The sequence below is a fragment of the Bufo bufo genome, chromosome 8 (assembly GCF_905171765.1).
Source record: "Bufo bufo chromosome 8, aBufBuf1.1, whole genome shotgun sequence".
NCBI classification, from domain to species: Eukaryota; Metazoa; Chordata; class Amphibia; order Anura; family Bufonidae; genus Bufo; species Bufo bufo.
Window position 1 is genome coordinate 116,169,275 of NC_053396.1, and position 288,358 is coordinate 116,457,632.

Below are 288,358 nucleotides of genomic sequence, written 5' to 3' on the forward strand. Positions count from 1 at the left end.
GCAACCTTGGCCACCAAAAACGACGAGACAATAGCTCCAAGGTTGCTTTACTACCCGGGTGCCCAGCAAGTGCCGAATTATGATGTTCCTTTAATAACTCGACACGCAGGTTTAACGGTACAAACAATTTCTCTGAGGGGCAAGAGACCGGGGCGTCCCCCTGGGCCTCTAACATCTTCCCCTCCAGAACAGAGTGTACCGCAGAGACAACCACTCCTCTTTGTAGAATGGGTACCGGATCACTCACATTACCCCCTCCAGGGAAACAACGAGATAATGCATCTGCCTTGGTATTTTTTGCCCCAGGACGATAGGTAATAACAAAGTTAAACCTGGTAAAAAATAGCGACCACCTAGCTTGTCTAGGGGTGAGATGCTTAGCTGATTCGAGGTACAGAAGGTTTTTGTGGTCCGTAATCACAGTGACGGGGTGGATTGCCCCCTCTAAAAAGTGACGCCATTCTTCAAACGCTAGTTTAATAGCTAATAGTTCCCTATTGCCAATATCATAGTTCTTCTCTGCTGCAGATAGTTTTTTTAGAAAAGAAAGCACAAGGAAGCCATTTGCCAGGAGACGGACCCTGAGACAGCACAGCCCCCACTCCCACCTCTGACGCATCTACTTCAACAATAAAAGGCTGGGAGACATCAGGTTGGATTAGTACAGGTGCCGAGGTAAACCTCTCTTTTAGAGAGGAAAAAGCAATTTTAGCGGCGTCAGACCATTTAGAAAAATCAGTCCCCTTCCTAGTCATGTCAGTAAGGGGTTTTACAATCACCGAATAATTTTTAATGAACTTTCTATAGAAATTTGCGAAGCCCAAGAACCGTTGCAGTGCTTTGAGGTTCTCAGGAAGATCCCAATCTAAAATTGCCTCGACCTTCCTAGGATCCATACGGAAACCTGAAGCAGATAATAAATAACCTAGGAACTGTATTTCCTGAACGGCGAAGACACACTTTTCAATTTTAGCATATAATTTATTCGTCCGTAGGACCTGTAGTACCTGTCTGACATGCACCTCATGTGTTTTCAGATCAGACGAATAAATTAAAATATAATCTAGGTATATCACCACAAACCTGCCGATAAGATGACTAAAAATGTCATTAACGAAATGTTGGAAGACAGCAGGAGCATTGGTCTGACCGAAAGGCATGACTAGATTTTCATAATGCCCCTCAGGGGTGTTAAAAGCTGTCTTCCACTCATCCTCTTCCTTGATACGAATTAGATTGTAGGCCCCCCTAAGATCAAGTTTGGAGAACCACCTAGCACCCGCAATCTGATTTAACAGGTCAGGAATGAGACGAAGAGGGTATGGGTCTCGGATGGTTATCCGGTTTAATTAGCGAAAATCTAGGCAAGGACGCAGGCCCCCATCTTTCTTTTTAACAAAGAAAAACCCTGCAGCCACGGGTGAAGAAGAGGGTCTGATGTGTCCCTTAGCCAAGCTCTCGGAGATATAATCTTTCATGGCTTGTCTCTCCGGACCCGAAAGATTATATAACCTGGTCTTGGGTAATTTTGCACCGGGAATCATGTTAACCGGGCAATCATAAGGACGGTGAGGTGGTAACTTCTGGCAACCCTTTTCAGAAAAAACGTCCTCAAAGTCCAAAACAAATGTAGGTAGGGTAGCTATGGAGGCGACTAAGCCATTGCTATTTAAGCAATTTTCTCTGCAATGCTCACTCCACTCCAATATCTCCCTGGCCTGCCAATCCACCACTGGATTGTGCGCTACCAACCAGGGAAGACCCAACACCACAGGAGTGGGAAGCCCCTCCAGAACATAACATGAAAGCCACTCGTTATGGTGGTCCCCTACCCGAAGGTGTAAGTTATGGACAATGTGAGTGAGGTTTCTCTGAGACAGAGGAGCAGAATCAATAGCGAATATGGGAATAGGTCTCTGTAGCGTACAGAGAGACAAACCCATAGTGTGGGCAAAATGGGCATCTATCAAATTTACTCCTGCTCCACTGTCTAGAAAAAAAGAAATTTTCTCCGTCTTAACACCAAAAACAACAACCGCTGGCAACACAAATTGCGATGTTCGTATGGAGGAAACGTATACCCCCCCGGCTGACATCCTCCACACAGCCTGGGGTTAGTAGTTTTCCGACGGTCTTTTGTTTTTGAGAAAGGAAGGACAGACATTAATAAAATGACCCTTCTCCCCACAGAAAAAACAAACCCCACGCCTACGGCGAGCCTCAGGAGGACGGACCTGACGAGTAGTTCCTCCTAGCTACATAGGCTCGTCTAAGTCCGTACAGACTAACTGCTGCTTGGGAGGGGTTACCAATTGCTCCGGATTTTTCAATCTGTCCCTAAGACGTCTATCTATTCTGATAGAAAGGGACATAACCGCATCAAGGGAAAAGGGAGTCTCATACAGCGCAAGCGCATCCTTAATCCTTTCGGATAACCCAGAGCAGAACTGACTCCTGAGAGCCGGGTCGTTCCACTGGGTATCCGTAGCCCACCTATGGAACTCTGAGCAATACTCCTCTACTGGCCGCTCTCCCTGTAGGAGTCTCCGTCATTTTGATTCAGCCAGTGCGACTCGGTCAGGGTCATCATATATGAGACCCAAGGCCCCAAAAAATTCATCCACTGACCGGAGAGCCTGGGAATCAGTGGGTAAAGAGAACGCCCAGGATTGCGGGTCCCCCTGAAGCAGGGAAATAACAACCCCCACCCGCTGTTCTTCATTACCAGAGGAGTAAGGGCGCAGTTTAAAATATAATTTACAGGCCTCACGGAACGTCACAAATTTGTCCCTTCCCCCAGAAAATCTGTCAGGAAGAGCAACCTTGGGTTCCACAACAACCTGGTTACCTGTAGCAACCGCTGGGCTTGCGGTCTGTAGCAATTGCTGCTGTTGCTGGAGGACCGACGCCTTCAATCCTGCCACCTCCAAAGACAGGCCTTGAAGTTGCTTTGACAAAGCAGCAATTGGATCCATACTGGATTCTAAGTAGGTAGAAAGAAAAAGTATTTTATTTTTTTTATTTTTTTATACCTACACAAAATAAGGGCCAGATATAATGTAATGACCGGCGTCACGCAAAGGGAGGGAAATGGGAAGGCCCTGTCCAACGGAGAGGGAAAGGTGGTGACCCCTGACTCACCTTGAGGCTGGCACCTGACTGCCCTGACGTCCCTAGACGGGTTCCTCACCCGTACGCCGATCACGTGCCTAAACCCTGGCTTTCCCTAAGATGAGCCCTATGTAGTGAACAGGGCGGTGGGATCACTAGTCCGCACCACTGACACCATCTTTTTTATTATTTTTTGTTATTATTCCTACACCAAATTTATCATACAGTGTCAGCCACTGTTATCAATTTGGTGAATCTTTAGAATCGTCTAAGTTTATACTTTCTACATTTGACATGAAATCTGCCTCATTGTGTAAATAACTATGATAAAGTACAAAGGAGGGAGTAGTGGTCTGAAAGGGAATCTGCCACATTAGATAGTTGTCAGTCAAATGTTCTTTCTGCCAACAGTCACCTCTCCCGACCTCTCCATTATATATATGCAAGCTCTGCTCACAGTATCTGTGTTGGCTTGCTTCATATGGGTTGTTGATCCAAGGAGGGATTCTGTTTGCTATATTAAAGTAACAAAGGATTAGCAACTGACTCTCATGAGTTTGTTTTGACTTCTACTGGTTTAGTACTGCAGGACTAAAGGTAGAATTAGATGGACATGCATCTTATTTTCAATCTTACTATGTTACATTGGAGAAAATCCAAGATGGCACTAAACCTGTAATCCTGGAGGAGATTATTAATTGCTAAAGAAATTGTAGTTTAAATTTAGAATTCAGACTGACCTTTGTCGAAAAGGGAACTGGAGGAGAGATCTTTAGACAGTTTAAAGTACAGATTGGGCCATTTATATGGATACACCTTAATAAAATGGGAATGGTTGGTGATATTAACTTCCTGTTTGTGGCACATTAGTATATGTGAGGGGGGAAACTTTTCAAGATGGGTGGTGACCATGGCGGCCATTTTGAAGTTGGCCATTTTGAATCCAACTTTTGTTTTTTCAATAGGAAGAGGGTCATGTGACACATCAACTGGCCCACGACGACCAATCCACTTTCCAGGAAACTGTTCATCTAGGAATGCTCGGACCTGACACCCATAATGTGGTGGTGCACCATCTTGCTGAAAAAACTCAGGGAACGTGCCAGCTAGATGAACAGTTTCCTGGAAAGTCTTAGACTTTTATCTTTGGGGTCATCTGAAGGCAATTGTCTATGCTGTGAAGATACGAGATGTGCAGCACCTGAAACTACGGATACTGGAAGCCTGTGCTAGCATTTCTCCTGCGGTGTTGCTATCAGTGTGTGAAGAGTGGGAGAAGAGGGTTGCATTGACAATCCAACACAATGGGCAGCACATTGAACACATTTTATAAGTGGTCAGAAACTTGTAAATAACTCATGAAAGAATAAAGTTACGTTAAAACCAAGCACACCATTGTTTTTCTTGTGAAATTCCCAATAAGTTTGATGTGTCACATGACCCTCTTCCTTTTGAGAAAACAAAAGTTGGATTCAAAATGGCTGACTTCAAAATGGCCGCCATGGTCACCACCCATCTTGAATAGTTTCCCCCCTCACATATACTAATGTGCCACAAACAGGAAGTTAATATCACCAACCATTCCCATTTTATTAAGGTGTATCCATATAAATGGCCCACCCTGTAGATATGATACACAATAAGCTTGGGGAAGAAAGGTGAGAGACAGAGCAATAGCTGGAGGAAACCTAGTGGTCAGAGGGGTTTCTTGACAGTTGATGTTGATACTGAGGTGGAGAACATGCCAGCTGAACCTGATAAGTTAAAAAGATGTGTTAAGTTGGCATGAAGGATGCTAAAAGGAAGATGAGACCCAGTGAGTAAGTGGCCAGGTAGGATTTGGAAGTTGGAGAAGACAGCCTTTCTGAAGTGATGGGGAGACCTGATGAGGGACACTGGGAGGATGTTGAGGGCAATTGTTTGGAGCTGCATAAAATGTATCAATCTCATTCTTGTGCAAGTATGAGGCAAGATGTACAAGGTGAATCTACTGAGTAGTTTTTTCAACTGTGGAAGTTAAAGATTATAAGGGAGGAAAACAATACTGGTCATTACAGACAAAGTCATTGACAGACTGGGTTTTCTCCATCACTATTTAGCCACAGTTGACTACCTCCATCACGGGTGGACTGGCCATAGTCCATACAGGGAAATTTCCTGGAGGACTGATGCCCAGGGGGCTGCTCAAACGATCCTCATGGCCACTGGACCGGCACAGCTGATCTTCTTAGCATTTTAATGCTAGGGGCATCAGTTATTTATGCATCTGGCCAGCAGCCGCAGGTGCTTTTAGAACTGTGGTATTTGGTTGTGCTGTTATTGTGTTTTTTGAAACACAATAACAGCTTTTTTGAAACAGGGAAGGTGGTGTTTTGGTGTCTCCATGTTCTGGGCGGTGTTTTTTTTGTTTTTTGGACGATTGTCTCGGGTGGGGGCTCGTTTTTTGCGGGATGAGGTGGCGGTTGGGTTGGTGCTATTTTGGTGGGCGGATGCCTTTTTGGTCGCTTGCTGTTGTGCTTTTTGTGATGTGGGGTGGCAGAGAGGTGGTTTATTTGGCACAGTTTTTGTTTTTTGCGGTGTTCATCTGGGGGGTTGGGTCGTGTGATGTGTTTGTGGAGACGGTCGATGCGGACGCGGCAATACCCAATGTGTATACTTTTTTCCCCCCTATTTTTTACCAATTTTTTTAAACTTTTTTTCTGGAGGAAAGAAGGTTTGTACACAAACATAGAAAAGGATTCTTTACGTTAAGAGCAGTGAGACTATGGAACTCTCTGCCTGAGGAGGTGGTGATAGTGAGTACAATAAAGGAATTCAAGAGGGGCCTGGATGTATTTCTGGAGCGTAATAATATTACAGGCTATAGCTACTGGAGAGGGGTCGTTGATCCAGGGAGTTAGTCTGATTGCCTGATTGGAGTCGGGAAGGAATTTTTTATTCCCCTAAAGTGGGGAAAATTGGCTTCCACCTCACAGAGTTTTTTTCTGCCTTCCTCTTGATCAACTTGCAGGATAACAGGCCGAACTGGATGGACAAATGTCTTTTTTCGGCCTTATGTACTACGTTACTATGTTACTATGTTACTATGGTTTAAAGTGGTTTAGTTGCCCATAGCAACTAATCAGATTCTATCTTTTATTTTACAAAGGTCTTTTGGAAAATAAAAGGTGGAATCTGAATGGTTGCAATGGACAACTAAGGTTACTTTCACACTTGCATTTACATTTTCCGGTATTGAGATCCGGCACAGTATCTCGATATCGGAGAAAAACGCTTCCATTTTGTCCCCATTCATTGTCAATGGGGACAAAACGGAACAGAACAGAATGCTCCAAAATGCATTCCGTTCCGTTTGGTTCCGTTCTCATACCGGAGAGCAAACCGCAGCGTGCTGCGGTTTTCTTTCCGTCATGGAGACGGATCCGTTTTCTCAGACACACTAGAAAATGGATCCAGCACCTATTGACTTTCAGTGGTGTGTTCATGACGGATTCGTCATTGCTATGTTAACCTCTTCAGGACACATGACGTACCGGTACGTCATGATGTCCTAGTACTTAAGGACACATGACGTACCGGTACGAGTGGTGATCGGAACCCGGTGCCTGCTCAAATCATTGAGCAGGCACCTAGGCTAAATGCGCCGGGGGGTCCTGTGACCCCCCCATGTCGGCGATCGCAGAAAACCGCAGGTCAATTCAGACCTGCGGTTTTCTGCGTTTCAGGGCTATTCGGGTCTCTGAAGACTCGATAACCCAGAACAGGATGGTGATGGTGGTGTGATTTTACCCCACCAATCCCCATCCTGCGATCCTGAGAGGTGATGGTGACTTCACCTCTCAGGATCGCCTCTGATTGGTTGGTGGGCGGGACGGCGGCAGATTCAAAAGTTGCAAGCGCTCCTCTCCTCCTCCTTTTGTGTTCCGGAGGCGGAGGAGAGGGAGCTGCCTGCACGTCGTCCTTCTGTGCCAGCATCACCCCATCTGTGCCCCCCAGGACCCGATCTGTGCCCCAGCACCCCCCATCTATACAGCAGGTACATAGGGAAAGTATAGGGAAAGTTTGGGTTAGGCAGGGAAAATAAAGGGAAAGTTAGTTTGACAAACTTTGATTGCATCACCCTAAGTTAGGGTGTCTGGGGTCCACAGCACAGCTGTGTGACTCTAGACCCCCCAGGGGTGCTGCCGCTTGCCCCCCCCCAACTTTTTTGGGGTGCAGGATTATTATTTTTTTTCTTGTGTACGCTGACTGTGGCCGGCACTCTTAGCGTCCGGCCACTGTTAGCGAATCGCACACCCCACCGCTGATCAACTTCGGACGGTTGATCAGCGGTTTTGAATTCTTTTTTTCACATTTTTTGCCCTTATTTTTTGTTAGTTTTTGGTTTTTTTCTGTTAGTTTTAGGGTGAGTTCGCGAACACCCGTGCCCCCACACACACGCACACCAAATAAAGATTTATACACACGCAGACACACACTCCCCTATGGCCCGCCGGACGTTCTCGGCCGAGGAGGCATACGCCCAGCTTGCCTCCGACTCCGAGAGTCCCACTTTCCTGTTGTCATCCGCTTCCTTCTCATCATCTAGCGATGATGATGAGCCCCCAAGGCGGCGGAGACGCCACCAGGCGGAGCAAGGGGACCGCCAGGTTAGGGACCCTGTGGCCCAGCCTAGTACGAGCAGCTCTGGGGCTCGTACTAGTTTTCCGGCCCACCAGTTAAATCCACCGGAGCACCCTGCCGGTGAACTAGTCTGGTGTAGCCCAGAGCGATACGAGGAATCAGGAATCCAGATTTCCACAGTGGGCTACACTGAATATGACTTTTTTTGTCATTTTTTCAGTGACCCACTGGAAAATCTGATGGTGGAGCAGACGAACCTGTACGCCCAACAGTTCGTTGCTCAACACCCGGGCTCCTTTTTGGCCAGGCCCGGTGGCTGGACGCCGGTCAGTGCAGCCGTAATGAGGACATTTTGGGGCCTCGTGCTGCAAATGGGCCTGGTCAAAAAACCCAGTGTCAGGCTGTACTGGAGTGAGGACGTCCTATACCAGACCCCACTTTACAGTACGGCCATAACACGTTCCCGGTTTGAGGCCATCCGGAAATGTCTGCATTATTCAGATAATGCAGCATGTCCCCCCCGAGGTGATCCTGCCCATGACCGTCTGTATAAGATACGGCCGGTCATCAATCACTTTGGGGCCAAATTCATGGAGGCCTATGTACCTGGAAGGGAGGTCGCGGTTGATGAGTCTCTCATTGCATTCAAGGGGAGACTTATTTTCCGCCAGTATGTGCCCTCCAAGCGGGCGAGGCATGGCGTGAAGCTATAAAAAATTTGTGAGAGTACCTCAGTGTACACTTACAAATTTTGTGTATACGAGGGGCGAGATTCCCGGATTCAACCCCCAGAATGTCCCCCCACTCTAGGTGTTACCGGGAAACTTGTGTGGGACATGATGTACCCACTGCTAGATAAGGGTTACCACCTTTACGTGGATAACTTTTATACTAGTATCCCCTTGTTCCAGTCCCTTGGCGCAGGATCCACGTCCGCTTGTGGGACCGTGCAGAAAAATCAACGCAGCCTCCCTGCCCTCCCCCTTCAGGTACTTATCCCCAGGGGTGAGACCCATGCCCTTACCACTGGAAACCTGTTTCTGGTCAGGTATAAGGACAAGAGGGATGTCCTTATGCTGTCCACAATTCATGGTAACGGCATCACCCCTGTCCCTGTGCGAAGTACCGCGGCAACGGTCCTCAAGCCCGATTGTATCGTCGACTACAATCGGTATATGGGAGGAGTTGATCTCTCTGATCAAGTCCTCAAGCCATATAACGCCATGCGCAAAACCCGGGCATGGTACAAAAAAGTTGCGGTCTACTTGATACAGGTTGCCATGTACAACTCTTTTGTGCTGTCCCGGAGCGCTGGCAACACAGGGACATTCCTTCAGTTCTATTAGGCAGTCCTCAAGGCCCTGATCTTTTCGGACCGGGAAAGAGCAGGCCGGAGTACCTCGGGAACTGTAGGCGCCCGGATCGTCCCTGGCCAACACTTTCCAGGTGTGGTCCCCCATACTGGAAAGATGGGACGAACCCAAAAAAGGTGCAGAGTGTGTCACAGGAGGGGGATACGGAAGGACACCACAACTCAATGTGACACGTGCCCCGATCATCCGGGCCTCTGCATTATTGGTTGCTTCAGGGAGTATCACACTTCCATAGAGTACTAAATTTATATCCCAATTTAGCACTGACATCGGATAAAAAAATGGTTCTCAGACTTGAGACACCCAAAAAAACTAAAATAATTTATTAAAAGTAGACATATTAGGTATCACCGCATCGGTAATAATCTCCTCTATAAAAATACCCCTAACCCCCCAGATTAACACGGTCCAAAAAAATAAAAAATAAAGGTGCAAAAAAAGTGTTTTTTTTGTCACCTTACATAATAAAAAGTTTAATAGCAAGCGATCATATAGCCCCCAAAATAGTGCCAATAAAACCGTCCGCTCATCCCGCAAAAAATGAGCCCCCACATAAGATAATTGGATAAAAAAAAAAAAAATGACACAGACTTTTATTATCAAAAAGGATAATATACTCTAAAACCTAAATAATTGTAAAAAAAAGACTTATTAGGTATCGCCGCGTCCGTAAGAATCTCCTCTATAAAAATATCCCTTGACCTAACCCCCCAGATTAACACGGTCCAAAAAAAAAAAAACGGTGCCAAAACCGCTATTTTTGGCACTTTTCCATTTCAATCAGTTTTTTCCGGTAACAAAACAAGGGTTAACAACCAAACAAAAGTTAATATTTATTACCCTGATACTGCAGTTTACAGAAATGCCACATTTGTGGTCGTAAACTGCTGTATCAGTAAAAGGGAGGCCGCAAAACGAAACGACCGACATGGTTTCTGGAAGGCCGATTTTGATGGCCTTTTTTATTGACACCATGTCCCTTTTGAAGCCCCCCTGATGCCCCCCTAGAGTAAAAACTCCCTAAAAGTGACCCCATCTAAGAAACTACACCCCTCAAGGTATTCAAAACTGATTATATGATTATACAAACTTTATTAACCCTTTAGGTGTTCCTCAACAGTTAATGGCAAATGGAGATGAAATTTCAGAATTTCAATTTTTGGTAACCTTGCCTCACAAAAATGTAATATAGAGCAACCAAAAATCATATGTACCCTAAAAATAGTCCAAATAGTCCAAAAAATGGGTTAAAAGGGAAAATTTGGCAAAAAAATGAAATTTTAAAATTTCATCCCCATTTGCCAATAACTCTTGTGCAACACCTAAAGGGTTAACGACGTATGTAAAATCAGTTTTGAATACCTTGAGGGGTGTAGTTCCTTAGATGGAGTCACTTTTAGGGAGTTTCTACTCTAGGGGTGCATCAGGGGGGCTTCAAATGGGACATGGTGTAAATAAACCAGTCCAGCAAAATCTGCCTTCCAAAAACCATATGGCGCATCTTTCCCTCTACGCCCTACTGTGTGGCCGTACAGCAGTTTACGGCCACATATGGGGTGTTTCTGTAAACGGCAGAGTCAGGGCAATAAAGATACAGTCTTGTTTGGCTGTTAACCCTTGCTTTGTTAGTGGAAAAAATGGGTTAAAAGGGAAAATTTGGCAAAAAAATTAAATTCTCAAATTTCATCCCCATTTGCCAATAACTCTTGTGCAACACCTAAAGGGTTAACGACGTATGTAAAATCAGTTTTGAATACCTTGAGTGGTGTAGTTCCTTAGATGGGGTCATTTTTGGGTGGTTTCTATTATGTAAGCCTCGCAAAGTGACTTCAGACCTGTAGTGGTCCCTAAAAATTGGTTTTTTGAAAATTTCAGAAAAATTTCAAGATTTGCTTCTAAACTTCTAAGCCTTGTAACATCCCCAAAAAATAAAATATCATTCCCAAAATTATTCAAACATGAAGTAGACATATGGGGAATGTAAAGTCATCACAATTTTTGGGGGTATTACTATGTATTACAGAAGTAGAGAAACTGAAACTTTGCAAATTTTTCTAAATTTTTGGTAAATTAGGTATTTTTTTATGCAAAAAAATTTACTTTTTTGACCCAATTTTAGCAGTGTCATGAAGTACAATATGTGGAGAGAAAAAACAATCTCAGAACGGCCTGGGTAAGTCAAAGCGTTTTAAAGTTATCAGCACTTAAAGTGACACTGGTCAGATTTGCAAAAAATGGCCTGGTCCTTAAGGTGAAATAAGGCTGTGTCCCTAAGGGGTTAAAGATAATACAACCGGATCCGTTCATAATGGATGCAGACGGTTGTATTATCAGTAACGGAAGCGTTTTTGCAGATCCCTGCAGGATCAGTCAAAAACGCAAGTGTGAAAGTAGCCTAAGCCAGTTTTCCTTAACTCAGGGATTTAGGTCAAAAGCTTAGGGCAAGGACCTCAAAGGTAGTATTTTCTGAAATACTGCCTGTACCATGAGCCACACAAGAAAGGCAGCGGGAGATTAGGGAGATTAACAAGTGGCTCAAGAACTGGTGTAGGAAGGAGGGGTTCGGGTTCCTGGAGAACTGGGCCGACTTTTCTATCGGCTACAGGCTCTATCATAGGGATGGGCTGCACCTCAATGGGGAAGGGGCAGCTGTGCTGGGGAGAAAGATGGCTAGAAGGTTGGAGGAGTGTTTAAACTAGAGACTGGGGGGGAGGGAAATTACATTATAGGATGGGAAGATAGGGCAGATAGAGACCGGGGGCAATGTAGTGGGACTGGGGAGGAATGGAAGGAGGGACTAGAACAGTTCAGAAAGAAAGATGTAGGGTAAAAAATATACATAAACCTCTCAAATGTATGTATACTAATGCCGGAAGCCTGACTAATAAAACTGGGGAGCTGGAATTAGTGATGTGTGAGGAGAACAATGACATAGTGGGAATAACTGAGACATGGCTGGATGATAGCTATGACTGGGCAGTTAATGTACAAGGTTACAGTCTGTTTAGAAAGGATCATCAAAACCGGAGAGGGGGAGGGGTTTGCCTTTATGTAAAGTCTTGTCTAAAGCCCACACTCCGTGAAGATATAAGTGAGGGACATGAACATGTGGAGTCACTGTGGGTAGAGATACATGAAGCTAAAAACAAGAATAAATTACTAATAGGAGTTTACTATAAACCACCTAATATACCAGAGTCCACAGAAAATCTACTACTAAACGAGATAGATGAGGCGGCAAATCATAATGAGGTGGTTATTATGGGGGACTTCAATTACCCAGATATAGACTGGGAAACTGAAACTTGTATATCTCATAAGGGAAACAGGTTCTTGGAAATAACCAAAGACAATTACTTCTCCCAACTGGTTCAGGACCCGACTAGAGGGACGGCCATACTGGACTTAGTATTAACCAATAGGCCTGACAAAACAACAGACGTGCAGGTTGGGGGACACCTGGGAAATAGTGACCATAAAAGTAATAACCTTCCAATTATCATTCAAAAGAGCGTTTCTACAGGGAGGAACAAAAATACCAAACTTCAAAAAAGCTAAATTTAGCCAACTAAGAGAGGCCATAGGCCTAACTAACTGGGACAAAGTCCTCAAAAATAAAAATACAGCCACAAAATGGGATATCTTTAAAAACATCCTAATGTAGATAAATAGAACTGTAAAGAAAGCAATAAATGACAAAAAGAAAGCATATAAATCGCTAAAACAGCAGTGTAGCACGGAAGGACTGAAAAACTATAAGGAAAAAAATAGAACATGTAAAAAACAAATAAAAGCGGCCAAACTAGAGACCGAGAGATTAATTGCCAAAGAGAGTAAAACTAACCCTAAAATGTTCTTCAATTATATAAATGTTAAAAAGTATAAATCTGAAGGTGTCAGCCCTTTAAAGAGTAATGAGGGGGGAGTCGCAGAGAACGATGAGGAGAAAGCAAAGCTGTTAAATATTTTTTTTCTCCAATGTATTCACTGAGGAAAATAAACTGTCAGATGACATGCAGAATGTAAAAATAAATTCCCCATTAAAAGTTTCCTGTCTGACCCAGGAAGAAGTACATCAGCGACTTAAAAAGATTAAAATAGACAAATCGCCAGGACCGGATGGCATACACCCCCGTATCCTAAGGGAATTAAGTAATGTCATAGCCAGACCCTTATTTCTGATATTTGCGGACTCTATACTGACAGGAAATGTCCCACAGGATTGGCGCATGGCAAATGTGGTGCCAATATTCAAAAAGGGTCCAAAAACAGAGCCTGGAAACTATAGGTCGGTAAGTTTAACATCTGTTGTGGGTAAACAGTTTGAAGGTTTTCTGAGAGATGCTATCTTAGAGCATCTTAACGGAAATAAGCAAATAACGCCATATCAGCATGGCTTTGTGAGGGATCGGTCATGCCAAACTAATTTAATCAGTTTCTATGAGGAGGTAAGTTCTAGATATACTTCACAGTGAATGGGTAGCTTATTAAGTTTAAAACATAACATTTATTAATGTATTAGGATAAAATAATGGGCCCTTCTATACTAGATACTTCTTATTTGTAACCACTGGTTACACTATAACCAATGGTTACCACTCCTATAAAAAATGGGCGGAGATGGGAAAGGACCATTTATAGGGATAGCAATAATTGTTGAGAGACAGGATGGAAGGTAACCAGGTACCAAGGCAGAAAGACACAGCGCTGGGTCAAAACCCTGAATAGCCCTGCCCCTATCTATCCTCCCTCCTATCTAATGCAATATCCCTATTGTCACCCTCCCTAATTGTGGACTGCCCAGCTTTGCCCGATAGACAGAAATAGGTCCTATAAATAGTATCACTCACAAAGAGGGCATAAAACTGGCAATGAAGATGTGGTGGACAAGATCAGGTGTAGTCACAGTATGGCTGTAAATTGCATGATTTTCCTATTTTATGACGTAAAGTCATGATTTTATTAAAGACACGGAGGCGAGTATTGCTATCTCTTTCTTTACTAAAATCATATAGCAGCAAAGAACAAACATATCCATCAAAATGGAAACCATGGCAACAACTCCTCCCCACTGTGCCAGTATAACAGTCCTGAACTCTGTCAACTCCTCCTCTTTCTTTGGCAACGATAGTCCACTGGAAAACTGAGCGACGATCAAATCCTCCATCCAACCGGAACTAAACACGACTCTTCAACCGAAGAATGCAACTGGAAACTCAATAAGTAGTAGGAAGACGGTAAAATCATCCTATGAAAAGAAAACAAGACAAAAGGTAGAAAACGCCCAAATATAGTAGAAAGCAATCTACAGTAATGCATTGCAGTGTATATATAGTGACATAACGAGTGAATGCCATCAAAATAAATACATACTAATCATGTCCCAAAACCAGGGGGGGTAAACTGGGCGGGGCAATACTCGCCTCCGTGTCTTTAATAAAATCATGACTTTACGTCATAAAATAGGAAAATCATGCAATTTTATTACATGACACGGAGGCTCCTATTGCGAGTTTAAAGCTGACTCACCACAGAGGAAAAAACGTGAACCGTAGGCCGGAAATAGAATTCAAGAAATGTAGATACTCGTGACCAGTCTGCCATCCTCATAATGTCCTCCAAACGGGCACCTGCCACAGCCATAGAGGTTGCCGAGGCCCCTCTAGTGGAATGGGCGGAGAAAACCGCGGTATCCACACCTGCCAAGGACATAATCCACTTCACCCAGCGGGCTAAAGTGATCGTAGAGACCGGCTGGAAAGGGCGGCGATAAGACAGAAAAAGCTGAGAACAAGCAGGAGAGCGATGAGGGAGAGTACGACCCTCATACTCCCGGAGGCAAGCCACCGGGCAGAGGGCAGGAGAATCCGGGAAACACGGATAAGAAACGGACCGGATATTAGTTTTTGTGCGTCGTGAGATGTTAAACACAACTCCATCCGGAGTGAAGGAACGAGCGTCATAATCCAAAGCGCGGACATCAGACACCCTCTTGCAGGAGATTAAGCAAAATAAAGAAACCAATTTTGCTGAAAGCTGGCGAAGAGAAAGGTCGGTATTAGAAGGCCATGAAGAAAAAAGGGATAAAACAGAGGAGACATCCCACGTAGAGGAAAAACGAGGTCTGGGAGGACGGGAGAGAAGGGAACCTCTGAGAAGACGGCAAACTAGAGGATGCTGACCAGCCGGGAACCCCCCAAACCTGAGGTGAAAAGCAGAAATGGCGGAACGGTACAAGTTGATGGTACGGTAAGCCTTACCTTCCTCAAAAAGTGAAGTAAGAAACTGGAGTACCTCAGTTACAGGAGCTGATACGGGATCCAGGTGCCCAGCCAGGCACCAATCAGCCCAACATTTCCAGGCTGAACGATAAGCCCGTCTGGTTCCAGGAGCCCAAGCCTCGTCCAATAGGCATCTAGCTGAGTCCGAAATTCCAGCGACGTCCCAGGGTTCCCTGAAATTCTGCACGCCAGAAGATGGAGAGATCCTTCGAGGATGAGAGGATGCCCCTGACCTGATGGGTCTAACAATAGGTCCGGGAAGACCGGCAGAAGTAGAGGGCATTGGATCAGACACTCCAGAAGTTGAGGGAACCACGACTGGGTGGTCCAAAACGGGACTATAAGGACGAGTTCCGCGCTCTGATGGCGGGTTAGAGTTAAGACACGCGGGATCAGTGCAAATGGAGGGAAAGCGTAAGAAATGTCGCTGGACCAATCTTGTAGAAATGCATCTACCGCTTCTGCCTCCGGATCCGGACGCCAGCTGTAAAACCGTGGAAGATGGGTGTTCAGGCGAGACGCGAAGAGGTCTAAACAGAAAGGACCCCAACGAGAAGATATGGATGAGAAGACCGCGCTGTCTAATCTCCAATCGCTGGAATCCGACAGAAAACGCGAGCTCCAGTCCGCATGGGTATTGTGGAGGCCCGGAATATATTCTGCCGACACTGTGATTTCCCTGGCAAGGCAGAACGTCCAGAAATCTCGCGCCAGGTGGGATAAAGTCATAGAATGCGTGCCTCCCATGGCATTGACATACCTGACCGCAGAGATGTTGTCCATCCGTAATTTGATACAAACTTCGGTCAGGTCATTCGCGAAACTGCGAACTGCAAAAGAACCGGCCAGCAACTCCAAGGCGTTGATGTGGAGACCGGACTCCTCCACTGACCAGCGACCTCCGGTAGTCACTCCGTTGCAATAGGCTCCCCAGCCTAGAAGGCTGGCATCCGACTCTATTGTGATATCCGGACAAGGGCGAAAAATCGCCTTCCCGTTCCACACTTCCAGGTTGTGGATCCACCACAAAAACTCGTCTCTGGTGTCCTCGTCTAAGGTGATCAAATCCGCGTAGGATGCTCCCGACTGGAGGTGGGCAATCTTGAGCCGCTGCATGCCCCGGTAATGCAGAGGAGCTGGGAATACTGCCTGGATGGATGAAGAGAGGAGACCTATAATCCGGGCGAGGTGACGTAGAGAGACCTGTGGAAGAGCGAGGGTGTGAAGGAGCTCTTTGCGGATGGCTCGTACCTTGGAGGATGGGAGACTGAGGGTCTCCGTGGATGAATTGATTGTGAAGCCCAAGAATTCTATGGACTGGGCCGGAGTAAGAGACGACTTCTCCAGGTTGAGAAGAAATCCCAAACTCGACAAGAGGTTCATGGAACACTGCAGGTGAGAAAGTAGGACGGAGGGGGACTGGGCCAAAATGAGGATATCATCCAGATAAATAATCAGACGAATCCCTCGACTGCGGAGAAAGGAAATGACCGGCTGCAGAAGCTTGGTGAAGCACCAAGGGGCCGAAGAGAGTCCGAAAGGCAGACAAGTGAACCTCCACACCTCCTGGCCCCAGCGGAAACGAAGAAGATCCCTGGATGACTCGGCCACTGGGACTGTCAGATAGGCATCTTTCAGGTCCAATTTGACCATCCAGTCCCCCTTGAGCAGCAAATCCCTGAGGAGGTGTATACCCTCCATCTTGAAGTGCCGGTATTGCACGAAGGCGTTTAAAGCCCGGAGGTTGATTACAGGTCGCATCTGGCCTCCTTTTTTGGCTACTAGGAACATACTGCTTATGATCCCTTCCGTGGAGGCGGGAGGCGGCTCTATGGCACCCTTCTGGCATAGCGCTGCCAACTCCTGGTGTAACAGCCGCTGCGCAGAGACCGGGAGAACTGTAGGATGGGGCGGAGGAATCTGGACCTGAGAGCAAATCAGATTTTTGTGAAACCCCCTGACAGTAGAAAGGACCCATGGGTCGGCAGTGATGGTTGACCAAACATGGGGAAAAAAAACGGAGTCTGCCCCCTACCCAAGGAATCAAAGAAGATGTTGCAAGTCGACTTACCAAAAGGCTGACGGGAAGATGAACCTCTGGCTCCACGGGAACGCCAAGAAGATCCTCGGGTGGGGAAGAAGGCGGGCGGCTGCCGGAACTCCTGGGTGGATGAACGATATGGGAAGGAGCCTCGACCCGAACCACGGGTCTGATAGTGTGAACGGCCGGACAGGCGGCCCCTAGAGCTGCCGGCCCTGTTAGAGACCCGTCCCTGGAAGACGCGTTTCATAGACGTCTGAGCCTTATCCAGGGCAGTGAAGGCTCCTACAAATCGTGACAGATCCTTAATGAAGGAATCTCCGAATAGTAAACCCTGGGCTTCTTTACCTGCCTCTGTCAGGGCTAAATTGGAGAGCTTGGGCTCAATCTTAAAAAGAATCGCCTTCCGCCTCTCTATAGAGAGCGAAGTATTGACGTTGCCAGTGAGGCACACTGCACGCTGAACCCATCCCCGGAGCTCCTCCGGATCTACCAGCGTATTCTGGGATCTGGCTGTCTCAGCCAATTCGAAAATTTTTGTTAGTGGACCCAAAAGGTCCAACAGCTTGTCCTGACAGGACTTCAAGGCCGACTCAAGGCCCTTCTTTGGGTTCCAGCCCGATTTAGAAAGAAATTGACACATTTTCGGGTCAACTATAGGCGTTTCGCAGACCTTGTTGGGGATAATAGGTCTGGGGCACTCAGCCTTCAACTTATTGCGTGCCTCCTTGGAAAGGGGTTGACGCACTCGTGCTTCCAAATATTTTGCCACATGTGAGGACGGGAGCCACTCTGCAGACCTGGGGTGATGTAATGCATCAGGGTCAAATAGGGGCTCACCCGCAGGATCCAAAATTGCAGAGGATTCCAAAGGAACCTCAATGGGAGCAGACCGTGGCGTGACAGATCTTGAGGATGGACCCGGAGGGTCCGAATCCAAAAGGTCGTCCACGTCCAAGTCCTCAAACTCAACCGAGCGATACTGAGCCTCCTCATCTGAGTCGAGTTCAGAACCCGAAACACTATCAGGCTGCGCTCTAGCGCATTTCCATTGCCTCGCCTTTTCTGCCTGGCGGGCATAGGCTCTCTTGCGCGAACGGGGCGCGCCATCTTGGGTGGCTACATTTCCACCAGTCATAATGGTTCTGGAGGCAGATAAGCTTTCAGAGGGATGAGACCCTGTAGGTTTGGAGGAGGAAGGGCCAGCCATAAGGGCCTCAGAAATAGAGCTAGATATGGCTGAGGACATAGAGCCCATAGCAGCCTGGATTGCTGCAGCCACAGAGTGCTGAATCGCTGAAGTCTGTGCATCCACAGACATGGCATCAGAATCTAGTGCACTAGCAGGCAACTCCATAAACTCAGGGGCAGAATGATCCCCACGCATATTGTCCTTGGACATGGTGCCAACAATAAGCAGTACTAAACTGCGCCTGAAGAACCCAGCAAGAGTTAACTAATTCAATAGAAAGAACCCCCAGTAATGGAAACAGGCAATACGAACTAAACCGCATGAGCAGGACGCAGGAAGACTCCGGCAGCTCTCTGAGGGAAAACGGCCGAAATCTCACAAAATACCGCGAGATTTCGCCAATAGCAGAGAGGAGACAGCGGAGAAGCGCGCGAAAGACCGGAGGCCTGACTGGGGAAAAGCCGGCCGAAATCCCGCGAGATCTCGGCCGCCAAGAAGATGAGGTAAACCGAGTATACCAGTGGGAATGTGAGTGGAAAAAAACCACCTAGAAGCGGCGAAATGGCCAGACAAGGGGAAAGAGGTAAAACAAACGGCGCTCTGCGCCTAACGTAACCAAATATTATACTACTGGGGAAAGAAATTACCTGGGGAGAAAAACGAATAAGCCCCAAAGTAAAAGAGGGATGGGAGAGAAAATCCCACACACCGTAGGAAACTACAATAACCCAGTAGTGATATAAAGACAATCAATATAAAATACAATTGTACAATAATGTAAAGCAATAATGTAAAGCTCTGCCCACAGAAATATGAGAGAAAATGTACTTATCTGTGAGAAGAGCAGCAAAGAAAGAGGAGGAGTTGACAGAGTTCAGGACTGTTATACTGGCACAGTGGGGAGGAGTTGTTGCCATGGTTTCCATTTTGATGGATATGTTTGTTCTTTGCTGCTATATGATTTTAGTAAAGAAAGAGATAGCAATAGGAGCCTCCGTGTCATGTAATAAAATCGCCTGCAATGCCTGAACTAATTCACACACACAAAGGGATGTATAATATCAGATGATCATGATGTCCCAAAGATGTAAAATATCTGATCATGGAGTCCCGACGCGTTTCCTCAGTAATACCTGATTCGTCAGGGGACAAAATTATATCCAGAAGGTCCCAAACTGGGGTCACTTCTCCAGCCAAAAAGAGGGATCACAGAGAACACATTAATGTACCATACCTGCTAGGCTAACACAGTCCATCTTGTAATGGACAGCTGTGCAGCAGTTAAAATGCACAGGTGGGTTTTAATGTGGTCTCCAACCAACCAAACGTTGTGATAATAAAGGTATATGGCTGAATTACCCTCTAATTCACGTGGCCTGTGGTAAATCCTGGTGTTTGGTCTCTAATCATATAGAGAACAAAATAGTGTAGTCAGTATTTGATATACACTATTATCCAGGTATGAGTGCCAAGACCTGGGAAATAGACCAGGAATAACCAGAGGTCACCAGTCTCAACTGCACAAGAAATGTACTTGTCAGTGAGGCTCTAATCCAAACATGGTGAACCAATAGTGGTCAGATCATAAATGCACCACATTAGTTAAAAGTATCTGTTTGGTACACCTCTTAACCAATCATGAAAGCATCACATTAGTTGAAAGTATCTATTTGGTACACATTTTAACCGACCTCCCACTAGTAATATCACTAGCAGACGTTAGAGACCAGTACAATGCTCTATGCTTACAAATGCTGTAACAATATGATATGAAAGCATGTAGGCATTAACGGCTTATCTGTCCAGTTGTCGATGGTAACTGTTCCCAGATAGGAATAGGTGGAGGGTGCTCCCTGGCGTCCCGCGTGTAGCAGTGGCAATGAAGCCATGTCCATGTGAAGCCGAGAAGCCCCGCCCCCATTCAACGCCCCCTCAGTGTCATGCAGCGTCATAGTCAAGTGATGCATCAGCTGTTCTGCCTATAATCACGTGACCCTACTCCATCCTATGACGGTTAGCGTGGAGGCGAGGTAAGTTCTAGACTTGACAGTGGCGAATCAATGGATGTCGTATATCTGGACTTCTCCAAAGTATTTGACACTGTACCACATAAAAGGTTAGTATATAAAATGAGAATGCTCGGACTGGGAGAAAACGTCTGTATGTGGGTAAGTAACTGGCTCAATGATAGAAAACAGAGGGTGGTTATTAGTGGTACATACTCAGATTGGGTCACTGTCACTAGTGGAGTACCTCAGGGGTCAGTATTGGGCCCTATTCTCTTCAATATATTTATTAATTATCTTGTAGAAGGCTTGCATAGTAAAGTATCAATTTTCGCAGATGACACTAAACTGTGTAAAGTAATTTGCACTGAAGAGGACAGTATACTACTACAGAGGGATCTGGATAGATTGGAGGCTTGGGCAGATAAGTGGCAGATGAGGTTTAACACTGACAAATGTAAGGTTATGCACATGGGAAGGAATAATGCAAGTCACCCGTACATACTAAATGGTAAAACACTCGGTAAGGGTGCATTCACTGGTCAGTATTTTTACCTTTCCAGATAAACTTTCCTGTTTTTTGCGGATCCATTTTCAGTACAACCTTCCGTTTTTTTAATAAAGTGCTTCCGAATCCGTTCCGTGTTTCCGTGATTCCGTTTTTTTGGGGGGGGGGTTTTCAAAAGAAAAAAGAGGAGGAGGAATAGATGTTGCTAGGGTACCAAAAAAAAAAAGGTGGTGAAAACAGAGGACATCTTCTAGAACAGGTGCCATTTTATTGTGCTTTTGGTGTAGTAGGAGCTGTGTAGGAAATCTCTGCCTTGCTAGCTTAGTTTTCTACAGTTATCTCACCGATCGTCATGTCTGAAAACTTGAATAATGTACTCCTTCACTGGCTTATTTCTCGGCGATTCGGACGGCAATCAGCTATGTTGGACGAAGAGCCGGGGACAAAGAGGAGACGACACTGGGTACATCCGATTATTGCTCAGAGACTTCAGAAAGGTCAATTCCACACATTATTTAATGACCTGCGACAGGACCCCTATAAGTTCAAATCTTACTGCCGTATGTCCATGGAGGCTTTTGACCATCTTCTGGTCTCTCTCCACCCTGACCTCAGTTTCCAGGACACAAGTATGCGGCGCTGTATATCTCCAGAGCAAAGAATGATAGTCACCTTGAGGTAAGTGTATTTTTCTTATTATAAATAATATATCTATGAATAATTTAGCAAACTCATTTTTTTTATTTTTATTTCAGATTCCTTGCTACTGGGAACTCATTCACTTCTCTGCACTTTGAGTTTCTACTAGGAATCTCTTCAATCTCTGGGATTGTCTGTCATACCTGTAAAGTTACATGGCAGAGTCTCAGAGAAGCGGTGATGCCCACCCCCAAGGTGGAAGATTGGCTACGGATCGCCGAGGGATTTTACCAATCAGCGCAGTTTCCTAACTGCATTGGGGCACTGGACAGTAAGCATATCCGTGTGAAGAAGCCGCCTCACTCAGGGTCCCGGTACTTCAATTACATGCAATATTTTTCTGTAGTGCTGATGGCCCTTGCAGACAGTAACTACAGGTTTGTAATTGTGGATATCGGGGCCTATGGGAGCACTTCAGACGCCCGCATCTTTAGTGCTTCCAGAATGGGTGAACGGCTTCAGACAAACCAGCTTGCCCTGCCAGAGGCCAGTAGACTACCCGGATCTGCAGGTCCGCCGGCTCCATTTGTGATTGTGGCAGACGAAGGATTCGCATTGTCACCCCACATGATGCGGCCCTTCCCTAGACGCGATCTAGATGACAGGAAGCGCATCTTCAACTATCGCTTGACTCGCGCCCGTCGGTATGTGGAGTGCGCTTTTGGAATACTGTCCACTAAGTGGAGAGTATTCTTGTCATCTATACAGATGAATCCGGAGAATGCCACCCTGGTGATACAGGCTTGTGTACTACTACACAACTTCACCAGGATCCATGATGCCTCCACAGATGCAGAATTGGGCCTAAATATGACTTCTCCTGTCAGTTTAGACCTGAGCCGGCCTGGACGACCTAGAACAGCTGGACTAGCTGTTCGGGAACTCTATGCCGACTACTTCTGCAGCCCTGAGGGGGCATTGTCGTGGCAGTTGGATGCCATCCGTGGAAGACGTTGATTTCAGCTGGAATCTGGTTTAAATTTTTTCCAAATTTTTTTGTAATCTTAGTTTAGTTAGATCCCCTGTTGTTAGTTTAGATTAGGGACTCGCAAGAGATTGAGGACCCTTGACGTGGGCTTGCGGGCTGAGGTATTTTGTAAAAACCAAATTTTTGGTGAAAATATCTTCTAATACCTCATTTTTAATTACGTCTCATTTTAAATATTAAATTAGAATTTTATGTTAAAATTACTTGTTGTCCAGGTTCAGAGCTGAACTCTAATATGTCCCATATATAATAATTTTTAAATGGGATATGTCTGGGTTCATCTCTGAATTTGAACAACACATGACGTAATCAGACCCGCAATCCACAAAGAATTAACTTCTATGCATACTAGGTAAGTATAGAACATCAGCATTTAAAGGGGACAGCACATGATTTTTTTTTTTTTTGTAGTAAGCTACATTCTGTACATGCTTTCTAGTGATTTAAACAATGCAAGCCATCATGTACTGTCTAATTTAAAGCAAAAATTTCACAGAGAATTTTTTACAAAAAAATTATTTCATTTTATGTTATTGACCTACACTAATAGTAGTTCATTAATATAAAATGTATTCCTAATTAACAAAAACAAAAAAAAACATCCGCATGTTCCGTTGATGGAACAGTCGGCCAATTCCGTGCTGAATCTATACAACTGTTCTGCTAGTTTTCTGCTCCAGCCCCATTCATTGTATAATGTAATTGTGCACAAGTGAAAGGGGCCAGTGCAGAAATATAACACCACATTGATCTACCCTGTCTACCTATGGAACGTAAAAACTGATCCCCCGCAGGAACACGGATCCTGCTCAAGCCATTGTGAAAGTTATATATTTTTTTTCTTAAAAAAAGACGTTCAATATCATTGTAAAAAAAAAATTATTAACATTTAACGTTAACAATATATTATTTAAATGTAATAAAATAATCTTGAAATATAAAGTATTTTTTAATACACCAATTTTTTATATATCAAATAATTTCCTGGTAAAAGGGCCAGGTGTATGTATAACTGGAGGTTCTGGCCTATTTAACCTGTATACAGGCGTTTCTATATTGAGATGCTGATCTCGTAAAAGCTCCATTCGATGCACAATGTCAAATGGTTCACTGTGTCTATATAGATCCATTAATAAGCACAGTGATGAGAGACAACGTGTTTGCCGTTCCTCAGGCACACGAGCGAGACTTGATGCCAGACTTCTTATGATTCGTTCTTCTAAACTGTCCGACCGATTCTGATTTAGAAATTGTAGAACCCGAGCATCAATCAAGTTCCTAACCTCTAAATCAGAATCGGCCACGTGTCTGCGCCGTCGTCTGCCTGAAGAAGGGCGAACAGGTTGCTCTTGAACAGGAGTAGTATCCACATTTGGCGGAATTTCTGGAGAAGTTGTAATAATCGGTTCACTACGAATTTCCGGACAGATTATCAACAGTTCTATAAATTAAAAAAATATATTAAAATTCTATAGAAATATACATATAAATCATTTCAACTAACGTGCTAAAATTGAACAGTAGTAGAACCGCTACTTGACTGGACAGTGCATAGCGCGTGCACAATGAAATAATCTAAACAACCTTAAGAAACCTGAAAAAAAATATGCCAAACTTTAAATTTAAAATCTTAAAAATAAGTAAATAACAGTGAAGCTCTATTTAAAAAAAAATTCAGCCTCTCTGCAGCAGTGATCTTCCTATAGGGCAGTCATGTCCAACCTGCAGCCCTACAGTAAGACTACGACTCCCAGCTTACAGCTACTAGGGCATGCTTGGAGTTGTAGTTTTGCTGCAGTTGGAGTGGCGCAGGTTGGACATGACTGTTATAGGGGCTTTTTTAAATATACGGATAGTCAGGCTGCTGACCCCCTGCTATTGTGTGGCCCTGTTCACATTTCAGTTTTTTGATCACTTATTTTTATATTAAGCCAAAACCTGTTGTGGGTCAAAAACTCAGAACAGGTGCAGTTATTTTTATTATTCCTAATCTCTGAGTAGCCTCCACTTCAGGTTTTGGCTCACAAAAAAAGTGGAAAATAAAAGATCAATTTAATGACGTCTGAACAAGTCCTGTCTGAAGCGCTATGTCCGTCTAGGTCGTCGGCCATGCATGACCAGTGCAAAACTGGGTACACACACACGGACACAGGGCTATCACACAGAAATTTTATTACATTGGATATATATTTAAAATTAAAAACTCTTACCTCCTTAAATCCATAATTGGTTTCAAAAATTCAAGCAAGCTGACGAGTATGCAAATATGTTTTTTTCTTTAAGGAGCCATCGCCACTACGAGCCTTGAGATTCTGTTCGTGGCAATATTGGTCCCGGCACGAGTACCACCGTTTTTTTAAATCTTTTACTGTTTTAAAAAAAAAATAATAATAATAATTTTTATTAATAATTTTAGAAGAGACTAGCATAATCCTTGCAGCTACCACAATCAATAAAAAACCAATTTTGGACAAATGCATCCATGAGCCATCTGAATAAAGAACAAAATCCATATGACCCTATCAGCACCTACACTACATACAGTACAGACCAAAAGTTTGGACACACCTTCTCATTCAAAGAGTTTTCTTTATTTTCATGACTATGAAAATTGTAGATTCACACTGAAGGCATCAAAACTATGAATTAACACATGTGGAATTATAAACATAAAAAAACAAGTGTGAAATAACTGAAAATATGTCATATTCTAGGTTCTTCAAAGTAGCCACCTTTTGCTTTGATTACTGCTTTGCACACTCTTGGAATTCTCTTGATGAGCTTCAAGAGCTAGTCACCTGAAATGGTTTTCACTTCACAGGTGTGCCCTGTCAGGTTTAATAAGTGGGATTTCTTGCCTTATAAATGGGGTTGGGATCATCAGTTGCGTTGAGGAGAAGTCAGGTGGATACACAGCTGATAGTCCTACTGAATAGACTGTTAGAATTTGTATTATGGCAAGAAAAAAGCAGCTAAGTAAAGAAAAATGAGTGGTCATCATTACTTTAAGAAATGAAGGTCAGTCAGTCAGCCGAAAAATTGGGAAAACTTTGAAAGTAAGGGCTATTTGACCATGAAGGAGAGTGATGGGGTGCTGCGCCAGATGACCTGGCCTCCACAGTCACCGGACCTGAACCCAATCGAGATGGTTTGGGGTGAGCTGGACCGCAGAGTGAAGGCAAAAGGGCCAACAAGTGCTAAGCATCTCTGGGAACTCCTTCAAGACTGTTGGAAGACCATTTCAGGGGACTACCTCTTGAAGCTCATCAAGAGAATGCCAAGAGTGTGCAAAGCAGTAATCAAAGCAAAAGGTGGCTACTTTGAAGAACCTAGAATATGACATATTTTCAGTTGTTTCACACTTGTTTGTTATGTATATAATTCCACATGTGTTAATTCATAGTTTTGATGCCTACATAGTCATGAAAATAAAGAAAACTCTTTGAATGAAAAGGTGTGTCCAAACTTTTGGTCTGTACTGTATGTCCAACCTGTGGCTATCCTGATGGTAAGAAACTACTACTCCCATCATTGCCTGATACCCCACAGCTATCAGCCTACATAAGGCCATGCTGGGAGTAGTAGTTTTCCAACTGCTGGATAGCTGATTGTTGGCCAGCAATAACCAATCCTATCACACACATCATCTATATAAATCCTGAAAAGTGACTATATTAACATTACATTTTATACCAAAAATAATAGATGTATGCAATATGAAGGAGTTAATGGATTTGCAAATATTTTAAACCACGGTTGCTATGCAACCTCAGGTTTTAATGCATTGCACAAAAGGAAAAAACAATGTATGCAAAGCAATAAAGACTAGGCCTTGTACAATAAAATCTAAACCATGGATGCTCAACCTGTGTTCCTCCAGATTTAGCAAAACTACTACTCCCATCATTGCCGGATACCCCACAGCTATCAGCCTACAGAAGGCCATGCTGGGAGTAGTAGTTTTATAACAACTAGAGGTCCGCAGGTTGAACATCTCTGATCTACAAATCGCTGTGATTGTCCATGTCCAGAAGCAGCATAGAAAATGTTCAAATATCACTGACACTCAAAAGTACACTTTCTATGCTGTTCCAGGACAGATAGGACACAAAAACTGACCTAATATCGAATCTGTACACAAATTAGACATTACATATTATACTCACAAATTTTATCACGCTTGGCGATATTAACCGACTCCCAGGTTGCAGACATCAATTCAGTGGCAATCTCCTCCCAACAGCGGTCCTTCAATGCCCGGTCCTGATATTGGTCCTTTCTTGTATCTCACAAGGATGGCCGCTCCTGGATCATGATGATCAAAAGTTCCACCTCATATGCCATTTTTTGCACAAACTTTTCACTGAGGAGACACTCAGCACAGCAGACAGGATACAGCTTTCCCTGGTGCTGAAAGCACATGGCACAGGGGGCTGGCCTTTTTTTTTTTTTTTTATTTCCTGTCAACGGATCCGAAAATCTGGATGACATGAGGATGCTTTTAGCATGTCTTCCGCATTTTTGACGGATCCATTGACTAGAATGGGATGACGGAACGGAAAATCGGACAAATAGTAGGACAGGGTATATTTTTTTCCTGGATCCGAATAACGGAACGAAAGGAACGGAATCACGGAATCGGAGAGCACCATGAGTGCTGGCGAAAATATTTGCGGAATCCATTGAAAATGAATGGATCCGCATAACGTTCCGTTTTTAATCGGAACGGATGCGGAATACAAAAACGGACGTGTGAATAGACCCTAACACTGACATGGAAAAGGATCTAGGAATTTTAATAAACAGCAAACTAAGCTGCAAAAAACAGTGTCAGGCAGCTGCTGCCAAGGCCAATAAGATAATGGGTTGCATCAGAAGGGGCATAGATGCCCGTGATAAGAACATAGTCCTACCACTTTACAAATCACTAGTCAGGCCACACATGGAGTACTGTGTACAGTTCTGGGCTCCTGTAAACAAGGCAGACATAGCAGAGCTGGAGAAGGTCCAGAGGAGGGCAACTAAAGTAATAACTGGAATGGGGCAACTACAGTACCCTGAAAGATTATCAAAATTAGGGTTATTCACTTTAGAAAAAAGACGACTGAGGGGAGATCGAATTACCATGTATAAATATATCAGGGGTCAGTACAGAGATCTATCCCATCATCTATTTATCCCCAGGGCTGTGACTGTGACGAGGGGACATCCTCTGCGTCTGGAGGAAAGAAGGTTTGTACACAAACATAGAAAAGGATTCTGATAAAGACGCCCTAAATTAGGGCATTTAAGATACACTCTGGTGTTCCTGATCAATGTACCCTCAGGGGGTTAATATCCACGCGTGGTTGAGAGACTGGACACTGACACAGAAGTTGGTCAAAGCAATCTCTAACTTTATTACATCAGGTAAGCCGTATTATACATCTTCAGAAGAGGGCAGTCCTCTCTGAGGCTTAAACATTGTTTCATTGGTCAAAAAGGAAAAAGTGATAAGAGAAATATAGATAACACTCAACATCTGCGCAGTGAGTACCTTTTTTGGAATGTGAACTAATGTAAACATCTAGGTGTCCGCCATTTTGTAATGGCGGACGATCTAACAATAATACTGTATACGTCATATGTGACACTTCAAAGAGGTGCTTCTCTATAGGCAGTGAATAATATATATATCATCAAGCTATATGATTGGCTTACGCATCTCTACCACACTCTATGGGACACCTGCAAGAAGATGAGAAATCAGACACCTCTTACAGCCCAGCTCTTTGCCCCCCCCCCTCTTCTCTCCAGCCTTGAAACAAAGAGAGGGATGGGGGGGAGGCACTTGGAGAAGAAAAAGTTTAACTCATTACAGTCCTAGATATACAAAAATATAGAATAAAATTCACACATCTTTAACAGTCCCCCCTTGAATTTCATTCTCTCCCTAAACCTAACCATCTGTCCCAATGCTCCGCCTCCTCTTCACCAGCTTCCACGACAAGTCATTCCTAGCGAACAACCTCCCGTGACACTGGATTTGAGCACGGGGAAGTCAGATGATCTTTCCCTAACCGGCGTTGACATTATATGGGGGGACTGGAGGTCATCAGTGCTCTTGATTTTCTGGATCGAAGTCTTCATACAATTCTCCCATCATCATCTCTGGTGTGGCCTCATCAACTGCCTTGTTGAGCAATTTCTTTACACAGGGAATAATACAGCAGATAATTAGAACAAGCAAAATCAAAACAACGATGATGATGATACCAATTTGCAACAACATCTGCTTCCAATTTTTGAACCAGTTCTCTAGCCCTTCTGCCCATGAATTGTCTATTCCTGAATTCCTTTTTAATTCTTCTGATAGTGAGGTCAATCCCTTTAAAGCACTCATGACCTGTCCATTGGGCCCTAGATTATCGGGTATGACAGTACAGCAGGTTTCTCCTATCATTTTGCAAACTCCTCCTTTCTCTGCCAGCAACATGTCCAAAGCCATTCTGTTCTGGAATGCCATAGTACTGGTGGGACCCAATTGTTCTATTATACCTTTTAGGGCATCCCGAGTATAATTCACAAAGCGTTGCTGGTTATAGTAGATATAATTTATCCAATCCACATTTTTGTTTACCACAATTATTGGGAATATAGATTCAAATCCTGCTGCAACTTGATTCTGTGCCTTAAATTCATCAGGGACCCCCCTTGGGACTCCAATAGCATCTATATATACATGGGCATCCAAACTACCACCTGGAATAGTCTCCCGTTTTTCCCTTGTCCCTATGTGCCCCTGGGATCTTGGAGACTGCTGTATATGACTTACAACCTTCCTCCAATCAGGGATATCGAAAATATGGAAGGGCATCAATACCATGGCTAATGCACACTGACCATGCCATTGTACTTCGATTTTTGTTCTCAATTTCATGTCTGCACATATCCATACTATATCTCCTAGAGCCTGGGTTTGATTCACCAAGTGGATTTTATACTCCTGTCCAGTGGTATTTACTATCTCACCACAATATCCTTCTGGGAATTTTCCCATCTCCTTTCCTTCCTTGCCCTCTATCTCAAAGCAAGTGTAGTTGCCCTTGTATATAGTAATACCAACTATCTTGGGGCCTTCATTAAGAAGAGGGTACTGGTTTTTCCATCGTTCACAGGCTCTTTAGATGTGGAGTTGGTGTATAGGCCAAGGAAACAGGTGAAATGATCTCGAGGGAGATGCAGAGGAACAGTACCTAGGTGGGGCCGGGCTGCAGCACAAGTTATACACGCACTCCTATTGGCCTGGGCTGTAGTATATCTCACCCAATCAAGCCACACATTACGATCTGCAAAGCCAGTTTCTGTGACTAAGGTTTCTTTCCCGGGGGGGCGTGGCCTGACCGGCATGGAGTGAGGACGCAGGTTGCTCCAGCTCCGGTATAATCCTGTTGGTATCCTGACCATCCGCTCTGGTGGAACCTAATTTCGGATCAAAAGACCCTCAGTGAGTCCCTGTGCTTGACCCCCCTAAAGCTCGCCTGTCTCTGGGCCCTGTGGCTGTTGCCGAACGCTACCTTGGTGCCGGGCCTTCTCCCCAGAGGACATCCTTACCAGCTGGCTGGTGCTATCGGTGGCGACGCCGGTGAAAAACGGTATCCCGCTATACTCACTAGCACCGGAGGTCGAGCGGAGCTTGGAGACTTACTCCAGTGTCTTGGACTTACCTCTCTTCCCGACCGGACGGTGGTTCCTGCACGCTTGGAGCTGCGGGCGCCATCTTGGCTGCTGCTCTGAGGACGACCGCACTTCCCCCTCTGAAGCCTGCGCTCCAGGTAAAGAACCTTCTCCTCTCCTGCATTGCTAAGGACACTTTCCTGGGGCGGTGTGTCGCTGGTCGGGGACACTGAGACTCCGTTTGCCGCAGTATAAAGGGATCGGGCGCATGTATTAGGCCACAGCCGCACTTGCTGAAGCGCTTCCTATTTAATATTAAGTGTGGTGCTTGCAGGAGGTTTTATGGGCCGCAAAACGGGCACTTCAGGGCCTGCTATCCCTCCTAAGTTGATGCTCGACAACATGAGCCAAACAGACGGCCAAGAAGCTGGGGCTACTCCACGTACAGAGGTGGACCTTGCCAAAGTTATGGCGGCCATTACTAACTGCCAAACGACACTCACGGTCAAAATTGACCATGTACAGGCCGACTTAACTCTCCTCAGACATGACATTGATAAGATTCGGGAGAGAACAACAGAGGTGGAGAGAAGGCTGGGAGAGGTGGAGGATACTGTTCAACGTGAGGATTCGGTGGTCCGGGCTCTCCAAAATCAGGTTAAAACCCTGGCAGCAAAAGTGGAGGATGCCGAAAATCGAAATAGGAGAAATAACATTAGGATTATGGGCTTACCAGAGAGGGCAGAGGGTCCATCCCCTGAGGAATTTACGGAGCGCCTTATCAAACAAATCCTGAGTCCAATTACCCTATCAGGGACTTTTGCAGTGGAGCGGGCGCACAGGATACCTACTCGTCCTCTGCCTCCTGGAGCCCCGTCGCGCCCCTTTATCTTTAAAGTGCTCAACTATAGAGACCGGGATGTTATACTGGCAACGGCCCGTCATATGAAAGACATTTATTTTGATAATGTCCGTATTTCCTTCTACCCGGACTTCTCCACAGAGGTGCAGAAACAACGCAGGCAATTCACAGCAGTGAGAGTTCGGTTGCGGGAGAAGGGCCTCGTCTACGCCATGATGTATCCGGCGCGTCTCAGGGTCCAGGATGGAGAAGTAGTGAAATTCTTCGCCACGCCAGAGGAGGCGTCTGACTGGTTGGACCGCAGGGGCTGAGTAAATTGGGACTTGTGTACTGAGAGTCTTATTTCATGTTCAGGATGGTCACTTTATATGTGGGAGCTGAGGGTGCTAAAGTTAGATTGTCCTACTGCCTAGGTTCAGTTCTTAGTTTTACCTAGAGTGGTGGGCGGCAGCACGGGCCTCCCCGTTCAGACCTACTAGAGAGGAGATTGAGTATGGGGTATTCAGGCTTGGATAGGTTGGGGATATCTGGGCAGGGTGGGGGGAGTTGCCCGCAGTTCTGGGCATGTTGGGATGGTTTTACTGCATTCCTGAAGAATGAGTGTGACTGTGTGTATGTATGGTTTGGGTGGTGCGTTTTCCTTGTGGGATATAACTTTGACTCTCCACCATAATGGCAATCTGTCGGTTTGTCTCCTGGAATGTCAGGGGACTAAATGATAAAATTAAAAGATCCCTTGTCTTCAATTTTGTAAAGAAACATAACCCTGATTTATTGATATTGCAGGAGACACATCTGCAGGGGCGGAAATTGCTGGCACTGAAGAGACCTTGGGTGGGAGCAGCCTACCATGCGGTATACAGTTCTAGAGCGAGAGGTGTGTCAATTCTGGTGGCGAAAGCCCTTCCCTTCCGTTCTTATTCAGTTCAGACTGACATGATGGGGCGTTTTGTGATCCTTCATGCTGCAATCAGAGGCATTGATTATCTTGTGATAGGGGTGTATGTCCCCCCCCCTTTTCAGAGGGATGTGTTGGATGAAATTATGAAACGTGTTGCAGCGTTACCTCCGGTGCCTCTGATTGTGCTTGGGGATTATAATGCGGTGCTTGACCGCTCGATGGATAGGCTTCGCCCAGGAGGGACACATACGGACGCATTGAATTCCTGGGCAGAGGTATTTGCCCTAACAGAGGGCTGGAGGTATATGCACCCTGACCTTCGGCAATACTCTTGTTATTCAGCTTCCTATGCAGCGCTCTCCCGGATTGATTTAGTATTTCTTAGTAGAGAGCTGCTGTCCTCGCTGGTAGCCACGGAATATTTGCCGAGAGGCATTTCTGACCACGCCCCCCTGCTGGTGATTCTGAGACAGCCACTTGCGCCTGCAAAAAGGGTATGGAGACTTAATAGCAAATGGCTTGAGGTGTTGCCGGTGAGTTGGGCCGCACAGCAGGGGATGAAGGAGTATTGGGAACTTAATGAGGGCTCTACTAATCCTCTGGTGGAGTGGGAGGCTTTTAAAGCTGTGTTACGTGGTACGTTGATTCAGGCAATTGCATCATACAGGAAAGAGCTGAATGCCACTAGAGTTAAACTAGAAAACGAGGTAGTTGGGAAGGAGCAAGCCTTTATCACAGACCCAAATAGTGTGAACCGTAGTTTATGGGATGAGGCTCAGAGGAAACTTAACTTGCATCTCACTGAGTATACCCAGAAGAAATTGCTGTTCCAGAGGCGCCTAGTTTTTGCAGATGGTGACAAAAATGGGAGTGCCTTAGCTTTCCTGGCTAGGACCGAGGTGCCACAAACGGTAGTTCCACTCATTACCGGCGGGGATGGCTTGAAGGTATTTCGACCGGCAGATATTTGTGAACAGTTTGTTCAGTTCTATACTGGCCTATACAGCTCTGGATCCACTTCCTCCCCAGAGGAGATTCGTTCGTTCCTTCAATCCATCCCTCTTACTCCGTTGGCTGCGGCTGACAGTAGTTATCTAGGGAGGGCTATTGATGGAGGGGAGATCAGAGCAGCAATTGAGGACATGGCGCCTGGGAAGTCGCCTGGTCCGGATGGCTTCCCGATTGAATGGTACAGGTTGGATGTTGCACTACAATCTGCACGTTTACTCAGGCTATTTGATTATGCATCTGAATCCGGGAAGTTGCCTTCTTCCTTTGGGGAGGCGACCATCGTGGTAATTCACAAAGTTGGGAAGCCTCCGGATCAGTGTGCTTCATACAGGCCGATTTCCCTTCTAAACACGGATGCCAAGATCTTGGCCAAAGTTATGGCTAGGCGTCTGGGTGAGGTAATATTGTCCATTATTGACCCAGATCAATCTGGGTTTATGCCCGGGAAGACGACTGACATAAATCTTAGGAGATTATTCACCAACTTGCAGGTCAGGCATGATAATGCGGGTTCTAGAGTCTTGGCAGCCCTAGATAACGAAAAGGCTTTTGACTCAGTGGAGTGGCATTTTATTTGGGAGACAATGTTACGCCTTGGGTTCCCTTCCTCCTTTATTAAATGGGTCAAATTGTTATATCAGGCACCTATAGCGAGGATTAGGGTGAATGGAGTCATGTCCAGGCCCTTCCGGCTGTACAGGGGCACTAGGCAGGGGTGTCCTCTATCCCCGTTGTTGTTCGCCCTGATAATGGAACCGTTGACACAGCTGATTAACAATAGCTCTCTGATAGAGGGGTGGACGATAGCCGGGATTCAGGAGAAGGTATCACTCTATGCGGATGACCTGTTAGTTTACTTGGCTGACCCTGGCCCTTCCTTAGAGACTCTGCTAGATGTGGTGAATGGATATGGGGGATACTCGGGACTACGGGTAAACTGGACCAAGTCTAGTTTATGTATTATAGACGTGGATGAACCTGTGGACATTTCCCCGGTGTCACCTCTGAAGGTGGTGGAAAGTTTTCTTTACCTAGGAATACATATCCATAGGGACCCTAGGCAGTTCTGTCAATTGAATCTGAGGCCCACTATGGAATATGTCACGCGCAAGCTGGAAGCCTGGGAGAACCTTCCTTTGACCCTGGTGGGAAGGATTAACATTGTTAAGATGGTGTTGCTACCCAAACTTCTGTATATTTATAGAGCAGCTCCGGTTAGGATCCCTAAGTCCCATTTTGACATTTTGGATAGAACCTTGTCCCGTTTCTTGTGGCTCCATCGGTCCCCTAGAATTGCGAGAAAGACACTGAAGGCCTCCTACGTACAGGGGGGTTTGCAGCTTCCGGACATGTTTATATATTACATAGCTACGCGCCTAATGTATGCATCTTGGTGGATTAGGGCGGATGCCAATAACCCAGCGGTGGTATTAGAAGCGGCGCTAGCTGGTTCTTTCGAAGCTCTGACTAATCTGGTATACAGGGGGGGAAGGTCACAGGTCCTGGGCTTTATACAGAGTCTATGGTGACAGTTAGCGAGGCTTGGGTGAGATTCGTAGAGATACACGCTGAAAGTCAGGCGGGGGACACCTGGTCCCCTTATATCCCATTATGGCGTAACAGGCTTCTTCCTGAGCTCTTGCACCTTTCCGATTTTGAATTCTGGCCTAGGAAAGGCCTTAAGTACCTAACGCAACTGTTCCATGAAGGGATCTTCCGTTCCTTTGAGAGCCTGCGGGCTGAATTCCAGCTGCCACGGACAAGCTTTTATCGCTTCCTCCAATTGAGGCATGCCTGTGAGAAACAATTTAAATCCCTGTCCTTAAAATTAGAATGTGGCCCATTAGAGTCAGTAGCCAGAAGGAAAATCCCATGCAAACCTATATCTTCCTTTTATGCTGAAATTGTCAAAATGCAAGAATCCCCTATTAGAGCTTCCTTTGTTAAATGGGCTGAGGATATCCCGGAATTGGAAGACGCTCATTTGGAGGAGTGGCGCCTGAGATGGAAAACGTCGGTTATAAGTGCTAGAGATCAGCTCATTCAAGCTAAGTGGATGCACAGAGTGTACTTGACCCCACTGCGTCTCTATCAGATGCGGCAAATACCGAATCCTGGTTGCGACAGATGTGGTGAGGCGAGGGGCTCTTTCTTTCATATGGTGTGGCTGTGCCCGGTGATGAAGTCGTACTGGAAGGGGATATGTAATTTTATTAGCGTTAAGCTAGGGCTCCCAGGGATCTGTAATATGTTTACTGGGGCTAGTCTCTGACGCCACTCCTTCCAAATATAACAGAATATTATTGAGATTGTTGATGTTCTATGGGAGGAAGAATATACTTTTGAATTGGAAACCGCCCAAGTGTCCTACAGTGAGCCAATGGGTTCTCCTGATAAATAAAGACCTGCAAATGTACAAGTTGACATATGAGGCAAGGGGATTGCCTGATCGATTTGATAATATCTGGGGCCTTTGGGTCCAAGCGGAGGGCACAACTTGAGTCATTGGTAATGGCGAGCGAACCACCCATGGTACGAATGTGAGTGTGCATGTGGTTGAGTGAGTCCTAGAACTAATCTGGTGAAAACAGCGATACCTTGTATTGAAGTCATTTATATGTCCTTTAAGGTCAAGATATATGTTAATATTGGACTTGCCAATGCGAGTGCATGGGTCATGGAAGGATTGTTCTTTTCTATTCTCCCCCCGGGGAGTGTTGTATTAATATGCAAAATGTTAAATAAACGCTATTAAAAAAAAGGTTTCTTTCCCTGTGTAGGGTTTCCTTCCCTCCTGACTGCGAGCAAGGGGCAGTAAGGGGTTTCCAGGGGTTGGAGTGGGGCCAATGAACCTACTTGCCAAATCCTTTAGGTAGAACTGCCCCCAAGGTGCATAGTTTCTATAATTTGACGGGTATCTTCTGAGTACGTACATGCCCAGATCTGTCCTTTGTGGGTTCTGCAATGTTAGGGTCAGGGGGTAACATTTTTGGGGACCCTTGCAAGTTATAGTATTTGGATATAGCTGACAACCACTGGGCCGAGTTTTCCCCACATTTCTGTCAAATAAACGCATTCTATGTATCAGGTTCTTTCCCTGTTTATCCTTACTTTTTAAAGCCTTTTCGGGCCTATATCCCCAATCTTCCCCTGTGTTAGTGATGACATTAGACCAGGAGGAACAGTAAGAGTTACCTGCTTCAGTAGCACAGATATAGTATTGGAACAGTTTATACTTCTGTATGGTCATCAAATCATAACATCTGCAATCAGCAATATCACAGTAATCAAAGTCATATACTTGAAGCTCTTTGGTTAAGTTGACCCAGAAGACCAAAGGACTTCTGTCTGAATGTGGTTCCCAATAATGACATTTCAGCGGAGGTTTTGGGCACACATCTTTGTAGAAACATTTGTCTGAGCTTACATAACCCCCCCATATGATGAATAGAATGAAAAAGGATATCATCATTGTTCAGGAGGTGAGTTAGGATTCGTGGTTCTTTTACAATGGGATGCGTGTATCCAAGTCTTTTTTCCCTCAAGTTTCACTGAGGTAGCTGTGGTGAGCAGTACTTGGTAAGGCCCCTCAAATCTGGGTTCCAGTGTCTTTCTGACGTGTTTCTTTACCAGGACCCAGTCTCCGGGCTGCAACTTGTGACTTCCAGGAATCTGCTCAGGATCTGGAATAGAAGAAAAAACTCGAAAATGTAGATCAGTCAAATGTTTACATAGAGCAGTCACATAATCAGCTAGACAGTCATACTGTAATGCAAACTGTTCTGGAAAATACTGTCCTAGCTTAGGGGCACTACCAAATAGGATCTCAAAGGGGGATAGTTTCTCTTTTCCCCTGGGAGTATGGCGAACACTGGCTAGGGCAATTGGAAGGGTTTCTGGCCATGGTCTGCCAGTCTCTTGGGCCATCTTCAGCATCTTTAGTTTCAGAGTGCCGTTCATTCTCTCTACTTTTCCGCTGCTTTGTGGTCGGTATGGTGTATGAAAGGCCAAGTGCGTTCCCAGAGCTGTCCATATTTCCTCTGCAATGTCCGCAGTGAAAGCAGTCCCTTGATCACTCTCGATCACTTCAGGTACCCCGAACCGGCAAACCACTTCGTTCAACAACTTCTTCACAGTAGTTTTCGCTGTCTGGTTCTTCACGGGGTAGGCTTCTGGCCATCCAGAGAACATGTCTACAACCACCAAAGCATAATGGAACCCCTGTGCAGGGGGCATTTGGATGTGGTCGATTTGGATCCTTTGGAAAGGGTACAAGGGTCTTGCTAGGCACTTTGTGGGAACCTTCTCCAGCTTCCCTGGGTTGCACTTGGCACAGACCATGCAGCTGTTCACATATCGAGAGGTGTAGGTGGAGATGGCGGGTGCAAACCATATGGAGGATATGAGATTGTTCATGGCTGTCTTCCCTAGATGTGTGGGTCCATGGGCCCAACAGACTACATTTGGATATAAACTTCTCGGTAGGCACAGGAGGTGGCCCAATCTCCATATTCGATCTTCATCTGGGCTAGCATTTTTCCGAGCCCACACCTCATGCTCATCATCTGTAGCCTCACATTGTCTCTCTTCCAAGATATCCTTAGTGAGGAAGAATCCCTTTGGAATTCCACCTTCTCCCCCTGGCCACTTTACCCGGAGCGAAAGCCATTATGGTGCTGAGATCCTTCATTTCCCTCACTGCCGCTTCTTTAGCTGCCTTGTCTGCTAGAGCATTCCCCTGGGCCTCTGGAGTTTCCGCTTTTGAATGAGCTTTGATCTTCAAAATTGCAGCTTGTATGGGGAGGCTCAGGGCTTCCATCAGGGCCTGCACAGCTTCCGCATTCTTCACAGGTGTGCCTCCTGCTGTCAGAAACTTCCTGCTTCTCCATATTGGTCCAAAGTCATGGGCTACTCCAAAGGCATAACGTGAATCAGTATAGATGTTTGCAGTTTTCCCTTCTGCCATCTTGCAAGCTTCAGTCAGAGCTATTAATTCAGCCTCCTGTGCTGATTTATCCGGTGGAAGGGGTTGTTGCTGTAATACTGTTTCCATTGAGGTAACTGCATATCCTGTGTGGAATTTTCCTGTTTCATCTGCGTATCTAGATCCATCCACAAACAGTGTCAAGTCCGGGTCCAGAATAGGAGTTTCTTTGATGTTCCATAGGGGCTCAGTTTCTTGTTCAATTAATTGTAGGCAGTCATGGGCTTCCCCGTTATAAAACTCATCATCTGAGTATGTGGCCTCGATGTTGTCGTCCTTCCCTTCTTGAGACCCCCCTTGAGGGAAAGGAAGGAGTGAAGCTGGATTGAGGACATGGCATCTGCTGATAGTGACCGTATCCGGAAGTAAGAGAGAACACTGCATTCTGAGATGTCTAGCTGCAGACAAGTGTTTTGGCTGAGTTTGCTGAAGGATGGCTGATATGTCATGAGGGGCCAGGATTTGAAGTGAATGACCCAGGACAACATCAGCTGTTTTGTCCAATAGCAAGTGACATGCATGAATGGCTCGGATACATGATGGACTTCCTCAGGCCACTGGGTCAAGCCTGGCTGAGTAGTAGCCCAGAGGGCGACTGCGGCCTCCATGTAGTTGAGTTAGCACACCTGTGGCATATCCTTGACGTTCCATGACGTAGAGTCTGAATGGTAAGTTGTAGTTCGGGAGGCCCAAGGCTGGAGAGGATATGACTGCTTGTTTTAATAGTTCAAAGCATTGTTTGGCCTCAGAGGTGAGGTAGAAAGGCTGAGTAGGAACACAATCATACAAGGGCTGCATGAGGATTGAAGCATCCAGAATCCATGGTCGACAGTATGAGATGAGTCCTAGAAAGGCTTGAAGTTGTTTTGGTGTTGTAGGCTCAGTCATCTTCATAACCGCTGTCTTCCTATCTTCAGTCAGGTGTTTAGCCCCAGGGCTGAGACAATGGCCCAGGAAGACCACCTTGTCCTGACACCACTGGATTTTCGCAAGACTGACCTTGCATCCTTGTCGAGCCAAGAAGAGTAGTAGTGCAACAGAAGCTTCTCTGCATGTTTGTGCAGTGTCAGCACACAAGAGCAAATCATCCACATATTGCAGGAGTGTCACTGTATCATGCTCCATTCTCCATTCATCCAGTATGGAAGACATGGCTTTACTGAACTGAGAAGCACTGTTCTGTGCTCCTTGGGGCATGACCGTCCAGGTATATTGGCATCCAGCATGTGTGAAAGCAAACAGATATTGACTATCTGGATGAAGTGGCACTGAGAAGAAGGCATTTGCCAAATCAATTACAGTGAAACGGGTGGCTTCTGGAGGCACACATGACAAAAGGGTATATGGGTTTGATACCACTGGTGTTTCCAGGACTGTAACTTCATTGACAGCCCGTAGATCTTGTACCATACGATAAGTGTCTGGCTGTCCTTTTTTCCCCTTCTTTTTAACTGGGAAAAGGGGCGTGTTACACGGAGAGGTTGTTTTAATTATTGCTCCTTTTTCCTGGAATGCCAAGATTTGCTTCGTCACCGCATCTATTTGTGCCACTGACAATGGATATTGGGGTTTGCGTGGTAGGATGGCACCTGGCTTGAGCGTGACTACTACCGGCTGGACCTTTAGTCTTCCAATATCTTGTGGCCCTGAGGACCATAAATGGGGAGGTATCAGCTTCATTACATCTGATGGGATCGCTGTTCCAGATATCTCATCCTGTATTATTTGTAGGGCAGCAAGCATAACTGTCTCTTCTGGTTGTAGGAGGGAAGAAAGTGTAATTGTTCCGTCTTCCTGGAACTGGATGCTTGCTTGCATTTTTTGGAGTAAGTCTGCCCCCATGAGGTTGAGGGGGCAGGTAGTAGACACTACAAATTGTGACAGGACCGTGGGAGAAAGGACTAAACCTGAGGACACAGGCAATGGTTTAGTCAGCACAGATGTTCTTGCCTCTCCATCAATGCCAATACATTGTACAGTAATATTGTCCAGAAAGGACGGGTCATAGATCTCTTCAAGTCGGAGCACACTTCTGGCTGCACCAGTATCCACAAGAAAGGTGTGTGGGTTCCCCCCCACCTGCAGCTGCACAGTTGGTGTAGGGCCACATTGGGGAGGACACAAAGCCATAGTATTAATGGCCTCTCCGACTTGTGGATCTGGCTTGCCCCCGTCCTATGGTTGATTTGGGGCTGCCCCCATTTGTTGAACTGCCTGGGCAGTTTGGGCCGGTGCCCAAGGAAATTGGGAAGGTCTCCTTTGCCCCTCCCTTGGCCGATGTGGGCATTCCCGTTTGAAATGTCCCTGTTGTCCACATCCATAGCAGGTGATACGGGCTCTCCAGGCTGGATCCTGAAATCTGTCTTCTGCTCCCCTGGGTCCTTCCCTGCTAACCATGACAGGATGAGTTCGAGGGGCTGCCTCAATGCTTTTTGCTATTACTACAAGTGTTTCCAGGTCAACCGTCCGATACTCAGGGCGGGCAATTTTTAAGGCTTTTTGGATAGGTATTTTTAGCCCATCCACGAAGGCACTGGATAACATTCTTATTTGCACTGTATCATTACGATTGAATCCTAGATCCCGGAACATCTGTTCCATCCTGTTAGCAAATTTTTCTACGGATTCACCTTTGTCCTGCTTCATATCTTGTATCTGAGTAGCTTGATCAGCCAATCTCCCCCTTGCCCATTCCTCCAACTTCTGACTAAACTCCTCCCCTGACTCATATGTCTTTAAGTGTTCTTCTGATGCATACGGTGGGAGATTCAATTCCCGCTGCATGGTGGGCCAGAAGGAGTCCCCTGCTTTGATTTGTACCAGCCCAGACAAGTCCCTCCATGCAGCTGAATGCGTCTTCCTTATCTGCTCTATTGCTCTTTGGAAAGGCATGGGATGCAGTTCTGGATCCGGGAGTGAGTTCACTAAATTTGTGGCTTGGGTGGGGCTAAACGTAACATATTTTCCTCCTGTTCTATACTCCTCACTGGACCTGGCTGTTGAGGTCTGGGCTTGTCGTGTTAGGATGTCTATTTGTCCAGACAGTTTGGCTACCACCATATCCAGTTCCTTCTCTTTCTCTACTCTGGACATATCATCCAACTCAGGTGGTTCCTCATCTGCTGCACCTGTACTCTCCCTGTCCTCATCATCTGTTCTCTGATCCTCCGTTCTGTTAGATTTTCCAGCTCCTGTTCTCCTCACTCCCCCCTCTCCTGCCCCCATCATGATTGGCACCACTGGTTTCACTCTTTGTGACACTCCCTTTTCTGGTACGTAGTAGGTGCCGTCAGTATTTATGACTGGACATATGGGCGCTGGCAGGGGGGGCATGGGCTGAGTTGGCTCCTTTGTTTCCCCAAGGGAGATGAGAGGCGGTACATTATCTGCAGCCACAAGGGGGGGGGCTGAGGGGTTTGCAGCCACTGCTATCAGAGAAGAGGCGTTACGAAGCATGGGGGCTCCACATGCCAGGCAAGTGCTATGTGCATCTGGATTTTTCTGCCTGCATACATTACAAACCCACCCCTCAGTTCTCTGTTGGAGGGGGGCACTTTTCAACAGGGGCTGCCAGCTCTTTTGTTTGTGAGCACCATGATAGGGTGGTGGCTCATCTGGTCCCACAGTATACATATACATCTTTGTTTTTTCATCCCATCTTTCTGTCCCTCCAGTTGCCATAAATCGACTTGCCGCTCGGTGCCATGCCTGTGCAGCACTTAATAACCCTTCATCATTCAACTTTCCACGACATCGCTGTATCAGCCGTTTCAATACTTCAACATTCAATTCTCCATTTATGTCACATCCTGCAATCTTCATTAACTTCTTATAACTTTTCACATGTTGACTTCCTTCTTCTCTCGCTACAATCTGAGGAGCAGTATATTCTCCTTCTCCATTTCCATGTGAGTGGGAGTTGCCCATCTTAACAACAGTATTTCAGACTGACACACACACAAAATAGAGGAGTGATCAGCACCTTTAATCCTTTCCTCCGCAGACAAAGGGTTCACCCTCCCCACTGGTTTGCTCAAATCTGACTATTACGTCTGACTAGTCAGCCGGGACTCCCCGCACGTCTTCCCCAAAACCAGGGGTCAGGCCGGGCTCCGTCGCATCTCCCTGAGGGTCAGGTCAGGTAGTCTCCGCAGTCTTCCCTTTGATGAGTCATGTAGAACTACCGTCTCCCTGGTCAGGTCAGCCGGAGTTCCTTTGTCCCACACCTCAGCGCTACAGCGCCCCCTTCCAAACCAGGAGGTTACTGTGCCCTCCCTTTGTCTGTGGTTTTACCGTCTGTGCTCAACTCACTCCTCACATACACAAACACACATAAAACATATACACACCAGAGTGATCTATATGTTCAGACTATTGGTTCTATAGACTCCAAGCTTCAGCATTACAGCCGACTACTATACTTACATCAGTACCACCTCACAGCAGACTGAGCTATCTGAGCATGACGAAGTAAATAGCAGAAAGGCAGATAAGATAAAAGTTTTCTCACCTTTCTTTGAGGCTGCAGTCCTCTCCCCTCTGCCGTTCGTCAAGCTCAGGGGCCCGTCTTGTCAGCTGTTGGACGCTACTTCGCTCAGAGTCCCATCTGGGGTGCCATTTTGATAAAGACGCCCTAAATTAGGGCATTTAAGATACACTCTGGTGTTCCTGATCAATGTACCCTCAGGGGGTTAATATCCACGCGTGGTTGAGAGACTAGACACTGACACAGAAGTTGGTCAAAGCAATCTCTAATATTATTACATCAGGTAAGCCGTATTATACATCTTCAGAAGAGGGCAGTCCTCTCTGAGGCTTAAACATTGTTTCATTGGTCAAAAAGGAAAAAGTGATAAGAGAAATATAGATAACACTCAACATCTGCGCAGTGAGTACCTTTTTTGGAATGTGAACTAATGTAAACATCTAGGTGTCCGCCATTTTGTAATGGCGGACGATCTAACAATAATACTGTATACGTCATATGTGACACTTCAAAGAGGTGCTTCTCTATAGGCAGTGAATAATATATATATCATCAAGCTATATGATTGGCTTACGCATCTCTACCACACTCTATGGGACACCTGCAAGAAGATGAGAAATCAGACACCTCTTACAGCCCAGCTCTTTGCCCCCCCCTCTTCTCTCCAGCCTTGAAACAAAGAGAGGGATGGGGGGGGAGGCACTTGGAGAAGAAAAAGTTTAACTCATTACAGTCCTAGATATACAAAAATATAGAATAAAATTCACACATCTTTAACAATTCTTTACGGTAAGAGCAATGAGACTATGGAACTCTCTGCCTGAGGAGGTGGTGATGGTGAGTACAATAAAGGAATTCAAGAGGGGCCTGGATGTATTTCTGGGGCTTAATAATATTACAGGCTATAGCTACTAGAGAGGGGTCGTTGATCCAGGGAGTTATTCTGATTGCCTGATTGGAGTCGGGAAGGAATTTTTTATTCCCCTAAAGTGGGGAAAATTGGCTTCCACCTCTCAGGTTTTTTTTTTTGCCTTCCTCTGGATCAACTTGCAGGATAACAGGCCGAACTGGATGGACAACTGTCTTTTTTCGGCCTTATGTACTATGTTACTATGTTACCAGTTTTGATATATCTTCCCCACTATGTGCAAAAAACACGGGTGGCAAAAAAACACACTTGTAGTTATTCTGGCATTTTTGGTAGAAAAACGCCAGAGCAAGATTCACGTGTGGGGAACCTGAGGCTGGTTTCCACACAACATTTATTTATTTTTTCGAAAAGCCATCTTTTTGTAAAATTTTTATGGTATTTTTGTTTTGTGTTATTCTTTAGTTCAGCCATATGTTGGTTTCAAACCTATGATGCATTATAAAATACATTACATACTATCCGATTTAGCGTTTTTTTGACATTTTTGGGGACAGTGACTTTTTTTTTTTCAAGCATGCTCTTAGTATGGCATTTTTTTCTAAAGTTCTTCACATAGTGTTCTGTGTAAGCGAGAAAAATGCATAAAAACTGACAATAAATAAAAAAAAGATGGCACTAAGAAACAAAAGCTTGTAATTATGTATCATTCCATGCAAATTAAATCACCAGAAAATAAAACCTTAGGCCCCTTTCACACGGGCGAGTACTCCGCGCGGATGCGATGCGTGAGTTGAACGCATTGCACCCGCACTGAATCCTGACCCATTCATTTCTATGGGGCTGTGCACACGAGCGGTGATTTTCACGCATCACTTGTGCGTTGCGTGAAATTCGCAGCATGCTCCCCTTTGTGCGTTTTTCACGTAACGCAGGCCCCATAGAAATGAATGGGGTTGCGTGAAAATCGCAAGCATCCGCAAGCAAGTGCGGATGTGGTGCGATTTTCACGCACGGTTGCTAGGAGACGATCGGGATGGAGACCCGATCATTATTATTTTCCCTTATAACATGGTTATAAGGGAAAATAATAGCATTCTGAATACAGAATGCATAGTACAATAGCGCTGGAGGGGTTAAAAAATATAAAAAATAATTTAACTCACCTTAATCCACTTGCTCGCTCAGCCCAGCATCTCTTCTGTCTTCTTCTTTTCTGTGTGCAGGAACAGGACCTGTGGTGACATCACTCCGGTCATCACATGATCCATGACCATGGTAAAAGATCATGTGACGGACCATGTGATAACTGGAGTGACGTCACCACAGGTCCTTTTCCTGCACACAGCAAAGAAGAAGACAGAAGAGATGCCGGCTGCGCGATCAAGTGGATTAAGGTGAGTTAAATAATTTATTTATTTTTTTAACCCCTCCAGCGCTATTGTACTATGCATTCTGTATTCAGAATGCTATTATTTTCCCTTATAACCATGTTATAAGGGGAAATAATACAATCTACAGAACACCGATCCCAAGCCCGAACTTCTGTGAAGAAGTTCGGGTTTGGGTACCAAACATGCCGATTTTTCTCACACGTGTGCAAAACGCATTACAATGTTTTGCACTCGCACGGAAAAATTACGCATGTTCCCGCAATGCACCCGCACCTTTTCCCGCAACGCCCGTGTGAAAGAGGCCTAAGGCCCCTTTCGCACGAGCGAGTTTTTCCGCGCTGGTGCAACGCGTGACATGAACGCATAGCACCCACACTGAATTCTGACCCATTCATTTCAATGGGTCTGTGCACATGAGCGTTTTTTTTCACACATCAGTTCTGCGTTGTGCGAAAAACGCAGCATGTTCTATATTCTGTGTTTTTCACGCAGCCCTGGCCCCATAGAAGTGAATGGGGCTTCAGTGAAAAACGCATTGCACCCGCGCGGAAAAAACAGAACGCAATCGCAGACAAAACTAAGGCCCCTTTCACACTGGCGAGTATTCCGCGCGGATGCGATGCGTGAGTTGAACGCATTGCATTCGCACTGAATCCTGACCCATTCATTTCTATGGGGCTGTTCACATGAGCAGTGATTTTCACGCATCATTTGTGCGTTGCGTGAAAATCGCAGCATGCTCCTCTTTGTGCGTTTTTCACGTAACGCAGGCCCCATAGAAATGAATGGGGTTGCGTGAAAATCGCCAGCATCCGCAAGCAAGTGCGGATGCGGTGCGATTTTCACGCACGGTTGCTAGGAGACGATCGGGATGGAGACCCAATCATTATTATTTTCCCTTATAACATGCTTATAAGGGAAAATAATAGCATTCTGAATACAGAATGCATAGTACAATAGCGCTGGAGGGGTTAAAAAAAATAATAATTTAACTCACTTTAATCCACTTGCTCGCGCAGCCCGGCTTCTCTTCTGTCTTCTTTTTTGCTTTGTGCAGGAACAGGACCTGTGGTGACATCACTCCGGTCATCACATGGTCCGTCACATGATCTTTTACTATGGTGATGGATTATGTGATGACCGGAGTGACGTCACCACAGGTCCTGTTCCTGCACAGAGCAAAAAAGAAGACAGAAGAGATGCCGGACTGCGCGAGCAAGTGGATTAAGGTGAGTTGAATTTTTTTATTTATTTTTTTAACCCCTCCAGCGCTATTGTACTATGCATTCTGTATTCAGAATGCTATTATTTTCCCTTATAACCATGTTATAAGGGGAAATAATACAATCTACAGAACACCGATCCCAAACCCGAACTTCTGTGAAGAAGTTCCGGTTTGGGTACCAAACATGGCGATTTTTCTCACGCGAGTGCAAAATGCATTACAATGTTTTGCACTCGCGCTGAAAAATCGTGCATGTTCCCGCAACGTACCCGCACCTTTTCCCGCAACGCCCGTGTGAAAGGGGCCTAACTGAACTTGATTGCAAAATGGTGCGAGTTTCACACAAGCGTTCAGTAAGGCCTCTTTTACACTGGTGAGAATTCCGTGCGGGTGCAATGCATGAGGTGAACGCATTGTACCCGCACTGAATCCGGACCCATTCACTTCAATGGGGCTGTTCAGATGAGCGGTGTGGTGCGTGAAAATCGCAAGCATCCGCAAGCAAGTGCGGATGCAGTGCTATTTTCACACATGGTAGCTAGGAGATGATGTAAGTAAATTGATAAAAGTCAATTTACTGTATTATTTTCCCTTATAACATGGTTATAAGTGAAAATAATAGCATTCTTAATACAGAATGCTTACAAAAATGTGGCTTTAGGGGTTAAAAAAATAAATATAACTCACCTCATCCTGTTGTTCGCGCAGCCGGCATCTTCTTCTTTCTTCTTCTTTCAGGACCTGCCAAAGGACCTTTGATGACGTCAGCACAGGTCCTGCTGAATGAAGATAGAAGATTTCTATCTTCATTCAGCAGGACCTGCGCTGACGTTACTGTGCTCACCACGTGGTGAGCGCAATTACGTCATTAAAGGTCCTTTGGCAGGTCCTGAAAGAAGAAGAAAGAAGAAGATGCCGGCTGCGCGAACAACAGGATGAGATGAGTTAATTTTTTATTTAGTTTTTTTAACCCCTAAAGCCACATTTTAGTAAGCATTCTGTATTAAGAATGCTATTATTTTCCCTTATACCATGTTATAAGGGAAAATAATAAAATATACACAACACCTAACCCAAACTTCAGTGAAGAAGTCCGGGTTCAGGTCTGGGTGCCACAGTCAGTTTTTTATCACGCGCGTGCAAAACGCATTGCACTCGCACGATAAAAACTGAACATCGGAACGCAATCGCAGTCAAAACTGACTGCAATTGCGTACCTACTCGCACGATTTTCCCTGATCGCAGATGCAACGCATCCGGACCTAGTCCGGACTTGCTCGTCTGCAAGGGGCCTAAAAGTTCAGTCAATTTTGTCTTGCGATTGCATTTAGAGTTCCGTTGTTTACGTGTCGGTGCAATCAGTTGTTGATGCATGTTTAAGGCTACCTTCACACTGGCGTTTGTTTGGTGCAGATCCGTCATGGATCTGCACAAACGCATCTGTTCAGATAATACAACTTCATGCATCTGTTCAGAACGGATCAGTTTGTATTATATTTAAAATAGCCAAAACGGATCCGTCTTGAACACCATTGAAAGTCAAAGGGGGACGGATCCGTTTTCTATTGTGCCAGATTGTGTCAGTGAAAACAGATCCGTCCCCATTGACTTACATTGTGTGTCAGGACGGATCCATTTGGCTCAGTTTCGCTGCAAGCAGCGTTTTGGTGTCCGCCTCCAAAGCGGAATGGAGACGGAACAGAGGCAAACTGAGCCAAACTGATGGATTCTGAGGGCATCCTTATCCATTCAGAATGCATTAAGGGCAAAACTGATCCGTTTTGGACCGCTTGTGAGAGCCCTGAATGGATCTCACAAACGGAAACCAAAACGCCAGTGTGAAAGTAGCCTAACACACGCATGAAAAAAAACGGAGGCATAGCAATCTACATCTCCTAGCAATCCGTTTTTCACTGAAGCCCCATTCACTTCTATGGAACCCGAGCTGCGTGAAAAATGCAAAACATTGAAACATGCTGCAATTTTTCCTGAACGCAGAAATGATGCATAAAAATCTTGCTCGTGTGAGAGAGGCCTAAAGGGGTTGACCAGGATACCAAAAACATAGCTACTTACAGTACACCTATCGCAGGGTGGTCTGTCATTGCAGCTAAACACAATTTACTTTAATGGAATTGAGCTGCAATACCAGACACAACCACTGGATAGGGGTGGAGCTGTTTTCTAGTCCTAGGCTTGAAGCAAATTTGATTTTGTTTGGCCTGGGCTCCAGACATGGTAGTAAACTACCAAAGAGGTTTGTGTAGTTATGCATTTAGCTCACATAAGATTGCTTAGACTGGATACAGTACATACAGTGGGATGCGAAAGTTTGGGCAACCTTGTTAATCGTCATGATTTTCCTGTATAAATCGTTGGTTGTTGCGATAAAAAATGTCAGTTAAATATATCATATAGGAGACACACGCAGTGATATATGAGAAGTGAAATGAAGTTTATTGGATTTACAGAAAGTGTGCTATAATTGTTTAAACAAAATTAGGCAGGTGCATAAATTTGGGCACTGTTGTCATTTTATTGATTCCAAAACCTTTAGAACTAATTATTGGACCTCAAATTGGCTTGGTAAGCTCAGTGACCCCTGACCTACATACACAGGTGAATCCAATTATGAGAAAGAGTATTTAAGGGGGTCAATTGTAAGTTTCCCTCCTCTTTTAATTTTCTCTGAAGAGTAGCAACATGGGGGTCTCAAAACAACTCTCAAATGACCTGAAGACAAAGATTGTTCACCATCATGGTTTAGGGGAAGGATACAGAAAGCTGTCTCAGAGATTTCAGCTGTCTGTTTCCACAGTTAGGAACATACTGAGGAAATGGAAGACCACAGGCTCAGTTCAAGTTAAGGCTCGAAGTGGCAGACCAGGAAAAATCTCGGATAGACAGAAGCGATGAATGGTGAGAACAGTCAGAGTCAACCCACAGACCAGCACCAAAGACCTACAACATCATCTGGCTGCAGATGGAGTCACTGTGCATCGTTCAACCATTCGGCACACTTTACACAAGGAGATGCTGTATGCGAGAGTGATGCAAAGGAAGCCTTTTCTCCGCCCACAGCACAAAAAGTGCCGCTTGAGGTGGACTAAAGCACATTTGGACAAGCCAGCTTCATTTTGGAATAAGGTGCTGTGGACTGATGAAACTAAAATTGAGTTATTTGGCCATAACAAGGGGCGTAATGCATGGAGGAAAAAGAACACAACATTCCAAGAAAAACACCTGTTACCTACAGTAAAATATGGTGGTGGTTCCATCATGCTGTGGGGCTGTGTGGCCAGTGCAGGGACTGGGAATCTTGTCAAAGTTGAGGGACGCATGGATTACACTCCGTATCAGCAGATTCTGGAGACCAATGTCCAGGAATCAGTGACAAAGCTGAAGCTGCGCCGGGGCTGGATCTTTCAACAAGACGACAACGACCCTAAACACTGCTCAAAATCCACTAAGGCATATATGCAGAGGAACAAGTACAACGTTCTGGAATGGCCATCTCAGTCCCCAGACCTGAATATAATTGAAAATCTGTGGTGTGACTTAAAGAGAGCTGTCCATGCTCGGAAGCCATCAAACCTGAATGAACTAAAGATGTTTTGTAAAGAGGAATGGCCCAAAATACCTTCAACCAGAATCCAGACTCTCATTGGAACCTACAGGAAGCGTTTAGAGGCTGTAATTTCTGCAAAAGGAGGATCTACTAAATATTGATTTCATTTCTTTTTTGTGGTGCCCAAATTTATGCACCTGCCTAATTTTGTTTAAACAATTATAGCACACTTTCTGTAAATCCAATAAACTTCATTTCACTTCTCAAATATCACTGTGTGTGTCTCCTATATGATATATTTAACTGACATTTTTTATCGTAACAACCAACGATTTATACAGGAAAATCATGACGATTAACAAGGTTGCCCAAACTTTCGCATCCCACTGTACATAGAACTACAAGTAGACTGGCACCTGTCAGCTGAAAGCAGGGATAGGACTGTGGGCTTCTGAATGAAAACAATTCACTGACATCAATCAAAGTTCTTGAATAGTGTGAGGAACTGAAAACAGAATAGGTGATAAATATCAGGTTGCTGTGACCCCCCAGAGATCCTGGGAACAAGGGCCCTCGAATACCCGCTCGGAATGGATGGATGAGAAATACTTTACCTGGCGTAACCCCTTTATGCTTTATAAACCCTCTTTAACATTTTAGTGTGTTCTCTGGGCAGGGTTACCAGTTGGCACGATGAGTGCAGGCCTCAGTGAGAGTGGTGACCCTGAAAGCGTTTCACCTTTTTACCCACGATTTGCTCTTAGAAAGTACCTCCTAATCACCTTGTGTTAATAAATTACATCCCGACAAACTGCCAGGCTTATTATAAACACGTCAAAGCGAGAATTTATGTGAACTACATCAAACTGTCACATGAGTCAATGAGGTTAGGAAATTTGTTCCTCTGCTTATCTGTGTCATAACAGTTGTGGGCAATTCCAGCAGAAAAGGTGACTCACAAACACAGTATAAATTATAAAGGATGTCATAGACAAGACACTAAATTATTGTGTCAGCCGGTTATTGCTTGCTGCTTCAAATAGATTCTTTTAAACAAGTAAAAATGACAAATAAAATGGGTTTATTATGTTGTAAAATTGAGCTTAACCCCTTAAATGGGTTTTCCGACTTTTAGGTCTCATGCACACGACCGTTGTGTGCATCCGTGGCCGTTGTTCCGTTTTCCGTGATTTTCTGCGGACCCATTGACTTTCAATGGGTCCGTTGAAAACTCGGAAAATGCACCGTTGTTCATCCGCGTCCGTGATCCGTGTTTCCTGTCCGTCAAAAAAATATGACCTGTCCTATTTTTTTGACGGACAACGGTTCACGGACCCATTCAAGTCAATGGGTCCGTGAAAAAACACAGATGCACACAAGAATGACATCCGCGTACGTGATCCGTGGCCTTAGGCTACTTTCACACAGACGGATCCGCAGATCCGTCTGCATAAAAGCTTTTTCAGAGCTGAGTTTTCACTTCGTGAAAACTCAGATCCGACAGTATATTCTAACACAGAGGCGTTCCCATAGTGATGGGGACACTTCAAGTTAGAATATACTACGAACTGTGTACATGACTGCCCCCTGCTGCCTGGCAGCACCCGATCTCTTACAGGGGGCTGTGATCCGCACAATTAACCCCTCAGGTACCCCCCTCCCCTGTATTTAACTCATTGGTAGCAAGTGCGGCCCCCCTCCCTCCCTCCCCTGTATTTAACTCATTGGTGGCCAGTGCGGCCCCCCTCCCTCCCCTGTATTAAATTCCTTGGTGGCCAGTGCGGCCCCTCTCCCTCCCCTGTATTAAATTCATTGGTGGCCAGTGCGGCCCCCCTCCCTCCCCAGTATTATATTCATTGCTGGCCAGTGCGGCCTACCCTCTCCCCCCTAATTAAAATCACCTTCCCCCATCATTGGTGGCCAGTTCGGCCTCCCCTCTTCCCCCTTCCTAATTAAAATCACCCCCCCCATCATTGGTGGCCAGTGCGGCCTCCCCTCTTCCCCCCATAATTAAAATCACCCCCCTATCATTGGTGGCCAGTGCGGCCTCCCCCCCCCCCCCCCCTAATTAAAATCACCTCCCCCCATCATTGGTGGCAGCGGAGAGTTCCGATCAGAGTCCCAGTTTAATCGCTGGGGCTCCGATCGTTTACCATGGCAGCCAAGACGCTACTGCAGTCCTGGCTGCCATGGTTACTTAGCAATAGAAGCATTATACTTACCTGCGATGTCTGTGACCGGCCGGGCGCTCCTCCTACTGGTAAGTGACAGGTCTGTGCTATAAGCAATGCGCCGCACAGACCTGTCACTTACCAGTAGGAGGAGCGCCCGGCCGGTCACAGACATCGCAGGTAAGTATAATGCTTCTATTGCTAAGTAACCATGGCTGCCAGGACTGCAGTAGCATCTTGGCTGCCATGGTTACCGATCGGAGCCCCAACGATTAAACTGGGACTCCGATCGGAACTCTCCGCTGCCACCAATGATGGGGGAAGGTGATTGTAATTAGGGGGGGGAGAGGGGAGGCCGCACTGGCCACCAAGGATAGGGGGGTGATTTTAATCAGTGAGGGGGGAGAGGGGAGGCCGCACTGGCCACCAATGATGGGGGGTGATTTTAATTAGGGGGGGGAGAGGGGAGGCCGCACTGGCCACCAATGATGGGGGAAGGTGATTTTAATTAGGGGGGGAGAGGGTAGGCCGCACTGGCCACCAATGAATATAATACTGGGGAGGGAGGGAGGGGGGCCGCACTGGCCACCAATGAATTGAATACAGGGGAGGGAGGGAGGGGGCCGCACTGGCCACCAATGAGTTAAATACAGGGGAGGGAGGAAGGGGGGCCGCACTGGCCACCAATGAATTTAATACAGGGGAGGGAGGGAGAGGGGCCGCACTGGCCACCAATGAATTGAATACAGGGGAGGGAGGGAGGGGGGGCCGCACTGGCCATCAATGAGTTAAATACAGGGGAGGGAGGGGGGTCGCACTGGCCACCAATGAGTTAAATACAGGGTAGGGGGGTCTGCACCCTCCTGCCTGGCAGCACCTGATCTCTTACAGGGGGCTATGATACGTACAATTAACCCCTCAGGTGCGGCACCTGAGGGGTTAATTGTGCTGATCACAGCCCCCTGTAAGAGATCGGGTGCTGCCAGGCAGCAGGGGGCAGTCATGTACACAGTTCTTAGTATATTCTAACTTGAAGCGTCCCCATCACTATGGGAACGCCTCTGTGTTAGAATATACTGTCGGATCTGAGTTTTGACGATCTAACTCAAATCCGATGATATATTCTAACATAGAGGCGTTCCCAAGGTGATGGGGACGCTTCAAGTTAAAATATACCATTGGATTGGAGAAAACTCCGATCCGATGGTATATTAATAGGGACTCCTGACTTTACATTGAAAGTTAATGGATCCGTTTGCAATTGCACCATATTGTGTCAACGTCAAACGGATCCGTCCCCATTGACTTGCATTGTAAGTCAGGACGGATCCGTTTGGCTCCGCACGGCCAGGCGGACACCAAAACGACTTTTTCCTTCATGTCCGTGGATCCTCCAAAAATCAAGGAAGACCCACGGAAGAAAAAACGGACACGGATCACGGACCTACGGACCCCGTTTTTGCGGACCACAAAAAAAACGGTTGTGTGCATGAGGCCTTATTCTGATGACCTATTCTCAGGATAGGTCACCAGTATCTCATCAGGGGTTCTGACTCTTGGCACCCCTGTCGATCAGCTGTTTAAAGGGGTTCTCCAGAAATTAAGAAAATGATAATACATAAATATTACTTTATTATAAATATATTCCCAAATACTTTTCATTAGTTATAATGGCTAGTTTTCTCTGGGGAGCAATCATTAGGAGAAATAAAATGGCCGCCGTTCTATGTGTGCACACAGAACCTGTCCTAATCACATAGCAGGACAAGTTACTTCAGAGCACTGAGGTAAAGAGCTGCCTCATTCTCCTCTCTGCTCTGCTTGTCAGGGGTTATGGTCCTGAATACTGTTTAATATGATCTTCAGCTGAATCTCTGTAGGAACGGAGTTCATGAGGAGACATGAAGTAGAGAGAGGAGGTGGGGATGTGGCTGTGTCCTGCTGTGTGATTAGGACAGGTTTTGTGTGTAATAATGGGACGGCGGCCATTTTATTTCTCCTAATGATTGCTCCCCAGACAAAACGAGCCATTATAAATAATGAAAGATATTTGGGAATATATTTATAATAAAGTAATATTTAGGTATTTTCATTTTCTTAACTCCCGGATTACCCCTTTAACCCCTTCTACCCCAGTCCAGTTTTCACCTTCCCGCCCAGGACATTTTTGGCAAATCTGACGTGTCACTTTATGTGGTAATAACCTTGGAACACTTTTACTTATCCAAGCTATTCTGAGTTTGTTTTCTCGTGACACATTGTACTTCATGACAGTCATTAATTTGAGTCAATATAGTTCACCTTTATTTATGAATAAAAAACAAATTTACCAATAATTTAGAAAAATTTCTATTTCTCTGCTTTTAAAACAGAAAGTGATACCTCATAAAATATTTATTACTTAACATTCCCCATATGTATACTTTATGTTTGCATCATTTTGTAAATGTCATTTTATTTTTTGGGGATGTTAGAAGGCTTAGAATTTTAGAAGCAATTCAAAAATGTTTTAGTTCAGGTCTGAATCACTTTGTGGGGCTTATATAATAGAAACCCCCCATAAATGACCCCATTGTAGAAACTACACCCCTCAAGTTACTCAAAACTGATTTTACAAGCTTTGTTAACCCTTTAGGTGTTCCACAAGAATTAAAGGAAAATGGAGATAAAATGTCTAAAGTTCGCTTTTTTGGCAGATTTTCCATTTTAATCAATTCTTTTCTTTAACACATCGAGAGGTAACAGCCAAACAAAACTCAACATTTATTACCCTGATTCTGCGGTTTACAGAAACACCCCAGATATTGTCGTAAATTTATGTAAGGGCACATGGCAGGGCGCAGAAGGAAAGGAATGCCACATGGTTTTTGGAAGGCAGATTTTTCTGGACTGGTTTTTAGACACCATGTCCCATTTGAAGCCCCCCTGATGCACCCCTACAGTAGAAACTCCCAAAAGTGACCCCATTTTGGAAACTAGGGGTAAGGTGACAATTTTATTGATACTATTTTGGGGTACATATGATTTTTAATCACTCTATATTACGTTACCTTACGAGGCAAGGTAACCAAAAAATGGCTGGTTTTTATTTTTTACAACGTTCATCTGACAGGTTAGATCATGCACTATTTTTATAGAGCAGGTTGTTAAGAACGCAATGATATCAAATATGTCTACTTTCTTTGTTTGTTTCAGTTTTACATAATAAAGCATTTTTGAAAAAAATATGTTTTTGTGTCTCCATGTTCTGAACGCCATTTTTTTTTACTTTTGTGCCAATCATCTTGTGCAGGGGCTCATTTTTTGCAGGAAGAGTTGATGTTTTTATTGGTACCATTTTTGGGTACATATGATTTTTTTGATCATTCATTATTACACTTTATGAGGCAAGGTGACCAAAAAAATTGGTTGTTTTGGCACAGTTTTTTAAATTTATTTTTACAGCGTTCACCTGAGGGGTTAGATCATGTGATATTTTTACAGAGCAGGTCGTTACGGACGTGTAGCTAATATGTATACTTTTTCTTATTTATTTAAGTTTTACACAATAATAGCATTTTTGAAACAAAAAAAATTATGTTTTAGTGTCTCCATAGTCTTATAGATTTTTTATTTTTTGACCGATTGTCTTAGGTAGGGGCTAATTTTTTGTGGCATGAGATGACGGTTTGATTGTTTCTATTTTGGGGAAACATATGCCTTTTTGATCACTTGGTGTTGAACTTTAAATGATGTTAGGTGACAAAAAATGGCTTTTTTGGCACTGTTTTTATTTTTATTTTTTAAGGTGTTCACCTGAGGAGTTAGGTCTTGTGATATTTTTATAGAGCAGGTTGTTACGAACACGGCAAAATCTAACATATCTACTTTATTTTATTCATTTCACTTTAACACAAAATTAGCATTTTTGAAGCAAAAAAATAATTATATTTTAGTGTCTCCATTGTCTGAGAATCATATTTTTTTTATTTTTTGGGCGATTGTCTTAGGTAGGATCTCATTTTTTGTGGGATGAGGTAACAGTTTGATTGGTACTATTTTGGGGGGCATACACCTTTTTGATCGCTTGGTGTTGCACTTTTTGTGATGTAAGGTGACAAAAAATTGCTTATTTTTTAAACAGTTTTTATTTGTATTTTTTTACTGTGTTTATCAGACAGGGTGGATCATGTGGTATATTTATAGAGCTGGTCATTATGGACACGGCGATACCTAATATGTGTGCATTTTATTTTATTTTTTATATAACATCAGGGGAAAGGTGCGTTATTTTTTTATTATTAAAAACTTTTTTTTTTTAAACTTTATTTCTGTCCCACTCTAGGACTTTACTTTTAGGGGTCTGATCCCCTCTGCAATGCATTACAATACATCTGTATTGTAATGCATTGCCTGTTAGTGTATTACACTTAGTAATACACTAACAGGTTGCCTAGGAGACCCAGCCTGAGGCTGGATCTCCTGGGCACCCGTAGAAGGCAGGTCCCGATGCCGTGCAGGGCATTAGGCAGCCTCTGCATGGCATTGGGCTGCTTTCTCACCCATCGGGTCCCCGCCAAAGCAGCGCGGGGACTCGATGGGCTCCCTCAACCGCCTCAAATCCTTTCTATGTCGCGGTCAGCTCTGATCGCGGCATAGAAAGGGTTAATCCGCCGGCATCGGCTTGTACAGAGATGCCGGCGGATACAGCAGGGGTCCAGCTACCAGGGACTGCCGGACCCCTGCAGTGATCGGGCGCGCACTGCTTCGGTGCCCGCCCGATCACCATGATGTAATAGTACATCAAAATGTGGGAACGCACCTGCCGCCATGATGTACTATTACGTCATATGTCGGGAAGGGGTTATGGAGACTGTCTCCCCACAGCGCCGTACATTATTAAAAAAAATTTCCAATATAATTTTTATTATTTTCTCCCATTCAAAATAACATTATAAACAACGACATTAGTATTCCATCACATACATGACATTAAATCAGAAACACACAGTGTCAATTAGACTTGCAAATGCGTATGCACAATAAAGTAACACCACCTCCCTCCCCCTCCTTCCCCTGCATCAGCCTAAACTCCATATCCAGTCACTAAACTAGATAAGCACGTCAATGGGTTGATATCACCTTCAAAGCCCCCAGCTTGTCTTTTAGATCTTCTAACAAATACCATGCCGTCAGTTTGAAAGGAGACATAATTCTTGTATATTCACCTGGTTCTATGTGGCTCAGCATAAACTTGCGCCATGTTAAGTACAACTTTTTCCCCAAAATTTCCTTTTGTTGCAATGCCTCGAGCCACTCTAAGTGAAATGTGTGCTTGAGTTGAGCCGTGACCATTGAGACAGAAGGGACCTGAGGCTGTAGCCATAGATTCAGTATACACTTTTTAGCCACTAGTAAGATTTTATGCCCTATTGGCACGACAGACACCGTTGAATAGTCACCCGGTTGTTCAGATTTACTGATTTGAACATGCAATATCGCCATTGCAGGAGTAATGTCTGCCTCAATCCTGCCACATTGTTTCATTAAGCTAGAAGTGTCATTCCAGTACTCCTTCAACTTTGGACAATTCCATAGTCCATGGAACAGGTCCGATTTTGAAAGGCCATATTTTGGGCATGTGGTTAACCTATCTCGTTTTGCATCAGAGCTAGGGATGTTAAAACCATATATTGCGTGATGAAGAATCTTCAAATGCGTCTTTCGGCCTTGTTCATTTGGTATGACCTTATATAATGCCTCTATACCAGAACATATTGGTTGGTGTATGTCTTTCACCTCTAAGAGTGTCTCCCATCTCTGGAACATCTTTTTGGGATCCACTTTCTGCCATCTTTCCCTAAGGGATTGATAAAGAAGTGAAATTGATGGCCTGGTTTTCAGTCTTAGGAGTGAGTCAAAATCATTTGCTCTCCATTCCCTAGTCAGATCTTTACATAAGCCCTTGCCGTAAGACATAAGCTGCACATATGGCAAAAAGGTTGGCTCTTTCAAGTTCCACTTCTCTCTCAACTCTGTCTGCGTCATCCATCTGGGTTCCGTCTCGTGGAATAGGTCACCCATTTTTTTAATCCCTTTCTATGTCCAGTTAAGCACAAGTTTGCTTGTCCTACCTGGTTCGAAGTTTGGGTTATCTACTATTGGGAGGTGTTTGGACATTTGGTAGGGCAAACCATACATCTTCCGTAACACTTTCCACACAATAATTGTGTCCCTAAGCACCAGAGATTTTTTAATTGACCCCGGTAGACTGGAGATACTGGTATGCATCAATGCCACCAGGTCCCAAGGTTTTGCTAATTGCTTTTCTAATTGGAAATTGGAGTGGAAAGACGTCTGGTTTGCCCAATCCAATATATATCTGCTGTTACAGGCTATATTGTACCCTCGAATGTCTGGGAAGTTGATGCCGCCCAGATCCTTCCTTACTTTTAGTTTGTCTAAGGCAGGGGTCTCCAAACTTTTCAACAGGAGGGCCACATTGAAGATTTTACAAGTATTCGGGGGCCGGAAAAAAAAATCAGTTATGTATTAAATTAAATGTATATATTTTACATGGATCGTTTTTGTAATCAGCATGATATGACTGAGAACAAAAGAGAAAAAACTTTAGCAAAACAACGCAAAGACACCCGTGTCCCTATCAGCGGTGTCCCCATCAGCACAAAAATGTCCCCATCAGCACAGCAATGTCCCCATCAGCACAGCAATGTCCCCATCAGCACAGCAATGTCCCCATCAGCACAGCAATGTCCCCATCAGCACAGCAATGTCCCCATCAGCACAGCAATGTCAGCATCAGCACAGCAATGTCAGCATCAGCACAGCAATGTCAGCATCAGCACAACAATGTCCCCATCAGCACAGCAATGTCCCCATCAGCACAGCAATGTCAGCATCAGCACAGCAATGTCAGCATCAGCACAGCAATGTCCCCATCAGCCGTGTCACCCTTAAGCACAGCAATGTCCCCATCAACGATGTCCCCATCAGAACAGCAATGTCCCCATCAGCGGAGTCCCCATTAGCAGCTGATAGGGGCCACCACTGATGGGGACACTGCTGTTGGGGACGCGGCTGATGGGGACACCATTGATGGGGACACCCGTGTCCCTATCAGCGGTGTCCCCATCAGAACAGCAATGGCCAAATCAGAACAGCAATGTCCCCATCAGAAAAGCAATATATTACCATAAAAAAAAAAATATTCCCATCAAAAAAACAATATTCCCATCAGAAAAACAATATTCCCATCATGGGGACACCCACTGATGGGGACGCTGCTTTTGGGGACATTGCTGTGCTGATGGGGACACCACTGATGGGGACGCTGCTGTTGGGGACATTGCTGTGCTGATGGGGACACCACTGATGGGGACACCATTGATGGGGACACCCGTGTCCCTATCAGCGTTGTCCCCATCAGCACAGCAATGTCCCCATCAGCGGTGTCCCCATCAGCACAGCAATGTCCCCATCAGCGGTGTCCCCATCAGCACAGCAATGTCCCCATCAGAACAGCAATGTCAGCAAACTCAGAATACATTTTATTTTGCCCCCTCTCACTCAGAATACATTTTATTTTGCCCCCTCTCACTCAGAATACATTTTATTTTGCCCCCTCTCACTCAGAATACATTTTATTTTGCCCCCTCTCACTCAGAATACATTTTATTTTGCCCCCTCTCACTCAGAATACATTTTATTTTGCCCCCTCTCACTCAGAATACATTTTATTTTGCCCCCTCTCACTCACAATACATTTTATTTTGCCCCCTCTCACTCACAATACATTTTATTTTGCCCCCTCTCACTCAGAATATATTTTTATTTTGCCCCCTCTCACTCAGAATATATACAATGTGAGAGGGGGCAAAATAAGATATATACAATTTTGCTCCACAGGTGGGGAAAGTGGAATATCGATAAAGAGGGGAAAATGGAATATATACAGAGGGGGCAAAATGGATATAAATAGAGGGGCCCTGTATATATCCATTTTGCCCCCTCTGTATATATTCCATAATCATTTATCCCCTGTGTGTATATATTGCATTTTTGCCCCCTCTGTTATCTGTTTAATTTTTTTTCCATTTTTTTTGCCTTTTTTTCTTATTGAAATATATTTTTGTTCCCCATTGGTCCCCTGTGGAGGATTTCTTGCCTGACATTTAGTTCCATGCCAGGTGCCCCCCTGTGAGTTATAGCCAGGCAGTGGTGGTGTGCACATTTAAAAAAAAAATACTTACCTCGTCAGACTGCTCCGCTCCCGCCTTCTTGCTCTTGCTTGCAGCCCACAATCCTGTCTTCCAGCGTGCGTTGTGTGATCCCGCGAGACCTGGCTGGCGCGATATCACAGCGCCACCAGGCCTGAATGGGTGGAGGCGGAGCCCGAATGGATGGAGGCAGGGCTGGGGTTGGTGGGGCGGCGCAACTACTCACAGAGGCCGGGGGCCCAAGCGACCAGCCATTTACATAAAAATGTTAAAATTACTTGCGATGGGGCGACGGAGCTGCGGGCCCCCCCCACCGCCGGGCCCGGTCGCGGTCGCATCCTCTGCGACCGCGATCGTTACGCCCCTGGGCGGTTGTGCGGATTTGGTTCCTGCAACCTGCCAGCTGCGGGCGGGCCGGATCGAACGCACAATCGGGCCGGATGTGGCCCGCGGGCCGGGGTTTGGAGACCCCTGGTCTAAGGCAATCCTTGGCTTATTACCCTGCCATATAAACTGAATAAACTTACTCTCCAATAATTTAACATCTGCATGACGTAGTAAAAGCGGAATAGTCTAGCGCCGTACATTTTATAGTGGCCGTGCTTGATATTGCAGCTCACTCTCATTCACTTAAAGGCATTCCCTAGCTGGGATGTTACATAGTGCATATGACACGTCCACTGAGTCATCGATGCATCATATCTATAGTGCCTCATGATTGACTGAGGATGCCTGCAAGGCATTATGGGAAACTTGCTGTGACGGGCTGCCACCCTAGGTAATGAGACCCTTCATCTTCTCTATCTTCTGATCTGTCAGGCGGCACTTTGAGCAATTTGTGTAGGACTAATCCCAAAAGTATCTGATTCCATGAAAACTGAAGTGTCTGGACAATTTGTAACAAATTTGATTGATGTAGAATCCACACGCCCCTTTCTAACCAGGATCCATCACATTTCTGGCGAGTTTTCAGATACTTTATGGAGAATTGCATAGGTTTTGAGATAAATCACTTCAGTGCCCCTGTGGTACTTTTGTAGGCACCAAAATACAATATATTTGTCTGCTTTAGCTCATCCTTGCTGAGGTCTTACAAACTATCCGTGCTGATGGCTTCTGCTCGCACATTGGTGGTACCACTTTTTACATAATTGCCCACTAGCTCATTCCCACTGGTACATGGGCAGCAGAGTATTTCCAGGTTAGAATCAGCACACTAGAAAGGCTTTTGTTCACAAGCACTGGACATCTAAAGTATTATATCTGTAGATTTTTCGGCGTATGAACGCTCGTTAGCGATTATCTTGCCGAGTAAAACTGACGCCAATTGCCTACTGAAAAAGCAGATGCTCGATCATTGGGTAATCCAAATCTTTTGACATGTTAAAAAATAATCGTTTTCAGGCGGCAGATCGTGGTGTCTAATAGCGATCTACCGCCAGTAAGCCACTATACAACATAGGGACGAGCAATGGCATAGCGATCGCTCCTCCCCATGCTGCAGAGAAGATCGCTGCATGTAATAGCAGCAGTCTCCTCCACTAGCGAGGAGGCAATTACCAGGGGGGTAATAATTTTTCCATTTTCATTGACTGACATCCCCCATACAATCAAAAGTGACCATTTTTAATGGTTGTTTCTCAGAAAGGTATCTGTTAAAAAAAATTGTGTTTTGCCATTTTGTCATGTGAATGTAGCCTTAGGCCTCTTTCACACAGGCGTCGCGTGTGAGGGCCGGATAGGATGCGGGTGCGTCGCAGGAAAATACGCGATTTTTCAGCGCAAGTGCAAAGCGTTTTAATGCGTTTTGCAGGCGTGTGAGAAAAATCGCCATGTTTGGTTCCCAGACCCGAAACTGGACTTCTTCACAGAAGTTCGGGTTTGGGTTAGGTGTTCTGTAGATTTTATTATTTTCCCTTAAGTTATAACATGGTTATAAGGGAAAATAATAGCATTCTTAATACAGAATGCTTAGTGAAATGTCCATTGAGGGGTTCAAAATAATAAACAAATTTAACTCACCCCATCCACTTGGTCGCGTAGCGGATATCCTGTTCTTTCTTCTTTCTTCAGGACCTGGCAAAAGGACCTGTGATGACATCACTGCGCTCATCACATGATCCATCACATGGTGATGGACCATGTGATGGATCATGTGATGAGTGCAGTGACGTCATCAAAGGTCCTTTTGTCAGGTCCTGAAGAAGGAAGAGAAGATCCGCTACGCGACCAAGTGGATGGGGTGAGTTAAATTTGTTTATTATTTTGAACCCCTCAATGGACATTTTACTAAGCATTCTGTATTAAGAATGCTATTATTTTCCCTTATAACCATGTTATAAGGGAAAATAATAAAGATCGGGTCCCCATCCCGGGGACCCGATCCCGTTCGTCTCTTAGCAACCATGAGTGAAAATCGCACCGCATCCACACTTGCTTGCAGATGCTATGCGATTTTCACGCAGCCCCATTCACTTCTATGGGGCCTTCGTTGCGTGAAAAACGCACAATATAGAGCATGCTGCGATTTTCACGCAACACACAAGTGATGCGTGAAAATCACCGCTCATGTGCACAGCCCCATAGAAATGAATGGGTCCGGATTCAGTGCGGGTGCAATGCGTTCACCTCACGCATTGCACCCACGTGGAAAACTCGCCCCTGTGAAGGGTCCTTTTACATGTATACATCTTCTAGGACTAGACATTAGTGAAGCAGGCTCTCCCAATATTGGTCAGATCAGGAGCAGAGGACAGAGATTTTGACTGAATCTGCTGCACAGGAATGATGATTTTGGGTGCCAGCTGAAGGACACAATCACCCTATGAACAAGTGTTTTCCAGCACCTTTAACACAGGCAGATTATAGGAGTGAGTTTATGCAAACGCTCATCACCGAAAATTGGTCCATGTACCGAACTTTACGATTTTTTGACCCCGGACCAGAACCCGAACATTTCAGTAAAAGTTCGGGTTCAAGTTCAAGGTTCGTCGATTTAATGGCGCATGTTGAAAAGCTGCAGGGCAGCCAATCAACAAGCGTTTAACTCGTGTGCCCTTTGAAGCCATCACAGCCATGCCTACTAATGGCATGGCTGTGATTGGCCAGTGCAGCATGTGACCCAGCCTCTATATAAGCTGGAGTCACGTAGCGCCGCACATCACTCTGCTCTTACTAGTGTAGGGAGAGGATGCTGCAGCTGTGAGGGAGAGATTAGGAAACAATTCTGGTGTTCTTGGTGTTAAATCTGCAAACTAAAGCGAATATTTTTGTGGGTGCGATGCTACATTTTTGTACCCCTGAGCCCAGTGCCAAAGAGAAATAAGCTTTAATCAGTCTTTTTGTTAGGTGGGCATCGGCGACCATTTTTGCAAGTGCATTGCACTTGCAATTGCATGTGTGCCAGGGACATTTCTTTAATCCTGTTCTGGTAGCTCAGTGGGCGACATCTAGGCATATGTGGCAGGGGAAGGGAAAATAATATAGGTAATCCGTCTGTGACTTCAGGGCCCCAGCAGGGGGACATATTAAAAAAAAATTCTGTGAAGTACCCCTGTGCTGAATATCTGACAGGGAAAATCTATTCATTAAATCCATCTGTTAGATTCCAGGGGGACAAATTCCCTTTTTTGGGCGGTACCCCTGCGGCTTGCAGTGCATACCTGGCAGTGAAAATAATTCAATTACATTAGTCTGTCACATACTTGTGTGTAGCAATTTTTTTCTCTTTCTCACACCGACACTGCATATCTGACAGTCAAATAAAACCAGTAAATGCTGCTGTTACATTGTCGGTTGACAAATTCCCATTTTTTGTGCTAGAAAGTAAATTTTTTGGCCTGCGCTGCATTTCTGGCAGTCCAATAAAACGAGTAAATACTGCTGTTACATTGTTGGTTGAAAAAAAATCACTTTTTGTGCTAGAGAGTACATTTGCGGCCTGCACTGCATTTTTGATAGTCCAATAAAACCAGTGAATACTGCTGTTACATTGTTTCCTGACAAATTCACCTTTTTTGTGACCGTGAAGTAATTGTATTAAATTCACCTGTCACACTGGAAATTGTTTCTCTTTATGACACCGGCAGAGCCTTACTGTCAGTGAACTTAATTGTTGACTATTGGCGGTTACATTGTTGCCTGACATAAACCATCTGTTAATTTTGTGGATGAACGCAAAGAATGAGGAGAGCGTCAAATAAGGGACGTGACCCTGGTCGTGGTGCTGCTGGTGTTGGTGGAGCTCCTGTTGCAGGGAGAGGACGTGGTTGATCTGTGCCATCTACATGCACAAGTGAAACACCTTCCTCAGGTGCGAGTAGGCAACAGAACCTTCAGCGTTAGTTGGTAGGCCCGAACGCCGATCTATGAATGGTGAGGCCAGAACAAGTACAGGCGATAAAACAGTCGTGGCCAAAAGTTTTGAGAATGACACAAATATTAGTTTTCACAAAGTTTGCTGCTAAACTGCTTTTAGATCTTTGTTTCAGTTGTTTCTGTGATGTAGTGAAATATAATTACACGCACTTCATACGTTTCAAAGGCTTTTATCGACAATTACATGACATTTATGCAAAGAGTCAGTATTTGCAGTGTTGGCCCTTCTTTTTCAGGACCTCTGCAATTCGACTAGGCATGCTCTCAATCAACTTCTGGGCCAATTCCTGACTGATAGCAACCCATTCTTTCATAATCACTTCTTGGAGTTTGTCAGAATTAGTGGGTTTTTGTTTGTCCACCCGCCTCTTGAGGATTGACCACAAGTTCTCAATGAGATTAAGATCTGGGGAGTTTCCAGGCCATGGACCCAAAATGTCAACGTTTTGGTCCCCGAGCCACTTAGTTATCACTTTTGCCTTATGGCATGGTGCTCCATCGTGCTGGAAAATGCATTGTTCTTCACCAAACTGTTGTTGGATTGTTGGAAGAAGTTGCTGTTGGAGGGTGTTTTGGTACCATTCTTTATTCATGGCTGTGTTTTTGGGCAAAATTGTGAGTGAGCCCACTCCCTTGGATGAGAAGCAACCCCACACATGTATGGTCTCAGGATGCTTTACTGTTGGCATGACACAGGACTGATGGTAGAGCCCACCTTTTCTTCTCCAGACAAGCCTTTTTCCAGATGCCCCAAACAATCGGAAAGAGGCTTCATCGGAGAATATGACTTTGCCCCAGTCCTCAGCAGTCCATTCACCATACTTTCTGCAGAAGATCAATCTGTCCCTGATGTTTTTTTTTGAGAGAAGTGGCTTCTTTGCTGCCCTTCTTGATACCAGGCCATCTTCCAAAAGTCTTCGCCTCACTGTGGGTGCAGATGCGCTCACACCTGCCTGCTGCCATTCCTGAGCAAGCTCTGCACTGGTGGCACTCCGATCCCGCAGCTGAATCCTCTTTAGGAGACGATCCTGGCGCTTGCTGGACTTTCTTGGATGCCCTGAAGCCTTTTTAACAAGAATTGAACCTCTTTCCTTGAAGTTCTTGATGATCCTATAAATTGTTGATTGAGGTGCAATCTTAGTAGCCACAATATCCTTGCCTGTGAAGCCATTTTTATGCAACGCAGTGATGGCTGCACGGGTTTCTTTGCAGGTCACCATGGTTAACAATGGAACAACAATGATTTCAAGCATCACCCTCATTTAACATGTCAAGTCTGCCATTTTAACCCAATCAGCCTGACATAATGATCTCCAGCCTTGTGCTCGTCAACATTCTCACCTGAGTTAACAAGACGATTACTGAAATGATCTCAGCAGGTCCTTTAATGACAGCAATGAAATGCAGTGGAAAGTTTTTTTGGGGATTAAGTTAATTTTCATGGCAAAGAAGGACTATGCAATTCATCTGATCACTCTTCATAACATTCTGGAGTATATGCAAATTGCTATTATAAAAACTTAAGCAGCAACTTTTCCAATTTCCAATATTTATGTAATTCTCAAAACTTTTGGCCACGACTGTAGATTGGGTGGCTGACAGTGCCTCCAGTTCCTTCACATTGTCTCCCACCCAGTCTCCTGCTGAAAGATCAGAGTTGGCACCTGCAGCCCATGGCCATCAGTCTTTCACCTCACCCCCTTGCAAATCAGCCAAGCAGTCTGAGCCCCAAGTCATGCAGCAGTCTCTTCTGCTTTTTGATGACTCTGCTAGCAAAGTTTCCCAGGGCCATCCACACAGCCCTGCCCCAGAAGTGGAAGAGATTGAGTGCACCGATGCCCAACCACTTATGTTTCAGGATGTCTACAAGGGAGGACCACCGCAGCACGTCTCGGATGATGACGAAACACAGGTGCCAACTGCTGTGGCTTTTGAAAGTGTGCAGACCGACAAGAAGGGCAGGGGTGAAAACTGGGTGGAAGATGATGTGGAGGACGATGAGGTCCTCGACCCCACATGGAATCAAGGTCATGCGAGTGACCTGTGTAGTTTGGAGGAAGAGGTGGTGGTCGCACAGAGCCACCAGCATAGCAAAAGAGGGAGCAGGGTGCAAAAGCGGAGCGGCTGTCCCCTAGACAGTATGCCTGCTACTGCCCACCGCACCAAGGGACCGATCACACCAAAGCCAGCTCCAAGGAGTTTCCTGTCGTGGCAGTTCTTCAGATAATGTGCTGACGACAAGAGACAAGGGGTTTGCACGCTGTGCCATCAGAGCCTGAAGCGAGGCATAAACGTTCTAAACCTGAGCACAACCTGCATGACCAGGAATCTAAGTGCAAAGCACGAGTTGCAGTAGAGTAGACACCTCAAAAACCAAGAAAGGTCTCTGGCTCCTTCTTCTTCCTCTTCTGCTGCAGTCTCGGCCTCTTCATCCCCTTCTGGAGTGACAGTGCCACCTGCCACCCTGCAAACAGATGATGTGCCAGCAACGCCACCACCTCGGTCACCAAGCATCTCCACAATGTCCCATGGAAGCATTCAGCTGTCTATCTCCCAAACACTGGAACGAAAGAGGAAATACCCACCCACAATCCCTGGCCCTGAATGCCAGCATTTCCAAATCCCTGGCCTTTGAAATGCTGTCATTCCGTCTGGTGGACACGGACAGTTTTAAGAATCTGATGGCGGTGGCTGTCCCACAGTACATTGTGCCCTGCCGCCACTACTTTTCCAGGTGAGCCATCCCTTCCCTTCACAACCAGGTGGGGGACAAAATCAGGTGTGCACTGCGCAATGCCATCTGTGGCAAGGTGCACCTGACTACGGATACTTGGACCAGTAAGCACAGTCAGGGACGTTATATCTCCCTAACAGCACACTGGGTAAATGCAGTGGCGGCTGGGCCTGAGGCGGATAGCAGTTAGCATGTCCTTCCACCACCGAGGATTGCAGGGCGTTTCTCTTTGCCTCCTGTTGCTTCCTCCTCCTACTCCGCTTCATCATCCTCTACCGCCTTTTCATCCGGTCAGCGTAACACCTTCACCACCAACTTCACCACAGCCAGGGATAAAAGACAGCAGGCAGTTTTGAAACTTATCTGTTTGGGGACAAACCCCACACCGCGCAGGAGCTGTGGAAGGGCATGGAACAGACCGATGAGTGAGCCTCAAGCCCGGCCTGGTGGGGTGCGATAATGGGCGAAATCTCGTAGCAGCGCTGGGCCTAGACGGTTTGACGCACATCCCTTGCCTGGCGCATGTGCTAAATTTAATTTAATAACTTGACACACCCTCTCCACCCAATCAGATTTCAGCCATTGACCTCTCTTGGATGTGGTATCCTTTTCTCAAGCTCCCTCTCAGGCATAGAACCCTGATTCCCCGTTACCCGTGATCACCATGGTAGGCACATAAAAGAACATCGAAAGTTGACGTGTGACATGGTGGAGCAGTATGTGTGCACAAGCCTACACGTACTGACTGATGGGTCTGCCCCCTTCAACTTCTGGGTCTCCAAATTGGGCACATGGCCTGAGCTTGCCCTTTACGCCTTGGAGGTGATGGCCTGCACTGCAGCCAGTGTATTGTCTGAACGTTTGTTTAGCACGGCAGGAGGGGGTTATCACAGACAAGCACAGCCGCCTGTCCACAGCCAATGTGGACAAGCTCACATTCATTAAGAGGAACCAGGCAGGGATCCCACAGGACTTGTCCGTACCTTGTGCAGAATAGACATGTATACCGGCCTCACCCAGCCATTGTTGTACTCCAGCGCACTTTCTCTTTGATTTATTTTTAATATTTTCCAATGTTTTGGGGTCTACCCAAATTTAAACAATTTATTTTTTTATAAAAAAACAAAAATAAAAACCAGTGTTGGCTACCTTCTCCTCCTCCACCACCGCTTCCACCTACACCGCCACATCCACCGCCGCCTCCTCCTCCTAGATCAAGATTATCATTTTTTTATTTTTACGTATTTTATTTTATTTCCCTAGCCACATTTGTTTGCAGAGCACTTGCCATGCTCTTAACCACATTTTGCTGCCTTTTGCAGCCCTCTAGCCCTTTCCATGACTTTTTTTTAGAGCTATTTTAGTGCTCCAAAGTTCGGGTCCCCATTGACTTCAATGGGGTTCGGGTCCTGAACTCGAACTTTTTTGCGAAGTGCGGCCGAACCCGAACTTAAAGGTGTCCGCTCAACTCTACATATTGGGAAACTGCCTTATTAGCAACCCCTTACATTGACTTTGAAATGTATTTTGTATAAACAGATTATAGAGGGCCAAAGTTCACCTGATTAAGCCTCATCCACACGTCCGTGCTTAAATCCGTGAAAAGGTGGTCAGTGATGCCTCTGTTATCATGGCCATGACTGATCTGTGTGTGGTCCATGTGTCATCCATGTTTCATGGACACTGTGCAGCTGAAAAATAATTTCCAATGCATCCCTTACTAATGATCTGTGAAACACGGATGGCATCTGTGGTTTTCACAGACCCATAGACTATAGCGAGTGTGATGCATCCGTGAACACTGACAAAATAGAGTATGCTTCCATGCTAAAAACAGTGGTAAAAAAAAGTGGTGTAAATACACACATTAAAAAGAATGGGTACATGTGCTGTCCCCGGAGAACACGAACAGCACACATACGTGGACCACTGACGTGTGAACAAGGCTTTAGTCAATCTTTTTTAGTTATGCTATCTTCATTCTAATACTTTCTAACATTCTATTAGTATTACATAACCAATGACGGTCAATATATAGCTTAGAATCAGAATTTTTGTTGCAATCTAATGGGTCTTATGAATACTGTAGGATCTACCACTCCCTCACTTCATCTCCTTCTGTCCTAGTACAATCCATCAAAGAAGTTGACTTTAATTGACCGTTTTACAGATTGTACTGTATATTAGCTATATTTTAACGTTTTCAAATCAGTCTCATTAAGAGGGATTTTCTCAACAAAAAAACTAATATCTGGAGTAATGAACTATTATTTCTAGATTTTTGAAGCACCCCTCTGCAGCATCCAGCAGTGTACTACTGCTAACCCTGCCGGTACAGTTGCCAAAGCTCTGTTCTCCTGTCTTCCTCCCCTGCACAGAAAATAGTTCCTCACACACAGCCCCAGCAAACGTACTAATAGCGCTATGGTATGTAATGCCACCATCAGTTTTCTTCTCCACTGTCTGGAGAGATAGCTATATATTCTATGAATTTAGAAGTAGGAATGAATGAAAGGTGTCCGAGATGCTTCACTATGAGATCCTTATAATGGCACTCAAGCAAAGAGGCTACCGATTGTGTCAGTCCACCAGTGAATGCAAAAGGTGGACCAGACTTTCTGCCACGGCACAGATAGCAGGGGGCGCCAAATGCCCTATTCATAGTAATACCTTTCAAGGGATAACCCTTTTATAGAGAACTTGTCACCATGAAATGCAGTGCAATCTGCAGGCAAAATGTCAGAGCAGGAGGAGCTGAGCAGATTAATCTATAGCTTTGTGGGAACTGAACTTAAGACTACCCCCGTGCACAACCATCACTGACTGACAGCTATCTATGTAAATACACAGAGAATGCTTGCTATCAATCACAAGCCGCCCCCCTGTACAACTGAGAATAATCAGAGACATCTATTATATAAACGTGTGTGTGTGTGTGTGTGTGTGTGTGTGTGTGTGTGTGTGTGTGTGTGTGTGTGTGTGTGTGTGTGTGTGTCCGGGAAGGTTTTAGTCTGGGTCTTCGCGTTCTAGCACTTACTGTTCCCGAGATATTCCCAAAAAAAATGCATTAGCTAATAGAAGCTCGCAGGCCCTTTGTCTCCACTTACACGGTTTTAAACCAGGTTTCCATAACAACCGAGCCATTTTTTTTCACTGCTGCAGGGCGCTGTGGATGACACTGTTAAGAGAGCAGAGTGCTGTGGAGGTCACAGTTCAGAGGCAGGTAGGGTGCCCCCCCCCTAAGCCACACCCCTTGCCCAGTTAGGCCATGCCCCCTCCCACTCCGCAGCCAACAGGAATTGAAAAAATGAAGGTAAAAATCAACTTCTGTCAGCTGCAGGGGTGGGTGGCAGGGTGACTTTCTCCCTGCAGCTCACGCTCAGACAGCACAGTGCTGCTGTCTGAGAGTGAGCTGTTCAAAAGGACATTCCTGTGTCCGTCCAGGCCCTGCGCCGGACAGAGGACAGGGAGTCTGAAAGCCGAACTGTCTGCCCTAAAACCAGACCTCTGGCCGCCCTAGTTAAGGGGACAGTCCGCTATGGAGGTCAGTGTAAAGGGGCAGATTGCTGTAGAGGCCACTTTTAAGGGGGCGGGGTGTTAGGAAATCACTGTTAGGCCTTTGTGTTCCGTATACAGAACTATTCATTTCAATGGATCCTCAAAAAAAGAAAAAAAATGGAAGGTACTCCGTATTTCCGTTCCAAGATAGAACAGTCCTATCCTTGTCCGTTATGCAGACAATAATAGGACATGTTCTATCAGGGGCCAGCTGTTCTGTTACGCAAAAAACTGAATGTACACGGACGTCATCCGTTTTTTGCAGACCGTAAAATACTGAAAAAGCCATACTGTCATGTGCAAGAGGCCTTAAGGAGACTGGGTACTATGGAGGTCACTGTTAAGGGGGCGGGGTGTTGTGGAGGTCACATTTTAAGGGAACAGAGCTTTGTGGAGGTCACTGTCAAGGTGGTGGGGTGCTGTGGAACTCTGTTAAAGGGGCAGGCTGCTGTGAAGGTCAAAGCTAAGGGGGTGGGCTGCTGTGGAGGTCCCATTTTAAGGAGACTGGGCACTGTAGGGGGGTCAGTGTTAAGAGGTGGGCGGCTGTGGAGGTCACTGTTAAGGGAGCAGGGTACTTTAGATGTCACTGTTATAGTGAATACTGTCAAAATCTTTTAACGACACACACAAACATTAAATGAGATAGATGAAATATACCTGTGCAAAGCTAGTAAATGTATAAATTACAAGTTTTAGAGAATCTTTAACCACAAAACTATATATCAATCTGCTCAGCTCCTCCTGCTCTATAACATGCTGCCTGCAGATCATACTGCATTCCCTGGTGACAGGTTCTCTTTTAAAGTTTTCTTTTTTTTTCTATTGATGAACTATTCTCAGGATAGGTCATGAATATCAGATCGTGGGGCCGACGCCCAGCACCACTGCCGATCAGCTGGATGAAGAGACCGCAGCTCTTGTACAAGCGCTGCCTTCTCTTCACTGTTTACCTGCTTACCGTCGCAATTGCAGTTGAATAGAAAGGAGCCATTCCATTGAAGTGAAAGGGACGGCGTGGTTTTAATTACACCTGCTCACCACTGCAGTTGTGACAGTGAGCAGGTAAACCGTGAGCAGAAGGCAGCTGATCGTGGGGAAGTCGACAGCCCGATGATCTGATATTGATGACCTATCCTGAGGATAGGTCATCAATATAAAAAAATATAAATAAATTAACAAAAAAAAGCAGACAACCTCTTTAAATTGTTATTTAAGCATGTGTGATATTTCACTTTTTTGGCAATCTTAGCGCCATATTTCATATATAATATTTTGAACACATCTGATGAAAGTGTTTGGGTGGCAGTTCTGGACATGATATCTTAGGGTACTTTCACGCTAGCGTTTTTTCTTTTCCGGCACCGAGTTCCATCCTAGGGGCTCTATACCGGAAAAGAACTGATCAGGCATATCCCCATGCATTCTGAATAGAGAGTAATCCGTTCAGGATGTCTTCAGTTTAGTAGTTTTGACTGATCAGGTAAAAGAAAACCGTAGCATGCTACGGTTTTATCTCCGGCAAAAAAAAAATGAAGACTTGCCTGAATGCCGGATCCGGCATTTTTCCCCATAGGAATGTATTAGTGCCGGATCCGGCATTCAAAATACCGTAATGCCGGATCCGTGCTTACGGTCTGCGCATGCGCAGACCTTTAAAAATGAGAAAAAAATAAATACCGGATCCGTTTTGCCTGATGACACTGGAAAAACGGATCCGGTATTGCAATGCATTTTTCTGACTGATCAGGATCCTGATCAGTCTGAAAAATGCCTGATCAGTTAGAAAAAATGACATGCGTTTGCATACAGGCAACGGAACTGCCTGCCAGAATCAACCACCACAAGTGTGAAAGTACCCTTAACAGCCCCTGCACGGACTCTGTCTTACATCTGTCTCTTTAGCTCTTGCATCTACCCGCCACTCAAGCGATTTGTCCTGTGATCACTGGAATTATACATGTGTACATGGGGCTTATACCACTGTATATTGAGTGATTAGGAAGGCACGGACAGTAATAAACAGTCTCCGCTTCCTCTAGGGACGCCAGTTGTCACTGACCGTCAGCTCTGCCGTCCACTAGCTGCCTATATCCCATGCAGTTGAAAAACATGGCAACAATAGAGCAGATCTTAGGGAAACAACCAAAGAAGTCTGTGGTGTGGTGTGAGGAGCTCAACGAAGAAAATCTCCATAGTTGCAGCATTGACAGAATGTTTTATGTGCAAGTCATCAGTTATCGGCAAGACCACAGCTTTTATTGCAATACCGTCCCAGCGGCATGCAATTCAGCCAGTAAAATGGATGATAAATGTACAATAAGGCACAATACACACAATGATTTACGACCCATTGAGAAAACTATTGTTTATTTAGAAAAAAAGCTTACACTGGTAGAAGTTATCAGTTAAAAATTTCCTTAAAAAAGTCTTTGAAACTTTTCACACTATAGTTCGGCGGTACAAAGCTTCTGTACTTGTATATTTGAACCCTAACTCCTCGCGAGTGACAATTATTCTCCCTTGATTCAAAAAACATTATGACAAAAACAGAATTGTGTTTGGGGACAGTCAAGTAAAAGGCGTGCTTCCCACGCTCCTCTTCAGACACGTTACGTTCTACACAATATACAAACAATTGCTCTCAATTAGCAGGGAAACTGTGCGCCGCAAGCCTCACATACAAGGCCAGGTAATAAATAAAACTGAGGTTAAATGAGATAAATTCAAAAGCTGGTGAATAACTGTTTATTTCCGGTTGCAACAATTAAGAAGGATGCATTTCATATAGCAAATAATTGCAAAGTTTCAGGCAGTTTTTCTTCTCCGACAACCAAAAGAAACTCTGTACACACTAAATGTGGAACCCTATCTGCACGGCGGCAATCCTCGGTTTGTAGCACATTGTGCTTAAAATTATGGAATAGGTAAACACTTTCAGCCATGTACTGAAAATAAACGTAAAAGAAAACTAGCGACACATTAAAATACAGTAATGCACAACTTGAACATTTACTTGATGGTGAAAAAATAACTGAAAAATAATTTAAGAAGACGCAGTTGGGCCTTTTCATTGAGAGAAATCTGTGCAAATCATATTGTGGTGAATAGACTCCTGGATACATCTTGTCATCATCCAGCTGCAGGATCCCATGTACTACTTCAAAGTGTATTCTGTGGAGAGAAGGAAAAATGTATAAGGCTTTAAAACGTCATTTTGCGGCCCACAAACCACTGTGACAGTTACGGGCACACTGCATCACAATGCGGACCGTCTGACATCTGTGGGTCTGTGCTTCGCGTGTTGCAGCAAAGTATGGGACATATAGGGCTGACACGATTACTTGATTGAATCATGTAACTCGTCAAACGAATCCTCGATGCAAAAAAATTAGCATCAAGGATTTTGTGTGTGTCATGTGACCACGGAGCGCGAGTGAAGCATTTGCCGTTACGTCAGGTCCTAGTGCAGCGCGTGCAGAAGAGGAAGATGGAAGAATTCTGGAATGTCGGCAGCGCCCCTACAGGAAAGGTAAGTATTTTATTTCACTGGCACTGGGGACATGTCTAGGAGAGGGCAGCTGATGGCCCTGGGGAGGGGGGGTAGCAGATGGCACTGGATGGGGGGACAGCTGATGGCCCTTAAGGGAAGCTGATGGCCCCGGGGGGGCTGATGAGTTTTTATAAAGGAAAATGTTCTTTTAAATTTGTTTTTTGTTATTAGAGTGTTTTTGTAATCAAGTATTCTACCGATTAATCAAATAGGATATGTCCCTAGGGTTGCAGCCATTGATTATCTTTTGTGGTGTGGCCGCATGGATAAAGTCATGGGTCTGCACCATGATACGGCGTGCACATCGTGATCGCTACAGGCTGTAGCAGTGACATATCGATACCACTTAGAACCGTGAACCAGTCACATGGTATGGCATGAACAAAGAGTGGCAGGTGTCCCAGGGAACAGTGGCACAGGAGTGGCAGGGAACTGGTAAAGTATTACTCCTTTTCCTATTTTATAGTATTTCTGGTGCTGCGAGATGCATTAGTACACAGCTGCACAGTGAAAAATAAAACAATTAGGGATCAGTTCACTTGGTGCGGTTTCTGTACTGTGTGCAGGAACCGCACCAGAGAGGACAAAAAGAGAAAAAAAATAAAATCAGCAGGAAATTGTGTCGAGAGGAGGGCAGACGTATAAGATGAAAGGCGAAATGTCCTGGGAGACGATGGGGGTTGTGTACGTGCTGGAGTGCCCTTGTGGGCTCCAGTATGTAGGCAGAACTCTTCGGAAACTGAAGACCCGACTGCAGGAGCATATAGGGAACATCAGGAAGGGCAAAGAGGATCATAGTGTTCCACTACACTTCAATCTAGCGCATGGTAAAAATCCGGCGGGCTTGAAGTTTAGTGGTTTAGAAAAGGTGGAGAGGAATAGGAGAGGAATAGGAGAGGAATAGGAGGGGAGGGGATCCTGTTGCTAATATCAACCGCAAGGAAGTTGGTTGGATATATAAATTAGGAACCTTAAAACCAGCGGGACTCAATGTCGAGTTCGATAAACTGGAATAAAGAGAAATTGCTAGGGGTTGTGTCGCTGTCACTATTGACCCATTTAGATTACTATGCAAGGGTAGTGGGTGGATTTCTTTGAGACATTGTCAAGGTATAAGTTGTGGGTGGGGGGGTGGTTTGTCGCCGCTGTTCTTGGATGCCTTGTGTATTATGAACGAATTGAATATAGTGAGTCGTTATAGGCTCTGGGAGGTCATGTGATCGGAACGCTGCTATGTGTTTTTTTCATGAATGGAGAATAGGGGGATAGTAGTGTATGTGAATTATATGCTCTGTTGAGTTGATGTATTTTTCTATTTTGTTTTAATACCACTGGCCCTTGCGGGCTTTAGGAATTATGTTCAGTATTTTTATTGCTTGAGTTCTGTTGAACATCCAAAAGAAAAAAAAAAAAAAGTTGAATTAATGGGCGGTCTTTGGAAGAGACCATGGCTCAATAAATACTGCACCTGTGAAGGTGCACACTATCGCCCCTGACGAAGCTGGACTGGCGAAACCCGGGTTGGGTGGATCTCTGATGAAAGCAATTCGATTTTAGGCTTGAATTTTATGATATTTTGTAAGTACAATAAAACCTGTTGGTTGCGGAACTACCTGGTGGAACTTCACTATTTGTGGAATAACTTCCCTCTAGGGATCTGTTGTACGTGAGTTCACCAGCCTCTGGTTACCGATTGTTTGGCTACAAGGTGGATTAACCTGAACATTGGCAAGAAGGGTCTGAGATTGGAACTCTACACTCATAAGGCAGCGCGATCAACATTTTCTGGAACTTTTAATGTGAAGCGAACTTTTCCCGCGACGCTGTGTGGATCTGCAGCGCCGATAAGTAACCACAAAGACTGGAGACTGCTTGTTGTTTTTTTTTTTTTTTTTATATATATATATATTCACCACGAAACAGCTGTCTGCAGATGAGGTGCTGGCTTATTTCATATCCAAGTCATGTCTCAAGGCTTATTTTAAGAGCTGAATATTGACTTATAGGATACCTGCCTTACATCTGGTGGCATTAGAGGCAAAGCTTGTTAAGAGCTCATTTGCATTTCTTCCCTCCCAGAATTCCAGAAGAGCATGTATGGCCTATAAGTCTCCTCATACTGATTAAGGTGCTCTCTCCCTAAGGAGAGTTAGTTCCCCCTTGTAGATTATTAGTACACAGATACACAACTTTACATTTATCACTTTCATTCATACATTCACACTGAACTTTATTTACCAAAAGGATGCCCAAAGCTCCGTGTCCAAGTCACCTTGTAAATGGTGGCATATCGGTAGGATATCCTAGTGGTATGCCACCAATGTAGAGATGAGGCAACCCTTTAATGTGTGTCTACCATAGGCTGCACTACACTACATCGCACACATAACCAAGAGCAGAAAACTCACCTTGCTGTACGTAGACATTATCTGTGTTTATCCGAAGATTTATGGGTAAACCATTAGTTAAGGAAACCAAGTCAGTGTTTCAATCAACAGTTTTCATGTAAAAGTCATGGTGCACCTTACATTTAGGCTACATGCACACGAACGTTATGTGTTTTGCGGTTCGCAAAACACGGATGGCGTCCGTGCGCGTTCCGCAATTTGCGGAACGGCACGAACAGCCTTTAATATAACTGCCCCAAAGCGTGGACAAGAATTGAACATGTTATATATTTTTTTTGCGGGGCCACGGATCGGAGCAACGGATGCGGACAGCACACAGCCCCATGTGCATGAGGCCTGACTCATACAGAGAAAATAATTCCAGGTGTTTAACATGGATAATTACACTATTGAAAGGGGCTTTCAGGCTCCTGATATTGATGCCCTGTCGTCAGGATAGGTAATGCAGGGAGCAGGATTACAGGCATTTCTTTTGCGAGTGATGGACAGTGCAGAGCTTTGATGAAAATGTAGTTTGCTGCTCTAGGAGTCTTCTCCAAAAGGAAAAAAAAGAGGCATAATCCAACAAAATGCAAGCAATGCACCACTTACAGTTCACAAAACCAGCAAGTGCACTGTAACGTAAATGGGTTTTCTGGGATTTGAATACCAATATTAGATGGGAAGGGGATCTGACAACTAGCTGTGTGAAGGGGCTGTTCCGCTCACTGTAGCATCATAGTCACCCTTGCAAACAGCTGATCAGCGAGGATGCAGAGAGAGGAGCCCCCTGCGGATCTTATATTAATAACCTATCCTAAGAAAAGGTCATCAATATTAAAATCCCAGAAAACTCCTTTAAAAGAGATTGTCTCATATGCCCTGTTAGGGTATATAGATGTCTTACAGGGGAATTTCCTACTCTTTCCCTCTATGGGTCACAGTGGAGAGCTACTAACAAAGTGTTAATTCATCCATTAATTTAAATGGGAAATACCACGAAATAGCCAGACCCAGTTTCTTCTGACCCATGAAATAAGCTAATCACCAGGCAAGTGTCAATTTAAATAGGTGACTTTTGGGCCCCGAAAATTAAGCTACTGTCCCCCATGCCACAGTCGTAACTAAGAAATTCACAATTATATTGAATAATGCAATCTCCAATGAGGAAGTTTTCCAAATTCATCTTTAAAAGGTTACACGTTTACTGGTAACTACAAGAACTGATAAGTTCTATGATCTATGTAATTGGCGCACATAATACGATGGCTACACTGTAGCATCTACTCGCCTGAGCAATGCTTTCTCAAGGCTATTTTACTAAACCAAAAGGGTTGTAAAAAGGAGATTTTTGTGAACTAAGCTGTAAAATCTCTCTCGCTGAGTTCATTGGGGGACACAGGACCGTGGATATAGCCGCTTGCTGCCCTAGGAGGCGACACTAGGCTAGAAAGTGATAGCTCCTCTGCTGCCAGCTATACCCTCCCCAGTGAGGAGAGAGCATATCAGTTTGTGCCCAAGCAGTAGGAGTAGCAGAAAAGAACTGATAAAACAGAAGCGAATCTAAATGCTAATGGAAGGCAGGTCCCTGAGAGAGCAGATCGGCCCTGAGAGGAAGGGGCCATGGTGCGTCTGCTAGGAGGAGAACGACGTTGGAGTACCACACCCGGCAGGGCCAGTCCAGTGCGATGAGAATTGCCTGAACACCCCTAGGCTTGATCCTGTGCAGGACACGCAGCAGAGGAAGAGGCGGGAACACAAACTGGGGATAACTCGTGCCATGGTGCTACCAGAGCGTCTGCAGCGCACGCCTTTGGATCTCTTGTGCGAGAGAAGAAGGTGGGAAGTTTGTGGTTGACCCTGGACACCATCAAGTCCACCTCCGGATGACCCCACCGGAGACCGATCTATTCGAACACCTCCGGGTGCAGGGACAATTCCCCGGGGTCCAGAGTCGTCCGGCTGAGAAAATCTGCCGCCCAGTTCTCCACTCCCGGAATGAACACAGCTGAAAAAGCTGGAACATGTAACTCCGCCCACCTCAGGATTTTTGCTGACTCCCTCATCAACGCAGGGCTGCGGGTATCCCCCTGGTGGTTGATATAAGCCACCGCCGTGGCATTGTCGGATTGAATCCGTACTGGCCGGCCCTTCAGGAGAGGCGCCCAATGAAGAAGGGAGAGCTAAATGGCCCAGAGTTCTAAGATGTTGATTGGCAGACTGGACTCCAATTGAGACCATAAGCCCTGGACCGTCCAGGGAGGGAAGAATCCTCCCCAGCCTTGAAGGCTGGCGTCGGTGGTAATGATCGTCCACGAGACCGGGAGAAAGGACTTCCCCGACTGCAAGGTCGGGATCCGGAGCCACCACCTGAGAGCTAGACACACCTGTGTGGGCAGACTCATGTGACGGTCCAAGGACAGTGAAGATTTGTCCCACTGAGTCAAGATCGCCCGTTGGAGCGGGCGGGAGTGGAATTGTGCAAATGGAATCTTCGAAGCGACCAGAGCCCCTAAGACTTGCATACAGCAACGGATAGATGGGCGCCTGCGATTGAGAAGCAGGCGAACTAACCGCTGGAGTACCCGCTGCTTGTCCACGGGGAAGCGGACCAACGCCTTCTCCGTGTCCAGGGTCATCCCTAAGAACGTGAGTCGTCTGGCCGGGGCCAGGGAGGACTTCTGGAAATTCACCAGCCAGCCGAACTGAGTCGGGGTATCCAGAGTAATAAGAAGGCTGGCCTTGTTCTGGGCCAGGGTTGCAGCCTTGACCAGAATGTCGTCCAGGTAGGGAATCAGAGTGATGCCCCTGAAGCGAAGTAGGGCAAGTAGGGGAGCGAGGACCTTCATGAAGACTTGCGGTGCTGTTGCCAGCCCAAAGGGGAGGGCGACAAACTGGAAGTGATGGGGCCCTAAGGCGAAGCTGAGAAAGTGCTGGGGCGCCTGGGCAATGGGGACGTGTAGGTACGCGTCCTGGATGTCTATGGAGGAAAGGAACTCTCCCTGGACCAGTGAAGCAATGACGGAGTGAAGGAACTCCATCCGGAAGTGTTGCTACCCCAGACAGAGCACGCGGAGCACACAGGGTCCGACTGACCGCGAGGGAACTTTAGACTGCATACAGTACATGCAAAGTGTGTAACAATAGGCAGGCGGGCGTCATTAGTGGGATCAGACATGGATGAATGACCGACTCAGGGCTGGGGAGGGTGTAAGGGTACGTCCTACCAGCAACCACGGCTTCACAGGTCCTGTGCTTTCTTAGAGACGCGGCTGCAGTGAGAGAAGCGCGGGAATGAGAAGAAACCGTCCACTGCTGCGGCGGGAAGCCAAGCCCCGCCCCCTGAGGGAGGAACCGCCTACGGCCTATGAGCCCGAGAAGCCGGGGCCTAAAGTTTAGCCGTGGCCAACCGCGAATGTTCGGTCAGCCGCTACTTAAAGGGACTGGGGCTGAATATACGGCTGTTTGCGGCAGCTGCTGAGAGCGTGCAGCGGAGCGGCCGCCCGTCGGACATAAGTGGGCGGCCCATCGTAGAACCCCTCAGCCATGGCCCCCATAGAGACAGAATAAAGAAAGAACATGCCCCAGACCCATACTGAGGAGCAGGAGGGAGATATACTCATCTGCTGCGGTCTTCTTCACCCTCAGTTAGGCAGAACCAGCAGGATCACCCCTTTAGCCACTGTCACCTAAGTGGCAGGAAGCTGGAAGTGAGGGCTTGGAGATATGGGTGACCCTTAGGCTGGGGGGGAAGCAGGGGAGCGAGGCTGCCCTGGTCCACATTGACTTCTTAGGGGGAGGATGGCCGGTGAGGGAAACAGACACCGGCTACACACCCTGTGAAAACAGAGGGGCTAGGCACTCTGTTTTCCACCTAAGAAGAAGAAAGAAAATAAAAATAAATGAAAAGTCGCCCTGCAATATGCAGGGAGGTCTGCCTCCTATGACACTAAGCTAAAAACTAATATGCTCTCTCCTGACTGGGAAGGGTATAGCTGGCAGGGGAGGAGCTATCACTTTCTAGCCTAGTGTCGCCTCCTAGTGGCAGCAAGCAGCTATACCCACGGTCCTGTGTCCCCCAATGATATGAGCTAGAAATGATAAAAACCTAAGTGAGGAAAGACACGTATACACGGAGGTGGAGAACTGGCATATTGAGAATAATGCACTCACAGATTTCTAGTCTATGAAATCCACTTAAAACTACATGAGAACGGCCATGAGAAGGTATCTGACACACGGTGCATTTCATATCGAGGGGTATTATCTAAACCTGCAATATACAAAAATCAATGGAACGTACAAGGGCCCAGTTAGGGTCTAGTATCATAAAAAGGATATTGTTTCTTCTCCTCTTTTCCTCCAGCGCTATCGCGTTTCTCTTTCTTCTCGGATTTCTCCTTGTCGTGTCTAGATTCCTTTAAGAAAAAGACAAAAGCAGAAGTGTTCTTACCCTGCTCCAGAAACAGAATTAACTTTACGCTGATAAAAGAAACCCCTAAGGTTATGGATTTCGTTCTTTGCTTATTGGAATTCATTAGCTCCATCTGTTCTGGATGACTTTATACAATAAGCGTGACATTACATTAACATGATGCTAATATCTGACCGTAAAATAGCCAGAAATAGGACAACCAGGAGGACAGTAGTGCAGACGCTCTGAGAAAAGTGTGTGAATATATTAGTCTTTCTGTGCATATTTTTTGCCTTAGGAATGTGCTGATGATTACTTATTACACCCCCGCAGTACGGGCAGGAGAAATTCTATGGTTATATAGAAATATATGCAGCACAACTGCCAAACTTGCTAGTGCTCCTGGTCTTTGGAAGTTTATGTTTGTATGACATCATGTGTAGGGACAGCCTTGGGACTATTCGTCCTGTGTGTCGTTTCTGAAGAGCACCCCAAACATCCAGAAAAGCAGCCGCACAGGACAAAGCTTTCGGCTACTATTTGGCAGAGTTATTTGGGCACTGTTTGGCAGTGTTATTTTGGCGTATCTGTGTGAATGTATTATTGTACACTATGGAAGGGGAGGTGGTCAATAAATGGCATTGCACAGGGCATCCTGCCATATAATGCCAACCTTAAACAAGTACAGATAATGTATTAATTACAGATCACTACAACAGACTGTAGCCGGAGCACCAGGAGTAAAACCATGTAGGATAGGCCTTGGCATTCTGAGCTTGTTTCATGTACTGCCACACTTCAGAAACATACGGATTTGCAAATTTCTCATGTAATTGGCAACAACAGATCATAATTAAATGGGAGATGACATAAATTTACATAATATACATCCCAAAATCAAAAGAACCGTCTCTTTCTTGTACATTTAACAAGTTATCCACAGCTCACAGATCTTTCTTGTTTTCTGCAGATAACTCACAAATCACTGATTTACTGTCAATGCAAAAGCAAAGTAATTTTGCGTTTTATTTTATTAGAACCATTCGATCTTCATATTGTTAGTGCTGATGATAACACTGTCTCCTCTATGGAGCGGGCAGGTGCTGGTGAAGTCTGTCACAAGCATCTGCCCAGTGCCAGGTCAGAGATCCAGCACTTCAATGGGCAATCAAAGTCTTCCTATTTCTGACAAATTCACCTCATTTTTAGCAAGATCTGATTATTAAAGTGTGACCACTTTTTAAAGTGTAGGTCAAATGATTATTTTTGCAATAAACTTTAAGGGACTTTGTACTAAATAAACTGGTTCTGAAGTTCAAATCCGTGCTGCTGCTCCCCTACACAACTATAATTGACCTTTATATAATCTCCCTGACATCTATACACAATTAGTGATGAGGGCTGACCGGGTATGTGCGCTCTGTATCACCAGCACGCTCACTAACTAATGAGCGGCCAGTTAGCGCACCATCCAGAAGGCAAGGAGAAGCGGTTCTACAATATGTAAGGATAGTTATAAAGGGACAGTATTAGATACTGTAAGTATTGTACTGTATAGAAATATTCTACAGCATAAAAAAAAAATCTGTTATAGCAATACATAGGAGGGAGGGTAGCAGGACGGCTCTGCATGTAGGACTGAGCCGAGAGGGTCTTCAGCCTTCAGTACTGTGGTGAAGCCAGCTTTGGGACTTCAGAGCCAGCTTTTTAGTAAAAAGTTACAAAATCCCTTAAAGTATATTTAAAAATAAATAAATAAATCAGTTCTACACATTAAAAAGTGCCGTTATTCTTTAAACAAAATATATACCTTCTTGCTGCTGGAAGAACTTTTCTCCATCTTGTCTGATTTGATTATTTCTGCCTTTTCTTTGTTTGAGGATTTTGATTTGCTTCGGTCTTTCTCATTAGAGCGAGGGGAATCGGACGGGCTCTCGCTTTTACTGTGTTTGGAGGAACCACCTAAAACAATTGTGTAAAGAAAAGGTTATATTCATTTAGAAACAAATAATGTAGAATAAATTAGGTAAGAAAAATAAAGCTACACGTGTCCAATATGTTACATAACCATGAGCAAGTCGTATATGGAATTATAAAGTAAGGTTACTGGTAACTACCAGTATATACACCGTCCACTACATCACTCCGAAAGCTATATAACATTGAAAAGCATTATCTAATGGCAGATGGGTACAAGCCTTCTCCATCAGACACGCACACTGGGCCTGCACACCAGCAGCCTGTAACTAGCGGATAAGATTTAGGCTTCTCTTCACATACAAATGTATCTGCCGGAACACTCCTAATGGACGTGTCTGCACTGTAGTGAATGGATACACCCCTTGAGGAAGCTTACGCGAAACGCGCGTCGGGGCTGTGGACCACTAATTCTGGTATTTATGCGATTGCTTATTTATTATACCGTCCATTATATTGTCCATTTACATTGTATTTTGCACTTTATATACACTCACCTAAAGAATTATTAGGAACACCATACTAATACGGTGTTGGACCCCCTTTTGCCTTCAGAACTGCCTTAATTCTACGTGGCATTGATTCAACAAGGTGCTGATAGCATTCTTTAGGATAGGATAGCATCTTGCAGTTGATGGAGATTTGAGGGATGCACATCCAGGACACGAAGCTCCCGTTCCACCACATCCCAAAGATGCTCTATTGGGTTGAGATCTGGTGACTGTGGGGGCCATTTTAGTACAGTGAACTCATTGTCATGTTCAAGAAACCAATTTGAAATGATTCGAGCTTTGTGACATGGTGCATTATCCTGCTGGAAGTAGCCATCAGAGGATGGATACATGTTCTCATTCGGACTTTACCATTTGAATGTCTCAACAGAAATCGAGACTCATCAGACCAGGCAACATTTTTCCAGTCTTCAACAGTCCAATTTTGGTGAGTTCGTGCAAATTGTAGCCTCTTTTTCCTATTTGTAGTGGAGACGATTGGTACCCGGTGTGGTCTTCTGCTGTTGTAGCCCATCCGCCTCAAGGTTGTCCGTGTTGTGGCTTCACAAATGCTTTGCTGCATACCTCGGTTGTAACGAGTTGTTATTTCAGTCAACGTTGCTCTTCTATCAGCTTGAATCAGTCGGCCCATTCTCCTCTGACCTCTAGCATCCACAAGGCATTTTTGCCCACAGGACTGCCGCATACCGGATGTTTTTCCCTTTTCACACCATTCTTTGTAAACCCTAGAAATGGTTGTGCGTGAAAATCCCAGTAACTGAGCAGATTGTGAAATACTCAGACCGGCCCGTCTGGCACCAACAACCATGCCACGCTCAAAATTGCTTAAATCACCTTTCTTTCATATTCTGACATTCAGTTTGGAGTTCAGGAGATTGTCTTGACCAGGACCACACCCCTAAATGCATTGAAGCAACTGCCATGTGATTGGTTGACTAGATAATTGCATTAATGAGAAATAGAACAGGTGTTCCTAATAATTCTTTAGGTGAGTGTATATGTATTGTATCTGGCTCCAGTATCTTGTCTACAGCTTTTGATCAGGTCTTTGTATTACATTCCCAGTTAGGGAATTAGCGACTTAAAATTTGCAGATGGTGACAGTCGCCATTTGCGACTGTACCGCCGCGATCCTGCGCAGCCTAAGTTCTCTTCAGTAGGACACTGCACAGTGGAGAAGGAAGGAGTCCATCCCTCTCCACTGTGACGCGGCCGCCACTACCACCAATGGAGATATAGCAGGGAGGAGGAGGGGAGGAGCTGTCGCCACTGCGCCACCAATGAATGTAAAACATAAGTATAGGCAGCGGTATCACAGACTCGGCACCCGGCCTCAATAACAGGGCATGCGATACGCGGCAAGTAACCCCTCAGGTGTTACATCTGAGGGGTTAAATGCCACAGATCGCATGCCCTGTTATTGAGGCCGGGTGCCGGGTCTGTGATACCGCTGCAGACAATTGTATAAAGGAGTTAAAGAGGACCTTTCATGGGTCCAAAGAATATGAACTTAGTAGCAGGCTGCATAGAGCGGCGCCCAGGGATCTAAGTGCACTTACTATTATTCCTGGGCGCCGCTCCGTTCACCCGCGTGGCCCCCGGTATTTTCAACATTCAGAGCAAGGAGGAGGAGACGCCAGTGTGTCTCCGTCCCCATGACAGCAGCGCTGTCCAATCAGAGCTCAGAGCGAGGGAGTTTTTTTTTCTCCCTGGCTCTGAGCTCTGCGCTGTGATTGGACAGCGCTGCTGTCAGGGAGAAGGAGAGACACTGGCGTCTCCTCCTCCTTGCTCTGAATGTTGAAAATACCAGGGGCCACAGCGGGCGAACAGAGCGGCGCCCAGGAATAATAGTAAGTGCACTTAGATCACTGGGCGCCGCTCTATGCAGCCTGCTACTAAGTTCATATTCTTTGGACCTATGAAAGGTCCTCTTTAATTACATTAGAGCCTCGCCCCCCCCCCCCCCAATGTTATATGGTGGCCACAGGGTCCCATCCCCTCCAGTGGTGGCAGTGGCAGATTACACTTCTGAGGCTCAGCTCGTTACCATGGCAGCCAGGACGCTACTGAAGCACAGGGCAGCAGGGAGATGTGTGAGATCCTATTCACCCTGATAGAGATCTATCAGGGTGAATAGCACAAGGGATGAAAAGATCCAGGTTCTAGTCCCTAAGGGAAGAAATGGTTATTAAATAAAAAGTTTTAAAAAAAACACCAAAATACTAAAAGTTTAAATGGCCCCCTTCCCAGTTTTACATAAAAAATTTACAAACAATGAAGAATAAACATATTACATATCGCCACATCCCAAAAAGTGTGAGCTATTAAAATATTAAAAAATATTTCCGCTCGGTGAAGGCCGTAACAGGAAAAAAAACCTCTAAACCACGCAATTCGCCATTTTTAGTCACCTTGATCCCAGAAGATGTCCCTGAATGTGAGAGATATGTGGTGCTGTTTTCTCCTATATGTAGTGCTGGCTCACTACTGTGACCTGCGTCTCATCTTCTCAAAGTCCTTTTTTTTTTTTTATTATATGCATTTTAAATTTGGCGACTAAGGGCTCTTTCACACCTGCGTTCTTGTCTTCCGGCATAGAGTTCCGTCGTCGGGGCTCTATGCCGGAAGAATCCTGATCAGGATTATCCTAATGCATTCTGAATGGAGAGAAATCCGTTCAGGATGCATCAGGATGTCTTCAGTTCCGGAACGGAACGTTTTTTGGCCAGACAAAATACCGCAGCATGCTGCGCTTTTTGCTCCGGCCAAAAATCCGGAACACTTGCCGCAAGGCCGGATCCGGAATTAATGCCCATTGGAAGGCATTGATCCGGATCCGGCCTTAAGCTAAACGTCGTTTCGGCGCATTGCCGGAGCCGACATTTAGCTTTTTCTGAATGGTTACCATGGCTGCCGGGACGCTAAAGTCCTGGCAGCCATGGTAAAGTGTAGCGGGGAGCAGTATACTTACCGTCCGTGCGGCTCCCCGGGCGCTCCAGAGTGACGTCAGGGCGCCCCAAGCGCATGGATCATGTGATCGCATGGATCACGTCATCCATGCGCATGGGGCGCTCTGACGTCATTCTGGAGCGCCCCGGGAGCCGCACGGACTGTAAGTATACTGCTCCCCTGCTCCTACTATGGCAACCAGGACTTTAATAGCGTCCTGGGTGCCATAGTAACACTGAAAGCATTTGGAAGACGGTTCCGTCTTCAAATGCTTTCAGTACACTTGCGTTTTTCCGGATCCGGCGGGCACCTCCGGCAACGGAAGTGCACGCCGGATCCCAACAACGCAAGTGTGAAAGAGGCCTAAAAAATTTTATTTGGCTCCTAAATTTTTTAGTTTAGGAGCCAATGGCTCCTGGTCATTTTTTTTTTTTGTCTGGAGCACTGGTATCGATTAACTATTTAGAATTCCTTTGACCTATCCATTAAAGGGGTTATCCGAGTTAACTTAACCTTATCTCTATGGCTTTATTTCTCCTATACATTAGTTTTCCTAAATCACTTACTGTACCTATCTTGTGCCGTTTCTCTGCTACACTAAACAGTCATGTGACCGCCCACATCATCAGCTGTGACGTTCCGTTGACATGGAGCTCTCTGCTTGTCGGAGTGACTAAGCCATGTAAACGGAATGTCATCAGCCTTGGCCACGCCCCCACCTCTCTGCATTACAGTCCGTGCGGCTGTGATTTTTTTTGGCGGGGTGATGAACAGCAAACTGGCAACTTCTATTTATTTGCACTCACAGAGCATAATAAATATTTAAATTTTTTTATAGTAAAGACATTTTCAGAGGTGGTGATAATTTTTTTTAAATATATATATATATATATATTTTTATTTTTTTTTTATTATGTAAAATTTGGAATATTTAATTATTTTTCACGTTAATTTTCAGTCCCCTTATTTGACTTGAACATGTGATCCTTTGATCCGCTTATATCATACTCCATACTCATACTACACTGTTACAATCCATGGAATGTTTATAGGATTCCTATTAAGCCTTATGCAGGCAGGGCCTAAGGGGGAAGTTTGCTATGGCAGGCCTGATTTACTTCACAAGGTTCCAGGCTGTCATAGCAACAGACCAGAACTAGGGGTGCACCGAAATTTCGGCAGCCGAAAATATCGGCCGAAAATGCACCTAATCCACTTCGGCCGATATTGTTACATATCGGCCGAAAATATGGGGTGTGGGATTTGTCACCCACCATCTGCGGGCGGGCGCCAGGCGGGCGGTTTACTTTGTCACTGCATCTTTATTTTACCTTACAATCGTGAGGCTCCAGTAACTAACAACTCTGCAGGCAGAGCGGAGGCCGGCGTAACGTCACTTACTCACGTGACGCGCCTGCTCCGCCTCCTTCATTCATAAAGTGGGCGGAGCAGGTGCGTCACGTGAGTAAGTGACGTTACGCCGCCCTCCGCTCTGCCTGCAGAGTTGTTAGTTACTGGAGCCTCACGATTGTAAGGTAAAATAAAGATGCTGTGAGCAGCAGGGCCGGGGCTGTTATGGGTAGGGGGGATCGGTCTATGGAACTGCTATGGGGAGGGGGGATCTGTGCACTGCTATGGGGAGGGGGGGATCTGTGCACTGCTATGGGGAGGGGGGATCTGTGCACTGCTATGGGGAGGGGGGATCTGTGCACTGTTATGGGGAAAGGGATCTGTGCACTGTTATGGGGAAAGGGATCTGTGCACTGTTATGCCCATAACAGTGCACAGATCCCCCTCTCCATAACAGCGCCACCCACAGATCCCCCTCTCCATAACAGCGCCACCCACAGATCCCCCTCTCCATAACAGCGCCACCCACAGATCCCCCTCTCCATAACAGCGCCACCCACAGATCCCCCTCTCCATAACAGCGCCACCCACAGATCCCCCTCTCCATAACAGCGCCACCCACAGATCCCCCTCTCCATAACAGCGCCACCCACAGATCCCCCTCTCCATAACAGCGCCACCCACAGATCCCCCTCTCCATAACAGCGCCACCCACAGATCCCCCTCTCCATAACAGCGCCACCCACAGATCCCCCTCTCCATAACGGCGCCACCCACAGATCCCCCTCTCCATAACGGCGCCACCCACAGATCCCCCTCTCCATAACGGCGCCACCCACAGATCCCCCTCTCCATAACGGCGCCACCCACAGATCCCCCTCTCCATAACAGCGCCACCCACAGATCCCCCTCTCCATAACGGCGCCACCCACAGATCCCCCTCTCCATAACAGCGCCACCCACAGATCCCCCTCTCCATAACAGAGCCACCCACAGATCCCCCTCTCCATAACAGCGCCACCCACAGATCCCCCTCTCCATAACAGCGCCACCCACAGATGAATTTCATTCATGAAAAAGAATTATTAATAAAATCATTAAAAAAAAAGTATTTTAAAAGTATTTGGGCAAAAAGGCAGTTTCGGTTTCGGTTTCGGTTTTCGGTCAAGGGCATCCTGAATTTTCGGTTTCGGTTTCGGACCAGAATTTTCATTTCGGTGCACCCCTAACCAGAACCCTACAATTTTGCTGCAGTGTGTCCAGAGGGACCCCGCTCTCTGTCTAACTTTTCAGATCCTGCGGTTACTGAGGGGTTTTAGTAACAAGCTCTATACTTTCCACCTACCATTGCCTGCGACTAAGGAGCTTTATAATTGGTTGTTGTCAGGCACCATCGGATTTGCTGTGCCCGACAGTGAGCTGCTAAGTGTAGAAAAAAACCTCATACATAGAATACGCACAAGTCTAATTTCAAAGTGTAAAATTGCTTGTTCAGGCGTCTATTACACATGTACAAATGTTACTGCAACCACTGTCCAGAAGATTTACTTTAAAGTGGTTGTCTCATCTGAGACATCCCCTGTCAGATTACAGCCATCACAATGTTCAGCTGATTACCCCTGGTATGGATCCCAGAACCCTCATTCAGCTAATTATCACTAGTCCTGCTCCCTGCAGCAAGACATTAGTATTACGTGGATGGATACAGGTCCGTCAGAGCGGGAGCTAGAGCTGCAACGATTAAATCGACGTTATCGATAATATTCGATAACTGGATTAGTTTTTAACTAATCCAGTTATCGAATAATCGGCCGATTCGCTGCTATGCGGGCCCGAACGGGCGGTCAGGCGCTATGCCTGCGGGTCTTTGAACTTTAGATCACCGCATCTTTATTACCTTACAATGAAGCTCCAGTAACAAGCAGAGCGGGCGGCGGCGTAACGTCACTTACTCACGTGACGCTCATGCTCCGCCTGCTTCATTCATAAAGTAGGTGGAGCAGGTGCGTCACGTGAGTAAGTGACGTTACGCCGCCGCCTGCTCTGCCTGTTACTGGAGCTTCATTGTAAGGTAAAAGAAGATGCAGTGATTTAAAGTAAAAGTTACTGCCGGTTAAGGAATACTGCTGTGAGAGGCGGGGGAGTGGGATCTGTGGATGGCACTGTTATGGGGAGGGGGATCTGTGGATGACACTGCTATGGGGGAGATCTGTGGATGACACATATAGCATAAGATGCTATATAGTGTCATCCACAGATCACCCATAACAGTGTCAGCCACAGATCCCTCTCCCCATAACAGTGCACAGATCCCACTCCCCATAACAGTGCCATCCACAGATCTCCCCCCCCCCCCCCATAACGGTGCCATCCACAGATCCCCCCCATAACGGTGCCATCCACAGATCCCCCCCATAACGGTGCCATCCACAGATCCCCCCCCCCCCCCATAACGGTGCCATCCACAGATCCCCCCCCCCCCCCCCATAACGGTGCCATCCACAGATCCCCCGCCCCCCATAACGGTGCCATCCACAGATCCCCCCCCATAACGGTGCCATCCACAGATCCCCCCCCATAACGGTGCCATCCACAGATCCCCCCCCATAACGGTGCCATCCACAGATCCCCCCCCATAACGGTGCCATCCACAGATCCCCCCCATAACGGTGCCATCCACAGATCCCCCCCCCATAACGGTGCCATCCACAGATCCCCCATAACAGTGCACAGATCCCACTCCCCATAACGGTGCCATCCACAGATCCCCCCCCCCCCCCCCATAACGGCGCCATCCACAGATCCCCCCCCCCCCCCCCCCCAATAACGGTGCCATCCACAGATCCCCCCCCAATAACGGTGCCATCCACAGATCCCCCATAACGGTGCCATCCACAGATCCCCCATAACGGTGCCATCCACGTGCCATCCACAGAACCCCTCCATAACAGTGGCATTCACAATTTGTTTTAATATGGCCTTTGAACATAATTTTTCAAGTAAAATCACATAAACCCCTTTTTTTGTCATTTTGGTGTTTTTTTCCTGATTAATCGATTAAATTATCGACAACTAATCGATTATTCAAATAATCGTTAGCTGCAGCCCTAGTGGGAGCCATTTCTAAATAACAGCCCTTTGCTCTGGCTCATATAGAGGGGTCTTAAGTATACAGACAGGGGTTGTCTTCACGAGACAAACCTTTTAAAGTCAAACTCCATCCAAAAATCATGTTTCCAATTTTTGGGAAAATTATTTACCTATATATAATGAAAAATATAGTAAAATAGGTTTAGGACCATCATCACTATTAAAAGTGATTAAATATTGGGACACTCACTAGTTCCATTCTCTTCTTTGCGTCTTTTTGACTCCAGGTTCACCTCGCGGTCGCTGTTTGAGTGATCCTGTCGTGCAAGAATCAGAATAGCGTTAGTAAAATGAAGATTTCCAAAGCATGGCATGCAGTAATAGCATTTGTGTGACATGTATTATGTACTAGCCTTGTTATATAGTACAGAAATGCCTTTTTTCTATCATACCAAGCTGAAAAACCAGTGTGACCTGCAGCGTCGACAGTTCCACTATATAGATTTTAAAGGGAATCTGTCACTTGGTAAAGTTTTACTACTGCCGTGTACAATAAAAGACCTTATTTCTTGCTGTAGTCTTCATTTTTTTGTTTCATGGATTCATTAGCGATAAAATCCACTTTTTGTGTTATGCAAATGAGTGTCCAAGGTGCCCAGAGGGGCGCAGACTGCCTGCCCGATGTAGAAGCTCCTGAGGGCAATAGCTTTAAATTTATCACTAGGCTCAGCGCATGCGCAGTGACACATTTGAATCTGTTGCCCTCAGGAGCTTCTACATCACGCAGGCAGTCTGAGATTTCACATAGCGGATGGGGGGCGGCAAAGAGTTCGGGTGTGGGCAGTTACTTATGCTGGAAGAGGATTGCTTGGGATCTAAAGGAAGGCGGGCTGGGCACTGTGCGGGGGAGTTATTGGGCTCCAGAGAAGGATAATAAACGCCCCTCTGGGCACCTTGGACACTCATTTGCATAACAAAGTGTGGATTTTATCGCTAATGAAACCATGAAAAAAAAATGAAGACTACAGCAAGAAATAAGGTATTTTATTGTAACCAGGTGACAGATTCCCTTTAAATTCAGGTGCTACTAAATCAATTATAGGCTCCATGAGAAGAGACCAACATTACATGAGTTGTGGGTTCAGTTAAGGACTATTAATATTATACTGTTCTTCCACAGTCTTCAGCTTCAAGCACAAAGCCATATCTGTTTTTGCCGTCTGCAAAACAGAGATACCGACACAGTGTGCTTTCCGCATTTGGCAGCCCCTTTGAAGGTCATGGACGCCTTTGCAGACATTTTCTTTATTGCATGCGTTTACGACAAAACATATTTACAAATGGTTGCGATTACAAATGGTCCACCGTGTCTTCTGCAGTGTGTTTTACCATGCACAGCAAGCCGCTGTATGCTGGTCAGTGCTCATTTCATCAGGTCAGCCTGCAACCCCCCCTTTTTCTGGTCTCCTGAACACAAATCGAAGTTGAAAGCCAGCCTCCAAAAATAAAATTCAAGCAACCTTCCAATCCAGACGGAAAATCTGGCCATTCCGTTCTCCCACTGGCTCCATCACAAAATGGCCACCACAGCGCTGATGTCTATTCAAGGGCAGCCGAGGATGGCAGATCTCAGAATAACACTGCACACAGTGGCAGTCATTCTGGGATGAAAGCAATGGAAGTGCAGAAAGGAGGCACAACGGATCACATGGAGGGCACCAGGTCCGTGGTCTACACATTAGAGATGTACAGTGACATTTTCAGTATGAACTGGAGGGTCGCTTGAAAGGCCTATCAGCTTTAAGAGTTCTCATAATGCAATAAAAAAAATAAAAAATCTTGATAAAAAATAAATAAAAATTGCAGTGTAGTAAAAAATACCCAAGAGAGAGATGGGCAAACTACTTTAAAAGGTCACTTGGGGTCAATCTAGGTATGTGTAAACTGATCATTCACGCTCTGTGATGCCTAAACCCGCAAATACAACCAGACATGACTTAAAAGAGGAACTGTGCCTAATGCCACCAAAAACAAAGCTAAAAGATGGCCGCTTTCTTCCAAAAACAGCCCCACACCTGTCGATGGGTTGTGCCTGGTATAGTCTTGTTTTCGGAAGAAAGCAGCCCTGGACAATCCCTTTAATCACTGCATGAGTGACTTCAGGGAAAGAGCAGGAAGCTGGTCAGAAGTCCAAGGCTAGGTACTCCATTTCTGACAACCGGCCTTGGGCTAATACCCAGTTTGTTCATATTCCACTGATGAGTCAAAGTGCAAACAGATGAAACTTGTTAGGGTTTATAAAGACTACTGGACAACGGGGAGGTTCCTGACACGGTCGTCCTGTTTGTGTGCGATCCCCAGGATCACAGCTAGGGTTACCAGGATGGAATAGTGAAGGCATCTATCTGGATATCTTGCCCAGTGCTCCATCAACACCTGCAGATGGAGCAATGCTTCTCAGGAAGCAGTAAGACTTTTCCTATTCTTGTAATAGACTTGTACCACTCATAACAAAGTTGATGGTATAAGACCATAAAATATTAATTCTGTAGATCGTTACGATAGACTGTATTCTGTTTTGGATACTGGCGCTCCTGTATTTTTCTCGTATGTTTCTTGCACTGCATTATTGGTTCTATGTGACGTGTTAACTGGAGATGTTAAAAAGTATAGATATTCAAAAAGATAAAGATATTCCCCTATACGGTGATTATACTTCCCTTACTGCACCACCTAAATAATAAGCAGAAATGTATCCGGGCCCACTGTAATGCCCATGAACCCCACCACCTGTCCCCTGGCGGATTACAGTCACTCTTGGGCATCCATTTACTTAGCCGTACAACACTAGGAAAAATCACAAGAAATGTGACACAAACCCTTTTTCTCTCTTTTCTTTCTTTTTCCTCCTTTTTCTCTCTTTCGCGGGAACGTTCCCTTGTTTTATCGACCTCTTTCTTCTCTACCTCTCGCTCTTTGCTCTTGGATGCTGGTGGGGTACTGTGGTTTATGTAGTGCTGTAGAATGAACAAGACGTTGCAAAATTACAGCTTCTCATTAACGCGTCCTATAGGTAAGCATCAATCAGCAAGCACTTAGCCCTCGTGTAGGCTATCCGACTAGAATCTTTTGGAGATTAGTTCATATGTACCAGAATGAGCCACACGCTCAGTTTTAAAGGCTAGCAAAAGCCAAACTGCGCACTATCCATAATAAATATAGGTCCATCAATCCGTAAAATCATAATATTACACTAACCATAAAATACAAGATACACTGCTACATCAGCATAAGAGCCAAGTCATAAAGGTGGCTTAGGCTGTGTTCACACCTAGTCTCATTCCTAAGTATAGATGTATGTATCTGTATACCACGCAGCTGTTTGCATTGCCCATTAACTCCTTTGTAAGGGAAAGAAATGTATAAAACGCAACATACTTTTGCAATAACCTCTTGTATTTAAAAAAAAAAGTTGACCATGCATTTAAAGGGAGTCTGTCACCACATTTCAGCATATTAGACCGATCAAATAGGGTTATATGATCCACCCAGAACTTAAAAACAGTACCTTTGTTGTAGAAAACTGACTTTTCTTTTAGCCGAAAATGAACTTATAAGGTTATGTTAATGAGCCCTCTCAAGTGCCCAGGGCGGTCTCTCAATCCTCGGAGCCCCAGGCAGCACCTCCTCAACGGCTCATAACCCCGCCCTCCGTGCGCCTCTGCCCGCCCGTTTACTCCCCTCCCCTGTCCTTTTTCACTGCGGCTGTGCGGTCCAAATCGTAGCGGGCGCATGCACAGTAGGTATCGCGATGCCCTGCCAGGAGCGGGCATCGCATTGCGCATGCGCCCGCTACGATTTGGACCGCACAGCCGCATTGGAAAAGGACAGGGGAGGGAAGTAAACGGGCGGGCAGAGGCGCACGGAGGGCGGGGTTATGAGCTGTTGAGGAGGTGCTGCCTGGGGCTCCGAGGATTGAGAGACCGCCCTGGGCACTTGAGAGGGCTCATTAACATAACCTTATAAGTTCATTTTCGGCTAAAAGAAAAGTCAGTTTTCTACAACAAAGGTACTGTTTTTAAGTTCTGGGTGGATCATATAACCCTATTTGATCGGTCTAATATGCTGAAATGTGGTGACAGACTCCCTTTAACCCCTTACGGACACATGACGTACCGGTACGGCATGGTTCCCGAGTCCTTAAGGACACATGACGTACCGGTACGTCATGTGTTGTTCCGATCACCGCCGCCCAGCGGGCGGTGATCGGAACAAGGTGCCTGCTCAAATCATTGAGCAGGCACCTCGGCGATCGCCGCAAACGGCAGGTCAATTCAGACCTGCGATTTGCGGCTTTTACCTGGTGCGGCGGTGGTGCCATCGGGTCCCCATGGGGCTGTGGGGGGGACCCGATGCCTTCCTGAGGCATCTGCGCTGCCTTCCGGTGAAGAGCCTGTGAGATCCAGCCCCCTGGAACTCACAGGCCCCAGAAGCTGTACGAGTAAGTATTGGAATGCATTGTAAAGGAATATACCCCCAAAAGTTCAAGCGAAAATTAGAAAGTTGAAAAAATAAAGTCCCCCCCCCCACCCCAAAATTAAAAGTTTCAAGTAAAAATAAACAAAAAAAGTCATTTTCCCCAAATAAGGTTAAAAAAAAAAATAGCTAAAAAATAGGGGTGGGGGGGGGGTATACATATTAGGTATCGCCGCGTCCGTATCGACCGGCTCTATAAAAATATCACATGACCTATCCTCTCAGATGAACACCGTAAAAAATAAAAACTGTGCTAAATAAACCATTTTTTGTCACCTTACATCACAAAAAGTGTAATAGCAAGCGATCAAAAAGTCATATGCACCCCAAAATAGTGCCAATCAAACCGTCATCTCATCCCGCAAAAAATGAGACCCTACCTAAGATAATCGCCCAAAAACTGAAAAAACTATGGCTCTCAAAATATGGAGACACTAAAACATGGATTTTGTTTTTTGCTTCTAAAAGTATATTATTGTGTAAAACTTACATAAATAAAAAAAAAAGTATACATATTAGGTATCGCCGCATCCGTGACAACCTGGTCTATAAAAATATCACATGATCTAACCTGTCAGATGAATGTTGTAAATAAGAAAAAAAAAAAACGGTGCCAAAACAGCTATTTCTTATCTTGCCTCACAAAAAGTGCAATATAGAACAACCAAAAATCATATGTACCCTAAACTAGTACCAACAATACTGCCACCCTATCCCGTAGTTTCTAAAATGGGGCCACTTTTTTGGAGTTTCTACTCTAGGAGTGCATCAGGGGGGCTTCAAATGGGACATGGTGTAAAAAAAAAAAAAAAAAGTCCATCAAAACCTGCCTTCCAAAAACCGTATGGCATTCCTTTCCTTCTGCGCCCTGCCGTGTGCCCGTACAGCGGTTTACGACCACATATGGGGTGTTTCTGTAAACTACAGAATCAGGGCCATAAATATTGAGTTTGGTTTGGCTGTTAACCCTTGCTTTGTAACCGGAAAAAAATTATTAAAATGGAAAATCTGCCAAAAAAGTGAAATTTTGAAATTGTATCTCTATTTTCCATTAATTCTTGTGGAACACCTAAAAAGAGTTAACAAAGTTAGTAAAATCAGTTTTGAATACCTTGAGGGGTGTAGTTTATAGAATGGGGTCATTTTTGGGTGGTTTCTATTATGTAAGCCTCGCAAAGTGACTTCAGACCTGAACTGGTCCCTAAAAATTGGGTTTTTGAAAATTTCTGAAAAATTTCAAGATTTGCTTCTAAACTTCTAAGCCTTGTAACATCCCCAAAAAATAAAATATCATTCCCAAAATGATCCAAACATGAAGTAGACATATGGGGAATGTAAAGTAATAACTATTTTTGGAGGTATTACTATGTATTATAGAAGTAGAGAAATTGAAACTTGGAAATTTGCAATTTTTTTACAAATCTTTGGTAAATTTGGTATTTTTTTTATAAATAAAAAAAAAAATTTTTTTTTTACTTCATTTTACCAGTGTCATGAAGTACAATATGTGACGAAAAAACAATCTCAGAATGGTCTGGATAAGTCAAAGCGTTTTAAAGTTATCAGCGCTTAAAGTAACACTGGTCAGATTTGCAAAAAATGGCCTGGTCCTTAAGGTGAAATAGGGCTGAGTCCTTAAGGGGTTAAATTAACTAGAAAGAACAAAAAATTATGCCAAAATATCACTCTTAGCAAATGTTGAGATAAACATTTACAGCTATAATCTTGGGTATATGTACACATTTACAGGGTGGTCCAAAAGTAAGGAGACCCCTTAAATAAATGGAAACGACATCCTGTGTGTGGCATGTCGCTAAGGGGAAGGGGGCAAATCTGTGAGGTGCGGTGTCCAACATGGCATTTATTTGAAAGCTACCACCTTGGAACCAAGTCGATATTTTCAAACGGGAAGGGGTACATGTGACAGTTATCAGAAAGAGAATTTCACGAGGAACACAATTCTGTGCTTAAATGTGGCGTGCCTTTATTCCAGCCAAAGTTATTAACAATTTTCTCTTTGTTAGACAGATCTGGCTGCGAGGATGGGACAGAGAGTGTACTAATCTCTGGGGAGTGCAGTACCAGAGTCATTACAGTGGATTCCAACGCTCAGCACCATAACAGACAACCCATCTACCAAATTGCTTGCCAAGTTTTACCAAACAGGTTCCGTGTTAGACCTGCCAATTGTGGGATCTGTTGCAACTGCTGTGACACCCATTGTAACAATTCAAGAGAACCCACATTCGGCAGGTCCAACACAGAACCTGTTTGACGAAATTTGACAAGCAATTTGCCAACTGTGCCATGGTCTGTTAGGGTGGCAAGCGTTAAAATCAACTGCAGTGACTCTGGTACTGAGCGCCCCAGTGATCAGTACAATCTCTGTCCTCTCCTCACTAATCTTGCAGCCATATCTGTCTGTAACAAAAAGAAAATGGTTAATGACTTTGGCAGGAATCAAGATACGTCACAATTAAGCACAGCTCTATATTCTTCATCAAATTCCCTATCACAAAAATGTGTCACACGCACCCCTTCCCATCTGAAAATGTCAACGTGGTTCCAAAATGACGGCTTTCAAAATGTTGGACACCGCACCTCACAGATTTGCCCCCTTCTCCTTAGCAACATCCCACACACAGGATGGCGTTCCAACCACCGGTTTCCATTTATTCAGGAGTATCTATACTTTTGGACCGGCCTGTAGTATAAGCTTAGTGAAAAATGAGATGCACAGAGGCCCAGGACTACATACTGTGCACCCGGGCAACTGCTCTTCGGGTGGAGGTTTTGTTTCCGTCAGTCATTTTGCTACAATACGAAGATTTGAAAGTGCTGGATTTTCCCTCTTTTGCACCCTGGCATGTATGGAAATGCAAAGGAGACATCACTTTTTTCTTACAATAAATCTTTTTATTTTTTTATTAAATAAGACATAAAAAAGAAATAAAAAGGAAAGCAGTCAATAGTATAATGAGAAGAGCGACAATACAGTATGCCAACCATCTGGTGGGCATAGAGAAGACCCAGGAGAGACGCGGACGTGAGCTGAATGTAACAAAAGGGTGATGAGGCTCGAGGGGGATGGCGAACAAATGACAGGCTCACAAACACTGGGGGCTCCGTTAGACAATCCATCATATTTAACGGGAAGAGCGCAGATCTATTCTGCCATTAAAAACACAGAACCTGATGGACCCAATTATAACTCATTGGAGTCCGTCAGGCACGGCTGGTGTCAGTCAATTTGCCAGTGTGTTATATTTAGTTTTTTACTGCTCTTATGAAAAAAAAATTAAAAAAGTGAACGGAGCCTCAGCCTGACTTCATGGCCTTCCAAGAAGTGAAACCCTCCTCGTGACTTTAAAAAGGGTCACCATATTTCCATTAAACTTTTGATACGTCACCACCATGATTTCTAGAATGAGGAGAAAGGTTCTGGCCCCCACCAACCCAAACTTTAAACATTTCTCTGACATAGCAAAGGTTGTACAAAAACTCTGTAAACCTATAAGGTACATATTTCTTGCGGATTTTCATGAAAATCAGCCGTGTAATACAGTACCAGCTAAGTAGATGTGGAAATCTTCAGCCCGGAAATTGAGTGATGGGGCGAATTTTGAAATCCACAGCAAGTCAGTTGCTTGCACTGCAAAGGGAGAAACCTGCACAAAGATCTGGGGCAAATCCACCCTAAAATCTGCAAGTAACACACCTAAATTTTAAAGCATAAATGCAGTGAAAATCCACACGGAAAATCTGCATAAACGACATTATAGGATTCTGGCGAGGTCTGAATATTTAAGTGTGGCCATTTCTCCCACTGTCAAGAACAGCTGTGCAAGCAAGTGCAAGTGCAGATGCAGTGCGATTTTCACACATGGTTGTAAGGAGACGATCGGGACCCGATCTTTATTATTTTCCCTTATAACATGGTTATAAGGGAAAATAATAGCATTCTTAACCCCTTTCCGACTGCAATCAGTCTATATACGTGCTATTTGCACATGCCCCGTGCAGATAGCACATGTATAGACGTCAGGCAGCTCTTTAATCCAAGCGCTGCAAAGCCTGTTCCAGGCTCTGATCTGCGCTCTTCAGATCAGAGCCTGAAATCAGGTAGTGACCTCGTGACCCCCGATCTGTGCGCCTCCAAGCTCCCCCTTGTCCCCGCCTGCCCCTTATGCAGTTCCCCCCGCTCCCATCCACATTCATGCAGCCTGCCCTGATGCGGTCCGCCCGCTCCCCGCCCCATACATTCCTCCTGCCCCCATTTGTGCTGCCTCTCTCAATGCTGGCCGTACCTTCCCCCTCCCCCTTTCGAGCGATGCCCCGATGCGGAGCGGTCCCCCTGCTGTGTTTGATGGCGGCGGCTCCATTCCTGAGCCACCGCCATCAGCAGAGAGTGTCAGCTCTATGCTGACACACTGCTGTAACCCCTAAGATGCTGCGGCATCCATGGGGTTAATAGAGGGAGGGGGCTCCCTCTCTTAACCATCGGGGCTGCCGCACTGCGATGGCAGCACCCGATGGTTGCCTTGGCAACCAGACGCTTTGCAAAAGCGTCCAGTGTTGCCACCTACAGGACATCTGATAGTACAGGGTGGGCCATTTATATGGATACACCTTAATAAAATGGGAATGGTTGGTGATATTAACTTCCTGTTTGTGGCACATTAATATGTGAGGGGGGAAACTTTTCAAGATGGGTGGTGACCATGGCGGCCATTTTGAAGTCGGACATTTTGAATCCAACTTTTGTTTTTTCAATAGGAAGAGGGTCATGTGACACATCAAACTTATTGTGAATTTCACAAGAAAAACAATGGAGTGCTTGGTTTTACTTTATTATTTCATGAGTTATTTACAAGTTTCTAACCACTTATAAAATGTGTTCAATGTGCTGCCCATTGTGTTGGATTGTCAATGCAACCCTCTTCTCCCACTCTTCACACACTGATAGCAACACCGCAGGAGAAATGCTAGCACAGGCTTCCAGTATCCGTAGTTTCAGGTGCTGCAAATCTCGTATCTTCACAGCATAGACAATTGCCTTCAGATGACCCCAAAGATAAAAGTCTAAGGGGGTCAGATCGGGAGACCTTGGGGGCCATTCAACTGGCCCACGACGACCAATCCACTTTCCAGGAAACTGTTCATCTAGGAATGCTCTGACCTGACACCCATAATGTGGTGGGTGCACCATCTTGCTGGAAAAACTCAGGGAACGTGCCAGCTTCAGTGCATAAAGAGGGAAACACATCATCATGTAGCAATTTCGCATATCCAGTGGCCTTGAGGTTTCCATTGATGAAGAATGGCCCCACTATCTTTGTACCCCATATACCACACCATTGGTAGCGGTGGTTTTGTTTGTTAACTTCACCATTCACATAAAAGTTTGCCTCATCACTGAACAAAATCTTTTGCGTAAACTGAGGGTCCTGTTCCAATTTTTGTTTTGCCCATTCTGCAAATTCAGTGCGCCGATCTGGGTCATCCTCGTTGAGATGATGCAGTAGCTGGAGTTTGTAAGGGTGCCATTTGTGAGTAGCTAATATCCGCCGAAGGGATGTTCGACTAATGCCACTCTCCAGTGACATGCGGCGAGTGCTACGCTGTGGGCTCTTGCTGAATGAAGCTAGGACAGCCACTGATGTTTCTTCATTAGAGACAGATTTCATGCGTCCAACACTGAACCAGTTTCACGAAACTTAGCAAGCAGTTTGCTAACTGTAGCATGGGAGATGGGTGGTCTCGTAGGGTGTCTTGCATTGAAATCTGCTGCAATGACCCGGTTACTGCGTTCACTAGACATCAACACAATTTCTATCCGCTCCTCACGTGTTAACCTCGGCGACATGTCAATGGCTGTAAACCAAGAGAAACTTGTAAATAACTCATGAAAGAATAAAGTTACGTTAAAACCAAGCACACCATTGTTTTTCGTGTGAAATTCCCAATAAGTATAATGTGTCACATGACCCTCTTTTTATTGAAAAAACAAAAGTTGGATTCAAAATGGCCAACTTCAAAATGGCCACCATGGTCACCACCCATCTTGAAAAGTTTCCCCCCCTCACATATACTAATGTGCCACAAACAGGATGTTAATATCACCAACCATTCCCATTTTATTAAGGTGTATCCATATAAATGGCCCATCCTGTATTATACTTTGCAATGCAATATCACATGACCTAACCCCCTCAGGTGAACACCGTAAAAAAATAAATAAAAAAAACAGTGCCAAAAAGCCATTTTTGTCACCTTACATCACAAAAAGTGCAACAGCAAGCGATCAAAAAGGCTTATGACCCCCAAAATAGTACCAAACAAACAGTCACCTCATCCCGCAAAAAATGATACCCTATTAAAGACAATCGCCAAAAAAAAAAAAAGCTATGGCTCCGACTATGGAGACACTAAAACATAATTTTTTGGGTTTCAGATATTTATTAAAGTTTTACACAATAATAGCATAAGAAAAAAGTATACATATTAGGTATTGCCACGTTCGTAACGATCTGCTCTATAAAACTGTCACATGAACTAACCCCTCAGATAAACGCTGTAAAAATAAATAAAAAATGTCCCAAAACAGCCAATTTTTTGGTCACCTTGCCCCATAAAGTGTAATAATGAATGATCAAAAAAGCCTATGCACCCAAAAATGGTACCAATAAAAACCTCAACTCTTTGTGCAAAAAACGACCCCCTGCACAAGACGATCAGCAGAAAAATAAAAAAACATATGGTGGTCAGAAAATGGACACACAAAAATGCTTTATTATGTAAAACTGAAACAAACAAACAAAGTAGACATATTTGATATCATTGCGTCCGTAAAAATCTGCTCTATAAAAATAGCACATGATCTACCCTGTCAGATTAACTATGCCAAAACAGCCATTTTTCTGTTACCTTGCCTCACAAAAAACTTAATATAGAGCAATTAAAAAATCAAATGTACCACAAAATAGTACCAATAAAACTGGCACCTTATCCCCTAGTTTCCAAAATAGGGTCACTTTTTGGGAGTTTCTACTGTATGGGTGCATCAGGGGGGCTTTAAATGGGACATGGCATCTAAAAACCAGTCCAGCAAAACCTGCCTTCTAAAAACCATACAGCGTTCCTTTTCTTCTGCGCCCTGCCGTGTGCCCTTACATCAGTTTACGACCACATGTGGGGTGTTTCTGTAAACCGCAGAATCAGGGTAATAAATATTGGGGCAGATTTATCATTAGCTCAGCTCAGAATAATGGAGTGAAAAAGTCCCCAAAAAAGTTCCAAACGCTAAAACTGCGCACAAATTTGCGACTTTTTTCTGCTCTGCACTATGCTCGCCAGTTTTCTGAAAGTGGGCGTGTTTTCTTATGTAAATGAATCTCTAGACAGATTTACTATTGGGACTATTTAAAAAGTCACAAAAAAGTCGCAATTTCACTCCAGTGAGGACCATGCTTATCTTATGAGACTTTTTAATAGAACATGCGACTTTTTCATAAAAACGTGCGACTTTTTCGTAAAGATCTGCGACTTTTGTAAAGCTGCTTACTGACGGATAAACTGCTACCGTCAAACCACATTTATTACAGTCTTAAAGGGCTGATCATAAATCTGACTTGGCTAAAACTGACTTTAGCCATATGTAAAAGTGGAGTGGGCTGTCAGAGTAATGATAAATCTGGCCCATTGAGTTTAAGGCTACTTTCACACCTGCGTTCAGGTGTCCGCTCGTGCGCTCCGTTTGAAGGGGCTCACGAGTGGTCACGAACGCAGCCGTCCAGCCCTGATGCATTCTCAATGGAGGCGGATCCACTGAGAATGCATCCGCCTGCCAGCGCTCAGTGAGCGGACACCTGAACGCTGCTTGCAGCGTTCGGGTGCCCACCTGGCCGTGCGGAGGCGAGCGGATCCGTCCAGACTTATAATGGAAGTCAATGGGGACGGATCCGTTTGAAGATGACACAGTATGGCTCAATTTTCAAACTGATCCGTTCCCCATTGACTTTCAATGTAAAGTCAAAACGGATCCGTTTGCATTATCATGAACAAAAAAAAATAAAAAATTTATTATTTTTTTTTTTTGTTCATGGTTATGCAAACGGATCCGTTCTGAACGGATGCAAGCGTTTGCATTATAGGAGCGGATCCGTCTGTGCAGACACCAGACGGATCCGCTCCTAACGCAAGTGTGAAAGTAGCCTTATTTGGCTGTTAACCCTCAATGTGTTAAAGAAAAAAAATGTAATAAAATGGAAAATCTGCCATAAAAGTTAAATTTAGAAATTTCATCTCCATTGTCCTTTAACCCCTTAAGGACATAGGACGTACCGGTACGCCCTATTTCCCGAGTCCTTAAGGACCAAGGACGTACCGGTACGTCCTGACTTTTAAATCGGGATTCCGGCGCCCGAGGGGTTAAACGGAACGGGATTTCGGCTGAAATCCTTCAGCCGGCATCCTGTGACAACGCCAGGGGGGGTGATGTGACCCCCCCGTGTCGGCGATCGCAGCAAACCGCAGGTCAATTCAGACCTGCGGTTTGCTGCGCTTTTTGCAGTTTCTGATGCCCGCGGTCCCTGACCGCGGGGATCAGAAACTTTTGAGTGCCTATAATCTTTATTTTTCACCCCCCCCTGCACCCCTGCATGATTTGATGCCGGCGGGTGGTGCGGGGGGGGTGTCGCAGGCGGTGGGGGCGTTGCGGGAGGCGGGCGGTGCGGCAGGCGGGATCGCGATCCCCCGCCCGCCTCCCCATGAACGATCGTTGGTGTCTAGTGGTTGTACCAGGGTGCCAGCACATTGCTGGCACCCTGGTATAAACGGCTGACATCTGTGAAGATGTCAGCCGTTTAACCCTTTCCATACCGCGGTCCGTACGGACCGCTGTATGGAAAAAGTTATCTGTCATCGGTCAGGGAGCTCCCTCCCTCTCCATCGGGGGGCTGCTGTGCCTTTGCAGCCCCCCGATGGAGAGGGAGAGAGCCCCCAGAGAGCCCCCCTTAGCCCCGTGCTTACCCTTCCCCGTCTGCGAAGTTCTGAGCAGACGGGGAGGGTTCCCATGGCAACAGGACGCCTGCTCAGGCGTCCTGCTGTCCATGGTGCTGAACAGATCTATGCTGAAAGCATAGATCTGTTCAGTGTAAGTAAAATACAGTACAGAACAATATATATTGTACTGTACTGTATTATACAGACATCAGACCCACTGGATCTTCAAGAACCAAGCGGGTCTGGGTCAAAAAAATGTAAAAAAAAAAGTGAAAAAAGTTAAGATAAAAAAAAAACATTTATCACTGAATAAAAATTAAAAAAATAAAATAAACTACACATATTAGGTATCGCCGCGTCCGTAACGACCTGATCTATAAAATGGTCATGTTACTTTCCCCGCACGGTGAACGCCATAAAAATAAAAAAATAAAAACTATGAGAAAATTGAAATTTTGCCCACCTTACTTCCCAAAAAAGGTAATAAAAGTGATCAAAAAAGTCGCATGTACGCCAAAATAGTACCAATCAAACCGTCATCTCATCCCGCAAAAAATGAGACCCTACTCAAGATAATAGCCCAAAAGCTGAAAAAACTATGGCTCTTAGACTATGGAAACACTAAAACATGATTTTTTTTTGTTTCAAAAATGAAATCATTGTGTAAAACTTACATAAATAAAAAAAAAGTATACATATTAGGTATCGCCGCGTCCGTATCGACCGGCTCTATAAAAATATCACATGACCTAACCCCTCAGATGACCACCGTAAAAAAATAAAAATAAAAACAGTGTAAAAAAAGCCATTTTTTGCCATCTTACGTCACAAAAAGTGTAATAGCAAGCGATCAAAAAGTCATATGCACCCCAAAATAGTGCCAATCAAACAGTCATCTCATCCCGCAAAAAATGAGACCCTACTCAAGATAATCGCCCAAAAACTGAAAAAACTATGGCTCTTAGACTATGGAGACAAAAAACATTTTTTTGGTATTAAAAATGAAATCATTGTATAAAACTTACATAAATAAAAAAAAATGTATACATATTAGGTATCGCCGCGTCCGTGACAACCTGCTCTATAAAATTACCCCATGATCTAACCTGTCAGATGAATGTTGTAAATAACAAAAAAAAAAACGTGCCAAAAAAGCTTTTTCTTGTTACCTTGCTGCACAAAAAGTGTAATATAGAGCAACCAAAAATCATATGTACCCTAAACTAGTACCAACAAAACTGCCACCCTATCCCGTAGTTTCTAAAATGGAGTCACTTTTTTGGAGTTTCCACTCTAGGGGTGCATCAGGGGGGCTTCAAATGGGACATGGTGTCAAAAAAACCAGTCCAGCAAAATCTGCCTTCCAAAAACCGTATGGCATTCCTTTCCTTCTGCGCCCTGCCGTGTGCCCGTACAGCAGTTTACGACCACATATGGGGTGTTTCTGTAAACTACAGAATCAGGGCCATAAATAATGAGTTTTGTTTGGCTGTTAACCCTTGCTTTGTAACTGGAAAAAAAATATTAAAATGGAAAATCTGCCAAAAATTTGAAATTTTGAAATTGTGTCTCTATTTTCCATTAAATCTTGTGCAACACCTAAAGGGTTAACAACGTTTGTAAAATCAGTTTTGAATACCTTGAGGGGTGTAGTTTCTTAGATGGGGTCACTTTTATGGAGTTTATAATCTAGGGGTGCATCAGGGGGGCTTCAAATGGGACATGGTGTCAAAAAAACAGTCCAGCAAAATCAGCCTTCCAAAAACCAAACGGCGCACCTTTCACTCTACGCCCTACTGTGTGCCCGTACAGTAGTTTACGGCCACATATGGGGTGTTTCTGTAAACAGCAGAGTCAGGGCAATAAAGATACAGTCTTGTTTGGCTGTTAACCCTTGCTTTGTTAGTGGAAAAAATGGGTTAAAATTGAAAATTAGGCAAAAAAATGAAATTCTCAAATTTCATCCCCATTTGCCAATAACTCTTGTGCAACACCTAAAGGGTTAACGACGTATGTGAAATCAGTTTTGAATACCTTGAGGGGTGTAGTTTCTTAGATGGGGTCACTTTTAGGGAGTTTCTCCTCTAGGGGTGCATCAGGGGGCTTCAAATGGGACATGGTGTCAAAAAACCAGTCCATAAAAATCAGCCTTCCAAAAACCATACGGCGCACCTTTCCCTCTACGCCCCGCTGTGTGGCCGTACAGTAGTTTACGGCCACATATTGGGTGTTTCTGTAAACGGCAGAGTCAGGGCAATAAAGATACAGTCTTGTTTGGCTGTTAACCCTTGCTTTGTTAGTGGAAAAAATGGGTTAAAATGAAAAATTAGACAAAAAAATTAAATTCTCAAATTTCCTCCCCATTTGCCAATAACTCTTGTGCAACACCTAAAGGGTTAATAATGTATGCAAAATCAGTTTTGAATACCTTGAGGGGTGTAGTTTCTTAGATGGGGTCATTTTTGGGTGGTTTCTATTATGTAAGCCTCGCAAATCGACTTCAGACCTGAACTGGTCCCTAAAAATTTAGTTTTTGTAAATTTCTGAAAAATTTCAAGATTTGCTTCTAAACTTCTAAGCCTTATAACATCCCCAAAAAATAAAATATCATTCCCAAAACAATTCACACATGAAGTAGACATATGGGGAATGTAAAGTCATCACAATTTTTTGGGGTATTACTATGTATTACAGAAGTAGAGAAACTGAAACTTTGAAATTTGCAAATTTTTCCAAATTTTTGGTAAATTAGGGATTTTTTTGTGGAAAAAAAAAAATTTTTTTGACTTCATTTTACCAGTGTCATGAAGTACAATATGTGACGAAAAAACAATCTCAGAATGGCCTGGATAAGTCAAAGCGTTTTAAAGTTATTAGCACTTAAAGTGACACTGGTCAGATTTCCAAAAAATGGCCTGGTCCTTAAGGTGAAAATGAGCCCGGTCCTTAAGGGGTTAATTCTTGTGGAACACCTAAAGGGTTAACAAAGTTTGTAAAATCAGTTTTGAGTAACTTGAGGGGTGTAGTTTCTACAATGGGGTCATTTATGGGGGGTTTCCACTTTGTAAGCCCCACAAAGTGACTTCAGACCTAAACTGGTCCTTAAAAAGTGGGTTTTCGAAATTTTCTTAAAAATTTTAAGAATTGCTTCTAAACTTCTAAGCCTTCTAATGTCCTAAAAAAATAAAATGACATTTCCAAAATGATGCCAACATAAAAGTAGACATATGGAAAAATTTAAATAATAAATATTTTAATAGGTATGACTTTGTTTTAGAAGCAGAGAAATATAAATTTTGAAAATTGTGAATTTTTCTAATAATTTGGTAAATTTGGGATTTTTTCATAAATAAAGGTGAAATATATTGACTCAAATTTATGACTATCATAAAGTACAATATGTCACGAGAAAACAATCTCAGAATGGCTTGGATAAATAAAAGTGTTCCAAAGCAATTACCACATAAAGTGACGCATGTCAGATTTGTAAATTTTGACCTGGACACTGGGGCATCAATGACCCTTGGTCATGAAAGGGGTAATACAGAATGCTAAGTAAATTAGGGATGGAGGGGTTTAAAAATAAACAAATTTAACTCTCCCCATCCACTTGGTTGCGTAGCGGATCTACTCTTCTTTCTTCAGGAACTGGGTAAAGGACCTTTGATGACGTCACTGCGCTCATCACATGATCCATCACCATGGTGATGGACCATGTGATGAGCGCAGCGACGTCAAAAGTCCTTTACCCAGGTCCTGAAAAAAAAAGAAAGGAGATCCGCTACGCGAGCAAGTGGATGGGGTGAGTTAAATTTGTTTATTTTTTTTTTTAACCCCTCCATCCATAATTTACTTAGCATTCTGTATCAAGAATGCTATTATTTTCCCTTATAACCATGTTATAAGGGAAAATAATAAAATCTACAGCATACCTAACCCAAACCCGAACTTCTGTGAAGTAGTCTGGGTACCAAACATGACTTTTACTCACGCACGTGCAAAACGCATTAAAACGCTTTGCACTCGAGCAGAAAAAAATCACGCATTTTCTCGCGACGCACCCACATCCTATCCGGCCCTCACACACGACGACCTTGTGAAAGAGGCCAATGGCTTGTTTTTTGTGGGACAAGTTGTACTTTCTAATGCCACCATTTAATACTGCATTCAATGTAGTGGGAAGTGGGGAAAAAATCCAAACGGGGTGGAATTGGGAAGAAAACGCAATTACTCCACAGTTTTATGTGTTTTTTCCCTACAGTGTTCACTTTGTGGCAAAACTGACCTATGCCATTCATTCCCTGGGTCAGTACAATTACAACAATACCACATATGTATATATTTTATGTCTAAATACTGTAAAATTAAAATAAAACTTTTTTTTAAAGTTTTACATAGTTACGTCTACTGAGCTGCATGGAGGCACAATTTTTGCAGGATTTTTTTTTTATTGATACCATTTTGGTTTGTGTGACTTCATCACATTTTTTGGGGGAAGAAAAGCCATGAAAAAACTGCTAATCTGCCATTTTGAAACTTTTTTTTCCGTTACGCCATTTGCCGTATTAGAAAATTAATTTTTATATTTTAATAGTATGGGCGTTTTCGGACGCAGTGATGCCCATGAGGTTTATATTTTTTGTTAGCGTATTTATTTATTTTATTCTAAGGAAAGGGTTGCGATTAAAATCTTTAAAAAATTTTAAATAAAAATTTTTGTAGCCAGTATGGGAAGCTACCACATTCACCAATTTATTTATTTTTATCAAATATTACTGCACTCCATACAGGAGCATGGTAATATGTGAATTGCTGATTTCTTATTTTGGCCTGGCCAACATAAAAATTGCAGCGCTAATACGCTGGGTCTCTTCAGAGAGACCCAGTGTATTAAAGTGAATTGCCGGCATCCCCATGGGCCACACGAAGATGTCGTTTTTCACGGTTTACATGCCTTGATCACGTCATCTAAAGTCTTTAAAGGTTTGAAACAGCAGAGACCCGCCGGCACCCGCGAGTGGGCGCTATGTTCACACATCGCTGGCAGCGAAAGGGTTAAAGGTAAGCCAAGTCTAGAAATTAATGATAACAGTAAACAGATTTTCTCTGATTATCATTAAATTATGTAAATCTGCATGATTTTGCCTATTCCCAAAACACACTACCGTTGTGTGTTTTGTGGTCCGCAAATATGGCGTATGGCGTCCACGTGCGTTCTGCAATTTGCGGAACGGCACGGACAGCCATTGATCTAACTGCCTATTCTTGTTCCCAAAACGGACAAAAATAGGACAGGTTATTATTTTTTTTGCGGACCACAGAACGGAGCAACGGATGCGGACAGCACATGGAGTGCTGTCCGCCTCTTTTGCGGCCCCATTGAAGTGAATGGGTCTGCATCCAAGTCGCAAAAACTGCGGCTTGGATGCGGACCAAAACAACGGTGGTGTGCATGAGGCCTTAAAGGTGGGGTCCCATTACAAACCCGTATCCTTTATCCAGAGCATAGTGATTTGCAGGAGTCTGACTGCTGGAGCCAATCATGAGAATTCGGGGTCCTGTGTTCAGCACTCGAATGGTGCGGTGATGCACCTGTACTCTGCTATCCCTGAAAGTCCCGTAGAGTTGAATGGAACAGCAGTGGTCTTTTGTGACTGCCAGTCCATTCAAACTGAAGGCCTCAGTTCTTGAGATTGTCAGGGAACCCAGAAATCTGACACTTATCCCCTGTCCTGTGGCATAACTTTAATTGCCTGCTGATTTGCTCCATTTTCGCCTGGGAAACAGCAAAAAGAGTTGGGCTTAATGAAGGGCAGGACTTAATCCTTTTGTGCCAGTGCAGAAATACCACAGGAGGAAGGCTCCTGCTCCAGCTACTTGTCAGACAAAGGAAAGTGAGGATGAGCGGCATATTTTTTTGTAGATTTTAGTTATTTTTTATTGCACGGGCTCTTTTGTTCATCATAACACACTGCCAGGCGGAAACTTCCGGCAGTGTGTTCGGGGCTTTAGCACTGCCCTAGCCGTTTTACTGGCTAGGGTAGCGCTAAAGCCCACCCATCAGTTCCGGTGACGTCAACGGGCTCCCTGGCAGCCCCATGGAGAGCCCCGGTATGTCACCAGAATGCCAAAAAATGCCTTTGCCCTGCGCGATTTAGCGCAGGGCAAAGGAGAGCATCGGAGCATGAACTGCTCCAATGCTCAAGTCACGGGGGCTGCTTGGGTGAAAATGGAGGTATATCCGGGTTCATCTCTGAACCCGGACAACACCTTAAAGAACTTTCAAAAGCAATTTACTTGTTTTATCTGTTATTCATACCGGGCAACAGGAAAGGGCATCCATTATAGCTTCCAGGGGGCGGTCATCAGTCTTGCCCAAACCCATCTGACAATTCTTCCTATTTATACAGTGAATAAGCCATCACTAGGCAGATAAGATGGCGGAATCCAAAATGCCCATCCATTACTGTAGTAATTAATATGCTACAGTGGGCCAGGGGCAAGTTTCTACTGGAATTTGTCCAGAGATCATTAACTAATAAGATACAAGTAAATTCAGTTCATCCAACCTAAAAATTATCTTAATGGAAAATTAAAACTGCTTGTCAAGGGGGTTGGGTGGGAGTTTAGGGGCACAGCTGCTCGATATGTATGCCTTTTTCTTTATCGATACAGTAGTATTTGGGATGCTGCTGTCCATATTGTAATCTGGACAAAAAAAAAAAAAAAAAGGTTGTCCAGATTACACTGTTCATTTACTGAATAATAAACCATAGTTTTCTAATAGACATGGTATATAAAGGGCTGTACCATGAAAACAACTTAATCCCTATTCACAGACACACATACGTGTCCGCCGCTCCATTCAAAAGGGGGAACGCAGGCTCCTGTTCTAATGACTGTCAGACTCCCCGCCGTTCAGACGCCTGACAATCAGACACTAGCCCCCTCTGGATAGGGGATAATTTGGTGTCATGGGACCAACCGCTTTAAATTATGCTCACATACCCTTCTTATACCAGTGCAGTGACCCCCTGTGCACAGTAGAATAATAACTGCCCATGGACTAGTCCTGCGGAATCTATGGGCTAACGGAACAGGAGTAAACATGGTGCCAGTCGTGTGACCGGGTTACATGATATCCATGAGGTAACTGAACAGAAATAATAATGGAATAATAATTATGACTATTACTTAACTTCTTCACTGTGTGTGCATGGCTGTCTGTCATATAGTCAGTAACACACCACTGACCTGACTGATGCCACGTTTAGTCCAATAACCTCTGCACAGGTCACCGAGCATGCCCTGAAAACTGTTCAATAGAAGTCACTGAGGTCCCCTCCTGACCATTGTGTCTATGGCCCAAGGGGCTGCTGTAAAGTAGGGATCGACCGATTACAACGATATTATCGGCCGATATTCAGGATTTTCAAAGTTATTGGTATCAGTATCTAACCTTGCCAATAATGAATCGCGAACATGGTTCGTGCTGCTGTCAGCGCGATCCATGTTCCCTCAGCAGCACAGTGGAGAAGAAAGCAGTGTCTCCCTCCCCCTGTGTCGCTACTGCCGCTGCCAGCTATGAGAGGAGAAGAGGGGCTGCGGCCACTGCGCTACCAATGATGTTAACTCACTCATTCATTCAAATTGAACAGGAGGCGGGAGCTGGCTGCAGAATCACATAGCCGGCTCCCGACCTCTATGAGCGGTAGCTGCGATCTGCGGTAGTTAACCCCTCAGGTGCCGCGGATCACAGCTACCGCTCATAGAGGTCGGGAGCTGGCTATGTGATTCTGCAGCCAGCTCCCGTCTCCTGTATATGAATAAATGAGAGATTTATCTTCATTGGTGGAGCAGTGCTCCCCCCCACCCCAGTATTAAAAACATTGGTGGTGCAGTGCGCCCCCCCACCCAAGCCCCCTCAGTATTAATCATTGGTGGCAGTGGCCACAGGGTCCCCTCTCCCCTCCTCCTCCAATCGGAGCCCCAGCAGTGTAAGCCTGGGGCTCCGATCGGTTACCATGGCAGCCAGGACGCTATTGAAGCCCTGGCTGCCATAGTCGGCTCCATGCTGCTGTGTGCACAAAGCACAGAGCATCAGGGACAGTGTGAGCTCCTATTCACCCTGATCTATCAGGTTGAATAGGACAAAGGTTCTAGTCCCTAAGGGGGCTAAATGTTTGTAATATAGTCCACTTCCTTATGTAGTAATCCCAAAGCCAAACACTTCTGTACTCTGAAGCTGAGTTGGCGGATTGTGCTCCATAAGGTGCTGTGTTAAGCTATGCATCCAGTGGGAGGTATATGGAGGTACAGTAGGGTCCCATAGATGTCTATTGCTGCCGTATTAGGAAGCTGCACTATGCATGTGTGAATGAGTGATAAATATCGGTTTGTATTACTTGTTGTGGAGGTGTCTCCATTTGGTTTGCTAGATTGTAAAGACCACACGGGTACTCATCTTTGTGGTGAATGCAAATCTGTGACATGGATTATGTATTTGAATACTGATTTATTTTTTTCCCTGTCCTTTATCTGTTTTAGGATTGTGGACCGCACCCAACCTCTATGACAAGTAGCTGCGATCAGTGGCAGATAACCCCTGCCGCACCTGAGGGGTTAACTGCCGCGGATCGCAGCTACCGCTCAGAGGTCGGATGCGGCTATATGATTCTGCAGCCAGCACCCGCCTCCTGTATTTGAATTAATGGGCTCTTGATGGCGAAGTGTGCCCCCCTCACCCAAGCCCCCCAGTATTAGTCATTGGTGGCAGTGGCCACAGGGTCCCCTCCTCATCAGTGGTGCAGCGGCAGCTTCTGATCGGAGCCCCAGCAGTGTAAGCCTAGGGCTCTGATCGGTTACCATGGCAGACAGGACGCTACTGAAGCCCAGGCTGCCATAGTCAGCTCCCTGCTCCTGTGTGCACAAAGCACAGAGCAGCAGGGACAGTGTGAGCTCCTATTCACCCTAAAAGAGCTCTATCAGGGTGAATAGGACAAGGGTTCTAATAGTTAGTGTGTAAAAAAAAAAAAAAAAACACAAACACCAAAATATTAAGTATAAATGAAAAAGTTACAAAAAAAAAAATGGACAGAATATCGATATAAAATTATTGGCTATCGGCCTGAAAGTTCACAGATTATCGGTATCGGCTCTAAAAAAAAAAAAAAAAAAAAAAAAAAAACTATGTCTGTCGATCCCTACTGTAAAAAAAAAAAAAAAAAAAAAAAAAAAAAAGATTTGCATGAGACTTTTTTTTCTGTACCAGCGCAGCCTGAACACTAGCATTTTAGTTTTCCAGTATTGAGATCCATCATAGGTGCTCAATACTGGAAAAAAACGCTTCGGTTTTTGTCCCCATTCATTATCAATGGGGACAAAACTGAACGGAATGCTCCAAAATGCATTCTGTTCCATTTGGTTGCGTTCCTGTACCGGAGAGGAAACCGCAACATGTTGTAGTTTGCTTTCCGTTCTAGGATGTGGAGAAAGACTGATCCAGGATGCAATGAAAGTCAATGGGGACGGATCAGTTTTCTCTGCCACAATAGAAAACGGAGTAGTCACCCGTTGACTTTCAATGGAGTTCATGAAAGTATCCGTCTTGGCTATGTTGAAGAGAACACAACCGGATCTGTTCATAACAGATGCAGATGGTTGTATTATCAAAAACGGAAGCGTTTTTGCTGAACCCTGCCGGATCTAGTAAAAATGCTAGTGTGAAAGTAGCCTACGCCCCGTCAGCCTCAAAGACAACACTATGGAGAGGTGAGGAGGCTGCTGCCAGCCAGTAAGTGATGTATTACAGTGGTAGAGCCTTATCCTATTAGATATTGTAGAGTCAAAAGTGTAGTAGAGCTAAGAAACTGCAGTTTGTGTGTCTCATCCATCAGCCATCTCCTCCCCTCTTTTCTCACTCTCCATAGTCTTCAATGTTAAAAGCAGCCTCAACAGCAGACAGAAGCCTCAAGTAGAAAGAGAGATCCTAGGCAGGACCACAATGACCATCGACGCAATATAGACTGCTCACCTTCTGTTGTTGCGTTGAGGGCACAACAACCTTGGATGGTCTGCTGCTGCACGCTTCCTTCTGGTACAGGTAAGTCCACAAAAGTCAGTAGAAGAACGTTTTTAGTTGATGAATGGACAACGTATTTCTGGTTCAAACAGATCTTCGTATGACCTACTCGACCGCAAAATGTGTTGTCCATTCACCAAATAAAAGTGTTCTTCTTGCAACTATGTTATCTGGAGGATAAGGCTACTTTCACATCTGCGTTTTTGATGGATCAGACACGTGATTAGCAAAAACGCATCCGTTCACAACGGATCCGGTAGTATTATCTCTAAAATGAGCAAGACAGATCCAGCACTAAAACCATTTTAAGTCAATGGGTGTTGGAAAGTTATTTTTTTGTTTTGTTTTTTGGTCTGAAAAAACAGATCTGGCACCATTGACTTACATTTTGTTTCATGCCGGATCAGTCTTGATCAGTATCCAATGATGCACACAAAAACGCTGCTTGCAATTTGTTCAGTGTTGCCCCCACTGACAATGAATGGGGACAAAACTGAAGAGTTTTCCTCCAGTTTTGAGATCCTCTGACAGATCACAATACCGGAAAGAAAAACTCAGATGTGAAAGTAGCATTATATTGCAGGGCAACTGTATATCCCATTTTCTCCTTGCTCCTTCTTCTTTAATAAGATATACTACAAAGTTTATTACATTCAACTGCACTATTCATTTTTTTTTAAATTGGAGGTATGCTTTCAGAAGATCTGCTAAAGCAATTTCCAGAAGCAATGCAATCCCTGTCCACAAATGTTGAAGCTCAGCTCCACTTCGGTAAATTGGGCTCAGCTGCTAAACCAGTTTTCCTGAGCTATTGGGTGAAGACTAGATGTCATGTGCTCCCATAGACTGCACATGGAGAAAACGGAAGACTCCGCTGCAGTAATGGTGGACCTAAGACAGAACTAAGCAGTTTGGAAGTGAATCTAGCTGTGGCCACTTACTAGCCAGCACCAGTAATCTGTGAACTGCTGACTAGTCCTCGCTTGAGACAGATTTGAGAGTTAATGAAGCAAGACAAACTGATAAGCAGAGAAAGGGGCATTGTTTGGTAGTAAGATATTACGTTTCTTAGTTTTGCTTGATTTATGGAAAAAAAATAAAAAATCTGAAAAAGTTACTCCTTAAATTCTGATACAGTTCCATTCCAAAGTCAAGATGTTCTATTTCCAAGTGTGAACGTGTATATAGAAGGTCACATACAGTACAAAGCAGTCTGCAGAGATGTGCAATATATATTTATGTGATATAAGCATGATGCTAGGAAGGCTCGTCCCCGTCGGATAACCTCTTTAATATTGATTACCTACCCTTGGGATAGGTCATCAATATCAGATCGGCAGGGGTTTAACTCCTGGGACCCTGCCCATCAGCCGCTATACAATGTAAGGCGCTGTCCTTGGTAAGCTGCTGGAAGCCCGCCACACTCACCAGAGCTCCCTGAAACAGCTGATGTGATCGGTCCTTTGACTCTACAATATTGTATGTATGCGTATAAGACAAATCCTAAGACAATCAAATACTTGAAACGTTAGAAAAGCCTGCAGAAGTGAAGAACTGGCAGTACAGAAAAGCTTATCTGTCCCTGCCAACTGGCAGGCAACCCGTGACTCTTTAACGACCTGAAAAAGTCTACTTTTAGTTAAAAAAAAATAAAAAATTGGATATATGAAAGCAATTCTCGACTCTTAGTTTTACAACATATGTTTTCCCAATGGCAATCACTTGACTAGTGAACGCCACTTCTTGTAGGCTTGCATACAAAGGAACCATAAAGGCTGGTGAACCGCCTGCCACGTCAGTGGAAAGATACAGTGAAGAATGCGGAAGACAAGAACATGCCACTAGGGCTTTCCTTTGTCTAAGGCTATTTCATACTTGCATTGTTCATTCCGGTATTGAGATCTGGAAGAGGGTCTCAATACCAGAATAAGACAGAAACGGATCTGTCACTAAATACATTAAAAGTCAATGCATGACGGATCAATTTTTTTAGGACTTACATTGTTTTAACCGCCTCTGGACCGCCTAACGCAGGATTGCGTTCCGGAGGCGGTCGATTTGTTCCTCTTCGACGCGTCATCTCGCGAGATTTCCTGTGAACGCGCGCACACAAGATCGCGCGTTCACAGGATCGGGAGGTAAACTAGTGTATCTACAGCCTGCCAGCGGCAGGTATATTAGACGCTGTTTTGTTAACAGCATCTAATATACCTGCTACCTGGTCCTCTGGTGGTCCCTTTTGCTTGGATCGACCACCAGAGGACACAGGCAGCTCTGTAAGTAGCACCAAACACCACTACACTACACCCCGCCCCCCCCCCCCGTCACTTAGTTACCCCTTATTAACCCCTGATCACCCCATATTAGACTCCCTGATCACCCCCTGTCATTGATCACCCCCCTGTAAGGCTCCATTCAGACGTCCGTATGTGTTTTGCGGAGCCACGAATCCGCAAAACACGGACACCGCGGATCCGCAAAACACGGACACCGGCAATGTGCTTTCCGCATTTTGCGAATCCGCACATTGCCAGAACTATATAGAAAATGCCTTTTCTTGTCCACAATTGCGGACAAGAATAGGACATGTTCTATAGGCTCTACAAAAAACGCAGTGTTCGCCCGATCAGGCCTGATCGTGTGCGCACACTTGCGTTCAGTCCAACCCACCGCAGTGACAGTCCGCCCCACTGCAGTGCCAAAAAATATATATATTCTAGGAACTCGCCATGCCCCTCACGGAATACCTTGGGGTGTCTTCTTTCCAAAATGGGGTCACTTGTGGGGTATTTATACTGCCCTGGCATTTTAGGGGACCTAAAGCGTGAGAAGTAGTTTGGAATCCAAATGCGTAAAAAATGCCCTGTGAAATTGTAAAGATTCTCATTGGAATTTGGACCCCTTTGCGCACCTAGGCTGCAAAAAAGTGTCACACATGTGGTATCGCCGTACTCAGGAGAAGTAGGGCAATGTGTTTTGGGGTGTATTTTTACATATACCCATACTGTGTGTGAGAAATATCTCTGTAAAATTACAACTTTTTAATTTTTTTATACAAAGTTGTCAATTTACAGAGATATTTCTCTCACCCAGCATGGGTATATGTAAAAAGACACCCCAAAGCACATTGCCCTACTTCTCCTGAGTACGGCGATACCACGTGTGACACTTTTTTGCAGCCTAGGTGCGTAAAGGGGCCGAAAGTCCAACGAGTACATTTAGGCTTTACAGGGTTGCTCACAATTTAGCCACGCCCAAAATGCCAGAACAGTAAACCCACCCCACAAATGACCCCATTTCGGAAAGTAGACACCCCAAGGTATTCGCTGAGGGGCATATTGAGTCCATGAAAGATTGAACTTTTTGTCACAAGTTAGCGGAAAGGGATACTTTGTGAGAAAATAAATAAATAAAAAAAATAAAAATCCGCTAACTTGTGCCAAAAAAATAAAAATTCTATGAACTCGCCATGCCCCTCACAGAATACCTTGGGGTGTCTTCTTTCCAAAATGGGGTCACTTGTGGGGTAGTTATACTGCCCTGGCATTTTAGGGGCCCTAAAGCGTGAGTAGTCGTCTGGAATCCAAATGTCTAAAAATGCCCTCCTAAAAGGAATTTGGGCCCCTTTGCCCACCTAGGCTGCAAAAAAGTGTCACACATGTGGTATCGCCGTACTCCGGAGAAGTAGGGCAATCTGTTTTGGGGTGTCTTTTTACATATACCCATGTTGGGTGAGAGAAATATCTTTGTAAAATGACAACTTTGTATAAAAAAAAAAAAAAAAAATGGGAAAAGTTGTCTTTTACAGAGATATTTATCTCACCCAGCATGGGTATATGTAAAAAGACACCCCAAAAAACATTGCCCTACTTCTCCTGAGTACGGCGATACATGTGTGACACTTTTTTGCAGCCTAGGTGCGCAAAGGGGCCCAAATTCCAAAGAGTATCTTTACGATTTCACAGGGCATTTTTTACGCATTTGGTTTCCAAACTACTTCTCACGCTTTAGGTCCCCTAAAATGCCAGGGCAGTATAAATACTCCACAAGTGACCCCATTTTGGAAAGAAGACAACCCAAGGTATTCTGTGAGGGGTATGGTGAGTTCATGTAAAAAAAAAAATAATTTGTCACAAGTTAGTGGAATATGAGAAAAGTTAGTGAAAAAAATAAAAATAAAAAATAAAATATCATTTTCCGCTAACTTGTGACAAAAAATAAAAACTTCCATGAACTCACTATGCCCATCAGCGAATACCTTAGGGTGTCTACTTTCCGAAATGGGGTCATTTGTGGGGTGTTTGTACTGTCTGGGCATTGTAGAACCTCAGGAAACATGACAGGTGCTCAGAAAGTCAGAGCTGCTTCAAAATGCGGAAATTCACATTTTTGTACCATAGTTTGTAAACGCTATAACTTTTGCGCAAACCAATAAATATACACTTATTGCATTTTTTTTTTTTATCAAAGACATGTAGAACAATAAATTTAGAGAAAAATTTAGATAGAAATGTAGTTTTGTTTGAAAAATTTTACAACAGAAAGTGAAAAATTTCATTTCTTTGCAAAAATTTCGGTCAATTTCGATTAATAACAAAAAAAGTAAAAATGTCAGCAGCAATGAAATACCACCAAATGAAAGCTCTATTAGTGAGAAGAAAAGGAGGTAAAATTAATTTGGGTGGTAAGTTGTATGACCGCGCAATAAACCGTGAAAGTAGTGTAGTGCAGAATTGTAAAAAGTGGTCTGGTCATTAAGGGGGTTTAAGCTAGGGGGGCTGAGGTGGTTAAGTGCCGGATAGTTTTTTTTTTCTCTGTTTTTACGACTGGACACAAAACCGCAGCTTGCAGTGGTTTTGTGCCTGGGCACAAAATGGAATGCTGCCGACACGGAAGACATCCTGATACATCCTGAATGGATCTCTTTCCATTCAGAATGCTTGAGGACGAAATGGAAATGATAGATAGATCCTCTGCCGGATCTAAATACCAGAAAACAAAAACTTACGCGTTAAAGTAGTTTTACATGAAGATAAGCTCTTTATGGTAACCACTTCTATTGCTTTGCAGTCAAGTGCAGACTTGCAGCAATTCACAAGGTCTTGGCAGGTCTCCAACATGGTTAGGAGAACGGCTTCCATTTCCTGCAGACATAGGTGTGAGAGCGTCGCCTCCCACAGGTGCCATATTGGAACTTTTTTTTGTAATCTTTGGCTTTTATCCCATACGCTTCCAGTCTTAGTCTTACTCCAATAGGAGTAGTCATTGGCTGTGGTGTAATCAAACAGCAAATAATGCAGACTAGCACATTTCCAAACACTAGAATACCACCCGACTTCTAGTAATGCATGGCGCCCATCCAAATGAATGGCAAACCATGTAATGTATGGACAACTAGGTGTGCCAGAGCAGGGGCTGCTCTCACTGAGGTATCCCCTACTCTATGAAATCAAAATCAGGCTCCATTCACACGTCCGCAATTCCGTTCCGCATTTTGAGGAACGGAATTGCAAACCCATTCACTTCTATGGGGTCGCACAATGTGCGTCCCAGATCCGGAAATGCAGACCCGCACTTCCGGGTCCGCAATTCCGATCCCTAAAAAAAATGTTAATGTGAGGCACATGGTTATATTAATTTTGGACCACAATGTGCCTCATATCAATAGTAAGTGACACCATCATGTACCTCACACTAACCCCATGTTGTCCATTAAATGAGGTACATGATGGGGTCAAATGAGGTACATGATGGGGTCATTATTACTATTATTTGAGGCACTAAAGTACCAAAGAATGTTGTAGGATAAAAGACCTGTGATGATGTCATCGTTATGTGACCAGTAACAAGTGAATATTACTGGTCACATGGTAATGGCATCATCACAGGTCCTTTATCCTATGAGCACCGCGAGGAGTATGAACCTGACAATTTACTTTTTAGACGTTGTTAAAGTATGCCTCTTAATCAATGGCAACTGACACTATATGCGCCTATATATCATGTTTTTTGCACAAGCCACAAATGCTTCATATCCGGCATTATTTAAAGGGAACCTGTCATCAACTTTATGCTGCCCAATAAAGTAGAGACAGGTGAGATGATTTCAGCGGTCTATCATTTATGAGTTAAAAGTATGTTGGTTGCCGAGAACCAACATCACAATCATTGCAGACCGGGCCTGGAAAAGAGTCACGGCCACCTGAGAAGAGTCATGATTATTCATGAATTCACGCTCTCCCGCCCGCCTGCTGATGACTGACATTCTACCTAGTTTTCTCCCTTTCTCTCTAGGAGAGAACTGCCAATCATCAGCAGATGGGCGAGAGAGCAGGAGATTATGAATAACCAGGACTCAGGTACATTTGACTCTTTTCAAGGCCTGGGCTGTAATGATTATGATGCTGGTTCTCAGCAACCACTTACTATTAGCTGATAAGTGACACAGCGCTGACATCAGGTTCCCTTTAATATTCTTCGTATGTTTATAGCACATATTCTACGCCGAACCTAAATGACATTACCATGCTGTATATGCAAAATACATTCTGCTACACTGCAAAATAAATAGCTTTTTCATAAATGCCAATGATAAAAAGAACCAAACCTTTGATGAAGATTCCTTAAATTCACTGAGGTTGTCCTGTAGAAAATGAATGGAGATGACACGTGAGCTGGATAGTTGGCAGTAACGAGACCCATGGTTGTGACCTTGAGAAAATACAGCTACGCCTTTGAAGGGGGGAATAAATCTTTTGATGCTGTTAACACTGAACAAAGAAAATCAACATGGAAACTGCTACATGTTAAACGGATATTCACTAGCTAAGCACAGAGAGAAATAAAAAAGTGTTGAAATTTGAAAAAAATAAATAAAAAAGAAGTGGAATAAAAATTAAAAAAAACTTTTAAAGTTAAGAGCTAAGCAAAAGTTTTATATTTTAGCTCTAAGATATAAGGAGGGGTAAAAAAAAAAAAAACAGAATAGGTGAAAAGTGAAATGAAATGCACAATGTGACATTAATCTTGTGCAGAACAATCCATCTTAGAATCAGAATATATTTAGTCCAGTCACATTACCTTACCAAAACATGAGAAAAGAAGCAAAAAAATTGATAAAAAAAAAAAAAAAAAAAGAAAACGGATGCAAATCCATTGACAGTGGCAAGGCACACCTCAGTAATCCAAGGGCTTCATGGGCAGAAGTAAGGGACTTGTAGCTTTGATGATCATCATAGACATGAGGGGAAAAGGCTGTACAGAAATGGAGTATCAAAAAAAAAAAAAAAAACGGAAAGGTGCTTGAGTGTAGCAATCACTAGTCTTCATTGTAGGCTAAGCCCATGGCCGCTGCAGCTCAAAGGCCAAGATGGGGTTCTCCTGGGATTGTGAGATGATAGCTGCCAAAACTGCCTTCAATTGAAATGCAGAGACCAACACGTAATAGGATTAGGGTAAGCTTTCCAGGACACATCTAACAGAAGATGCAAGCTCAAATTAAACTACTGCAGGATCGATCCCCAGACTTTACAGCGAAACCTTCCACGACTCCTCCTTAGAAGGCACATTATGGCAAAATGAAGCTTGTGTCGCCCCCGAGGAATTCAGGAGGTATCTTCATATTCCCCACAGGATCCAGGAAATCTTCAGTAGAAAATTCTCCCACCAAAAAAATAGAAACCAGCGTAGAGAGGGGGAGGGGGGAATTCTCCTCGACTCATCTTGATGGTGTGGTTTGCTTGTAGCCATTTCACTCTCTTACAGAATTAATAGCGGACTGCTTAGCAATACGTAGGCACTTCAGCACAAGCTTTCTTCACACTATTTACAAAAATATGACTGCTAGGTCCTTGAAGATTTAGCTTTTTATTTGCCATTTTGGAAAAATACTTTATAGAAAAATAGTCCAAACGGGTCAAAATTTTAGCTCAATTTTCAAAATACAAAATATCAACACAAAAAGAAAGGAAAGAAAAAAAACCTCCAGCGACTTCCAGTGGAAAATTGGCACCCAACTTGAAGGAAGACGGACTCTTGTACTCCACACAGGTGAGCCTAATATGGATACAGGCTTCCTCATGCTATACTAACCTTTACTGCTGAGGAATGTGATGGGGAAGAATGCGTATCAAGTTTACGACGTTTTTGTTCTGAAAAAAAAAAAATATCGTTTTCACCACTTGTTTCTAGGATAATTGAAAAAAATAAATAAAATCTAAACATTCACATGAAATATTAGACGTTGTTTATGGAAATATATAAAGCATCAGACGCAACCAGCATGGCCTGGGGTGGAACCCTGCTCGCATGGAACTTCTGCAAGGCAGTTGCAAGACATAAATCTGTACACAGCTTTTAAAGAAGGGCACTGCTGCTCATGTTTTCATACCAATTGTAAAATGCTTTGCATAACTATCTGTTTTTATACAAACAAAAAAATACTAAAAACCTACCCCTTTCAGACTCAGAGGTCTCAGATCTGGGAACAGGGGACTTCAAGGACCCAGCAACAGCGGTTTTATCTCCTCCTTTGGAACTTTCTTTCAATTTAGATTCCTTAAAAAGATCTTTCTCCCGAGGGGGCTCCTTTTCTCTCTCCTTCTCTGCAGCCAGCTTTGATTCAGTGCTTGTTGCGGCAGCCTTAGATTTCTCTTCCTTCTGAGATTTTTCTTCCTTCTTCATTTTTTCCTTCTCTTTGTCAGATTTTGGTGTTTTCTCTTTGACTTCTCGCGGCTTTTCATCTTTGTTTGCCCGGTCTTCCTTAACTTTATCCTTCCCATCCTTGCCTGGTGCCTTGGTGTCTTGTGGAGCAGCTGGAGTCTTCTCCTTTCTATCTTTCTCCTTTTCCTTCCCCACTTTATCTTTGTCTTCCTTTTCTTTAATGACTTTGCTGTAGACAGAAGGAAACATTTGAGAATGTAGGACTGACGGGTGGGATTGTTTTCTACTGTTATGTTGAGGGTAAAGAAGCCCCATCTCATCTTAAAGGGCAAACAGCGGTCCACAATGCACGGTCACCCGCAGTTTGAGGACCCATTTACTTGATTGGGTCTGCGATTTGCAACATTCAGTCCACACCCCAAAAAAATTAAATAGAACATGTTCTATTTTTTTGCGGTGTGGAGGCACGGACCGAAATCCCACAGAAGTGCTTCCTCTCCGTGGTTCCGCTCTGTATCTTGCAGATTGTGGACCCGTTCAAGTTAATGGGTCCACATCCGTGATACAGTGTGCACACGGCCGGCGCCCATATAACCTGGAACTGTTGTTTGCGGGCTGCAATATGGGCACAGCTAGCATAGGTTTGTGAGCATGAGCCCTAGTAAAGTAGAGTCCGCTCTGCCCAACACTGCAGTATAAGCTTTGTCTCAGGTTTATGGTACATCCGTAAGGTGTGTCTAGTAAACACATTACATTTAGATCTGGGGGAAGCTCACTATCTGCAGTATGTATTGGCCCTTGAATCAGAGAACATCTTCTGAATAGACTTTACATACATTCCAGCAGCTTTTAGAAGACATTGTAAAATGAAATGGTTAAAGAGGACCTGTAACCTTCTCCTGAAGCTTCTTCTTTCCCCATACAACAACAAATCTGAAGAATCATTTCTTATGACTATGTTGTGCCATTCTTCTCATATTCCTACTAGAGTTACAGATAAAGGTACAGGTGGTTACCACCAGTTGGGGTGTGTCCCTGCACACTGCCACTGGCAGCATTATTTGGACAATGCCAGACTATGCAGAGCCCCCTCCAACTGGTAACACCCATCTGTACCTTTATCCATAAACTTCTAGCAAGTATAGAAGAAGAATGACAACATACAGTCATAAGAATAAATGATCCAGAATTTATGTGGAATACAATAATTTCATAAATTGACATGTGAGGAGAGGTGGCAGGTCCGCTTAACGCCTCCATAAAACAGAAATATATGCAAATATTCTTCTCAATGTATCCCCTTGCCCATGAATGCAAAGTATCAAGAAATTTAAAATGATTTTCCAGGCTTTTACTATTGATGACCTATCCTCAGGATAGGTCATCAATATCAGATTGTCAGGGGTCCGACACCAGGCACCGCATCAGCTGTCCCTCTTCCTTACCACAGACAGAGCAGCAGTGAGCAGGAAGAAACAGGAGACTGCACGCGCGCACAGTGCGTGCCTTCTCTCCACACAGCTGATCAGACCCCTGCCGATCTGATATCGATTACCTATCCTGAGGATAGGTCATCAATATTAAAAGCCTGGAAAACCCTTTTAAATTGTACAAGATAGTTTTAACGGCCCAAAAGAATGCAAAGAAGGAAACCATACATACCTGTTTGAGGAGCTACTTCCATTGTTTGCAGTGACCTTGGGTGCTATGTTTGCAGCTTTGGTAACAACTTTCAAGGTACTTTGAGATTTATCCTTCAGTTTTTCTTTAGTTTTATATAAAGATAATAAAACACAAAAATAAATAAATACTGTAAGTGACCAACAAGACATACAAATATACAAAACATGTAATATGCAGATTTAAAGGCTATGGACACCTTTAGGGTTGTTTTTTTTATTATTGCATTCCACTCATTTTGGGCTACAAAATCTATCTTTCAGTTAGTCTTTATTAAACATTTTCAAAAAAAATTTCTTCTACGGTTTTCACTTTCAGTACATTTGCAGACTATCAAGCTTTCTGTTTTACACTGAATCTGTCAGGGAGCTTCTTGTATGGCTAAATCTGTAGCCCTTATCTGTACTTTCCTAGCAGCTCAATTCTTATCAGTTTTATAAGAAATTAGCTTAAAGTATACCTAAGTTTTCAAAAACTAATTTGCATAATCAATGTGCTTCTTTGTACATGCATAACTGAAGGAACATGTTACGTTTGGGCTTCCCTAATGTTTTTTCAGCCATATTATTCTCTATTTCAGCTGCACAGCTAGATGCATTTCACTCAGAAGCAAGGGGCGTACCTCTTCTATGGAAGTCTGTCAACATTGTACTACTGTGACGTATTTTCCCTTTCTTCCTGCTATGTTTTTTTTAGCTCCAGAACTCATAGAACTGATAAGGGGGTAAAATCCCACAGGAGACTCCGGTGAGGTTTATAGCAGTATAGAAGCTCACAATCTCAGCTAGCTCTGACACGCCCCACAAACTGTGTAAAGTACAACGGACTTAGTTGCCCATAGCAACCAATCAGATTCCACCTTTCAATTTCCAAAGGAGCTGTCAAAAGTGAAAGGTGGAATCTGATTGGTTGCTATGGACAACTAAGCCAGTTCTAATTTACACAAGCTTGATAAATGACCGCATAAATTCTTTAAAAATATGTACAGTATTCACATAGTAAAAATAGATCAGTACTGACCAATATCTTCAGTGCTGGTTTCTTCGGGTTTAGCTGCATTCACCACGACAGAGGCTGACTGACTGGCAGCTCCTGGTCCATTCTGTACTGTAGGTGGAATGATATTCCTGGCAGGGGGATCTTTATGATGAAACTCATTTTCAGGCACCATGAAAGATTTCCTGCTTTTCAACTGTCCAGAGTAGCTGTAATTCGCACAACATGTTAAATATACCAAGGCAATTACCAGTCAGACATTAGTCAACCTGTGATGTACTGCCGCTGGTCTATAATACACATATAGCAGTACTTAAGCTTATTTCTATGAAAAGACGGACAGTAAACAATAATGTCAATCTGTGATATACTATAAACTACACGGTACAAGGACACCTAAACTTTCTGACACACGAAAATCATCGCTCTGCAGATCTACCAGAAATGTATTATAAACTACAAATAGATAGATGTAGAAATTCGGGCCTTTAGATTTTATTTAGAACTCTGCCAACTGTTCATAAAGAACTAAGGGACACATTTATTAAGACGCCAGTTTTAATAAAGCCCCATATCTGGCGGTGGATCGCCAAAGTTATGAAGAGGCATAGGCAGCTTCCTGGCGGTCTTACATTTAGATCTTTTTCTACGCCTGAAACATGCATAGAAAATGAATTAATGAGCCGGCCCCTTCCCCACACTTTTTTTTTTAGAGCTAGCGTGAGCAAGGAGAAGTCACAAATTGCGATACAACGGCAATCTCTGCCAGAAATTTGCCTAATTTTGGCGTATTTCAGCTTGATAAACGAACCCCTAAGTTCCAAGGCTGTGGTATGTGATGCCGTTATTTCACCTAACTCAAATGACACCCCTTAAGTGAGAGAACGTTCTAATGGCTTCTTTACACATTCAATGACCGCCTTTCATTGGTATTTTACCCCATGGCCAATGCATAAAGATCAGGTCTTTTTTCTTTCTCCTCTTGACAGATTTTGTGCACTCTTCGTTCCAGGGCTTGTCCCAAGTTCAGCACTTTAGGATACCAAGGTAGAATTTTGGTCAGTACAATAAGAATGTTCCGGATATGAGTATATTCTCCTGTCTCAAGACAATGAACGGATGCCTGGAGAAAAAAAAAAAAAGTATAAAAACAGTCAACACACATGAACAGGTATGATACTGCTCTGTCCATCTTGTGTTTGTTCTTTTATTTTATGTGCCTAGATGGGAGAACACAGCCACAAACACAATCCGCCTGTTAGGATTTAAAAAAATAAGAATTTCAACAAAATATAGTAAAAATGGAGGGCTTAATAGCAGAGGTCGCAATAACGCCTGTACAAGAGTCATAGACGCCTTTTCGGGCCATTCTACTCCCTGAAAAAAGACTGAAGCGTATTTTTCCACATGGCCCTTTTCTAGTCAGGAGCGCTGTATCGTAAGCTGCCAGGTCCGGCACACAGGAAGCTCCACCCCTCACAGACATTTCTCTCACCAGGAGCCGCTCCAGAGTCCAAACTAAACACTACATTGTGGTTACAGGACCTGTGGTGATGTCACAGTCATGTGATCAAAAACCCAGGCTCCATGTAGGACTGTGCTGGAGAATGTGGAGGTACTTTATGTATAGAACATGTGTATAAAGCAGGGCTATGTAATCAGTCTATTGTAGAGCTTTCTGTGTGTGGTGGGCACTCTATATGGCAGCGTCAGGTGGGCACTCTATATGGCAGCGTCAGGTGGGCACTCTATATGGCAGCGTCAGGTGGGCACTCTATATGGCAGCGTCAGGTGGGCACTCTATATGGCAGCGTCAGGTGGGCACTCTATATGGCAGCGTCAGGTGGGCACTCTATATGGCAGCGTCAGGTGGGCACTCTATATGGCAGCGTCAGGTGGGCACTCTATATGGCAGCGTCAGGTGGGCACTCTATATGGCAGCGTCAGGTGGGCACTCTATATGGCAGCGTCAGGTGGGCACTCTATATGGCAGCGTCAGGTGGGCACTCTATATGGCAGCGTCAGGTGGGCACTCTATATGGCAGCGTCAGGTGGGCACTCTATATGGCAGCAGTGGTCTTATGTTTAGTGTATGATGTTGGATAAATGTAAAATGGTCTAAATTTGCCATTTCTTCACAGAAGACATTATATAAAGGAGACGGAAAGGTTTCCCTGCAGAAATAGAAGTCTCATAACGTTATGTAGGACTATGTATTAAATATATGAATTACCGCAAAATTCATACTCCTCCTTGACTAAAAAATACTCCTCAAAATTGTTAAGAGGATTATTTTTACCGTTCTGGAAAAAATGTAGTTCCCCCTCTGCTTAATACAACCGAGGTATATCCAAAAATGTATCAAACTATGCCTGTGTCTTACAGTCCGCAGTCAGAGCGTTGCAGCAGCGCCAGACAGACCTCCCTGACTGCTTCCTTAATGATCCAGCAGATTGCTCATACAGCACTTTGTCCACTCAATGACAGATGCATCTGCACAATTCTCTCTTGCCCTGCCCGACACCGATCTGTGTGATCAGTGCAGGCAGGAGAGGAGGATAAGCGGTGAAAATGACTGAGAAACACCATTCTCTATCGTGAAGGTCTCTAAGTTGCAGTGAAGGAGATGAAAACAGGAGATTACAGCTTGAGGCCTTTTGATGTCACTCGTGGTCTGAACTAGACCGGGAAAAGCAGAAATATCAGTTATTAGCAATTGTCTGCGTGCATATGCAGCAGAGCCGTGTGCATGTGCATATGCAGCAGAGCCGTGTGCATGTGCATATGCAGCAGAGCCGTGTGCATGTGCATATGCAGCAGAGCCGTGTGCATGTGCATATGCAGCAGAGCCGTGTGCATGTGCATATGCAGCAGAGCCGTGTGCATGTGCATATGCAGCAGAGCCGTGTGCATGTGCATATGCAGCAGAGCCGTGTGCATGTGCATATGCAGCAGAGCAGTGTGCAGGTGCATATGCAGCAGAGCAGTGTGCAGGTGCATATGCAGCAGAGCAGTGTGCAGGTGTATATGCAGCAGAGCAGTGTGCAGGTGTATATGCAGCAGAGCAGTGTGCAGGTGTATATGCAGCAGAGCAGTGTGCAGGTGTATATGCAGCAGAGCAGTGTGCAGGTGTATATGCAGCAGAGCAGTGTGCAGGTGTATATGCAGCAGAGCAGTGTGCAGGTGTATATGCAGAAGAGCAGTGTGCAGGTGTATATGCAGAAGAGCAGTGTGCAGGTGTATATGCAGCAGAGCCGTGTGCATGTGTATATGCAGCAGAGCAGTGTGCAGGTGTATATGCAGCAGAGCAGTGTATGGTTGTTAGCTTTGCATGCAGCAGTGCAGTGTGTGAACCTGTAACAGGGCAATCTACAGGCAGCGGCTTACATAGAAGAAGGAGCTGAGCAGATTGATTTGTAGTTTGTGGGGAAAGATTCAGTATAACTTGTATTTTATTCGAGTCCAATGGGTGGCATCCTACTCCGTGATCGAAAGCCTTCTCTCTATGATTGTGCATAGAGACAATGGCTGCCAATCTCAGGACTGACCATATGACTCCTAGGACAAGAATGAGCAGGGTTTTAACAAATAAAATACAGGTTATACTGAATAATTTCCACAAACTACAAATCGCACTGCTCAGCTCCACCTGCTATGTAACCTGCATTTTCAATCTGGCAGGTTCTCTGGAAGATCACTCTGGTTATCAATACCTTCGTTAGCTTATAGTGCCATTTGTGAACGACATGCCGGAAATTCTCATAATCTAACTGGTCAGCCTTGTTGCCTCCATCAAAATTGGACGCCCTTAAAATTGTGACAAAACCTGGGTAGCTTCCACAATCCTAAAACAGATAAAGGACAGGAAAAAAAATAAATCAGTATTCAAATACATAATCCATGTCACAGATTTGCATTCCCCACAAAGATGAGTACCCGTGGGGTCTTTACAATCTAGCAAACCAAATGGAGACATCTCCTCAACAAGTAATACAAACCGATATTTATCACTCATTCACACATGCATAGTGCAGCTTCCTAATACGGCAGCAATAGACATCTATGGGACCCTACTGTACCTCCATATACCTCCCACTGGATGCATAGCGTAACAGCACCTTATGGAGCACAATCCGCCAACTCAGCTTCAGAGTACAAAAGTGTTTGCCTTTGGGATTACTACATAAGGAAGTGGACTATATTACAAACTTTTAGCCCCCTTAGGGACTAGAACTTTTGTCCTATTCACCCTGATAGATCAGGGTGAATAGGACCTCACACTGTCCCTGATGCTCTGTGCACACAGCAGCATGGAGCCGACTATGGCAGCCAGGGCTTCAATAGCGTCCTGGCTGCCATGGTAACCCATCGGAGCCCCAGGCTTACACTGCTGGGGCTCCGATTGGAGGAGGAGGGGAGAGGGGACCCTGTGGCCACTGCCACCAATGATTAATACTGAGGGGGCTTGGGTGGGGGGGCGCACTGCACCACCAATGTTTTTAATACTGGGGTGGGGGCGTGCACTGCGCTACCAATGTTTTTAATACTGGGGGGCTTGGGGAGGGGAGCACTGCGCCACCAATGTAGATAAATCTCTCATTTATTCATATACAGGAGACGGGAGCTGGCTGCAGAATCACATAGCCGGCTCCCGGCCTCTATGAGCGGTAGCTGCGATCCGCGGCACCTGAGGGGTTAACTACCGCAGATCGCAGCTACCGCTCATAGAGGTCGGGAGCCGGCTATGTGATTCTGCAGCCAGCTCCCGCCTCCTGTTCAATTTGAAAGAATGAGTAAGTTAACATCATTGGTGGCGCAGTGGCCACAGCCCCTCCCCTCCTCTAGTCTTCTCTCCTCTCATTGGCGGCGGCAGCAGCAGCACAGGGGGGAGGGAGACACTGCTTCGTTCTCCCATGTGTTGCTGAGGGAACACGGAGAGCGCTGACCGCAGCGCGATCCTTGTTCCCCATACGTTATCGGAATATCGGCAAAATAGATGCAGATAACGGTCAAAATCCTGATTACCGGCCGATATCAGTAAAACCGATAATCGGTCGGAAAAAAAAAATATATATATATATATTAGAAGAAAGCAGGACTGCACTCCAAGTAAAGTGAAAAATCAGTGAAGTTTTATTCACCCATAACTTTGGCAACTTAGCGACGTTTCGGCTCAAAAGAGCCTTCTTCCAGCATAGAAACAGTGAAAAATGGCAACATATAAAGGAAAGTCTCAAGTGACTAGCCAATCATACTGTGATTACAATCATGATTGAATTAAATACATGTGGTACATATAAACAAAATACATGTGCATAAAGTGACAAGTGAATGAGAGATCGATATCCCAAGAATACAATCCCTGCGATCGATCATATAATGAATACAAATATACATTATAAAGTGCATAATTATAAATATAAAGTGCATAAATACAAGGGATGGAGATCATAGAAGTCGCACCTCTAGATGGAATGGCGCCGGCATACACTATCATGTTTCGTTGAGCGTCTCAGTTACTTCGTTGCGCATGTCCAAGTTCGCGTCATCATCTCTGTCAAAGCGCTTACATTCGACGCATGCGCTCTATCTCAGTAGCATTGCAGACACCATTTTGATATGGGGCAACCTTGCCCAACAATAACGTAAGTGCCATTCATGTCTACCTTCATAAAGCACAACGCTTTCCTGCATAATACATTAAGTAGAAGGAGGATCCAAACAACGCTACAACAGGACCAGGCTGCAGTCGACGAAGGCATCCACATACAGAAAGATACCATAGTTTTCAACCTGTCGTCAGTTGTACTGACTGAGGCTCAACACAGCGTTTTGTCTAAAGGACTCTCTTTTTGCCCTAGTTCCAAGGTAAATTGGTTTGACTTGGAAATTGATTTGAATTGTTTCTTTCGTTCTGTGAAGTTAAAAAGCTTCTGTAGTTCACATACACATTCTAGTGAACTCACACTTAAAAAATTAGGTTTAACAAATAAGAGTACTTTTTGTCCAATTGTCAATGAGCCGGCCATAGAGGCCTATATTTCTGCTGTCAAAAGGGATGTAAAAATTTTAAATCCTCTTTGGGAGAACTTGATATATTGAATAACCCTAATTTGAAGTCAGCTGAAATTGAGGCCCTGTCGCAGCTCAAAGACAACACCCACATAACAATCAAACCCGCCGATAAGGGCGGGGGGGTAGTTGTACTTGATACAACAAAATACATTTATGAAATTAAGCGTCAATTAGCTGACACTAATGTGTATGGTATCCTGCAGGGTGATCCTAAATTTAGTATTATGACCAATATCAAGAAGATTCTGTCTGATGCGGTGGTGGCGGGCACGATAGATGAAGGCTTAAGAGAGTATTTGGAGGTATCTTCTCCTGTGACTCCTGTAATATATATATTGCCCTAAGTGCACAAAAGCTTAGTGGATCCTCCCGGCCGCCCCATCGTATCTGGCTCAGACTCTATATTCAGCAGAATAGCAATATTTTTGGACAAAATGCTGAGGGACTTCTCGACAGCCGGAAAGTCCTACATCAAAGATACAGGTGATTTTTTGGAGCAGTTGAGAGCGGTGGACTCTATTAATGTCAAATCCCTATTTCTTGTGTCCTTTGATGTAGTATCATTATACACATCAATAGGACACAAGAAAGGCATTGCAGCAGTCAATAAATTCCTTGATGGTTCTGGCAGTTCTATGGAGATAAAATGTTTTATCAATTCCCTTCTTAAATTGATATTGGAGAATAATTATTTTATTTTTCAAGACACCTTTTTCAATCAAAAACATGGCGTTGCGATGGGGTCCAATGTGGCCCCAACGTACGCAAATATTTATATGCGCCATGTGGAGGAGGACCTTATCTATGTATCCCACCACTTTCAACATGTGTTGAGGTGGTGGAGATACATAGATGACGTCTTCCTCCTATGGACTGGAACTGAGACACAGTTGCTGTTATTTCACGAGTATCTTAATAATATAGACATTGATCTCCAATATACTATATCCTACTCTAAAACCAATTTGTCATTTTTAGACACAAATGTGAAATTGGATGGAGGTCGTATCAGCACGGGTTTGTTTGTCAAACCGACAGATAGTAATACAATTCTGCGGTTTGAGAGCAATCATCCCCGTAGTCTGATTAAACATCTCCCTCAGTCTCAATTTTTGAGGGCTAAACGAATTGTGTCTAACCACACTGAGTTGCCAGCCACATTGAATATGATGGCTGACAAATTCAGAGAACGTGGTTATCCTCGCAAACTGTTGAATCAACAAAAAAGTAAAATCCTTGACTCATGTCCAGAACGTACTCAATCCACTTCCCCAAAAACTCAGAGAATACCTTTTATGTCCACATATTCCAACTATAGTGCAGAAATAGGACAGATTCTTAAAAAAAAATTGGTATATTTTGAGCAGAGGGATTAAAGACGTCCCTGAATTTGTGAATCCTCCACTATTATCTTATCGGAAAAACAAAAATATAAGAGATTATCTGGTTAAGGCAGATGTTGGTCCAAAAAGAAAGGTCATTCAGCGACCGTTGACGCAGGCGGGACTGGGCTGTTTTCCGTGTCTCAATTGCGTCAACTGTCGTTATATAAGGAAATCAAAATCTTTTACACATCCATCCACTGGAAGACAATATTCTATCAAATATCATTTGACATGTTCATCATCTTATGTTATTTATGTTTTATCATGTCCCTGCAACTTGATATATGTAGGAGAAACATCTACAGAACTAAAGGTCAGGTTAAATAACCATAGGAACTCCATTAGAAAAGGTCGCACCGATCTGCCGGTTTCCAGACATTTTGGATCCCTTCATCATGGTGAACGGGATCTAAGATGCTGGATAATCGACCATGTGGCTATGCCCAGGAGAGGTGGAGACCGTCTGGCAATCTTGAAACAACGAGAATTAAGATGGATATTTACTCTGGATAGCCTACATCCCAATGGGCTTAATGTAGATTTTAGATGAGAGCCTGTTCTTGAGGTTTATCTTGATCTCCCCTTTGTCCTGCTGTTCTTCCTTTTCAGTTATATAAAAGTGCCTTGAAACGGTGATAACATATATTGATAATTATCAAGACACGGATTAATTAATCTGTAACTCATTTATTAAAAAAAAAATTTCTTTGCCTTTTAGAACAAAAATAATTTTAAAGAAAATTTCCTACGGATGGAGATCCTGGAACTGGCCCTCTTTGATGATGATGGTACCGTGCTGCTATATCTACAGTTTTCTCGCTGCGTATTTCCATATATGAAACCTCCCTTTTTTTATTCAACTATGCTTTCCTTTAAGAATTCTTCTTATGGCTGCGTTATTTTCAGCAAGTAGTTTGACAGTGCCGGCTGGACACACTGACGTGTTTCCCTCCGGCATAGGCCATCTCGTGGATAGGATCCAGCTCGGGAGAGTTGGTACCTTCTCCACATGCTGATTTAAGTAGGATGCACCTACTGCGGCTTAATGTATTATGCAGGAAAGCGTTGTGCTTTATGAAGGTAGACATGAATGGCACTTACGTTATTGTTGGGCAAGGTTGCCCCATATCAAAATGGTGTCTGCAATGCTACTGAGATAGAGCGCATGCGTCGAATGTAAGCGCTTTGACAGAGATGATGACGCGAACTTGGACATGCGCAACGAAGTAACTGAGACGCTCAACGAAACATGATAGTGTATGCCGGCGCCATTCCATCTAGAGGTGCGACTTCTATGATCTCCATCCCTTGTATTTATGCACTTTATATTTATAATTATGCACTTTATAATGTATATTTGTATTCATTATATGATCGATCGCAGGGATTGTATTCTTGGGATATCGATCTCTCATTCACTTGTCACTTTATGCACATGTATTTTGTTTATATGTACCACATGTATTTAATTCAATCATGATTGTAATCACAGTATGATTGGCTAGTCACTTGAGACTTGCCTTTATATGTTGCCATTTTTCACTGTTTCTATGCTGGAAGAAGGCTCTTTTGAGCCGAAACGTCGCTAAGTTGCCAAAGTTATGGGTGAATAAAACTTCACTGATTTTTCACTTTACTTGGAGTGCAGTCCTGCTTTCTTCTAATCGTATTGTTGGGGCATTACCGCTGCCTCTTTGGATTTTGCACCCAACTCCTGGTGGTGCTCCCGCTGGATTTTCTTCAATATATTATATATATATATATACACACACATACATACATACATACATACATACACACACAGGTCTCGCTCTACATGGGTCATCTAATGTAAAGATAGCATGCTCGTTTTAGGAAGTATGGTTATTCAACTTTCTTACTGATTACAGAACCTCGTTGAAAAAAATATATAAACATTTACTGACAGCAAGCAGAGTGTCTCAACTACTGCCGAAATTTTTGAACCTCTCTACCTCCCTCACTTGGTGCCAGGACAAGAGGTCTTCTGGCGGTAATTTTACTTCTGCATCCTGTTCCCCATCCCGTAATATTATTTATTATTAAAGCGCCATTCATTCCATAGCGCTGTACATATGAAAAGGGGTATATATACATAATACAGACAATTGCACTAAGCATGAACAAGACGAGTTACAGACTGGTACAGAAGGAGAGAGAGGGCCCTGACCGTGAGGCTTACAATCTACATGGAATGGGAGAAGGACACAGTAGGAGAGGGTGAAGTTGGTCATGGCGGTATAGAGGCAGCAGGGTCACTGGTTGTAGGATTGTCTGAAGAGGTTTTTAGATTCTTCTGAAAGGATTACACTGTAGGTGAGAGTCTGATATGTTGGGGTAGAGAGTTCCAGAGTGTGGGGGATGATACAGGAGAAATCTTGGAGGCGATTGTGGGAAGAGGTGATAAGATGAGAGGAGAGAAGGAGGTCTTGTGAGGATCGGAGAGTGCGTGTGGGGATGCATCGGGAAAGTAGCTCAGAGATGTAGGGAGGGGACAGGTTGTGGACGGCCTTGTATGTATTTGTTAGTATTTTGAACTGAATTCGCTGGGCAATGGGGAGCCAGTGAAGGGATTGGCAGAGGGGAGAGGCAGATTAGGCTACTTTCACACTAGCGTTGTTTGAATCCGGCGTTCAATTCCGACACCGGAACTGCCCGTCGGATCCGGAAAAACGTGTGAAAACGGATTACATTTGAATCCCGATCAGGATTTTGATCACAATGAAAAAATGCATTGGAAAAAACGAATCCGCCATTTATGGACTTTAACTTTTTTTTCACATTTTTCGGGTTTAACATGCAAAAGCTGGATCCGTTTTGACTGAACACACAGCGCCAGATCCGGCGTTAATGCAAGTCAATGGGAAAAGGGCCTGATCCGGCGTTCAGTCAAAGTGTTCAGGCTTTTTGGCCGGAGGTAAAAATACTGCATGCTACGTTTTTCTGAAAAGCCTGATCAGTCAAAAAGACTGAACTGAAGACATCCTGAAGGACTGACTCTCCATTCAGAATGCATTAGGATAAAACTGATCAGTTCTTTTCCGGATTTGAGCCCCTAGGACGGAAGTCAGCGCCGGAAAAGAAAAACGCTAGTGTGAAAGTACCCTTAGACGGGCAGCAGAGTTGAGGATAGATTGGAGGGGTGCGAGAGTGCTAGATGGAAGGCCACAGAGGTGAATATTGCAGTAGTCTAGGCGGGAGATGATGAGGGCATGTACAAGCATTTTCGCAGATACAAAGTTGAGGAAAGCACGGATGCGGGAGATGTTTGAGTTGGAGGCGGTGGAAAGGGCTTGGATGTGTGGTCGGAAGAAGAGGGCAGAATCCAAGGTCACTCCAGGGCAGCGGACTTGGTTGACCGTGGAGAGTGTGCAGCTATTGATCTTGATGGATAGGTCTGTTGGGGGAGGGGTTGAGCAAGATGGGGGATATATGATAGAATTCTGTTTTATCCATGTTAAACTTTTAGAAAGCGAGAGGAGAAGGAGGATATGGAAGATAGGCATTGTGGGATTCTGGACAGTAAGGTGGTGATGTCTGGACCAGAGAGGTCGTCAGCATAAAAGTGATACTGAAAGCCATGGGACTCTATGAGCTGATCCAGGCCGAAAGTGTAGATAGAGAAGAGCAGGGGTCCTAGGACAGAGCCTTTGCGGGACACCAACAGAGAGGGAATGAGACAAGGAGGTGGTGTGAGAGTTGGACACACTAAATGTCCGCTCTGTGAGGTATGATGTGATCCAGGAGAGGGGCAAGTCAGTGATGCCAAGATCAGGGCTGTTAGTTCCAGTACCCAGTAAACGTATGTGGTTGTGCACAGCAGGAGTGGACTTCGCTGCACTATTTGGATGACGTCAGAGCAGCGACGTTAACGCCCCTGTGTGTCGGGTCTGTCCCTTTAGCTTTCCTCAGTTACGTTTGCATATCTGGAAAAGGCTCGATAATTTAGGAGCATGGTGGCTTCAGAGGAAGAAATACCGGGGAAGAGGAGCAGTGAAGAGTGAGGGAGGTACAGAGATGTAATAGTTTCAGCAGGGGTTTCCAAGATACACAGACAAAAGAAAAAAGGTCAGAAAGGATTAAAAACAAAGCACTACTTACCTCCACCGATCCCCTGCCGCAGCTCGACACGCCAGGGAAGACCTACTTACTCAATCATTGGCCATAGCTGTGAACTGTCGCAGTCTGTGAATGGCTGAGCGGGCCTTTCCTGGCATCTCAAGCCTTTATAGGAAGTGACGAGCGGCAGAGAACAAAGCTATGTCGGAACTGCAACAGTGGAGTTCAGTTATGTTTTTTTTGTTTTTTTTTTAAACCTTTTTAAATTAAGGCAGCAGCTATCATGCAAGCTTTGTAGTCAACCTTAAGGCAAGTGTTCGAACGTCATGTGCTGATGGTAAACATCTCGATTGGCACATAATTCCTGTAAGCTTTTATTTACAACCCCTTTAATAACGGGATGATCGACCAGTATACAAAGATAGGAAGAATGAAAGCCAATGCTTCACTGACTATTGACATGAATGGCTGACATGCAGCAGGAAATGACAGCAAGAAATTTGGCTGAGAAATGTGTTAGGAAGGAATAGGCAAACTGTCAAAAGCAGCATGAATATTAAAATCCAGTGCCCGGGATTTTAATCAGTTGTCTCCAGCTGATGATGAAGCTCAACAGTTCAAAATCCCGACATGAAGCATTCTCACAAGATACAGAGCGCACAACGGCATATCTTCTGCTGTCAAATCCAGCCCGATGGAGCATTTCTTCTCCTGAACACTCAGATAAACGTCAGCCAAGAAATCATCTACATGCTGCTGTAATTATTTTGAACTAACTCAGTGGTATACAGAGTAGAAGTAATAAATATCTAAACTCTAATACTACGACGTCATATACTACTAGGAAACGCTTTCTACCCATCCCATTCAGACTAAACCAGCCGCAGCTGTACAAAGGACCGCAGTGCGACGCTCCACCGAGGGATCATAGAAGGGATGACGCTACATACGGAGAACAATCAAATACAAAGAAAAGCATTTATAGGTGAGCTGTAAAATGCAAGCAGGGGACCTCAACTACTCATTAAATGACTCAAGACATGTCTAGTCAGCAACTTAATGAGAACCCGTCACCAATGAGAACATTAATCACTTACTTACAAAAGTTTCATATTCATTTGACCTACTTTTCGCTAAATATAATCCACAATGGTAAGAACGGGAAACATGCAGATAGTGCTGCTATAGTTAATACAGTGACAATGGGCAGGTGCTGGTGGCCATATACATAAGACAAACATTGGTCAAACCCCCAAGGCAGCAGATAAGAGGGGAAAGAAAGTTTGAGTATTTTGGATTTTAACCTAGCTGTTCTGTCGGCGTGCTCCAGCAGCAGGTGGATGGCTGCTTTTGCAGATCATATCTCTGGATTAGTAGCAGCTATTGTTTGAAAGCAGACATTTCAAGCTTTCAAACAATACCAGAATCACAGCATTATCTTCGGAAGATATCCCTGTTAGAAATCGGGATAGAAGTGAAAAAAAATGCAGCTTTTACAGCGTTTATTCCCGATTCGATTTCTAACTGTGATATCTCCAGCTAAAGCAGCCCCCAGGATGTGCTTGGGCAGAACTGTTACCTGGTTAATATGCTTGATACTTTGTCAGGTATGTCGGCTGAACCAAATGATTATGTATATGGTGGTGTCTCTCCCCTGACAATAGATGTCAGAGTAAAGAAGGGTGGAGCATTGAGAACACATGCCCGGCCCAGCTGTGCATGCATGTGTATGGAGCGGAAGGAATAGCCAAACAAGTATGACTTGATATGCAAGGATTTATAGAGAAAGCTCGTCAGTCCTTTCCCCCACCCACACAGAGTGATTGACAGCATTTTCAATATGAACTGGTACAAAGGCATGGTTGTCGATCACTGAAGTGGAAAGCAGGACTCTCGATATGCGACAACTTGTTCTGCTGTGGGACTTTGAGTGGTCTCTCTTTTGGAAAACATCTGGCAGGTTTACATCTGAATATCTTACCATACCGAAAGGTGCAGGATACATTTTGGAGGACAGGAATACTACATTTCACCATAACAATAAAAAAATAAAATCCTTATTGTTGGGACCTTGGAGACAGAATTAGGAACAAAAAGCTATGTAATACGGTCAATTTGTTATCATATTTCCTCACCTTGTCATATACTGCCCGATCACTGTGCCACTTGGTAACAGTTTCTAGCATACAACAAAGAAATCTTCCGTAACGGCTGGCTTCATTTTCTGTGCAACTAGCAACGGTGTAAATGATGTCTGAGAAGACCTGCAAATGAGGAGATCAGATCTATCAGAGGGAAGATATGAACAACTTAAACTGGTTTTCCAGGCCTAACCATTTTCTTTTCAAGTTTAATTTTTCGGCCCACAGCGCTGTATCAGTGCATCTTCTGTAGAGACTGTTCAGCCCCTGCCATTCACGCTAGGATTGATCCTGGAGCAGGTGTCAGGGGCTGTAAAGAACCCACACAAGAGGCTGCCGATAGATCACCATGGAAGCCCGACACGTTCCGACAGCCAGGCTCAGATAATTCCGACCCCAGCCACCTAACTCAATGCTCGAGGAGGCCCAACAGGGATTAGATAATGTCCACAGCTTACATTTGGTAAACTACTGACAGCTTATCTAAGTTTTAGCGAAAAGAAAACAGTGGAGCAGTGTCTCACCTGAAGAGGAAAAAATCATATAGAAAGCATAATATGGACAACAATACAATTTTACAGATACTCACTCGATCATAACAAAGTAGTGTAGAAAAGTTAGGAGTTTTCTGTAGGTGTACAAGTTCTACAAACCGGGCACAGTACACTGCATCGATGGAGGAGAACACACAGCGGGGAAATATACAAAGCTGTAAAAATTTGGTGATAGTCTCATTCTTGGTGGATCCTGAAACGATGCAAAAAAAATTATATAAAAAATTAGGGGGGGAGGTGGAGGACATGGAAATCTGCTAATGACATGGCAACTACAGTTCTACCCAAGGTCAAACTGTCGGTGTATAGTTTTGCTCACAAGCCCCCACCCCCCCACCCCTCCATGTTCCAGGAGGGACCACCCAGTACAGTCCGTGAAGAAACCGTACTGAAACTAGGGGACAGGACTTCTGAAACGAGGCAGTAACAACACATAAGCAAGTCACTTCTAGTTCAGTTTACGGCACTTTTGGAAAAAAAACTTTTGATAAGGTGGCCAACATCTTTAGAAACACTAAACCTAGAAATAAATCTCACCCCATTCTTCACACTAAATATATCCTGCATATCACATAGGTGTGAATAAGACCTAAACTGAAGTAGAAAGCTTTCCTTTTTTGCTTAGTCAGAGTACAATCTACATTTATCTTGCGAGGCAGACTCCGACATCTTGGCAGACTACCAGCAAAAGTTACAGGATGGAGGGAACATTCAGGTTTTTACAATAAGGAAGGAACCAAGGAGACAGACCGGTACTGGTGTGCACAGAGACATCTTTAATCCAGAATCTGAATAGAACTTTCCTTATACTAAAAAGCCAAAACCAGAGACCCGAGCACACACAACCAACTAGAATAGTTTTAGTTATTAGTAGATTATTTTATATCAGACTCCATTAAAGGTGGGTTTCCTATCCTTAGGAAAAGTCATCAATATCAGACCGGTGGGGGTCCAATATCTATTATAGTGCCGGCAAATTGCGGAATGCACATTGCCGGTGTCTGTGTTTTGCAAAACACTTACGGACGTGTGAATGGACCCTAACATGGCTCATATGGCCAGCCTAAGGCCTGAGCCATGGTCACAGAAGATTTCAGCTATCTAGTGCTGGATATCTACTGTATGGTACTGAATGTACTGATTATACCCTACAGAATTCATATTTCTTGTGACCTAGGCAGACATATTCCCTGGCTCAATAGATCTACAAAGCATTTTATTGGCTTATCAGCAGATTAACAACAGCCGTTATTTTCAGGAGACACTAAAGAAAATACAATGTGCTCCGTTCTATTCTGATCCCATTGTGGAAAAGCAGGACTCTCATATTACACTGACTATGTGCAATTATCAGGAGATCCAAAAAGAAAGCGGGGTGTGGATGGTACTCAAGGGAGCAGAGTCTATTGAGGGAGGGAGGTATATTTAAAGGATAACTAAGCTTTTATTTGACTATGTTAAGTCTAAATGGGCCATCATTCATTTTATTAATATTGCATATGTCTTACTGTTTCATTGACAAAACAGGCACCAGCGTGTCTATGGTGCTTTGAAATCCGTACAGCACTGACCTGTATGGGGTGCACGGATTCCACAGTGCAGGGGCTGCAGTAAACTTTGTACTGGATCTCCTGCACCGATGTGCTATGCCAGGCTTTAGGTGAGCGGGCACAGGGAGGAGAAGCGATGTGTGCTCCTGCCAGTACACAGCTCCCTCTGGACAAGGTGTACTGGTTTACAGGTTTCACAGTACAGGGGCTGCAGTAAGCTTGGCACTGGATGGATCGGTGGGGGCCCAAATGCCAGCAGCCCCGCCGATCAGCTGTATGAGGAGAATGTAATCTAGTTGTAATTGCAGTTCCTCAGTCCCATTCACTGAACACAAAGAGGTTGTCACCCCGCTTTCTCTGGCTTTTGAACTCCAAAGCAGAGAAGAATATAGCAATAGCTCCTATGATTCCATACCACTACCACACCTGACAGATGTGATGTATAGATGTCTACGCATACACTGCTAAAATCTCTAATGTTACAGACATACAGCCATCCTGAGAAAAAAAAAAAGCCAGGGCTAATGGTCTTATTTACCAGTGCGGCCCCGAACATCTGGTGATTTATTCATTGTACTTACGTGCTAAGAGCCAGTTGTCCTTCTCCAGTTTCATGCGCTGGAGAACTCTGGCCACGTGCTCCGACTGCTTCTTCTCTTCCTCCACCAGCTTTTCTTGCAGAGCCGTGCATCTTTCTTTTTCCTTTTTCTTCTTGTTTAGAGGCTGGAAAATGCATTAGCTCATTTTGATATAAAAATGGTAAAAGTACAGATGACACACCAAAACACATTCGTTTTTAGTAACTTAAAGAGGACCTTTCCCCAGTCCTGACATTCCAATATAAGAACCTGGCACTGTCGGGCATTATTAGTAGATGGCAGCGCTGCTTTTTTCCCCCCAGACCATCTGCTCTGTTGCTCCACTGCACTCCTGTTCTGGTTTCACGCCCTGTAGGCTAAAAGATAGCATCAGTACAGGGAGAAGGAGACACCCCCTGAGAAAAGCTGGCATCTCCTCCTCCCTGTACTGATGCTATCTATTAGCGTACAGGTCACGAAACTTGAATGCGGGGCACAGCGCGGCAACAGAGCAGCCATGACATTTACTAATAATGTCCTACAGTGCCAGGTATTTATATTGTAATGTCAGGACCAGTGAAAGGTCCTCTTTAAACCATAACCAAGTGGCTGTAGATGTCACATCATTTATGTCTAATATGCAAATTCTGGGACTACAGAGCAGAGTAAAAGAGCGCAAGAAAGGAGAGAAGTCTGAAGGTAGCTTTATATGGACAGATTATCGGGGATGCACATATACTCGCTCCTGATTCATCTGCCCATGTACAATGTCCCACCACTGGAACGCTCTTTCATCGGGTGAAGCAATCGTTCATGTGGACACCTCAATCACTGTTTCTGGGCAGCAGACTGTGCTGTCTAAACAGCGATCTGGTGCCCAGAAACAAGTACCTGTATGGAGATGAGCGATGGCACTAGTGATCGCTCATTCCCATACAGGGGAGGGGAGCACTGTATGTACATGTAGTGCTTCACCTCCACAGACAAGAATGCAATTTTCAGGAAGGAATGTCTTGTCCCCGACACACAGCCTGATAAAGCAGCCGATCAAGGGTCCTTTAGGCCGCTTTCACACAGCCAGTGTTTGATCAGTAATTTCCATCATTCTGCGGGTGAAAAACAAACTGATGAAACGCTTTCCATTATACCTTATCTCTGTTTAGCCTCCACTCATGGTTTTGGCTCACAATCACTAATGGAAATCACTGACCAAATCACTGACTCTGAAAACGGGGAGAGGGAAAGCAAAGAAGAATTATGGCCCGAGAGGATGGGAAGAAAGGATGCGAGAAAGCGACAGTACGAACACAAGCCGAGGAAGGGTAGACCACAATATTTCCTCGCCCCTCCACATGCTACTTCTGCAGAGAAGAAATTAATACACAGGGGGCTTCTGAAAATTTACATAAAGCCTGCTGGCACTGAATGGGGGAGTACGAGATAATGGAATTATGAAAGGTGATTCACACATTGCTGATTTGTAATAAAATTATATAAAAGGAAGGCATGCTTGAGATGTCAGTATAAAGTCTAGATGACAGAGAAAAACATCTATTTACTTCAGATCATACATAAGCTTAAGGTCTAGTTATCTGTAAAGAATAAATCAAGGCAACTGGACTTACTGTAGATTTCTTGAAAACGTTTCACTCGTTCTTCCAACGAGCTTTCTCAATTCTGAGTGACTGTACAAGAATTCTCTGGGAATAAATATGCAACTGAATCAACATCTGGTAATTATACCCAGCATGAGGTCAAAGGTCATTTTACCCAGCATGGGGTCAAAGGTGTTGATTCCATTATCCTAATTGGAGTCAGTAGGTGATAATGACCTCCCAGAAAAAGGTGTCAAGACAGCATTGTATGTGGCAGACAATAGAGGTCTGGATAAGGAGGCCGATTGGTACAAACGAGGTGTGAAGGAGGCCATCTACGTAAAAATGGAGAAGCCAAGCTTGAATAGAGGCTTGGCTTCTATTGACATCTATTGTCTGCCACATACAATGCGGTCTTGACACCTTTTTCTGGGAAGTCTATCACCTACTGACTCCAATTAGGATAATGGAATCAACACCTTTGACCCCATGCTGGGTATAATGACCTCTGACCCCATGCTGGGTATCATTACCAGATGTTGATTCAGTTACATATTTATTTCCAGAGAATTCTTGTACAGTCACTCAGAATTGAGAAAGCTCGTTGGAAGAACGAGTGAAATGTTTTCAAGAAATCTACTGTACGTCCAGTTGCCCTGATTTATTCTTTACAGATATACCATGACCTGGATAAATGAGAACCTTCACAGACTTAAGGTCTAGTTAATCTAATTCTTCAAGGACAAGGAGTAGAAGTGTCCAATTTACCATTTCTACATTGTCATCGATGGCTTTCATTTGCATCTTCAACTTGTTGATCTCTCTGTTGTAGCTGGAAGTTGGAACAGCCAGGTCATACATTGTCAAGGACCAAAAGGTGGCATAAAACTGGGGGCTGATGTCATCCCACACTTTAGGCGGGTGCAAGGAAATGACCGCTTCGTGAACGGGGGCCATGACCACTTCACACGATGAAATGTACTTGTGCACCTTGTGCTGCTGTTTGTTTCCCTTCTCAGTCTTCTTTAGCTCATCATACTTGGACTGGAAATAGAAAAATGAACAGACAATTATTATTTTGGAAAATCCTATTAGAACACAGTCTAACACCTACAGGAAAAGAAATGCAAACAGCTTTCCCTATGGGTTTGGGGACATTCACAGCTCTTCCTGCTGTTATTTCCAAGTTAGATAAGTGTTGGCCCCTTCACTGCCCTTTACCGTCTTACAGATAATAAGTGAAATATTTTATGTAATCTTTGATGTGTGATGACATGTAGCTCACATTAAAATTACTGAAGAAACCTGTACAGCTGCATTCAAAGGGCTGCTGGATGGTGCGTTCCTACAGCACTGCATTAAATGCGGCTGTGCCCCTACCCTGTGGATAGGGGATAACTAACTGATCGGTCGGGGTCAGACAGCTGGAAAGATCCCTACAATGGGGTCCCGTTCCCCAGTCCTGATGGAGCGGTAGGCCGAATACATGCCCTGTCGCTCCATTCATCCTCTATGAGATAGCAAAGTAAAGTGCTCGGCTCTTTCCGGCTGTGGCATAGAGATTGAATGGAGTATCAGGGCGCATGTGCGGCTCTGTCAGGACGGTGGAAACCCCCATTCTCAGTATTGGTGTTGGTCCCCACCAAATCAGTTATCCTATCCTCACTTTAAGAGCTCATTCAGACGGCCATATGCTGTCAGCAAAAATGCGGGCCCGTTTTTTTTGTGGATTAGATGCTGACCCATTTACTTCTATGGGGCCATTTTCTTCCATTCCATGGCTCCACAAAACAAATTAAACATGTCATTTACTTGTCAGTGAAAATCAGGACATGGCCCCACTGAAGTCTATGGGTCCGCAATCTTTTAAAAAAATAAAAAATTTGTGGACATGCTGAACTGTCCACAAAAAAACGGATCTGCATTTTTGCGGACAGCATACAGCCGTCTGAATGAGCCCTAAAGGAGATATTCCACAGTGCTAGATCTACACATGCAGTTTTTATGCAGTATTTTAAGCCAGGAGCAGATTATAAAGGTTACAAAGACTAATGGTGGGTTTACAAGTGCCGATAGACAGAGTACCGGGAACAAACCGTTCTGCAAATGCTCGTTCTCCACAATCTGCCTGTCTAAAGGTGCAGCCGATCAGGCGCTCGTTCATTGGGTGAAACTGTCGTTAGTGCTGCAAGTAAATTGTTTCTGGGCAGCAGATTGTGCTGGTTAAACAGCATTCAGGTGGCCAGAAACAATGTAGCTGCATGAGGACAAGCAATTGCAATAGCGACCGCTCGTCCTCATAATGTGGAGGTGATCTCTGCGCATAAATGCAGCGCTTCACCACCACTGAACAAGCAGGCGGTTGTCAGGAAGGATTCAACATGTTTCCCCTTTTTTCCTCTGCTGGTTTTAGCTTTTGGCATCCGATGGAACATGCCACAATTATCAATCACTGCTGAACTAATTCAACAGAAGTAAAATCACATATATTCAATAGACATTTGAGGCATATACAAGAAGTACAGTAAGGTGCCACAGACGCCTAATACTGAGTATTATGTAATAAGTATGTGCTAAATGTGCCTCCCCGGATCAGGTACAGGGGAGAATGGCAAAGAATCACAGGTAACAGACCATTAATACATTTACAAAAGAAAAGAATATGAAAGAAATAGAGCGGGTTTACCGGATATTGCAGTCTGCCCTGAGGGCACCCCAAGCACCCACTACTATGGGTACTTAGTAAGTGGCAAATGGATATGATATATTGATATTGCAATGGGAACATTACTTACGGAAATGTGATGTGCATACATTGGTCTGGATAGGAAAAACGCAGCATCGTGAGGGGTGTGATACTCATTGCATAACAAATCTATTGAAGGAACACGCTTTATGTAATCTTCTGTGCTCAGATTAGATGCCAGAAATCCACCAAACTGAACTAGTGTGTCATGACACTGAAAGGAAGAAAAAAAAATCCTGATATTACAAACGTATACAGTAATGCAACACAACCGGTATACAAAAGGATTATTAACATTATCTATATCAGTGGTCCGCAATATGTCCTGCTGTAAAACTACAATTCTCAGCTAGATATGCTAGGAGTAATATGCATCAAGACTTGCCTGATCATAGAGCTTCCCCACCAGCTTCAAATGCTTCTCTCCTCCCTCTTGGAAAACCACGCCATTCCTCTGCTGCGCCATTAACAGGCACAATGGAAGGGCCAGGTCATGATCCAGCAAAGCATCTTTTAACCTCTGAGAGGATTTCTTTGTATTTCTAATTTGTCCAAAATAACCACCCTAGGAATAAATATTACAAAAAGAAAAGAAAAAATAGATTCATTTGCACTCAGTTTGCAGAACATATTCTTCATAAAAAGTTAGTGTTAAAGGGAACCTGTCATCACCGTTATGCTGCCCATACTAGCGGCAGTATAAAGTAGAGACAGGCGAGTTGATTTCAGCGGTCTGTCATTTATAAGTTGAAAGTAAGTGGTTGCCGAGAACCAACATCACAATCATTGCAGACGGGGCCTGGAAAAGAGTCCCGGCCATGTGAATTCCTGCCCACCTGCTTCTACCTAGTTTTCTCCCTTTCTCTCTAGGAGAGAACTGCCAATCATCAGCAGATGGACAGGGAGAGCAGGAGATTATGGATAACCAGGACTCTTCTCTGGTAGATTTGACTCTTTTCAAGGCCTGGGCTGTAATGATTATGATGCTGGTTGTCAGCAACCACTTACTATTAGCTCATGAGTGATACACCGCTGACATCAGCATTTCTGTCACTAATTTATGCTGCCCTCAGTGAGGTCCGCATAAAGTTGATGACAGGTTCCCTTTAAGCCTTTACTTCACTGAAGTGACAGCGTTACACTGGTACTTTAAGGTTGCTTTCCAACCCCTTTGCTTCCAGGTTGGTGAGCTACCGAGGTAATCCCTGCTATACAATGTAACGCTTCACATTCTTGTTTTAAGTCATCATCAAGATAACAATAGGAATCCTGGGAATACTGCAAAGCAGATCAGACTGTTTCAGGATGAAAAACCATGCCAGGCAAGAACAAGAAAACTCAGCAATTTTTATCTGGGCACTGACAGGCAGATCTGGTGGAAGACATTATAAAACAAAGGGACATAGTCATTAAAGTGGTCTTTTTCGAGACTTTAATACTGATGACCTATCCTCAGGATACGTCATCAGTATCTGATCAGTGGGGGTTCCACACCCTGAACCCCTGCTGATCAGTTGTTTGAGAAGGCCGTGGCACTCGCAGTTTTCCCTAGGCCAGTGACACCATGTTCATTTGTCATGTGGCCTAGGAGCAGTTCAGCCCCATTTAAGTGAATGGTACTAAGCACGATGCCAAGCGCATCCACTATACAATACTTGATGAGCACAGAGAAGTACACGATGCTCACAGAGCGGTGTCTTCTCAAACAGCTGATTAAAGACTGACTTTAAACCTATAGTGAACTGGAGTTTAAATTACTTATTGAACTGAATAGTTTCCGATAGAAAACGATATAATCAAATTGCTAGAACATGCTGTCGGCAGATCACGGTAGATGCACCGAGTGTTGGGGCTTGTATAGTTATAGTGAATAACGTTGGTTTTTATATGTTATCAGGTTTAAGAGAAAACCTGTGGAGCAGCCTCAGCGCACACCGTTATTTAAGCTTTGTATTTCTGGAGGCAATTGGGGAGCGGAGAAAAGAAATGAATGCCTGCTGGGGCACAAAGAACATTTATCTCCCTATTTCTCACCCCTCACAGGGGGTCCAAAAATACCATAATATAAGTGTTTGTTTCTAAAGTCTGTGAATTCAAGTCCCTCTAAATGGGTTAAAACTTGTGCTCATGGTGGCCTTTTCCCTGGGTCCACTCTATTTTACAGACCTCACAGCTTATCTGAAGGCAGCCATGTTATTTCTCAAAGCCTGACAAACCAATAAATGAAATAAACAGTCGTATTCTGGTCCCTGTAATCAGACTAGATGAAAGGATTCTTCCTGCTGTGTCAGCTGGCACTGCTGGCTTCAGATATACTGCTGTGAAAGCTGAAGATAACATGAGCATCTCCCAGCTCCTTATTACATAAGTAGAACAAGACAAAGCCACTGTCCGCAGCCAGTCTTAAAATCTGTACAACACTAGATATCGCCTTCAAATGTTTAGACTACTAATACTAGACTACTATATATAGTAGAATCCTGCAAATGAACAAGAACCCGAGAGAACATCTCTAAGCAAACTGTCCCATTTTATGATGCCAAACTATTCGACACAAATGTGTGCACAAAGAAACGAAAAAAGAAAAGCGGAAGGCAAACACCCAATTCCATCTACAAACCCCTACAGCTCAGCTGAAATCTGCGACGGAAGACAATAATTCATTGCTTCCTAATCATCTTCATTCACAGCTAGGGAATAGCCAAAGGCACAGCACAGCTATAGGGCGAGGCTCAACTTGCTCAATCTGTGACCGTTGTGTGCGAGAGGAAGAAAATAGATCTCTGGGAACCAAAAATATAGGTTCCGACGTCATCAAATGTGTTATTAGAACTTTTATTTTTAACATAAGCTAAAAGAGATGCATCCCATCATATTTATTCCACTGGAAATGAAAAAAGGAGATTTTTGTATAACTTAACAGTAAAATCCCTTTCTCGCTCTTCCTTGGGGGGACACAGAAGACCTTGGGTATAGCTCAGCTCCCTAGGAGGCGTGACACTAAGTGAAAACTGTTAAGCCCCTCCTCCAGCAGCTATATCCTCAGCCTTGAGAGGGAGACTGCCAGTTGCGTGTCCAAGTAAAAGGTAACGACCAACAACGGAATCAACAAGTCAACTACCCAACGGGGCAACCAAGACCATAACCGTGTAGAAACCAATCAATGAAGAGTGGGTGCTGTGTCCCACAAGGAAGAGCGAGAAAGATTTTACTGGTAAGTTATACAAAAATCTCCTTTTCTCGCCCATATTCCTTGGGGGACACAGAAGACCTTGGGACGTCCGAGAGGAGTCCAAGAGGGGAGGGACTACAGCCCCAAGGCAAAACCACCGTAGGAATCAAGGAACCGCCGCCTGCAAAACCAGGCGGCCCAAGGCAGCTTCCGCCAATGCATGAGTATGCACCCTGTAGAACTTGGTAAAGGTGTGCAAGGAGGACCAGGTGGCCGCCTTGCACAATTGTTCAGCCAAAGCCCGATGCCTCTGGGCCCAAGAAGTACCTACCGCTCTGGTGGAATGAGCAGTGACGACGAAAGGCGGAACCCTGCCCTTAGCGCGGTAAGCCTAAGCAATGGCCAATTTGATGAAGCGGGCAATTGCCACCTTTGGAGGCCGCCAACCCCTTGCGCAAACCTTCTGGAACCACAAAAAGAGAATCTGTGCGCCGAAAGGAGCCAGTGACCTCCAAGTACATCTTCAAGGCCCTGACAACATCCAGACGGTGCAGTTCCCGTTCCCTGGGGTAGGAAGGGGAGGGACACAAGGAGGGAAGGACGATGTCTTCATTGAGATGAAAGGCGGAGACCACCTTCGGAAGGAAGGGACGGGACGAAGAACAGCCTTATCCTGGTGAAAGACCAGAAAAGCCTCGGAACAAGATAGGGCCGCTAACTCAGACACCCTTCGGAGAGACGTGATGGCCACAAGAAACACGACCTTACAGGCCTGAAGCGCTGAGAGCACCACATTCAGGTCCCAGGGCGGAACCGGGGGGCGATACGGAGGAACTGAGTGAGCCACCCCTTGGAGGAATGTCTTGACAGGCCCTAGAGGGGCCAGGGGACGCTGGAAGAGGATAGACAGCGCCAACACCTGACCCCTCAGAGAACTGAGGCCCAGTCCCAGGTCCAGACCGGACTGTAGGAAAGACAGAACCATAGGAAGCGAAAAGCGGAGAGGGGGAACGCCCCAGGTCTCACAGAATCCCAGGTAAGCCCTCCAAGTCAGATAGTAGATCCTGGATGAGGCAGGCTTTCGGGCACGGATCATGGCACAGACCACATCCGCGGAAAAACCCAGTCGCGTTAAAACGGCGGTCTCATGCCGTCGTGATGATGCTATGGAAAAAGGGCTTCTTGCGTCTATCCTGGGAGGGGCCAGAAGAGGAACTGGCCACGGGTCGAGGCCCGGAGGGCTTGCAAAAGGACCGAAGACGGAATGAAGCAGAGCGGCATCAAGGGGCGCTCTTCGGCCTGGACTGAGGAAGGTGGGTGCTCTTGCCACCTGTGGCCTCCGAAATAAGTTCGTCCAAATGGGTCCCAAATAAACGGGAACCCGCGAAAGGCAGTCCAGCGAGAGAGCGTTTGGAGGCTGTGTCCGCCGCCCAAACCTTCAGCCAAAGCTCCCTCCTGATGGAAACGGCCAGGGCAGAGGAGCGGGCTATGAGGGCACCCGCATCAAGAGAGGCCTCACATAAATTTCCCTGCCTGAACCATCAGCTGAGCCAAGGAACGGAGGTCCTGTATGGGGACGCCCGACCCCAATTCCTGTTCCAGCTGCAAATCCCATTCGGAGACCGCTTTACCCACCCAAGCGGATGCAAATACCGGTCTAAGGGCTGAACCCGAGGCAGCAAAGATGGCTTTGGAGAGGGACTCTGTACGACGGTCCTCAGCGGACTGAAGTGAGGAGCCATCTTGTACAGGAATGGCAGTGTTCTTAGACAAGCGGGCCACGGGAGGGTCAAACTTAGGTGGGGATGCCCACGTGGCCACACAATCAGCTGGAAAGGGATAGCATATGTCCAAGCTTCTTGGGGGGTGGTAAAGCAGGCGTCAGGGCGAGCCCAAGCCTTGGCGACCACTGAAGAAAAGTTGGCGTGGAGAGGAAAAACTTTGGAGGCCTGCTTGGGGCGGAGAAAAGACACGCCGGCCTGGTCAGAACTGGGAGGATCATCGTGTATCTTAAAGGTATCACGAATGTTAGCGATGAGATGACCCACTGCGGATGCTAGTTTGGACGGAAGTGCTGAATCCATGTCCAAATCCGAATCCGCCAGTTCTCCCTCAGAGGGCGTGTCCTTTTGGGAGGAGAGACCCGACTGAGTTTGCACCCGTGGCGGAGAGAGACGCATCTGAGGAGGATGCGTGCTCAGCCCTGGAACGCTTCTGAGAGTGCCGGGCCCTGGCAGATTCACTGGGAGGTAGGGAACCAGTGGGAGCGGCAGAAGCGGTAGTCCCGGAGGGTGCGACAGGGAGTGTGGCAGCCTGCGGGGTAAGCGGCTTGTCTACAAGGCGGCCTACTATGTGGGTAAGACTTTACACAGCCTGGGACAGGGATCTAGCCCAGTCAGGCGGCCCAGAGGGAACGGGGGGGGGGGGTGGCACGGCGGAAGGCAGAACCTGCATTGGGGCCTGGCATGCATAGCAATGCGGATCGGAAAGGGTTCCTTACAGGCATAGTACCAAGGTTTGGTGGCCCCTGTGGGATCTGACAAGTTGGAGGACTGCAGGAGGCAATATACCCAGGAAATGGAGGGCCTACACCCAAGCTAGGGCCACTGGCGCTAGGAGGGGGTTAACTGTCCTACCAGGAGCCTTAAGAAGCGATCGCCAGGAGCAGCAGCAAACAGCAGGTGGGCAGCACAGGACGACTTGAGGTCCCCACAGCAAACGAGTCAGCAGCTGTGGCCGGCAGAGTCCCAGTCTGCGGAGGCAGGTGCTGCGATGCGATCCTTCCGGTAGCAAAGCGGCGGGAAGAAGAAGCGAAACACAAGGAGATAAGCCCCGCCCCCTGGCGCTGCTGGGGAGAGACGAAGCGCGGGAGATAAGCCCCGCCCCCCAGAGTGCACGCGCAAATAGTAACCCTTAGGGCTGTTTCACACGAGCGGATGCCGTGCGTGACATCCGCTCCGTGAATGACAGCCAAGACCCGATGCAGACTGCAGAAGCACGGAGCATTAACATGACTGATAATGCTCCGTGCCTCTCTGTGATCTCTTTACTACGAAATCACAGTGACAACTTTATCTCACTGTGATTTCGTAGTAAAGAGATCACAGAGAGGCACGGAGCATTATCAGTCATGTTAATGCTCCGTGCTTCTGCAGTCTGCATTGGGTCTTGGCTGTCATTCACGGAGCAGATGTCACGCACGGCATCCGCTAGTGTGAAACAGCCCTTAAGGTGCCGCACCTAATGGAGAGCGCTGGACATGCGGAGCCAGCGATGGAAGACGGCACCCCGCCGGAATCCGACTGAGCTACCGCATGAAATAACGGTCGCAAGTAAGACGCGGGATGACAGGTAAGAGAAAAAACCCCGAAGGTAGGCGTCCTGACATGCGGAGCAGAGAGCGCTGCCGATGAAGGAAGGGGGGGGCTTTAGAGGCTGGAGCAGCCACCTCTCACTCACCATCAGCTGTCTTCACCCTCGGTCCATTCCAGCAGGGTCACCCCTTCAGCCACTGGCAGCGCAGTGGCAGGAAGCTGGGAGAGGGACTTGGCGTGCGGGCGACCCTTACGCTGGCAGGATGCAGGGGAGCTGGGCTGCCCTGGTCCACCTTGTCTTTTGTGGGGGAGGCAGCAGTGCGGGTGACCGGCACTGGCGCAGCTCGACCCCGGGAGAGCAGAGAGGTCCAGGCGTCTCTGGTATCCCTAAGGAACAAAAATTAAAAATTAAAAAGGAAAAATAAAATAGCAAGGAAGAAGCAGCCCTGCGGAGCAGGGAGTGTCTTGCCTCCTTGGACACTAAGCAAATACTGGGAGTCTCTCTCTCCAGGCTGAGGGTATAGCTGCTGGAGGAGGGGCTTAACAGTTTTTACTTAGTGTCACGCCTCCTAGGGAGCTGAGCTATACCCAAGGTCTTCTGTGTCCCCCCCAAGGAATATGGGCGAGAAACAGTGACATTCATCAGCTCACTGAAAAATTGTTCTAACGCACAGTCCGGACTGAACTTCTTGCAATCGAAACACACAAACAGTGGCTTACACCGACATAGATCATGGAGTGCAGAACAGACAAGTATAACATATAATAGCATGCAAAGCCACTTTTTAGATTTTCTCTTGGCAGAGGTATCAGCTGGCATCACATTGTCTCTCACCTCAGCTTTAAGTTGCTCTCCGCCAGTCATTGCTTCCAGCTGCTCCATTGTAATTTCCTCTGTAATTTCTATCCCAGCCATCTTTTGTACCACCTCTTTTAGAATCAGTAAATCAAAGCTGAAAAGGAAATGAGAGGGTGAGAAGAACGGTGTGATGGGCTGCTTTAGGTTCGCAGTCAGAATTCATACATAAGGGTTCACATACAACTTGTTTTAAGGGATGCTTCTACCTATGTCTTTTCGCATATTAACAACTTATATGTGGATATTCCATGAAATTCTTTTTTAATATAACACAGGTGGATGGTTGTCTGGAAGGATATAATTTTTTTAAGTCACTGTGTATTCAAATTCCAGTCCGGGCTCTTTAAAGGCGATGTACACCTTTGGAGGCAATTTTACTCATTTTTGGCTAAAATCATATTTTCAAATGGCCTTTATTAAAAATATTGAGCCATTCTGTCACAAAGGGTTACCGGTTTTACTAACTGTGTGACTGGTACTTTCACTTTTACTTTGTGCAGTCTCTAAACTACTCAGAGGTCATAAACCACATTTTTATCAGCAAGATAAGGATTGAGCTATAATGAGTGTTTATAAGGTCAGCGAGCAGAGATAAGGAGTCCATTTGCGCCACAGATGACTGAAAATCCACAGGCTGCTACTAGAGAATCTCAGCTCTGTACACAAAAAAAGGATTCCATATTGTTAATAAAAACCAAATGAAAAAAAAATTATTTTAGCTGAAAATAAGTACAATGCAATAATAAAAAATAAAAATGCGTACATAGCCTTTAACTTTCACTTTGCTTGAGCTTTTAGCACAGAAAACAGCCTTGTTTACAACCCAGTCAGGCCATCACTTAGACCAGAGATAGAAGGGGGCTGAGTGACTTAAAGGGGGGGGGGGTGTCCTCTCAAGCGTTGGTAGCATATAGCTATGATAGGCCACTAATGTCTGATAGCTGTGGGACGCACCTCTGGGACCCACATATATCTTTAAAGCTGAGCCCTTAAAGTGAATCACAGTGTACCGCGCATGCAGTGCCACCCTCCATTCATTTCTATGGGAGTGCTGAAAATGGCCTGGTGGCATGTTGAGCTATTTTCGGAAATCCTTAAAGGGAAATTAATGGGAAGCGCTGATGAAAGTAGCTGAGCCACCGGGCTCTGTTCTAGAGATAGGTGGCATCTCTAGCGTTCCTAGTGATATGCCACAAATGTATGAGGAGAGACAACCCCTTTAAGGGCACCACACATTACACTATGCAGTGCTCTTCTGTGGTAATCTTTATCTAGGCCTATCAAGAACAAAAGAGTTGTCATACAGTTATACCATTTCTACACCACCTATTATGCGGCAGATAACACCTTCCCCACACAGCAGTGGTAAACTGACATTGGATTACCTATCTGTACAGAAGGTCTTAACATTGTGCCGACTGCTTATTACTGTGCTATGACCCCAAAATCCTGCTTCCAAACATACATTTATGGCCTATACTGAAAACCCCTTAAATATCTCCCCTTGAATAAAGTCACTTACCTTTTGCCAGCTTTCAGCTGATTTGCTACATACTGTAGAAGGCCAGCCAGTTCAATTGGATATTTTCTAAAAATTGCTCCACAAAAACTAGCTAAGCCTAAAATATAAAAAAAAATTCAAGTGTCAAGCAACGAATCATTAAAACGTGTTAACTGTGATGGCAATAATAGCAAAAGGCAGCGTGGCATATATTTGCAGCCGGCAAAAATCTCTACAGGGCATTCAAAAACCACAGTAAAAAAATTTGGAAAACTATATGGTGTTAGGAGGTATGTTATAAATGGATCTACATTAGAAAGAAAATAAGAGCACATTCAAGCTGTTACCTACTGTCACGGGGTTCCGAAGGTGCACTCGGTCCCCCATTGCCCGCAGAACTGTTGCTTAGCTTTTGGAATGAGGTTCTGTGTTTGACCTCATTCCCAGGGCGGCTTTACTAGCTGGGTGGCTCCTTGCTCCTAAGTCTGCCTTGAGCGCCGAGCTGATCACTCGGTGCTCGACTGGTTGGTCTGTCGGTCATGTGACGCTGGCCACGTCACATGACCCTCACTCCCCACTATAAATACAGGCAGCCTGCTGGCTACAGGTTGCCTGTTAATTTCTAGGTTCCTGGTATTTGTTGGACTGCTGAATACTTACCTGATCCTGTTCCTTGACCATCCTTTTGCCTGATCCTCCTGTACTGCGCATCCGTCCTGGTATTGTGACCTCGGCTCCCACCTGACTACTCTCTTAGGACTCCTCTTGTACTTCTCTGCTCTCCTGGTATTTATGACCCCGGCTTCTCCTGACAATTCTCTGCTTGCTCCATTTGTACTTTGCAGCTTTCCTGGTATTGACTCGGTCCGTTCACGTCCTGTTGTTTGTCTGTCTGTCATCCCTGCACTTACTCCAAGTTAGGGATTGCCGTCCAGTTGTCCCCTGTCATTAGGACTCGCGAGGCAAGTAGGCAGGGCCAGGGGTAAGGGTGGAGCGCAGTGGTCACTTCCCTTCCCCCTGTGTGTGTGTGTACGCGACCGTTACACCTACTCCTCCGCCTCATCCTCAAAAATATTCTTAAACCCATTCTTTCCTGAACCTTGAGGTAATAAAATGCTAGTACATGCCCTCATCTCTTGGGAAGAATTCTGTGTAGCCTCCCATCTAACACCCCTCCAAATCAGGACCAACCAATTCCTTCACTAGCTACTCATTGCCTAGCAAATTCAGTTTAAAATACTAACAATGTCCTAACCAGATCCTATGCCAGGGGTAGGCAACCTCCGGCACTCCAGCTGTTGTGAAACTACAACTCCCAGCATGCATACTTGCTCTGCTCTCACATAGAAATGAATGGAGCATGCTAGGAATTGTAGTTTCACAACAGCTGGAGTGCCGGAGGTTGGTGATCCCTGGTGAGCCCTGTTCCATGCCCTTCATAATATCTACCCTAGCCTCCTTTTAAGGGTCCATTAACACATCTGTATGTGTTTTGCGGATCCGTGGATCTGCACAACACGGACACCTGCAATGTGCGTTCCGCATTATGCGGACCGCACATCGTCGGCACTAAAATAGAAAATGCCTAATCTTGTCCGCAATTGCAGACAAGAATAGAACATGTTCTATTTTTTTCGGGGAACCGCAGACAGGAAGCGTGCTCCTGGAAATGCGGATGCGGAGAGCACATAGTGTGCCCTCCGCATCCATTCTGTCCCCATAGAGAATGAATGGGTCCGCACCCGTTCCGCAATTTGCGGAACGAATACAGACCCATTATTACGGATGTGTGAATGGAGCCTAAAGGTGTGGGAGAGTCTGATATGTTGGGGTAGCAAATTCCAGAGTATGGAGAATGCACATGAGAAATCTTGGATATGGTTTTGTGAGGAACAGACAAAAAGGAGCTCGACGGGGGGACTGCATACAAATAATGCTGCTCAGCCGCCACATCCCCCCCCCCTCCTCTCTGTACTTAAAGTCTCCTCATGAACTCCATTCCTACAGAGATTCAGCTGAAGATCATATTAAACTGTATTTAGGATCATAACTAGGGATCGACCGAGATTGATTTTTTAGGGACGATACCGATAATTTGTGAACTTTCAGGCCGATAGCCGATAATTTATACCGATATTCTGTGAAATTTCATTTTTGAAAAAAGAAATTCCTACACAAATCTGCTGAAAATTAATATTTTTTATTGTTAATGTGTATTTTTTTTTTTGCAAATCTTTATTTTTTATTTATACTTAATATTTTTTTATTTTTTTTTTACTGACTTTTAGCCCCCTTAGGGACTAGAACCCTTGTCCTATTCACCCTGATAGAGCTCTATCAGGGTGAATAGGATCTCACACTGTCCCTGCTGCTCTGTGCTTTGTGCACACAGCAGCAGGGAGCTTACCATGGCAGCCAGGGCTTCAATAGCGTCCTGGCTGCCATGGTAACTGATCGGAGCCCCAGGCTTACACTGCTGGGGCTCCGATCGGAGGAGCAAGGGAGAGGGGATCCTGTGGCCACTGCCACCAATGATTAATACTGGGGGGGGGGGGGGGCTTGGATGGGGGGGCGCACTGCACCACCAATGTTTTTAATACGGGGGTGGGGGGCGCACTGCGCCACCAATGATTTATACTGGGGGGCTGGGGGGGGGGGCGCACTGCGCCACCAATGATTAATACTGGGGGCGCACTGCTCCACCTATGAAGATAAATCTCTCATTTATTCATATACAGGAGGCGGGAGCTGGCTGCAGAATCACATAGCCGGCTCCCGACCTCTATGAGCGGTAGCTGCGATCCGCGGCACCTGAGGGGTTAACTACCGCAGATCGCAGCTACCGCTCATAGAGGTCGGGAGCCGGCTATGTGATTCTGCAGCCAGCTCCCGCCTCCTGTTCAATTTGAATGAATGAGTAAGTTAACATCATTGGTGGCGCAGTGGCCAAAGCCCCTCCCCTCCTCTTCCCATCTGTCTCTTCATTGGTGGCAGCAGCATCACAGGGGGAGGGAGACACTGCTTCCTTCTCCTCTGTGCTGCTGATGGAACACAGAGAGCGCTGAGAGCAGCGCGATCCTTGTTCCCCATACGTTATCGGAATATCGGCAAAATAGATGCCGATAACTGTCAAAATCCTGAATATCAGTAAAACCGATAATCGGTCGATCCCTAATCATAACCCCTGACAAGCAGAGCAGAGAGGAGGATGAGGCAGCTCTGTACCTCAGCGTTGTGAAGTAACTTGTCCTCTAGTGCGATTAGGACAGGTTTTGTGTGTACTAAATAGGACAGCAGCCATTTTATCTCCCCTGATGATTGCTCCCCAGTTAAATTGAACCATTATAACTAAAGAAAGGTATTTGGAAATAGTTATAAAAAACTAATGTTTATTTTCAGTAATTTTATTTTCTTATTTCCCTACACCCCTCCCCAAAATGTGTTGTATAATCTCAGACAATATCGCTAAGATATGCCCCCTATGTCTGATAGGAATGAATGGAGGGACCTGCACCTATGGGAGCGCCGAAAATATCCAAGCAACGTGCTCAGCTATTTTTGGTAATCCCATTGAAATGAATGGAGATCACACCACGCAAGTGCGGCCCCCCTTCCATTCACTTCCATTGGGCTGATGGATATAGCAGAGTGCCGGCTCAGCTATTTTTGGCAGTCCGATATAAATGAACAGAAGGTGGCCGCGCATGCGCGGTGCACCCTCCTTAACTTTGCAGGCTCTGTTCTGAAGATAGGTGAGGGCATATCCTAGCGATAACCCTGATGCCACTACACCATCATGTGAGCAGATCCAAACCTCACCTACTGTCTCCTTCAGACAGACAGGGTCCTCTGCCCCTCTGTACCAGCCTTTAACCCAGTTACTTGCTTATTGAGCTCATTTTTTTTCTCATAGGGAATCTGTCAGCCGTTTTGACCAAGCTAAATTGCTGATTAAACTAGTTAGGTGCTTGGGAGAACAGTACAAAGCTTTTCTAAACAGCAGTACTGAGACTACTATCTTCTTTTCTGCTCTTTAAGTGCACTGTAAGCGGAGCTTTGTTGTGAAGAGCTCTTTGCATCGAGCTGCATCACAGCCCCCTCCCTCTGGTCTGAGTGACAGCTGTAGCGTTCAAGCAGAAGACCATTACAGCTGTCACTCAGACTAGAGGAGAGGGGCTACGAAGAAGTACTTAAAAGTGAAACTCCAATGCCAGTCCACTTAAGGAGCAGAACCAGGCAGAATAAAAGTTCATGTTCTCACTACTTCTGTTAACATAAAAAACTGCACAAAGGGTATGTTTGTACTGCTCTCCAGATCCCCTACCTAGTTTATAACTTTATACTTAAACCCTGGAATCTAATGCTTGGAGAGAAAAAAAAAACTGTCCCACCTATGCACTCTGAAGCTTTTTTTTTTTTTTAGATAAAAGTTTTTTTTTATTTCACATTGCTTGATTTGGTCCATTTAAAAACATACAGCTACAGTAGAGAAATTCCTTACAGCTGTGTGAAGGCTGCCTAAGGCTACTTTCACACTTGCGTTCAGAGCGGATCCGTCTGTGTCTGCACAGATGGATCCGCTCCTATAAATGCAGACGTCTGCATTATAACGGATCCGTCTGCATTATAGTTTAGAAAAAATTCTAAGTGTGAAAGTAGTTCAGACGGATCCGTCCAGACTCTACATTGAAAGTCAATGGGGACGGATCCGTTTGAAAATTGAGCCATATTGTGTCATCTTCAAACTACATTGTAAGTCTGGACGGATCCGTTTGCCTCCGCACGGCCAGGCGAACACTGCAAGCAGCGTTCAGGTGTCCGCCTACTGAGCGGAGAGGAGGCTGAACGCTGCCAGACTGATGCATTCTGAGCGGATCCGCATCCACTCAGAATGCATTAGGGCAGTACGGATGCGTTCGGGGCAGCTTGTGAGAGCCTTCAAACGGAGCTCACAAGCGGAGCCCCGAACACGAGTGTGAAAGTAGCCTAAAGCTGGTCATACACCATAGATGGCTGAAGTCTATTCACCCAAACCCCCTCCACATACATTTGGGCTTGGCTATGCATGTGGAGAGGGGCATAGGCTGCCACCTGCCAGAAAAAGCTGCTGCCAGGATACTCAACAATGGGGTAAAGGGAGTCTAGAAATGGAGATGACTTGTGACATAACCCTCCCCAAATAACTTCCCCCTGAAGCACAATGGCAGACTGGAAACTTAAAGTGGCCCTGGAATAAAACCTAAAAGTGGCCTCAAGTTGTAGGAGAGTTCAAATTGACAAAAGACTGGGAGACACAATTAGGCAGGGCCGACACAAGTAGGCAGGGAAAACAGAAGTAGGTGGGCCAATAATACCATAGTGCAGCACAAAATACCACAGTACAGTATAAAATACTGCCCGATCACCATACTGAGGACGGAGATACAGTTGAATTCAGGAGGGCATCTGAGGCTGCTGGCTAGATGCATAAGTACCTATTGCTCCTAGCATTAATCAATGTGTTATGTACCCGGCCAGGGGCTGGGAACAGAATTCGGGCAGGCCACTGATCATTGGCCATCAGGGAAATTTTCCTGTGGGGTATATGGCCAGCCCACCCCTGCTAAAGCCAGTTTCAGACGAGAGAGTTCACTCTGTGAAACATGCTCCATGTGGGTGCGTTATTCCCCGGCCTGAACGCTGCTCCTGTGTCAGAACCTCACGGTATTATAATGATCTATAACACTGCCTGTCCCTGGCCGACATCAGCTGCAATGAAGTGTACTGACGTATTACTAGTAATAGGTCACAAAAAAGAAAGGTATACACGCGTCAATTTATGCAGCAGATTTCCAGTGTGGATTTCACTCCTTGCATTGCATTGGGCACAATCTGCAACAAATCCACAACTCATTTCCCCATTGCAATTTATCCTCCATGCAGAAAGTACCCTAAAAAAACATGCTGTTCGTCTATAATGACAAGCATCGGGATCTTATTACCGTATTTTTCACCCCGTAAGACGCATTTTTTTCGCCCCTGCGTCTTATGGGGCGAATACTAATGAGCACTTTCATTATTAGCACCGGAGGACCAGGAAGTGGTGAAGGCTCTGTACTCACCGCTTCCTGGTCCTCGGCTGTGAAGGCTGAACACAGCGCGAGGGCGCTCCGTGACCTCACGCTTTGCGCGTCAGATCACAGCACAGCCGACAGAAGGAGGAAGAGGATTGCGATGTAGGTGAGGAGCGGTGGCGTCCAGGAGCAGGAGAGGTAAGTGTTTTTTTATTTTATGAAAACATGAGGCTGCTGGGGGGCATAATGGGGATGAGAGGCATAATGGCTGATTATGGGGCCTGATGAGAGGCATGGGGCTCTTATCAGAGGTCTGATTTGAGGTCTTACTGGGGACTTATTAACATTGGGGGTCTGATTGGGGCTGTCAGCTGAGATCTGATTAACATTGGGGGTCTGACCTGAGATGTAATGAAAAATATTCTTTTCTCATGGTCCTCCTCTAAAACCTAGGTGCGTCTTATGGGCCGAAAAATCCGGTAATTCATAATTATAAGAAAAAATAAAATATATTATACAAACTCTGCAGCCAACTGGAGATCGTGGTGTCGTCATGCTTCATCTTCTCCTTTTCAGGATTTGCAAGTGCTTCAATGATACAGTCTGGGTGAACAGTTAAAGACGATAACCCCAAATGCAAAACTATACATATAGACATATTACTTGTACTCAAGAGCAGACGTCACATCCGTATATGTGCTTATACACCTCATTCCAGGAACACAGAGGTTAATAAAAAAAAAGAGTCTACAAGGGTGTACGGTACTAGAATGGAAAAGGGACACTTTTGTTTGCTGCCTTTTGTTTATGTGAAGCAAAAAAATAAAAATAAAAACTGAAAAGGTGGTTCTCCAAAGAAGAGCGTACTAGGATAATGGCCACTTTCTATTCACTTCCCCCGCAGCAATGCAAAGTACTTTCTGGAACTGAATACGCTTTCAGGTTTAACAAAAAGGATACATGCAAGGACATCGTAGTTCAGGGACGTGAGGTATTTCAGAGAATCTACGACAGGCGTTATCAAGTTGTCATACTTCTGAATCTGGGACAGGATCTGTGAAAAAGTAAAGGTAAAAATCTGAAGAAAAGGGCTTTCTATGAAGCGGCTTTGTTATATGACAAGACTTTCATTATTTAAGTCGATTTGAGTCCTAGCCTTAGACGTACGTGGAGTTACGCGGCTGACACAGGTCTCTTCCCGTTCCCCTATGCCAACATTTCCCCAATAATCACCACATCCTATCTGGCGTATTAATAAGTGTATACTGATGTGCAGGATGATTTGCACCCTATTACAAGGATGAAGAACACTAGAGCACAACCAGGAATCAGCATCAAAAAATGCCTAAATCATTCAGATATTACATAGTTCTCATTTAAAGGGGAATCTTCTACCCTGGCAATTGTATTCCCCATAACAATGCTGTGACCATCTTTTATATCATCACCCCTTTGTGGTGTTCCAGTCTTATTCATCCTAGAAAAGTATAAATAAACTGAAAGTTGAGGATGTTTCCCTGTCCAGTTTCCATGGCTGGCCAACAGTGTCACAGAGACCCCATTCACACGCACAGGATGCGGATGGCTGAGGCTTCAATTCCAAAGACAATCTGCACGTGAATGGCAGTTCCACAACCCTGTTCATGCCCTATAGAAAATTTCCAAGCGGATTTTAGGCTGTACCACAAAAATCTATCCAGCTCATCAGAACAGACCTCAAGAGTGCTTATATTGAGGAAAAAGGAGCAGTCTAAAATCTCTAGACAATTCGCTGTGGTTCACCTGATTAAGACCCTGTTTTCTTTTGTTGATCTGAGGATCTGTTCTTGAGTTATGACCCTTTTTGTTTCTTTTTAACATGCCAATTAAGTCTTTGGCGCAAAGAGGGCGTCACCATTGCTCTTCATGCACCCAAGCTCCACTCCTTTCTGTGGCCAGCCGCTACCACACTGCGTTCATTGACAAGGCCAGGAAGAGGCAAAGCACCCAGGGAGGAGCCGACCACAGAAATGAGTGGAGAGAGCAACGGTGACGCCCCAATTGCACCAAAGGACTAATTTGCATATCAAGAAAAAAGTATCAGAACTTGGGAATGGAGCTTCGGATCAACAAATGAAAAACTGCGTTTTATTCAGTGTCTATGCAAACAGTTTGATAGGGAGGTCACTGGTTACAGATTCCCTTTAAAGGGGCTCTCCGGGCTTTTAATACAGGATCAGATCAGCAAGGTTGCGGGGTGTCTGACTGTATAAAGGGAAGGCACGCGCAGTGGGCCCATGCCATCTCCCTTCTCTCTTCCTGCCCGATGCTGCTATGTCTATGGTGAGCGGGAAGAGAAAAGGGAGATGGCATGCACCTTCAACCAGCTGATCGGCGGAGGTGGCGGGTGTCGGACCCCTGCCAATCTGATATTGATGGTCTACCCTGAGGATAGGTCATCAATATTAAAAGCCTGGAGAACCCCTTTAGGGCTCATCAAAAATGCACTAATGATAAATTATGAGAATTCTTAGGAACATAATAAAAGGACGGTTACTTGGCATCTAGAGCAACGAAGAAGTTGTAACACTAAAAACAACCGGCACTTTTCTGCAGTTCTAGCTAATTATTATTATTATTATTATTGATTGAGGCTCTTCACCAGCAATTACACCGACCCCGCAGACCCATATGCACACAGCTAGTTTACCAAGTGGAAAAAAATATATATATATAAAATCGACATACATAGTCAAACAAAATCGTTGGGTTACTATGGCTTAGTTTTCCTATTTGCCGTCCTGATGGCTTCACATTTTCTTTCGTGAGACGTCTGAAAGGGAGAAGGGGGGGAAAAAAATTAGCATTCACTGCACCTATCACATCATGTTTCATCAGGGCTATTAACTATTTATTGGCCATAAACACGCACCAAATGGATGCATAAAATAAAAGAGGGGAAAATCCATAAAACAACTACAGAGGCCTTTATGTGAAAATACAAAAGAGCAAATGACTGCAGTCTACTGCGCTTCCCTCTACATATCATAACTGAGCCTGTGCGAGCAAGGATCTTCTCACAACACAGAAATCCTCCGTTAACATTTGCAGGTAATAAAAATATTTTTTGTCAATTGCCTATAAAATGTACAAGACGTAAAAAATGTCAAGTCGTCAGTAACTACTAAAAGAACGGTCCTAATGAGACTGGCACGTAATGAAGGCGCTAAGGATCTCACGAGAATGGTTCGTATAGCAATCTGTGACTGAACTCATTACATTTTTAAGAACATCTTAGCAGGTGCGGTCTCCAGTCTATAACTGTCTTGTAAGCGGCTCAGTGATAACAGGACTGCAGCATGCATTCATTTATCAGCTACAGCACCTTCAAAGGAATACACAATGTCTATTGCCAGCAGATTTCCTAGTAGCCAGAGAGGGGGTTATTGACTCTCCGGGTTCTCTTCAATGCTTTTCTAACCCGCAGGCTTTACAAAAACATGATTTCTACACGAAAACTTCAAATAGAAAGCAACACACAAACTACAGTTGGTTTTCACCCAGGTATAAAAAGGTGGCCGCATACAATAAAATGGCTGGCCCTGACGTTTATTTTGAGGACCCATCGTCAGGACAGGTCATCAATATCTGATCGGCGGGGATCCAACACCCGGGACACCCGCTGATTAGTGTATTAAACGCACTCCATTCAAATGAAGTCTCCTCGTCATAGCAGCTGAAGTGCAGCGTAACGAACAGGAAGCAGCACTCACATGGAGCGGCAGCCCCCTCTTCAAACAGCTGATCTGCGGGGGTACCAGGTGTCAAAACACCTGCTGATCAGACATCAATGTAAATGGCAGGACAACCCCTTTAATTGTCAAGGAAAAGAGGTTATGGCCGGTAATTGGAGTCTCGGATCCACCACACCCAGCCATGCAGAACTGGTTTGGGTGAACAGGTATATTACGAGGCAGAGGGAGAAGTGAGCAGTCGTCTGACATGACTAAGGGCGGACACATGCAAGCAAATTTAATGTGAGGGACATGCTGTGTGTGGCAGTGTGATTTCCCATTCTGACCTCTGACAGGATCCCAAAGCAATATCATTTTTAATGCCGTGTGTCCCTGTGAGACCTCAAATGTACTGACTTACACTGAAAGCATTATGACTGCCACACATACCCTTAACCCATATGGCCTAAGCCACCCTGTGCACCCTTGCTCCTCCCGTTTCCTCTGCCAGCCCCTCCCTCTCCTTCACCGGAAGGGCGAGATACCTGCAGAGTCATCTTGACTGACCCTTTCAATCAAGACATCGGGGGAGATTTATCAAAACTGGTGTAAAGGAAAACTGGCTTAGTTGCGCATAGCAATCAGATTCCACCTTTCATTTTGCAAAGGAGCTCTGAAAAATGAAAGGTGTAATCTGGTTGCTATTGGAAATGAACCCATTTTTCCATTACATCTGTTTTGATAAATCTCCCCCATTGTTCCAGGTTTAACTGTAAATTTGCTGGTGACCGATTCCCTTCAAGGGTAAGGAAGGAGAGACATGAAGACAATTATATATTGCCTGCGTTTCTGCTGGCAGTAATTTTACTTGTAGCGCATAAAAGGTTGGGTGGAATCTGCCGGCAGACTTTCACAATTCCGCCGAGGGCCATGTGGTGCATGCCTCCCATTGTTTTCAAAGGGAGGCAGCGATGCAGTTCACGGCCGGAGGTTTAAAGCCATGACCACTCAAAGAAGGGACATGTGCCATCTTGGTAAAGTGCCCGAACGAACTCTGCAGCGGGTATCCATTTGCAGCTTAAAAGGCTATTGACACCTTTGTGCACTAAAAATCAATAACCCCATAGCTTACCGCAATGCAGCACATAATACAATTGCACTTGTTTGTTTACTGTATCAATTTTGCTTCACATTAGGGGTGGGCGATATGGCCTAAAATCTATATTGCGATATAATTTTAAGCATGTGCGATATGCGATATATTGATTTCTATATTTAGGGGGGGGGTGTTTAAACTTTTTTTTTTTTTACTTTTTATTTAATAACTATTAGCATCCTTAAGGGCTAGAACCCTTGTCATATTCACCCTAATAGAGCTCTATTAGGGTGAATAGGACTTTACACTCTCCCTGCTGCCCTGTGCTTTGTGCACACAACAGCAGGGAGCCACCATGGCAGCCAGCCTCTCATGTGCCCCCCAGCCTCTGATCAGCCCTTCCAGCCTCTCATCCGCCCCCCAGCCTCTCCCTCTTATCAGCCCCCTCTGGTAACTCAAACCCACCCTCCCTCCCCAGTATTAATCATCGGTGGCAGTGGCCACAGGGTCCCCCTCCTCCTCCCCCCCCCATCATTGGTGGCAGTGGGCAGTTCCGATCGGAGTCCCAGCAGTGTAATGCTGGGGCTCCGATCGGTTACTATGGCAGCCAGGACGCTACTGAAGTCCTGGCTGCCATGGTATGTTAGTGAACAGCATTATACTCACGTGCGCCGTGGCTGCTCCTTCTTCTCATAGGTCTGTGCGGCACATTGCTAATGCTATAAGCATTAGCAATGCGCCGCACAGACAGAAGAAGGAGCGACCGGCGGCCACGGTGCACGCGAGTATAATGCTGCTCACTAACATACCATGGCAGCCAGGACTTCAGTAGCGTCCTGGCTGCCATAGTAACCGATCGGAGCCCCAGCATTACACTGCTGGGACTCCGATCGGAACTGCCCACTGCCACCAATGCAGAGACTGAAGAACATTCCCGGCACCCGACCTCTGACAGGACGCTGTGATCCGCGCGATTAACCCCTCAACTGAGGAGTTAATTGCGGCGGATCGCAGCGTGCAGTCATAGGGGCCGGGATATGGCCGGCACATGAACGCTACGTTGGTATTCAGGCATTCATTGGTGGCGCAGTGGCCACAGTCCCTCCCCTCCTCCTCCTACTCTGTTCTTATTGGTGGCCAGCGGCAGCCGCACACAGTGGGGAGGGAGGGACTCCCTCCTTCTCCACTGTGCCGGCTCAGGAGAACATGGTGCGCGCCGAGAGCGCGATCATTCACTACCGCTCCGTGGTCATATCGCGGTCCGGCGATATGCACAAAATCCATATTGTGGCACAAATTTACATCGCATATCGCCTATATCGCCCACCCCTACTTCACATACACTCAGAAATGCTCGGATATGATTTTTGCTCAGGGCTGTCATCTCCGGTGAGGCTCTGTGGGCGTTCCTGTTGATTTCACATTCACCAGCACAAGCTCTGCTGCCCCGCCCCCACATCCTGTTACATAGCACAGCTAGCAGCCACTTACATATAGGCTGCTGAAACTACCAAGTGATTTGGTGGTAAGATGTCTGGAGGAGGGAGACAGGAGGAGTTACAGAAAATCTGTCAGATGACGGATTCTCTATAAACTCACTGAGAGCAGCCTGCTGTGCAAAGGAAGCACAGTAGGCTGTAGAACAAAAATGAAAAAAGATGGATAAATAGAACCAATTGGAGAATTATTTTCTCCACAAAATTAATTAGTGTAAAAAAATGTATTATTGTTTTTACACAAAAGGTGTCCATATCCTTTAATCCCATTCAATGGAGCTAAGCTGCAAGTGGGTCCGCGGTGTTCAGAAATGAACAATCAAAATTACACTGTGTGAATGTATGAATGGCAGCTACCAGATGAAAGTCAGTCAAACCCACTGATTTTGGTGTGACCAGCTGGCCATCTAATTTGTATGTGGGTGTCACGACATTCCCTCGATGTCAAGGGGAAAGATGGATCGGACAGGTTATACTTTAAGGTAAACTTCATGGGAGATTAATACATTTGTAGAGTTACTAACAGAAAGCAATTAAAAACTTTATCAAAAGCAAATTTCGCAAAAAAGGCTAAATCTCTAAGTAAATTAAAATACGCTTCCCACACCCAGTATATCCATATGAATACTTACTTCATAATGTATTTGGCTCTATCAATTGTTTGTGCTTTAACTTTTACAAGCAATGGATGATTAGTATAGGTTTCATTCTTCCACTGTCCATAGAGACGATATCTTGAATAAAAAAAATACAAAATTATACATATACACACACACACACACACACACACACACACACACACACACAGATACATACAAAGGAATTACTATTACTAGGAAGATAACAGCCTTATTGTGCATATTGTGTGTAACCCATATGATTAGAGCAATACCAATAAAGCCTTTGTTGTTTTGTTTAATTAACGTGAAGGTCCGAAATCCATTTTACTTGGCAAAATTAACCTCACAAGTCTTCCAGATACAGATGGATTTTCCTGGATTCTGAGCCTAGTAGATGTTAAGCTGATGGTACATATCAGATCTACATCAGCTGAACGTGCCGATTTCGACAGGTTCGCCCGAGTATTTCATGTGTGACTGACTTTTTACCGATGCCTTATGTCAAGGGAGATTAGGACTGGGCAAGTTGGATTTCAAGTGTCTGGCAGCACAATCGGGTGTGAGCCCGGTCTTGTTTGAAAATTGGCAATCTACGTTTTTAAACAAGGACAACATCATAATGTTAGAGATATATGGAGAGATACAACCAGGGTTGAGCAGTAAACCGATGTCACCGATATACCGCGGTATTAAGAAACAGCGATGTGGCGATATCGCCATTTCCAAATAACCGTGGTATTTGGTGACTTCATAGGAGCGGTCATATGTGTGCTGAACGCTCCTAAATCTGTGTCAGCCCGCCCCTGTATAGTGCATATGCTTACCATACATATTACTTCCTGCAGCGGCCGCCCCCGGCTCCTACTCGCTCCCATATTCAAGTCTCCGCCCACTGGCCAAGCATAGGAGCGAGGCGCGCAAAATCAGTCACTAGTCTGTGTCCAAGCCAAAGTGAGGGAAGAGGAGTGAGAGACCCTAACAGCCCAGGTGTCAGAAATAAAGGTTGTACTGTCTATGTCTTCTGCGGCCCTGGCCCTGCCTGCAAGCTGCACTGCACATGGTGATGGCACTTGATAAACTATAATGTCTCCATGTTGCCCCCATACAGGAGCAACAAGAAAACATACTGATGGCGGAGGGGTTACAAATGTTGTCCCATACATTATAATGTCACCTTGTGGCCCCCTTACAGTATAGTTCCTAAGTCCAGACAGTATGTCTCCTGGTGGCCCCATGCAGTATAGTGACTCTTGTGGCCCACTGTCTGCCGAGCAGCCAGCCCATACAGTATATAATGTCTCCTTGTGCCCTGCTGCCTGCCCATACAGTATATAATGTCTCCTTGTGCCCTGCTGCCTGCCCATACAGTATATCAGCGGTCAGCAACCTTCGGCACTCCAGCTGTGGTGAAACTACAACTCCCAGCATGCTCCATTCACTTCTATGGGAGTTCTGAAAACAGCTAGGCAAGTGTGGATGCTGGGAGTCGTAGTTTCACCACAGCTGGAGTGCCGAAGGTTGCTGATCCCTGCAGTATATAATATCTCCTTGTGGCTGCCCCAGTGCTCCATACAGTATAACGTCTCCTTGTGGCCCCAAGTGTTTTTTTTCTTCTAAATGGGTATTTATCGCGATATAAGGAGATTTTTTGTGAAACTCACCTGTAAAATCTTTTTTTCGTCTTTCACATTGGGGGACACAGACCATGGGTATAGCCTAGGTCATTACTAGGAGGAGACACTATGCAAATAAAAAAAAAAAAGAGAGAGCTCCTCCTCCCAGGGCTATACCCCCATGCTCCACCGGGAGGACCCCAGCGCGTGCAAAAGCAGTAGGAGAAGGAGACAAAAAACTACAGAGACCAGAACAAAGGAATACCGCCATTGGACCGATAACCCTAAGGTCCCGAAGAACTAAACCAACCCCTCCTGCAACAGGCAAGAATGGGAGGGAGCTGTGTCCCCCAATGGAAAAGATGAGAAAAAGATTTTACAGGCGAGTTTCACAAAAAATCTCCTTTTCTCGCACATTCCATTGGGGGACACAGACCATGGGACGTCCCAGAGCAGTCCATGGGGTGGGAAAAAGATCAGCACATCCAGGGGGAAACACCCAGCGGACAAACAGGAACCACCACCTGCAATACCTTGCGCCCAAGGACAGCATCAGCCGATGCCAAAGAGTGCAGTTGGTAAAACTTTGTAAAAGTATGTAAGGACGACCAGGTGGCCGCCTTACAAATTTGAGATGCCGAGGCGTGATTACGCCTAGCCCAAGAGGCCCCCAGCTGGGGGAACCCTGCCACGGGCACGATAGGCCGCGGCAATAGCCGACCGAATCCACCGAGCTACCGAGACCTCGGAAGCCGCCAGAACTTTACGAGGCCCTTCAGGAATCACGAAAAGGGCATCAGTACAGCGGAAAGGGGCAGTAACCAACAGGTACACTCACAGAGCACGGACAACGTCCAGGGAATGGAGAGCGCGCTCCTTTGCGATTCGCAGGGCATGGACAAAAAGAGGGCAGGACTATATCTTCATTAAAGGTGGAAGGCAGAGACCACCTTGGGCAAATATAAAGGGACCGGACGTAGCACCGCCTTATCCTGGTGGAAGACCAAAAAGGGCTCCCTAGAGGAAAGAGCGGCCAGCTCCGATACCCTCCTGATCGAGGTGATGGCCACCAAAAAGACCACCTTCCAGATGAGAAGACTCAAAGAAACCTCCCTCAGAGGCTCAAAGGGAGCCGCCTGGAGGGAAGACAGAACCAAATTGAGATCCCAGGGGGGCAGGGGAGGAACATACGGAGGGACCGAATGTGCCACCCCTTGTAGGAAAGTCCTCACTGGACCGAGCAGAGCCAGGGATCGCTGGAAGAAAATGGCTAGAGCCGAGACCTGGCCTTTAAAGGGAGCTCAGGGACATTCCCATCTCAAGGCCCGACTGGAGAAAGGAGAGGACCACTGGAACCGAGAAACGAAGGGGAAAAACGCCTAGCTTCTCACAAAAGGCAAGAAAGGCCTTCCAGGTACGATAGTATATCCGGGAGGAAACTGGTTTTCTGGCCTTGATCATGGTCTTCACAACAGAGTCCGAGAAGCCCATCTTCTTCAGGATGGCGGTCTCAACAGCCACGCCGTTAAACGAAGTGACCGTAAATTCTGGTGGAAGAGTGGTCCTTGAGACAGTAGGTCCTCCCTGAGAGGAAGAGGCCACGGAACGTCTGCCAGCATCAGAGTGACGTCCGAGAACCAGGCGTGGCGAGGCCAATCGGGAACAATGAGAATGGTCGGAATCCCTTCAGACGTGATCTTGCGAAGATCCTTTGGTAGTAGAGGCAGTGGTGGAAAGACATAAAGGAGGGGGAAGCCTTGCCACGGAGACAGCAGCGAGTCCAGCCCGTACGCCTCCGGATCCCGAGCACGGGCCAGGAACGTGGGAACCTTGTTGTTGAGCCTGGATGCCATCAGGTCGACGTCCGGGCAGCCCCACCGGCGACAGACGTCCTCGAAAACCTCCAGATTTAAAGACCACTCTCCTGGATTCACTGTGTCGCGGCTGAGAAAGTCCGCCTTCCAATTGTCGACCCCTGGGATGTATACTGCCAACAGTACTGGAACATGAGTCTCCGCCCACTGGAGGATCCTTTCCGCCTCCTGCATCACTGTCCGGCTGCGAGTCCCGCCCTGGCGGTTGACGTAAGCCACGGCTGTGGCATTGTCCGACTGGACCCTTACCCGGTGACCTGCCAGGAGAGGAGTCCAATGAGAAAGGGAGAGGAAAATTGCTCTGAGCTCCAGCACATCGATCGGAAGGCGGGCTTCCGCCACCAACCAAACCCCCTGCACCGTCCGGGCCTGGAGAACACCACCCCAACCCAGGGGGCTGGCGTCGGTGGTGACGACTGTCCAGGAGATCGGAAGGAAGGACCTCCCTGAAGTCAGGTTTTGAGAGGACAGCCACCAACGGAGTTCCACACAAACCCGAGACGGACCCGAGAGTCCAGACCGCACGATGTCCTGTCCCAAAAGGACAGGATCGCCCGCTGCAGAGGCAGAGTGTGAAACTGGGCAAAGGAGACGGCCTCGAAGGAGGCCACCATAAGCCCCAGAACCTTCATGCACTCCCGGGTGGAGAAACGTCGGGAGCGCAGTAGGCGAGATACCGACTCCTGAATCCGAGAGGACTTGGAATCCGTAAGGAATATCCGAGCTGCCATGGTGTCCAGAATCATCCCTAGGAAGGTCACCCTCTGAGAGGGGTGAAGAGAGGACTTCTGGACATTGATCAGCCAGCCGAACTGTTCCAGAGTCTTAACAGTAATTCGGATGCTGTCCTTGGCCTGGGGAAGAGAGGAAGCCTTTATCAGTATGTCGTCCAGGTAGGGCAACAGAGATATGCCCCTAGTACGGAGAAGCGCCAAGATCTTCGTGAATACCCGAGGGGCCGTAGCCAGCCCAAAGGGAAGGGCGACAAACTGGTAATGCTGCCCGCCGACAGCGAAGTGCAGAAACCTGTGGTGAGATTCTGCTATAGGGACATGCAAATAGGAGTCTTTGATGTCCACAGGCGCGAGGAACTCCCCTGGAAGAAGAGAAGCAATAACGGAGAGGAGGGATTCCATCCGGAACCTCCAGACCCGCAGAGACCTGTTTAACAGCTTCAGGTCTAGAACCGGACGCACCGATCCCTCTTTCTTTGGCACAACGAATAGGTTGGAGTAGAAACCTGCGCCTTGCTCCTCCAGGGGGACTGGAACAATCACTCCCCTGTCGAAAAAGGGAAGAGACTGCCTGCAAAAGGGCCGAGGCCCTGACCAGATCCCCCGTAACCCGAGAAGGGAAGAAACGCTCCGGAGGCCTGGAAGCAAATTCTATTTTGTAACTGGATTTTACAATTTTCAGGGCCCAGGCGTCCTGGAAGTGAGCACTCCAAACATGTTGAAAGGAGAGCAATCAGCCCCCCACCGTAAGAGGTGGGGGCGCCCCTTCAGGCGGAGGACTGCTTGGGAGCCGCGGGGCAGGCTGATTGTGGCCGCGGGCGCCAGGAAGGCTGGGGCTTAAAGGCAGGCTTCTTGCGGGAGTCCTGAGAGCCACCTGGAAAGGGGGCCGCCGCAGATCTGGAAGAGGAGAAGCGACGAAAGGACTGGTTCCTAGAACCGGAGGACCGAGCTCCAAAAGTGTGCTTGGATCTAGATTGGGGCAGGTTGGTACTCTTGCCCCCGTCACGTCCGAGATAATCTCGTCCAGCTTAGCACGAAAAAGCCTGGAACCCGCAAAGGGGATGTTAGTTAGGGAACGCTTGGCGGAAGAGTCAGCGTCCCCAAACCTTCAACCAGACTTCTCTGCGCTGAGTGACCAAAAGGGCCGAAACCCGCGCAAAAGAGAATGCTAACATCAAAGGAAGCTTCACAGAGAAACTTCGTCGCCCGAGACATCTGGAGAATAAAGTTCAAGGTGTCCGCAGAGGCATCCTGCTCCGCTAGGTCCTGATGGTGGCGCTGCAACCATACGGAAAGCACTCTGGATACCCAGGCGAAAGCGGGCCGCAGGCCTGTGCCTGCCAGAGAGTGAAGATGGCTTTGGACAGAGAATCCAAACCCCTGTCAACCGAGTCCCGTAGAGATGAACCGTCCAAGACAGGTATGGCCGTATTCTTAGCCAATCTGGCCACCGGCGGGTCGACCTTAGGAGGAGAAGACCACTGCTGCACATTTTCTGCCGGAAATGGATAAAGAGTATCCATGCGTTTCGTGGCAGAAAACCGGTGATTAGGGCAGTCCTAGGCCTTAGAGAGGACCTTGTCGAATTCGACATGTATGGGGAATACAACAGTTTGTGGTTTCCTAGAGTGGAAAAGAGGGAATTCCTGGCTACCAGCGGAAGGAGATTCCCCCTGGATATCAAAAGTATCCCGGACCGCCGCCACCAAGTCTGCCACCATAGTGGACAGTTTGGGCGAGAGTTCCAGCTCTGTGTCCTCGTCAGAACTGGATCTTTCCCCTTTCGATCTATGGTCCCTGCGAGAAGGGGAAGTGTCTGAACGGGCCTCCAGGCGAGGAGGGGAAGCAGAATCATCCGAGGAAGGATGCTGCTGTGCACGCTGCCTCTTAGCGGCCGAGCGTCCTCTGTGGGAACCACTGGGAAGTGGATTGGTGTTCGCCACAGGATCCGTGGACGCCATGCGTTCCATGAAGGGCATGGCGGCCCGAAAGACTTGGGCTAAATCAGTGGCTGCCCTAGAAATGGCAGAGGCCCAAGCGGGTTCTGCGGGCTCCGACGGGGCAGAGGGGGGACTGGGCTGAGTGAGAGGAGGAGAAGGGGGGAGGGGGGGATGATGATCCTGTCCAGAGGCAAGGCAAGAGTCACAGGATCCAGTGACCGATAGAGGCAAACAGCAGACCTTACATGGCCCCAGTGGGGCCTGAGGAGCAGACTTGGATTTTTGGGGGGCCCCAGGTTTCGGCATGATGGCAGCAATCCCTGCAAAGAAAGGGGTCAGGGTCTCCTACCGTTCCTGCAGCACGCTGAGTAAACCCTATCCTACCGCGACAAGTGTGGAGCCGGGAGCAGCCGCGTGTGGAGAGCACTGAGACGGAAGCGCCGGAGCTGAAGAAATAGGGCTCCGCCCACAAATCTCGTCAAATCGCGCGCGCGGGAAGTATGAAAAATAATAGAGTCGCAGCCGCCGGAAGGGTAGGAGAGCCCGCTTCTATAGAGCACCGCTGTGGGAGAGCCGAGGAAGCTGCCACTTCTGCAAGAGCGATTGCCCCAGACAGGAATCCTTCCCCCCTTCAACCACCCACTAAGCGGCCCAAAGTGTCACACCGGGAGACAGAGGGAGGACAGAGAGCTCTGCAGGAGTGCAGTGTACTTATCTGCGTCCTGCAGTCTTCGCCCTCTGCTCCACACCAGCGGAGGTCACCTCTTCAGTCAGCTGGCACAAGGAGTGGCAGTGATCTGGTAGGACGGCAGGATAGGTGACCCCAGATCTGGTAGACCGCCAGAGCTGCAGGTCGAGCCCGGTTCCACTTAACTTCTTGGGGGAGGGGGGGTAGCCGGTGACGCCAGTTAGACCCCGGCGCTCGCTCCACCTAGAGACCAGGGAAGCAAAATTGCGACCCTGCGTCCTCTGCTGAAAAAAAAAAAAAAAACAGGAGTAGAGTCTAAAATGTCACCTCCTTATCCGACACTAAGCAAGACTGGGGTCCTCCCGGTGGAGCATGGGGGTATAGCCCGGGGAGGAGGAGCTCTCTTTTTTTATTGGCATAGTGTCTCCGCCTAGTAATGACCTAGGCTATACCCATGGTCTGTGTCCCCCAATGGAATGTGCGATAAATATCGTTATCGCGATAAATTTCTCAATATCGTTATCGTGGGAATATTTTTGATATCGCCCAACCCTAGATACAACTATTAGAAAATGGAGTCTGAAATGAAAGCTGCAGATATGTACAGCTTTCACTGGGACTAATTTCTAAGGGTTGTAACTTGCAAGGTGGCTAGTCTAGTGCCACAACCTTGGTCTTGTTTAAAAGAATAGATTATACACTTTAAAACTAGACCAAAATTGTAACTAGCCCAATGACAGCCTTACTCACACATCAGTGTTCGGTCAGTGATTTCCTTCAGCGATTTTGAGCCAAAACCAGGTGCGGCTCTAAACACAGAACAGGTGCAGATCTCGCTATTATACCTCATCTCTCTGTAGCACCGTTCCTGGTTTTGGCTCACAATCCCTGGTGGAAATCACTGACCAAAAAAAAAAAAAAACTGACGTGTACATTCAAAACAGTACTGTTCTTTCCTGCCTACGGGTGGCTGCACAGGAAGGTCATCAAACAAAAGCAGGATTTCTAGTAAGTTCTAAAAAGTAACAAGCTAGCAGGGCACTTTCAAAACCCAACACACTTAACTTACCTGTATTGGTATGGAAATGTTTTGATCATGCCCCAGAGTTCCTCGGACAAACATGCATTACAATCCATTAACGTTAATGACGGGAGTAAAACTTGGTCCGTGATGCTTAGAAAGCAGCTGAACAGGACTTCCTGTGGTAAAGGAAGATATATTGGATCGGTTAGAAGCGGTTATACCAGAAACCAAAATTACTTCCATGTCTTTCCGTACAAAAAGAAAAAGAGCGAGAAGATTCCCATTTTGCTAACCATGCTGCAGGGAAAAATACACTGGGCTAGTCTGATCAGTGACTGGAGGATAAGACCATCAAAGACAGAGGCCGATGACAGCCACTTTCTGACTGTATTTTATTGACTCCAAATGATCTTAGCAGAATGGTAGGTATGTTTGCTCACATGTATAAACACAAGCATATACAGAATGTATTATCCGTCCGTGTTACTGTCCTAACCATGGATTTAGCTGGCCCAAATTGATAGCTATCTACAACCCATGGTCAGGCCATGATACACTTGAGAAACACTGATTGATAACACGCCGCGGCGCACCCACAAATCCGGCCTAAAACTCTACTAGGTTATAACTCCTGCAGTTTTAGCAGATATTACTTTGTTACAGTAAAGTCCCAACTTTAAAACCACAACACTTACAATCCTCTCTCTCTCTTCTGCTTTACTTGAATCAGTCTGAAACTGAGAATAAAAGAGTAAATTACGCAGTTTGATTTGACTGTTCTGTAGAGCATGCAACTGAAGCACAGTATTTCATTATAAATTTATATACTTTTATTATGCATAAAAACGCTCATTACTAATTTGAAATTAATTAAAAGGAACATAACTACAGGGTCTATAAGGCCAGTATGAAGACTTAAGCGAGTGCCAATCGACCCGTTTCATCATCAAAAGGCGCGCATTATGGCCCAACATCGGGAGTTAAAAAGGACCCTCATATACTGCACTAACCTATAGAACAGGGATCAGCAACCTTTGGCACCCCAGGTGTTCTGAAACTACAACTCCCAGAATCTTTTCACTTCTATGGGAGTTACAAGAACAGCCAAGTGTGCATGCTGGGAGTTGTAGTTTCACAGCAGCTGGAGTGCCGAAGGTTGCTGATCCCTGCTAAAGAAGAAAATGCAACATGGAAATAAAAGAATTCACACATGGAGAAATAATTTCACTACACATTACCTAAGGTGAACAACTCAGAAGTAGACTAGAATTTACAGGGAAAGAAAAACGGGGAAATGGCTGACTGGTATAAAACAAAGCAGATCTGTCAGCTCTCTCAATAGTTCAGGGAATTCTTGTATCCATAATGAAATTCAGAAAAACTTTACTAAACATTATAAACTAAACTGACAACCGAGGGTCTGTCCATGCACTCATACTGGTAGACTCTAAGGGGCTCATTTGTGAACTTATATACACCAAGACTGGCAAAGGAAAGGCTGAAGTATCTGACCACGCAAAGCAGACTCCTCTGTTTCAGAGGCACGTTGTAAAATAAAAGTGGCAACTTGGTTGGTTGCCAATTGCTCTAATTCTCCTTTTCATCAGCTCTGCTCTATTGCCCATTCAGTATCCCAGTATATTGTGTGAGGGGATTGCTGACATGGGACACAGTATACAGTACTACCAAAGTCATGCAGGGATACCCGTGTGCATGTGTTTAGCTGACAGTGCAGTATAATACACTACACCACAGCATCTGGCCTGTGGCCATGCTGCCATATCTAGACGTACTGAAACAGTCCCCTGAATGAAACCCAAGAGGAAGGGCACGTTTGATGAAGCTGGGCAAAGCTGAGCATGGTGGACTTCACCAGGACAATAATTCGGTCCGGAAGTCCTGATCATTTACAACACCACAGGGTTAAAATAGGACAAGCCATTCCACGACACAAGTCAGTGACAACCAATAAAACCTAGGGGAGAATGAGCTCTTTGAATTAGGGAAATCCATGCTATTTGACTTCCTTGAATTCAGTCCCCACACATGGTCAGGGCATGACGACCACATCAATCTAAAGTGTGGATGCTAACAGATTTCTACAGAGTCATTAGTGTGCTTTCCATGTAATGGGGAATGCAGATTTTATGATGTGATCACATTTTAAAAAAGCTTTCAAATAAAAGTTTATAAGCACTTGGGGGAAATTAGTCAAACCAACACAAGAGAAAAGAGAAGACATCGGGGCCCTGTTATGAGGCTTTTTAAACATATTAAATACTTAACATACTTAAATTTAGGTGCCGCCTGCGTTTTTACACCACCCTCGGCACTGGGAAGTGGCCAATAGACCCGGCAAATTCACTAACCAAGAAACTGGCGTAAATGACTGAAATCTCCTGCAGTCAGGGGCTGGAGTAGATTTCTGTCGAGGCGCATGGACTGTTGGAGGATGTGCCCAATTTATGACGAGGCCTGTATCTTCTGGCAGCGGAGCGAGTATCAAACTAATAAACCACCCCCCATTATCGACAGTAACCAAAATGAAATACACAAACCTCATAAGCTTTCATGAAAGATTTGCCCAGGCGGACTATTTTTGCTAGTAAAATGGGATCATGCGACAGGTATGGTCCAAGGAAACAAAGCATGCTGAAAACGTCCCTTCTTAAGTCTTCAAAGCATTCCACTGGTTTGGGGGCTTTCTTGCTGGACAATGCGAACACACGAGATCCCTTGGCACCTTTGGGCACTCCAACCCTAGGAGGAAAAAAAAAAAAAAAAAAAGATATTACATACAAAATTTACTGCACATATAGATTCTACAATATGGCTTTATTCAAAATGTTACACCACTTGGCTTCTGTAGCTTCTATGTGTCACAGTATAGTCGCCAGATCATTGTGTATCAATAATTATCAGCCCAACCCATCAACAGCGGTATTAGTAGGGATGGCAATAATCAATGTGTGTGTGCGTGCCGCCAAACTGTGATCAATATAAATTGCAACAGGGCTGGAAAATATTTTAATATTGATGTTTGAGCAACATTTGACCTTATCAATAGAGATTACAACAGCAAGACTTAGAAAACACAATCAGTTGTGTTAGAAAAAAAAAAAAAAAGCCCTTTAAAAAGGGTTCTCCTATTTTCTCATATTGATGACCAAGGTCATCAATATTAGATCAGCGGGGGTCCAACTCCCGACACCACTGCAGATCAGCTGTTTGTGAAGGCACTGGAGCTCGCAGCTTAGCCTACATCACTGTACATCAATCACTGCCTAGGTGCAGCTCAGCCCCATTGTGGGGATGAGCTGCGATACCAAGCACAGCCGCTATACAATGTACGGCACTGTGTTTGGTAAGCAAGAGACGGCTGCGGCACTACTGCTCGGCACTGGACCCACACCGATCACATACTGATGACCTATCCTGAGGATAGGTCATCAGTATAAAAATCATGGGAAACCCCTTTAATAACCAAATGTTATTTCAGCCTCTTCTTGCCTGCCTTTATTTTGGATCCCTCATTGAGAGACCAGAATAATAACTAGTTAAATAATTAAACAATGCAGTATTATTTGGATTATTTAAAGGGGCTGTATCATTTTGCTGTTTTCTGGTGAAATGGGACTAAGCGCTGGCCCCAGGCAGCTGAGCCCCCTCAGACCCCCCTACAGATCATATACTGATAACTTATGCAGGGGATAGGTCATCAGTATAAAAGTCTTGGAAAACCCCTTTAAACTTTTACAGACACTCTCATTATTCATTTACAAACATAAAATATCTAGCGTTGCACTGAAAAGACCATGGGGTGTTACTCTCCTTGACATTGACATTGGTAATTAAAGGACTGGTGAAAGTACCTTCGGTACAGGGGCTCTATAGTGACATGGATAAGGTGACACAGTGCTAATGCGATAGGCTTATGTGATGTGGCATAAAATGGAGGCATCTGATCCATTATGCTTTGGGCATGCTGCCAGTCCCTGATCTTCAGAAGAGCTTCCAGTAATCCAAGTTTCTGGTTGTCAGGAGCCTGAGAAGAAACCAACCGCAATCAGTAAGGCCTTGTTCACATTGCCATTCTTATCAACACTGTACTGATCTGTTATAGGAGCAGCACAACAAAATTACAAAAGTGCCAGATTGTCCCGGACAAAGCTGTTCAGCATGCAGAATTATTTTGCCTGGCATTTCTGACGGATGCAGATATGAACACAGCCCAAGTAAGCCAAGCAAGAGAGATAGTGGCTTGTAGAAGACCGTATTCACAAGTGACTTATAAGACTTAACACTTGGGGTTGGTCCACACCTCCGTTTAGCTCATCTGGTACTGTTTACCAGATCTGGCCTAGTCGGATGCTGCCTTTCACTGCAGGACATCATTGACTATAATCGGATCTGGCAGGGATCTACACTGGCACGAGTGCCAGGTTTCGCTCAAACAAAAAATGCTGCATGCATTGTTATTTCTTCAGCCAAAACTGCGCACTCTTGCTGGAAGGCGGCCACGTTCCGATTATAGTCAATGGGGTCCGGCGGCGAAAGGCAGTATCCGACTAGGCCAGATCTGTCTCTGATTCTCTGCCTGAACAGCCTGCTGGACCAGCGAAACGGATGTGTGAGCCAACTCGACATCACTGTAACCAAGTAAAGCTTTTCAATAATGGTTAGAGTTAGGCCAGTCGCAAGCAGGGGGTGGTCTGAAGTCAAGAAACCACCCTGCCAACTCCACCATGAAAAGTGATCAGCATAGATCAGTGTGCATATTTCTGTCAAAATGCTGAGAATAAGTCTGTCAGATAACACAGACATTGGCTTTCCTGCCAGAGGAACATATGATTGGGCATGTTTATAATCCAATATGCGCAATCATGCGTTTTCCCGATACACAGCCGACATTTAGCTAAAGTATAAGGGAAGCTTTAAACAATGTTTACTTTGGTAAAGTATGCTCTCTGTTCACTTGGTGGGCCCCATTATGGAGATAGCAGCAGGTCTTAGGGGTGGGACCCTCACCTATCTGACTAGGGATGAGCGAATCGACTTCAGATGAAACATCCGAAGTTGATTCGCATAAAACTTTGTTCTAATACTGTACGGAGCAGGAGCTGTAAAGTATTAGAATGTATTGGCTCAGTGGTACCTAGGAACCGAACCAGAGTTCGGGAATTACTATAATTTTTTTTTTTTCAGTACAAACTAATTTATGAAGTTAATGCGCGAAGCAATAACTTCGGCTCATCGGAGCTCCGTACAGTATTAGAACCGAGTTTTATGCAAATCGACTTCGGATGTTTCATCCGAAGTCGATACGCTCATCACTATATCTGACTTTTATGACATTTTCTAACTGTTGAGATAGGAATATCCCTTTAAAATAAAAACATCTTAAAAGTTTACAAAAATGTCTTAAGACGACTTTCCTGAAAAGTAAAAAGGGCATCAAAGTAACATGTCAGCAGAAGTAATAAATATGCTGGGACACCGGGAAATGATGAACATTCTTTGTAAGTTAATAATTTTACCGCTGAGCATATAATGAAATTATGCTGCTTTCAACGATAAAATATGAATTGAAGCTTGCGTTCGGCTCATTTTCGCTGCCTCTTGAGGACCGTTCTGCAATTTTATTTACATCCTTGGCACTAAACTAAACAAAGCATGAAGTCATTCTGCACAATCCAATTTCAAAGAAAACTTAAGGAAAAGAATCAGAATAATACCAAGAACATAAAACACTACAGGCAAATGCAATGGGTGGAAATGAGGTTCTGTTTGCAGGTACCAGTTGCAATCAGCAGGACAACCATAAGAATGGAGAATGAATGAGACTCATGAATTAGAAAGCAAAAAGCACATTCTTTTCCAAATGCCACGTCAGTCACCAATGCCCATAGTTATCTAAAAGTACTCAGCGGCTACTACAACACGACCACAAAGACACCTCCCACGTTTCCTCCCTTCCATGCAGAAATGACAGATCCAATACGCATTATGCAGAAGTGTCTATAACTCCAGTGGCCACTGGTAATAGCGGCTTTTACCATTTCACAGCTAGCTCCATTAGCCAGGACAGTTTAGTTTTTATGAAATAGAAAATTCATACAGGCAAATTGCCCAAACTGCACTCGGCACTTGGAGAACAGAGGCACCTTCATGCAATTTTGTGGCAAAGTGTCAATTCCCTCTTTTTTTTAAATGCTTAAAAATGATAAAAGAAATGTCGGAACCAAACAGAAAATTTGACACCTAACAAGTATATAAAAAAAAACAAAAAAAAAAACAGCAGTTTAAGATGAGCCGAATTCTAAACGTCAGCTTACGTCTGTGGGAGTTAGACTGGAGATGGGTGCAAATCCGAGGTTTGACCCACATCTCAGACATTTATAGCAAAACCTGTGGATATCCCGTCCAACAAGAAAATAATCCTTTAAAGAGAACCAATCGCCGGGAAATGCAGTGCAGTCTCCAAGCATATTTTATAGCGATAGTTTTCTAGTAAAATTTTTTGGTAAAACTTGTGATTTATTAATTAATGTGTCTGCTCTAAGCTCCGCAGCCCAGAGAGTGGCCTCATCAGCGACTGACAGCTCTCTCTATACCCACACACTTATAAAGGATATGGATATAGATAGAGATATATATATATATATATAAATATAATGGATAGCGTTTTTCTGTGTAAGTGTATATACCAAGAGAGCTGTCAGTCATTGAAAACATGGCCTCCGTGTACAACCAAACTCAGAAGGAGCAGTGACCCAATATATAAATGACACATTTTGCTGAATCTTCCCACAAAGCTATACATCACTCTGCTCAGCTCCTCCTGCTGCTGTATAACATGCTGGTTTCTCTCTATTCCCTGCGTTTCTCAGTTACTGTGCACAAGGAAGAGAGAACAGAACTGCCAGTGGTTAGTAATGGCAGAAAATGTCCCTGTATAGCTACTGTAAGGTTAATCCAGCGTCACACCTACTGCTCTGCCACTAAGACCACGCTGAGGAAGATCACACCAGACCGAAACGTCCGGGAATTCTGATTTATGTGGCGACATACTAATTATTCACTCTGGATGTATATAACGATAATCTGTAAACAAAATAAAATGTAAAAACATTTGCACAAGAATTGGAGTGCCGTGGATTAACCTTACACTTGTTCTACAACTCTCACGGGCACGCACATTGGATTCAAGGTGTGCAGAGTACACATCTCTTCAACCTGTATAGCTACTGTCAGTGCTAAGCGCTGGAAAACTGTTCTCCTCTCAGTAACTAAGAGGGAATAGGGCTTCTGGCGTTCAGGGCTGACAGTAGGTATACAGGGACATAGTGCACAGTCAGCACTAAGCGCTGGCAGTTCTGTTCACTCTTCACGCGCTCAGTAACTTAGAAGCGCAGCGAACACAGATAAACAGCAGAGCCGCCAGCAGTTTTTTCTACTTGCAGCAAGTCAGATAGGTAGGCAGAGAAGGCACATATAGCAAGGCTGGGGTAGTGAGCTCCAGCCTGCCTCTGTATGTACAGTTGTCTTCAGCATTAAGTAGAATACTGAAGACAAGAGACTCTTGGTAAAGCTCATTTAGAGACTTTTGACACCCTGTTTTCTAGCAAAAATAAATAAAATTTCCCTAATAAAGTTTATCACAGAAATGTTTAATATTCCTGTCTCTACACTATATAATAATAAATACAGTTACACCTTAATAGCAGCTCACGCAATTATCCGCCAGCACCGGGGGCCTGAATTCCACTAATCGCTAGTGGAATAGGCCTGGGAAGGAACCATTTTGTGCATGGATGTACTTCTAATGAGCAGTTTTTGAGCACTTGGCCTGGTTGGGAAGCTTTTCGGTCCTTCTCTTACATTGTAGGTGCAGGTTTCACAAACGTTCTTTTTTTTTTTTTGGGGGGGGGGGGGGGGGGTTTACCCCTTGTTCCTTCTTCCCTTATGTTGCCTCTGAATTTTTACGTAGCTACCTATAGTCTCTGTCTAATCCTTATTTTCACAGTTGTTTGTGTTCCTTGTTTTGTTTTTTTTACATCTTCTATTACAGCTTTTTATTATACTTACTACTTTTCACATTACAAAAAACCCAGCCTCTTTCTACTTTGCCTTCCGCACATTTTGTTCTAAAATTGTTGTCACAACTTTGTTTTTAAAATTGTTGAAAACTTTCAAGGTGGTAGGCCACTTTATAAGAATATGACTTACATAGGTATACAGGGCATGCTGTGGCACAATAAACCCACAGCTGGCCGATTCAGCCACTGTCCAGTGCCCGCGCTGAGAACTATGCAGCTGTCAGAGTAAACCATATGACTGCTACTGACTGCGTGCCCGTTCCGCAGATGGCCAGCAGGGGACTGCTTAGCAGCAGGCCAGGGTATGGCCATTTTATTTATTTATTTTATGCACTTATACAGCGCTACTATATTCCGCAGACATTATCATCCAACTGTCCCCAATGGGACTCACAATCTAAGGCCTCTATCAGTAGGTCTTTGGAGTGTGGGAGAAAACCAGAGAACCCAAAAGGAAACCCACGCAAACACAGGGATCAGACAAACTCCATGCAGATGTGGTCCTTGGTCCGATTCAAACCTAGGACCCCAGCGCTGCAAGGCACAAGTGTTTAATGTATATTCTTATGTCCAAACCCTTCAAGAAAGGTAGAATACACATAAATAATCACCAGTATGCATAACGAGAATTTCAGAAATCCGCAAAGGTTTAGCAGACTATAACTTTTACCTTCTCCGCTTTTTCCTCGTCCTTTTCTTTCTCTTTATCTTTTTCTTCTGACTTTTCAGATGAAAGAACCACCATCGTCATTTTTCTCATTAGCTGTCTCGCTTCTACAACTTCTTTTTTGTGTTCTTCAAGAATGCTGCTATCTAATGGCAGAAGCTAGAGCAAAAAGTTACATAGTGAATACTTGAGGTGCAATTTTTAGATTTGCGAATACAGAAGACTAACCTGACAACAAGCAAGATACCATTTCTCACTTTTAGACTTACATGTACATAAAGGTCTTCCAAATCAATCAAATTATATTGTAGAAGAACAGCAGCGACCCTGTACAAAGAAGTGGGGGTCTCTCCATTAGGCTCCTACAAAGACAAGCAGCTCATGAAGACAAAAAGCCATAGAAAACCAAACCCAGTACTCAAACATTTTAAAAGGAACGACCGGCTACCTGGTAAAACTTGAATTTAAATCCAAGGATGTGGCAGAGCGTCTGAGGTTCACACATACCCATGTAAGATTCAAGTAGTGGGACAAAAAAATCATCATGATCTGGTCTGCATTCATATATTTCCAAGATGATATCCAAAACTCTATTTGGATCCAAGTTAAAACATCCTTAAAAAAAAATATATATATATATATTATAGACAGAATATTTATTTTTATATATATATATATATATATATATATATATATATATATATATATATATATATAATTATTATTATTTTTTTAGATTATATAATATAACACACACAAAATAGACCAAAACACGTTAAAAATAAAAATAAGGACCTGTCTCGGCCATTCAGCTCAGACAGGAGTCCGAATACCTGAGAGCATAAAGCAGGGCTGAGGTCAACCTCGCACAATCTAAATGCGGCCATTACAAGGGAAGGCCAGGTTGCGCCTACGGCATTTCCGGCTGCAGTCCTTGCTTATCAATGTCAGTGCGAATACAAATAATGAGACTGACCTTCAAGTCATTCTCATTCCTCTTAACCATTTCATAGGTCGGCACTAATAGATTTTTGTGCCCAATATCTATGTGCTCAACTCTAATAGTGACTGAATTGACCGAGACATGGTTCGATACGCAGATGACCATATTTCCAAGTGTGACATATAATTACTACAATGCGCTGTAAAAACCAAATAAGAATTAAAGGGGTTGTACAAAGATCCACAGGAAAGATGATAATCGGTAGGAGCCCGAATGCTGGGACCCCAGCAATAACGAGAAAAAGGGGACCTGTGTGACCCATTTGAAAGTAGTGCTGGTTGAGCATTTCCACGGCTGCTGCATGTAATTTTTACGAGACTGCCGAAGATAACATAGTACATATGGCCACATGACATAAGGGGAACCGGTCACCGCCGCGGCCAGTGATGAGCTGCAGCAATGTAAAACTGGAGCATCGCAGGCCTGGAGGAGAAGGAGTGGGGAGCCAGCAAGCAGGTAAACTAACTTCCCTTTACTGTTCCAGCCAAGTGTGGGGGGGTGCTAAGTTCTCCCCATTCTTGCACATCCCCTATTAATGACCACTCCCCAGGATAGGTTATCAATATCTGATCGCTGGAGGTCCGACACTCGAAACTCCTGCTCATCAGCAACTGGAAGGGGCTGCAGCATTTTGCCGAGCACTGCAGCCTCTTCCTTGGTAGTTCAGCCGCAAGTGAATTGGACAGATCAGTACTGAGCCGCAATAACCATCCCAGCGATTATACAGGTGAAACTCGAAAAATGAGAATATCGTGCAAAAGTCCATTTATTTCAGTAATGCTAATTAAAAGGAATTGCATTAATGCAGCTTAAAATTAGAATATTGTGAAAAGGTTCAATATTCTAGGCTCAAAGTGTCACACTCTAGTCAGCTAATAATCCATACCCCCTGAGCAAAGGGGACCTCAAAATTGTGACTTTGGGGTTTCATAAGCTGTAAGCCATAATCATCCAAATTATAACAAATAAAGGCTTGAAATCTCTCGCTTTGCCTGTAATGAGTCTATCACATACGTTAGTTTCACCTTTTAAGTTGCATTCCTGAAATAAATGAACTTTGCAACATATTCACATTTTCACAGTTCAGACACTGATGACCTATCCTGAGGGTAGGTTACCAACACTTCATTCCCAGAAAGCCCCTTTAAATATCTTACCATTTTAATATAATATGGTGGTACATAAAAAGAAGCAAATTTCACAGTTGTCAATAAGTTTGACAACTGTGTATATAAAAACTTCTGGGAAACAGTGTAAGTGGATAAAATGAGCTGCTCCTCAGGGTATTAATGGTCAATTAAAGGGGTACTCTCCTTCAGTTGCGCAGCTATTTTCTGAAGTCCCATAGTGGTAAATGGAGAGGACGCTGTTCTTGAGACAGAATCAAGTCAATACACTCTGTAAATGTCCCAGATAGAACTCTTTTAAGAGGAAAATGTTATGGTTTTAAAATTAGAAAAAAAAACAAAAAACTAATTTCAATAGAATATTATATTTCTGGTTATAGAGGCCTTTTGGGTGCATTTTACTTTACTGGAATGTATTCATGACTGAAATCAATCGTTGGTATATTCTCATATACTGCAAGCTTCTCAGTGCCCCTCAGTGTGAAATCTATCAGCCGAGCTCCTACCCGTACTCACTGCGCTGCGGCTCCATTGATAAAATGTGTACAGCCCGCGTACTCCGCACACCGCTCACAAGTCAAGTAAATTTTAAGCGCACAGCAAAACATGTGCTTTAGGTAGGGAAAGGTATAATAAAAATACTAAATACATTAATAAACTAGATTACAAAAAGTGTTATTAGAGCATTAGGGACAGGTTAACAAAAATGTATACTAAAGTTCAGTTACTCTTTAATAAAACCCAATTACAAAAACAAATACGTTCCAGTAAAGAAAAAAAAAAAAAAAAAAAAAAAAAAAGCTGAAACATGTCCGTTCCTTTAATACAATAGCAATATCGATCAAAACTGTTCATGAGACACAAAGAACATGGCTAAGAAACCCGCCATACCAATCAAGGATTTGATATTCTCCAGGATTAAATCGCTCGTTATACTCCCCGACAGATCTTGCCCAAGCTCTGAAATTAATTTAGCATATCCTTCATTTTCTTCTCGTAATAAATTGAATTTCTGCTGTTTATAACTGCAATGGAGAAAAAAAATAAAAAATAATAATAATAATAATAATAAAACATTTTACAGTAAATAGCATGTTCTGAAAGACTGTACAGTTAGAGGAATCTGACAGCATTGAAACAGACAGACAGCAAACACAATAGGGCCAGTGAATGCCAAGCTGTGTGAATGCAGGCCGTCTGTCCCATCTGCCAAAATGTGCTTACATGGGCATCACCGGGCAATCAGATGACATTTGCCTGTGGAGACTGGGTTGTAAACAACAGAAAACAACAGACATGCCAACACCAAGGCCAACTCTGCTCTGTGTGAATCCTCCCGTCTGCTTCTCAGTACCTGGCACACTGGTTAATGGTCGTTTTAGGTTACAGGCCACAAATATAGACAGAATGAGGTGGGGTGGGGGGGCTTTATGGGGACCTTGCAATGCCATACTGTAGCATAATGACAGTTGCACCGCTACCCGCAGGTTGTCAGGTCTGCGACACATGAAAAGCCAGAATTTCTGTAGATTTGGTGACTTGTGCATCAAGGTAACTTGAAAGTCGCTACATGACCCCATTCACTTTCATTATGTTATGATGTACAGTAGCACAGCGGCGCTACGATAATTGGTTGTGCAACAGCCAAAGTCGCAGTGTAGCCATAGCCTAATAGCACGCAGCTTATGAGATCAGTCCGAATCAAGTGAATGCGACAGAGATCTGATACCAGGCGCAGGCACCAACAAACGTACGGAGCTCCAACAGGTCAAATCCTCCTAAATCTGGGAATTAAGCTAGTCAGAGAAGCTGCTGGATACCATGGAAGAGCATGTTTAGTGGCGCTCCTGTGCGTCTCCGCACTATGCATGATGGCAGATGCCCTCCAGTCCATTTGATAATGCTCATGCAGCCATCAATGGCAAACAATAGCATTCAATGAAGAAAGCAGAGGCTGCCTTGGTACTGCTGATGGCCACATCAGAGCACTACACAACATGCTCCTCCGGGCATCCAGCAGCTCCCCTGACCTCTTTTCCATGGAGAATGTCTGAGACTGGATGGAGCGATAGATCTCCATTCACAGAATCCAACAACCATCTTGGCTGAACTACAGCTGCAAGTTTAAAGAGCTTAGAATGTGATGCCACAGGAGGATATCCGACATCTTTATGACCGTTACCATGCCACAGTGGCGGGGCGATGCCTCCCAGTATTATTGTCAGGGTGGATAAAAATCAATGATTTAAAAAAAAATTAAAACATTTTTTTTATTTTATTTCAAATCAGATTATTTTTTTTTATATAAAATGCTTTTTGGAGGAAAATATACTACCATCCAAAGGTTATTCCATCATGAAATAAAGATTCGTTTTTTTTAATTATGTAGAATAAGGCTGTATATGTTAAATTTTTGGGGTAAATAAATTCCATTAATCCATTCACAATGTCATGCCCTTCCAGAGGTTTTTGTAAGATTATTGGGCAGTTTCTCTGCCTACAAGATATTATCACAGATGCTTGGTTTAGACTACTTTCACACTCGCGTTTGGTGCGGATCCGTCATGGATCTGCACAGACGGATCCGTACAGATAATACAAACGTCTGCATCCGTTCAGAACGGATCTGTTTGTATTATCTTTAACATAGTCAAGACGGATCCATCTTGGACACCATTGAAAGTCAATGGAGGACGGATCCGTTTTCTATTGTGCCAGATTGGGTCATAAAAAACGGATCCGTCCCCATTGACTTACACGGTGTGCCAGGACAGATCCGTTTGGCTCAATTTTGTCAGACAGACGGCAAAACACTGCTAAGCGGAATGGAGACAAAACGGAGGCAAACTGATGCATTCTGAGCGGATCCTTTTCCATTCAGAATGCATTAGGTCAAAACTGATCCATTTTGGACCGCTTGTGAGAGCCCTGAACGGATCTCACAAACGGAAAGCCAAAACGCCAGTGTGAAAGTAACCTTACTTTTGCAGTTCCCAAAACGGAATTTGACTCAGCAGAGATCACATGCCTCTTCTTCACATCAAAAAATGTTATAACATGAACAGAGTTGAAAAAAAGACCTTAATCCCAGCTACAAACCTATGAATACATAATCAAACTAATATGAAAAGTTGTTATTCAAAAAATCTTCATCTACTTGCATATTATAAGTTATACCAGCAAGAATTAGTCTTTATGTAGAAAACTAGGATTTAAATCAAATCCACCCTGATTATTGTGACCCTGTCTCAACATATGCCCTGCTGCAGAACCCAAAATAAAGGATGCATCACCTTGGTCGTGTGATCACTGATCAAGCACCACTAGCAGGTTATACTTTGTCAATCCCAGCTCAATCGTATTAAGTCTTCCAGTTATTTTCCAGTAGAGTAAGGGATAATTCCCATTTTGCAAAACTCACTTTTGTCTCAAAGCAAAACCTTGTATAGATAACACAGGATGACACGATTCACAATAGGTGATGTCTCAGCTAATCATCTCCCCCTCCCTGTACAATGACCTCTGCGCAGTTCACAGCTAGAAAACTCCCAGACGTCAATGAACATCTCCAGTCTATTGTGCCTAGGGTCCACATTTGGATGTCAAAGGACCATCATGTATTAGTAATTCATTATTCCAATATAACTAACCAGACAAATTAGAGCAAGAATTTACTTCTGAGCTGTAGAACAGTATAAGATTTTACAATACCACAAATTATTCACAAGCCTGCAATACGCAAAACCAGCGGAAGTTTATTTAGAGCAATCGGTGGTAAATCCCAGCTCATAAATTACTGAAGTACCAGAACAGACGCCAGGTTTAAAAGTCAATAACATTCACACAGGATATTTAAAGGGAACCTGCCATCAGGTTATACACCTATTAAACATTACCAAGACTCACACAAGCAAATACATTTACAGACTCCTAGATCGCCAATGATGTGGCATATGGGAGAAAGTGATAAAAAATGGGAAGCGGAGCGTGTGCAGAATGAAAAAGATTCCTCTGCTCACATAAGGGAGTTCCCATTCCCAGTGTCTGCTTCACAAGCATGAGATCTGAAGCATACAGTGAATGACATAGGAGTCATACATCAGAGGCCGCACTACATTTTTTCCTGAAGAGTAAAAAAAATTTTTGCCGAGGAGAAGTATGAAAGCTGCAGTAATACAAATAAATAATAGGTAGGCATATATAATGTTAAGCGTTTGTTCACATCTGCGTTGCAGATTCTGTAAGACAAAAAACACTTGCATGCAGGATTTTTTGGTCCGGTAAAAATACGAGATCCTGAAAGAAAACTGAACGGACTCCATCATAGTCAATAGAGTTCGGCACCTCCTATTTTTTTGTTGTTCAGCCCCTCTAACAGAGCAGAAGAGCAAAAATAAATAGTGGTGTGAACTAGGGTTGTTGCGGGTATCGAAATTTCGATACCCAATCGATACTTTTGTCCCGGTATCGATACGATACCGGGATTTCCGTTTTTTCGATACTGGGCTGCGCTTCTGCGCAGTCTAGTATCTCTGAACATGAGCGCGCTGCTATCGGCGCGCTCATGTTCTCTCTCAGCAGCACGGGGAGAAGGAAGCTGTCCTCCCTCCCCCTGTGCTGCTGCCGCTGCCACCAATGAGAAGAGAGGGGCGGAGGAGGGGCGGCAATGAGAAGAGAGGGGGCGGAGGAGGGGCGGCAATGAGAAGAGAGGGGGTGGAGGAGGGGCGGCAATGAGAAGAGAGGGGGTGGAGGAGGGGCGGGCGCACTGCGCCACCAATGATAGGATTACTATCGGAGCGATGGGAGGAGACATCAGCTTCACTAGTGGGCGTTCCTTTTCCCTGCGCTGCGATTGGACAGCGCTACAGCCAGGGAGAAGGAACGCCCACTAGTGAAGCTGATGTCTCCTCCCATCGCTCCGATAGTAATCAGCAGCATGTGGAGCAGGAGAGGAGACAGTAATGGGGCACTGCGGGCGAACGGAGCGGCGCCCAGGACTAAATGGTGAGTGCTGAGACATCGCTGGGCGCCGCTCTGTGTGGCCTAATAGTGAAAGTCTGGACTCATATACAGTAGTCAGTCTTTAACACATACAGGAGGCGGGTGCCGGCAGCAGAATCGCATTGCCGGCACCCTGCCCCTGACAGGGAGCTGCGATCAGCGGCAGTTAACTGCCGCTGATCTGCTAGTACCCGCCTCCTGTATAAAGGGGTAAAATCATTGGTGGTGCAGTGTGCCCCCCCCCCCCCCCCTCAATCCCCCCATCACATTAAAATCATTGGTGGCACAGTGCGCCGGCCCCTCTCAACCCTCCAGTATTAAAATCATTGGTGGCAGTGGCCACAGGGACCTCTCCACTCCCCCTCATTGGTGGTGCAGTGGCAGCTTCTGATCGGAGCCCCAGCTGTGTAAGCCTGGGGCTCCGATCGGTTACCATGGCAGCCAGGACGCTACAGAAGCCCTGGTTGCCATGGTAACATCCCTGATGCTGTGTGCACAAAGCACAGAGCAGCAGGGACAGTGTGGAGTCCTATTCACCCTGATAGAGATCTATCAGGGTGAATAGGAAAAGGGATGAAAGATCCCAGGTTCTAGCCCCTAAGGGGGGGAAATAGTTATTAAATAAAAAGTGAAAAAAAAAAAAAACACTAAAATATGAAGTATAAATCACCCCCCTTTTCCCAATTTCACATATAAAATATATAAATAAACATATTACATCGCCACGTCAGAAAAGTCCAAACTATTAAAATATAAAAAAAAAATCTAGGTGGTGAATGCCGGAACAGAAAAAATAAAATAAAAACTGCGCGATTCGCCATTTTTAAAAATGAGGAATGCACGTGGCTTTTTTTGTTTATTTTTTTCGCGTGGTATCGAATGGTATCGAGTATCGCAATACTTTTTCATGGTATCGAAACCGAATCAAAAATTTGGTATCGCAACAACTCTAGTGTGAACAAGCCCCAAGAGGTGGGAAAACATTACTAGTCCAATTAACAATCTCTCCTCCCTGTACAGCCCCCTCCAACATACAGTCCCATGGAAATAATCTCTACTCTTCCGCCATCTTCTCCAACATACAGTCCCATGTAAATAACATCGTTCTCTGCCCTCCAGCATAGGGTTAATAAGCCCATGGGGGTGGTCTGGAGTGAATGCTTATAGCTAAGTGATAAAATCCAGTTCAATATAGTGTGTCTGACTTCCATGTACTTTATCACTAGGCTATAATGTGGTGCAGAGATTTTGTAGGATAATCGGGTAAGCCTATCAAGAATGCAAGGTCTGTAGCCCAGTTGTTCAGAGCATTAGAAATACCAAAGATGCTGGCCATTGTCAAGGTACAGGCCCATATCAAAGAGCAAACAAAGGAGGCCGAAGGGAACCGTAGGGCAGATGCAAAGCAGGCTGCCCTGTTACCCCTCCCTGTGCATACTGTGGACATAGTACCTCAAGGGGAGCTGGATGTGGACCTTCTCCAGAAATTACAGGAGAAAAGGAAGAGTGGGAAAAGAAAAAGGCAGAGAAGAACCAGGAAGGTTTGTATGCCATAGATATGCTTTCCTAGGGTACTAAACTCCATGATGTGTGCCCTATCACATGGCCTAACCCATCAGTCCAAGGAAGCAATGGTAAGTCTGGTCAGTCAAGGATGGGTGGCCCCAGGGTTCAACAATGCCACTGCTAAGTAAGTCCAGGGGTGCATGGTCTGTGCTTGCCATAACATAGGATGGACTGTCAAGGTGCCCCCCAGGTGCACTCCAAAGCCACTATACCCTTTTCAGAGACTGCAGTTGCACTTCATTCAACTTCCAAAAGGTAGGCACATATGAGAACGTTCTGGTATATGTGGGCCTCCTTTCAGGTCGGCCAGAGGCCTGGCCTACAGCCAAAACTAATGCAAAAACAGAAGCTAAGAAAATTTTGTCTAAAGTGGTGTAGATTTGTAATTCCTAAAGTGATTGAAAGTGACAGAGGAACTCATTTCACTTCAGAAGTGTTACAGGAGATACTTTATGTTCTAGGCATACAGCAGGCATTTCACACACCCCATAGGCCACAAAACAGCGGAAAGGTAGAACATCTGAATGGAACCTTGAAGCTAAAAATCCAGAAAGCCATGGGCGAGACTGGTAAGCCATGGACAGAACGTTTGCCTATAGCTTTATACACAGTCAGAGTAACTCCTCATAGGAAAACACAGCTGAGTCCCTATGAGATATTGTTTGGCACTGCACCAAGGACAGGTCTGTATTTTCCCCAATAGCTCTAAGCATTGCACAGGAGATTACAGCAGATTCATAATCGTGTTCTTGGTTCCATTCCAGATCCCTCTCCAGCGGAAGGGACTCATTACTAAACCCTGGAGATTGGGTCACTGTGAAAAGGCACGTAAGAAGGGCATTAGAACCTCGATTTGACAGTCCATTCCAAGTCCAGCTGACTACACCAACCTCTGAAGCTGGAAAGAGGGCCAACCTGGATTCACGGATCCCACTGCAAAAAGTTGCTTAAACTATGACTCTGGGGAAGTATTCATTTTTATTCTATCTAGTTCCATGCATTGTATTACATTGCACTTCCGAGGCATATGATTATGACAATAGTGAATGGGAAAATAAATGTATCAAGTACCAAGTAAAATTGTTGCCCAAATGAGAAATGTATCTGATTGTTGGATTTGTAGCCATTCACCCATTTCTGCCAATTCCATGCCATATGCTGCAAATACCCTTTCAGAAAAGCAGCTACTGTCTTTGCCCTGTTGGGACTTACTCCCTTTGAGATTAGAATTTCCCCATAAAGAAACCGCACTAGCTTTACCAGTAACGGGATGGATAAAGTGTCCTTGGTGGAAAACTGAATATAACAACAAGGGTGAAAGGAAGGACGCTCGCAGGCTGCCAGATTCCTCACTGCGCCTGCGCAGAATACCGAACGCCGTGAGATTTCCGCAGGGCACAGGGCAGGCAGAAGAATGCGAAACGATGCCTGGCCCTGTCAATCAACACTTGGAAGGTGTGACTTGAGGTGGGAGACTGAAGCCTCTAGGGTGCAGAATCATATCGACAGCTTTATGTCATTATGGTTCTGTGGAAAAAAGGCCATGCAGAGGCACATAGCATTATAAATCATGATAATGCCGTGCGCTCCTGCAAGTCCAGAGCGGAGGATCACACTCACACATGGAGCGTGATTCCCACAATGGACTCGCTCGTGTGAAACAGCCCTTAGAGAGCATCTGTCAGCTCATACCTTGATATATATTAGCCCTTTAGAGAATCTAGGGCGTTGCCGTTGAATCCATGTTTGTTGCTGGCCACACCTCCACCACTTTGACTGACAGGGCCAGGCAGTGCAGACATACTCGCAACTGTACCCGACGTCTCGTACCAGCGCATTCGGCACACAAGAAGTACATGGCTGGAGATCACCGTGCAGGTGGAATTCTGCTTGGCAATCTTCAGAAATTTACTGCGCATGCACCGAAAGCGCTGCGGTGAGATTTTGAGGCCAGAAGTAGTGGGGGATGCAGCCCGGAAGAGAACGAGTAGAGCCTCTGGGTGAAATGAGGTCCAACAACAACACCCATGTAGCACCAATGGGCTAATTTGCATAGAATGTAAAGGCTGTGTTCTCGAAACTGGGGGCATGGATTGTAATGGGACCAAGAGCATTGCAATGTACTGATCAGCAAGTCAGATGGCTATATATTAAGGTATGTGCTGACCTATCCTCTTCAATTAGCATACAACTCAAGAGTTTAATAACTCTGTTATCTCCGATACGCTACACTGCTGTCGACCAATAACCTTAAGTTAGCAATTGTATTTACAACTGCGTGGTTGTTAAAGGGACAAAACCTGGTTCCCTTTGACCGATAGGGATTTATTTCAATCTGGACATTTATGTCATATCCACAGGATATGCCATAAATATCCAACAATCAAGGTCCAATTAGGGGACCTGACTCCCATCTCGCAGCTCCTATGATAGATAGCCATCTCCATTCAAATCTATGGGAGTAAAGAGCTGGGTAAGGCTACTTTCACACTTGCGTTCAGAGCGGGTCCGTCTGGTATCTGCACAGACGGATCCGCTCCTATAATGCAAACGCTTAGATCCGTTCAGAACGGATCCGTTTGCATTACCATGAACAAAAATTTTGTTCATGATAATGCAAACGGATCCGTTTTGACTTTACATTGAAAGTCAATGGGGGACGGAGCCGTTTGAAAATTGAGCCATATTGTGTCAACTTCAAACGGATCCGTCCCCATTGACTTACATTGTAAGTCTGGACGGATCCGTTTGCCTCCGCACTGCCAGGCGGACACCCGAACGCTGCAAGCAGCGTTCAGGTGTCCGCCTGCTGAGCGGAGGACAAACGGTGCCAGACTGATGCATTCTGAGCGGATCCGCATCCACTCAGAATGCATTAGGACTGGACGGATCCGTTCGGGGCCGCTTGTGAGAGCCTTCAAACGGAGCTCACAAGCGGAGCCCCGAACGCTAGTGTGAAAGTAGCCTAAGCATGCTTGAGTATTTTCGGGATTCCCAGCAGAAGTGAATAGAATGAGATGCAATCTCTCCCCTCAAGGGTTCCAGATCTGTTAACCAGACATCTGAAAACAAGGATGGTGCCCTCACCACATGTCCTTTACAGGAACACGACTTAATAAAATATGTCTACTCACAAAAGTTTTGTCTTTATTTTGACAGATTTCTGATTGAATTGCTGGGACTGCTTGATGAGTCCTAATGATTCCAGTGTTTCAGGATCCAGACGCTCCTTCAGGATAGTGTCAGATACCAGATACTGTTAATAAGAGAAAGACCGTAAATGTTACTGAACTCATTCATCCCATAAATGGAGTTTCCAGGAAATCTACACCTTGGTGCGCTGTTGTCGAGACAGAATTAGTATTTTAGCTGCGCCTGCAAGGTCATATTCTGCACCCAAAAGAGGTCCATTTTGATCACACAGTGGGGCAGATTCACTATTGTAAATGTGACAGTCTAGTTTTGCGAAGGTTCAGGGTAAGTCCACGCAAGTTTTGCGGCAGCAGCAAAGTAAATTAGATTTTTTTAAAATGCACACTGCAAAATAAAATTCTGAGTAAATTAATGGGGTTGTCTCATGTCGCCGTTTATGAAGACGAGATGAAGCACAGTCCCAACCACCAGCTGGCTGGTGCTCGCTGTTTCAGTCGATACCATTGCGGTGCATGAGAGCTACGGAAACAGCGTTGCACAGCAAGCCATGCTCCGAGTTAGGGTAACAGCATAGTTTGCTGTGCTACGCCGTTTCCTTAGTGCTCATGCACTTCAGTGGGAGATACTGAAACAGCGAGTGCAGGAGTGTTCTGTTGTTTCCTGGCCGGTTGGTGGTCGCCTCCTCTCGGTCCCAGTTCCTAACCCTTGCGCTGCCACATTCGTCCCCTCTGCCTGTGCCACCATTAATCCCCTTTCCCTCTGCCTACAATATCACCGAACCTCTGAATCGAATTCTCACTCAGGCACCTACTGGTAATCAGCCTGCACCACCACATTACAGTACATACTGCGGACAACAGCACCAAAGACCGAACTGCGTATGCGCCACTGATGTCTTCACCACGCAAGATTTAGATGCAGATGCTTGGCGATATTGCAGATGAGGATTGTTACCATAGATTCCTATGGACTTGTGTCATTAGAAAGGAACAAATTAAAAAGGGGTATTCTGGTTATAACAAGTACAGGAAAGGGTGAGTGTCCTACTGCTGGGACCCCACCGATCATGAGAACGGGGGCGCTGTATCCTGTGGAGCTTCCCTGAAATATACAGACAGGCTGGTTGGAAATGCGTGCAGCCCCCCCAGAGAGAGCAGAGCACTGTACTTGTCATAACCAGAATGCCCATTTAATCCACTAAACGCTATAAACATCTGCTATCCAATATATAAAAGTAAATCTAATCATTAATCCGTGTAAAGCATGTTAACCCCTGAGTTACATCCCCTTCTCAACATACACATGAAATACTCCAGTATAAATGTAAAACTATCTTACCAAACACGATGAGACCAACTGGGTAAAATGATCTCTCTTCCATTTCTCCTCCAAACAGCTTGTTTCAATGTCTGTCAAAAAAGGACAAAAACATACATAGAATATCCCTTTAAACGAGTCTTGCATGACATATACACACCGATTCCCCATCCTAGTGTGCAGGAGTACACAGTAGGGAGTTCCACCTAGAGGTTCCGCGCCCTCTGCACTTTAGAAGTCAGGGCCAGGTGGGGTGACGTTTTCAAAGTGGAGAAAGAGCAGCTGCAACAGGTAGGCCAGTTTCATAGGTAAAAAGCTGCTGACAGATGCCCCTTAACATTGAAAATGCACTTTTGATTGTCACTTGAAAGTCATCGGCAGAGCATAAGACTGCATACAAGTAAATTCACTTCTTTGGACTACAGCTGTCACTCAACAAACTGTAGTCCAAAGCAGACTGAGGGGAGATCTAATTACTATGTATAAATATATCAGGGGTCAGTACAGAGATCTATCCCATCATCTATTTATCCCCAGGACTGTGACTGTGACGAGGGGACATCCTCTGTGTCTGGAGGAAAGAAGGTTTGTACACAAACATAGAAGAGGATTCTTTACGGTAAGAGCAGTGAGACTATGGAACTCTCTGCCTGAGGAGGTGGTGATGGTGAGTACAATAAAGGAATTCAAGAGGGGCCTGGATGTATTTCTGGAGTGTAATAATATTACAGGCTATAGCTACTAGAGAGGGGTCGTTGATCCAGGGAGTTAGTCTGATTGCCTAATTGGAGTCGGGAAGGAATCTTTTCCCCCTTAAGTGGGGAAAATTGGCTTCTACCTCACAGGGTTTTTTGCCTTCCTCTGGATCAACTTGCAGGATGACAGGCCGAACTGGATGGAAAAATGTCTTTTTTCGGCCTTATATACTATGTTACTATGACTGTAGTCCACTAGCTCAGCATGGTATACAGTAAGAAAATAAGCCACTCACTTACTGGTCCCCCACCTCCAATGGATGAGACGGGTCATGACCGCAGCCAGCTAATGAATGAGCAGTCACATTTCCTTTGTCTAGAGCACGGGTGCACAACCCACGGCCCCCAGAGCCAAGGTTTGTGGCCCCCATCCTCCTGGACAGAAACACAGCTGATCGTGCGACCAGCGGTGTTTCTGCCCGCAGCACCGCACGGTGGAGCATTACAGCTTCTGCTCCCGCACTGTAACAGGAGCAGGATGGGTCCCCAGCCGTCAGTGACAGCAGGGGAGCCGAGGAGAAGGCAGAAGCAGTGTATCAGCGCTTCTGCCTTCTCCTCAGATAGGCGAGTGCTATGCAGGGTGGACCCGGCTTGGGGACAGAGGAGTGCAGAACTGTGTACAATGCCCCCACAGCAGGCTGGTTTCCCCTGCAACTGGGGTTCCTTTGGTTGCCCCAGTTACAGTGGAAATAATACAAAAATAAAGTCTGTGTCCGCAAAAGTCTTTCAGTGACCTCTTGGGGACAAATTATGTTGAAAAAAAAAATATTAAAAATAAATAAATAAAACTGGAAAAAAAAAAAATACACAAAATAAAAAGAAAAATAAATAAAATATGATTTGGCTAAAAAATTTAAAATTAGAAAACAAAAAATACAATTATTAAATACCAAGAAAAGAAAAAGTGTTCACTGTCCCCTAACAGTCTTTTTATGACCCCTTGGGAGACCCATTTTTTGGCAAACATATATATAAAAAAAAAGTGCAAAATAGTAGCATGTTTTGTTCCCCCAACAGTCTTTTAATGACCTCTTAGGGGACATATTATATGGCAAAAATATATTTAAATAAGTAATAAACCAATTATAAAAAAAATAGCACAATAAAATATTAATAAAATAATAAAAGAAAAAAGGAAAAAAAAGTTCAAAATGAACAAAAAGTCTTCTGACCTCTTGGGGGAATATTATTTGTAGAAGAAATATATTAAAAATTAAGTTAAAAAAGATTAAAAAATACATAAGAAAAAACACCCACACCAACCAAAACTGTAGCCATTATCGCCCCATTCACATGAAACTATACATATATAACAAAACGACTGACATAAAATAGGGAACTAATTATAATAATTCATTTTGGTGTCAGTTTGCATTTTTAAAGAATAAGGAGCTACAGTTTGTAAAAAAAAATAAAAATACAAAAAAAAAAAAAAAAACACTGCCAAGTAAAAACAGTGCGGGGAGCAGGTAAGTATAACTCTTCGGCTTTAGGGGCCATGCTGCAGGAACAAGCTAAAAATTAATTTTTACTAGGAAATCCCTAAGCCCCTAATACACTGAGATATTCAGGTCATTACTGGGAACAAGTGTTCTTAGGGACTCTCATTCATGAAAACTGGCCGGTATAACCGTGCCGCACATCTCTCTGTGTAATCAGGAATGACTGTGATAGCGATCATTCCTCCCCAGTCACTTTACATGTGCCTGTGTAATAGGCTGATGCAAATGGGCGTCAATCAACAAATGTTTTTTATTTATTTGCGGCACCTTGAAATAAAGCGATGTGACAATGCAGCCCTCAGACCCAAAAAAGGTTGTGCAGCCCTGGTCTAGAGAGACCAGGAAGTAGAGAGCGGCAGGGGACAGAGGAAGCGTGGATCTCACCACACTCTCTAATCATTTATGAAGAAGTGAAAGGGACTATGTGATATGTAGTAAACACCAAACGATTGCTGCAGCCTTTAAGAAACCCTCTCCAGACTACTCTGAAGTGAAACGTAGGCTACACTTATGTGGTTAACCAAAGATTAACCCCTGTTCTAGCAGACCGCCATGACCCACTCTTATAAATTTGGACACCTAGGATGGAATACTCCTGCTACTTCTTCCAGCAGACCACTGCGCTCTATTTAACAATCAACCTATACGTGTGGATACGCGCTTACCTTGAACCTGCCGCTCCATGTGAGACCTCTTTCCTCTCCACTGTCTATCCAGAACCAGTCAATTTTTATTATTTTGCAAAATGGGCAGGGTACTGGCTAGAGCACCGGGCTCTGGACCCATTTTAACGCTTGTTGTCTCATTCCTGCTTCACTATCTGTTCATGTGCCAGGCCACAAGACTGAACAAGGTGAAGAGAAAATTATAGATGACCAAGCACCACTCATGGTGCCTGTGATTGGACAGGAGACCCCTAGTTTATCTTTCCTCCACCTCCCGTCTGTTACATCTGTCGATTTAGTGCCCCGTTTTTCTTTTCTCATATACTACTTTAGTTGGCCATAATGACCGTTACACCTCAACTGACAGAATGGTGCTCATCTCTTATCACTTAAAGGGGTTGTGTAAGAATGGGGGGGGGTGCGTGCAAACCCTGTTAAGGGAAGCTTACTTACCTGCTTCCCAGAGGTGGCACCCCGCTGCTTCTCCTCCAGGTCTGTGATGCTCCTCACATCACCGCAGCCAATCACTAGGCATGGCGGTGACCGGCTTCCCTTACACCATGACAAATAGTCACATGACGCAAGGGGATCCTGTCTCCCTCCAGTGATTGGCTGCGGTGATGTCAAACCGGATGTGTGCTTTTACAGGCATGGCCAAAAGGAGGGAAGGGGAGAGGCATTTTCTAAACTCTCTCAATTCTTGCACAACCCTTTTAACCTTACCCTGTGTTGATCTTTACTTATAAAAAAAGTTGTAAAACCTTTAATAAAGATGTAATTAAAGTAATTAATGACTAAAAGCTATGTTTTAGTAGAGTAAAGTTGGTCAAAGGAAAAAGAATATCAGGATGAAGAATCTCCCTCTTCTCTCACTTGGAGACCACACCATATATTTCTACGACAGTTATCGCTTTGTAATAAAGTTAATACAAATTTATATTCATTCTTAAAATATTTGTCATTATTTTTAATGTGACAGAACTTACCCAGAACACAGAAGACATCTGCTAGGATAGAAGGCATGTCATCCCTGAAATCCTGGTCACAAAGAAAGAAAAGTCGTATGTGGAAATACGCATGTACAAATGAGATAAGGCTTTGCCGAGTCTGTCCCATCGGACGTACAATCCATACAAGTACTCACTATGATCTCGGTCAGCACTCCAGCAGCTTGATCCTGCTTCAGATTTCCTTTAATTACATGACAGGCAAGCTCATAAAGAGCCTGCTCCATATCTAGTAGACAGAAAAGACATTCAAGATATAGATGACAGAATACACACCAAGCAAACATGAGAACTCCTAATCATCTCACAACCGGGATTAAAAGACCAGGCTCATCAGTGCAGGGGTGGCGGACGTTCTGTCTAGCAACAGGTATCAAAGCCAGTCGCAAATATCTATGATGAGATGGGAGGTAGGTAGTACTTACATGACCCTACTATTGTGCTGGTGGTTATCTGCACAGCCCCGCCCCCCATCATCACCACCACCACCACCACCACCACCAAAAAGACACACTGTGATTTTTAAAGGAAATGTTCACCAAAAAATTTTCTGCAAGATAAAGCCAGATAGCGACACCTTTTTTTTCTAATCCGTTTTTATTTTCTGATTGCAGATTTCTTCTATGGGGGCGGCCATCCTGCCTGAGCTGTTCCTAACAGCATTTAGAAAGCATTAAAGAGGACCTTTCATGAGATTGTGTATTACAAACTGGTAAAAAAAAAAAATCTGTGTGTGAACATGACTTAAATTATTAAAAGGTGTATTGCTCCCATTCAAACATTGACCAAGTGTATTTCTGACCTACACTCCATGATGGAAGCAGATAGCGGTCCGAGTACACTAGTGAATGACTCTATACCCCCTAATAATTCAGGAAGTTACTCCCTTGTGACTGACTTAAAGGGGTATTCCTGTTAAGAGGCTATCAAGGAATTGATAACAATGACCAATCCTCAGGATAGGTCATCATTATCACATCGGCAGGAGAGCAAGTCCCTGCACCCCCACCGATCAGCAGTTTCTTGTGAGCGCAGCCAGCTCGCGGCATTTTACCAAGCACAGCGGTGTACACCGTATAGTGGCAAAGCTTGGTACTGCAGATTCACATCAATGGGCCTGACCTGCAACTAGGCCATGCAACGTCACATGGCCTAGGAAAAGGCAGCAGCGCTCTTCTAACAGCTGACCCAAAACCTGGGAACCCGCCAATCTCTTATCCATGACTCATCCTGAGGATAGATCATCAATATTAAATTACCAGATAACTCCTTTAAGTTATTCCCTATCCACACAATAGGAAATAACTCTTAGATCAGTAGGGGTGCTAATGCTGGACCCCCACACCCTCCTCCCGAGATGAACGGAGTGACCGGTTGGGCATGTGCGTGACCACTCCTTTGATTTCTTTTGGCGGTCCGGAGATGGCAGAGGGCTATACTCTGCTATCTCCAGAACTCCTACAGAAATTAAAGGGAGGGGCAGTGCAAGTGTCTGTTCTCATGACCTCTGGCGATCCCAGAGGTAGCACCCTCAGCAATCTAATAGTTAATTGATAAACGTAACTGGAATACCCCATTTCACCACTTCCAGACCAGGCCGAATTTAGAAAATCTGACTTGTCAATTTACGTGGTAATAACTTTGGAACGCTTTTACTTATCCAAGCCATTCAGAGACTGTTTTCTCGTGACACATTGTACTTAATGTATTAACAAGTCAATATGTTTTACATTTATAAAAAAAAAATCCAAAAGTTAACGAAAATTTGAAAAAATTCACTGTTTTCTAAATTTGAATCTCTCTGCTTTTAAGAGTTAGTAATGCCTCATAAAATATTCATTAACATTCCCCATATGTCTACTTTATGTTGGCATCATTTTAGTAATGTCATTTTATTTTTTTAGGACTGGTTTAGAATTTTAGAAGCAATTTTTTAAGTTTTTAAGAAAAATTTCCAAAGTCAACTTTTTTAAAAGGACCAGTTAAGTTCGGAGGTCACTTTGTGGGGCTTACATAATAGAACCAACCCATAAATGACCCCATTTTACAAATGACACCGCTCAAACTATTCAAAACTGGTTTAGAAATGTAGTTAACCCTTTAGGTATTCCACAGGAATTAAAGCAAAATAGATGTGAAATTTCAAAATGTTACTTTTGTTTGCAGATTTTCCATATTAATACATTTTTTCCTGGAACACATCAAGGTTTAACAACAAAACAAACCTCAATATTTATTACCTTGATTATGCAGTTTGCAGAAACACCCCATATGTGGTCATATACCGCTGTTTGCGCACACAAGGCAAGGGGCGTCATATGGTTTTTGGAGGTCAGATTTTGCCGAAATGGTCTTTGAGCACCATATTGCATTTGAAGAGACCCGGAGGTAACCCCACAGTGAAAACCCCCCAAAAAAGAGACCACATTTTGTAAACTACACCACCCAAGGAATTTTTAAGGGGTGTAGCGAGCATTTCACTCAGCTTTTCATAGAATTTTTAATACTTGTGTGAAAATGAAAAATTGCATATATTTTTTTTTTTACAAGAAAATGGTGCTTTAGGGCCAAACTTTTTTTCACAAAAGAGAACGAGAATTACCCCCCACACACACAATTTTCTACCCGCTTTCTCCTGAATACAGTAACACCCCAATTGTGGTTGTAAACTGTTATTTGGGGATCAGAAGGGAAGGAGCGGCATCTGGATTTTCTAACATGGAATTTTCTGTCATGGTTTTTAAGAGCAATAACTTTTATTTTTTGCTGACTGAGCTGCGCGAAAGCTTATTTTGTGCGAGACAAGCTATAGTTTTTATTGGCACCATTTTGGGATACATTTGGCTTTCTGGTTGCTTTTTATCTCATTTTTTGGAAGTGAAGTCACAAAAAAAAAAAAAGCTGCTTGGTGTCTTTTTTTACACCGTTCACTTGATGAGGTAGATCATGTGAAATTTTTATAGATCCAGTCATTATGGATGCAACGATACCAAATAGGTCTAGTTTTTGTTTTGTTTTTTACATTTTACACAATAAAAACATTTTTAGAAAAATAATAATAATGTTTTTGTGTTGCCGTTTTTTTAGAGCCATAATTTTTTCATTTTTCTGGCTATAGTCTTGTGTGAGGGCTTGCATTTTGCAGAACGAGGTGATGTTTTTATTGCTACCATTTTGGGGTACATACAGTGAGGAACAGAAGTATTTGAACACACTTAGAAATCATGGAGGTGTCTGAAATTCACATTTTAGGTGCACTCCCACTCAGACAATAAAAAAAAAAAAATAATAATAATAATAATAATAATAATAATAAAAATAAATTCTGGAAATCACATTGTATGATTTTTAAAGAATTTTTTTGTCTTGCACTGCTGAACATAAGTATTTGAACACCTGAGAAAATCAGTGTTAAATATTTGGTACAGAAGCCTTTGTTTGCAATTACAGAGGTCAAACGTTTCCTGTAGTTCTTGACCAGGTTTGCACACACTGCAGCAGGGATTTTGGCCGACTCCTCCACACAGATCTCCTCTAGATCTGTCAGGTTTCGGGGCTGTAGCTGAGCAACACAGAGTTTCAGCTCCCTCCAAAGATGTTCTACTGGATTTAGGTCTGGAGACTAGCTAGGCCACTCCAGAACCTTGATATGCTTCTTACGGAGCCACTCCTTGGTTATCCTGGCTGTGTGCTTCGGATCGTTGTCATGTTGGAAGACCCAGCCACGACACATCTTCAATGCTCTAAAGGGAAGGAGGTTGTTACTCAAAATCACACAATAAATGGCCCCATTCATCCTCTCCTTAATACAGTGCAGTCGTCTTGTCCCCTTCGCAGAAAAGCACCCCCAAAGCATGATGTTACCACCCCCATGCTTCACAGTAGGGATGGTGTTCTTGGGATGCAACTCATCCTTTTTTTTTTCCTCCAAACACAACGAGTGAAGTTTAGACCAAAAAGTTATACTTTGGTCTCATCTGACCAAATGACTTTCTCCCATGCCTCCTCTGGATCATCCAGATGGTCACTGGCAAACTTCAGACGGGCCTGGACATGTGATGACTTGAGCAGAGGAACCTTCCGTGGAAAGCATGATTTGAAACCATGACGGCGTAGTGTTCTACCGACAGTAACCTTTGAAACTGTGGACCAGCTCCTCCCTTGTAGTTCTGGGCCGATTCCTCACCTTTCTTATGATCAGTGATACCCCACAAGGTGAGATCTTGCATGGAGCCTCAGTCCGAGGGAGACTGACAGTCGTCTTTAGCCTCTTCCATTTTCTAACAATTCCTCTAACAGTTGATCTATTTTCACCAAGCTGCTTGGCAATTACCCTGTAGCCCTTTCCAGCCTTGTGGAGGTCCACAATTTTGTCTCTGGTGTATTTCTGCAGCTCTTTGGTCTTGCCCATGGTAGTAGTTGGCGTCTGACTGACTGTGGGGTGGACAGGTGTTTTTAAAAAGTTCAGACAGGTGCTACCAAGTTAGATTAATGAGTGGAGTAGAGGTGGACTTTTTAAAGACACAGTAACAGGTCTTTGAGAGCCAGAATTCTTGCTGTTTCTCAGATGTTCAAATACTTATGTTCAGCAGTGCAAGACAAATAAATTCTTTAAAAAAATTATACAATGCGATTTCCTGAATTTTTTATTTTTTTTATTCCGTCTCTCAGAGTGGGAATGCACAATTCAAACCCTCCATGATTTGTAAGTGGGAGAACTTCCAAAATTGCAGGTTGTTCAAATACTTCTGTTCCTCACTGTACGACTTTTTGTCACATAAATGATGGACCATGTGATGACAAAAAGGATTCGTTTGTGTCATGTGACTACGGCGCGGGAGTGAAGCGCTTGCTTTTACTCACTGCTCCGTGGTCACTCGCCGGCCCGTACAGCACTGTAGCCTGACATCGTCAGGTCATAGTGTACGTAAGCGCGCACTATGACCAGACGCTGTGTGACATCAGGACGACAGTGCAGCAGCACCCCTACAGGAAAGTTAAGTACTGGCGTTGGGGACACGGCTAGGAGGGGCAGCTTGATGGCACAAAAATATAAATATATCAGGGGCCAGCAACCTCAGGCACTCCAGCTGTGGTAAAACTACAACTCCTAGCATGCATTCCTGCTTGGTTGTTCTCAGTACTCTCATCAAAGCGAATGGAGCATGCTGGGAGCTGTAGTTTCACCACAGCTGGAGTGACGGAGGCTGCTGATCCCTGGTCTATATGGAACACATACTATGTCTTTTGTGTAAGAAATTAGCAGTGGTCCAAAATAACAGAAGTCATGGGTCTTCTCAGATGTACGTGTGACATATCAGCAGAGCATCTGGATAGTTTACCTATTAAGGGCTCATGCACACGACTGTGTGCTGGCAGGGCCCGTGCTGCAGACCGCAAATCACTTGAATGGGGTCCACGATCCGCATCCGACAGTCCGCACAGCAAAAAAATAGTGCATGCACTACTTTTTTGCGGTGTGGAGGCACAGCCAAAAACACCACGGAAGCACTCCGTAGTGCAACTCCGGGTTTGCGGACCCATTCAAGTGAATGCAATACGGCTACGGCGGGGCAATGGCCGTGTGCATGAGCCCTAAGACAAAGGCTTTCCCTCCTCAGTTTTATTGGGGCTGTTGGTCAGTGAAAACGGGCATGACAGAACACGTTTATATTTTTACGCCATCAAAAAACAGCAGTGTGAATGACCCCATAGACTACCATTGTTCTTAAAAACGAGGCATGATGGCCGTTAAAAAATTTCCATTTTTCAAGTGTCTGTACAAATTGCATCAGATGGATTGCATCATTTACCAGCCATGACATTTAGGCTTGGTTCGCACATGACCAAATAGCTGTGGATTTTCATGCTTCAAATCCGCAGCGTTGTAGTAGCGGCAAAGAAACTGCAGCGCAACACTGACTTGGATGCAGATTTGAAAACCGCAGCCTGTCAACGTAGGCTGCGGTTCTCCCAAGTGGATTTCACTTCGTTAATATGATGCTGCTGATGCGCTTATGGCCACGAGTGGGTGTGGGCCAAAAATGGGTTTCCTGAGCCACCCTGTATAGATGTAGAGGCGGGGCCGCCACCATTCATCACTGTGGGACTGTCAAAGAGGATCAAAGTGCAGTCCGCAACTACTTCAATCAGTCCCACAGAGGTAAACAGAGCAGCAGCGCACATGCTTGACCGCTGCTTCATTAATACAGGATCCCCGTTCTCATGATCAGTGGGGGCCCAGCAGTTAGACAGCCACCGTTTAGACACTTAGAGGTTCTCCAGAAATAATTTTAAATGGTGACCAACAACCTGTCCTAGAATGTGAACAGGACTGGTTGCCTGCACTTGCAGAGAGTTCCTGTCAGGCTACTCAGCCATGGTGGCATTTTGTAGGCAGGGTCGCTTCATTACCATCTACTGTAGAGCAGTGCAGTGAGGCCCTGCCCTTCACCCCCATTTGCAACTTTGCAAATGGTAGCAACCAGTCATTTTAAATAACTCAGAAACCCCTTTTTAAGCTCTAGACTGTAGATTTGTGAAGATTTTTAATCTTGAGTTGAACCCTTTAAAAGCTGTGTACACCGTCAGAGGCAAAAAAATAAATAAATGTATGATTGCATTTGACTTATTTTGGGCTAAAACATTTTTCAATTGGTGTTTATTAAAAATATTGAGCCGTTCTGTGACAAAGGATTAACTGTTTATTTCGCTGTGTATGGTACTTTTTACTCTCACTTTGTGCCAAATGACCCTCATCTTGAGTAAAAACTTCAGAAATTAATTTCTACTGTAGAAAACCTTTTACCGAAACATGTGAATCAACTTTCATCCGAAGTCGATTTGCTCATCCTTAGACATAAGTATTCAGACCCTTTGGTATGACAATTGACATTTAGCTCCGAGGACCTCCCATTTCTCGTTATCTCGGGAGATGTTTCTACACCTTGAGTGGAGTCCACCTGTGGTATAACTGTGGATTGGACATGATTTGAAAAGACACAGCCCTGTTTATATAAGGTCTGACAATTGACAATGCATATCAAAGCAAAAACCAAGCCAAGAGGAGGAAGGAAGTGCCGGTAGAGCTCAGAGACAGGAGTGTGTGTGGAGGCACAGATCTGGAGAAGGGAACAAAAACTTCTTCTGCACTGAAAATTCACAAGAGCATAGTGGCCATAAAGGGGTTGTCCGGGTTCAGAGCCAAATCCAGACATATCCCCATTTTCACCCAGGCAGCCCCCCTGACGAGCATCGGAGCAGTTCATGCTCCGATGCTCTCCTTTGCCCTGCGCAATCCAGCGCATCTGCACCGCCACTCCAGCTCTCCGAGCCAATTTTATCCTGGGTGCAGCGGTAACGTCACGTCAACAAGATGTGACTGCTGCAGCCAATCACTGGCCTCAGCAGCACACCGCTAGCCAGGTAAACAGAGCTTGGCTCGGAGAACTGCAGCAGCATCACAGGATCTATTGCAGGAACATCCAAATTGTTGTCTGGAAACCAAACTACCCCTTCGACTCAGAGTTCAGGGTATATGGAACAGGCTTTGCAAACTGGAAAACCCCTTTAATAACTCAGCAACAAATTTGTTTTCACCCAATGATACGTGCAGTTATACCATAGGGAACGCCCAGCAGAGAACGTCTGTTCGGCTATGTTGGAGCCTTTTAAAGACACGGGGTAGATTTATCCCAGCTAGTGCGAGTTTTAAGGAGCATGTAAGCAACCAATCAGATTCTCTATCTCTTGCCCATGAAAGCAACAATCTTATTGGTTGCTACAGGCAGCCCCTTACTTTTCCCCTCTGCTCCCCATCATACAAACGCTCATTTCTGATAATAGGCCCATGCCAGCAAACAAAGGAAAGGTAAAAGGGGTGTGCTGCTAAAATCCCGTAACATGGTGAAGGATGAGCGCTCATCGGCCCTTCTCATGGAGCGCTGGCGGACTTGTTTCATGTCAATGAATGTTCAATGCACTGCGCTGCCACATAAAATGTTTACCTTTGAACGTCACATTTTCCTGTCCTTTTTCACTGAGGCTGCGACACAACTGTACGCTGTGGAAACATAGTATAGTAAGAAGGTGAGCAACGACCAGAAAGTCAGTTCAGTTCTCTCAAAAACCAAACTTTTTGAAAATGATCAAATATATCAATGGAAGGATCCTGCAAGGAAGCAGACCCTTTAAAGGACAGCCATCAGCAGACTTGCACCTATGACACTGGCTGACCTGTTACATGTGCGCTTGGAAGCTTAAGGCACCTGTGTTGGTCCCATGTTCATATGTGCCCGCATTGCTGAGGAAAATGATGTTTTACTATATGCAAATGAGCCTCTAGGAGCAATGGGGGCGTTGCCGTTACTCCTAGAGGCTCTTCTCTCTCTGCAACTGCTGCAGGAGGCGACAGCTGCAGAGAACTCGGAGCCTCTAGGAGCAACGGCAACGCCCCCAGTGCTCCTAGAGGCTCATTTGCATATAGTAAAACATCATTTTCCTCAGCAATGCGGGCACATATGAACATGGGACCAACACAGGTGCCTTCAGCTGCCAAGGGCAGATGCAGGTCAGATCGTTTCAAATCTGTTGACAGATGCCCTTTAAAGGGATCCATTTAACCCTACAACCGGGTTCCCCGGACTAGATAATTAACATTCACACTGTTGTAGGAAGCCATGCTGTTCTAGAAGTTATTTTCTGCTAGCAAGAAAAAAAAAAGAAAAAATAATTCTGGACAGCTCCCAACGGTTGGTGAAACAGCTATTAAAGGGGTTGTCCGGTGTTTCAGGAGGAACCTGCAAGAATAGATCATGACTTAAAGGGATTCTGTCATGACACTTTAGGCCTATAACCTAAACATATGGCCAGGTCCGTCCAAATAGCATGAATCCGATACAGTCCTTATTACATCTGCCTGTGGCTCTATTAGCATATAAAACAGGTTTTTATAACCTGTCATTCACCTACCTAAGGTTCCCAAGGGGACGTCGCTTCATACATGGTGCCCGGCTGCCGCCATCTCCGTCTGGTGCCCAGCGCCGCCTTCCCAGTTGAAATCGCCGCCTCCCTCACCTCAGCCCCGCCTCCGCAATCGTCCGGTCCCCCAGGTTATGCCTAGTGCGCACGCGCGGGATCTGGCAGAGGGACCGGACGATTGCGGAGGCGGGGCTGAGGTGAGGGAGGCGGCGATTTCAACTGGGAAGGCGGCGCTGGGCACCAGACGGAGATGGCAGCAGCCGGGCACCATGTATGAAGCGACGTCCCCTTGGGCACCTTAGGTAGGTGAATGACAGGTTATAAAAACCTGTTTTATGTGCTAATAGAGCCACAGGCAGATGTAATAAGGACTGTTTCGGATTCATGCTATTTGGACGGACCTGGCCATATGTTTAGGTTATAGGCCTAAAATGTCATGACAGAATCCCTTTAAAAAGCAGGTCCTGGCTGCAGCAGTGATGTCACACTGACGACACATGACCACTGCAGCCAATCACTTGCCTCAGCAGTCCGCTGCTCAAGGGCAAAGACTGGCTGCAGCGGCCACGTTGTCAACGTGACATCACCGCTGAAGCCAGATCAACAGAGCCCAGCCAGGAGAAAAAGGACACCCGCAGCGCTGGATTTGCGATGTAAGTAATGGTCTCGATTCTTCATTGCAGGCACTCCCCAAGTGTTGTCCGCTTTCCTCCTGAAACTGCCCCTTTAAGAGAAGAGCATTCTAAAAAAAAACAAGCTGCCATAGACAGCGCCTGATGACTGGTCTGTGTCCAAGCGCTCGCACACACACACCATGATACATTTCTTTTGGGTGCTTTTCAACTTAAATTTTTTGCATGTTTTCTGTGGAACAGTGTACCCATTAAGGGGTCGCACACAGGTTAAATATTTACCCCGCTTCCCGGCACCCACGTCGCTCCGGATGCCCGCACCATCTCTCACGATTGGGGGGGGGGGGGGGGGGCAATAGCAGGCCGCAACGGGAACTAGCCTCCATAGAATCACCTGGTGGTCCCCATAGCGGCCTGCTACTGGCTGGCTAGATGCTAATCTGTTCCTTGTGTACTGAAATACGGACATGGCCATGTGCACAAAGCCGTAGAGGGATTCAGTTTCAGAGCTCGGAGGATTTTTTGGCCACGTTCACTCTCGGCAGATTTTCCATACTCCGATCCACAACAAAAAGCCCTAATTTAGGCGATTATTTTCCATGCAGATATTGTTGTAGACAGGCTGAAGAAAACGCTATCCAATATGTCTGGAGGGGCATCACCCCTTCTATAAATGTCTGATAGGTGCGGGTCTCACATGTATCTCCAGAACAGGGGTGGTCAGAGGGCCACTGCATACAGGGGGCTGTTCCGGAGAAAGGTACGGGTTCCAGGGGCGGCATTTATAGCATGTCCATATTAACACATCACATGAACGGCGTATAAGTCTAGCAGATCAGACCGCACATCCAGAAAAATGGCCAATAGCGTCATTAGTTGTCCTAACGTGGTTGTTACCGCGACAAAAAGACAACTGTGCAAAAAAATATCCGCGCCTTCTGATAAAAGACCTCAGAAGTCAAATCACTGGACCCTGCTGAGGCCAGGGCTGGGCTGCAGAGGTCACAAAGGTAGACATGCACACCATCACAGAAACACCGCTGGGAACCACTGGAGCGGCACCGATATAACTGCAGGAAATTTGCCAGGTGCCTTGTTTTTTATTATTATTTTTATGGCAACTCTCAGAAAACCCCTTGCGGCTGGGGCTACATGGCAATGTCGGCCGTGAGAAAGAGGCGCTGTGTAAAACCGCAGCCGTATAAATGAACGAGGACACAGCACAAGTCGCCGCCACTCCAGAATGCTCAAAGACAAACGGAGCAGGGTTGGATTTTTGCCAGTGGCACTGTGACCCCATTCGTGTCCCTGGTCACGGCCAAAATCCTCAGGTAGCCCCAGCCTTTGGAGAAGTCAGCAGAAACACTGCTATACCCTGCTGCAGCCAGCAGCAACCAATCAAATCACTGCTCTAATCTGCAACCCCCACCACGGAGAAATGAAAGCCGCCTCCTGATTGGCTGTAACACGATCAGCCATAAAGGAGCGGAGGTGCCGTGCACGGCCTTAGTGCAGTAAAGCGAGACCCCGGGCCCCCCAGAAGCCCGCACACACCCGGGCGCTCAGCGGCCCTCTCCCGCCGCGTCCCGTCCGGCCCTCCCCACACTCGCCCGGCTCTCTCCCTCCCGCGCCCACATCTCAGCTTCCGTTACAAGCCCGCAAACCCCTCGCGCCCCGCACCGACCCCCAGTCCCCCGAAACTCCGACTTACAAGTCATTTTTTCCGGATTTTTCCCAATTCTTTATCCAATCAGCAGGTAGTACTGCCGCCGCCATCTTCCCTCTATAGTACAGATAGCCCGGATGTTTAGCACATCACTAGAGGTCAAAGGGGAGGTGGGAGGAGCGGTGCATGCCGGGAGCGAGGCCTGCCTGCTGATTGGTGGCCGCTCGTAGTACGGGCCTCGGTCCTCGTTCACACATCACAAGTCTCAGGAGCCGTCACTGCTTCTGGTTTTTTACATTTTATTCAATAAAACTAGGTGTTATTTTTTATTTATTTTACTTTTTATTACTCTTGTGACCTTTTATTTATTTTAATTTCTATTACATTTTTATGCACTTTTGCCTTTTTAGTGGGATTTTTTTGTACCTGCGTTTTTGCTGCAAAAATCACAGTTCCAGCTGTTAGCTGAAGGTCTATAGCAGTGATGCCCAACCTGCCGCCCTCCAGCTGTTGCAAAACTACAACTCCCAGCATGCCAAGACAGGCCTACAGCAGGGCATGATGGGAGTCGTAGTTTTACAACAGCAGGTTGGGCATCCTTGGTCTATAGGAACTTAGTTTTTTGCTCCTGACGTTTTGCATGCACACTAACGTATTATTTGTCCGTGTCCGTTCCTTTTTTTTTTTTGCGGCTCGTATGCAGAACTATTCACTTCAGTGGGGCCGCAGAAAAACGGAAATGACTGTGTGTGCATTACTACAGACAGGGATAGTACTGTACTATTATGGATCGGCCGTTTGGTTTGGCAAAATGCATAACGCACACGGCCGGTACCCGTGTTTTGCGGATCCGCAATTTTATAACGATTTATAATTCTATGTAACCCTTAAGCCTCCTGCACATGTAGAATATGTGTAGCTTTTCCGACCGGATTCCTTTGTAGAAAAACCGCATTGTACAGTACCAGTAAAGTGTATGAGATTATACAAATCTCATGTACGCTTTGCGGATTGTTTCTGCGCAGAAATTGGCCTGCCATGTGGATTTCCAAATCCGCAGCATGTCTGCGATGTTAGCTGCGAATTTCACACTTTACCAATGAAGGGTGAGATAATCAAAAATGCTGTTAGACATTGCGGATTTTGGTGCAGAAATGCAGCACACCTGCACCCTTATGTGCGCTCACCTGCACCCGTGTGAAGGTGGCCTTGAGGTACAGCCAAGTTTTGGAAGCCAAAATCAGGAGTAGATGATAAAAAGAAATAAAGGACAGATATGATTTCTCTTTTTTGAATTCACCAAGCACAAGGCCGTACATAGTATAGCGACTGTGTTTGGAATTACAGCTCAGCCCCATTGACCTCAATGGGGCTGAGCTGCAACTAGGCCGTGTGACCGATGTATGGTGACATCGCATGGCCTTGAACGAGTCCACGGCGCTGGGCGCCCAGCCTCGGACCACTGTCAGTCTGATATTGATACATCAATATTAATTCCCGGATAACCTTTTTAATTAGGGCTCATGCACACGACCGTCTGCCCTCTGAGACCTAGGTCCGTGAGCGGGCCATATGTCCCGGAGCGGCATACATCGTGCGCATATGATTATATGAGTGCAGGACAATAGCCTGATGCGCACAGTATCATAGTAACCTATGTGTCATGCCCCACTCTGACAATGTGCGGAGGTCAGCCAGGATTGCAGCACGAGTCTAGTATTTGTTTTGATGCTGTGCTGATCCGCCTCGCATCAGGTGCACTGGGTGGAGTCATTAGTTTAAATAGTCTCCAGCCAAGGTGCTCTGAGCGGATTATACTCTTCATTGTGGTCTTGGAAGGAAGGTTGGCTGTTTGTTCCTGCTCTCAGCAGATAAGTGTATTTTCTTGTTTGGTTGTTTATGTCATCTATCCCATCCAGGTTCTGTGCGAGCTGGCAGCTCCTTTCTCCCCACTTCACCATCTCAGGGAGTTCAGGGTTCTGTTAGCATAGGCTGGTGGACACAGCAAATCTACCATCAAGATTTGGTCTGTGGGCTGAGCATTGTAGGGAAAGAGGTCAGGGATTAATTAGGAGGTGACCCTTCCCCCGTCTCTCGTCCAGAGCCTGGTTGGTGTGTTATCTGTTTAACTGTGCACGTCCGCCGTGACATTATAATCCGCCAAACTGTGACCACCATTTCTCAGTGTTTATGGGATGGCGTCAATTGAAGCACTGGTTGACCGCATGCAGGGTTTGTCCCTGGAGGTTGCGGATCTACGTAGTACGGTCACACAGTGTCAGAGGGTGTTGGCTTCAGGTACAGGTCAAATTGTTGGGGAGCCTAAAGTCGCTCTTCCGGAGAAATTTGCAGGGGGTACTGATGATTATTTCCGTTTCAAGGAATCATGTAAATTGTACTTTCGTTTGTGCCCATTTTCATCAGGTAATGAGGATCAGAGGGTGGGTATCGTCATGTCTTTGCTGAAAGGGGACGCGCAATCCTGGGCTTTTTCCCTGCCGCCCGGTTCTCTGGCTCTCCGGTCAGTGGAGGAATTTTTTAAAGCCCTGGGATTGATTTACGATGACCCAGATCGAGTTTCAATGGCAGAGTCAAAATTACGTAACTTACTACAGGGTAAACATACTGCTGAGGTTTACTGCACAGAGTTTAGGAGGTGGGCTACTGAGTCGGGGTGGAACGACCCCGCGTTACGTAGCCAGTTTTGTCAGGGGTTATCTGAAAGGTTGAAGGATGCTCTAGCTTTTCATGAATACCCTGATACTTTGGAAAATGCAATGTCTTTGGCGATACGTTTGGATAGACGTATCAGAGAGAGGGGTAAGGGTCCCTCTGTGCAGGGGATTCCTCCCGCGTGTAGTTTTGTTCCACCAGCTGCCCAGGGAGATATTGCTTGTTATTCTGGCCTAGGAGAGGAACCCATGCAGTTAGGTCAGATATCTTTCCATTCGGATAGTAGAGACTTTCGTAAAGCGCACAATTTATGTTTCTTTTGTGGAAAGAGGGGTAATTTTGTTTTTTCTTGTCCATATGTTGAACCACAGGGGAGAGTGATAAAGAAAAAAGAAAAAAAAACTCCCTCACACTTGGTGGTATGAATGGTGTGGTGGAGCAGACTGGTGTGCAAGTTCCCTGCAGTTCCCGTTTTCTCCTTTCAGCTATGGTGGCGCTAGAGTCTCGAAATGTGTTTGTTGATGTTTTTCTTGATTGTGGTGCTGGGGTAAATTTAATTGACTTTCTGTTTCTTCAGGGTTTGGGACTAAGTATTTGCACGTTAGAGAACGAGATTCGTGTTTTTGCCATTGATTCTTCCCCTCTTTTTCAAGGGAGCCTTACTCACGTTGTTCATGATATTCATTTAAGGGTGGGTGATTCACATACTGAGATTATTTCCTGTTTCGTCATGAAGGATTTGCCAGCTCCAATAGTTTTGGGGTTGCCATGGTTGTCTAAACATAACCCAACTATAGACTGGCAGGCGAGACAAATCATTGGTTGGAGCAAGTTTTGTTCGGATAATTGTCTTGTCACATCTATTTCTGAAGTGTCCGTTACGGCCTTGCCTCAGTATCTCTCTGATTTTTCGGACGTGTTTTCGGAGGGTGGGGCTCAGGAATTGCCCCCTCATCGTGACTATGATTGTCCTGTGAATCTCATTCCGGGGGCTAAGTTGCCTAAGTCTGGGCTCTACAACCTCTCTCAACCCGAGAGAGAGGTCATGCGAAAGTATGTCGCCGAGAGTTTGGCAAAGGGTCATATTAGACCATCTAAGTCTCCAGTGGCTGTAGGTTTGTTATTCGTGAAGAAGAAAGATGGATCACTGAGACCGTGTTTGAATTTCCGGGAGCTGAATCGTATTACAGTCCGGGATCCATATCCCCTGCCTTTGATCTCTGATCTTTTTGATCAGATTGTTGGAGCCAAGGTGTTCTCCAAGTTGGATTTGAGAGGAGCATACAATCTGATCAGGATCAAGGAGGGGGATGAGTGGAAAACGGCCTTCAATACGCACGAGGGTCATTTTGAGAACCTGGTAATGCCTTTTGGGTTGACGAATGCGCCAGCGGTATTTCAGCGATTCGTCAATGATATTTTTCATCATTTGGTGGGGAGGTTCGTAGTAGTCTACCTTGATGACATTTTAATTTATTCTCCTGATCTGAAGACCCATCAGGATCATGTGAGACAGGTTTTGACGATCCTGCGGGAGAATATGTTATACGCCAAATTGGAGAAATGTTTGTTTGCGGTGCAAGAGCTTCAATTTTTGGGATACATGCTTTCTGATTCTGGTTTTCGTATGGACCCCGAAAAGGTCCGAGCGGTTCTGGAGTGGGACCGACCGGAGAATCAAAGCTTTGATGCGATTTTTGGGGTTTACGAATTATTATAGAAAATTTATTTTGAATTATTCCACGCTAGTCAAACCTCTTACTGATATGACCAAGAAGGGCGCTGATGTCTGTCTGGTCGGATGAGGCATTGCAGGCCTTTTCGGCTATTAAGGAGCGTTTTGCGTCTGCTCCCATTCTGGTGCAGCCGGATGTATCTCAGCCATTCGTGGTCGAGGTTGATGCATCAGAGGTGGGGGTTGGGGCGGTGCTTTCGCAGGGTCCTTCTCCTGGCAAGTGGGTCCCGTGTGCCTTCTTCTCCAGGAAGCTCTCGGTCGCTGAGAGGAATTATGATGTTGGAGATAGGGAGTTGTTGGCGATCAAGTTGGCCTTTGAAGAATGGCGTCACTGGTTAGAGGGGGCTTCTCACCCCGTTACTGTGTATACAGACCATAAGAATTTGGCTTACCTGCAATCTGCCAAGCGTCTGAACCCCAGACAGGCCAGATGGTCATTGTTTTTTACCAGGTTCAATTTCGTGGTTACCTTTCGCCCAGGGGTCAAGAACGTCAAGGCAGATGCCTTGTCTCGCAGCTTCCCTGGGGGAGGTGATTCAGAAGATCCAGCGCCGATTTTGGCGGATGGAGTGGTGGTCTCCGCTCTGTACCCTGAATTGGAGATGGAGGTGTTGGGAGCTCAGGAGGGGGCTCCTGGTTCGTGTCCCCCAGGGAGGTTGTTTGTTCCTGAGGGCCTACGATACAAGGTGTTCAAGGAACATCACGATACTGTTATCGCTGGACATCCTGGTGGTAAGTCCACCTGTGATCTGGTGTCCCGGAGGTTCTGGTGGCCAGGTTTGCGTAAGAGTATTGAGAATTACGTGGCAGCTTGTGAAACCTGCGCTCGGTCTAAGGTTGCTCATACTCGACCGCCTGGTTCACTTCTTCCATTGTCTATTCCATCTCGTCCTTGGACACATTTGTCCATGGACTTTATTACGGACCTACCGAGTTCCTCCGGGAGAACAGTGATCTTGGTGGTAGTCGATCGTTTCAGTAAAATGGCTCACTTTATACCACTAACAAGTCTGCCTAACGCTAAGACTCTTGCGCAGATTTTTGTGGATAATATTGTTAAATTGCACGGTATTCCTTCGGATATTGTCTCTGATAGGGGCACGCAGTTTGTCTCCAGGTTTTGGAGGGCGTTCTGCTCTCGACTTGGCATTCAACTTTCTTTCTCGTCGGCTTTTCATCCACAGTCGAATGGTCAGACGGAGCGTACTAATCAAAACCTGGAGACCTACTTGAGGTGCTTTGTGGCTGAGAATCAGGAGGACTAGTCCTCATTCTTGCCCTTAGCAGAATTTGCATTGAATAACCGTAGGCAGGAGTCCACAGGTAAGTCACCATTTTTTGGCGCATACGGTTTCCATCCTAAGTTTGGTACCTTTTCTGGGTCTGGTTCCTCCTCAGAGGAGGAGAGATTCTCTTCTGCCTTATCCTCTATCTGGCGGGGGATTCAAGGGAATTTGGAGAGGATGGGTGAGAGGTATAAACGAATGGCTGACAGGAGACGTGTGACTGGTCCGGAGCTGTGTGTGGGTGATTTGGTGTGGTTGTCCACTAGGAATATCAAGTTGAGAATGCCATCTTGGAAACTGGGTCCAAGATTTGTTGGTCCATATAAGATTTCTGCTGTGATCAATCCTGTGGCATTTCGACTTGATCTGCCGCAGACTTGGAGGATCCACGAAGTCTTCCACAAGTCTTTACTAAAAAAATATGTTAAACCGGTGGTACCATCGCCATTGCCTCCTCCTCCTGTTCTGGTCGAAGGAAACTTGGAGTTTGAGATCTCCAGGATTCTCGACTCAAGAGTTCTGCGGGGTTCCCTCCAGTACCTGGTTCACTGGAGGGGATACGGTCCTGAGGAGAGGATGTGGGTTCCGGCGTCAGATGTCAACGCCAGCCGTCTGGTGAGGGCCTTTCATAGGTCCCATCCGGATAAGGTTGGTCCAGGGTGTCCGGAGGTCACCCGTAGAAGGGGGGAGTACTGTCATGCCCCACTCTGACAATGTGCGGAGGTCAGCCAGGATTGCAGCACAAGTCTAGTATTTGTTTTGATGCTGTGCTGGATCCGCCTCTCATCAGGTGCACTGGGTGGAGTCATTAGTTTAAATAGTCTCCAGCCAAGGTGCTCTGAGCGGATTATACTCTTCATTGTGGTCTTGGAAGGAAGATTGGCTGTTTGTTCCTGCTCTCAGCAGATAAGTGTATTTTCTTGTTTGGTTGTTTGTCATCTATCCCATCCAGGTTCTGTGCGAGCTGGCAGCTCCTTTCTCCCCACTTCACCATCTCAGGGAGTTCAGGGTTCTGTTAGCATAGGCTGGTGGACACAGCAAATCTACCATCAAGATTTGGTCTGTGGGCTGAGCATTGTAGGGAAAGAGGTCAGGGATTAATTAGGAGGTGACCCTTCCCCCGTCTCTCATCCAGAGCCTGGTTGGTGTGTTATCTGTTTAACTGTGCACGTCCGCCGTGACATTATGATGCTGTGCGCACTATCTATGCCGCTCCGGGGCATATGGCCCGCTCACAGACCGTATGTCTCGGAGGGCATACGGTCGTGTGCATGAGCCCTTAGAGTATTTTGTTTCTGTCCTCATAACTTTTACCCAGAATGTTGCTAGAACCACTGCACTGAACGATGAAAAATAGTTAGAGACCTTGAGCATCTGAATGTGCATCACTTGTAAGTTTTCTGGAAGAGAGAACTTTTTCAAGAGCTTTTAAAATGCTTGGCAGTTTTTGAGCAATTAGACACACAGCCTCTATTCTAGAGCTCCACTTAGACCATGCAAAGACCTTTCAACTTCATCAAGCAAGGTTCCCCATCTCTCAGGGCTGCTACTGAACACAGCATATAGACAGTTCACACTTCCAAAAAAAAGTCTTAATTTGAGGGCATCTTGCAAGAACATGCACACCCACAAGCAGGACGTAGCTATAGGGGGTGCAGAGGTAGCAGTCGCTACCGGGCCCAGGAGCCTGAGGGGCCCAAAGACCCTTGTGCCACATAAGACACTGGCATTATAGAAAGTGCATGCTGGTCAATTTACACCTCTGCCTGTAGGGAAGGGGTTAGGTCAAGAATTTGGCATGAGGGGGTGCCCTTTCCATGTTTGCCTCAGGCAACAGGAAGGCTACGTGCTCCCCTGCCCCTTTTCAGCAAGCACCGAGGAAAGGTGGGCCCAAGCTGAACTCTTGCACTAGGGCCCATGAGCTTTTAGCTACGCCCCTGCCCACAAGGTTTAAAGAATGGGCAGCTTGGGGACAAAAGAGACTTCATTGATATTTCTCTTGAATTTTGGATCTTACACCTTCAATCCCACCAAACAAGTTTGCTCCATTATCATACACCTGGCCTCTGCAGGGCCAGGGTCAATAGCATTTTCAGTTAAACTTTACATAATTATGTCAGCAAGTTCTTCCCCAATTTTCAGAAAAACAAAACAAAAAAAAACCACAAACCTTTCTTGAACATGCCAAATTTTAATTTGGGGAGCTTTGCAGACATATCTCAAAATAAGGCCTCATGCACACAGCCGTTGTTTTGCTCCGCATTCGAGCCAGCATTTTGGCGGCTCGGATGCGGACCCATTCACTTCAATGAGGCCGCAAAAGATGCGGACAGCACTCCGAGGCCCCGCCAAAAAAATTCTTGACCGCGCTTTGCGGACAAGAATAGGCATTTATATTAACTCCTTAAGGACACAGCCTTATTTCACCTTAAGGACCAGGCCATTTTTTGCAAATCTGACCTGTCACTTTAAGTGGTGATAACTTTAAAACGCTTTGACTTATCCAGACCATTCTGAGATTGTTTTTTCGTCACATATTGTACTTCATGACACTGGTAAAATGGAGTAAAAAAAAATCATTTTTATTTATAAAAAAATACCAAATTTGGAAAAATTTGCACATTTCAAAGTTTCAATTTCTCTACTTCTATAATAAATTCCCCATATGTCTACTTCATGTTAGGATCATTTTGGAAATGACATTTTATTTTTGGGGGACGTTACAAGGCTTAGAAGTTTAGAAGTAAATCTTGAAATTTCTCAGAAATTTTCAAAAACCAACTTTTTAAGGACCAGTTCAGGTCTGAAGTCACTTTGTGAGGTTTACATAATAGAAACCACCCAAAAATGACCCCATGTAAGAAACTACACCCCTCAAGGTATTCAAAACTGATTTTACAAACGTTGTTAACCCTTTAGGTGTTCCACAAGAATTAATGGAAAATAAAAATACAATTTCAAAATTTCACTTTTTTGGCAGATTTTCCATTTTAATATTTTTTTCCAGTTACAAAGCAAGGGTTAACAGCCAAACAAAACTCATTATTTATGGCCCTGATTCTGTAGTTTACAGAAACACCCCATATGTGGTCGTAAACCGCTGTACGGGCACACGGCAGGGCACAGAAGGAAAGGAATGCCATACAGTTTTTGGAAGGCAGATTTTGCTGGACTGTTTTTTTGACACCATGTCCCATTTGAAGCCCCCCTGATGCACCCCTAGAGTAGAAATTCCAAAAAAGTGACCCCATTTTAGAAACTACGGGATAGGGTGGAAGTTTTGTTGGTACTAGTTTAGGGTACATATGATTTTTGGTTGCTCTATATTACACTTTTTGTGAGGCAAGGTAACAAGAAATAGCTGTTTTGGCACCGTTTTTTTTTTTGTAATTTACAACATTCATCTGACAGGTTAGATCATGTGGTATTTTTATAGAGCAGGTTGTCACGGACGCGTCGATACCTAATATGTATAAAAAAAAAATATTTATGTATGTTACACAATGATTTCATTTTTGAAACAAAAAAAAATCATGTTTTGGTGTCTCCATAGTCTGAGAGCAATAGTTTTTTCAGTTTTTGGGCGATTATCTTAGGTAGGGTCTCATTTTTTGCGGGATGAGATGACGGTTTGATTGGCACTATTTTGGGGTGCATATGAGTTTTTGATCGCTTGCTATTACACTTTTTGTGATGTAAGGTGACAAAAAATGGCTTTTTTTACACATTTTTTATTTATTTACGGTGTTCACCTGAGGGGTTAGGTCATGTGATATTTTTATAGAGTAACTTATTACGGACGCGGCGATACCTAATATGTATACTTTTTTTTTATTTATGTAAGTTTTACACAATGATTTTATTTTTGAAACCAAAAAAAATCATGTTTTAGTGTTTCCATAGTCTGAGATCCATAGTTTTTTTAGTTTTTGGGCGATTATCTTGGGTAGGGTATTATTTTTGCGGGATGAGATGACGGTTCTATTGGCACTATTTTGAGGTGCGTGTGACTTTTTGATCGCTTGCTATTACACTTTTTGTAATGTAAGGTGACAAAAAATGGTTTATTTAGCACAGTTTTTATTTTTTACGGTGTATATCTAAGGGGTTAGGTCATGTGATATTTTTATAGAGCCGGTTGATACGGACGCGGCGATACCTAATATGTATACTTTTTTTTTATTTATCTAAGTTTTAAACAATATCATTTTTGAAAAAAAAATAAAAAATCATGTTTTAGTGTCTCCATATTCTGAGAGCCATAGTTTTTTCAGTTTTTTGGCGATTATCTTAAGTAGGGTCTCATTTGTTGCGGGATGAGATGATGGTTTGATTCGGTGTTCATCTGAGGGGTTAGGTCATGTGATATTATCATAGAGCCGGTTGATACAGACGCGGCGATACCTAATATGTATACTTTTTTTTTATTTATGTAAGTTTTACACAATAACAGCTTTTTTTAAAAAAAAAAATGATGTTTTAGTGTCTCCATATTCTGAGCCATAGTTTTTTTTATTTTTTGGGCGATTGTCTCAGGTAGGGGCTCATTTTTTGAGGGATGAGGTGGCGGTTGGATTGGTACTATTTTGGTGGCCGTACGCCTTTTTGATCGCTTGCTGTTGTACTTTTTGTGATGAAAGGTGACAATTATTTTTTTTTATTTAGCACAGTTTTTATTTTTTACAGTGTTCATCTGAGGGGTTGGGTCATGTTATGTTTATAGAGCCGGTCGATACGCACGCGGTGATACCTAATATGTAAAAAAAAAAAAATCCCTATTTTTTTTTAACTTTATTTGGGGAAAATTACGTTTTTGTTTATTTTTACTTGAAACTTTTAATTTTTGGGGGGGAAAACTTTATTTTTTCAACTTTTTTTTTCACTTTATTTTTCGTCCCACTTTGGGACTTCAACTTTTGGTGGTCTAATCCTTTACAATGCATTCCAATACTTCTGTATTGGAATGCATTGGCTGTATGAGTAATACTGTGTGTATTACTCATACAGCTTCCGGCCTGTGAGATCCAGGAAGGAATCGCGCTGCCTTCCATGCCATCGGGTTTCCCCTACAGCCCGATGGGGACCCGATGGCACCACCGCCGCCCGCACCATAAAAAGCCGCAAACCGCAGGTCTGAATTGACCTGCGGTTTGCTGCGATCGCCTACATGGGGGTCACGGGACCCCCCCCCCGCGCATTTAGCCGAGGTGCCTGCTCAATGATTTGAGCAGGCACCGGATTCCGATCACCGCCCGCTGCGCGGCGGTGATCTGAAATACACAGGGCGTACAGGTACGCCCTGTGTCCTTAAGTACCAGGACATCGCCCTGTACGCCCTGTGTCCTGAAGAGGTTAAAGGCTGTCCGTGCCGTTCTGCAAATTGCGGAACGTGCACGGACACCATCCGTGTTTTGCGGACCGCAAAACACACCACGGTCGTGTGCATGAGGCCTAATACTGTCCTGTTTAGTATGTGAAACATAAAGCATAGCATCACAAATAACAAAAAAATAAATTGCTATCAAGCAACAGGGAAATGTCGGAAGACCCTCTATCCCAGACCCAAGGGTCGGTGTGGGGCTGATGAAGGACTCTGTCTCTGGCGAGTCACGAGATCTATAGGAGGAAGGCATCAGCTTTTGCCACAATGTCTTGTTTGTTTGCTGTGGTTAGCTACAATGTTTAACTATATATGTGCCATGTTAGAATAAGGAAGACACTGTACTATAGTAGATATAATTAAGATATATGATAGTGGGGGAAAAAGTCACCCTGTGCGGTCACATAGATATGTTTATCTAAAGGGCCAGGGGGAGAAGGAGCAATATGAGATACTGTGGAAAAGTGTAAAATGGCTAGTGACAACAACTATGCTCATAAAGGTGCGAAAAAAGTGAGGTCCAAAAAATGAGTTATTGTTGTGTTCAAAGGCTTGGAGTTTTTGGTTGGGGGGGGGAGAAGGGGATACTTCTGTTCCAGGTTGATGGAGTAGATGATAAAGAGAGGTTCAAGGAGGTGGGCCTTCCTTATTGGGGGTTGTCTCCTGCAGAGATCATCACGACAGAGATAACATCAGAATTGCCACATGGAATATCAAGGGGTTGAGATCCCAATTCAAACGCATAGCCGTCTTGAGACATTTAAAAAAGCTCAAGGTTGATGTTGCTCTGCTGCAGGAGACACACCTGGAGGAGCAAGATTTCTGGAGACTCTGTAAATCATGGGTAGGCGAGGTGTTAGGCTCCTCCTCGCAGGGGAGGAAAGCAGGAGTCATCATTCTTCTGCATAGGCGCCTACAGTATAAGATTTATTCTACCATGACAGATAAAGAAGGGAGGCTGATACAAATAGTATTAGAATTACCGAGAGAATCATTGACTATTTATAACATATACTCACCTAATTCATCCCAACACGTATTCTATAACAACTTAGAGACAGCTATACTCCAGGAAGGAAAAGGTCAAATCCTAGTAGCGGGAGATTTTAACAGAATACACGATGATAGGGAGGATAGACGTCGACAGGCTACCGGGATTACAACACAATCCTAGAGGCACCCATACTCTCTCCCCGTTCTTGCAATCCACAGGGCTGATAGATGTTTGGAGAAATCATCATACAATGGAGAGAGAGTATACGCACTTTTCACATGCCCGGGTATCTTGATCAAGATTAGACCATTTTCTGTCTTCCCCTGACTTTCTATTAAGGGTGAAAAATACTGAGATATCTGATCTAGTCTTCTCGGACCACGCCCCGGTGATAACGGAGATGGTGGATGATACCCCGAAGGGTACAGATTACATTTGGAGACTTCCCCACCAGTTAGCGACAGATGAAGATTTTATAGAGAAGTTACGGGGGTGGGGGTGTGAGTTTTCTCACGATAATGACAGTCATAAACAAAATACAGCATTATTTTGGGATACAGCAAAAGCTGTGCTGAGGGGCTGTATTATAGCTTATACGGTTGGAAAGAAAAAAAGAATGAGAAAATATGAAGAAGCCACAAAAACATTGAGAGAAGCATACACCTCTTTCTTACACGACCCGACTGAACCACACAAAGTACTATGGGTAACAGCGAAACATAACTTTGATTACCATATGGAGAGTAGGGTGAGGTGGTATGCTGACCGTAAAAAGGCAGAATTGTTTAGATATGGCAACAAGGCAGGCAGGCTTTTGTCAAACCTGTCGTGAACATTTACTAAACAGACTCATATACACCCTCTGAAAGATAGATCAGGAGTCCTACGCACTCATCCTACAGAAATAATAGAGATATTGGGTAATTATTTTAAATCTCTGTATTCCCAGGATCATTATAAGGAGCGAGCAAGAGAACTCTTGGTAAAACTTAGACTGCCTAGACTGCCCATAGAGTCCTTACATTGTATTAACAAAGAAAAAACAAGAGAGGAACTGAGTGTAACAATTAAGGGTCTCTCGAATGGGAAAGCACCGGGACCCGATGGGTTCTACAAAGCACTAGTGGAAGAAGTTACACCAACGCTAACATTGTTATTTAACTCTATCCTAGAGGGTAGGAGATTACCAGCCACAGGTAAAATGGCCTACATTAAAATTCTCCAAAAAGCAGGGAAAAGATCTCACCTAACCAGGATCATTCAGACCAATATCACTTATAAACAAAGATATAAAAATACTGTCAAAGATACTGGCCAGTAGGCTTGGTCCTTTTTTGCCAGACCTGATAGGGATCATCAAGTAGGCTTTGTGAATGGCCGGTCTGCAGTTACAAATATTAGGAGAGTTCTAACAGTACTAGATGGTCAAGGGGAAAGGAGTCACAAGTGCAATCCAGCATTTTTAGCTATAGACGCTGAAAAAGCGTTTGATAATGTACATTGAAGCTGGCTTGGAGAAGTATTGGATAGAATGGGCCTTGTAGGGGCCTTTCACAACTACATGGAGGCTATTTATAAAGAACCCCAGGCGAGAGTATATATACCGGGATTCCTGTCCAGTGTAATAGATCTTAAAAAAGGCACTAGGCAGGGGAGCCCGTTGTCACCCATATTGTTCAACTTGGCTCTTGAACCCCTAGCCCAACTTCTGTTACAAACTGATATATATGAAGGGATTAAGATAGGAAGCAAGGATCTTAAATTGGCCTGCTTTGCAGATGATCTTCTAATCTATATAAAATCTCCTGATGCCCAACTTAAACAGATCTTAGACGCTTTGCTTTATTATGGATCGGTGACAGGATATAAGATAAATGTATCAAAAAGACAGATCTTATTTCTACGCCCCGAACGTAAGGAGATAAGTTTACATCATGATGTACAAGTAATGAAAGATTAAATTTCCTATCTAGGAATTAAAATCGGACGGTCCTCAGCCTCTCTTTATTCCCTCAACTACTCCCCATTACTCCAGAAAATTGAGAGGGAGCTTGAAAGATGGAAGGATTTGCCTTTATCTTTAAGTGGGAGGGCACAACTTATAAAAATGATGCGTTTCTCGAGGCTACTATACCCCCTACAAACAATTCCACTACTACCGAAACATGGAGATATCATGAAGATTCAGTCAGCATTTACCTAATTTCTGTGGAGGAAGAAAAGGCCACGAATATCGTATAAAAAATGAACTATGCTAAAGTGGGAAGGTGGTCTCCAATTACCTAATATACAGCACTATAATCTGGCAGCTCTGGGCCGGCATGTAAAAGATTGGCTTTGGGAGACCTCGCACTATTCCGCTGGCCAGATAGGTCCCAAGGCTTTGCTAGTTCTCGCTCTATCAGCATTATTGCACACGAGATTCCAGCTCAAATTAAACAGTCCATACTTCTGAGAGACACAATTATGGCCTGGAAAGCTATAAGGAAGATATATAGACTCCCAATTTACCTTTCAACCATGATGCCATTATGGTCACTACCAGCGTTCCTCCAGGGAAGAGATAATAAAATGTATTTTAGATAGCACGGGACTAAATCTAATCTCCTGGGATGCTTTCTGAATCAGATTCCAGCTGACCACTTCTCATTATCTCCCTTTTCAGCAGATAAAGGCCTACTGCAAATCACAATCAAGCCAATCTGGGCGAGGCGGATAGGCGGACATGGTTTGAAGCAATACTGGGGACAAACGAATCCATGATTTCCCTATCAGATTTATATCATAGGATACATAACACACAGACAATAGGGCTGGTTAAAGACACTTTCGCCAGCTGGGAAAGGGAGCTAAATGATAGAAATCTAACCAGAAAAATGAGGGAGGGTATGGATTGTTAGACGGGCAATACGCAATACAAAATAAGCAATGGAGAGAAACTCAATTGCGGATAATGCACAAAGCAACTTATGCATTTGATCTGTCATATAGAGACGCCCCAGCCCACTATCTGAGACAATGCCCCAAATACATATTGCCGAGGGCGGGACTATTACACAGCCTGTGGGATTGTCCAAACCTTCAGTCATTATGGGCACGGGCCACTGACTATATCAAGTCAGTATGGGGGTGACAGTTGCGCTTAACCCATATTTCAGTTTATACCGAAAGACCAATTAGAAGAAACAGGGATAGGGGTGTCCGAGAAAGGCATACATATACTACCTATATCTGTCAAAAAATCCATATTGAGATATTGGCTAAAAGGTGAGATTCCCCCATGGGAAGAAGTTATAGGGACCATGAAACAGGTTCTCTATACAGGGGCGGACTGAGCGGTCGGGCACTTCGGACGTGGTCCGAGGGCCCGGCAGGGAAGGGGGCCCGCGGCCGCCGGCCGCAAAAAAAGAAATGCCTTCTTTTTTTTTTTTCACCTGTGAGTGTGACCTGTGATGACCTGTCACTGTCACCTACTTGAACCCGCCACCCTCCGGCGCTCATCGTAGACGTCACGTCACTTAGTCAGGGCTACCTTCTGCCCGCCCCCCCAGCCTGCGTGTGCGTCTGAGGCAGAGTCTGTCTGAGATTCATTCATTGGCGCTCAGCGCGCCGCTCAGGCTTCCTCTGCACAGGGGGCGTGACTCGGGAGTCGTGAGTAGACACACACAGCCAGCAGCCGCGGCCCGCGCTCGAATTAATTGAATCAGAATTATCAGATTAGATCAGATGATTCATTAAGTCAGTGACTTAATGAATCATCTGATCTAATCTGATAATTCTGATTCAATTAAATGGCGGGCGCCCCCCCCCCCCCCCCCAAACACCCCAGTATAAGAATCATAATTGGTGGCTCAGTGCGCCCCCCCCCTAGTATAAGAAACGTTGGTGGCACAGTGCGCCCCCCCCCCCCCCCCCAGTATAAGAAACATTGGTGGCTCAGTGGGAAGTGCCAATGAGGGTTAAAAAATAATTTAAAAAAATTAACTCACCTCCTCCAGTTGATCGCGTAGCTGCCGGTCTTTCTTCAGGACCTGTGGTGACGTCACTGAGCTCATCACATGACCCATTACCATGGTGATGGATCATGTGATATATCATGTGATGAGCCCACTGATGTCACCACAGGTCCTTTGACAGGTCATGAAGAAAGAACAGGAGACGATCAATTGGAGGAGGTGAGTTAATTATTTTTTTATTTTTTAACCCTCATTGGCACTGCCCACTGCGCCACCAATGTTTATTATATTGAGGGGGGGCGCACTGCGCCACCAATGTTTATTATACTGGGGTGTTGGGGGGGGGGGGGGCGCACTGTGCCACCAATGTTTATTATATTGGGGGGGCGCACTGCGCACAACGATGGGTTAGGGAAATTTCACAGCAGAGTGCGCATGCGCTGGGAGCCTCGCCGGCGGTTAGGGTAGGGAAAAATTATGGGCCAGTGCACAGGTGCGGTGATCGGATGGATGTTCTCAGCAGGACACCGGCCGACACTGCGCATGCACTGGGAGCCTCACCAGCGGTTAGGGTAGGGAAAAAGCACTGGCCCGTACGTAATTTTTCCCTTCCCTAACTGCTGGTGAGGCTCCCAGTGCATGCGCAGTGTCGGCCGGTGTTCAGCTGAGAACATCCATCCGATCACTGCGCCTGCGCACTGGCCCATAGTTTTTCCCTACCCTAACCGCCGGCGAGACTCCTGGCGCATGTGCACTCTGCTGTGAAACTTCCCTAACCTGACGTTGTGCGCCTGCGCGGCGCTGCACACCTCCTCACGTCATGTCAGGTGCGACCGGAAGTGACGAGGGTAGGGAAATCTCACGAAGTAGGGAAGTATAACATTACACCGGCCTTTGGGGTGTGCGGGCTGGTAACTACTTGGTTGGATAGTCAGCCAGCCTATGCCATGATGCCAGCAACAAGCAGTGTTTGTTTGTTTTTTTGGGGGGGGGCGCCACAAGGTTAGCTTGCACAGGGTGCCTGGACACCTAAGGCCGGCCCTGGCGGGTGCGGGCCGCGGCTGCTGGCTGTGTGAGAATTATCAGATTAGATCAGAATCAGACCTGATCCATTCAGTAGTCAGTCATATAAATTCAGCAGAGTTAGACCATCTGACAGGTGACAGACGCACACTGTCACTGGCACTCTGGCAGAGACGGCAGCCAGCAGCATCAGCAGCAGCTCAGGAGACGACAGCACTCGGCAGACTTGGTCAGGACTTGTTACTTAGGGTAGGTCCCAATAGAATTTTTAAATGTTATTTTATAATAATTAATATGATCATTTTAATGATTTAAAATTAATTCTAAATGATGAGATGAGCGCCCAGGGGCCATCTGAGCGCAAAGCGCTAGGCTAGCTAGCCTATCGCACACACTGACTAGCGCCAGAGCAGAGGCACTCAGGATTAGCACTGCACAGCATCAATGATGTGTTTACATTTTTTTATGGGGGGGGGTGATGCCGTGCTATTGCTAATCCTGAGCGCCTCTGCTCTGGCGCTAGTTTGTGTGACCATGACACTGACATGATGGAGCCTGGAGGGAGGGCTGGGGGGACAATGTAAATATCTGTACTCTAAGGCTACTTTCACACCTGCGTTCGGGTGTCCGCTCGTGAGCTCCGTTTGAAGGGTCTCACAAGCGGCCCCGAACGCAGCCGTCCAGCCCTAATGCATTCTGAGTGGAGGCGGATCCGCTCAGAATGCATCTGCCTGCCAGCGCTCAGCCTCCGCTCCGCTCAGTGAGCGGACACCTGAACGCTGCTTGCAGCGTTCGGGTGTCCGCCTGGCCGTGCGGAGGCGAGCGGATCCGTCCAGACTTACAATGTAAGTCAATGGGGATGGATCCGTTTGAAGATGACACCATATGGCTCAATCTTCAAGCGGATCCGCCCCAATTGACTTTCAATGTAAAGTCTGGACGGACCCGTTCAGGCTACTTTCAGACTTAGAAATTTTTCTAAGTTATAATGCAGACGGATCCGTTCTGAACGGATGCAAACGTCTGCATTATAGGAGCGGATCTGTCTGATGAAACATCAGACGGACCCGCTCCGAACGCTAGTGTGAAAGTAGCCTGAGTATGTCACTGTATGTGACATGGGAATGGGGCCAGGCCGCCAGGAAGGGTCGGCCGGGGGGGGGGGGGGGGGGTGAATGGTGTGCCATGGCTGATTGATGTGTATGGACCTGGTGACTAGTGAAGACCCACTAGACCAAGTTCCATTCTGGCACAAGCTACTGCAGGCAGGCAGCGTAAATTGCTTAAAAGAAAAACAAAGTTAATGTTGGTTATGGGCCAACTTAGGTCATTGGAGGGGCTTTTTGCTGGGGACAGAGGTCAGTAGGGAGACCATGACCGGTCTGTGGGCTATACAGCCCCATACAGCAAGTCATGATGTCTTATTGCCTTGTGATGTGTTCTTCTTAGGCCACGGCCACCTAAGAACACACAAGGCATCATGACTTGCTGTAGATGGGGCTATATAGCCCACAGACCGGTCATGGTCTCCCTGCTGACCTCTGTGAGTGAAGACCCTAGACCAAGTTCCATTTTTTTTTTTCTATTTTAATAGTATGGGCATTTTCAGTCGGGGTGATACCCATGATGTTTATATTTTATTGTTATTTAGGTATTTATATTTTTAATTATAGCCAGCTCCAGAGCCAGCCAGGCCTCAGGCCCAGTCAGAGCCAGCCAGGCCCAGAGCCAGCCAGCCACATGTCTCCAGCCAGCAAGCCCACAGCCTGCCAACCAGCGAGCCCACAGCCAGCAAGCCCAGAGCCTACCAATCAGGAAGCCACAGCCTGCCATCCACCAACCGTAATTAAGGTAGAAGCCAACTTGGCCTAGGTAGCAGTGAGCTATGTTGTGTTGTTATATTGTGAATAGGAACCATAGTGTTGGATAGACCCCCCTCCAGGACCCATTAGACGCCATTGTAGTCTCTAATGTGACCCGGGGAGGACTCTTTCTAAAACACTCTGAGATGTCCTCTGCCAGAAAGGCCGCCCTTGATGGCCCATTAGAAAGAGTCCCCTCCGTTGTAGTCTCTAATGGGGGCTGGAGGGGATTCTTTCTAATGGACACTGAGATGGCCTCTGTTAGAAATACCCCCATCCAAGTCTATTAGACTGACTCCATTGTAATGGGGCCTGGAGGGGATTCTTTCTAACACACTCTCTAAAGGACACTGAGATAGCCTCTGCCAGAAAGGCCGCCCTCGATGGCCCACAATCGTTGCCTCTGCCTCGTACCCCCCTCCCTGTTAAATAAAGACCCTTTATTTATTTAACTGATCCCTGCACCAATATCCCTCAGCACTGGGTTGATGCTTCGCACCCTCCGACGTCCCACAACGAGCAGGTGCTAATGCTTGCCAAATGACATGCACGCATTAGATCTCCCAATTGGAAACCAGTGTAGTGCGTGGCTGGAGGCGGGATAGGGGCATGACTGGAGGTGGGGCATGGGCGTGGCTGAAGGTGGAACATGGGTGGGGCCTGGAAGGGGGCCCTTGATTTATTTTGCCCGGGGGCCCTGAGGGTTCTCAGTCCGCCCCTGTCTCTATATAAAAAGGTTGGAGGTGGAAGGAAATAAAGAGAAGATGGTGGACAAGTTTGTCAAAAAATGGAGAAACTTTATTGAATCAACTCTGTCAGACATAGAAATTAGAGAACGGATGTCTCCCTTTACACAAACAACATGGCATTTGACAGCCCAAATTGGAGGAACACTAGGGAAACTGGCAGCTTGATGAAGCAGGTACTCTTCTTATAAGTTAAGTCAAGTTGGAATTCAATAGTTGGGGGAAGGGGAAAGAGGGGGGGGGGGGGGGAAGGGCCAAAAATGGAAAATATAATCGGGATGTAAACGTGTACTGGATTTTGTATTCACTCTTTGAGGATTATGTTATGATGATGTAACAAATGAATACTCTGTTGTGCCTCCTGATTCAAATAAAAAATATATTTGAAAAAAATAAAAAATAAAAATTGCTTCTTTCCTTTCTGAAAGTATTTTTGGGATGTATGATGAAGAAAAGCTAAAAAACTGCAATCTGTTTTTATGGTGTGCACTGTGTGGGGAAAATAACATGTTAACTTTATTCTGCTGGTCAGTACCACTACAGAGATACCAATTTTATTTTACTCAATACACAATAAAAATAATTTTTTTAATAAAAAAATGTTTTGTGTTGCCATTTTCTTAGAGCCATAATTTTTAGATTTTTCTTGCAAAGGTCCTGCTTGTAATCTTTTTTTTTGCAGGATAAGGCCTCATGCACACGGCCGTTGTTTGGGTCTGCATTTGTTGCACCGTTCCGTGGCCCCGCAAAAAAAAAATAGAACATGTCCTATTCTTGTCCGTTTTGCGGACAAGAATAGGCATTTCTACAATGGGCCGTCCGTTCCGTTCCGCAAATTGCATTCATTGGTGCCATTTTCAAATACATACAAGACTTTTACATGGCTGTTCTGGATCAGTTTTTCACCTGATGGGGTAGTTCATGTTTTTTTATATTTGAAGCTTGTAGTTACGGACATGGTGATACCTAATATATGTGTTTTCCAGTTTTAAACAGTAAAACCATAATTAAAAAATAAATGTTTTTCTGCTGCTATTATTTTCCTTGCAGTGGACTTGTGTAGGGGGTCTCTTTTTTTGCAGAAAACACTTTTTTCAATTATTTTCTTACTTTTCAGTTTAGTTACAATATGCAATTTCAACTTTATGGAAATATAAAAGCATCATATGTACAATATAAACAGTCCTTCAAAGAAAATTGGGAAATTTATCAAAACTGGTGTAAAGGAAAATTGACTTAGTTGCATATAGCAACCAGATTCCACCTTTTATTTTTCAGAGTTCCTTTGCAAAATGACAGGTGGAATCTGATTAATGCAAACGTTTGTATCTGTTAATAACGGATCCGTTTGTATTATTCATTTAAAAAAAAGTCTAAGTCAAAACGGATCCGTCTTGACTTACATTGAAAGTCAATGGGGGACGGATCCGTTTTCAATTGCACCATATTGTGTCAGTTAAAAACGGATCCTTCCCCATTGACTTACATTGTAAGTCAGGACGGATCCGTTAGGCTCTGCATAGTCAGACGGTCACCAAAACACTGCAAGCTGCGTTTTAGTGACCGTCTAAAAAACGTAACGGAGACCAAAACGCAGCCAAAGTGATGCATTCTGAACGGATCCTTATCCATTCAGAATGCATTGGGGCTAAACTGATCAGTTTTGGGCCACTTGTGAGAGCCCTGAAACGGATCTCACAAGCGGACCCAGAAACGCCAGTGTGAAAGTAGCCTAACTTTGGAGGCAATTATTGTTTATGATTGCATTTTACTCATTTTTAGCTAAAAATCATATTTTCAACTGGCTTTTATTAAAAATATTAAGCTATTCTGTCTAACTGTGTGACTGGTATTTTCACTTTGTGCCAGTCATCTAATAAACCTTATCTCTAAACTACTAAGAGGTCAGAAAAACACTTATTTAAAGAGGACCTGTCACCACTCCTGACATGTTTGTTTGAATAGCTTCATGCATTCCCCATGTAATAACAATTCTGGAACATCTATTCTTATGGCTCTATGTTGTGTCATTCCTTTATTATTTCTAGTACAAGTTATGAATGACTTGCTAGCAGTCTGCAGTAAGGGTACAGGGGGGTGGTAACCAGTTGGGGGCGTTTCCCTGCACAGACTCACTCCATCCACTCAGTGCTGCCATTGTCAGACTGTGCAGGTACACACTGCCAACTGGTTACCTCCCCTCTGTACCCTTACTGCAGACTGCTAGCAATTCATTCATACCTTCTAGTAGAAATAATAAAGGAATGGCACAACATAGTCATAAGAATAGATGTTCCAGAATGGTTATTACATGGGGAATGCATGAAGACTATTAAAACAGGCATGTCAGGAGTGGTGACAGGTCCACTTTAAGCCACATTCTTATCAGTAGTGATGGACGAACATCGGCCGGGACGTTTCGCGTAAGCAGCGGGCCCCATTAACTTTAATGGCAGGCAAACCTGAAAAACCTGAAGGTCATATTTGCAGCCACCAAATACTTACTAGAAGTGCACAAATAGTCCCACAACATGGACAGTGACATAGCAGAGGGGGATAAATAGAAAAATTCCCACAAAAAATATGTATTTTAATCAGAGGCCATTTTTATGCGTCTTAAAGGGAAACTCTCAAAAATGTGCCCTGTTGGAGCCTAGAAAATTTTTATTTTATGCCACGGGAGTATGGGCCCCAAAAATCAGGTATTCATCTGACAGACAAGAACAAGTGATTATATGGCTGGAGGTATATTAGGCGGTCAGTGGATAACAATTTTACTGCAGGCCAGTGGACTACAGGCCCCAAACATTAGGCATTCACCAGACAGAAAATAACAAGTGATTATGTGGCTGGAGGTACATTAAGCGTTCACTGAATAACAATTTTACTGTAGGCCAGTGGAGTACAGGCCCCCAAAATTATACATTCACCTGACAGAAAAGAACAAGTGATTATGTAGCTGGAGGTATATTAGATGGTCAGTGGATAACAATTCTACAGTAGGCCAGTACAGGCCCCAAAAAGTTGGCATTCACCTGACAGAAAAGAACTAGCGATATGTGTCTGGAGGTACATTAGGCGGTCACTGGATTAAAATGTTACTGTATGACACTGGAGTAGAGGCCCCCAAAATTAGGCATTTACCTGACAGAAAATACCTTTTATGCCGCTGTATATAGATAGGAGAAGGACCATTCTTTGTTCTGCATGGTGGCGGATATGTTTTGGCTGGCATGAGGAAATTCAATTACACGTGGTCGTCACAGGTGTTGAATTCCTCCGAGATCCATGCTTCATTAATTTTTAGAAATGTGAGGTAGTCCATACTGTTGTGAGCTAGGCGGGTGCGCTGGCCTGGAAATGCTGCATTGTGACAGCCCTCTGTGATGCTGGTAACATGTCCGCCATTTTGTGTTTGTACCGGGGGTCTAAGTACGTTGCCACCCAGTACTGGTCCTTGCACTTTATGCTTTTTATAAGGGGGTCCCTCTTCAAACACTGGAGCATGAAGGCCCCCATTTGCACTAAATTGGAAGCGGTGGAGCGGCATGGCTCCTGCTCATCGCCCAGGAGAAGGTCGTCCTCGGTCTCCTCCCCCCAGCCACGGACAACACAGGGATCCCCGAAAAGTTTAAAGTCCCCCTCAAAGCCTGCTCTTCTTGCTCCTCCTCATCCAGCACATCAGGCTGTCACAAATCAGACATCTGACAGGCAGGTGGTGTCGACCGGGGAACGTCAGCAAGGCGAGCCATGGCCTTGTAAGATCTTCTAGAATGGCCATAGATTTTCCTGGCCTGCCGCAAAACGTCCTGGACTCCGGGGTATTTGGCAACGAATCGATGCACGACTAAGTTTAGGACATGTGCCATGCACGGCACGTGTGTCATTTTGCCCTGTTTCAGCGCGCTCAGCAGATTGGCACTGTTGTCGCACACCACTTTACAAACTGTCAAATTTTGCGGGGTTAGCCACTGATCGGCCTGTGACCACAAAGCTGAAAGGAGTGCAGGACCGGTGTGACTCTTGGCTTCCAGGCATAACAGCCGCAGCACAGCATGGCAACGTCTCACCTGGCACGTCGAATAGGATCTGGAGAGCTTGGGGAGTACAGCAGAAGAGGCGGTAGCAGTGGAAAAGAAGGAGTCAGCCGAGGAGACGGAGAATAGAGTAGGAAGAGGAGAAGAAGAGGCAGGCCTGCATGCAATCCATGGCGGTAACACCAAATCCACACGGGTGCCACAGGTTACATGCTTGACGGAGGTCAGAAGGTTCACCCAGTGGGCTGTAAAAGTTATTTACCTTCCCTGCCCGTGTTTGCTAGACCACGTGTCTGTGGTCATATGTATCTTGGCACCGACACTGTGTGCCAGAAATATATTCAATTGCAGCTGAACGTGGCCATATAGCTCTGGGATGCCCTTCTGGGAGAAATATATCCTTCCGGGGACCTTCCATTGCGGTGTGCCAATGGGCACCAATTTTCTAAAGGCTTTCGAGTCCACCAGTTTATATGGCAGTAGTTGGCGGGCTAGCAGTTCCGACAAGCCATCGGTCAGTCGCTGGACAAGAGGGTTATCCGGCGTCATCAACTTTTTACGCTCGAACATTTGGGTCACGGAAACCTGCCTTCTGCCAGATGAACGCAACAACGGTACGGTGGAGTAGAGGACAAATGGGAGGATAGAGGAGAAGGAGAAGAGGCAAGATGTGGAGCACAAGGAGTGTGGCTTTGTGGGTTCTGACGGCGTTGCTCCCACTGGGCTCGGTGATGGGAGGCCAGGTGCCTTCTTAAGGCGGTCGTCCCTAGGTGAGTGTTGGGCTTACCGCAACTTAGGCGTTGACAGCACAGGCTGCAGATGGCAACACTATTGTCAGCAGCTGACACGTTAAAAAAAGACCACACTGCGGAGCCATGTGCCGGCATCCTGGGAGCGCCAGATGTGACGGTGCATGGTGGATGGCTCTCTACAGGGAGTGCAGAATTATTGGGCAAGTTGTATTTTTGAGGATTAATTTTATTATTGAACAACAACCATGTTCTCAATGAACCCAAAAAACTCATTAATATCAAAGCTGAATATTTTTGGAAGTAGTTTTTAGTTTGTTTTTAGTTTTAGCTATTTTAGGGGGATATCTGTGTGTGCAGGTGACTATTACTGTGCATAATTATTAGGCACAGGGAGTGCATAATTATTAGGCAAATGAGTATTTTGACCACATCATCCTCTTTATGCATGTTGTCTTACTCCAAGCTGTATAGGCTCGAAAGCCTACTACCAATTAAGCATATTAGGTGATGTGCATCTCTGTAATGAGAAGGGGTGTGGTCTAATGACATCAACACCCTATATTAGGTGTGCATAATTATTAGGCAACTTCCTTTCCTTTGGCAAAATGGGTCAAAAGAAGGACTTGACAGGCTCAGAAAAGTCAAAAATAGTGAGATATCTTGCAGAGGGATGCAGCACTCTTAAAATTGCAAAGCTTCTGAAGCGTGATCATCGAACAATCAAGCGTTTCATTCAAAATAGTCAACAGGGTCGCAAGAAGCGTGTGGAAAAACCAAGGCGCAAAATAACTGCCCATGAACTGAGAAAAGTCAAGCGTGCAGCTGCCAAGATGCCACTTGCCACCAGTTTGGCCATATTTCAGAGCTGCAACATCACTGGAGTGCCCAAAAGCACAAGGTGTGCAATACTCAGAGACATGGCCAAGGTAAGAAAGGCTGAAAGACGACCACCACTGAACAAGACACACAAGCTGAAACGTCAAGACTGGGCCAAGAAATATCTCAAGACTGATTTTTCTAAGGTTTTATGGACTGATGAAATGAGAGTGAGTCTTGATGGGCCAGATGGATGGGCCCGTGGCTGGATTGGTAAAGGGCAGAGAGCTCCAGTCCGACTCAGACGCCAGCAAGGTGGAGTACTGGTTTGGGCTGGTATCATCAAAGATGAGCTTGTGGGGCCTTTTCGGGTTGAGGATGGAGTCAAGCTCAACTCCCAGTCCTACTGCCAGTTTCTGGAAGACACCTTCTTCAAGCAGTGGTACAGGAAGAAGTCTGCATCCTTCAAGAAAAACATGATTTTCATGCAGGACAATGCTCCATCACACGCGTCCAAGTACTCCACAGCGTGGCTGGCAAGAAAGGGTATAAAAGAAGAAAATCTAATGACATGGCCTCCTTGTTCACCTGATCTGAACCCCATTGAGAACCTGTGGTCCATCATCAAATGTGAGATTTACAAGGAGGGAAAACAGTACACCTCTCTGAACAGTGTCTGGGAGGCTGTGGTTGCTGCTGCACGCAATGTTGATGGTGAACAGATCAAAACACTGACAGAATCCATGGATGGCAGGCTTTTGAGTGTCCTTGCAAAGAAAGGTGGCCATATTGGTCACTGATTTGTTTTTGTTTTGTTTTTGAATGTCAGAAATGTATATTTGTGAATGTTGAGATGTTATATTGGTTTCACTGGTAAAAATAAATAATTGAAATGGGTATATATTTGTTTTTTGTTAAGTTGCCTAATAATTATGCACAGTAATAGTCACCTGCACACACAGATATCCCCCTAAAATAGCTAAAACTAAAAACAAACTAAAAACTACTTCCAAAAATATTCAGCTTTGATATTAATGAGTTTTTTGGGTTCATTGAGAACATGGTTGTTGTTCAATAATAAAATTAATCCTCAAAAATACAATTTGCCTAATAATTCTGCACTCCCTGTAGATACATTTGCAGTCTGCTTTTTGCTTCTGTGCACTTCAAGTTCTGCCTGCTTCTCCTCCTTCTCCTCCCTATCTGCTGCTCCATCTCTCCCTTTGAACTCCCCTCCTCTTCCTCTCTTGTGGGCACCCACGTGACGTCTATCGACACGTCATCATCGTCACATCGCAGCAACAGCGAGGACCACCTTTCTTGGGCTGATCTGGGTACTGTTGTGCATCGGTAAGGTCTGGGAATGGATGGGAAAATAATTCCTCTGACTCGAGTGGAGGGGCTATGGTGTTGGTGGTGGTGGTGGTGTCTTTGGGGGTGCACACAGCAGAGAGAGAGGAGGGTGCAAAAGCGGAAGGCTGAGTCAGCCACTCAACCAATTCTGGTGCGTCCTTTTACGTAATGGCACGCACCTTCTCCAACTTCCCACTTAGGCTCCGGCCTGGTGAACCTGCCCGACACCTACCACTTCTGCGGAACGGCCTGGCTCTTCCTATGCCTGTCATTTTCAAAATGACCCTGTGCCAAAGTCCCTAGAGAAGAGCAGTATTTGTGGAAGCAGGTATATCTCAGACCTCAATCAATATTTGGTGGAAGCAGGTATATCAAACCCCTTAATCACAATTTTGTAGAAGCAGGTATATCGCACCCCCCAATCAGTATTTTGTGGAAACAGGTATATAGAGCACCCGAATCAATATTTGGTGGAAGCAGGTATATCGCACCCTCAATCAGTATTTTGTGAAAGCAAGTATATCAAACCACTCAATCAGTATTTTGTGGAAGCAGGTATATCACACCCCTCAATCAGTATTTTGTGGAAACAGGTATATAGAACACCTTAATCAATATTTGGTAGAAGCAGGTATATCGCACCTCTCAATCTGTATTTTGTGGAAGCAGGTATATCAAACCCCTCAATCAGTATTTTGTGGAAGCAGGTATATCAAACCCCTTAATCAGTACAGTGGAAGCAGGTATATCAAACCCCTTAATCAGTATTTTGTGGAAGCAGGTATATCGCACCCCTCAATCAGTATTTTGTGGAAGCTGGTATATCAAACCCCTTAATCAGTATTTTGTAAAAGCAGGTAAATCGCACCCCTCAATCAGAATTTTGTGGAAGTCGGTGTATCGCAGGCCTCCATCAATATTTGGTGGAAGCAGGTATATCAAACCTCTTAATCAGTATTTTGTGGAAGCAGGTATGTCGCACCTCTCAATCAATATTTTGTGGAAGCTGGTATATAGAACCCCTTAATCAGTATTTTGTAGAAGCAGGTATATCGCACCCCTTAATCAGTATTTTGTGGAGGCAGGTATATTAAACCTCTTAATTAGGGATGAGCGAACCCGAACTGTATAGTTCGGGTTCGTACCGAATTTTGGGGTGTCCGTGACACGGACCCGAACCCGAACATTTTCGTAAAAGTTCGGGTTTGGTGTTCGGCGCTTTCTTGGCGCTTTTTGAAAGGCTGCAAAGCAGCCAATCAACAAGCGTCATACTACTTGACCCAAGAGGCCATCACAGCCTTGCCTACTATTGGCATGGCAGTGATTGGCCAGTGCAGCATGTGACCCAGCCTCTATATAAGCTTGGGTCACGTAACGCTGCACGTCACTCTGCTGATTGAAGCATAGGGAGAGGTTGCAGCTGCGACGTTAGGGCGAGATTAGGCAGATTAACTCCTCCAAAAGACTAAATTCTGTGATCGATCTGCAGCTGTGGATCATTGAAGTGCTATTATTGACTTGCTCACTTTTTTGAGGCTGCCCAGAGCGTTTTTAGATCACTTTTTTTCTGGGGTGATCGGCGGCCATTTTGTGACTTGTGGTGCGCCAGCACAAGCTATCACCAAGTGTATTTAACCATCGATAGTGTGGTTATTTTGTGCTATATCCTACATCAGCTGCAGGCTGAGCCTGTGTCACCGAAGTGCATTTAACCATCAACAGTCTGGTTATTTTTTGGCCATATATTACATCAGGGGCAAGTTGAGCCTGTCAACCAGCGCCTAAAAAATAGACCTGACATTTCCATTCAACCAAATCTGTACTGTTTTAGCTGGTCAAGTTATTTGTAGTGACCGTCAAAGCAGACTTTTTGTTCTGGGTTGAAAAAGCATTCCCAAATTTGCCATTCTCAAAATAACTAGTTTCTGGTATTTGAGGCCTACTTGAAATCTATCCCAAAAAGAATATCTTACATTGAAGCTAGTGATAGTGTCATTCAGAAAAACCTAAGACACACGCTAGCGTGCAGATAGAAGTCTGATTCTGTGATTAAACCTATACCTGTCACACAGCGCAAAAAAAACCTGGCCTCACATCTCTATTTAACCAAATCTGTACTGTTTTAGCTGGTCAAGTTATTTGTAGTGACCGTAAAAGCACACTTTTTTTCTGGGTTGAAAAACCATTCCCAAATTTGCCATTCTCAAAATTGTGGTGAACGGGAACAATGAGGAAAACATCTAATAAGGGACGCGGACGTGGACATGGTCGTGGTGGTGTTAGTGGACCCTCTGGTGCTGGGAGAGGACGTGGCCGTTCTACCACAGCCACACGTCCTAGTGAACCAACTACCTCAGGTCCCAGTAGCCAGCAGAATTTACAGCGATATTTGGTGGGGCCCAATGCCGTTCTAAGGATGGTAAGGCCTGAGCAGGTGCAGGCATTAGTCAATTGGGTGGCCGACAGTGGATCCAGCACGTTCACATTATCTCCCACCCAGTCTTCTGCAGAAAGCGCACAGATGGCGCATGAAAACCAAGCCCATCGGTCTGTCACATCACCCCCATGCATATCAGGGAAACTGTCTGAGCCTCAAGTTATGCAGCAGTCTCTTATGCTGTTTGAAGACTCTGCTGCCAGGGTTTCCCAAGGGCATCCACCTAGCCCTTCCCCAGGGGTGGAAAAGATAGAATGCACTAACGCACAACCACTTATTTTTCCTGATGATGAGGACATGGGAATACCACCTCAGCACGTCTCTGATGATGACGAAACACAGGTGCCAACTGCTGCGTCTTTCTGCAGTGTGCAGACTGAACAGGAGGTCAGGGATCAAGACTGGGTGGAAGATGATGCAGGGGACGATGAGGTCCTAGACCCCACATGGAATGAAGGTCGTGCCACTGACTTTCACAGTTCGGAGGAAGAGGCAGTGGTGAGACCGAGCCAACAGCGTAGCAAAAGAGGGAGCAGTGGGCAAAATCAGAACACCCGCCGCCAAGAGACTCTGCCTGCTACTGACCGCCGCAATCTGGGACCGAGCACCCCAAAGGCAGCTTCAAGGAGTTCCCTGGCATGGCACTTCTTCAAACAATGTGCTGACGACAAGACCCGAGTGGTTTGCACGCTGTGCCATCAGAGCCTGAAGCGAGGCATTAACGTTCTGAACATTAGCACAACCTGCATGACCAGGCACCTGCATGCAAAGCATGAACTGCAGTGGAGTAAACACCTTAAAAACAAAGAAGTCACTCAGGCTCCCCCTGCTACCTCTTCTGCTGCTGCTGCCTCGGCCTCTTCTGCTGCTGCCGCCGCCTCGGCCTCTTCCTCCGCCTCTGGAGGAACGTTGGCACCTGCCGCCCAGCAAACATGGGATGTACCACCAACACCACCACCTGCGTCACCAAGCATCTCAACCATGTCACACGGCAGCGTTCAGCTCTCCATCTCACAAACATTTGAGAGAAAGCGTAAATTCCCACCTAGCCACCCTCGATCCCTGGCCCTGAATGCCAGCATTTCTAAACTACTGGCCTATGAAATGCTGTCATTTAGGCTGGTGGACACACACAGCTTCAAACAGCTCATGTCACTTGCTGTCCCACAGTATGTTGTTCCCAGCCGCCACTACTTCTCCAAGAGAGCCGTGCCTTCCCTGCACAAACAAGTGTCCGATAAAATCAAGTGTGCACTGCGCAACGCCATCTGTGGCAAGGTCCACCTAACCACAGATACGTGGACCAGTAAGCACGGCCAGGGACGCTATATCTCCCTAACTGCACACTGGGTAAATGTAGTGGCGGCTGGGCTCCAGGCGGAGAGCTGTTTGGCGCACGTCCTTCCGCCGCCAAGGATCGCAGGGCAACATTCTTTGCCTCCTGTCTCCTCCTCCTCCTACTCAGCTTCCTCCTCCTCTTCTTCCACCTGCTCATCCAGTCAGCCACACACCTTCACCACCAACTTCAGCACAGCACGGGGTAAACATCAGCAGGCCATTCTGAAACTCATATGTTTGGGGGACAGGCCCCACACCGCACAGGAGTTGTGGCGGGGTATAGAACAACAGACCGACGAGTGGTTGCTGCCGGTGAGCCTCAAGCCCGGCCTGGTGGTGTGCGATAATGGGCGAAATCTCGTTGCAGCTCTGGGACTAGCCGGTTTGACGCACATCCCTTGCCTGGCGCATGTGCTGAATTTGGTGGTGCAGAAGTTCATTCGCAACTACCCCGACATGTCAGAGCTGCTGCATATAGTGCGGGCCGTCTGTTCGCGCTTCCGGCGTTCACACCCTGCCGCTGCTTGCCTGTCTGCGCTACAGCGTAACTTCGGCCTTCCCGCTCACCGCCTCATATGCGACGTACCCACCAGGTGGAACTCCACCTTGCATATGCTGGACAGACTGTGCGAGCAGCAGCAGGCCATAGTGGAGTTTCAGCTGCAGCACGCACGGGTCAGTCGCACTGCGGATCAGACACACTTCACCACCAATGACTGGGCCTCCATGTGAGACCTGTGTGCCCTGTTGCGCTGTTTCGAGTACTCCACCAACATGGCCAGTGGCGATGACGCCGTTATCAGCGTTACAATACCACTTCTATGTCTCCTTGAGAAAACACTTAGGGCGATGATGGAAGAGGAGGTGGCCCAGGAGGAAGAGGAGGAAGAGGGGTCATTTTTAGCACTTTCAGGCCAGTCTCTTCAAAGTGACTCAGAGGGAGGTTTTTTGCAACACCAGAGGCCAGGTACAAATGTGGCCAGACAGGGCCCACTACTGGAGGACGAGGATGAGGAGGAGGTGGAGGAGGATGAGGATGAAGCATGTTCACAGCGGGGTGGCACCCAAAGCAGCTCGGGCCCATCACTGGTGCGTGGCTGGGGGGAAACACAGGACGATGACGATACGCCTCCCACAGAGGACAGCTTGTCCTTACCTCTGGGCAGCCTGGCACACATGAGCGACTACATGCTGCAGTGCCTGCGCAACGACAGCAGAGTTGCCCACATTTTAACGTGTGCGGAATACTGGGTTGCCACCCTGCTGGATCCCCGGTACAAAGACAATGTGCCCACCTTACTTCCTACACTGGAGCGTGATAGGAAGATGCGCGAGTACAAGCGCACGTTGGTAGACGCGCTACTGAGAGCATTCCCAAATGTCACAGGGGAACCAGTGGAAGCCCAAGGCGAAGGCAGAGGAGGAGCAAGAGGTCGCCAACGCAGCTGTGTCACGGCCAGCTCCTCTGAGGGCAGGGTTAGCATGGCAGAGATGTGGAAAAGTTTTGTCACCACGCCACAGCTAACTGCACCACCACCTGATACGGAACGTGTTAGCAGGAGGCAACATTTCACTAACATGGTGGAACAGTACCTGTGCACACCCCTCCACGTACTGACTGATGGTTCGGCCCCATTCAACTTCTGGGTCTCCAAATTGTCCACGTGGCCAGAGCTAGCCTTTTATGCCTTGGAGGTGCTGGCCTGCCCGGTGGCCAGCGTTTTGTCTGAACGTGTATTCAGCACGGCAGGGGGCGTCATTACAGACAAACGCAGCCGCCTGTCTACAGCCAATGTGGACAAGCTGACGTTCATAAAAATGAACCAGGCATGGATCCCACAGGACCTGTCCATCCCTTGTGCAGATTAGATATTAACTACCTCCCCTTAACAATATATTATTCTACTCCAGGGCACTTCCTCATTCAATACTATTTTTAATTTCATTTTACCATTATATTGCGGGGCAACCCAAAGTTGAATGAACCTCTCCTCTGTCTGGGTGCCGGGGCCTAAATGTATGACAGTGGCCTGTTCCAGTGGTGGGTGACGTGAAGCCTGATTCTCTGCTATGACATGAATACAGATTCTGCGCTGACATAAGGCCAGATTCTCTGTTACGGGACCTCTCTCCTCTGCCTGGGTGCCTGGGCCTAAATGTGTGACAGTGGCCTGTTCCAGTGGTGGGTGACGTGAAGCCTGATTCTCTGCTATGACATGAAGACAGATTCTGCGCTGACATAAGGCCAGATTCTCTGTTACGGGACCTCTCTCCTCTGCCTGGGTGCCTGGGCCTAAATGTGTGACAGTGGCCTGTTCCAGTGGTGGGTGACGTGAAGCCTGATTCTCTGCTATGACATGAATACAGATTCTGCGCTGACATAAGGCCAGATTCTCTTTTACGGGACCTCTCTCCTCTGCCTGGGTGCCTGGGCCTAAATGTGTGACAGTGGCCTGTTCCAGTGGTGGGTGACGTGAAGCCTGATTCTCTGCTATGACATGAAGACAGATTCTGCGCTGACATAAGGCCAGATTCTCTGTTACGGGACCTCTCTCCTCTGCCTTTGTGCCTGGGCCTAAATGTGTGACAGTGGCCTGTTCCAGTGGTGGGTGACGTGAAGCCTGATTCTCTGCTATGACATGAATACAGATTCTGCGCTGACATAAGGCCAGATTCTCTGTTACGGGACCTCTCTCCTCTGCCTGGGTGCCTGGGCCTAAATGTGTGACAGTGGCCTGTTCCAGTGGTGGGTGACGTGAAGCCTGATTCTCTGCTATGACATGAAGACAGATTCTGCGCTGACATAAGGCCAGATTCTCTGTTACTGGACCGCTCTCCTCTGTCTGGGTGCCGGGGCCTAAATGTGTGACAGTGGCCTGTTCCAGTGGTGGGTGACGTGAAGCCTGATTCTCTGCTATGACATGAATACAGATTCTGCGCTGACATAAGGCCAGATTCTCTGTTACGGGACCTCTCTCCTCTGCCTGGGTGCCTGGGCCTAAATGTGTGACAGTGGCCTGTTCCAGTGGTGGGTGACGTGAAGCCTGATTCTCTGCTATGACATGAAGACAGATTCTGCGCTGACATAAGGCCAGATTCTCTGTTACGGGACCGCTCTCCTCTGTCTGGGTGCCGGGGCCTAAATGTGTGACAGTGGCCTGTTCCAGTGGTGGGTGACGTGAAGCCTGATTCTCTGCTATGACATGAATACAGATTCTGCGCTGACATAAGGCCAGATTCTCTGTTACGGGACCTCTCTCCTCTGCCTGGGTGCCTGGGCCTAAATGTGTGACAGTGGCCTGTTCCAGTGGTGGGTGACGTGAAGCCTGATTCTCTGCTATGACATGAAGACTGATTCTGCGCTGACATAAGGCCAGATTCTCTGTTACGGGACCGCTCTCCTCTGTCTGGGTGCCGGGGCCTAAATGTGTGACAGTGGCCTGTTCCAGTGGTGGGTGACGTGAAGCCTGATTCTCTGCTATGACATGAATACAGATTCTGCGCTGACATAAGGCCAGATTCTCTGTTACGGGACCTCTCTCCTCTGCCTGGGTGCCTGGGCCTAAATGTGTGACAGTGGCCTGTTCCAGTGGTGGGTGACGTGAAGCCTGATTCTCTGCTATGACATGAAGACAGATTCTGCGCTGACATAAGGCCAGATTCTCTTTTACGGGACCTCTCTCCTCTGCCTGGGTGCCTGGGCCTAAATGTGTGACAGTGGCCTGTTCCAGTGGTGGGTGACGTGAAGCCAGATTCTCTGCTATGGGACCTCTGACCAATTGATATTGGTTCATTTTTATTTTTTTAATTTTTATTTTAATTCATTTCCCTATCCACATTTGTTTGCAGGGGATTTACCTACATGTTGCTGCCTTTTGCAGCCCTCTAGCTCTTTCCTGGGCTGTTTTACAGCCTTTTTAGTGCCCAAAAGTTCGGGTCCCCATTGACTTCAATGGGGTTCGGGTTCGGGACGAAGTTCGGATCGGGTTCGGATCCCGAACCCGAACATTTCCGGGAAGTTCGGCCGAACTTCTCGAACCCGAACATCCAGGTGTTCGCTCAACTCTACAGTCTTAATCAGTATTTTCTGGAAGCAGGTATATCGCACCTCTCAATCAATATTTTGTGGAAGCTGGTATATAGAACCCCTTAATCAATATTTTGTGGAAACAGGTATATTGAACACCTGAATAAATATTTGGTAGAAGCAGGTATATCGCACCCCTCTATCTGCATTTTGTGGAAGCAGGTCTATCAAACCCCTTAATCAGTATTTTATGGAAGCAGGTATATAGAACCCCAGAATCAATATTTGGTGGAAGCAGGTTTATCGCACCCTTCAATCAGTATTTTGTGGAAGCCGCTGTATCACAGGCCTCAATCAATATTTTGTGGAAGCAAGTATATCGCACCCCTCAATCAGTATTTTGTGGAAGCGAGTATATAGAACCCCTGAATCAGTATTTTGTAGAAGCAGATATATCGCACCCCTCAATAAGTATTTTGTGGAAACAGGTATATAAAACACATGAATAAATATTTGCTAGAAGCAGGTATATCACACCCCTCAATCTGTATTTTGTGGAAGCAGGTATATTAAGCCTCTTAATCAATATTTGGGGGAAGCAGGTATATCGCACCCCTCAATCAATATTTTGTGGAAACAGGTATATAGAACCCCTGAATAAATATTTGGTAGAAGCAGGTATATCGCACCCCTCAATCTGCATTTTGTGGAAGCAGGTCTATCAAACCCCTTAATCAATATTTTGTGGAAGCAGGTATATCGCACCCCTCAATCAGTATTTTGTGGAGACAGGTAAATAGAACCCCTGAATCAATATTTGGTGGAAGAAGGTATATCGCACCCTTCAATCAGTATTTTGTGGAAGCCGGTGTATCGCAGGCCTCAATCAATATTTGGTGGAAGCAGGTATATCGCACCCCTCGATCAATATTTTGTGGAAGCAGGTATATCGCACCCCTCAATCAGTATTTTGTTGAAGCAGGTATATAGAACCCCTTAATCAGTATTTTGTAGAAGCAGGTATATCGCACCCCTCAATCAGTATTTTGTGGAAGCAGGTATATTGCACCCCTCAATCAGTATTTTGTTGAAGCAGGTATATAGAACCTCTTAATCAGTATTTTGTAGAAGCAGGTATATCGCACCCCTCAATCAGTATTTTGTGGAGACAAGTATATAGAACCCCTGAATCAATATTTGATGGAAGCAGGTATATTGCACCCCTCAATCAGTATTTTGTAGAAGCAGGTATATATCGCACCCCTCAATCAGTATTTTGTGGAAGCAGTTATATAGAACCCCTCAATCAGTATTTTGTATAAGCACGAATATCGCACCTCTCAATCATTATTTTATGGAAACAGGTATATAGAACAACTAAATCAATATTTGGTGGAAGCAGGTATATCACACCCCTCAATCTGTATTTTGTGGAAGCAGGTATATCAAACCCCTTAATCAGTATTTTGTGGAAGGAGGAATATCGCACCCCTCAATCAATAATTTGTGGAAGCAGGTATATAGAACCCCTTAATCAGTATTTTGTAGAAGCAGGTATATCGCACCCCTCAATCCGTATTTTGTGGAGACAAGAATATAGAACCCCTGAATCAATATTTGGTGGAAGCAGGTATATCGCACCTCTCAATCGATATTTTGTGGAAGCTGGTATATAGAACCCCTTTAATCAGTATTTTGTAGAAGCAGGTATATCGCACCCCTCAATCTGTATTTTGTGGAGACAAGTATATAGAACCCCTGAATCAATATTTGGTGGAAGCAGGTATATCGCACCCCTCAATCAATATTTTGTGGAAACAGGTATATAGGACACCTGAATCAATATTTGGTAGAAGCAGGTATATCGCACCCCTCAATCTGCATTTTGTTGAAGCAGGTATATCAAACCCCTTAATCAGAATTTTGTAGAAGCAGGTATATCGCACCCCTCAATCAGTATTTTGTGGATACAGGTATATAGAACCCCTGAATCAGGGCCGTAGATAATTTTTTTTCCTGGGGGGGTTCAGCTTTCTCAAAATTATAAGAGTCATCATCCACATCCACAGATATCTCCCCCCCCCCCCCATAACAGTGTCCCTGACAGTGTCCCTATTGTAAGACGGACCTGCCGTTCCTTATGTAAGTGACTAAGTGAGCTACTTGTGCAAAGTATATGTACTAATACTATCTAATAATCTATAACTACTAACTTACTGGGACTGGGACTGTCAGGACTCCAGATAGGCTCCAGGCTGGCTCCCGCTTTTCAAACACTAAAACTAGGCGGCCGGCGGCAGCGTAACGTGACGTCACTCACTACGTCACGCCGCAGGCGCATGCTCCTCCCACTTTATTAATGAAGGTGGAGCAGGCGCGTGACGTCGGAGTGAGTGACGTTACGTGGCCGGCCTCCAGGAGACGGAGTCACGGAGGCGGTTCACTTGCTGAGTCTACTGACTGCTGAGCTGACTCGCAAGTGAACCGAAGACTCTAGGTCAGTGATGGCGAACCTTTTAGAGACTGAGTGCCCAAACAGCAACCCAAAACCCACTTATTTATTGCAAAGTGTCAACACTGAAATTTAACCCGAATACCAATATAGTATATCTTCCATGTACTTTATCATTTAGCTATAATAGCCTGCCTACATTTAATGCGATGCCTCTGTTGTTCATAGTGTGCCCTGCGCTGATGAATGGCAGGAGAAGTCTAAGGCATATTGGACCACCATAGACTTTTTCGGGTGCCCACATAGACTTGTGCGGGTGCCCACATAGAGGGCTCTGAGTGCCGCCTCTGGCACCCATGCCATAGGTTCGCCACCACTGCTCTAGGTGGTGCGCATGCGCGGATACTATCTGTTCGATTCATTTGCTGACTCAGTCGGCTCTTGGTACATTCTATTTCTGAGCTCTCTGACTGAGTGAGTCAGGAAGAGTGATTATAGTGATAGTGAAGGGATTCAAGGGAAGCGGACGCCGGACAGGAGGACTCAGGAGCTGTCACTGTGGTGTGCATTGTTACCCACAGTGACAACAGTCTGACAAGACAGCCTCAGTGTAAACTGTTCTGGTGACTCTGACTCACGGTTCTTTTAACTCAAAGAATCGAATGAGTCACTAAGGGCTCTTTCACACTTGCGTTGTTGTGTTCCGGCATAGAGTTCCGTCGTCGGGGCTCTATGCCGGAAGAATCCTGATCAGGATTATCCCCATGCATTCTGAATGGAGAGAAATCCGTTCAGGATGCATCAGGATGCCTTCAGTTCCGGAACGGAACGTTTTTTGGCCGGAGAAAATACCGCAGCATGCTGCGCTTTTTGCTCCGCCAAAAATCCTGAACACTTGCCTCAAGGCCGGATCCGGAATTAATGCCCATTAAAAGGCATTAATCCGGATCCGGCCTTAAGCTAAACGTCATTTCGGCGCATTACCGGATCCGACGTTTAGCTTTTTCTGAATAGTTACCATGGCTGCCAGGACACTAAAGTCCTGTTAGCCATGGTAAAGTGTAGTGGGGAGCGGGGGAGCAGTATACTTACCATCCGTGCGGCTCCCGGGGCGCTTCAGAGTGACGTCAGGGCGCCCCACGCTCATGGATGACATGTCGCATGGATCACGTCATCCATGCGCATGGGGCGATCTGACGTCATTTTGGAGCGCCCCGGGAGCCGCACGGACTGTAAGTATACTGCTCCCCCGCTCCCCACTACTACTATGGCAGCCAGGACTTTAATAGCGTCCTGGGTGCCATAGTAACACTGAACGCATTTTGAAGACGGATCCGTCTTTAAATGCTTTCAGTTCACTTGCGTTGTTACGGATCCGGCGGGCACCTCCGGCAAATGGAGTGCACGACGGATCCGGACAACGCAAGGGTGAAAGAGCCGTAACTAAGTTGGATCTTTAGATTCTTTTAACCTGTGACTCATTCGATTCATTTCTATTCTTAGTAGTGATGTCCGGTACATGAACGAATCGTTCATTTGAATCGATTCAGTTCAGTGAACCGGAGGAGTCGATTCACTTGAATGATCCGATCCGTTTGAAACGGCTCTTCTCAGTCCCAGCACAGACACTGCAGACAGAGACGCTCAGCTCACCTCACGCTGGCAGCAGGAGCCTGAGGGAGGGACTCGGGAGGAGTCAGTAATATGATCTTAGAGTGGAAGCTGCTTCTGCCAGCCCCACCCCTCCCCGCCCACCAACCAATCACCGACCAGAGCTGAGGGGGCAAGGCAAGCACAGCACACTAGCAGCTCTGACTCGAGTCCTCTGAGTAGTACAGGGTCAGGGAGTCTAAATGAATCGAATGAGTCAAAAGAATCCAAAGATCCGACTCAGTTAGTGACTCATTCGATTCATTGAGTTATGGCTCTTTCACACTTGCGTTCTTGTCTTCCGGCATAGAGTTCCGTCGTTGGGGCTCTATGCCGGAAGAATCCTGATCAGGATTATCCTAATGCATTCTGAATGGAGAGAAATCCGTTCAGGATGCATCAGGATGTCTTCAGTTCCGGAACGGAACGTTTTTTGGCCGGAGAAAATACCACAGCATGCTGCGCTTTTTGCTCCGGCCAAAAATCCGGAACACTTGCCGCAAGGCCGGATCCGGAATTAATGCCCATTGAAAGGCATTGATCCGGATCCGGCCTTAAGCTAAACGTCGTTTCGGCGCATTGCCGCATCCGACGTTTAGCTTTTTCAGAGTGGTTACCATGGCTGCCGGGACGCTAAAGTCCTGGCAGCCATGGTAAAGTGTAGCGGGGTGCGGGGGAGCAGCATACTTACCGTCCGTGCGGCTCCCCGGGCGCTCCAGAGTGACGTCAGGGCGCCCCAAGCGCATGGATCATGTGATCACATGGATCACGTCATCCATGCGCATGGGGCGCTCTGACGTCATTCTGGAGCGCCCCGGGAGCCGCACGGACTGTAAGTATACCGCTCCCCCGCTCCTACTATGGCAACCAGGACTTTAATAGCGTCCTGGGTGCCATAGTAACACTGAACGCATTTGGAAGACGGTTCCGTCTTCAAATGCTTTCAGTACACTTGCGTTTTTCCGGATCCGGAGTGTAATTCCGGCAAGTGGAGTACACGCCGGATCCGGACAACGCAAGTGTAAAAGAGGCCTTAAAAGAGCCGGGAGTCAGACTGTAGAACAGTCTACATTACACTGAGGCTGTCGGCTCTTGTTGCAGCAGTGATAAGGAGCAGAGAGATAAGAGAAGGGACAGATGACACAGAGTTTAGATTACAGGTTGAATTAAATTAACCCTTTAGAATCAAATTGGCTTCTCAGGAGATATATATGTTAAAGGCATCTCATTCAGTACTACTGAATGAGATGCCTTTAACATATATATCTCCTGAGAAGCCAATTTGATTCTAAAGGGTTAATTCAACCTGTAATCTAAACTCTGTGTCATCTGTCCCTTCTCTTATCTCTCTGCTCCTTATCACTGCTGCAACAAGAGCCGACAGCCTCAGTGTAATGTAAACTGTTCTACAGTCTGACTCCCGGCTCTTTTAACTCAATGAATCAAATGAGTCACTAACTGAGTCGGATCTTTAGATTCTTTTGACTCATTCAATTCATTTAGACTCCCTGACCCTGTACTACTCAGAGGACTCGAGTCAGAGCTGCTAGTGTGCTGTGCTTGCCTCGCCCCCTCAGCTCTGGTCGGTGATTGGTTGGTGGGCGGGGAGGGGTGGGGCTGGCACTTGCGAGTCAGCTCAGCAGTCTGACTCACCAAGTGAACCGAAGATCCGATTCATGAATCGGTTCATTTGAATGAGCTGATTCAAATGAACCGATTCACCTAAAAGATCCGAACTTCCCATCACTAATTCTTAGACTCCCTGTACTTACTTGTGTGACTCAGACGACTCAGAGCTGCTAGTGCTTGCCTTGCCTCAGCTCTGATTGGTTGGTGGGCGGGGAGGGGAGGGGCTGGCAGAAGCCAGCTTCCACTCTAGGATCAGATTACGCTCCTCCCGAGTCCCTCCCTGCTGCCAGCGACGGCATCTCTGCTATTGTCTGTGTGCTATGTGACTGAGCTGTTTCAAACGGATCAGCTCAGTCAGGTGAATCGACTCCAGTCCTCCGGTTCAGTGAACTGAATCGATTCAAATGAACGATTCGTTCATGAACCGGACATCACTAGTTAGGAGGACAGACACTCTGGGGAAGGGGGGGGTTTGAACCCCCCTATCCCCCCCCTTATCTACGCCCCTGACCTGAATCAATATTTGGTGGAAGCAGGTATATCGCACCCTTCAATCAGTATTTTGTGGAAGCCAATGTATAGCAGGCCTCAATCAATATATTGTGGAAGCAGGTATATCGCACCCCTCAATCAGTATTTTGTGGAAGCAGGTATATAGAACCCCTAAATCAGTATTTTGTGGAAGCAGGTATATTGCACCCCTCAATTAGTATTTTGTTGAAGCAGTTATATAAAACCCCTTAATCAGTATTTTGTAGAAGCAGGTATATCGCACCACTCAATCAGTATTTTGTGGAAACAGGTATATAGAACACATGAATCAATATTTGGTGAAAGCAGGTATATAGAACCCCTTAATCAGTAATTTGTAGAAGCAGGTATATCGCATCCCTCAATCAGTATTTTGTGGAAACAGGTATATAGAACACATGAATAAATATTTGGTGGAAGCAGGTATATCGCACCCCTCAATCTGTATTTTGTGGAAGCAGGTATATCAAACCCCTTAATCAGTATTTTGTGGAAGCAGGTATATCGCACCTCTCAATCAATATTTTGTGGAAGCTGGTATTTAGAACTCCTTAATCAGTATTTTGTAGAAGCAGGTATATCGCACCCCTCAATCGGTATTTTGTGCAGACAAGTATATAGAACCTGTAAATCAATATTTGGTGGAAGCAGGTATATCGCACCCCTCAATCAGTATTTTGTGGAAGCAGGTATATTGCACCCCTCAATCAGTATTTTGTAGAAGCAGGTATATCGAACCCTTTAATCAGTATTTTGTGGAAGCAGTTCTATAGAACCTTTCAATCAGTATTTTGTATAAGCAGGAATATCGCACCCCTCAATTAGTATCTTGTGGAAACAGGTATATAGAACAACTGAATCAATATTTGGTGGAAGCAGGTATATCGCACCCCTCAATCTGCATTTTGTGGAAGCAGGTATATAAAACCCCTTAATCAATATTTGGTAAAAGCAGGTATATCGCACCCCTCAATCAGTATTTTGTGGAAGCAGGTATATCAAACCCCTTAATCAGTATTTTGTGGAAAAAGGTATATAGAACCCCTGAATAAATATTTGGTGGAAGCAGGTATATCGAACCCCTCAATCAGTATTTTGTGGAAGCCGGTGAATCGCAGGCCTCAATCAATATTTGGTGGAAGCAGGTATATCGCACCCCTCAATCAGTATTTTGTGGAAGCAGTTATATCGCACCCTTCAAACAGTATTTTGTGGAAGCAGGTATATCAAACCCCTTAATCAGTATTTTGTATAAGCAGGTATATTGCACCCTTCAATCAGTATTTTGTGAAAGCAGTTATAAAGAACCCCTTAATCAACATTTTGTAGAAGCAGGTATATCACACCCCTCAATCAGTTTTTTGTGGAAGGAGGTATATAGCACCCCTCAATCAGTATTTTGTGGAAGCAGGTATATCAAACCCCTTAATCAGTATTTTGTGGAAGCAGATATATCGCACCCCTCAATCTGTATTTTGTGGAAGCGGGTATTTCAAACCCCTTAATCAGTATTTTGTGTAAGCCGGTATATTGCACCTCTCTATCAATATTTTGTGGAAGCTGGTATTTAGAACTCCTTAATCAGTATTTTGTAGAAGCAGGTATATCGCACCCCTCAATCGGTATTTTGTGGAGACAAGTATATAGAACCCCTGAATCAATATTTGATGGAAGCAGGTATATTGCACCCCTCAATCAGTATTTTGTAGAAGCAGGTATATATCGCACCCCTCAATCAGTATTTTGTGGAAGCAGTTATATAGAACCCCTCAATCAGTATTTTGTATAAGCACGAATATCGCACCTCTCAATCATTATTTTATGGAAACAGGTATATAGAACAACTAAATCAATATTTGGTGGAAGCAGGTATATCACACCCCTCAATCTGTATTTTGTGGAAGCAGGTATATCAAACCCCTTAATCAGTATTTTGTGGAAGGAGGAATATCGCACCCCTCAATCAATACTTTGTGGAAGCAGGTATATAGAACCCCTTAATCAGTATTTTGTAGAAGCAGGTATATCGCACCCCTCAATCGGTATTTTGTGGAGACAAGAATATAGAACCCCTGAATCAATATTTGGTGGAAGCAGGTATATCGCACCTCTCAATCGATATTTTGTGGAAGCTGGTATATAGAACCCCTTTAATCAGTATTTTGTAGAAGCAGGTATATCGCACCCCTCAATCTGTATTTTGTGGAGACAAATATATAGAACCCCTGAATCAATATTTGGTGGAAGCAGGTATATCGCACCCCTCAATCTGCATTTTGTTGAAGCAGGTATATCAAACCCCTTAATCAGAATTTTGTAGAAGCAGGTATATCACACCCCTCAATCAGTATTTTGTGAAAGCAGGCATAAAGAACCCCTTAATCAATATTTGGTGGAAGCAGGTATATTACACCCCTCAATCAGTATTTTGTGGAAGCAGGTATATCGCACCCCTCAATCAGTATTTTGTGGAAGCAGTTATATAGAACCTTTCAATCAGTATTTTGTATAAGCAGGAATATCGCACCCCTCAATTAGTATTTTGTGGAAACAGGTATATAGAACAACTGAATCAATATTTGGTGGAAGCAGGTATATTACACCCCTCAATCAGTATCTTGTGGAAGCAGGTATATCAAAACCCTTAGTCAGTATTTTGTGGAAGGAGGTATATCACACCCCTCAATCGTTATTTTGTGGAGACAAGTATATAGAACCCCTGAATCAATATTTGGTGGAAGCAGGTATATCGCACCCCTCAATCTGCATTTTGTGGAAGCAGGTATATCAAACCCCTTAATCAACATTTGGTAAAAGCAGGTATATCGCACCCCTCAATCAGTATTTTGTGGAAGCTGGTATATCAAACCCCTTAATCAGTATTTTGTAGAAGCAGGTATATCGCACCCCTCAATCAATATTTTGTGGAGACAGGTATATAGAACCCCTGAATCAATATTTGGTGGAAGCAGGTATATCGCACCCTTCAATCAGTATTTTGTGGAAGCCGGTGTATAGCATGCCTCAATCAATATATGGTGGAAGCAGGTATATCGCACCCCTTAATCAGTATTTTGTAGAAGCAGGTATATCGCACCCCTCAATCAGTATTTTGTGGAAACAGGTATATAGAACACATGAATCAATATTTGGTGAAAGCAGGTATATCACACCCCTCAATCTGTATTTTGTGAAAGCAGGTATATCAAACCCCTTAATCAGTATTTTGTGGAAGCAGGTATATCGCACCTCTCATTTAATATTTTGTGGAAGCTGGTATTTAGAAGTCCTTAATCAGTATTTTGTAGAAGTAGGTATATCGGACCCCTCAATCAGTATTTTGTGGAAGCAGGTATATCACACCCCTCAATCAATATTTGGTGGAAGCAGTTATACAGAACCCCTCAATCAGTATTTTGTATAAGCAGGAATATCGCACCCCTCAATCAGTATTTTGTGGAAACAGGTATATAGAACAGCTGAATCAATATTTGGTGGAAGCAGGTATATTACACCCCTCAATCTGTATTTTGTGGAAGCAGGTATATGAAACCCCTAAATCAGTATTTTGTGGAAGGAGGAATATCGCTCCCCTCAATCAATATTTGGTGGAAGCAGGTATATCGCACCCCTCAATCAGTATTTTGTGGAAGCAGGTATGTAAAACTCCTTCATCAGTATTTTGTATAAGCAGGTATATTGCACCCCTTAATCAGTATTTTGTGGAAACAGGTATATAGAACCCCTGAATCAATATTTGGTGGAAGCAGGTATATCGCACCCCTATATTAGTATTTTGTGGAAGCCGGTGTATCGCAGGCCTCAATCAATATTTGGTGGAAGCAGGTATATCGTACCCCTCAATCAGTATTTTGTGGAAGCAGGTATATCAAACCCCTTAATCAGTATTTTGTGGAAGCTGGTATATTGCACCCCTCAATCAGTTTGGGGGCAACAATAACTATTGTCCCTCTATATACCTGCGGTATCGCAGCAGAACCGCACACTACTGCTGCACAATACAAATGCACTATAATATACTTTCTATGTTAGAATCACACCTCTCAGTATATCACACCTATCGATAGCACACCTATACCAGTTCTTAAAAGGACTTTTGTGGCCCTATTAGCTAGCGTTTGGTGTTTCTAACAGTCCGTCCCTGCTCCACAAAGAAATCTCTCGCTACACTTTTTTTTTTTTTTCTTAAAAACTGCATACATTAACCCATGCAGTCGCCGAGCATGAAGTTCTTGTATTGCTCCCCAATATCCATCTAGAAGGGGGCAATCCCAAAACAGATGAAGATAGTCTGCGTTCGGGCTCCCACAACGTATGCAGTTGGAGTTATCTCGTAATCCGCACCTCTGAAGCCACACCGGTGTTACATATATCCTGTGCATAATATTAAACTGAACAACTATGTGGTTAAAACTAAAAGAAACTAAACCCATATTCTTCAATACACTTTCCCAAAACTCAGAAGATAAGTTAGGGTAAGTCAGTCTCCAGGACTTTTGTCCAAGCGAGAGACAATCCAAAAAGCGTGCCCTAATTAAGTGTTTATAACAATAAGCTATCTTAACCTTTACGTGGTTCTTTTTCTTTATTTTACTGTGCAAAAAACTAGACGTGTCTATACTTAATAAAGTTCTATCCACAATACTACAGAGTGCCGATCGTAACTGAATGTATCTAAACCAAACTATTTCACCTGTGTTTTCCTTCTGCGCGATCTCCTCAAGAGAGAGGATCCGACCATCACCAACTACTTGCGCTATAGAGTGAATATTCTTAGCCCTCCAATACTTCTGACAGTCAGGGTCCCCCAGCATTGGAAGTCTTTGATTTTGCCATAGTGGGGTGCAAACCAGTGAGGATGTAATAGAAAGCCAGCTCCTGATCAATGTCCAGGCCCTGGTAGCCAGCTTAACGAAACTTCCAAACTCCTGCCTTCGACTCAGTAGGCATCCTAACTCTAATAGAGTAAAGAAGTCAAGAAAGCCAAATTGGTCCACCAATTTTTTTACATAGGGGGCTGGTCTCCCACTCATGAAAAAGACATAGCTGAGACGCAATAAAATATCCCCTGAAGCTGGGGAGGTTCAAACCCCCCCGTTCCAGCGGCATTGAAAAATAATCCAGTTTCAGCCTTACCCGCTTTCTCCCCCATAGCAAATCATTAATTATCTTCTCTATCAGTTTAAAGAATTTGTCCTCTATCCAGACCGGAGAGTTTCGGAGAACATAAAGCAGTTGGAAGAACTATCATTTTCACCAAGGAGACCCTATCTCCTCTCGAAAGGGTGATCCGATGCCATATTTTAATTTTAGACCTAATCTTCATAATGACCGGGAGTATATTAAGTTGAACATAGTCCTGGATATTAGCGGAGATAGTTATCCCCAAGTACTTCATGGAATCCTTGACCCCCAGGTCCAGAGGTAGATTCTCCACTGACCATTGTGGCTTATCTATAGGTAGGAGGGTTGTTTTGGACCAGTTTATCTCCAGGCCCGAAAACCTGGAGTACGATTCTACAATCTCCATAACTTTTGGCAGGGTAGTATTGGTCTGTTGCATGAAGAACAGAATATCATCTGCATATAGAGAAATCCTATCATGATCTCCCGCAATCCCAAATCCAAGAACGCCCGAGTCCTGTCTGATTTTTATAGCCAAAGGCTCAATATATATATATATTAAATAAGAGTGGCGAGAGAGGACATCCTTGGTGGGTGTTGAGGAACGGTTGAGACGTATGCATATATATCCATGCATGCCTGCAAACACGTGCGGGCATGTATGGTATATATGTGCATACATTTGACATAGCATCATGGGACGATGTGCGCAGATGTGCCCAGCATCTGCGCACGTCTGCCCATGGTGGCCCCTGTGGGAAATATGTGAGGTAGGGGCTTGTGCCCCCTTATGATGTAGGGGCTTGTGCCTCCTTATGATGTAAAGGCTATTGTAGGGGCTTGTGCTCTCTGATATTCCCCAGGGGCTCATTCATGCCCATGTGGGAATTCATATATGTATGTGCCCCCTTAATAGATATATCCTATAATGCCCCCTGTATCCTATAATGCCCCCTTATCATATATATCCCCATACCATATAAACCTCCCCTCCCTACATGGACACAGATGCATCAATGTAAATGTGCCCCAAGCATTTACATTGATGTAATCTGGGTGAAGGCGCCAGGATGACCGGACAAGGTCCGGTCATTCTGGTGGACTCAAAAGGATTCAAATTCAATAGAATTTGAATCCTTTTGTTCTAATTATCTGCGGCCCTGCTGGAGATAATTAGGCATAATGGAGAGAGAGGAGATACCTCCGCTCACTCTATTACGCGCATTCTGGCATCGCAATTACTATTGCGATGTCCGGAATGCTGAGAGCTACAGGCGGGAGATCAAAGGATCTCCCGCCTGTCAGCAAGTGCACGCGGCCCTGCGGCGCGCGTGCAGGGACGCGCGGGCAGGCGCGGTGACGTCATCTCACCGCGCCGGCCCACGTGTCCTGGACGGCAGTGCACGCGCCCCCTGGTGCCGCGGGAGTGCGGGCCACCAGGGGATAAATATCCGGCGGCCCCGGCACTCTGGAGCTAGGATCGGGACCCCCCCCCCCCACCTGAAAGAGGAGCGCGTCCGGCGCTCCAGAGGAGTCTTGACCTGGGCCCCCACCTGGAAGAGGAGCGCGTCCTGCGCTCCGGGAGTCGGCCTCCCATGTGGCAGCTGACCGGACCCCCCCCCCCCCCCCCTAGGAGAGGCCGCAGTGAGGATCGGGACCCCCCCCCCCGCCTGAAAGAGGAGCGCGTCCTGCGCTCCAGAAGTTGGGATCGGGGCCCCCACTGGAGAGCGCATCGGCGCTCAGGACATCGGGACCCCCCCTTCCCTCCGGCTCAAGGACCGACCGGATCTCCAAGGGCAGCGCATCCTGCGCTCCACCGGACCGGACCCGACCCCTGCAGCCATTAAAGCCACCATGAGGAGAGAGCGCGCATAAACATTAAGTATCACCCCTTATTTCTATACCCCACTGTGATACCCTGTCCCCTGGTTGTACCCCTGGTTAATCCCATGCCTGCAACCCCTGCATCCTGGTTAACCCCCTGATACACCCCTTGTTCCTGTTACCCCTGGACACCCCTGGTCCCTTGCCTGCCATTGTGTCCTTTCCTTAGACCCCTGATCCCCTGATCTCCCTTGGTAACCCCTGGTTCCCTGTGTGCCTGCTCTCCCCTGGTACACCCCCCATAGACCCCTGAACCCTGGTTCCCTGCCTTGGTTCCTCTGTAGAGCATGCTTCTGCTCTGCAAACAAATCCTTATAATCCTTCGTCATACCCCGTAGGGACAGTGTATAGTCAGGTGGGGTGGATTGTTAATATACTTGTATGTGTGAACTGTGTAGTTAGTTCATGGGTGGAATTGGGAATGTGTAGTGTAGTTTAGGATTGTATATTTAGTGCTGTATTGTAGTGTACTGCGTGCGTAGTGTCTTGTTAGTATTGCGTGCGTAGTGTATTGTTAGTGTATTGCGTGGTGTAATAAATACCGTTATATTTGTACCCTTTTGTGTAGCGTGTACTTGTTAGCGGTAGCGAGTTAGTAAGGCGCATGCAGCTAGCATAGCGATCAGTGTAGAGCATAGCAAAAGTATTGTGTTATTAGTATATAAAGGCATAAATGGGCAGAGTTATCACTAGACGGCTCCTCCCATTTATGAATATTAATTATCAATATTTGCATAAATATTGGTGATTAATATCCCCTCTTTACAGTGGGTGCCTCTCTCCAACATAAAACTCCTGGTCAGGGTCCCATTGATCCTGAGCTTGGCTGAAGGGGATTTGTAAAGCAGACCGACCATGGCTATGAACCTTGGACCAAATCCTATTCTTCCCATCACCCTCCAGAGGAAGCTCCACTCGACCCTGTCAAAGGCCTTCGTGGCATCTAACGACAGGATCGAGCGGGCAGTCCCCCCGGAGGATTGAATGTTAGCAAACAAGCGATGTATATTATAATGGGTACCCCTCCCAGGCATAAACCCATTTTGGTCTGGGTGAATTAACGATGTGATCACCTTGGAAAGTCTATTGGCCAGGACCTTGGAGAGCGGCTAAATATCAGTGTTAAGTAAAGAAATAGGTCTATAAGCACCCATCTCTAAAATATCTTTATCTTTTTTTAGAATTAGAACTATCAGTGCTTCATACATGGAGGTCGGGAGGCCCTCTCCCTGCAACCCCTTTGTAAATACTTCTGAAAGATACGGGAGGACTATATCCCCATATTTCCTGTAGAATTCATACGGAAGGCTATCTAGCCCCAGGGACGAACTACCCGATATTGACCCAAGGGCCAAATGGATCTCCTAGACGGTAATCTCCCTCTCCAGGAGGATCCTCTGGCTTTCTGACAGAACCGGCAAGGAAAGACCATTCAGATACGCGTCCACGAGGCTGTCCGGCACAGGAGGAGCCGCCCTGTAGACCGCGGCAAAGTATTCCCAAAAGACCTCAGCTATACCCTCCAAATCTCGCACAATCCTACCATCAGGCCCACGAATGCTAGTTGTTTCCTTCCTCCTATTTTCTTGTTGCTTAACTATCCTAGCTAAGAGCCTGCCTGGTCGTCCTGACTCCGAGAAATATTTCTGTCCCTTAAAGAACAAGCTATGGTGGGCCTTATCAAAGAGAAAATTTTTAAGGTCCTGACTGGCTTTCTGCATTTTTTCTCTATTTTGTTCCGTCTTCTGGGTGATAAACTGCTCCGTAGTACTAGCTACTAAATTAGTTAATTCCTTCTCTCTTCTCTTGAGTGATCCTCTCAATGCAGAGATATTGCTGATAAACAGCCCCCTCATATAGGCCTTCAAAGTATCCCATACACAACCAATACCAGCTGAGGGATAGTTGATCTCCCAAAAGGAGGTTATCTGTTTTTTAATAAGCTGATGGTCATCCATTATAGCCAACCAATATGGGTTCAATCTAAATAGCGAGTCTGATTTGGCCTGACCTGGCCCTACCAGAATTTCTATTGAAAGGGGAGAGTGATCTGAGAGAGTTCTCGATCCATATTTAACGGATTTAATGTTTCTAATATTATCTCTATTGGTCAGTGCCAGGTCAATCCTGGACATTGACCTCCCTCCATTACTAACACATGAGAAGACACTCTTTCCCCCCCCCCCCATGTACTCCCACACATCCACAAAGCCCGTCTCCCGGCAGAATCGTGACAGCAGCGTCTCAGTCCCACTAGTTGTGGTGCTGGGATCTGCCGTCAACCTGTCTCTACTTGGATCCATCACATTGTTAAAGTCGCCTGTCAGAACAACCCGACAGGCTGGCCACCGTTCCACAAAGGACAACAGGCAATTGAGGGGGTGCATGGAGAATGGAGGAGGTATGTAAAAAAAAGCAAGGATATATGGCTGACCCCAAAGTCTGCCATAGAGAAAAACAAATCTTCCCTGATCATCTATCCAGGAATCAGTCAGGACAAAGTCCACTGCGTGGTGTATCAAGACTGATACCCCCCTGGAGTAACTGTTAAATTTTGAATGGTAAATCTGTGCTGCCCAGCCCCCCCACCAAATGGGGGGTCACCGTCTCTGAAAAATGAGTTTCAACTAAGCAGACTATTGCAGGGAGATAGCTCCGAATTGCGTCCATCACTGCCTGTCTCTTAGCTCTCTCTCCAAGGCCACTGACGTTCCAAGATAAAATCTTAACCATTAATCAACGGAGACAAAAAAAAACCCGGGCAGGCAGCATACATGTTCCTCCCCCTCCCCCTCCCAAAACCCCGTGACCCTCTTGCTCCATCACTACAGGTGACAGACCTCTTAACTAGGACCATCCCTCCCCCACTCCCTCAGCCGAACCTCCAAAAATAATAAAAAATACAGATTTAAAAAAAATTCCGATCGAACCAATCTGTAGTATCAAAAAAGAGCACAATATCGTTAAACACAATCCTTAATTTAGCCGGATATAAAAAGGAGTACTTAATATCCTTGGACTGAAGACGTTTTTTAACATCCAGAAAAGTACGCCTCTTATCTTGCACTTCCTTTGAGAAATCCGGAAAGAAATAGAGTTTACATCCATTATGCAAAATCGACGGGGAGTCTCGTGCTCGCCTCAGAATCGTATCTCTATCAGAAGCGGCCAGCATCTTAATTATCACTGTCCTTGTCGGCCGCCCCGGAAGGGGTTTACCCCCAGGAATTCCATGAGCCCTTTCAATTAAAAATAAGGGTGAAAAATGTTCTTTCCCGAAACTATCAAAAATAATAGATTGTATTGTTCCTACTAGATTTTTATCATTCGCATCTTCTGTCATTCCAATAATTCGTACATTAGATCTTCTTGACCGATCTTCTAAATCAACCAGTTTTTTTTTCCAGGTAGTTATAATCTCTTCTTTTAATGTTTTCACTTCTTGCTCCAAATTAATCACTGTATTTTCGAATTCTTTAATTCTATCCCGGATCTTTGTCAAATTATCCTTTATAATAAGGACATCTGTCTGTATTGACCCCAATTGCACTGCCATGTTTTGTATCGCCTTTCCGTTATTTTTAACAATTGATAAAATTTCCTCTAATGTAGAGGAGTTGTCCATGGGCATCTCCCCATCTCCAAATGGGGGTCCCCCTCAAGTGCCTCCTCCGGTCTATGTTCTGAAGTTTTCTTTCTCGTGTTAATATCCGGCTTCACTTTTAATCTCGACCTGGTGCTTAAGTTTGGAGATCTCAGAAACTGATCAATTCTAGAGGACTCTATTTCTTTCTGTGTTTCTTTACCCCCAGTCAGGTCTGTTGGGCGTCTGTTCTGTTTAGGAGCGATTTATTTATTTATTTTTCCTTTTTTTTCTCTCTTCCTCCCTTCTCCTTTAATTATTTATTTTCTTTCTTTTTTTTCCCTCTTTTCTTCTCTTTTCTTTTTTCTCCTCACAGATTCAGGCTCTCTGTATCATCGATCGAACAAGGCGTTCGCTACATGGCAGCGGAGGTGAGCCGGTAAGCCTTCGGCGTTGAAGGAGGAGGGAGAGCACGACGGTCCGCAATCACGTCATCACGTCCAATCCGTGGAATCTCTCCCTACACTGGCAAAACACAGAATGCAAAATGGCTGCCAGATCGGGTTCTGCTATAGGGTGAGGGTGTGTCCATGTTCTGAAATGTCTCAAATGGCTGTCCTGTCTCACCTGATGGATGTGTCATGGGTCAAAGTTCGGCGCAATACAAAACAATATGGCGCATGCGAACATCGCCATATGTTTGACGAATCGCGAACTAGCAAAGTTTGCCGTGAAACGACCGCCGAGTGAGCTGCAAGGCCATCTTTACTTATCAGTAGGATAACAATTGAGCTGTAATGAGTGCTTATGTCAGAGAGCAGAGAGGATTTTGAGCTAAAAAAAGTACAATGCATTAATAAAAAATACAAAAAAGGTTCCTAAAGGTGTACATAGTCTTTAAGTCCTTCAAAGAAAATGTAATATCCTAATAGTGAGAAATGCTTTTTGCCGCAGCCTTGACCTCTTGAACCTTCTTCTGGGTCACTGTCAGATGACCCTGAAGAAGGTGCAAAAAGTCAAGGCTGCAGCAGAAAGCATTTCTGTATACTGGGATACAAACTTATTTATATTATATAAGCCATTACCTTGTGGGTATGTATTATTTATTTAGCACAAGAAGAAGATGGCACTACCAAATACTGGCAGATAGGAAATGGATAGGCTCTGTCCTGATCCACTTTTCTCCTCAGGAATCTCCTTGTCACAGTCTCGCAGTCAGCGCCGCAACCGATTTGACTTGTGACTCGACGTCCAGGAAAGGAAGTCATGCGAGACACTACCGGAAAATTACTGCGGGGCCATTTTTAGAGAGGTCAGCAGCCTCACTCCTGTACTGGATAAGGGTAAGCTAGAACAGTTCAGAAGGAAAGATGTAGGGTAAAAAATATACATAAACCTCTCAAATGTATGTATATTAATGCCAGAAGCCTGACAAATAAAACTGGCGGACTGGAATTAGTGATGTGTGAGGAGGACTATGACATAGTGGGAATAACCAAGACATGGCTGTATGATAGCTATGACTGGGCAGTTAATGTACAAGGTTACAGTCTGTTTAGAAAGGATCACCAAAACCAGAGAGGGGGAGGGGGCTGCCTTTATGTAAAGTCTTGTCTAAAGCCCACACTCCGTGAAGATATACAAACCGGATTCCAAAAAAGTTGGGACACTAAACAAATTGTGAATAAAAACTGAATGCAATGATGTGGAGATGGCAAATGTCAATATTTTATTTGTAATAGAACGTAGATGACATATCAAACGTTTAATCCGAGTAAATGTATCATTTTAAAGGAAAAATACGTTGATTCCAATTTTCACGGTGTCAACAAATCCCAAAAAAGTTGGGACAAGTAGCAATAAGAGGCTGGAAAAAGTAAATTTGAGCATAACGAAGAGCTGGAAGACCAATTAACACTAATTAGGTCAATTGGCAACATGATTGGGTATAAAAAGAGCTTCTCAGAGTGGCAGTGTCTCTCAGAAGCCAAGATGGGTAGAGGATCACCAATTCCCACAATGTTGCACAGAAAGATAGTGGAACAATATCAGAAAGGTGTTACCCAGCGAAAAATTGCAAAGACTTTGCATCTATCATCATCAACTGTGCATAACATCATCCGAAGATTCAGAGAATCTGGAACAATCTCTGTGCGTAAGGGTCAAGGCCGTAAAACCATACTGGATGCCTGTGATCTCCGGGCCCTTAAACGACACTGCACCACAAACAGGAATGCTACTGTAAAGGAAATCACAGAATGGGCTCAGGAATACTTCCAGAAACCATTGTCAGTGAACACAATCCACCGTGCCATCCGTCGTTGCCAGCTGAAACTCTACAGTGCAAAGAAGAAGCCATTTCTAAGCAAGATCCACAAGCTCAGGCGTTTTCACTGGGCCAGGGATCATTTAAAATGGAGTGTGGCAAAATGGAAGACTGTTCTGTGGTCAGACGAGTCACGATTCGAAGTTCTTTTTGGAAATCTGGGACGCCATGTCATCCGGACCAAAGAGGACAAGGACAACCCAAGTTGTTATCAACGCTCAGTTCAGAAGCCTGCATCTCTGATGGTATGGGGTTGCATGAGTGCGTGTGGCATGGGCAGCTTGCATGTCTGGAAAGGCACCATCAATGCAGAAAAATATATTCAGGTTCTAGAACAACATATGCTCCCATCCAGACACCATCTCTTTCAGGGAAGACCCTGCATTTTTCAACAAGATAATGCCAGACCACATTCTGCATCAATCACAACATCATGGCTGCGTAGGAGAAGGATCCGGGTACTGAAATGGCCAGTCTGCAGTCCAGATCTTTCACCTATAGAGAACATTTGGCGCATCATAAAGAGGAAGGTGCAACAAAGAAGGCCCAAGACGATTGAACAGTTAGAGGCCTGTATTAGACAAGAATGGGAGAGCATTCCTATTTCTAAACTTGAGAAACGGGTCTCCTCGGTCCCCAGACGTCTGTTGAGTGTTGTAAGAAGAAGGGGAGATGCCACACAGTGGTGAAAATGGCCTTGTCCCAACTTTTTGGGGATTTGTTGACACCATGAAATTCTGATTCAACATATTTTTCCCTTAAAATGGTACATTTTCTCAGTTTAAACTTTTGTTCCGTGATTTATGTTCTATTCTGAATAAAATATTAGAAGTTGGCACCTCCACATCATTGCATTCAGTTTTTATTCACGATTTGTATAGTGTCCCAACTTTTTTGGAATCCGGTTTGTAAGTGAGGGACATGAACATGTGAAGTCACTGTGGGTAGAGATACATGGAGCTAAAAACAATGATAAATTACTAATAGGAGTTTACTATAAACCACCTAATATACCAGAGTCCACAGAAAATCTACTACTAAACGAGATAGACAAGGCGGCAAATCATAATGAGGTGGTTATTATGGGGGACTTCAACTACCCAGATATAGACTGGGAAACTGAAACTTGTATATCTCATAAAGGAAACAGGTTCTTGGCAATAACCAAAGACAATTACCTCTCCCAACTGGTTCAGGACCCGACTAGAGGGACGGCCATACTGGACTTAGTATTAACCACTAGGCCTGACAGAACAACAGACGTGCAGGTTGGGGGACACCTGGAAAATAGGGACCATAAAGTAATAACCTTCCAATTATCATTCAAAAGAGCGTTTCTACAGGGAGGAACAAAAATACCAAACTTCAAAAAAACTAAATTTAGCCAACTAAGAGAGGCCATAGGCCTAACTAACTGGGACAAAATCCTCAAAAATAAAAATACAGCCACAAAATGGGATATCTTTAAAAGCATCCTAAAATCTCATTGTGAGAGGTACATACCGTATGGGAATGAAAGGTTAAGGAACAAAAAGAAACCAATGTGGATAAACAGAACTGTAAAGAAAGCAATAAATGACAAAAAGAGAGCATATAAATCACTAAAACAGGAGGGTAGCACGGAAGCACTGAAAAACTATAAGGAAAAAAATAGAACATGTAAAAAACAAATAAAAGCGGCCAAACTAGAGACCGAGAGATTAATTGCCAAAGAGAGTAAAACTAACCCTAAAATGTTCTTCAATTATATAAATGTTAAAAAGTATAAATCTGAAGGTGTCGGCCCTTTAAAGAGTAATGAGGGGGGAGTCGCAGAGAGCGACGAGGAGAAAGCAAAGCTGTTAAATATTTTTTTCTCCAATGTATTCACTGAGGAAAATAAACTGTCAGATGAAATGCTGAATGTAAAAATAAATTCCCCATTAAAAGTGTCCTGTCTGACCCAGGAAGAAGTACAACAGCGACTTAAAAAGATTAAAATAGACAAATCGCCAGGACCGGATGGCATACACCCCCGTATCCTAAGGGAATTATGTAATGTCATAGCCAGACCCTTATTTATGATATTTGCAGACTCTATACTGACAGGGAATGTCCCACAGGATTGGCGCATGGCAAATGTGGTGCCAATATTCAAAAAGGGTCCAAAAGCAGAGCCTGGAAACTATAGGCCGGTAAGTTTAACATCTGTTGTGGGTAAACTGTTTGAAGGTTTTCTGAGAGATGCTATCTTAGAGCATCTCAACGGAAATAAGCAAATAACTCCATATCAGCATGGCTTCATGAAGGATCGGTCATGCCAAACTAAATTAATCAGTTTCTATGAGGAGGTAAGTTCTAGACTTGACAGCGGCGAATCAATGGATGTCGTATATCTGGACTTCTCCAAAGCATTTGACACTGTACCACATAAAAGGTTAGTATATAAAATGAGAATGCTCGGACTGGGAGAAAACGTCTGTATGTGGGTAAGTAACTGGCTCAATGATAGAAAACAGAGGGTGGTTATTAGTGGTACACACTCAGATTGGGTCACTGTCACTAGTGGAGTACCTCAGGGGTCAGTATTGGGCCCTATTCTCTTCAATATATTTATTAATGATCTTGTAGAAGGCTTGCATAGTAAAATATCAATTTTCGCAGACGACACTAAACTGTGTAAAATAATTAACACTGAAGAGGACAGTATACTACTACAGAGCGATCTAGATAGACTGGAGGCTTGGGCAGAGAAGTGGCAGATGAGGTTTAACACTGACAAATGTAAAGTTATGCACATGGGAAGGAATAATGCAAGTCACCCGTACATACTAAATGGTAAAACACTCGGTAACACTGACATGGAAAAGGATCTAGGAATTTTAATAAACAGCAAACTAAACTGCAAAAACCAGTGTCAGGCAGCTGCTGCCAAGGCCAATAAGATAATGGGTTGCATCAAAAGGGGCATAGATGCCCGTGATGAGAACATAGTCCTACCACTTTACAAATCGCTAGTCAGACCACACATGGAGTACTGTGTACAGTTCTGGGCTCCTGTGAACAAGGCAGACATAGCAGAGCTGGAGAGGGTCCAGAGGAGGGCAACTAAAGTAATAACTGGAATGGGGCAACTACAGTACCCTGAAAGATTATCAAAATTAAGGTTATTCACTTTAGAAAAAAGACGACTGAGGTGAGATCTAATTACTATGTATAAATATATCAGGGGTCAGTACAGAGATCTATCCCATCATCTATTTATCCCCAGGACTGTGACTGTGACGAGGGGACATCCTCTGCGTCTGGAGGAAAGAAGGTTTGTACACAAACATAGAAGAGGATTCTTTACGGTAAGAGCAGTGAGACTATGGAACTCTCTGCCTGAGGAGGTGGTGATGTTATTATGTTAAAATTGTGTGTGGGGTATTTGCATGGTTGTTGATCCCGCAGCATGCTAACGCCCTGCGGCCACATGGTGCTCAGGCACATAATCAGGTTTAGTTTCATGGGCAGTACAAGCTGGCTACTACATAGTGGATTCATTTCATTTTCTGTTTATCTGATCTTTCAGAAGAACAGAAAAAAACAAGATCCTTAAAAAAAAAAAAAAAGGATCCTGTTTTGGCATCCATTTTTTTTACATGGAAAATAAAGTACTGCATGCAGGACATAAAGAACAGTAAATGAAACAGAGATGTGAACTCTCCCTTACTGCTTCTGGATCCGTACCCAGCACTGGTGACTGCTGAAAACAGTTGATCGATGGGAGTGCTGGCTGTCGACCCCCGACAAGTCTGATACTGATTTCCTATACTGAGGATAGGTCATCAATATCTCCAGGTTGTGAATCCTCTACACCTATCGAGAAATATTTAGACCTGGAAAAATAAGTGATATGAATAATAAAATGAAATAGAAGCCACACGATCCTGGAGTTATGTTGGTGTCATTTTTATTGACACTGGAAGTGCCTGAGGAGTTGCAGATCTTCTTTCTTCACACTTGACGCTTCTGATCGGACTTTCATGTGATAAAAATTCATAGTTCACATTCCTGCCATGGATTGTCAGTATCCTATAAAAGAAAAGTAAAAAGAAAGACGTTTCATTACTAGAGATGTCAGAAAATAAATACTAAGTTTTTGAAGAGCATACAATTTTCTATCATGGTAGCAGATCCAATAACATAGCTATAGGAGTTGTAGTGGCTGCTGTTGCAATAGGGCCTAGAAGCCACATCGCTGAGTCACTTACGTGGCAATGTGCTGACTGCTCAGCTAGTCTACTAACTGCTGTCCTTGTGGTTTGTTATCACTACTGATCCTCTGTATTAGACGGAGCGAATATCGTACCGAATGTCGTTAATGTGAACGAAATTGTAATTGTAAGTAGAAGCGATTAAACGACAAGGAATTTCTCGCCAATCCTGATCTTTCATCAAGCTAAAAAATTATTATTCCTCAGTCACAGATCCGTTCGTATTATATGGAGTCGACTACTCATTTACAGATCGCATAGAGGCGTGGTACTTTGTAGCAAACAATGAGCAAAAGTACAAACATCACTGGCACATTTTTGGTCACTAACAAATCGCAAAATCTTCACTCTATAATCGTTATTTGCAAGACATCTGCTGGTCTAATCCAAGCCTACGTAGCTGTGTGCTTGTTTGTCATGCTGAGCAGCCACACCTGAGGGCTATCTACTCAACATGACAGATCATATAATTGTCATGTACTGTATATGACATCAGTAATAAGCAAATATATAAATAAAAATGAAGCCTGTTCTTAAGGCTGAATCGGATGGTTAATTCCTTGCACCAAACGCGCTCCCACGAGACTTCAGGGTTAAGTGTGAGTATGTCTTGACTGCCTGGGCCTGTCAGTCAAAGTGGTGAGGGTGTGGCCAGCAGAGACTCAGTGCAACTGCACCGCCCTCGTTTCACCCAGGGGCTAATTAGCATAATATAAAAAAAACTGTTTTCTCCACAATGGAGGCACTGATGGACATAGAACAAAGACCATTAAAGGGAACCTGTCACCTCCTAATAACATCCCAAGCCGGCAGCAGTACCTGAGAGTAGCCAGCAGCGTGTTTGTAACGATCATGTTCTTCCTGCAGGTAGTTGAAGCAAAAGCTATAAAAACTTTTTTTTATCCCCTGCCGGCGCGGTTACATATGAATAAAATGCAATCAATATAAAAATATCAAAATATCAATATAAGAATATAGCTAATGGGTAACCCATTACCTATATTCTTATATTGATATTTTGATATTTTTATATTGATTGCATTTTATTCATATGTCGACTGTTTGGCTTTTATCTTTGTCAGGATTTTTATAGTTTACACTATTGGTAATATTGTGAGATTTAAATAAACTTGTCATTTATTATCCTATATGTGACTCCATCTATTAGAGTGCCCATTCACTTTCTATACAATAGATATTCCATCTGCCCTGTCTGTGTGGTCACCTAGTGAGACTTCAAGGTCACCTTATCCAGTTTCATGTCTTGTGTGCAGCTCTGTCTGTTCGCCCATGGACTAACTCCGCATGGGGAACAGGCAGCTGCTAATCCGGTTCTATGTCTTGTGTGCAGTGGTCTGTTCACCCATGGACTAGCTGCGCATGGGGAACAGGCATCTGCTAGTCCAAGTCTATGCCTTTGGTGAGAGGGCTCCTAGGTTCTTCAAAGGGAGGATATCTAGTTTGTGTGACGATCTGCCTGTGACCGCCATGTGTTGTTCCACATGGGGTCCAGGCATCTGGTTGTCTGTGTGTCTGCCGTGCATCCGTTTTGCATGGAGTTCAGGCATCTGCTTGTGTTTTGGCTCCCGTTATCTTGTGTGAACTGTGTCCTGTGCGGTTGTTTTGGTTCCATTTGATGTGCCAGTCCTTGTTTGTGTGGACCATTGGTGCTTGCACCATCAGTCTGCAGGTAAGTGGCCAAGTGCACCGTGACCATCCTGGAGGTGTGATCAGTGAGCCCTCAGCCCCACCATCAGGGGCTCTGTAAACAAGTCAATCCGGTGAACTTGGTCCAGTGGTATTACCTGCCACTGGTCCCTTACCTGTTGATCCAGTTTTCTGCCATGTCTGGTATCTGTGAATAAAGTATTGGTGTTGATCTTTGCCTTGTCTGATTACATGCCTTGAGTTATTTTCCTGAGATATTTTCTAGGGGGTCAGGTGGACCCTTGCTAGAACATGACAAGTGTTTTCCCTCCTGGTATTCATCCTTTAACAACTACAGGAATCTGGACTTTTCTGCAGGGGAACCACCAGGCCGCTACCTCTCAGAGTAGTCTATGTTCTAGTGATCTAGAGACACCAGTGCAGGACACTGAGGGATCAGGCAGTATTGTAGTCAGGAACAAGCCAAGGTACATGAAATGCAGAAACACTCCGAGGTCAGGGCAGGCAGCTCACGGTCAGTAAGGAGATCAGGCAGAAGTAAGGACAGGCAGCAATGGATCGAAATCTGGGAAACAGGCAGCAATCAGTACATGGGCAGAATGTAATCAGCACACCTTAGCAGGAACTATTCGACTGGAACTTATTGCTCAGACACCCTACCACGGTGGAAGGTTCCATACTCCTAGGTGACCAGCCATTGACTGTCAAAGATTAGGGTGTGTGCACTGGCTCTTTCAGAGCTGGAGAGAGAATGGGCCCCCTACAGGCAAAGAGAGGCAGTGTTGGCGAGAAGCAGGCCACTGTCTGCATGAAGATCCCAGCTGGGCCTGCTGGGAAGAAAGAGGAGAAGATAGGCAGGTCCCAGCCGACAGAAGAATTGAGCAGGTCAGCTGTGTCCACCAGAGAGAGCAGAGTGGTGGCAGGCACGGGCTGCTGCTGTAAAAGCATTTAACACTAAATATTTATGAGGTTTTCTAAGTTACGGTACTTATGCAAGCAGCACCCTAAATATAAGTTATATATCACAAATACTGTAAGTGATGTGATCCACAACCCATAATCTTCAAAAAGACATCACGATGTTGCATTTACAACCCAGCACTATGTTAACCTTTGTTTTTTATGGCCAATGGAACACATGTCCACATTTGCTCAGATACCATACTTCCACACTCTGTTCATACAGATCACCCAAAATTTATAGAATACATAAAACGATTAGTGGTTACTAAAGAGAGGCCAGATGAACACCCTCTTCACAGCTCCTTAGACATAAATATTAAAAAAAGTTATGGGGTTCAGAATATGAGAATTAAAATTAAATATTTTTTTTTCAACGTTTTAATTTTTTTAAGTAATAATACAAAAGAAAAACTATATAAATGTGTATGGCTGTAAACGTACTGACCCAGAGAATAAAGGTAACAGGTCAGTTTTATCACATTGAATGCTGTAAAAACAAAACTATGGCGGAACTGCATTTTCTCCCCAATTCTACCTCATTCGGATGTTTTTTCCAGCTTCCCACTACATTGTATGGAATAGTAAATTATGCCATTAGAAAGTTCAGCTTGTCCTACAGAAAACAAGCCCACATACGGCTATGTGAACAGCAAAATATAAAAGTTATGGCTTTCGGAAGGCAGGGAGGAAAAAAAATGAAAATGGGCCTGGTCATGGCAGTAAATCTGTCACATAGTAATAGACCTTAGAACAACTGACATGTACCTGATTGCTCATCTGACTTTGCCCCAGGGTGATAGCAATACATTTACAGTATTTATAACAGACTTTGGCCTCATGCACACGACCGTTGTGTGCATCCGCGTCCTTGGTTCCATTTTCCGTTTTTTTTCGCGGACCCATTGACTTTCAATGGGTCCGTGTAAAAATCGGAAAATGCACCGTTTGGCAGCCGCATCCGTGATCCGTGTTTCCTGGCCGTGAAAAAAATATGACCTGTCCTATTTTTTTTCACGGACAACGGTTCGCGGACCCATTCAAGTCAATGGGTCCGTGAAAAATCACGGATGCACACAAGATTGTCATCCGCGTCCGTGATCCGTGTACGTTTTTTCCTATCATTTAAATGGCAAACTTGACTTAGATTTTTTTTTTCATTTTTCATGTCCGTGGATCCTCCAAAAATCAAGGAAGACCCACGGAAGAAAAAACGGTCACGGATCACGGAACAATGGAAATCCGTTTTGCGGACCGCAAAAAAAAAACGGTCGTGTGCATGAGGCCTTTGTCAACTCACACTTTTTTTTTTTTTTTTACCTCGAGTCATTAGGGCTAATTTACTAAGTGCTTTGTGACTTTTTATAGGCAGAAAAAAGTTGAAAGTCCCTTTTTTTAACAACCGTGCAACAATATATGGTCGCACAATCGGTTTTCGACAGTTGGCCACTATGAGGGCAGAGCGGGGACGTGTTGGGGGTTGTGACGGGGCTGGACTTCCCAAGTTCTGGAATCAGGCGTAAATGTAGTTGAACACCTCCCCCCCCAAGGCTGGCATAGGCTTTTTGGCAGGCACATACACCGCCATAGATGCTCTTAATTTATGACGAGACGCCTGCAGCAGCACAAGTGGGAAACTAAGAATGGTGTAAAAAGCCGTCTTAGTAAATGTGCCCCACTGTATTTTTGGCCTCCCTCATCACGGACGTCCCGGCGACAGTGAGTGGCAGGAGATCTGCGAGACTGGCAACACGTGGTTTGATCTGACATAATTTCTTGTGGATTAATACGTGTCTGTGTTGTTTCTGGTAATGGCCACACCTCTTGCCTCCGGGTGTTGCTATTGTGGTCATTTTACCTTCCTTATTGATTGTTGCTTCTCCCACAATGCTGTGCGGTTTATAGCTTCTGTTGGACCTTTGGATAGTTGGATCTTGGCTGAGTTCCTGGTGTTTCCATAACCCCTTTGAAGTTAAGTCTTTCCTTTTCCTTTTGTATTTTGTTTTGGTTATCTGTGTGTTGCATTCAGTATTGTTTGAATTAGGCCTGAGGGAGACTACTGTTCGTCCTTCCTTTTAGAGTAACAGGTAGTCTCGTCCCTGCCATTAGTACCCGGGTCCTATACGGCTAGATTGGACTCTAGGTATTCCTGCGTGTGAACTCACCTACCTTTGGGGTCTGTTCATACTGATAGTCAGTCAGGATTTTGGTTAGGGTTTTCACTAGGTGTCCATCTTCCTTCCCTAGTTCTCAGGCCTGATTCCCCCCCCCTTCCCTCCTATGCTCGGTGTGGTGTTTCCCTCCCACACCAAAGAGTGACAGTGAGTTTTTAGCTGCTTGTTCCGGGAAGGGGGTGCAGTATCAACATTTAAAATAAAACTTAAAAATTTGAATTTATCTACTGGATTGATTCTAGATATATTTGCTCTTCTCCCTCCCGACACCCCTGCACTAGATGTTGTTTGCTGAAGGACACACAAAGTCATAATGATAGGTGGTGTCAGGTCAGTGACATCTAGGGCAGTGACATCTACAGCTAAACAAGAGCAAAGGGGGTAAACATGTAGTTTCATTTTGGATTTAATATTTTTTTTACATCATCGCTGCAGGACCAGACAGATGGGGACTGAAAAAGAGACGATGGAGAAGCAGGACATTTAATGGGTGACTTTTTTTCTTTATTATATACAGGTTCTTACTAGGTGGACAATTAAAAAAATGAATCTCGGAAGCTCCCTTTAAGTTAGGGTTCTAGTCTGGGGTCTGATATTAATATAGGGATCTGAAATCAATTTAGGGGCCTGGTCTGGGGTCTGATCCGGGAGTACAATATCAATATATAGTCTGTTGTGGGATCTGATAATAATATAGAGGGCCTGGTCTTGGGATCTGATACTAATATAGGGGGTCTGGTCTTGATATATTAAAGGGGTTTTGAGGGGACCTTTCACCGATCCTGACATTACAATATAAAGTTCCTGGCACTGTAGAGAATTATTAGTAGATGTCATCGCTGTCACAGCCACGAAGAAGGTGAGCTTTTTTTTTTCTCCCTGTGAAATGCTCTGCTGAGATTGAACAGCTCACAGCCAGGGAGAAGGACACACCCCCTGAGAAAAGCTGGTGTCTCCTCCTCCCTGTACCGATGCTATCTGATAGCATACAGGGTGCGAAACAAGAACGGGGGCACAGCGCGGCAACAGAGCAGCCGATCTGAAAAAAATTACAGAGATGACATCTACTAATAATGTCCTACAGTGCAAGGTAGTTATATTGTAATGTCAGGACCGGTGAAAGGTCTTCTTTAACCCCTTAGTGACCACCCATACGTGTTTTTTACGGCAGTCAGTAAGGGGCCTTAGGCTGGGCCGCCTTTTTTCACGGCGGCCCGGTCTAAGTGCTGCACAGGTCTCCCGTGCAGCGGGGAGCGGGCACCCAGCTCTCACATGAGCCGCAGCCCTGCTCTAACAGCCCTGCCACCCCTTTAACAGTGACTTTCACAGTGGCCGCCCCTTTAACAGTGACTTTCACAATGACTGCCCCTTTAACAGTGACCGTCCCTTTAACAGTGACCTCCACTGTGCCCGCCCCTTTAAAAACAGTGATCTCCACAGTGCCCGCCTCTTTAAGCAGTAAAGAAAAATGGCTGGGTTGTTATGGAAACCTGTAGTAAAACTGTGTTTATGGCAGTTGGGATTTGAAGAGAAAGACTTGCAGGCTTATATTGGCTAATGTGGGAATATCTCAGGAACGGTACGTCCTAGAGAGCTGAGACCTGGTCTAAAACCTTCCCGGACACCTGATGTACCTGTGTGCCAAATTTGTTGAAGATCGGTCCAGTCGTTTGGTCGCGCATAAAGAACGTCCAGACAGACAGAAATTCATTTTTATATATATATGAGACTAGCAGAAGGACCCGGCTTCGCACGGGTATATTTCATCTTTTTCATTTAAAGTTTCTATGTGTCGTTTAAAAATATCGACAGTATCCCCCATAACAGTGACCTCTACAGCACCCGCCCCTTAAAAATGACCTCCACAGTGCCCGCCCCTTTAACAATGACCTTCACAGTGCCCTCTCCTTTAACAGTGACCTCCACAGTGCCCACCCCTTTAACAGTGACTGCCCCTTTAGCATTGATTATGCCTTTAACAGTGACCTTTTTAGTGGCCGCCCCTTTAACAGTGACCTTCACAGTGCCCGCCCCTTTAACACTGACTTTCACAGTGCCCGCCCCTTTAACACTGACTTTCACAGTGCCCGCCCCTTTAACAGTGACTTTAACAGTGACCGATCCTTTAACAGTGACTTTCACAGTGACCGCCCCTTTAACATTGACTTTCACAGTGATATTCACAGTGACCGCCCCTTTAACAGTGACTTTTTTAGTGGCCGACCCTTTGACAGTGACTTTCAGTGACCGCCCATTTAACAGTGACTTTCACAGTGACCGCCCCTTTAACAGTGACTTTCACAGTGACCGCCCCTTTAACATTGACTTTCACAGTGACCGCCCCTTTAACAGTGACTTTCACAGTGACCGCCTCTTTAACAGTGACCGCCCCTTTAACAGTGACTTTCACAGTGCCCGCCCCTTTAACAGGGACCTTCATAGCGCCTGCCCCTTTAATAACAGTGACCTCCACAGTGCCCGTCCATTTAATAACAGTGACCTCCACTGTGCCCGCCCCTTTAAAAACAGTGACCTCCACCTTGCCCGCCCCTTTAAGTAGTAAAGAAAAATGGCTGGGTTGTTATGGAAACATGTAAAACTGTGTTTATAGCAGTTGGGATTTGAAGAGAAAGACTTGCAGGCTTGTATTGGGGGGGGGCCTAATTTTTGGGGAATATCTCAGGAACGGTACGTCCTAGAGAGCTGAGACCCGATCTAAAACCTTCCCGGACACCTGATGTACTTGTGTGCCAAATTTGGTGAAGATCGGTCCAGTCGTTTGGTCGCGCATAAAGAACAGACAGACAGAAACACATTTTTATATATATAAAAGATAGGTTAATCATGTCCCCCTTTAGACTTCTCTTCTCAAGACTAAATAAATTCAATTCTTTTAATCTTTCTTCATAACTAAGACCCTCCATGCCCCTTATCATTTTAGTCGTTCTCCTCTGTACTTTTTCCAGCTGTAGTGTGTCCTTTCTATGGACTTAAAAGTTATTTAGAAAGTTATATGTACCCCAAAATGGCACCATTAAAAACTACAACTTGTGGGGCGTGGCCTAGTGGGGCATGTGAGCGGACGTGTGTGGCAGAGCTCCTCCGCTACCTCGGCTATTTTATCCTGAGAATCTGCTGGTTCTACGTTTATCCTGCACATACCCGACCGAACGGGCATAGAAGATCCCCCTAGCTTGCTGTTTGAAGCTGCCATGACCAGGAGAAAGGAGCAGAAGGGATTGGAGAAGGAGGGCCAAGATGGCGCCGGAGCCACTCCTGGGCGTTCAGGTCGCGTCAATGAGGTGCAAAGAGAAGCTGCGGCCAAACTAGAGAAATATGCCAGGCTATTGGCTGCTACCTCTGGGAAAGGCACTCCCAAGAAACCAGTGGCTACCGGAGACATGTCAGATGTGGACTCTGATACTGAAGGGCCTGACCCGGATAAAATGCTGGCGGCCCGGTCGAACCGATGTGGCGCTCTGGCTGTCTGCCTCCAGAAGCACCTGATTCTTATTTGGAAGAGCAGACGTTAAAAGACGTTATGCAAGCTATTACTAAATGTGGCAGGTCGCTGAACACCCTTACCATGCAAGTAGGGGCCATTAAGGAAGATCTTTCCATAGTGCGGCATGACATGAAAAAGTTAGCTGACCATACGACTGCATTAGAGGGACGGATGGGAGAAATGGAGGACGCCATGTCCCCTTTGACTAAAAATGTGAGAGACTATTCATTGAGGCTAGACATTATTGCAGCAAAGCAGGACGATCTGGAAAACCGGTCCCGTCAAAATAATGTCCGGGTGGTAGGGGTGCCAGAAAAAGCAGAAGGCGGCAATCCGACTGAGTTTTTTTAATCCTGGCTACGGGAGAACTTTGGTGCAGATGTACTGACCCCTTTATTTGCTGTGGAAAGGGCCCAAAGGGTCCCTACACGTCCTTTACCACCGGGCGCCCCGCCTAGAACAGTTTTGATTAAGATCTTACACTATAGAGACTGGGACATTATTTTAAGAAAAGCGCGGGGAAAAAACTGTTTGTCTGTGGATGGACATAAGGTGGAGCTCTTCCGGATTATTCACAGGAGGTTCAGAAACGAAGGGCCAGGTTCCTAGATGTGAAGAGGCGTCTGCGGGTACTTAATGTATCCTACTCAATGATGTATCCGGCTAAACTAAGGGTGGCAGCGCTGGGGACCACACATTTCTTTGAAGATCCGAAGGAGGCAGCAAAGTGGATGGATCGTCATGAGAGGCAACTCGCAGCGGAACACGACTGATCCCCATTTGTAGAGTACCACCATGTTTCGTTTAAGGTCATATGGTCTTGTTTGCTGCGACCTGGATGTGTTCGGGTATGAGTGGTCCTGAGTGGTATTTTGCTTGATGCGGGTATGTGGATAGTAACCTTACTGTATTAGAAGTCGATTTGTATAAACCTACAGGTATTGTTATTTTCCTAATGTATTCCTGTATAATCTACCGAGGAGCGGTGTGGAGGGAAGTTCTGGTTCCTTTTGAGCTTCCTATTTTGTGGCCACGCACCCACGTTTGTTTTTTGGGTACACTCTAGACTTCCTCTCCAGGTGATAGGAGGAAGCCCTTGGATACTCAGCTAGCCTCAGTAGCAGGTTATGTTTTTCTTCCCACAGTGTAAATACTAATCCCGTAGGACAGAGGGATAAAACTTAACATTTAATAGTGATGCAATCTAAAATGAAAATAGACACCAGAGGAGGAGCCTCTACACCAAACGAAAAATAACAAGACAGCCCAGCGGGCAAAAATGTACAAATATACACAGTGTGACCAGGAGGAAGTAAATAAAAGGAACGTTCTCACCCAATTGGAGTTCAGGATGTCTCATGAGGAGGACAGGTGGTGGAAGCGGTCCTTTGATACTTGTTGATTCACACTGGAGAGGATAGGTGAATATGCCCCTTCAAAGTGGGTGGGTGACAGGGTGGTTAACCCTAGACAGCCCTGAATGGGGGGGCAGGGGCTAGTATGCCCTACCTATCTATACGGGGAACTTGCCCCGCAAGGAGCGTCCCCGTCCGGATACCTGACCCTGTGGGGACAGATTCCCTAGTAGTCCCTAAAAAAAGCTCCCTACGTGTCATGTTTCAGTTTGTCACAGAAAATCATCAGGGGAGATCAATGGTAGACACAGGACTATGGATGGGGCCTGTGCAACCAAGGAGGAAAGGATGGTACAAAAACAATGGGGAATTGATATAGGTCAAATGCCTACAGGATGTGTGTAGCCAGTCGGGCTAAGACACACAAGGCATGACCGCATCAAAAATTGTATCTGTAAATATAGATGCACCAGTGGGTGCCAACTATAGTACAAAAATGAGGCCACAGGATAGTTCTTTCGAGGGCAGGCTGACATTTTTGCCCGCTGGGCTGTCTTGTTATTTTTCGTTTGGTGTAGAGGCTCCTCCTCTGGTGTCTATTTTCATTTTAGATTGCATCACTATTAAATGTTAAGTTTTATCCCTCTGTCCTACGGGATTAGTATTTACGCTACCTAATTTTGGGATTAAGTGGGCCTGTTTGACCTATCTGGCCTTTTCTTTAATATTTTCTTCCCACAGGCCTTAGTCTAGGTGTTTTAGTGGGACCTGCTGGTTAGGTGGCTGCTTTGTTGAGTGACATATTGGGATGTTTAGAGAGAAAGGTTGGGGGGAGGGGATGTTCTGTTTTATTATAATGCACGCACTATCTGTGAAGGTATTTGTTTACTGTCTGGGTATGATATGACTAACCATTATGTTTACCCCCCTGGTGCTATTATACATGACATTAGACTAGCCCATTTCTGGATATTTGATCATGGCGGGGGTGGTTAACCTTCTCAGCTGGAATGTACGGGGGATTAAAGATACCATTAAGAGACTTGCTGTCATGGATTGCATGCAACAACATCAACCATTGATCTGTTGTATTCAGGAAACTCACCTGACCCCGGATCAAACCAAGTTGCTTACCCCTAAGTGGGCAGGGCACTGTTATCACTCCACCTTCTCGTCCTATGCGAGGGGGGTGAGTTTCCTGGTTCACAAATCGATTGCGTTTACCTGCATTGCTAAAAAGGTGGATAGTGAGGGGAGATATATTTGTTTGCACTGTATGATCTTCACAACTCCATGTGTCTTGGTGGGAGTGTACATTCTGCCGCCATACTCACCGGTTGTACTTAGGGGTATATTGCAGTTCATAGCAGACTTGCCTGATATCCCAGTTCTGTTACTCGGGGACTTCAATAATATTCTTGATCATAGTTTAGATAGAATGGGAATGGGACAATTGCCTCAAGGGGGGGTTAACTTCCTTTGGGGTTCTCATGCGAGTGGCTATGATGCTAGATTTCTAGAGATTGAGGAATCCGTTAGTGAAGCAGTTCTCTTGTTGTTCTAGCACTTACAACTCCCTGTCTAGAATAGACCTTATTCTTGGGAATGCCCTTATGGGAAAATTGGTGCGGGATATACATTAGTTGCCTCGCAGGATCTCAGATCACTCACCAGTAGTTGCGGTGATTGATTTTCGTACATCAAGGGTTAATAACAATGGAGGTTGGAAATTTAATCCTTATTGGTTACCCCTCTTGCCAGACGCTGGTGGAATTGGAGAAAGACTCAGTGAATTTTTTCTGTTTAATTTACCGTCCGCAACCAAATCAGTAGTGTGGGAGACTATGAAAGCGTTCCTGAGGGGCTTACTCATTGGGGAGGTTAAAAGGAAAAAAAGTGAGTCTAGGGCGCACACGAGAAAGCTAATTTTAGAGGTTGAGGCAGCGGAGGCAGATTATATTTCACACCCACAAGATATTGCTAGGGACACATGGAAGGAATCTCAACAGAAATTGAATAACAGGTTAATGGAGCAGGCAAAAAACAAGTGTTTTTTTCAGAAACAATCCTTCTATGAGGAGGGAGAAAGGGCGGGTAGACTTTTGGCATTGATATCTAAAGCACAGTTGCAGCCCACGTATATTGCAGCTCTGAGGGACGCACATGGCACTATTCATAATGAGCCGCCGCAGTTGCTCCAGGTTATGCACTCATTTTATTCCACTTTATATCAGTCCAAATTGAGAGTTATGGATGCGGAGATTGATCAATTCTTGATGCCATTAAAATTGCATACCCTGTCAGGTGAGCATAAGGCACTGTTTGATGGCCCCATCACCGTTCAAGAACTAGAGGTAGCATTGGGTGCAATGTCTAATAATAAGGCCCCAGGAAGGGATGGCTTACCAGCTGAGGTATACAAACGACATTCTAGCATTCTTCTTCCCCAATTGTTAGAGGTCTGTAATGAGGCCAAGCAGCAGGGACGGCTCCCCGATTCTATGAATGAAGCAGTCATTGCGCTTTTGCCTAAACCCGGTAAAGACGTTCTTGAAGCTGAATCCTATAGGCCCATTTCTCTACTCCCAGTCGATATTAAAATTTTGGCTAAGGTTATTAGTAAATCGCCTGAACTCAGTGATATCCACTCTGATTTGTCCAGATCAAGCAGTTTTTATGCCTAATATGTCGACTGCGGTGAACATTAGACGTTTATTTCTGAATATTCAGGCAACCCAGGTCCACGCCTCGACCGCGGCGGTCGCATCTCTTGATGCGGCCAAAGCGTTTGATAGCGTGGAATGGCGTTATTTATGGCTGGTACTCAAGAGAATGGGTTTTGGAATTGAATTTATATCGTGGATTCAACTGTTATATGCATGCCCTAGAGCTGCGGTGAGGATCAACGGCGATATGTCTGACCCGTTTCTGTTGTTGAGGGGCACAAGACAGGGGTGCCCACTGTTGCCGCTTCTTTTTGCGGTGGCTGTGGAGCCCTTGGCTGAGGCTCTTAGAATGGCTACCACAGTCAGGGGTCTTCAATATGGAACCCTTACAGAAAAAGTGGCTTTATATGCCGATGACTTGCTTTTGTTTTTGGATGACTGGGAGCTGTCTCTTCCTGCTGCAATGACAATTATTAATCACTTTGGGACTTTGTCCGGATTGATGATTAATTGGTCAAAGTCTGTTTTGTTACCCTTAGGCAGAAGTAATAGTTCCCCACTTTTCACTGTGGGAGGACTACAAGTGGTCACATCCTTTAAGTACTTGGGGGTATGGGTAAATGCAGATACAGGTGATTATGAACGTCTGAATCTGGTGCCAATGCTTGCTGAATTCCGGAGAAAGGTACAAGCCTGGAGCAAACTACTCTTGTCTGTAATTGGTCGAGTCAATCTTTTGAAAATGATATTAATGCCAAAACTCTTATACCTTCTCCATAATGCACCAATTTGGATCCCGCTTCGGTTTTTGTAACACTGTTAACGCAGTCTTTAGGGACTTGATATGGAAGGGGGGTATCCCTAGGATTAAATTGTCAACCCTGCAACGGCCAAAAACACAGGGGGGGTTGGCTGTGCCTGACCCATGGTCCTACTATATTGCAGTCCAGTTACAACATTTTAGGGGATGGGGGGACAAGATCCAATTGAACAATGCTGGACGTATCATTCAATACTTAATTCAACGTACTTGCTTAATGTCTGCTTTAGAGGATGGATCCTTCCGTACTCATGGTACTCAATACCCATTGATAGGTATGTTGCATAGAATATGGTGGAAAACTAAGGAGAGGGTAAATATCAATGGATATCTTTTCCATACTCCTATTTGGCCTAACCTCTCGTACGCTGAATTAGATAAAGTCAGAGGCGTGCGACAGTGGGAGCAATATAGTCTGGGTAGAATGGGTCAGCTGTTTTCTGAAAAGACACTGAAAAGCTTTGACCTTCTAATGCAGGAATTTGATATTCCGCATAGGTATTTTTATATATACTTACAGCTGAGGCATGCTATTCAGACCAGTGGCGTCGCCAGGGGGGGCCAGAGGGGGCCACGGCCCCCCCTACATCATGCTGTGCCCCCCCATGTGCCCCCCCATGTGCCCCCCCAAATAAAATGCCCCCCCCCCTAAGTGAAGTGAGCCGCCAGCGTCTTCACCAGTGGCGTCGCCAGGGGGGGCCAGAGGGTGCCACGGCCCCCCCTACATCATGCTGTGCCCCCCCAAATAAAATGCCCCCCCCCCCCCCCCTAAGTGAAGTGAGCCGCTAGCGTCTTCACACAGAGTCCGGCTGCAGAGCAGAGTGAGGAGGGGAGAGGGGGCGGGGCATGCACGGCAGTTCCCGATAGGCTCCGCCCACCTTCCAGGCAGGAAAGGCAGTGAGTGCAGAGCCAGCCCAGTAGCCGGAGCAAGAAAGAAGATGCAGAACTGAAGTCCAGACTCCAGGCAGAGAGTGATTCAAGCGACCCAGAGTGAGTGACAGTCCCTGAGTGCAGAGTCCCACCCTGTGTAATTAGGTGAGAGGAGGGGAGAGGCGGCCATTATATTAATAACAAAGAGGGGGACATTATATTAATAATAAAGAGGGGGTCATTACATTAATAACAAAGAGGGGGTCATTATATTAATAATAAAGAGGGGGACATTATATTAATAATAAAGAGGGGGTCATTACATTAATAATAAAGAGGGGGTCATTATATTAATAATAAAGAGGGGGTCATTACATTAATAATAAAGAGGGGGTCATTACATTAATAATAAAGAGGGGGCCATTATATTAATAATAAAGAGGGGGACATTATATTAATAATAAAGAGGGGGTCATTACATTAATAATAAAGAGGGGGTCATTACATTAATAATAAAGAGGGGGTCATTATATTAATAATAAAGAGGGGGTCATTACATTAATAATAAAGAGGGGGACATTATATTAATAATAAATAGGGGGCCAATACATTAGTATTAATGTAATGTCCTCCTCTTTATTATTAATATAATGGCCCCCTCTTTATTATTAATATAATGGCCCCCTCTTTATTATTAATATAATGACCCCCTCTTTATTATTAATATAATGACCCCCTCTTTATTATTAATATAATGACCCCCTCTTTATTATTAATATAATGACCCCCTCTTTGTTATTAATATAATGTCCCCCTCTTTGTTATTAATATAATGGCCCCCTCTTTAATAACAAAGAGGGGGTCATTACATTAATAATAAAGAGGGGGCCATTATATTAATAACAAAGAGGGGGACATTATATTAATAACAAAGAGGGGGCTATTGTATTATTAACAAAGAGGGGGACATTATAATATACAGGGGGAATAATATTATGAGGAATGGGGGACTATCTGTCTGGCTCTAGCACAGTATTGGGGGGCAGCAGGATGAGTTGTTGAGACCCCAGGAAGGAGAGGATGAGAGTAAAGTGAGGAACCTAAAAAAAAATCTGTGAAGCTCTGCAGAGACGAGAAGCGGCTGAAAGAAAGTATCATGGCGGTCTTATCTCTGAATGAAGACGTCGAGGAGAGTCTACATCACAGGAGACGTCACTGGATGAAACAGGTATGGGGCGATATTATACTGTAATAATAATGTCCATGCACATATCTGTTTCACAGTAGGGTTGGGGGAGGAGATTGAGAATATGGCCCACCCTGCCGCATTCGGCCCCAGACTTCAGGTCACACTGTGTGTGTTCTGAATTCTGGGGCCTTACACCCATCTACTACATTATCTGTACTCAGAGTTTATCACTGTGTTATCTGTGGTGTTACATAGGACTGCAGGTGATCTACTACAGTATCTGTTAAAAGGGGCGTGCCTGGGGTAGGGGGGGGCGCAATTTTTGGCTTGCCCCGGGTGCTGGCAACCCACGCTACGCCACTGGGGGAGGGAGAGGCGTGTCCCTTCCCCTTCCTCTGATAGGCTGCAGGCACTAGGCCGGCAGCCTATCAGAGGCCGGCGCAGGCGGCGCGATGACGTAATCGCGCCGCCTGAGCCTTACAGCGCGAGACACAGAAAGAGTCTGCATCGCATCGCTGACACTGAGGTAAATATATGGGTTTTTTCTTTTTTGTTTGTTTTTTTTGCAATAGTGTTACTGGCACATTATGGGGGCTTATTACAATGGGGGGGACTTAATACTGGCACATGATGGGGGGGACTTAAAACTGGCACATGATGATGGGGGGGACTTAATACTGGCACATGATGATGGGGGGGGACTTAATACTTGCACATGATGATGGGGGGGACTTAATACTGGCACATGATGGGGGACTTAATACTGGCACATGATGATGGGGGGGACTTAATACTGGCACATGATGATGGGGACTTAATACTGGCACATGATGATGGGGGGACTTAATACTGGCACATGATGATGGGGGGGACTTAATACTGTCACATGATGATGGGGACTTAATACTGGCACATGATGGGGGGACTTAATACTGGCACATGATGATGTTAATACTGGCACATGATGATGGGGGGGACTTAATACTGGCACATGATGATGGGGGGACTTAATACTGGCACATGATGATGGGGGGGACTTAATACTGGCACATGATGGGGGGAATTAATACTGGCACATGATGATGGGGGGGACTTAATACTGGCACATGATGGGGGGACTTAATACTGGCACATGATGGGGGCTTAATACTGGCACATGATGGGGGGGCTTAATACTGGCACATGATGGGGGGGCTTAATACTGGCACATGATGGGGGGCTTAATACTGGCACGTAATGGGGGGGCTTATTACTGGCACGTAATGGGGGGCTTATTACTAGCACGTAATGGGGGGCTTATTACTGGCACATTGGGGGCTTATTACTGGCACGTGATGGGGGGCTTATTACTGACACGTGATTGGGGGCTTATTACTGGCACGTGATGGGGGCTCTTGTTACTGGCACGTGATGGGGGCTTATTACTGGCACATTGGGGGTCTCTTGTTACTGGCAGTGGCACGTTATTGAGGGCACTTATTACTGGCACATTATTGGTGGGCACTATAGCGGCATCTACTGAGGCCACAAAGAAGGGGTGTTTTATATGGGGGGCTCTGTACAGTAGCATTTTATACTGGGACACATTATGGTGGGTACTATGGAGAAGGGGAGACAGGAGTACTATGGAGTCATCTACGGGGGGCACTAAGAAGGGGTATTTTAAACTTGCAAATTATGGGGGACACTGAGGGCATCTACTGGGGCACGATATATGGGGCATTTTATACTGGTACATTATG

The 288,358-nt window shown here is 45.0% G+C and overlaps 1 protein-coding gene across 2 annotated transcripts; it reads right to left on the bottom strand.

Annotated features, from left to right (window-relative positions):
- Positions 1-73,183: 73,183 nt before the first annotated feature.
- THOC2 (THO complex 2) lies at positions 73,184-213,705 on the bottom strand. 2 transcript variants are annotated; one of them, XM_040406139.1, is made up of 39 exons: positions 213,602-213,705; positions 210,286-210,341; positions 202,417-202,508; positions 202,259-202,310; positions 198,372-198,442; positions 197,015-197,136; positions 188,205-188,338; positions 185,632-185,798; positions 185,453-185,545; positions 185,187-185,342; positions 180,290-180,462; positions 178,976-179,177; positions 177,113-177,154; positions 176,463-176,593; positions 168,557-168,658; positions 164,347-164,431; positions 162,580-162,673; positions 162,142-162,222; positions 155,588-155,684; positions 154,042-154,159; positions 147,106-147,285; positions 146,770-146,934; positions 144,743-145,018; positions 142,383-142,524; positions 140,287-140,444; positions 139,692-139,820; positions 129,733-129,864; positions 126,958-127,142; positions 126,044-126,228; positions 125,006-125,108; positions 123,136-123,572; positions 122,774-122,832; positions 121,290-121,325; positions 93,942-94,079; positions 91,313-91,379; positions 82,995-83,146; positions 81,112-81,188; positions 76,792-76,836; positions 73,184-74,004 (listed from the first exon to the last, which is right to left on the bottom strand). In XM_040406139.1, exons 1-38 carry the CDS (start codon positions 213,664-213,666, stop codon positions 76,809-76,811), a joined length of 4,782 nt encoding a protein of 1,593 aa, XP_040262073.1. In that variant the 5' UTR covers positions 213,667-213,705; the 3' UTR covers positions 73,184-74,004; positions 76,792-76,808. The 2 variants fall into 2 exon arrangements, 1 of the variants encoding a protein (XP_040262073.1); XR_005774017.1 differs by lacking the exons at positions 73,184-74,004; positions 76,792-76,836; positions 81,112-81,188; positions 82,995-83,146; positions 91,313-91,379 and having other exon boundaries at positions 93,975-94,079; positions 121,858-122,832.
- Positions 213,706-288,358: the final 74,653 nt, after the last annotated feature.

Excerpts from the sequence above, each read along its gene's own strand:
- THOC2 (XM_040406139.1), bottom strand. The coding sequence starts at position 213,666 with ATGGCGGCGGCAGTACTACCTGCTGATTGGATAAAGAATTGGGAAAAA. Across the intron at positions 168,659-176,462 it reads ACATTTCCATACCAATACAG|ATATCGTCTCTATGGACAGT; the intron begins GTAAGTTAAGTG and ends TTTTTATTCAAG. Across the intron at positions 145,019-146,769 it reads TGTATGCACATCACATTTCC|TCCAAGTATGATGAGCTAAA; the intron begins GTAAGTAATGTT and ends TTCTATTTCCAG.